The 288,358-nt window shown below is 39.3% G+C and overlaps 3 protein-coding genes across 3 annotated transcripts; 1 reads left to right on the forward strand and 2 right to left on the reverse strand.

Moving 5' to 3' along the window:
* The first annotated feature begins 33,815 nt into the window (after positions 1-33,815).
* On the forward strand, positions 33,816-35,581 carry LOC140224766 (uncharacterized). Its single transcript, XM_072301322.1, has 2 exons — positions 33,816-34,175; positions 34,461-35,581. The coding sequence occupies exon 2, from the start codon at positions 34,464-34,466 to the stop codon at positions 34,782-34,784; it is 321 nt and encodes a 106-aa protein (XP_072157423.1). The 5' UTR covers positions 33,816-34,175; positions 34,461-34,463; the 3' UTR covers positions 34,785-35,581.
* An 8,569-nt stretch (positions 35,582-44,150) lies between these two features.
* Nox (NADPH oxidase) lies at positions 44,151-236,626 on the reverse strand. The gene is made up of 21 exons (XM_072301759.1): positions 236,579-236,626; positions 231,770-232,614; positions 75,255-75,349; positions 64,747-64,858; positions 64,053-64,150; positions 63,318-63,438; positions 62,580-62,730; positions 61,541-61,751; positions 59,993-60,219; positions 58,902-59,090; positions 55,590-55,783; positions 52,519-52,707; positions 51,586-51,718; positions 50,982-51,165; positions 50,482-50,660; positions 49,695-49,839; positions 48,691-48,916; positions 47,645-47,773; positions 46,695-46,904; positions 45,667-45,870; positions 44,151-45,054 (listed from the first exon to the last, which is right to left on the reverse strand). Exons 2-21 carry the CDS (start codon positions 232,475-232,477, stop codon positions 44,857-44,859), a joined length of 3,903 nt encoding a protein of 1,300 aa, XP_072157860.1. The 5' UTR covers positions 232,478-232,614; positions 236,579-236,626; the 3' UTR covers positions 44,151-44,856.
* Positions 236,627-248,421: 11,795 nt separating this feature from the next.
* Positions 248,422-281,693, reverse strand: LOC109031353 (uncharacterized). The gene is made up of 5 exons (XM_072301761.1): positions 280,628-281,693; positions 271,010-272,484; positions 269,297-269,392; positions 256,694-257,039; positions 248,422-249,968 (listed from the first exon to the last, which is right to left on the reverse strand). The coding sequence occupies exons 2-5, from the start codon at positions 272,192-272,194 to the stop codon at positions 249,775-249,777; spliced, it is 1,821 nt and encodes a 606-aa protein (XP_072157862.1). The 5' UTR covers positions 272,195-272,484; positions 280,628-281,693; the 3' UTR covers positions 248,422-249,774.
* Positions 281,694-288,358: the final 6,665 nt, after the last annotated feature.

A 288,358-nucleotide genomic window follows, 5' to 3' on the forward strand; every position in this document is an offset into this window, starting at 1 on the left:
AGACTTCAAAATTTGATCATTTTTGGTCTGGATCATTCTACAGGACCGTACACAAAGGATACACAAAAGCGCCTTCAAACCTACGTGTAAACTTAATGGGAAAATCTAATACCACTATTCGTTCGTCGAGACAATCATTTTGCATAACCGGCTAATTGAAGGAATTTATAGCCCCTGGCGACAGGGTACAATTTACGATTTTTTTAAGAGCATAACCACGGCAACCGCCCCCCTGGCAACCAAGAGGCCCTGCACCGGGGCTGCCCCCCCTCGCAACCTAGAGGCCCCAAACCGGGGCCGCCCCTTAGGTAACCATGAAGCCCCAAACCGGGACCGACTCCCCCCCCCCCCCCCCCGGCAACCATGAAGCCCCGACGCGGGCGCTGCCCTCCTGGCAACCAAGAAGCCCCAACTTGGGGTTGCCCACGTGGCAACCAAGAAGCTTAGTCATGAGTTACGCCCACTTTTATAATATTTTATTCGCCGCTTTCTAGATCACCAGTGGGAAATATGCATATTTCTCACTCGTGTATAGCACACTTATGAAATTGGAAAAGTCGAATTAACATTAGCCGCCATCATGAACAAACGTGACAAAAAATATGTTGATATAAGCTGCACTCATGTTGAATCAACATGACTTTAATATTCGAGTAACATAACTCATATTACTTTAGCAAAATTCATGTTTTAGCATTATGTCAGACTGAAACTACATTGCACTAGTTCTTTTATATCATTCCTTTGGTTTAAAGAACATTAAAATTTTGTTAAATTAGCATATGCAGTGTTACGTTACCATGCTTTTATACTGTTCGAAGAGTGCCGTAGTGCTATTTCAGCATCATATAGGTACTTGAAAAGGGGATGACGTGTCAATAAGCTTTACGTATGTTAACCTCCTCCTCCCTCCCTCTCCATCACTCCCTTCCCCTCCTCCCTCCCCTCTCCATCACTCCCTTCCCCTCCTCCCTCTCCCTCCCCCCCACCTTCGCCTCTTCCTGTTTCGCGCCTGTGAAAATATTCAACTCTGCGTTATTTAATTAGTGTTACTTGTTGTCATCCCCAGTTTTGAAGGCCAAATACTTAAGTATTCTCAAAAGTAAAGCATGGAAGAATTTTGGTTGTATGACTCAATTACATGTAGATAGGTATATTTTTATGATTTTACCTAAGGAATTTGTACCTAAGAATGGGATTTTTCTGAAGATTTTTCCTGAAGATAAGAAACATTTCTCCATTTAACGCAAACAATATTCTTTGAGGAACAAAAATTTTTGCATAAAAATTTAAGATTTACCTACCTAAGTACAGATTTTTCCACCAAACTATTTTTCCAGTGAGGTTTTAAAACTAATCATCTCTGTAGAATGACTCGAAAACAAAATAAATTGAATCGAAAAATGCTATTATCGCTACCACGACAAATAAATAATAATATGGCAATAATACTTAACAAATGAGACAAAAACAATATTGTTGATGATAGTTTAATCTTCTTCTTTCAATTTTTTTTTCGCTCGTGTATGGCGAAGGCTTTTAAAATCATGTTTCTAATTATTTGATTATACCTTTTTTTCAATTTTTGATTTCTTTATATTTTTTTATATATGATTAATTTTTATATTCATCTTAATTTAATTTCAATTTTTATATTGTTAATTATTATCATGATACACAATAAAATAAAATGAGAATCATAAACACTGAAGAAAGTAAACATCGTCGCTGGAGGAAAAAGAAATCCTCCTCTTTTTCATTTTCTAGTTTCCCTCCCTTACAATTTTACCCTCATTTTGACATACATCTGATATTCTATAATCTGAGTCCATCCGTCGAATTGTGGTTGAGAACATTTGATTTTTAATGTACCCCTTGCATTAAAACTGAAAAAAAATTTAAACCCATATGGTCGATTTTCTAAGAAAAATAAATTAAAATTGAATTTTTCATTTCGTAACGACCCAACTCGGGAGACTTAAGATGCTAATTTTTTGCGCAGAGACACGTCCTGGCTGTCACGCATTTTTATCGTTTCCTGAAAATTTTCATTTTCCGAGATTGGTCGTTTTGGAACCGAGCGATTCAATTTTCGAAAGTTAACGTAAACGTGTAGGAAAGCACCCTATAAAAATGTTGTTTAATTACTACGTGCTTATGGAACTGATAAATATTGTGTGGTAGTTCTTATTTTTATCCGCATGAATTGTACACAATTTCTCCGAAAACTGCCACAATTCCGTGCATCTAAGAATACATATTCTCATGCAAATTTCGCAACCCTCGATACGAAAAAGGAGACATTCGGAAACGATGCCGATGCAATTGCGTGCACCCAACACTACTTATTTTATTTCTTCATGGCTGTGCTAAAACAGAATTTTTATCGAGTGCGTTTATGAGACGGGGAACCCATCACCCCTCCTCCCCCCCTCGAAGGGAGGAAGACTTGACAAGCTTGCATCGCGGGGAAAATGGGACGGGGTGACGAAAGGGTTAGGTCGAGACGAGTACGATGAACGGATGACCCGGGGGAAGGGGTGGAGGGGGGTGGAGGGAGTGGAGGGGGGTTGCTTCGAGCTTGGAGCTGTGGAAATAGGGTGAACTTTCTCATGTTCTTCGACAGTATCTGCCAAATATTTCAAGTGCAACCGGCTCCGGGACATGACCCCCGATTTCCCGCCACCCGCCGCACACGGGCCAAGAACGATAAACCCCGTCTTGAACGCCTCATATTCGCCTTTCCGTGATGTGAGAATGGGTTGAGAGTGTTATTTATATTGTCGCAGAGGCTGCGATTTGAATGGCTTACGATCTTGCACGACCTTAGAACAAAATGCGGTTCTTGACACGGTTTCGTCGAATAAGGGCGCGCTAACGGCCTGGGAAGATTATCATTTCACCCGGGTCGCGTCGTCCACAATTTTGTGACGGATCAATGTTGTTAAGTGCAGCCTTTATTATGAGTAATGCATTTCATGTATTCGGATGGTTTTACGTAAACAATTAAGATGACAATTTACGGGAAGGCATATTTGGTACGGGACTTTTATCTTTTGTGACATCCCAAGGGACAAAAGGACCCGATTTAATTTTTATTTTCAGCTAAAAGGGAGTGGTTTAGAACTAGTAGTCACTACAAGTGTCGAGACGGAAGAAGCAATTTCATGAAAATGATGACTTTGGCCCTATTTATATGTAATTGAATTTTCAAACTTCCGTAACTATGATGGATTCCTTAACTCATGGAACATAAATTTTCCTAATTCCATCAAAGATGCAGAAAAACTTAAAAATTCTATAGAAAACGAAATTTCAGGAAATATTTATACAACGCATTTGCATGGATTGAAAAATGTAATGCGCATTTAAGGCAGATTCTGGGAGGACAAATTGTAAATTATACCAGAATATCTAATTATCTTGATAATAAAATATACCTTATCGATGTAATATCCTACAATAAAAGAACACGACTCGAGGAAAAACGCTTAAATTGATACATAAATTAAAAAATCGAGACGATTCGCCCTAAGTCTTAGGCATATTCAATCCAATTGAAATTTTTGGATTGAAAATGCCCATGATTTTTTGGCGAAATGTCTACTTTAAATTCTCTTATACATATAATATCATTTCCTTATAGAATGCCTTAAATTTCAAATGAATTTAGTGCATGTGTAAGGTAGTCTCCGAAAAAAATATAATTCCCCGAATATCTTATTTTTTTTGCGCTGAACATCACCACACTGTTTTTTTGAGACGTAAAGAAGTTGTGCACCTGTTATGACATAAGTAGTCAAAAATGAATTCTTGGCACATAATTATTTCGGCGTAATTTAAAAAAAATCATCAACCGTGCCATTTTCATCTTTAGTACTTTTATTTTCTGCTTTTCCAAGTACAGCAATGTGCGAGAAAAAAGAAGGAAAAACATGGCAAGCTCAGTTTTTACGAATAACGAACTTTGAAGTCAGGAAAAACTCACGATGAATTTCCCTGTTCAAGTTAAAATAAAAAGGGGATTGAAAAAACATTTTATAATAGGAAGTCGGCACTGCGATGGGTGGACATCGGGCACCGTGCGACGGAAACTCCTCAATCAATGAAAAATATAAATTAAAATTGCCTGCAATAAACAGTGATGCAAATTGCCGTGCAGCGATGCATTCCAACCAATCAAGGTCCGCATGAGCGTTTATTTCATTTACTATAGTGGCTACAAAAAATCATCCGTGGGACAGGCTGTTAAAATGTGCATGAACGAGTCTCGTAAACAAGAATGTTAAAGAATCGACCGAGCCGAACTTCATTGATGCACTTTTGCCAAGTCTTTAGTTTTTATGACCAACGTAATGAGGTTGCTGAACGTTCAATTTAGACTTCGTTAATAAAGAATCGTTTTTATTTTAAGAATGTTCCACGGTTGAACGTATGATTTTATCCGATCTCGTTCTACAGTAGCCGGCAGCGGAACATTGGCGAGAAACTAAGCATCATAAGGAAATCAAATTTGAAAGAAACGCTTCAAGTTGCATAAAATTTGAACCGCGAGTAAAATAAATTTGAGGTTTTATTCCTCCATTAAACCTAATGATAGGATCAGCATTTTACAAATATTTTCACGTTCAAAAGAGTTTTTCTCGACTTTGAGTTTTAGACATGGGAAAATGTAGGATTCGTAGAGTTCAAAAATATTCCTAATTTTTTTTTTAAAAAATGCGACTTGAGCGTTTTTGTAAAAGTAGGCCCGATTCATGCTCTGCCATCGAAATTTCATATGGAACACGGTAAGCGTGGGAAAAATTTACCGAATTAAGCAGAAAGAAACCAAGTCACATCAGCTATCGCCAAATTTAACTGAGCAATTTTACGGAAAATGTGTGCTGATTCCTCTGAAAAATGTCAGCAATTTGCTTCGTACTTTGGAAAAAATCCCCTAAAATCTGCACAAAAATCCACACAATCATTTTCTTGTAAAAATTAAATTGTTCAATTAAATTTAGCAATAACTGATGTTGCTTGGTTCCTTTCTGCTGGTCCAAATTTCGATACTCTAGCCGCAAAAGTGAAAATGAACTTATAACCCAAGAAGCATGGAGCAACGAAAACGTTGAAATTAAATTGCAATTTGATATCAATAAAACTGAAAAAAAAATTTACCATTAAATTGTTATATTTTTACATCATTAGGTAGGTTATGCCGAATTAAATAAACGATCAACAAAATGAGTTCTATGTGTTAGAGAGAATGATAAGCATTATGCAATGCAATGAAAAATTACAACTTATTTCAATTTTAATTGCAATACGTTTAAATAAATGGGGCCCCTTCAAATAGGAGCTAGGCAACATACACAACACTCAAAGGAATTGCAAATTTTTACAATGTAATTACTACGTATTGCAATCAGTACTACTTGGGAATTAGGATCTCCTCTGAGCGCTATCTAATGATTAGAAGCTCATACAAACCTCAATAACTCGTTCGTTCTTGTTCTAGCCAATTTTTTGTGATCCAGTGCATGAGTCAGCTCTAGACGATCGGTGGTTGGTCCCGTTTTTAGCGCATGAGGAGTGATCTCTCGGGTTCCATTTTCAGAAATAGGTGGCTCACTTCGCCGGCCTGCAAACAAAGCTGAGTGCGACTTCACTGCTGGGCCAAGCAGCCTAAAACTCACTGTTAAAAGAAAGAAGAACTGTTGAAACTTTGATCACAATAAAATGATACAAGAATGATGGACATTAAACTAATTTCACGAAAAAAAAAAACACTTTCGTGTGTTTTTGAATCATTCTACTTTTATTTGCAGCTTTTTTTTTTTATGATAGTCTTTGGCAGATGAATGAAGTGACACACTAGTGATTTCATTAAACTTGGATTATTAGGATTTCTGTTTTTAATATCTATTTTAATTCCATTTATATTTTATTACAATGATAAGTTAAATAAAACTAATAATTTTCAAATTTGCAAATTCTACTTCTATTTCTATTTTATTTTTATGGGAAACCATTCATGGCTGGAAACAAACAGAATTTCAAAGACGGTTTGGGGTGTTTCAACCCTCTCCTCGGCCAGAAAACATAAATAAAATAATAAAAATGAAAATAAAAAAAAACCCTCATTGTGGTAATAAATAAGAGAGGTTATCGCAGAGGTACAGGATATTAGAATGTACACAAAAATAATTCTTCCAAAAAGATGCATGGAAAAGTGAACAATAGACTTAGCATGGACCATTGAGTATAGTGAGATTGAGGTTCCATAAGATATATTCCTTCATTAAAATTTCAGGCAAAAAACGTTAAGTTAGGCAAAAATTCAAAAATAAATCAATGAGTGAGAAGTTAGAACACCGCATATAAATTGAATTCGATTCACTCAAAATTCCGGCTTCCATAGAAACCAAAAGCAGCATAAGTCAAAGTAGGTATCCATTGAAAATACACTTGTTGTCCAACAAACGTGAATGCTGTGCTCCACAAAAATGTCAAACAACATGTACGTTGTTCTAGTTTTATCTCAAAACTGAAGAGATATGTAGAAGCATTATTCCGCAGACTGGTAGTAGGGCTTTTGCGTTGAGATGAATTTTCCAGGTAATAATCCAAAGACACGACTTCTCGCTGAGTCAATCAGAAATATATTTACAGGAAGTAATTCGAAATAACGGAGATACTGTTTGAAATAAGGAGATTTTTATGTTGACTTAACAAGAATCCTCTTTCAGGAATTATATTTGATCGAACTAAATTTTTTAATTCGAAACTACAATTTCTGACTCATCTGTAAAAACAACTAAGTGCATAGGGAAACTAATGGCCAGAAATTGTAATGCCTGATTGCAAAATGGAGTCCAATCCACGAAACACATTCCTCCCTTTCTGGCGAGTGCCAATACTTTTTTTAAAATTGATCCGCGGGCTGATTGTTTAAATTGATAGACAAAATGATAGACATAGAAGACAAGCAGGATATGGAGGGATCCCATTGGTCGAAGCGGGTGGTTGCAATGGACAAAAGATGTAGGTATTAGACTAAGTAACAGCAACCCATACTTAGTCCATCATTTACCCCATACCTTCTCAGTCTATAGGAGCCAACCGTATCAACCGTTAGGATCGGTCTATACACCGACAAAAAAGTGAAGTTTATTTGACTTTCTGGATGTAAAAAAAGTGTGCGAGAACTGGAAGAAGCGAGAAAAGCGAGAGAAAAAAGCGAAAGAAGTGCGAGAAATACTGGACTACCCACCATATCAGTTAGTTCTACAGCTTGGCATTGCTAGAATAAGTGATGTAGCGGGTAATTCAGTATTTTGTGAGTTCTCGCACACGTTTTTTATAGAGTCCCTTTATACTGAGAGTCAAGACAATTTGAATCCATTTCTGATTGGTTCCCGTATTTTAGGCCTTCACAGTGTCATAAACGGGAATAAAGATTACAGTTTCACCGATTGCAAAGATTATAATCTGGAATGGACCGGGGAATTAGGGGTTCGGCAAGGAACAAACGGAATGAGGGAAGGAACGAAGAAAGGAATTCGAGAATGGGCCGATCAAAGATTACGGAAAACGTTCAATTTCTGTAATCTTTATTCCCGTTTGTGACTCCATGAAAGGTGTTGTCTTGACTCTCAGTACAAAGGGACTCTAGTTTTTTACATCCAGAATGTTAAATCAACTTCACTTTCTTTTTCGGTGTACTCCGTACGTCTTCTTTGTCCATCGCTTTGTCTATCAATTTCAAAAACGAACCCGTTACTACTTACCAGGCTTTGGTGATTTCCTTAGGAAGAGCAAGGGAGGCGGTTTAATCTCGCGGACTTCTTCCCTACTAGTCTTGAGATCGAGACTCCTGCTGGTGGCTGAGCCATTGGTGCCGTGGAAAAAAGTGTGTTGCGGCGGGGGAGGTGGTGGAGGGTGTACCACGCTAGGCGACACCGGAAACGGCTCACTTGCCTGCCAATCCAAATTAGAATTCGAAATTATCATTATCAGAAGGTGAAAATTCAGAGATGGTTCAGGGAAAAAACCCCCACATCACGCTGCTTAAATATGGCAAACAAAACCAGAGCGCCTTCAATTCTTGCCTATGCAATTCGCACAGTCTTAGAGTATGAATATTTGCATGCGTCCGATTTATTGCGTATATTTGTATACCATACATTAAACTTCATCGGCGGCGTAAGTCCGCAATCCCATATCTCTTTTGCGATGTCTGAAAATTTCCGCCTCATATGTTACTTCTATAAGGGAGAAACAAATTGACATTATTCATTGAAGTTTTTGCAGAATTTTTTTCGCACAGAAAAGAAAAATTACGACAGTTTTAAAGAATTGCCGTTGAGTAGTTTTCCGTTTGAAAGATAAAGTATGACAAGAAGTCTGTGACGTCGGAAACCGAGTTATGTGATTGCGGACTTACACTGCGATATGCTTGAACTGGGCACAGTTCCAGACAGTTTATTTCATCTCAATTTTCTTCGTTTCTTTTTTTTTTTTTTTTGCACGGAAGAGGACACAAATGCAAGGAAGGTGAACTAGCGCTTTAAGCGCACTGAGAAGGCAAAAAAAAACTAGAGCCTTAAGTATTTGATTATGCAACGCTCAAACTCATAGAGTAGGGATGCTTCTTACCCGACTTCGAATAATCTTGTGAATACTGCAAGTATTTTGGAAATTTCACCACGCTGGGAAAATAATGGGGTAATTTTGATTCAGGTTACACAAACTAATTTTGAACTCAAACTAATCGGTACTTGTCAGCAAACGTATTGGAGTTGTACTGGTACTCCAATATATTTTAGCAGCACAAAATTAGTTAGAGTACAAAATTAATTAAAGTCGGAGCACAGATCCAATACTGCCATGCTGAGGTCCTATAGGGTCCTGAAGGGTCCTAAAAGGTTCAAGAGCTGCCAAATCGTCTTCAACATAGTTTATTTTTAGGAGAATAATTATGAATATTCTCTCTTGAAACTTTCAGATAACTTAGATCTAATTGCGAATAAAATTCTCTAAAAACTTGATGGAAAAATTTTCACCGATTTCAATAAAATTCGAATTTTAACAGAGGACATTTCGCAATGTCTGGAGGCTCATATGGCTTCCATACTTAGCACAGCAGAATAAGTTGAAGTACAACAAAAACAAGTTTGCCGTGTAGTACCAATAAGTATTTGCTCAGCACTAATGTGGATTAGCTTAGTCAAAATCATACGAGCATCACCCTTTTTGCAGTGCATCGATGTATCACAATCGCCGTATGACGTTTAAAAATTTCCGCCGCCTTTTAATTTTTTTCCAGAGAAATCATTCAACGTAGCTTTCCGAAAATTTTACTGAATATACTCTTGGTGTTGCCGATACAATTCAGTGAAATTTTCGAACAGATTCAACCAACAATTTCTGTGTAAAAAAATAAAATGGCGGCGGGAATTTTTAAACGTCACTTGGCGCTTGTGATACTTTCCTCGGAAGGTATCGGTATCTTATCGTTGACCTTCCCCTTATCATTATCGTTATCATTATCATTATCATTATCATTATCATTATTACTAACCTGCAAGAGAGCGAGCGGATCAGGTCCATCAGTCTCTGTCTCGCTGTCAGTGGGGCTGAGCAGGGAGATCATGGTCTCGACCTCCTTGGGCCCGTTGGAGAAAGGGGCGCGGCGCCTAGTAAGGGCGCCAGGGCCGCCTTTGGCCCCACTATCATCATCGCTGGCCGAGAGGTTCCCGTAGAAGGGCTTGAGCTTGCGGCGGACGGCCTTAAGGCGTCGTTTGGGCGGCGGCGCCGACTTGATATTCCGTTCGTAGCCGCGGTAGGCACCCTGCTCGGGGGTCGGGGCGCCCTCGAAACTCCGGCTCTGGCTGGGCGCCGTCCACTTGGGCGTCCGCGGGGGGTTGGCTCGGCGCGCGGATTGCGGTTGGGTGGGCGTCTTGTCGATGGCTTTCTGACAGGCGTTGCGGAAGTTCTGGCGTCGGGTCGAGGCCGGCAGCTGGCTCTGCGAGTTGGCCCATGCGTCGCCGGTCGGTGGGGTGCTGTCCGTTGACTCGAAGCTCGAGGAGCCCGTGGTAGGCGTCCCGCTTCCGCTTGGAGGGTGCGTTTCCGCTTTGTACTTTGAGGTTTGCTCCGAGAAAGGGACGATCCTAAGGAAATCACCACAGAAAGCGAAAACATTTTACGATACACTGAAAAAAATAATATGATGTTTTAGCATCTAGGATGTCAAAAATGTGTCTGGTAATCACAGGAGGCTGCTGGAGAAACAATGATTTTAAGTAAAGTGGAGTGAAAATCCCTAACAAACCAATGAGGAACAGATCCGAAAGTTCCCGTAAGATTGAAATTCTATCGAAAGAAATTTGGTAACATTGAAAAAAATAATGTGCTGTTTTAGCATTTAGGAAGTCAATAATGTGTCTGGTGATCCCAAGATGCTGCCTTTACTGCCCCTGCAGTTAACTTTACATTCTGTGAATGCAATTTCAATTGCGTGGGCAATCAAGGCAGCATCTTAGGATCGCCAGACATATTTTTGACATCCTAGGTGCTGGAACAGCATACCATTTTTTTCAGTGTAAAGAATACGCTGCTGTCTGCAACAATAACGCTGTAACTAAATCCTAGATTTTTAAACGTTTTCTTTTCTTTTTTTCAAATCAAAAACTCTACCATGAGGATTGTGATTATCTTCACTCTCCTTTTTCTCAACAGCACGACAGTCATATTGAAAAATATTGAAGGTAAAGTTTTCCCAATTTTTATTTTTTTTTATTTTTTAATGCAGAATCTCCCCAAGAGCAAAACATCAGAAATTTAAGATGGATTTACGGTGTCCTTACTTTGGAAGGTAAACCTTTCATTGCAACATTGCCGTGCTATGGAAAAAAGCCGTATGAACGTTCGAGAGTTGCCAAATTTCCTTCAGTAAAATGTTTCTTTTCGAGGAAAGTTATGAATATTTTTCCGAGAAATTTTCAAGAACTTTCGATAAAATTGCGAACAAAATTGGAAGAAAAATACTCAAAATTTTCCCCAAAAATCTTGATTTACCAATGGATATTTGGCAACGCCTGAAGGCTCATACGGCGTTTTTCCTTAGCACGGCAGTGTTCCCATTGCAGTGACCCCGAGGTCATTGTTTTTGTATTCAGCATAGTTTTCAACGTTTCTCGTACTAGATCTTGATTCTGCCTTTCAATAGTGAAACTAACATACCACTATCTCGGAAAACCCGATTTTTCAGGAGAGTAAAAAAACTGTCTCTCCGTTCGTTATTTTTGACGATTAAAAGTTGAATTCTTGGAGATAAGATATTTTTTTCCACGCCTTGAGCATTTCTGAAAACAGCCCCATCACGTACGAACTATGGAGGAAAACTCGAGTTATGAGCCTTGCGAATTAGGAACCAACACGATTACCTCGAGATTCTTGATTCAAAATGAAATCTTCTTGACGGCACACTCGAGAATGTTTCTGTCTAAATGGAGTCACTTTTTTCTCTAATGAAATCCAAAAATTATGCTAAACGTTATTAAAGACGGATACTAGGAATCCGTGAGTTTTCGAACTACCGCTCTGTTTTTGTGCTTTAGTATCTTAATTTATTTAGCGAGGAAAGCTCCGTACTCTTAAGACATGCTTGTCATTCTTAATACATTGGAGCGACTTCAATTTCGTACAGTACTGTGCAACACCTCCGTTGCGAAATAGATGCTCGAAGCGCCATGGCACGCCGCTCCGCCGCGGGCGAGGGCGACCAGCGCGACGAGCGCATTGGCGCCTACAAACCTAACAGGATACTTCACGCATTGCGCAATGCGTGAAGTATCCCAGTTAGGTTTGTAGGCGCTAGTAAGCGTATACCGCGCTGGCAGCACGCCGCTCCGCTCTGTGTTAGGCTCTAATATTTAAACTCGCGGAGTCAGCGTTTTTCAACTCATGATTTTGCATTGTTTGCATTCTTTGCATGGATTATTCTCATTTAAATTAATGGGGAAAAAATGTGTGCTAAAGGAAAATATAATGTGTGTTTTGTAAATATTAAGGTGGTTTCGTGTCAAATTTCAATGATTTTCAAAGCACTTTAATTTTTCTTTTATATTTTGCGCTTTTTCTGTGTTGCAGCGTGGTAAACAAGCAACCAAACGCTCAAAATTGGACGTATTTGACTCGAAGAGATCGATGCACAAATGGACTGTAACCAAATATTGTGTGCTTCTTGTTTTTTTCCCTCTACCATTCGTGTTTTTATAATCCCTTTCAATGCAACTACAGCTCATTGAGAGTAATATCGATGACATCGCTTAGAAAAGGTTTTATAATAATTTACTACGTTTTAAAAATATCAAATGAAGTAATATTTCCATTAAGAAAAAACTTGAAAAGAAAAATGTAGATAAGGTATATTTTATATCGACAATTTTAAGGATAAAAATAAAACCAAATATTCACTAATGACAATTTGAAAAGATGAATCAAGAGAAGAAAGTAATGTTTCATTTAAAAAATGAGTTACCATAATAACACATCCCTCTCTCTCAATTTTCCCATTCCGATATTTCCAATATAATTTTACATACGGACTAAAATATGACGCTTGAACCGAGTCACTGATGTCTATTTTACGCAAGGACATAACAAAATCATGAAATATTTCAGTATTGGTTTTGTATCTTATGAAATGCAAAATCATTGTAATTTTTTGCAAGGATCTTTTTCCAGAGTTTATTTGTTGGATTCCACCCGAGGCTATCCTTTTAATGCTACTTTTTAAAAAGTCCCCTTGATGAAAATGTAAACCACACGGTCTTCGTAAAGAAAGTAGATATTTAAGGAACGACAATGCATACGGCAATAACAAGTTATAAAAATCGGGTGTCCCTTGTTCTTAAGTGACAATAAAGACTCGCAATAAAATGGACAACACTTTTTTAATTAAGAAGTATAAGTTCTAGCTCATCCGTAAAAACACGTATGTACTGAGGTAAACTAATGGTACTCGCTTCGTTTCCAAGCTGAGTCGGATATTCTTTTTTTTTCTTCAAATTTATTATAATTATAGGGAACTACATGATATAAAAAAGTAAGAGGTGATTCGTCAAGCTCAAGTGATGTGGTCGAACTGGCATGCGATATATCGCATCGATTAGGTCAAAAGTATCGGCAGGATTAGAATTTGAATTTTTAGCAAAAAAATGACGGGTGTGAATAAGTGCGAAACCACGTATCTCCATTGCACAATCCAAATTTACGACTTTAAATTGTGAACCAAATCTACTGCTATCGAATAAGAAAAATCATGGAGAATTTTAAGTTTTATGTTGACCAGCTTCTCGAAAGAAAAATAAAATTTCTATGGAAGTCTGCAACGTCGAAAATGGAGAAACGTCGTCTCTCATTTTGCCCAAATATATGTATGCATACAATTGAAGGCATTATTACTTTCCTCTATCAACTTATATTCGTTTGTAATGATAAACAATGGGACGCGTTTGCCACGGCGCCTTGATACAATTATACAACCTCGACGGATGTCCGTATTGCGTTCAAAATATTGAAGGCGTTTTGACTCCCTGCTCATACGACCTGTAATTGATTCGATTGAAAGACGCGTTGGTCGGCGGTGAAGGGGACTTGATGCAACTATTGAAACTCGATGGATGTCCGTATTGCACCGACTGAAGTGCGAAACCACGTATCTCAATTGCGGTGTTTCAAAATTTCCGTCCTTATTTCATCTCTTCCATGAGAAACAATCCAAATTTACGACTTTAAATTTTGAACCGAATCTTCTGCTATCGAATACGAAAAATCATGGAGAATTTAAGTTTCATGTTGACCAGCTTCTCGAAAGAAAAATAAAATTTCTATGGAAGTCTGCAACGTCGCAAATAGAGAAACGTCGTCTCTCATTTTGCCCAAAAATATGTATGCATACAATTGAAGGCATTCTGACTTTTTTTTTCAACTAATATTCGTTTGTAACAATAAACAATGGGACGCGTTTGCCACGGCGCCTTGATACAACTATACAACCTCGACGGATGTCCGTATTGCATTCAAAAAATTGAAGGCGTTTTGACTCCTTGCTCATACTACCTGTCGTTGATTCGATCGAAAGACGGGTTGGTCTGCGGTGAAGGGGACTTGATGCAACTATTTAAACTTGATGGATGTCCGTATCGCACCGTATCGTGACAATAAATGGACGTGGGTGGTCAAAACCTTCCTTAAAAAACTTTTTTGGATTCAAAGCCCCCCAAAAAAGCCGGCGTTGCCATATTTTATTGCCTGAATTCACGGAAAACCTAGTATTTCAGAATTCGGAGGCTGTTCCTCGTCAAGAACATTCCGCAAATTCAGAAACCTTTATTTTTCACACGCAGTGGCCACATTAGTAGGGATTTTATGCATGTTTTATCTATTTATGTATTTATCTCGCGCTGTGGCTCAGCGTTGCCACATGTTATTCGGGAAAATCGAGAACAATTCGCGTTTAGGTCGGTTTGCGCCATTTTTTTCGGATCATGCCAGGGGTAGACCCCGAGATAGATCGAACATGACCAAACCATTATGCTTTCCGTAAAATATAGACTTTCAATGACCAAAAAATCGCGGAGTTGAGGAATTTCAGGGTGGGCCCAAAAAAGGCCCTTAACGATACCCCTCCTTTCAATCTAAGTTAATTTATTTGATTATTTGCCTAGGCATTTGACAAAATGCCTGATTTTACTATTTGCCTGAGACATATACTTTGTGACCCTGACGCTGAAGCGCTCGCCCTTCGAAAAACATCGGTCAGAGTTTATATAAGTGCTTTTTTTATAAAATTGTAATATTATCTCTAGCACTTGGCTACACCCTACATGCCAATATATTCAGTGCTACTACCTTTTAGACATTGTGTTATACAATATTCGCTGAACTTCATTCCCTATTTCAACACATGTAATTCAGCGGATTAAATCATTTTTTCGTATCTCAGTAATTAGGTAATCAATCTATGAACCAAAAGTATCCTCGCGCTCAGTTCTCTTGGTAGTTTCTACTTAAATACAAAATATTTATCAAAGTTCAGACTCCTGCAAGGAATTATTATCTAAAGATCCGAACTAAATTTTGGTCTTATTTTAATTTTTAGTTATAGCAAATAGAGTTAATACTTTGTAGTTCTCTATATTTTGAATAAAGAAAAAAAAATTTTACTGAAGGAAATTTGGCAAGTTTCGAATGCTCATACGGCGTTCTTCCTCAGCGCGACAGAATTACTAGGAGACTTTAACGATTGAGAAGGAAAGCAAAACGTGCGTTGATGCAAGACAAAGAATTAGTGCACAAGAGATTGCATACTTTCCAGGCTGTCTTTAAAAAACACGCATTACGATTGCTTCCGAGCCACGCAGTGGCGTGGCGTGAATTGCGATGTATCGATTGTTTTGCAATTTAAACGTATGGTAAAGAATCGATTATTGAGGTGTTCGTAGCGAACACCCTGTTCATCGATCATATTCCATAGGTTTAAATGGCATAACAATCGATATATCGCAAAGCACGCCACGCCACTAGAGCCACCCTAAAAAAAGAGTAATCTCCGGGTTTTCCGGGCCTGTAGACACCCTGATCTAGGGAGAGCAGGCCCAGCTGTAGAATACCTCTCACCGATAGCCAGAAAAATCAATCGGCAGAAAAAATGTTTGAAGTCAACATTCAAATCCCGTCAGTCCGAACTCTGTATTGCGAAAGAATGTCCGGTCCGTCCGTCCTATGAGCCCTCGGACGTTGCCAAAATTTGTGAGATAAAACGGAAATTTCGTGGGGAATTTGTGCCCCCCCCCCCCCAAAAAAAAAAAAAAAATTTGTTTATGAATTTTAAATGCGATTTCATCAAAACTATCTAAATATTTCAAGGAAAAATATTCATACCATACCTCACCAAGACATAATATTAATATTATCGTGATACGCACCGCTTTTGTTTGAGGAACTACGCAATTCACTTGGATGGCATTTAGCAAAAAGGAACCAGCGCGATTACAGTGTTTTCAAGCTCGTGCACCTTCTTCTGTACGTTTAAAATTACTTATAATCTATGTACAGTGTTAGAACTTACTTTCAGTAATTTCCTTCAAAACTAACAATTGTTTCGTGAGAAGCCAGAACTATTTGGACTGCATTTTGCAATTTGGAACTATAAATTTTGGCTCATATGAAAAAACACTCATATGCATTGGGAAACTAATGGCACATACATTGTTTTTAAACTGAGCTAGAATTTATAGTTCCAAATTGCAAAATGTAGTCCATTTGTTATTCTGGGAGATTTCTTTGATAATTATGAAGAAGCAATCTTTTTACAACACTGTAATTGCGATGGTTCCTTTTTCCAAAATTCGACCCACTTAGAGACTTTCTCTGGACTTTGCCACCCGCCCCCTCTCTCTCTTTGTAGTTCAGTATTTTTTTGCTTTTTCACTGTAACGGATGTGTTTCCAAAATAATTTATTTCCGTGTTCTTTTTCCTGTTTACGATCCCCCCCTCTCCCATTGTTTTGCAGCCCGGAGGTTTCTTGACCGGACCGCCAAAGAAACAAAACAATAGATTTCCATGTCCTGATTAAAGTGACGCGTAAGGTCCATCATCCATCTCAGTGAAACAAAGGACCCCGCCTGGCCGCATTCGAAAGTGATGGAATGCACCCCTTCCTGAAATCCCGCAAAGCTCGGATTTTCCGCCATTGGAGAACAAGGAAGAAGTTTCTGGAATACATCCTAATTGCGAGAGGGGTCAGCCAGGGGGGGGGGGGAGGAGGGATTGTTTGTGGTGGCTTCAGGCCAGCAGTTTACGAGATTATAAAAGGGCAAACCCAACCCTAAATTTCAGTCAGTTTGGTTTCAGCAAGCGCAGTAATTTCATGGGTGAGCAGGTCAGTGGGTCAGTCAGTCGGTCAGTCGGTAGTGTTGTGTGGTGTTGTGTTGTGTTGTAGTGGTCGCTTACACTACAGGTTCTAATCCGTGAGTACACTGCGTATAATAGCTTATTCTTAACTTCTACTGCAAGAAAATTTATAGTGTAAAATTTATATGCTCTACAATTCAAAAATTCATTTTTTAATTTTTTAATTTCATATTTTAGATTTCAATTTTTACTTTATAAATTTTAAAATTTTTGGTTTTCAATTTTATTTTTATCTTAATGCTACATATCATTTTTCCAATTTATTCATACTCAATAGGTCAATAATACATATATATTATTACTACCGCAACTATATACTTACTACTACTTATGACTTACGACTTACTTACTTATTTACTGTACTTACTGTACTTATTTACCTACCATACCACTCACTATATGCCTACTACTACAATATTTATAGTATACATACACTATTGATCTATTGAGTCTGAAAAATGGAAGAAATGATGTAAAACATTAACATAAAAATCAAATTGAAAAATAAAAATTATAAAATTTATAAAGTAAAAATTTTAATTCTAAAATGTAAAAGTTAAAATTTTTGAAATCAAAAACTTTTAATTTTAAAAATCTAAAATAAAGTTCCTAAACTGTAAAGACTGTTAACTGTTAAACTTTTTTCTTAAGCCAGATTTTTCCCCCTCCTCAAAATCTTCACGTCAGCTTTTCTTCCTCATTTGTATGTATCTTTTCTGAATTGACGAGAGATGCGGGTAGATAATTTTCAGCATTTTAATCACAAGGAAAATTGATTGACTGCGTTTTTATTACTCTCTCGAATAAGACACTAGTTTTGCTCTCTGTGCTTTACTTTCATTTATTTTTTTATCAGATGAATATGAAACGAACACAGTAAAAATTGTTGGAGGGTATGATCGAAAAATGAAAACGTGAATCGATCGACGAATTATTAAAAAACCAGTGTCGACTCGATCGACATGAATCAATCGAAAAATGAAAACGTGAATCGATCGACATGAATCAATCGACACCGATTCGATCGACAGTTAATTTAAAAACATCCGTGTCGATTCGATCGACATGAATGGATCGAAAAATAAAAACGTGAATCGATCAACACCGATTCAATCGACAACCGTGAATCGATCGACAAACCCTTGAATCGATCGACAACCCCGTGAATCGATCGACAAAAGCCGTGAGTCGATCGAATTTTGTAATGCCGATGGATTCACGTTTTTATTTTTCGATCCATTCATGTCAATCGAATCGACACGGGTGTTTTAAAATTAACTGTCGATCGAATCGGTGTCGATTGATTCAGGTCGATTCACATTTTCATTTTTCGATCGATTCATGTCGATCGAGTCGACACCGTTTTTTTAATAATTTGTCGATCGAATCGGTGTCGATCGATTCATGTCGATCGATTCACGTCGATCGATTCACGTCGATCGATTCACGTTTTCATTTTTCGATCGATTCATGTCGATCGAATCCATACCCTCCAAAATTGTTTCACCTTGTTTTATTTAGTGTTTTTTCTTGTATACTTTAAACTACTTTTCCTCTATTTGCATAGTTTCAGACCAGTAGGAAAAACAGTTTTTTAAACTGTTCAGCTTAGTTCCCGTTTTATATTCCGTAAACCTCAAACTACCTGATTTTCTTTTGTTTATCTTTTTTTTCAGATCGGCAAGAAACGAAGCGCTCACAGCGGAAGTTGTTTTACTCGCATTTGAGCATTGAATTTCACATTAATAATATTTAGTGTTGCAAATATTAACATAGATTTTCGCATGATTAAGCAGGAAACACTGAGTCGTTTCTAATTACTTATCACTTTTTTATCATTTATAATCACTTTAAAATGACTTTTATTAGTAGCTCACATCGTCGCCTACCTGACATAAGGGCGTAACTACTTTGCAATGAACCCTGTCTTCCACACAATTCAATGCTTTTCCGGGCTCATCTCAATCTGTAGTTACGCCCTTCTGTCAGCGGGCCGATTATTGAAATTGATAGACAAAGCTATAGCCAAAGAAGACAAAAGAAATATAGAGGGATCCTATTGGTGATAGCGGGCGGTTGCATTGGACAAAAGAGGTAGGTAATAGACTAAGTAACAGCAACCTACGAGGGACCCGATAATTAGTCCATTATTTTCTCCCTTCGTCTAAAGAAACCACCCGTTTCAACCAATAGGATAGCTCCATACTCCCTATGTCTTCTTTGTCTATCGCCTTATCTTTCAATTTCAACAATCGGCCCGCAGCCAAGCGACGACATAACAAATAGCGAAAGAAAAGACAAAAGTAGAAATTAGCTACATTACATTCCAAATAAATAATTAATTTTGTATTAGAATAAGAGATGGGTATCAGCTTCATCAAATTGATTTTACATGAACAAAAAGCCCGAAGGATCATCATTTTAAAAACAACAGAAAAGGGGATAGTATTCAAACAAATAAAAATATTTATCAAATTTCTTTATATAAAAACACAACTTCTATTTAAAATAAATCTTCCACTGAACTTTTTATTTTCAAGTTAGGTTAAGCTCCAACTAATCTTTCTTTTTTTTAATTCTTAGTTTGTTTCAGGTCTGCAAAAAACGAAGAAAATGCTCCGCATGATGAGCCATTGAAGACGGAAGTAGTGCCCTCCAAAATGTGTACCTATTTGTTCTATCGTGTCCATAACTAAATGCCTTCAGTTGCTGAAAGAGATAAAAAGTATTTGCAATTCCTATAAGTTATGCATAGTTCTCGTGTGATACCTACTATCGAACAATACCGCATTCAACTGAAAGTATTTGGACTGAATCATGTAGAAAGGAATTATCATTTTCGGTTTATTGTAGCATAGACATAAATGCCATGAATTTTTCTAAATGAGCCAGAAATATTAGTTTTTTTTTGCGTTATACAGTTCAGTTACTCTACAGCTGAATGCAAACTTGAAATTAACGAGAGAAACAAAACCATAAACCCACGTAGCCCGGACGCATTGTCGCTTATCTGACGTAAGGGAGTACTGCAATTTCCGTATGAGCCTCAGAAAGCATGGTTTTATATGCGAAATAGAGCTCACATGGAAATTGAGATGTGCCCTTACATCAGAAGGGGACGGTATGTAACAAGGTGGTACAATATGATTAATAATAAAATAGGTAGTAGATAAGCCAAATGGTGCAATAGTGCTGCGTCCACACAATTTTGCTGGGAAAACAAGGCCAATAAGTTCGAAAAAATAGAAATCAAAAGTTCTATTTGGCCTCGTTTCCCTCACAAAATAGTGTGGACCCAGCACTATTTTCCCACCTTTCTGCAATTAACGCTGCATGATATAGTCCAAAAGCATCACGGAACTGCATTTTAAATTTGAAAAAGTAATACCTAAACTTTGATATCTGAATTTTGGCATGGTGCCTTGACTAAAATTTTGACAAGAGATAAATGGACAAATGGATCATGGACTTATGCACGCTAAAAGGAAGTATGTTGCATGCAAATAGTTCCCTTTAACATGTATAAGTCCAGCGTAATAATCAGTGGCGTGGCGTGAATTGCGATACATCGATTGTTATGCCATTTAAACATATAGTAAAGAATCAATTATTAAGGTTTCCGCTGGGAACACCCTGTTTATCGATCATTTTCCATAGGTTTAAATGGCATAAAAATCGATATATCGCAATTCACGCCATGCCACTAATGATCATAGAATAGAACTTTTAACTACGTGGATGAGGGATTAGATAGAAATGTAGAAGCCAGTTTTGTCACCTGTTGCTAATCATACTAATAATTCATGATTTGCCTTGTTTGTTTCAGATGCGGCTGAAGATTCGGGCTTGGGAGGAGGGATCGCTGAGGGGGGAGGTTCCCAGGGAAGGGTGGTTCGTAGGGTTGGGAAGTATCGCGGAACTAGGATTCCCAGGGGAGAGGGGGGTCCGTAGGGTTGGGTGCGGCATCGCGGGGTAGGGTTTCCTAGGGGGGGTTCCCGGGGAGAGGGGGGGATGTCCGTGGGGTTTAAGTAGGATCGCGGAGTAGGGTTTCCAAGGGGGGAGGGGCCGCGGAGTAGAATCACGGGGGGAGGAGTAGGATTTTTTTTTTTTTTTTTTTTTTTTTTTCCGCGACTGGCTTGCTGAGATCCTCCGGGGCGTTACGTCCCGGGGTCCGCCGTCGCCGGCAGGGGCGCCCGCCGGGACCCCGTGGGTCCGTTGGGCGTCCCTGCCCCCGACCCCCCGCGAGGGGGGTCTTTGCCCCCCCGCAAGGGGGGGCTTTTTCCCCCCTCGCGGGGGGTCGGGGGTGGGGGCGCCCAGCGGACCCTTATGGGGTCCCGGCGGGCGCCCCTGCCGGCGACGGCGGCTCCGGGGCATTACGCCCCGGAGGATCTCAGCAAGCCACGAGTGGAAAAAAAAAAAAAAAAAAAAAAGGGAGGAGGTGGGAAAGGAACCTGGGGGCCGGAGGGGCCTGAAGCCGGGGTTGGGGGAGGCCGCCATCGTAACGGGATCGTCGTACCGGGATCGTCGTACCGGGATCGTCGTACCGGGATCGTCGTACCAGGATCATCGTACCGGGATCGTCGATTTTTTTTTTTTTTTTTTTTTTTTTTTTTTTTTTTTTCTGTTTCAGGTGCAGCTGCCGTTCCCGCAACCGAAGGTGAGATACCGTTTAATTTCTCCTCATTTGTAAATAAGGGTTATAATCGTTAAGCAGTTTTATCGGGCACTACTTCCGTCTTCCGAGCAGAGTTGCTTTTTAGCAGAATCAAAAATGGCATGGAGCAGAGGAAGCATGGAGCTGCGTCAGCATTGGTAAGTACTTTATTTTTTTCCTCCCCCCCCCCCCCCCCGTGGATTAGGGCTCATGGCGATACCACGTTAAAAAAAGCGCGCCTAAAGCTCTACCTCCAGGAGCTGTACCGTATCATTTACCTGATCGGACTATCCTAAGGTGGTGTGGAAACGAGCTTTTCAAAAATTGTTTCCCCGTTCCTTTTACGATTTGTGCTTTATACTGCCGTGCTGAGGAAAAACGCCGTATGAATATTCGAGAGGTGCCAAATGTCCCCCGATAAAACGTTTAGTAAAGAAGAAAGTTATGAATGTTTTTCCTTGACATTTTCAGGAACTTTAGGTGAAATTGCGAACAAAATTATCTGAAAATTTGGGAGAAAAATATTTAAACATTTTCCCAAAAATTCGTGATATCGCGGAGGAAATTTGGCAACGCCTGAGGGTTTATACGGCGTTCTTCCTTAGCACGGCAGTATAGCTTCTGGCTGACGTCAAAACCTGAGAATTTTTTTATTGAACCATACGAAACTGAAATTTTCAGGTGAGAGCAACACGAAGCTGAAGAAGTGTGAATTTTCTTTTTTACACGGAGAGCAGAAATTAAATACCTGGTAACTGCCATCAGGTGCCCATAATGGGGCATCAGTTTCTAATAGACCAAATGTAGAGAAAATTTCCTGATGGAAATCCAATGAAAACGGGACACTTTACGCTGAGGAGCAACATGCATATTTTAGCAATAACCTGATGACGCTCGCCAGGTTTTGAATTTCTACTCGTTATGTATGATAGGCCAAGGTGATGTCATAAGTCTGTGTGGTATTGCCGTGCAAAAGAAGAACGCCGTATGAACATCCGAAAGTTGCCAAATTTCCTTCGATTTAAGGTTTATTTTTGATGAAAGTTATGAACATTTTTCTTTGAGATTTTCTGGAGCTTTAGGATAAATTGGGAACAAAATCATTTGAAAAATTGGAAGAAAAATATTCATACTTCTACTAGGAAATTCGTGTTTTACCAAATGAAATGTGGCAACGCTTGAAGGTTCATAAGGCGTTTCTCTATAGCATGGCAGTGTAGGGTCTACGGTCTGTAACCATTGTGTTACACAGCACCGCACCGTTCCGAGTCTATCAAAAGGGGACTTTAACGCAGGAGTAGAAAAGTAGAAAAGTACGATGCCCATTGATGGTAAGCCAAGGTGACGTTTAAATGCTTCAGCAGGAAGTTTACTTTCACAGTGGAGGGAAAGTTATTTTTCTTGAAATTCTGCATTATTTCATCTATTAATTATGACTTGACAAAAAAATTAGTCTAGATGCGTTTTTCGGATCATGCCTATGGAATATATATATAAGAGAGGTACAAGTGGATCATGTGTGCCGGTATTAATTTTTCTAAGAGCATGCACCTACAGACGACCCATTCTCTTACGATTTCTTGGAATGATGAAGAAAAAAGTGATGCGCCACAGCGGGAGATAAATACATAAATAGATAGAACACGCATAAAATTCCTACTAATGTGGCCACTGCGTATGAAAAATTAAGGTTTCTGAACTCTCGGAATGTTCTTGACGAGGAGCAGCCTCCGAATTCTAAAATACTGGGTTTTCCGTGAATTCAGGCAATGAAATATGGCAACACCGGCTTTTAGGGGGGGGGGGCTTTGAATCGAAAAAAGTTTTTTGAGGAAGGTTTTGACCACCCACGTCCATTTATTGCCAAAAAAGTTAAACTCTGGCGTAAGATGAGTCGCCATGTCGCCGATGATTTTTTCGATTCAAAGCCCCCCCTAAAAGCCGGTGTTGCCATATTTCATTGCCTGAATTCACGGAAAACCCAGTAATTTAGAATTCGGAGGCTGCTCCTCGTCAAGAACATTCCGAGAGTTCAGAAACCTTTATTTTTCACACGCAGTGGCCACATTAGTAGGAATTTTATGCATGTTTTATCTATTTATGTATTTATCATTCGCTGTGGCGCATCACTTTTTTCTTCATCATTCCAAGAACTCGTAAGAGATTGGGTCGTCTGTAGGTGCATGATCTTACCGGCACATATGATCCACTTGTACCTATCTTATATATTTATTCCATAGGCATGATCCGAAAAAAGTGGCGCAAAACCACATAAACGCGAATTTTTCTCGATTTTTACGAATAACATGTGGCAACGCTACGCCACAGCGGGAGATAAATGCATAAATAGATAAAACATGCGTAAAATTCATACTAATGTGGCCACTGCGTGTGAAAAATAAAGGTTTCTGAACTCTCGGAAAGTTCTTGACGAGGAGCAGCCTCCGAATTCTAAAATACTAGGTTTTCTGTGAATTCAGGCAATGAAATATGGCAACACCGGCTTTTAGGGGGGGGGGGGCTTTGAATCGAAAAAAGTTTTTTGAGGACGGTATTGACCACCCACGTCCATTTATTGTCAAAAAAATTAAACTCTGGCGTAAGACGAGTCGCTTTTTTAAGCCATTTTAAATAACGATGAAAAACAGGAAAATTCTAAAAAGTTTTTTTTAACAATGAGCGCAAAGTTTGACATCAACGAAAATTGGCCAAAGTGATTCTCTTACATCCCTAATGAACATACTTGAAGGACTTTTTTGTCCTCCGAAGGGATCGGTATGAAACAGCGCGTTGAATGCCGAAAAACCAGCATTTTTCGCCAAAATCGGCCTTCAGACCAATGCTTAGGCCAGTGGTAGACCCTGTAATAATAGATCGGAAATGACCAAACCGTTATGAATTCCGTAAAATTGGACCTTCAATGACCAAAAAATCGCGGAGTTGAGGAATTTCAGGGTGGGCCCAAAAAAGGCTCTTAACGATACCCCTCCTTTACGACTTTAAATTTTGAACCAAATCTACTGCTATTGAATACGAAAAATCATGGAGAATTTAAGTTTTACGTTGACCAGCTTCTTCGAAAAAAAATAAAATTTCTAAGGCAGTCTGCAACGTCGCAAATGGAGAAGCGCCGTCACTCATTTTGCCCAAAAATATGCATGCATAAAATTGAAGACCTTATGACTTTCCTCTTTCAACTAATATTCGTCTGTAACGATAAACAATGGGACGCGTTTGCCACGGCGCCTTGATACAACTATACAACCTCGACGGATGTCCGTATTGTGTTCAAAAAATTGACGGGGACTTGATGCAACTATTTAAACTTGATGGATGTCCGTATCGCACCGACTGAACTGCAAAACCACGTATCTCCATTGCGATGTTTCCAAATTTCCGTTCTTAATTCATCCCTTCCATGAGAAACAATCCAATTTTACGACTTTAAACTTTGAACCAAATCTTCTGCTATCGAATACGAAAAATCATGGAGAATTTAAGTTTTATGTTGATCAGGTTCTCGAAAGAAAAATAAAATTTCTAAGGAAGTCTGCAACGTCGCAAATGGAGAATCGTCGTCTCTCATTTTGCCCAAAAATATGTGTACATACAATTGAAGGCATTATGACTTTCCTCTCTCAACTTATATTCGTTTGTAACGATTAAGAATGGGACGCGTATGCCACGGCGCCTTGATACAACTATACAACCTCGACGGATGTCCGTATTGCACTCAAAAAATTGAAGGCGTTTTGACTCCCTGCTCATACTACCTGTAGTTGATTCGATCGAAAGACGCGTTGTTCGGCGGTGAAGGGGACTTGATGCAACTATTTAAACTTGATGGATGTCCGTATCGCACCGACTGAAGTGCAAAATCACGTATCTCAATTGCGGTGTTTCAAAATTTCCGTCCTCATTTCATCTCTTCCATGAGAAACAATCCAAATTTACGGCTTTAAATTTTGAACCAAATCTTCTGCTATCGAATACGAAAAATCATGGAGAATTTAAGTTTTATGTTGACCAGCTTCTCGAAAGAAAAATAAAATTTCTAAGGACGTCTGCAACGTCGCAAATGGAGATACGTCATCTCTCATTTTGCCCAAAAATATGTCCCGGCGCATGAGCCTAAAGGTTCATTCTAGACCCAAAAATTGGCATTTAGAGAAATCACAGCAGAAAAGTGCTCGGAAAAAAATCTCGCATTCAATTCAGCCATCGATTTCTGTATCGAATGCGAGGTTTTTTCCAAACACAATTTTGCTTTCATTTCTCTGAATTTTGCCAATTTTTGGGTTTAGAATGATTCTTTAGGCTTATGCGCAGGGGCTATCGTCCTTTTTTTCTTTTTTTTGTGCTTAAAATCCTAAATCTGCCGGGTTTTTTTTTTACCTAATCAATGCGATATATCCCATGCCAGTTCGACCACGTCACTTGAGCTTGACGAATCACCTCAACTCTTTTAATTTCAGCATAGACTTAGAAATCGTAGCTCCTAATACATACATGCAATTCGCTTTACAGCACTCCCTCGCGCTCTACGACTCCTAACCTCCACTGCTCTCGTAGCTCCTAATTTCATGCAAAATGTAGTCTAAAACAAACCTCTCATCCTCATCATCGGAGTCTGTTATCACGTTGGCGCCCAACTCGGGGTCCCACCCGAGGGCAGCATCCAGCTCGCTCTCGGCCGATCTGAGCTCAGTCGAGATGACCGAGTACGGGCTCGCCGGACTGGGCACATCGACGACATTGAAGCCCACTCTCGGGCTCACATCCTCCGCATTCCCGGGACTTGCCAGGTAGATCTCCAGGTTCTGCTTCGTGAATCCCGGTCGCGCCACGCCTGTCGGATCCTCTCGGCGAACTGCTTCCGGGAGATGAGGATCGTGTTCCGGTTGTACCCCAGCGCGCTCTCGCGGGCAACGGCCGGACCAGCCGTCTGCGGCCGCGACAGGCCTTTACACCGCTCGGCGACGACCTGGACGCCCGGAGTGGAACCCTCCTGGCTTTGACTGTTTTGACCGCGCTCGCCCCAGGCCAGGCGGAGCGGCCGTGGGGGCGGACCCCACGTGCCCCTACCGCGCCCCCTCCGCGGCCCGCTGTCGTGATGCGCTCTTTTGAGCGGGATTTCTTCTCCGCGTCGCCATTTTGTTTGTTGATGGAGCTGGCGCTTATGAGAAGGGTACCGAGTTCGGGGGTTTTGGGCGGCGGGGTGGTTTTTTTGGTGGTGGTGTTGTTGTTGTTGTCTTTGTCGAATTTCCGGTCGTTGAGTTCCACCGATGATCGCTTTTGCAGGCTTCTCTGGGACGCCTGAGGGAGTGATAGTTGTCGCACGGGTCCTGATCTTTTTTTTATGGACATGCTATCGACACTGCGGCTCGAGACGGGGTTATTTCTGAAACAAACGAAAAATATTTTCAAACGGTCAAATAGATGCTGAAACTAAGGGATGTTGAAGATGTAGTGCACAGTTGAAATATTTTAGGAATTTCTAAAATCTATTCTTTAACGCACGATTTCCTTGGTCCGTGTCGTGTGTTTTCCAATTTACAGCCTTAGGGATCATTTTAATTTCGTCCCAGAGATTCGGTTTGCCGAAAGAGAATCGTGAGGTTTTGCGTTCAACATATAAAACAATTGGAATCACATGCACAATGCTCTTGAAGCAAAAAAAAATGCGACAAAAATATACCCAAAAATGGTTTGCAGTGGGTGAGTTTATGGTACGTGTGGACTTATAATCGTAGTAAATCAACATCTTGGCTGATCCTGATTTCGAGATACCGTAATTTGAAAGTGTCATAATGAATGAAAGTTTTCTACTGATTTTGATCCGCTTTTTTTATACATTGGTCCGTGGAATCTGTGTTGATCGGTTCACGTTTTTATTCTTCGTTCGATTCATTTCGATCGAATACATACCCTTTCGTTACACGCAGACCTCCTATCATACTCTTTTTTTTAACAGAACAATTCGCCTTCAGCTGCGTCTGCAGCGATAGTTGTTACGAATATGTTGTGCGTGCTGATTCTAGATCAATACATACTCGACTCTCTGAAGGCGTTTTTTGTGAACAAGTAGCGCAATCTATCGGAGGACGAACAAAGTAGGGATTGAGAATCAATATCATTTCTGTTGTTCTCCAATAGGATGCTCTACTTTCGCACATTGAACGCCTTCGAAGAGTCAAGTATGTAATGGGCTGAGATCAGCACGCACAACATACCTATAACAACAATTGCTGCGGATGCAGCTGAAGGCGAATCGAAAACAACCTCGAAACAACAAATTTGTTGGAGGACTTTTTAGGACTAAAATTTGTAACGCGGTATATTTTATTATGCATTTAAACTTAGGTAATTTTTTAGTTAATACAAGAATAAAACCAATTACACAGCGGGTAGTATGGTGAAAGTAACAAAAGGGTATGTATTCGATCGAATTGAATCGAACGAAGAATAAAAACGTTGGCTGACCAACACAGATTCCACGGACAAATACATAAAAAAGCGGATCAAAATCAGTTGAAAACTTGCATTCACTATGAAAATTTCGAATTGCGGTTTCTCAAAATAAAGATCAGCCAAGACTTTAATTTTCCACAATTTTAAGTCCGCACGTACCATAGACTCACCCCTCGCAAACCGCGTTTCGGTACATTTTTGTCGCATTTTTTTGCTTCAAGACCACTATGTACGTAAGAGATATATATCTACTAAAATGGGTACAATTTTTTAATATTATTTAAGAATTCATTTATGTCGGTTTTCGTGCACCTCTCTGATTGAACCTGATTGCCAGTGCAGCAAGTTCTTATATTATGGAGGGGAGAGGGTGTGGATTCGATTGACATGAATTGATCGAAAAACCAAAACGTGAATCGATGATCGACAACCGTGAGTCGATCGACAAATCTGTGGGTCAGTCAACAAACCCATGAATTGATCGACAAGTTCGTTAATCGATCGATAAACCTGTGAGTCGATCGATTTAAGGTTGTCGATCGGATTGGCGTCGTCCGATTCACGTTTTCATTTTTCGATCGAATCCGTGCCCTCCTTGAAGGGGGTCACAATCTTCAAACTCGTATACATGATTTGAATACGTGCAAACGATCAATGCTCCTGCTTTCATAACAATTAGACAACGATATGTATGTTCAAGCCAGCCGTAATGAAAGTAGGCGACAATAAGTCGGAAAATTAGGGTGGGAGGAAGAAAAACAAGGAGAGAGCGAAAGGAATATGAATAAAGAGGGCACGGAGACAAAGGGATGAGCGGACGCGCTGATGCTACTGTTCTAGTTTTCAATCGGCCGTCACAACACAACATGTAAGTTATGTCATAATTTACAGTGCCACGTTACCTCCACCACCCCCCGCCATGTTGTGGGGGCTCCATGTCAACCCCTCTGCCCCCACCTTCGTGACCCTTTTCCCGCCACCCCGCGTTCGCCCATCATCCCTCCACGTGCTCACAGCTTTATCACGACAAATCTACGATCCCCATTTACATTCTTGCCAAAGCATCTATTTGTATTCGCACGGCAGTGATTTAAGACTGTGAAAGTATTCAAAGAACATTTTTTATTTTTATTTATTTATTTATTTATTTTTTATTTTTTCTTTTTTTTACGAAATCAACCTGCAGAATCCTCCTATCTGAAGTTCATGTTACTTAATTCCGTGCCATTTCTTTCTTTTTCGGACAGAAATGGACGGTTTATGCCAAAAGAAACCAGCGACGAGTGGAAAAGAAGGAGTGCACTCGTTAGATGCAGACCGTGAAGATGAATGGGAATTATTAAGCGCCAGTGACGTCAGCGTCGACGACGGGGACGAGTAATTGTCGGGAGTCCTGAGAACTTCCGTGATTTTTTTTCACTGTGCGAAGAAAAATCCGTGAAAACCTCAAGGAATAATATTGATTTGGTGTCCTCCAAAAAAATAAAAAAGAAACAAAGATTCTTAGACACCGCAAACGAGATACGTGGTCTGGTAGTGTTACGGTCGATATTGAACTGCTAAGTGGTTACTGGGCCTCTAGACAAGGTACGAATTTAAGCAATCTGATACATGTTTCTTAACAAGAATTTCACGTAGAGCACGATTCGCGCAACGAAAATTACTGAAACCATCTACTTACGAAGATATTAACGTTTTTATTTCACATTGGTTACGAGGAATTTTAACTGCCCGCTCACAAGAAACTCAAAGCTCTACGTGAGTCAAATCGCGCACTACAACGGTTTCAGCAAGCTTCTCAGTCGAGCAATGTTCATTTCCCACTATGAGTTGTTCAAACTATAAGCAATTTGCAATAGCTGAGCCAAAGCGTCCAGATTGAGGTTGCCAGATTTTTATATCGCAGATACTGTCATGATAACGTTTAGCGCGCGATGTGAATCACGTAGAGCATTGAGTATTTATAAGTGGGTGGTTTGAATTCACGCATCAAGAATCATTAAATATCTTTGCAAGGAACTAATTTCGGTAATTTTCGTTGTGTACATCGTGTTTTACGTGAAATTTTGGTTTTGAAACATGTATCAGAATGCTGAAATTGGTACCTTATCTAGTGGTCCATTGCCTCAATAAAATGCATTGAAAGCGTGATGCTGCGATGAAGGTATGTTTTTAGTCGTGTACCGGGCTTCGTAAACCAATCAGTGCAAAACACGGAGGTCGGTGAATTCGGCAACGTTGACGTGGTTGTGAATTACGGGCGGGCCACGTTGTATATTACTTTGTCATTTCTATGCATGCACACGATGCACCGATGCACCGGGACCGTATGACGTATCATGCGGTGTCCTCGAGTGATGCAGTCCGTTCCGCGTCACTTTTACAATTATACAAACACAATCAAAGAGGCCGTTCAAAATTATGTATACAAACAACGAGGGGTCTGAGCTTGGCTAACGCTGCCGTGATATAAATTAAAGGGAACAGTAAGTGCAAAAATTAAGTTTGTAGAAAACGGGCTAAGGGGCTTCTGACCGGACAATGTTATTAAAAAGAACCTCCGTTCTTTGTCAAATTGCCAATCATCCGGGAGACTGTTTTGAATCGTTCAGATTTTTAACATGTTAAAGCGCCTTCAATTTCTTATGATACTGTGCACCATCTCTGTTGCGAGGTAGTTGCTTGAGGCGCCGCGCGCCGTGCTGCCAGCACGAGACGCGCACTGACGCCTACAAACCTCAAAGGATACTTCACGCATTGCGCAATGCTTGAAGTATCCCTTAAGGTTTGTAGGCGGCAATGCTCGTTTCGCGCTGGCAACACGCCGCGCCTCTCCGTTGTGTTCGGCTTTAATATTTATTGAAATTTTATTGAAAGAAGCCTTTGTCCTTTCTCAAATTATCACCAATCGTGCGATAGACTGCTAGAAATCGTTTGGATAAATAAAAATCAACTGACTTTATTTCAATTACATAAATAGGGTATTTTTCATTATCATTCTAGATTTCTTGTTAGGCAAGACAGCCGTAAGTGCTATCATCAGCAGGCTTTCGTTGTTGCGTTTCGGACACACAACAAACACATTTTCAGGTTAGATATCAGCAGAAGAGGGAGACACTTTACATGAAAGCACTGATTTCATTGGCTCTCTGGAGGAATATTGTCACTTACTGCTGTCTTGCCTGAAACCATGTCATTTTTTGCGCACTTACGGCCTTCTCCTCTGTCTCTTTTTGCTACGATTAAGATGAATTTTACTGTTTTAGCTTTTTCAGTGATTTCATCTGAAAAAGATAGGACGTATTTTGAAGGAAACTCGATTTCGGAAATTGGACACTTACTGCTTTCTTCGCTATATCACGGCAGTACGGGCTCTCAAAAAGGCGGGAGGAGTAGTCAATGCTAGGCTTATCTTATCTTAGCCACCTTCTTAAAGAAAAATAAATGAAATCTTAAAATGATCGATCTTTCAATTTTATTTGCAATATATTTAGAAAAATGTTTGTGTATGATGATCAATCCAGGTTCACGTAATTCAAAATTATGTAAGAGGTTGGCTCATAGATGCGATACAGGGGTGTTAAAAGGGAATCAAAAAGTCGGCCAAAATGGCTCACGTAATATTTGAATGGCCCCAGGGAGCGATGAGCCCCGCTACCCCGACATTTTAGGAGCACAGATTAAAACAACGCAAGTGCCGTCAGGACCACTGAAAAAAAATATGGTGGATTTTACCATACTCTGAAAAAGTGAACCGAGTATGGTTATCAACACCAGACTCTATGGTATCATTTACCATATTATAGTAGGTATCATTAGAGTTCTGGTGAATACTACGATGATTCTGGTTATTTCCCCTAAATCGTACCTTTGTGTAAAAATTCAAGTAGACTTATAGTAGTTGTTACCATACTTTTTTTTCAGTGACCGCATTTTCCGGTCAAACACTCTCGATTCAAATCCACCCAAACTTAAGTTTTGCACCTAGAGCTCGTTGGAGCCACACGGAAGACACGTCAACATGCGGCGCATAATACCAATATCATAAGAACCGACTCAAGAAATGTGTTTTACGAGCTGCTTAGGGATCGGAAGGAGGTGATTAAATACTTGTGAGCTGCACGATAGACTCCGAGGAGATAAATGCCCGATGCTAATGAACAGCATCGCCTGCGCGGTGTCTGGTGATATCGCCATCGGGCGCCGGGCGCCGGGAGCCGGGAGAGGTGTTGGCAACGGGGTCATAGCACTCGATAATAATTGGGTTCAATAACTCCCCGCTTCGATTCCTAATCAATCTCCCCCACGTTTCTGCAATTTCGCGCGCTTTTTCACAGGAAGCAGGAAGCAGTGCACTGCCGTGTTAAGGAAAAACGCCGTATGAAAATTCGAGAGTTGCCAAATTTCCTTCACTAAAATGTTAGTTTTTGACGAAATCAATGAATATTTTTTATATATTCGATTCCTAATCAATGTCCCGACGTTTCTGCAATTTCGCGCGCTTTTTCACAGGAAACTGGAAGCAGTGCACTGCCGGGCTAAGGAAAAACGCTGTATGAAAATTCGAGAGTTGCCAAATTTCCTTCACGAAAATGTTAATTTTTATGGACATTTATGAATATTTTTGTCTGAAATTTTTAGGAACTTAGGGTGAAATGGCGAACAGAATTATCTGAAAAATGGAGAATTTGCTCGCATTATTTTTATTGCTTCATCTACACGGAGAAAAAAACTTCGTGCGTGGGACCCGAATTTTAGGTCATATGGATCTCTGAAGTTTTCGGATTGAGCATCCGAACACTTAAGGTCCAGCTGCTGAGGTTTGGATCACACATCTGAAACTTCAGTTCATGCATCTGAGGTACTTCGGTTCTCATATCCGAAAAACTTCGGTTCTCACATCTGAAATAAGATGTAAGAACTGAAGTTTCAGACGTGTGATCCGAACCTCGACAGCTAGACCTAAAGTGTTCAGATGGTCAATCTGAAAACTTCAGAGATCCATATGACCTAAACTTCGGGTCCCACGCACGAAGTTTTTTTCTCCGTGTAAGAGTGCTTAAAAAGGTGATTTCGCTGTATTTTTTTTCAAGTTTGTTCTGGTATGGGAAATAGTATAAAAATAGATTTAAAAGAGAGAAAATGCACCGCCTGGTGACGTCATCTAGCGGCACTTCCTAAATAAACAAATGTTTTTAGTGGATCAGATAATTTTGTCACATCTCCTCCTATATTTCTTAGTCAATTGATGAACCAAGGGTATCCTTGTGTTCAGTGCACTCGGTGGTTTCCATTTTAACGCGAAATTCATCAAATTTTAGACATTTGCAAATTCTCAATTAGAAGAAAAATATTAATAATTTTATCTGGAAAGTCGTGTCTTATCAAAGAAAATTTGGCAACGCCTGGGGGTTCAAACGGCGTTTATCCCAGCACTGGCAAGCTTGGACTTAGGGTGGTGCTTCAGCCCCTAGTTCCGTGTATTGCTATTATTAGTATTGTATTGTACTGCGATGTAATAATGAAAGAGCGAAAAACTTTGGTAAAAGAGCGTATGAGGCTTGCAGTGCTGCTAAGATCGTGCAATTATTCATAGCGTTTTCGGCAGATAAAATCCATTCACAGTTGACTTGATTCCTTACAAAAGAGAGTGAAAACTTGTAGCAGATTTAGGAAAAAATTCATAGCAGAACTGCCTGATAAGATTATTTTAACTAGCCCTCGTCTTCCCGACCAGGGCCTGAGAGGCCCTGGGCTTGTTTGTTTTTTGTGGCATTTCTTCTCAAAGCTATCTATAATTTTGTGCTTTTGTGACATCTCTACAAAAACCTTCAAAAACAATATTTTAGTGAAATTATAAAAAAAAAAAAAAATTCTAGGCACAGTAATTTTTTTTTCACCTCTACCCCGTGACTTCCCAACCAGGGCCTCCCAGGCCCTGCTGTCAATTCAGAGGGAATTTTTGTTTTATTTCGCCATGATAGTTGGCACTAGTGTTTGTTATTGTTTTGTTTTGAGGTTATGTGATTATCGCCGATGTTCAAGATAAATTGATAAGAAACAAGACCATTTTTTTTTCAAGTAAGTAATGTTTTTTGTTATTTTATCATTCAAAATGTAGGAGTATTTATCATGTGGGATGCATTCATCAAATAGTTTGCATTTACTTTTCATCATATAAACTTGCCAGTTCTACATTGAACTCAGCTATTTATTCCCATCAGAAAACCAATCTTCAGTTTAGAAAACAGATGTTTTAATTCTTTTGAAAACCTAAACTTTTTGTAGAATTTGTTTCTGAAACGCCTCGTAAAGCTAGTCTGAATTTATTTCACGCTAATTTGGCCTTCATCTTTTTTTTCCTAGAAAATGGCTTTGAACGATACTGAGATAGATCTTCTTCTCGATAACTCAGAGGATGAAGATGATCCCCCAGGCCCACTTTGTGATTCCGATCTGGAGTCTGATTACTCTCCCGATGACTCGGAAGACAGCGATGCCTCTACTGACTCCAATTCAGACGATGAGAATGAAACAGCTAGTCAAATTACGAATGCTGCCAATGGAAGAGACGGTCCTCCTCCAAACAACGCTCCGGCTCCAGCACAAAATGTAGCCAGAGGAAGGGGACGCGGCAGATTTTATTTTTACTTAGTCAATACTTTTCCTGCCTTAGTCATGTTAAGTTAGTTACCTTGTGCTAGTTTCTTCGCATTCGTTACCAGTACTTTAGTTACTTTACGTTTGTTTTTGCGCTAAGTTTGTGTTTCTTTTTTTGAAAATTTATCTAACGTAATGTGTTCTTGGTTTTTGTAAATAGCTATTATGTTAGGTATTTCATGATTTCAAAGGTTCTAACAGGCAGTAAAATTTTAACTGTAGGCACTTATCTCCCTCTTTCAAAAATGTAGAGGTATTCCTCAGATATTGTATTTTTTTGTGACTGAATTTTCAAATGTTTCCAATCAGTTTAGAATTTTTCTTTCCTTACATATTTTCTTATTTTCTACTTTATGACTGATGAAATAAGACTGAATAAAAATATGATTCAAAAAAAATATTTTATTCTTTTACATTGTCCTATTTGTCTCTCAAACCTAAATAAAATAAAGAAAAAAGAGAAAAAAAAAGAAGCCTCAGTTGTTAGAAAGTGTCCCACGCAGAGAAAATGTTTCCAAAATATGATAAAAACTAAAAAAAACAAAAAAAAATTGAAAAAAATGCAAAACATAATGAACAAACCAAGCAGGCTATTTGATATTAGCAAATTTTTTACTTTAGTTTTGTAAAAATGAATAACTCACATGGTATTTTCTGTGAATTATGCGATTTTTTATAAAATTATTTTTGGAAGTTTTGCCATTTTTTTTTCTTTTTCTCATTGTTTTGATGGAAAAGAGAGAGGGTTGGAGTGATGGATGGAATACTGAAGAGTTGAGAGTACTGCATTCAAAATCAAAAATCAAAATTAAAATTATAACCACAACCTAATCAGTAAAAACCATGATGTTAAGAGTTGACGCGCCGTAAGCGGTTGAGTACATTCTTATAACTTTTCCCTCCCCCTCCCTCTTTCACTTCACCAAAACATTTTATGACACATAGTTATGAAAGATACTGTATATAAAGGCTAAAATAATAATAATTCATGGAAAATTAAATCAAAACAAGAAAAATGAATAATATACTTGTATGAAAATCAGGAACTTGGAATTTTCAGAGCTTGAGCGGGGGGGGGGGGGGGAGGTGAGGAGGTTATGCAAGAAATTATTTTTTAGTGAAAACAAAAAGTAGAAAAAGGGATATAACGTGTAAACTAGAGAAAAAGCGACAAAAAATAAGTGCCTCCCAGAGGCACGAGGCCGACGGCCTCAGAGGGCCTCCGAGGCCCTGGTCGGGCATTAGCGTAGAAAAAAATGGTCGGGAAGACGAGGGCTAGAGAACTATGTTGCAAAATCTTAACAGCATTGAAAGTAGCATACGCCCTTTTACCGAAGAATACTTCAATTCTAGTCATTATAAGTGCTTTTTTGAAAAATTGGAGTGTCAATGTATGGACCGATCATTGAAAAATGGTCATAAAAAAGTGAAGTTTTTTCCAGTTATTCACTCCTGCTATTAACTGGTAACCCTAAATTCACAAGTCCAACAGTGAAAGATCATGTACAGTTTTTTCCCCGAAAATCAGCTGTATTTACTTGTTTCAACCTCTGAATTGTCATAACTCGCTTGAAAATTAATCAATCAACTTGAAATGTATACAAATGTTTACCTTTTATAGTTCCTTTCAAACTCGTAGCACAATATACTTTATTTTGCATTTAAACTTAATTTATATCTTAGTTTATATTTAAAAGTTTTTTTGAGAATTCCATAAAAAAATACCATAAAATACAACTCTCTATTGGTAGCAATATGCATTAAAGAACTAACATGTTTTTCAACATGTATAATACGGTTGTTTCCGATTCGCCTTCAGTTGCCACCGCAGCAATTGTTGTTGCGAATATGTTGAGCGTGCTAATCTCAGCTCATTACATACTTGACTCTCTGAAGGCGTTTCATGTGCGAAAGTGAGCACCCTGTTGGTGAACATCAGAAGTAAGATTTAATGACAGGGTGCGCTACTTGCGCGCACATAAAGCGCCTTCAGGGAGTCTAGTATGTAATGAGTTGAAACCAGCACGCACAACGTATTCGTAACAACAATTGCTGCAGACGCAGCAGAAGGCGAATTGTTCTGTTAAAAAAAAGAGTATGGTAGGTAGTCTGCATGTAACGAGAGTGTATGTATTCGATCGAAATGAATCTAACGAATGATAAAAACGTGTGAACCGATCAACACTAACTCAATAGACAAATAAATAAGAAAACGGACCATAATCAGAAGAAAACTTGAATTTACTATGAAAATTTCAAACTGCGATGCCTCGAAATTAGGATAAGCCGAGATTTTTATTTCCCGCGATTTTAAGTCCTCACGTACCATAGACTCGCCTACCGCAACCGTTTTCGGATGCATTTTTGTCGCATTTTCGTTTTTGCTTCAATATCACAGTGTTCGGGGAACTTAAAAACAGGCCTACACTGGAAAAAAAACACATTGGATCTAGAGACCAGACTCTTAAAAACATCGACAAGAAAAAGTACTCTTGATTCAATCAGAATCTATCTTAAATCAAGAACCAAGCCTCTTCATTTAAGCGGATTTCGTTTTGATTTAAGCAAAAATCTGATTGAATCAAGAGTATTTTTTCTTGTCAATGTTTTCAAGAGTCTGGACTCTAGATCCAATGTGTTTTTTTTTTTTTTTCCAGTGTATATAGAATAGTGATTATGATCGCACGAGATGATCGCTTCTCTAATACGAATGTATTAAAGCTCTCCCGCTTGTTTGAAGTTTTTATGTGGAAAAAATGAGAAAGGCAAGTGAATTATTTCTACTTTTCACGTGCTACGCCAACGAGTAAATATTTTAGAGTCATTTTAAAAGTTGAAAGTAGTCTCGGCTGATTTCTGTGGATCAACGGCTAACAATGTAAAACAAGAACAAGAGGAAGCACAAATTCCCGTGTATGTTCGGGTATGCATGTTTCCGAAACTTTGATGACCCAAGAAAGTTGCTGAAACCTTGTTAGACAAACCGATTTATCCTCGCTCTCTTGCCAAATGTTCGTGTTTATTCAATATTTCTCCCTCTCAAGCATGCAGGATTGCAGGTGCGATGCGAAGATAAGGCACTCAGGGAGGCGAGTATTTACACTAACTTTCCCCACATGCCGGTCTCTATTGGCACAAAAATGAAGTTAAACGGTCGCAACTTATTTTTTAGGACACAAGATAAAGTTTTCCGCCGAAGCACATAAGACAAAAGTCCCACTCCTCGAAACCTCTCCTCGGTGAATTGAGATCCCGTTTTCCACCGTCGACCACAAATAAATTCATTGTAATCATTTTCTAAGCATTAAACTTTTCTTAAAAAGTATACAAAAATTCAACTCGGTTTCACTCCCTACTTGGAACGTGTTTCGACATCTTTGATGTCATTCTCAGCCACGACCAATATAAGGTTCTCGTAAGGTGCCGAAACACGTCCCAAGAAGGAGGAATAGTGCAAGTGAGCTGAAATTTCGTCTATTTTCAAATAAAAATTTAATCGTTGACATGTGCGGCACCAATTTATTATTTATTTGTATATTGGTATATTTATAATATTTATGTTTCGTGTATTAAGATTTTGTGAATATGTCTCATTACAACTTCGGGTGAAAAGAAGATAAAATTACTAAAATGATAAAAATATAAAATATTTAAAAAAAAAACACACATTTACGTAAATCAAAAGAAAACAGACTATTGCAGTTTCCGTCTACCGAGTTTTGGTGACCAAAACGTGGAACGGAACGAAAGTCTCCAAAGATTACACAAATTATCATCATCCACTCACGCAAGTATTCTTCCCGATTTTGACTTCCAAATATGTTACATACGATCATCATGTTGTACATCGATGTGTAATCGACATTATACCACCTATCTGAAAACTAGCAATTTTGCAGAGCGAAGAGAATATTTAGTCATTTTTGTAATTCTGAAATTAGATTTGCATTTATTTCATACACTACAGCGTCGTTGAAGCGCTCTACTACAGAATTGGAAAAAACTAAAATCATCAGCTTGCGTAATTTATACTGATCTAGAATACGGCAAACTTGCTAATTTTTTTTCGCCAAAATTGTCGGTTAGGCGCTGTTTTTCGTTCGCCCTCGATATTGTATGTGAGAGTATGGAGGAAGTGTCGTCACTGAAAGTTACAATATTATAACATGATAATTGATTAAGAAATCGAGCTACAAGCCAAAAAGTGATTTTTTAATCAATTATCTTGTTCTATGCAGCTTAGCCAGCCAAATTTGGCATTAAAATGTAGTTACAATTATATTTTTTCACAATCCTCATTTAATTCAGCACATTAATGAATGCATAAACACCGTCAATGAAATCCAAAGTTTTGCAGCTATGCCGGATGAAAAAGTTCTCATTGTTTATCTCGAACTGTAGGAATAACAGTAGAAGGCTCATCAAAAACTTAGACAACTTGAAACAACCGTATAAGAAGTGCAAGTAAGTTTCTCGGTTAACGGTGCAACATTCACACCTCCGTGGTATTTGATCGTTGATGTTCAATTGAAAGAGTTACTGTAGTTACGATGGATGCAGGATGTTTACCCTCGAGGCAACTGATGTAACAGTAACATTAATTGTTCATATGGAAATAATATACATTTTACTCTGGAAACTGAATAAAAAATATTGAGACAAGACAAGCGTTCCAGCATGGAAAACTTGATCTGCAGTCTTAAGAGAATGTGCACCATGAACGTGTGGCCTCTAATTGCTCAATATGTTTTGATAAAATACAAATTTTGAATTCGTCAGACGGATTTATTTGCAAATGGACCAAATACCTCGAGCAAAAAAGATGCAGTACCAAAAAAAAATCGAGATTTTTTTATAGGACAAGGGGTCTGCTTGCTGAAAAATTTTCCTATAGTTTCTCATTAAAAAAATTGTGTTTCAAATTCTGAACTTCAATATTTTGCAAAGATATTGTGTGTATTTATCTTTAAAAATGAGTGTAAAATTGAGTTGTCTAAGTTGGTAGCTTGAAATTAAGGTACGTTACCTCGTCTAGCACAGGACGAATTGAAGAAAGTGAAAGCTCTCATGAAGTTCACAGGCATGAAGTAAATTAAAAAGTGGGAAAAAAGTGACAAACAGCATTACAGAATTATTTCCTTTGAAGTTTTTGGAGAATTTAGATTGATGGTCGACTTAATGTATCTGAACATTCTAAAATAGCATGTTCATAACTGTCTTCGGTGAAATATATGTTTAAGCAGGGAGCAGTTTGACAAATTTTAAATATGCATCCTTAAATAAGCTCCTCCTTTTGCACGGTGGTATAATATTTGTCTTTTCTCAGATGCGGGAACAAGACTGGATTTTTCTGTTGCAAAATTGGACCAATCGATTCAATTTTGACAGGAAAATAATAGTGCGATTTTTGCCCAAAATTTCGCTCATTTTTGTAAGTATTTACAGGGATAAGCAGTGAAACCTTCAATTAGGTCAGCTTGAGTTCCCAATTGGTGAACTTAAGTTCGCTCTTTCGGGTGTAAGGAAAAGGTTACGTTCATTTTTATTGTCATTTCTGAAAATCCAGCGACTTCAGCCGCAGCAGGGGTGGCTTAGTGCATCAGGTTCGCCTTCAATTTCGAATGATACCGTGCAACGCTCGGGTGGTCGAATAGTTGCATTGCGCATTTGTACGCTAAGAGGTCACGTTTATTTCGTTATTTTTCCTCAAAATCCAGCGTGCGTCAAAGCCGCCTTCAATTTTGAGTGACACTGTGCTACGCATGAGTGTTCGAATAGTGTTTCAGTGTTTAGTGTCTAGGCGAAGGTATTGATTATGTTCATTGTTTTCCTTTAACATCTAACGACTATATCCGTTGCAGGAATCGACCTAAGTTGGTGCTTTTAGTTCGCCTTCAATTTCGAGTGATACTGTGCCACTCTTGGGTGGTCAAACAGTTGCATTGCGTTTATGATCGCTAAATATAGGTCGTGTTTACTTGTATTATTATGTTTTGAACGGCTCAAAGCTATACTGGTGTGCCTGACTTTAAGCATCTGAGAGACAGTCAGAAAAGTATTCATTGGTAATAGGATAGGATATCAAAGATATGTCACTGCAAGAAGACTGACCTCTTTACGGTGAGATTCTGTTGCTTCAAGAATGATATGAGGGGCCCAACAATTTCCTAACAAAAATACAATTTGCCGGGGGGACTTTTGCAGCGGTAAAATGTAACAACGTTCTTTCGTTGGGTTTAGACAATGAACCATAAAAAGCGAAAGTTCTCACGAAGTTATTAGATACTGAGTAAGTTAAGCAGTGGGAAAAAGTTGACGAAAAGCACTACTTAATGTGTCATAATGTGTCAGCAAAATATTCATAACCTCTCTCCCAAAAATATGTTTTGACAAGAAGCAATTTCCCAAAATTTCGCAACGTTGAAACAAAGTTACGTACTTTTGGCAGGTAAGCGATGAACTGTGAAACTTCGCTAACGATAAGCCCTCATTAGTTAAACGGTGAGAAAAATATGGTGAAAAGGACTGCATTTCGACTGTTTCGACGTTTCAACATTACAATTTGTAATTTCTGTTGAAAATTTTAAGTCCAACCTTTTTGATTGACTTGATCCATAGTGCGTCGAATTGTAGATAGGGTCTTTCGTCGGGTAAACGATAACTGTGAAAAGTGAAAGTTCCCACGAAGTTTCGCTGACGATACGTCCTCATTAAATTAGGAAATGAGGAAAAGATGTCGAAAAGCACTACATTCCGACTGAAAATGAGAGGGACATTTTCTCAAAATTTTGCATACAATCATGGTATAAACTAGAGAGATTTTCAATTAGAAACCCCTAGCAGTCTCCCGCTAAAAAATACAGTTTTTGAGTGGAAATTGTGCAACGTCGAATCGAAGATAGGTTATTTCGTCAGGTAAACGATGAACTGTGACAAGTGAAAGTTCTCAGGAAACTTTGCTGACAAAAAGCTCTCATTAAGCTTGACAGTGAAAAACATGTGGCAAAAAGCACTAAATGCCGATTGAAAATGAAAGGGTAATTTGTTTCAAAATAATAATCAGAGAGAATCCCAAATAGAAACGCCTAACATTCTTCTAATAAAAATACGGTTATCTAGTAAAAACTTCGTATCGTAGAATCGTAGGCATGTTTTTCCTTCGTGTAAACGATGAACTGAATCGCATTTAGCAAAAAAGAACCAGCGCAATTACATTGTTTTCAAAAAGGCTCAACTTCTCATTTTCTTTTAAAAATACTTAATATAAGTCCAATATTAAAATTCTCGGAATTATTTCCCTATATATTTAACAATTTTTGCAGGAAACTAAAACTATTTGTTATCCTAGGAGATTTCCCAGATAATTATGAAGAGACAATATTTTTACAACATTGTAATCGCACTGGTTCTTTTTTGCTAAGGCGATCCAGTTCATTGTTTACTAGAAGAAAAAAGCTCTCAACGATTTGGAGTCGCGAAATTTCCACTCGAAAACCGTATTTTTATTAAAAGCCTGCTAGGCGTTTCTGATTATAAATTTCTCTGAGTTTTACATCAATTGCAAGCAAAATTTTGGAGACAAATTTTTATTAAAAAAATACTTAATATAATTAAATTTAACACTTTTTTGCGAGAAGCCAAAACTCCTTGCTATTCTGGGAGATTTTTCAGATAACTATGAAAAAACAACATTTTTACAACATGGTAATCGCCCTGCTTCCTTTTTGCCAGATGCGATTCAACTGTGGAAAGTGAAAGTTCCCACGAAGTTTCGCTGACGATAGACCCTCATCAAGTTGGAGAGTGGGAAAAAGGTGGCGAAAAGCTACTACTCACCGGGTGAAAGTTGGATCCTAGTTAGGGTCTCCATGGAGTCATCGGGCGGGAAATTGTCGCGAAGTTGGGAGGTAAACAAACTGTTGCAGGCTAATGAATAACCTGTAATTAGGGCTAATGACCGCCACCGGAGTCGGGAGCTCCGGGCCGACTCGCGTCGCGTCGCGCGAGCTCACTGAGTGAACACTGAGTGACTTTAACTCGGACCGGGGGCAGCCTGACTCCCGAATTGTTTCCCGGCTAACTAGGCGCCTCATTTAGACCGATCAGCCCGATACCAGGATCCCTATCGATTCTGCTCAATAGCTCCCCCGAACCGCGGATGTTTCTCTTGTTTATTGTTTAGCCCGGTTGCTATGAGAGACCACGTGTTCCCCGACGGCATCTCCGAGTCGCTTGACCTGCTAATGTTAGTTTAAGCCCTTCCGTCTTGGCAATATCACCGTTTTCTCCAGCGTCCGGTAGATCAAAAATATTTTAGGTCAAATTTGCATGACATTTTTTGATTTGTCAGCTCAATATCGTGTTAATACCAAGGTGATGAAATAGATCGCATTTAGCAAAAAGGAACCACCTCGATTACAGTTTTGTAAAAAGGTTTATTTTTCACGGTTATATCTAAAACATCTCTCAGAATAGCAAAAAGTTATTGCTCCCCACCAAAAAATTGTTAATTTCAAAGGAGAATAATTGTGTACATTTTAATACTGCAAATATATTGATTATTTTTAAAGGGAAAGAAGAAGTTGCACGATTTTGAAAACACTGTAATCGCGCTGGTTCCTTTTTGCTGAATGCGATCCAAATGATGCTGGGTCCACAGCATTTTGGAAGGAAAACAAAGTAAAAAAAAGTCAACTTAATATTCCAACGCAAGCTGCCTGAGCTGAACACTCTCCCCCTTCAATCTGACACTGGTATTCATTAGAGCTCAAAAATGTTTGACTCTAATTGAAAATTTTTTGGAGCCTTTTGGCTTTGTTTTCCCCGAAAAATGGTATGGACCCAGTACCATTTTATCACCTAGTTAGATACAGTTTGGACCATTTCTTAGTGTTTTTTCTCTTTAATACTAAGTCCACACATTGTAGAAATCCTGTCCTTTCAATGAAAAAAATAGTTCTGTTCATGGGGCTCATGCAGTTTCCATTTAGAGGACGGAGTAATCTGTGCCCACGACTGAAGTTTAGTTCTCACAACAGAAAATTGCTGTAAGTATAACAAAGAGAATGCAGGAGATCTGTGAACAGAAAGCTTCTGTCATTAGCACCGACTATTTTTTTCTAGTTCCTTTATTGTCCACAATACTTGCCAATTATTGAAGAAATCTCGGGTCAACGTTTGAGCTAAGTCCTTCAATGTATCAGATCAATGGCTTGTTAATATTGAGGTTACTTGGTACAATGTGAAAAACTTCTCCCTTAGTAAAACATTTTTGCATCAAGAAAAACGTACTAAGGTGTTTTTGTAAAAATGCAGAAAAATGAAGCGAAAAGCATGATACATACATAACAAGGAACTGCTCACATGTTGGGGAATGAAACTCACTCAGATGGACCATTTTTATTAAAGATTCATTTAATTTCAACAAGTAGGTAAGCAAAATATCGTTCCTTAGATTATTTTGTGATCAACAAAATCTGTTGATGTACATCGTTATCTATATTGGCAGTAAAAATCCTGATGAAACAAAAGTAAATAAATAAATAATTAATCAAAGTAATTAAAGAGAAAAACATTTCAACTGACATAGGGGAAAATAAACCGCCTCTTACACGTCAGTAATAAAAGTGACATCTATTATCAGTGCAAATTTTTTCTAAATTTTATTATGTACATAAGATAGCAGATAACTTTCGCACTCGTGTGGCATAAGTTTATTAATGCTTAAATGCCTGAAACCTGAAATAGGTTTTTATACTACTGTATGCTCAATGCAACATTTTTGGTTCTGAAAGGCCCCGTCTAAAACCCAATGAAGCTATCAGAGAGGAGAAGTCGTACTTTCAACCCTCCTCTTGTGCGAATGGTCCATTTTCCTCTCTAAAATGCTAGCCTCAATTTTCCCAACAACTTTCGCATTGGTTTACCTAGATAGGTCGTACCAGCGAAACCAGCGCCGCACGATAGCATTGCGTGAAAACTCTAGCTCACCCAGGAATTTTGAAACGAAGATAGTTTTTGATGAAAAAGGGTTTTTTTCATGCCAGAAGACCTGTTGCAAGTACAACTCTCTTGTCAGGACCTGGTGAATTAGAGAAGAATCTTAGAAAACTTCCTTCCGGAAGCTGAATCCAAATTGATCACACTTGAATCTCAGCGTTCTGCCAAGTTGAGGAGGTCCACAATAGAACACGGTAACTTTTCCTTTCTTCTGATCCAAAAGTTGCTTGAACACTTTGTCCCAGTTTGGTCTGCCTGCATTTGTTCGGGTTTTCAATCCGGTGATTAGATCTCGTTTTTCCTGTGGAAGAGAGAATAAAATTCTGAATTAAATATCAATTTAAAAAAAAAAATTAAATTCTCATCTGGAACCAAAATCAAGACTCTGTGAATATATTTTGACTATATTCTTTAATTCACAATAAGGAGCCCTTTTTTCCTAGTACATCCATTAAAACGCACATATCCACGGCCAAATACTGAAAAATATGTTGTTTCTAAGGTGAGCTAGAAAAAATGATTCTTTGTTGCAATATTTTTTATCCACTCTGAGTATACTTACAAACACACAAGTATGACATTGGACAAAGTCTGAGAGGAATTAATATGTGCGGTGGGGGGGGGGGGGGTGAAAAGTGTTCATATTTTACGGGGCTATTTGGATAAGGGAAGACTGAATACCAACTTTTCCTCTGCAAAGGTGCAGTCATGCTACCTATTATGAAGGAGATCTTTTGCATCAAACTTAAACTCTGAAAAAGTGAATAATTATCAGAGATTTTCTAGAGAAGAACCAATTCGACCCTCTTTTATTGAGAGTGCTCCCCAACCCCTTCCCACCAGGTCGGACAGTTATAGCGCCTTAAAAATGGGCATTTAGAACTATGTACAAAGATTTGTTTTAGATGTTAACCTTTTCGTGAAGTAGATCTAAAGCCAGTTGAAGCCCGACCGCTTTCATGTCGGTTTTTTGGAGGGCAGATGTGATGTACATGTGCATCTCCAAGAAGCGCTCCATAGCTCCGCCCAATTCAGCCTGCTCAATTTCCAGCTGGGACAGTAAATTCACAAACCATTCGAAAGATCTCTGATCTCTGTTGATCCAAAAGAAGTCCACCTAAGAAAGAAATATAAAATTATTCCATTATTAGCATACTTGTCCTTTTTTTCGAGGAAGTTATTGAATATTATACTTAAAATTTATTTCAATAAAATATGAGTGAAGGTTGGAGGTCTCGAATTGAACTGCGACCTGGATTTTTGAAATTGATCGTGACATATTCTACGGGATACCAAAAGTATTTGCCACTGGAAACTTAAAGTCTAATTTTTCAGGCTATAATGTGATTGAAAAAGTTCTCCTAAAAGATCCTACGTTTGCACTTAACGGTCCTTCTTTTCGTTTCCAGTCACACATACGTTCATTTTTCAATACTGTTTTCTTGAAAGTTCATTTTTTGGAGGGCATGGGTTCAAGCGACATGAATCGATCAAAAAAAGAAAACGTGAAAAGATCGAAAACGATTTTATATGGACAAATTGCTAAAAAACCGGTGTCAATTTGATCGACATAAATCGATCGAAAAACAAAACCGTGAATTGGTCGAAGTGTCTCGATCACCGATCGACACCGATTCGATCGCCAACCTTGAATCGATTGACAATCGCGTGAAAAAATCGACAAAAGCTGTGAGTCGATCGACAAACCCGTGAATCGATCAACAAACCTGTGAGTCGATCAAATCACGTCGATCAGTTCACGATTTTGTTTCTCGATCGAATCTACACCGGATTTTTAATGATTTGTCGTTCGAAGTGGTATCAATCGATTCGCACGTCGATAGATTCACGTTTTCATTTTTCGATCGATTCATGTCGATCGAATCCATACCCTCCTATTTTTTAGTGTTAATTCAACGCTTATGATCAAAAGTGACTCACTTTTCTTAAATGCATGATCGTGGGTGGAATGTCGCTGGCCCAGGTGTATTTGCACTTTGGACAGGAGTGCCTCGCTTTCCAGTAGCGATGCATGATGGATTGTAAGATGGAGGCAAACGGGGTGACTCCAATTCCTGTAGCGATCAAAACGGCGTGCTGGGCGCGGAATATATGACTGCTGGGTGCTCCGTACGGACCGTCCAAGAATATCTGTTACATAAAAAACAACTTATCATTAGTCTGATAGACTTAGGTCTTAAGACTTTTAATAAAGGGTGATCAACACCGAAAAAAAATTGAAGTTGATTATAATTCTGGATGTAAAAAAAATGTGCGAGACTCATAAAATGCTAAATTACTCGCTATGGCAGTTAGTTTTACATCTCGGAATTGCTAAAGTAACTATCGTAGCGGGTAATTCAGCATTTTATAAGTTCTCACACACTTTTTTTACATCCATAATGTTAAATCAACTTCACTTTTTTTCGGTAAAGACCACCCTTACTAGACTTTTTTCATGATTATTTTAGTTGAACGAAGTCGTTGACAGCGAGGAAGATTATGGAATCGACTCCAAGGTATTCTGATCTATCTATCCGAGCCACCTCCCACACATTCTTTGCGGGTTAAAAAAGGGGGTGGGGGCCCGAACTTTAAAAGTCTAGATTTCTAGGAAAATATTGATATTATCCATGAAGGAAAGTGTGGTTGATTTCTTGAGAAAAAACATGCTGTTTCCGAGCCTCTCAGTTGATTCAGCAACCTAGTATCTTTTGGAGAGAGGCTCTCCGACTCTGCCTTCTACATACAGCGGTCAATATTTCGGACATGGATAGGCCGATTTTGTACTTATAAAAGGAAGAAGTTCGCATCTTGGAGCACCCGTTGAAAAGTGGGACGGAGGAGCCCTTCTACCCCAAGCTAAATGTAATAAAAAATATTCGCATTACCTCTAATGGTTTTCCGACAGGATAATTAATGTGCGCCGGACGAGTGTGTGGCGTTTCACTAGTTGGTTTATGTTGCTCAGTCTCGAACCTTCCTTCCTCTACGTTACTTTCTAAAGAGAAATTTGTCGACTGAAAAAAAAATAAATAAGTTAAATTTTAAATTTCAAAAAATTTTCATGTTTTTAATCACAGTTTTACATTTACATTACATTTTTTCTTGATGACATTCTGCTGATATGAAAGCGTTTAGTATCGCGAGTTCTCGCCTCGCCCCATCTCGCCTTCAATTTTTCAGATGCAACACGGACATCCATCAAGCTCAAATAGTTGTATCTCTGCGCCGTCATCAACATGTGTATTTTCCCTCGCTCCATCGCGCCTTCAATTCTTCAGATGCAACACGGTCATCCATCAAGCGCAAATAGTTGTATCTCTGTGCCGTCATCAACATGCGTCTTTTTCCTCGCTCTATTTCCATGTTATGTTGGTTTTCGTTGGTCTCATTTGTGATGGTGCTTGGCAAACTGATTTACGGCAAGTACGGGTTAATTTGACCCAACTTAGAACTTGGTGAATAAAAAAAGTCTTGGGCATCCGGGAAGGGTTTTGGTTTGCTTCTCTACTCTGCAAAATTTAAATATTTTTAATTTCCCCGGGGTTACTAGCCGATGGTGTGCCCTCTCATGGCGTATCCTGCGTCCTTTTCCCTAGGTACTATCTCGCAATCAGTAATTCCAATTTATGTTCTTATTTGTTCATTTCCAGATCTTGCTTTACACAATTAATTCAATGCCTGCATCTTTTTTTTCAAGTCTAATGAAAATGTTTCATTTCTGTCAATTTCTTTATAAAAATTGTTGAAAAAAAGTAAGAAAAAAAGGGTTAGCGATAGTTACATATCGTTTGTTTTCCTGGAGTTACTCAAGTTTCCCTGGGTCAAAGCTCAAACGTTAGAGCAACAATTACTGAACTCGTCAAAAAAAGCTGTTATTGAGGAGGAAATGAAGAAATATTCATGCTTACCGTTAATTGAGACAACGGCTCACCTGTCGACTGAGAATCGATAAAGCTGATAGTTTGGCTTCACAACTTTCCAGACTCGGCGTTTTGAAAGCGATTATAGTGGGCTTGTTCCGCATGTAGCGGAAACTTTGGGCCAAAGACTTATTTTGAGGGCTCAGGTACGCAAGACCCAGAGATTGAAGTCTCGCCCGTTTCATTTGACATTCGTCGAAACTTTTCTCTGACTCAGATCTTTGGTATTCTCGCAGCCTAAAAAACCAACAAGAAATCTTCGATGTCAAATCAAATTTGGAAGTGTAGTATTCTCTATAAATAAACAACAGAACAACGAAAATCGGCACTTGCACTAGTCACAAAATCGTATAAAAAATTAGGCTCATCATTCCAAAAAAATTCGTTTCCGCAGCAGTCTCTGACTTGTTCCAAGATAAATACTTGTTTTTCGCGTAGGCAATTCATAAAGCCAAGTAGTATTTTAGTTGCGAGGAAAAATAATAAATCGTCACCATCCGGCCAAAGTATCACAAGCGTCATGCGATGTTTAAAAATTTCCGCCGCCATTTTATTTTTTTTTTTACGGAGAAAATGTTCAACGAAGCTGTTAGAAAATTTCACATAATTTTTTGGGTGCTGCCAATAATATTCAGTGAAATTTAAAAAAATAAAATGGCGGCGGAAATTTTTAAACGTCGCATGGCGCTTGTGATGCTTTGGCCGGGAGGTGTCGAAATGTCACCATGCAATTTTCTTAGCTGTTCGTTGATGGAGGCATTCGTTTTAAGTAAAAATGCCATGATAATCAATTTTTCTTCTGGTGTGTAGTAGTCAAAATGGCCAAAGGTCCTGATAATTTGGTAAAAATTCATTAACTTCTTTTCTAAGAATATCAATAAGACACTAATATCTTGATAAATATTTGTAAAACAATCTGGTAATCATCAAACTTGAGGCATTGAATTGTGAAATTTTCCATTTGATAATCTGCACGAGAATTGCACCACTTGTAAGAGTAAATGCCAAAACTTACGCTAAAAGTCTATCCCTTTTCTTTGATCTGTTTTCCATGTCCGGCATTGAGAACGATTTCTCCAGCGGTGTTTTACTTGTGAGTAAAAGTTTGTGGAGGTTCACTGGCTGAGGTTTTTTCGGACCACTTCCAGCATTGAAAATATCTAAAATTACAGACAAGATGCACCAAATAATCAGATTTATACAGAATGAAAACTGATTCAAAAGGAGAAAAATTAACAGTCTTCCTTCATTTGATCTCAAAATCACTAATTGGAATATTTTTCATTTTTTTTTCAAATTCTTTTGTGTAGTAAAACTATGATGCTTCTAATTTATGAAACTATTTTTTTTACATAGCTCTGTGATTGCAATTTAAATTTAAATTTCTCATTTGAAAGTAAGGAGCAACTAAATGTACATTTCTCTAAATAGTTTGAAAGTTTAATGTTCCTTGATTTAACAAGGAGAGTAACATGCTTTTTCTCTGAAAATTCTCATCAATTGAACTTCAGGAGTCCAGCCCTCACCACCTACCTCCTTTTTTAGCAGTAGTTACCAGGTCACTTTTGTAGTAACAATTAATTACAAATTTGGTACCAATTAAAACGCAAGATTGTTAATGGGACCAAACAATTTAAAATCGCAAAGGTAACTTTTTTTGATGCTCATGTCAGTGTTAATTGACTTATCATTCGACATATTTGAGAAAAATATCTGAAAATCAGACTTAAGTTTCTAAATTTGCCTTCAAGAATTTTTTGTTTATTTATTTACCTATAGCAAAGGTGGGATTATGACCTTACCAGTGTTTGAACCGGCATCACTAGTGGATATATCACTGTCGGTTGAGGCAGTCATACGAATATTTTCCGGTAAACTAGAAAAGCTCTCGTTGGTATACCCAGACATATCTCTAAACATCACCATTTTTCCTCTCACGTTCAAACCGCTGTCTTTGCGTGAAAATTGCCGTTTTAATTGCCTGTTAACAACAAAGAAACCAAAAATCACCAAATTTTATGGATATAAAAATAACATTATTCTAAAAAAACATGACGGAAGCAAGTATTATCGAACTTTTTTAGCGCCTAATAGTACATTGGCAATAAGTACCTCGATACTGGCATAAGGCCTAAACAGTTTACTATTCTGTAATTAGTTTTCAATTATGTGTCAACTTATGCAAATTAGAGCGAAAAGACATCCAGGAAAAAATGTAGAAGTTATCCATGAATACAAAAGCAAAATAAATATATTATAATATATAATATGATAGGAATGAAGTGATTAAGAAAGGGCATACTCTTGGAGTCGTTTCAGAGCCGTATTTGGCTCTGGAACTGTGGCAACTGCAGCGGGGGTTGGTTTGGGCTCAACAGTTGGTAACTCTTGATCGATGTTGTGCAATTTTTCCTGTTCCTTCTCAAAGTAGTTGTGGAGTCTATTGGTCCATTCTCCTACACCTCGGATATGAAGCCACATGTAGTCTGAAATGACCAGAAAAATGGTACATTATGATCCACTAAATGGTTAGCAGAATATAGGCCAGATTACGTTTAAGGCAAAGTCAATCTAACAATGCAAGTTTTATGTTCCCAAAAATGATTTGAATAAACTTGATTCTTTTCCATGCAGATTTAATCATTGGAAGAGAGATGGAGAGAAAAAAAGGTACCAATACATTTGCCGAATTCTTTGCCATTCGTTTACTATTATACACGGAGCATTCTCCTTCATGTGTCTCTTGATACCTTCAGCTTTACTCTATCTTCTGGTACAAATGTATAGTGCGAAAGAAATAAAATGTCAAAACAGCAAGTTCTCAAATGAGACAGAGGATTTATTTGTTTTATCGATGAACGAAGTAGCATACAGATAAAGTTAATTAATGGACGAAGATATAGTACCCTCTTGCTCTGGTGCACTGCTGATAGTGAAAGGGTGCCATTCGTATTTGGCTATAGCAGGAACGTTTACGAACACATAATCTCCCGGATGGAAGTCAAAGTGAGGTGGACGCTTGATGACCAGATGAGTAACCTGTAACATTACATTCACTTTGTTGCTTAGTACTAAAATAATTAACGAAATAAAAAAGAGCATGCATTTTTTTATTCATGCCAGTAAAAAACAGTTGCTTCTATGAAAGAAAACACCAACAAGAGGGCTAGTGGTGCGTATTAAAAAAAAAAAAAATTGTAGACAACATTTCACAGAATAATCGATGAGGATATATGCTGAGAAGAACAATAAATTCTTTAAATTAAAAGGAACTCTTTCTATTGTGACATTGATCCCTAAGATCCGTAAGAATACATGCATGATAGGGCCCATGTCATAATGGACGTGACCTCCTTTGATTCAAACACGTTGATTTTGGAGTACGGAACAACTACAGTTTTGGCTTCTCCATAAAATCATCTGCCCGTAGTGTGTAACTAATTGCACACTTGCTGTTGTTCTGCACATATTGGTTGTAAATGAGCCAGAATCAGTGGTGTGTACAACTCTTTAAAATCACAAGTTGGAAAACGCTGCGCGAGTTTGAATGACCGCGCTAAACACTACGGTCAGCGCGGAAAGCATGTAAGCGCCTGCAAGACTACATGAATACTTCACGCACTGAGCGTACTGCGCGTTGCGCCGCGCAACGCGCCGGTGCGCGCTGTTAGTGCCTGCAAGTCTGCATGGATACTTCACGCATTGCGCGTACGCCACTGTATCCACCGCGCGCCTCAATCGTCGCGTTTCCCCATTTCCCGTCTCAAGGCTCAGATACACTTGCAAATTACAAGCGCTTGTTGAAAATGAAACACAATTCAGTTCAGTTTTGCACTCACCCTAGACGGCAATAACAAGCCAGAGCTGATGTAGGTTTTCCCTCGCTCGGATCGCATAAGCGAAAAACGGAAGACTCGCTCGCCGAGATAGAGTAGTCCTGGAATGATGTACCACTTCCAAAAGTTCGGGCCATGAATAATAAGCAGTATCCAGAACGGCACGTACAGCAAATGTGTCCAGTAGAAGATCTGAATATGTAGACCACAACATATTTTAATACCATGAATAGTAAAAATAATTTCTCATACATGCTTTGCTTCTTTCTTCGTCCAGTTTCTCTCATTGTGCCAAACTATCGAAGAGAAGGAAATTGATTGGATCTACTCAAAAAAGAGAAGAGGAAGTTGACTCAAGTGTAACAGAATTGCACCAAATTGCATCAACTTTTTAACCGATAAAAAGAGGTTTGAAGGTTCATTCCACCTTCAGATCCAGTGTCGAAAAAAAATTTTGACAACTATCTTCACATTTAAAACATTTTTCCACAACTTTGAATTTTTGAACGGAGCCAATGTACAATTAATTGAATCCAAATCCACTCAATTTTCCCCCTTAAAATGCGGTTTGATGCATGTCTGTCAAACCTCTAAACTTATGTCCCAGTTAATGTAGTGGCTAGAAAATCACTGTATTATTTTAATCGTACTGTACTCGCTCACATTTCGTCGTTTACGAAAGAACGTAACTACATTGCAATGTTTTCAAATTTTCTCTCATAAATTACATGTTAATTAAGGAAATCTTGGGAGTTCTAAACTTAAAATTTCGCCGATTTTTCCCCGGATTCCATGCAAAAATCAGAAAAATTTGAGATGAAAATTGCACAAGTATATTTTTGTAAAATAAATCAATGGACCATTAGACAAGGTATGATTTTAAGCAATCTGATACATATTTCTTAACCAGAATTTCACGTAGAACACGATTCGCACAACGAAAATTACTGAAACCAATTCCTAACGAAGATATTAACGTTTTTATTTCACATCGGTTACGAGGAATTTGAACTGCCCGCTCACAAGAAACTCAAAGTTCTACGTGAGTCAAATTGCGCACTACAACGGTTTCAATTAGCTTCTCAATCGAGCAATGTTCATTTCCCACCATGTGTTGTTCAACCTATAAGCAATTTGCTGCAGCTGAGCCAAAGCGTCAAAATTGAGGTTGCCAGATTTTTACATCGCAGAGACTGTCATGATAACGTTTAGCGCGCGATGTGAATCACGTAGAGCATAGAATTTTAATGAGCGGGTGGTTTGAATTCACGCATCAAGAATCATTAAATATCTTCGTAAGGAGTTAATTTCGGTAATTTTTGCTGTGCGCATCGAGTTTTGCGTGAAATTTTTGTTAAGAAACATGTATCAAAATGCTGGAAATCGTACCTTGTCTACTGGTCCATCGTTTGAGTCAATTTGGTAACCTTGGAATTGAGTTACATTCCTTTGTCAGGGACACGACGATTTATAATCGTTCTAAAAAAAAAGAGGCTTTATGTCGAAAAACTGGAATTCAAATACTGGTGCCGCTGCTGAGCAGATCGTACTTAGAATATATGTCATATGTGAACAAAGAATATACCCTGAAAATATCGACAAATTGAAGTAATAATTTGAAAGTTACTCGACGGTTGAATCATTGTCCAAAAATCAAAGAAGATTCTTCACTCAAACTTGAAAAAATAGGTCTGCTGAAAAATTGTCTGCGATGGACTAGGATCCTTACCTCGTGGATAGTTACATTTACAGTTGCCAAAGGTCGATGACTAAAAAGTAAGGTTTCATTGGCAAGTTAAACCGACTTTTTTTTACAAATTAAAATTAGAACTGGATCCAAACTGACTTGAAATTAACATATTTTATCAATTTTTCGATAATATTTACACCCGAAAATGAGGCCTTCGGTATTATCAAACTTAAAGTCTGAACTTTTGCAAGGAATAAATATTGAGCGACCTTGAATAAAGTTTCCTTCCTGCCGGCTCATAATACACCTTAACGAGCAACCTCTCGAAACTGTACAGAACATGGAAGCAAAGAAAACGGAAGGAAATGGAAGGAAAAAAGAAAGTATAAAGTTGAGTAAGTTTTCACCTCGATTGAAAAACTGATAGCAAGCGGAAGCAGCGCTTCTTTCACGAGCAGGTGCTTGTAAAATCATGATGATTATTAATTTTTTCAAAGTTTCTGATCCAGGGGTATAAACCACTGAGAGACCATTTAAAATTATTTTCCAGAATTTTCACTGATTGTTTTTAATCCTGTTTTTTTTTCATAAAATTCGTTCGTCGCTTAGAAAAAAATAACATGAATAAAAAGTAGTGTAATGTCAAAACGCTACCGTCAAAACTTGTGTTCTTGACCATCCGCATCGATTTCGAGTAAAAACACACTTGCGTAAAAATTCATCCAAAATAGAAGCTAGCACGGCACGCAAAAGGCAACTTAAGGAAGCATTGTGAGATTGAAAAACGCCAACTTACCATGACCCCCCCCCCCCCCAAAAAAAAAAACCCACATGAATCGTCCTGGATAGTATGATATCCACCGGGCTTACAACACTCCTATACTCGTAGAAGTTGAACTTGAATCTAAGTTCGATTTTGTATGACAAGAATGTTTGTTCAACTGAACTGAAACTTAGGTATAGAACATGATCCGAAAGTTCAAGAAGAAGATGTTTTTTCCCCTTGTGAAGACCATGTCTTCTGACATTCAACTTCAACTTTTGGACCTTAATTATATTTAAAATGAACTCGATTTTCAACTTGCATGATCCTACAACATCGCTTGGCCTCTTGTTGATCCAAAATTTAGGGAAGTTCAAGGTTGTCGATCATAAATCAAAAGTCAAGAGTGACAATTCTTAAAAGTTGGAAACACTGTCTTTCCTCCATTTAAATTTATGTAAAACAATCGATTCTTGGTAGGGCAGCTTGCTTCATCTACAATCGATATTTTTAATGCTTTTAAATGGAGCGTTACCAACTTGCAAAATCGCCGCTGATTGTCAGTCATTATCGTAGATTGATGGGAAGTACAGAAATAGAGAGACAGAAAGAGAGAAGTACCTCAAAACTGCCACCACGGCGGACAAAAGTTTGAGAACAGATGAACATAATAGAGAGGATTGTGGCGAGAAGGACCCCAGTCGGGTTGGCCCAACCATCGATTAAACCGAACAGACCTGGCTCCGAGGTGAATAGCCACTGATATAGTGAGTAGTTATCCTTGTTCAGCACTGGATCATCCAAAACTACTAATCCTGTACACACAGATATCTCGATTTCAATTTTCAGTAATTAAGATAAAGTAACAATTACAATACATGTTCATTTAGTATAATTCTAGGCCCCTTCATTTTTAGGCGGGAGCCTGAGTTAGCGATCCGGAAGTTCCATTTACTGAAATACTGTGAGGTGAGAAAAGAGAGCATTGCTTCACTAATAATATTATTAAATACATGTTTGGCAAAAACGACGGATTTAACGATATTTTTTTATCATTCAAAACCCGTGTGCATGGACAATACTTGCGAATTCTTAGGTCTAAAACAATTTTTAGGTGAAGGCAATCAAGCTCTCGGAGCATTTGGGGGAGATATCGAGCTTAAGTAAGGTAAAATAATGACGTTTGCTGAAAATTCGCAATCACGGACCGTCCCTAAGTTACGTGACGCTCTAAGGAGGTTGGCCCTGGTAAAAATGGCAAGTGTTAGGTCAGTGAATTTTCCACTGAGGTCAGTGCAATTTGCTCTGAGGTCAGTTCAGTTTTCTCTGACGTAAGTGTTAAAGCACTTACCCAAGAAGTCAGCACTGAGGTAAGAGGCACTGACGTCGGGAGAAAGACTTACCTAAGTGCAGAGATGTCTCTGAGGTAAGCGGGACTGAGGTCAGGACTTGGTTCAGAGGGTAAGTCTCTGACATCAATCTTAATCGAACCGCATTCACTCCCAAAAAGTAGAGATGGCTCCCCCTTCCCCCACCCTATTTCATTTTCGTGGGGGAATATTTCCTCGGGACACGGGGACCACAAACTTTATCTTTCAGAGAGGCATATTTTGTAGAAGGTGGGATTTTCTAAGAGGGAAGGAAAACTAGTTTAAGTAGCCACACTCTTGAATAATTTGTTTTACCCTCTTCGTTTAAGATGGCACTTAAATAATTAAAACACAACAAAAAATGAGATCGATAAAAATATTATCACCGCTAAAATATGTATTTAGATATATTTATTTAAGCATTATTATTTTTTTATAAAAAAAAAGTTTTAAATTTGGTTTTAATTTTTTTCAGTTTTAATTGTTTTTAAAATGTTTCAGTCTCAATTTTTTTTAAAATTTTCCTACTTTATTTTCAATTCTTTTCTAACTTTTTTACTCCTTTACTTTCAATTTTTGTATCTGCTAATTTATATTTTGTGTATAATTTCAACTTTCATTATTTTTTTTGCATCATTAGCTTTAATTTTGAATTTTAGTGCGATCCATTTTTTTTTTCAAAGAAACGTAACTTACAAAACTTCATTTACATGTTGATTGATTAAAAAAGAATAATAGAAAAATTAAGTATCGGATTCACATTCAAAGACAAAATCATCATTTGCTGGCAAAATTACCCCAATGGGGGCCCTGAAATGGTAAAATTACGCCCCTAACACGTACACGCGCAGGTAGTGTAGTGGTTCAATCGCTAGGACGATCACCGAAGTTAAGTTACGTCGGGCGTAGTTAGTACTTAGATTGGAGACCGCATGGGAACGAGCGATGTCCCCTGAAGATAGTGATACTTGCTTGGGATTGAAAACTCACAGCAGCCCTCCCTGATCGTCAAATAGTGACTTAACGTACCTGGCAGATCGGTAATTAACGAAATTTTTGCCTGTACAGTATTTCTGGGAGTTTCCACTCCGCTTACGTCTGAGACACTTAGGTCAGTGCCACTTACATCAGAGGCACTTGCCTTTGGAACAGACCTAACACTGAGGTAGCAGATCAGCGCCCGGCAGCACTGACATCAGTGCTTAGGTCTGTTCCAAAGGCAAGTGCTACTGATCTGAGCACTTGCCATTTTTACCAGGGAGAGCGTTACGCCATTTTGTTTTTACGTATTAAAGGATAGGGACCTACGTCACGAAAACGTCGTTGCGAAAGGTCAAAGTTGCTTAGGCAAAAATCAGAGAGAATCGTGAGAAAACTTACCATTCGTACAATTATTGTGGTTCTGCTGGTTGCAACATATGTATTTGGATTTTTTTTTCACTGAAGTTTATTTCTCGAGACCAGAGAGTCAATGCAAAATAAGCAATGTAAAGTACAAATTGCTAGCCTTGCATGATTTTTATAATACAAGATTTGCTCATCGTTGGTGAAACTGCAAAAAATGTGTTTCTTTCGTGATACTCCAAAATCTCTGATCCCATCTTATTTTAAAAATGAATGACAAACCATCGCTATTTCATGGAATTATCACACAAGATTCATCATATGGAGAGGGAAGATTTCGGGAATTCACTGTGAATTTTTCAATTCAAGCAATAAATTGTGATGGAGGTCATCAGCGTCACGAACTTCACGCGTTTTTTGTAGTTTTACCGACGTTGAGACAGAGAGAGACACTATTTTTAAGCCTAATAATGCTTCAAATTGATTTCAAGCCCGAAATCCTTTTTATTTGAGGATTAGGTGTAGAAAAAATGTATTGTAATTGGTGCCTCAGTGAATCCGGAATCGCCTTAAGAGTGATATCGGCTCATTCCATTGCTCATTGTCATCGTGTGACCAAGCTAATGGAGATCTTGCAACAAATGTTTTTGTACATTTATCTGAAGATCTAGGTTAATCCTAAGATTTGAACAATCAATCATTTTGAGCTTTCGACGTAAAAAAGAATAAACAGAGTTCAACTCAGGTGTGCTTCCTTGATTAACTCCAATATTGAAGCGCTGGGTGTGGAAAAGACACTTTTAAAAGTGCCTTAGGAAATGTATGTAATTCGTTGAAACTTTGACTAAATATTTTCGGCGATTTTACAATGATTTAGATGAATATTTTCGGGACGTTCAGTCAATTCTTTCCTCCCTCTTTAAAATAAATATTATCAACGTTAATTCTAAATTACCGCAACTGAAAAGTGCTTTTTTTACACCCAGTGCCTAAATTTAGATTGGCTCATGTATGTATCTCGATCTGCAATCTGATATAATTAAAAATCGTGAAAGGTCATTTTTTTTTCTTGAGAAGTAAGGCCGATGTGTTTAAAGATTGAAACATTTTAAGAGATATACACTGAACATACACATGCTGGTGGCTTGATGAATCAAATCGAGCCGATCTTGGTTATTAACGATAAATATATGGCATGACTATCAAAAAGTATACCCACCAAAATTTAGAAGATGCATAATCGTGTGGAGGACGCTGTAGAAGAAAATGAAAAATCCCGTTAATTTATGAAAGTATATGTGTTGGTCCAAGGGTAGAAACATACTGAAGCCGCGTGTTCGCAAAAATGTGATGCAGTGCCTCAGCATCAGAACCAATACGAACATACAATTGAAATTTAAACACTGGCCTGAAAACATAATCAAAATTAAACTGTAAAATGAAAAATCTAGGTGAAAGGGAGAAGTATCGGAAAGAGAGCGTAATTATATATTTCATTAAAGTTTGAGGATCATTTCCAAAAATCAAAGTACTAATATTTAGAAAGAGGCTGCGGTTATCAGGCATTTTGAAGCGTGATCAGCTTTAGTAAATGGAGTTTCAAAAATTTTCCCGAGGTGAGTTTTGTCAGTTTTGGTCTCTCCCCACCCAATACTGCACATATATTTCACGAATAATTTGATAGCCGCAATTCTACTTAAACAACAATTCTCCTTTTTTCGTTTGAATAGAGTATTTTTACGTGTGAAGGGTAAGTGTTCAGCCTCAACAAAATTACGCTTTGTGCATTCGAGTAAGCATGCCGCCTCTACTGTTTTATTCTCCTATCATTCCTACCTATTCCACCATTACCTTTTCTATTATTTGTCGCTTTTTAATAGCTTGTTATAATCGGCAAAAGAAAACTCAATTTAATTTGCTCATTTTATCAGTCTCATCATTTGTTGCCACTAGATTTATATAGAAATAAATTTAAGAGGAAAGTGTTAGCATGCCACGAAAAAATTAAGAGTTAACTCTATCACGGGAAGTAGCCAAGTGGTAGCTTTGACGGATCTCCAATGTTGGCATCACAGTTTTCCCTCCATTTAAATCCGTTGTAAATAATCGATTCTAGACCAGATAGTGTATCTTGATAAACGTCGATAGTTTTACATGTATTTAATAAGATCAGTTTTGTCACTTTGCTCAAGTCACCACTGGAGTCGCCTCAGCGAGGATAAGTAGAAATTTTTTCACAGCATGCTTACAACCCTATTCCCTATTTTCTGAATACTTTATACTTCTATTCGTAAATAATTTTACACTCACCGCAAGCGCGAGCAATCATGACGTAGAAATTACTATGCCTATATTCATATAACCTTGAGACAAATAGACTAAAATTTACAATGAAAAATAAACTAGCAAAAATAAGGTACACGTAATTATTCTTTATATATGGTAAAGTGAGTTGATAGGGACGAAGTGCCGATATCTTCCCTAATAGAGAAGCAGGTGGGGGTTTAGGCTTCGGCGGCACCAGCCATCGGTCAATACTGAAACAAAGTAAATTAAATAAAATTGGGGTCAATACTCTGAATTAATCCGAAAGATGTTGAAGCAATTCAAATTACGTCGGAATGGAACTGTCATTAAAAGTGTTTGTTGAAAAGTCCTGTGTAAAAAACACTCCTTAACTTTCATTAAAATTATTACATTTCGATCATGAATTTTTTTAAATTTTAAAATAAAAAGCATAATAACAAATACCGCGTTACAAATGTTCAATCCTAAAAAGTCCTCCTCCTACTTTGTTGTTCCTAGGTTGTTTTCAGTTCGCCTTCAGCTGCGTCCGCAGCAATTGCTGTTACGAATATGTTGTGCGTGCTGATCTCAGCCCATTACATACTTGACTCTTCGAAGGCGTTTAATATGCGAAAGTAGAGCGGAGCACCCTGTTGGAGAACAACAGAAGTGAGATTGAACGAATCGATTTATTCTTACTTTGTTCGTTCTCCGACAGATTGCTCTACTTGTGCACAAAAAACGCCCTCAAAGAATAGAGTATGTAATGAGGTATAAATAGCACGCACAACATATTCGTAACAACAATTGCTGCAGACGCAGAAGAAGGCGAATTGTTCTGTTAAAAAAAGAGTATGATAGGAAGCCTGCATTTGACGAAAGGGTATGTATCCGATCAAAATCAAACGGGGAAAAAAAACGTGAACCGATCAACAAAGATTCCATGGACAAATGTATAAAAAAGCTGATCAAAATCAGTAGAAAACTTACATTCACTTTGAAAATTTCAAATCGCGGTAAGTCGAAAATTAGGATCATTGAAGATTTCGATTATCCGTGATTTTAAGTCCACGAGTATCGTACCATAGACTAACCCCGTGCAAACCGTTTTTGGGTACATTTTCGTCGCATTTTTTTTTTTTTTGCTTCAAGACTACTGAGGAAGGTAGCAACTCTATTTATACTCCATTTAAATCCACTGAATTTATCAATTCTTGATGAGACAAGCTGCCTCACCTGGAATCGATTGTTAAACATACATTCAAATGGAGGAAAAGCAGGGTTCCCAACTTGCAAGAATCGGCCATCGAGCAGCGTAAATTTATCAAATCGACGCTCCTCTAACGTAAAGGCGTATCTCAATATCCACAATAGCCCTGTTTTGCTTTCAGATACATGCGTTTTAGAGCTCATACCGGATTAGTGATACGCTCTCACGCCAGTGGCGCGATGAAATGACGTATAGCTATTTAAATCAGTTTATAAAGTTCTTTTCCCCTAAAACGGTTACAGATTAGTGCCTATTTTCACGGTGTGACCAACTATTCACGCGCCTGATCAACGGAGTCTTACCTAATGGATAAATTTTCTAAAAGTCCGCCATGCTTTTCTAGTTGGTTCTTGAGTGCCTCATACGTAATAGCTCCCCTGGACTCATTGTCGGCGTCTTCGAAAAGTGCCATTGTTAAATCGTCTATTTGCTCTTCGCTGAACTGCATGCCATTCTCTTCCATACACGCTCGCATCACATTCTGCAGTTCTCTGCGTTGAATCAGTCCATCCCCTTTAAAGAAAAAAGTCAAATTTTAGGAGAAATACTCTCAATTTATTCTAGGCGATTAAATTTAATTTCTTTATTGAGCGATATTATCTAAAACGAATAGCATGGATGAAAGTATGCGCCCGTACCGCCTTGCCAAGGAAAAACACAGTCTGAACGTTTGGACGTTGAGAAAATCCGTGTGTATTTTGCTTCCAATTGTTCAAAGACATCAATTCGTAATTTGATCTATATCTGAAAATTCCGAGGTAGAATTCTCATAAATTTTCATAAGAATGAATATTTTATCCGGGAAAATTCAAAAGCATACGGATGTTCATGCCCTGTTTCTCCCCGGCGCGGCAGTATGTAATATTATCCTGTCGCACTGAGAGATATTTTATACAAATCACAAGAAAACAGTTTTCCGCGCCAGTTTTGGACTGTGTTTAGTGATACATATGAGTTAGGTTGGAATAATGACGTAAAATGAATAATCAAGAATGAAAAATAAGAAAAAAAGATTCAGTGATACATGACCGTCACGGGTGAAAATTATAAAAATGTGATATTGACAGAAATACATTTTTGAGGGCAATGTCTATAAATGTATTCGATACAAAAATGTGTGGCTAAAATAATGTGCTTTCCTCTTAAAGTTCCATGAATGATTACGTTTGCTCAAAAAAAATCTTTCCTCTTTCCCTGAAGATCTACTATATGGCTTGAGTAACTTAATTTGTGATCTATTTCTCACTGTGACCAAACTTATGTGCCATTTTTTTCTCCCGCAGTGTAAACTCTTCCTGGTGTTTTAACCTATAGATGACATTAAATAGTGCTAAAACTTACCGTCTAAATCATAAACTTTAAAAAGGAAGCGTATTTTATCATCAGGGGTCTGCCCTGCAAATTGATGCATAGCATCAAGGAATTCTTGCATAGAGATTGACCCAGAGTTGTCTTTGTCGAAAATTTGAAATACTCTATCCGTGAAAAATGGCTGAAAAAGAAAAAGAAACATAAAGCACGTAATGCTAAAGACGTTCATTATTGGTAAGTTACTTAAAGTCTGGAAAACGTCTGTAGACGGGTCCTTTTTATGGTACTAAAACATGATCATCGTCTGAATGCAACTATTCGTACTTAAATGATGTCAGTGTTGCATTTACTCAATTTGAAGGCGCCTAAGCCTCTACATTCTTCGCAGTTGAATACTCGCGGTATGTCAGTCTCATACGACTCTCACGAGCTATGGACACTTATTTTCTTCTTCATTTAAACTATGATAGACAAACGGTCTTACAAGCATTAAATAAGCCTTCCTCAATATGCATCGATTTTTTAAGATGCGTTAAAAGGGGTGAAGTACAAAATTGTTCCAATAAATGTCTTCAATGGAAATAAAAACATGTCATCTGGTGATATACATAGGAACCAAATAATCAAATCTTGGATTTTTTTGTGTGCATATGTCGCACTAGGTGGTTTTACAATTGCCGAGGAAACACCCAGATGCGTAGAAATATTTGCCTAACAAAACAACTGCACAAGAAAAATTTGGAAGAGCTTATAGTGATGTTGACTCACATTTTTGGTGATGAGGATCTTCTTGAAATCGTCCCTTCGAATTTCCCTCTCACTGCCGACAGTTTGCCGAAACAACTGCTCCAGCCAATCTAGGTTGCTTTTATCAAATCCAGATCTGGGCCTAAAAAATTACACGACCATCAGAAACACACCCAAATACAAGGAGAGCATATCATCATTCCAATTGTTACTCTTTTTCATTTTATAAATAAGGAACATAGGGATTCTTGAGAGAGGAAATGATCCATAGACAAGTGTAAGTTGAAAAAGATGTCGATTAAATGGATTACATTTTGCAATAAGGAACATCCCTACATAGGGACACCAATGGCACGTATGTTGTTTCTAAAATAGGCCAGAAATAGTGGTTCCTTATTGCAAAATGTAATCCAAACTATGCGAAAAAAATTATTAGTGGTCTCATCGGCGAATGAGCTGAAGCAGCTATACATTGCCCTTATACCCATTAAAATTAGATCACTTTCATTTACTCTTAAGTGAAAGATTCCATCCGAGTTTGTGGCAAGAAATAGTACATATTCACTAAGGAAACATTATAAAACCTCAATTATGTTAAAACTTTTAAAGTTAAAGTAAGAGGAGTTGATACCGAGTCATCTTAATTCGGTCCACAGAATTAGTACATATAGACTTCGCAGAAAATTAATTTCGTAATTTATTTTTAAGAGACCAACAAGAAATTTTATTACGATTAGACAAGAGAATGTTACATACCTTGTGCTGGTAAGGGCTGCGAGAAACTCCATAATTTGAGCTGGAGTAACGATCCCATCATTATCTTTGTCAATAAGCCGGAATAATTTGTCCACGATCTGTTCGAGATGAAAAAAAAAAATCATGTGTGGGAGAAGAGTGGATTCATTTTAAGCAGAATGTTACCTTCATCCTTCATTAGAAGTTCGAATGATATATGCAGGAAAAGTTGCGTTTCCTGTTATTGAAGGAGTTTTATAGTCATTTCCATTCACTCGAACAGCAACTTGATCATTTTCTATTTGCAAAACCGGAATTCAAGATTCCAATAGTTTTCAATGGTTTTGACCATAATCTTGACTTAAAATCGGATCCTGTTCTTATTAATTTCCCTTGCCATTAATCTTTTTTTCGTGTTTTTTTTTTTTAAGAAGAAGAAGATGAAGAAATGAACATTGGTAAAAAAAAAAAAAGCAAAAAAAGAATCAATTTGTTCGTAATCCTACTTACTTTTTGATTCAGTGTAAAATTACCCATGGGCTTGTCTCGATTTTTGCTACATTTTGATATCGCACAAAAGAATCTCCTCTGATATTAGTACCTTATATCTCTATTACTTGCAGGGCTGTGCTTTACACATAAAATGTAATTGATCTCAATACGTAAAAGAGTGATTGAAGCGTCTGTCATGCATGCTAATGTGAAATGAACTTACACCTTTGGCCTGGAATATTTGGCAAAATTTATCTAACGTTACTCTATCGTCGCCACAAAGCACATACGCAACACTCTCCAATTGCTCCGCTAAATCCATTTGCTTCTCGTCCCTGAAACAAATCATCGTTCAATTTAAAGAAATTAAACTGTAACGATTCATTTTTTGCAATTTAATATATTCTTCCACAGAGGCCCGCTTGTATTTTTTTCCCACTGAAACCTCTTTTGTTAGAACCAAAAATAAATAAGTTAACCCACTTATGTACATGGGTGGATGGAGAAAATCGATTTCTAATTGAATCAACCAATTTTTTAGAAATGTTGTCCGATATCATCTTTAAAGCAATTTTACCGTCAAATTATTGCATCTATTTTTGTTGTAGTTTTGAATTAAAAAAGGGGAACATTTCTTGAGGCGTAACGCATTGAAATATTTTGAAGGAACGTAAATTCATTCAAAGGTTGCCAAATTTATTCAAGTTATTTAAATATTTACAAGAATATGACTGCGCAATAGCTGTCCTAAATTTTGCTGCATTTTGCAAATAACTAGTAGAAAACTCGTTGGAGTTTTCAACAAAAAATGTCAAGAATCTTCCTGGTAATAATATAAGTTATCAGTGAGAATTTCGCACGTTAAAATGTAGTTACGTTCTTTTGCTGGAAAACTTTTACCTATAGCGAGCTGACTACTAAAATTGATAGACAAAGTGATAGGCAGAGGCCTGATTATCAAAATTGATAGAAAAATCCATAGACAATGGAGAAAATGATAAATTAAGGGATCCTATTGGTGGAAGCAGGTGGTTGCAATGAAGAAAGGAGTAAGTAATTAGGTAACTGCAACACATAAGGTATCCGATAGTTATTCCATCATCTCCCTCCTTAGTCTACAACAATCACCCGTTTCAACTAATAGGATTGCACATAATCACTGTCTTCTTTATCTATCGCTCTGTCTATAGATTTCAAGAGTCAGCCCGCGGGGTGATCCAAAAGTCCCACTACTCTTATAACTCCGTATGTTCTTTCCTTTTTTTAGAATGGCCCCTTCTAAATGGGGGCCCCAAAAGTCGTTTCCTTTGACCCAGGAGCACATACAAAATTTCAAGTCTCCATCTCAATTTGTCCGAAAGATACAGGGCTGATGTCTAGTGCTGGTTGTCCAGCACTTTTGGATCATTCTGTATAAGGCTGGAAGGACCTACCGATCCCGAATGCGTGAAACTATAAGTGCTTCGTGCGGAACAGCGTGGTTCGAGAATATCCGCTGACCACCATCGTTGCAAGATAGTGCGGATAATCAGCACTTTTCCCCATTTGAACCCATGAAAAATATCCACAGTTTATCGCACAATCTACCTACTTTGCTGACCACGCTGCTGTGTTACAGAAGAGAGCCGTAAGTGCATTTGTGTATGAGCCACGGTTCGCAAATGTTCTTACGTATCTCGAGGCTCATACCATGATGCATTTACTGCTCTTTTCCGTAACGGCATCACGCCGCGCCGCACTGTGTCGGACGGAACGGTGAGGCAGGTGACAGGTGTTTGTGTTTAATGACCTCCAATTCTTATTGAATCACTGTTATTGAAAATTGGGCAGTGGTGATCATTACGTCAAGGAGTGGACGAGTAGCAAGAATCCGTTCGGTCTCTTCCCATAACTCCCCCGGGCACTTCTTTCGAATATTAGGACGCATTTAAATCAAATGGAGCTACATCCATTCAGTCATAATCCCTGGAATCCATAAGAATTCATGCACCAAAGGGCTCATGTCATGATGGATATAGTTCCTTTTGATTTAAATGCGTCCGTTTCAAAAAATGCCGCGCTGAAGTGGAATGCCAGGTGAGCTTAAAGACGTTGACGAATCGTCACCCTCCGGACAAAAAATCACAATCGCCATGCGACGATTCAAAATTTCCATCTCCATTTTATTTTTTAAAGAGAAATTGTTCAACGAAGCTATCCGAAAATTGCACTAAATTTTCTTTGTGCTGCCAATACAACAATTCCTCGGGAAAAAAATAAAAATGCGGCGGAAATGTTTAAATGTCGCGTGGTGCTTATGATACTTTGGTCGGAAAGTGACGAAATATCCTTTGATAAAATACGCATTTTATGGAAATCCGTGAAAAATCTTCTTACAATTTTGCAGATAGTTTTGTTTGTAATTCGATGTATAGTATGCATAAGTTTCAAAGAGGTATGTGTATTGCTTTTCTCAAAAATCAGTGTTTTGTCGGGGAAAATTTGACAATATCCGAATATCCATGTGGTATATTTCCTCAGCCCGGCAAAGTATCAAGAACTTACTTTAAAGTTGGTTTTCCGCGTGAAATTTTAGAGAGACCTCCCTGTTCGACAACAAGTCTAAAGGCACAATGTATACGAGTGCGCACCTCGCTTTGTCCTTGGTCGGCACGTATTACTTCATCATGAAGATGGCATAATTTAAAAAGGACGTCTCCAAAAAGAGACTCATGGCTCCAGCGACATTACTGTAGCGCAAAGAAGTGGTCCAATTTAAACTTAAACAGCGGTAAATGATCTTACTCTAAGTATCTTAATATGTAATTTGAAAAATAGAATGAACTTGTGAATCAACCACTGTACTAATTGCGAGGGGCGTTGGTTCATTTGAAAGGTGTTGTTCTCAATGCTTCGGGAAAACTATAAATTATTTTCTGGGGTTCGTCCCCGATTTTTAAATCCCTAAAAACTCATAAATTGGATGAGGGGAAGTGGGGGTTTTTTGTTTTTTGTTTTTCGGAAAAGTTTTGTTGCTACGCATCTTACTTTACCGTTTGCTGTCTTTTTATCAGCTGTTTTCATTCAACAATCATCATTAAGTGAGGTTACTTCCAACACTCAACTGCCATCAACTTACATTTTTCTTTTCCCGCGTTTTTTTTTTTTTTTTTTTTTTTTTTTTTTTTTTTTACGGTTTTTCATGATTGGTTCCATCTTTTTCCTATTGTCAATTTTTCCTCATTAAGTCAATAACCTCCAAGTTTTTTTTCTCATTTCCGATCAGAACTTTTCGCGCTGTTTCTTTTCAATGTGTATAAATATGTTTATTATTAATTTCCATTTTCATTTCATCCTTTTTCTTCTGATTTATTTTTTTTAATTTAAAAATTGAACTTTTCAGTTATGATTTTGTTAAAATAATAATAATTTTTACTAATTTTAATTTTAAATTTAACAGTTGTTATGAGTGAAATTTTCAATGACCGAGGCGGTCGTCCTCCAAAACGTGGTCGCGTTTTCCAGAATTCTTCGCATGTTCGTTTAGTGAAGCAAGAACTTAACTCTGTTATTAGTATAGAAAATCAAAGTTTCATTTCTTCATTTCGGAAGTATAAAATTGATGATCAGAACTTTGATGAAAATTTTGTTACCAAATTTTCAGTCGGTTCAATGAATATAATTTGTCATCATTGTGATGCTCGCCATTTTCAGGGTGAAATGTCCAATGGTCATTTTAATAACTGCTGCCAAAATGGCTTAATTTCTTTACCGAGTATTCGGACAAATACCGATTTGAAATCATTATTTTTATATTCTCCAAATTTCATAAAGCATATCAGAAATTATAATAGTGCTGTTGCTTTTGCCTCTTTCTCTGCAAATCGAATTGATATTCCGGGTGATGGACCTTATTGCTTTAAAGTTCAAGGATCCATATATAGGTAAGTTTATTACCGGAACCAGAATGCAGACTGAACATGGAAAAAACGAAGAAGAAAAAGCGGAAAAATTAGATGAAGTTAAAACAGGAGCAGAAAAAGAAGAAGAACCAGAAGGAACAGCTACTGAAGAAGAAAAAGAAGAAGCAAAAAAAGAAAAGACAAAAGGAGGAAAGAAGAAGAGCAAAGTTGTAGGAAATATAGGAAGAAAAGCAGGACAGAAATGGCAAAAGAAGAATCAACAATTTAATCGAAAAAAAAGCAAAGTATTTAAAAAATAAAAAAAGATCTTCTTTAAAATTAGTTTGAAAACAAATGTAAAACCTAAAAAATAATTTTGTATGAAGATTAAAACAAAATTTTAGTTTAAAGTTTACTAAATAAAATTACAATTTTTGAAAACATTTGTTATATTTATTCTCTCAAAAAAATAATTAGACCCGATTCAAAGACAAAACAGAAAATTAAATGAAAATAAATAAATAAAAAAAAAAAAACATGTGAAAGTGAAAAGTGTACAGGAAAAATAAGGGGCTGCGAAGCAGCCCCATAAGCCCCTAGTTAAATATATACTCGGGAGTAAATTGTAATAATTTACGTTCAACACTCCGTGATAACAGGTTTACGATGATTGGGACCTGACTCCTAGCCACTCGGGAGCTAGTTTAAATTGAGCAGGTAAGTGAAGAGCAGCAAAATAGTTTTTTTAAATAGATTGAGGAGCATTTCATGAGAGCCTTAGACAACAGTATAAATTTGAAGTCACCATATTTCAGATAAAATAGGGCCCTGCGATTTTGCAAGCTATGCAATTTCCTCTAGAATCACGATGAATCAAAATTGCCACTTCACAATATTCGCTCGCTGACTATTACCCGCATTCTGCAGAGCAATGAAAGCCAGAAATCCGAAAATTATAACTCGAGACACAGAACTATTACAGAGTTTATTGTGACTCTAATAATATTTTTTTGGATTGGTACCTTTTTTTCTCCGCAGAACAGTGTAAATCTAACATACTATTCTACCATTCTATTACATTTCAGTTGATTAATCTTTTTTTTTTTTTTTTTTTTTTTTTGCGAAATTTGTGGCACCATACACAACTAATTTAAATTTCTCGAGGCAAAAAATCTTATTTTCCGCTTACTCGTAGGCATTTTTTCTACCGGTCTCCACCTCGTATCAATTGCGGCGAACAGTGATCAGTGTGCCTTTTTGAAATTTTGACTAATTGATTCTAAGTTATTTATGGCCTAAACCGAGGCGTAACAACACTTCTGCCAAATCGACTAGGTAATTTATCACCTATGAACACCTCTTTAGGGACACTTGGGTGCTTTATCCGCAAAATCAGACACCCATGCGTCATGTGCGCAGGCTAAGTGACGCACCGTATCACTCCGCTGGTCAGTTCATAAATTAGAATGGGACGTGGCTTGTCAGCACTCGAACACCCTTCGCCGATCCTCGAATCCAACCAGTGATTTAATGGACCACGCCAAATCCTGATTCTTTCCTTTCGAAAAGTTTTGCTGAGAACTCGTCGACGTTTGTCATTGCCCAAATGCCGCGCCAAAATGGGTTGTTCTTCAACGTATTTAGCTATTTTACCCAAGAGCATCTTAACCCTAGCATGGCCAAGGTTACCTTAGAATCTGGAAATTTAAATTCCCTGGCATTTCCCTGATTTTCTTGACACATTTTGGTGAAATTCTTTGACAATTTAACAAATGCCAGATTTTTATAAATACAGAATTAGAAACAGTTTTCGGGTATTTGTTGTACGAAAGTTCCAACCCACTCGAGAAAGCAAATGACGGTGATTTGACGCTTTTTCCCTGAGATTTCCCGGTGTTCACGATATTCCCTGACTGTGGCAACCCTAATGACAGGCTTGGTGTTTTCGCGATATTTGGAGGGAAACAAACTGAATTTTGAGAGAAAGAATGAAGTTCCTCAGTTATTTTGGAAGCATTTACACACAAAAAAATACATTTAAAATGTAAGATTGAAGTACGAAACTGTCTCTTCAAGGGATGGGTCGGATTTTTGTTTTGAAGATTGAAGCCGGTTTACAGTTGATTTTCTGCACAAAACTAGGAAAAAGGGATTTTGTTCTCGCCTCAGGGGAACCTTTCCGATCTGCAGGTAACCGAGATCACAGAAACCAATCTTCGGTTCCTGTGACCCAAAACTTCGGTTCCCTGAACCTAAAAAAATCAGTGTTCGATATGAACCGAACTTAATATATTTTCTGGAACGTTTTTTTCTCAAAGAGGGGCTACAAAAAACGGATGACAAAACTGAGAAGAAAGATTATTTAACCTGGAACAGATAAAAGGTTTCCCCCGAAATGTATTTGGGCTTCTTTCGACGAAATAGTAATGTTGTTCGATAGACTAATACTGCTCTAGATGGACATTACAATAAGGTGATTCGACGGACGGCATTTTTTGTGCCAGAGAGAACGTGTGATACATTGTATCGATGCGTTCCATAATTTCAGCAACTCGTCATTTTTTTTTAGAATTTTGAGATCGCACTTCTGTTGTCCTGAGTCCAAAGAATTCAAGTACCAAATTCTACAAAGGAATTCAACGTAATAAAGGCAGGGTTTCTTTTAGAGGAAAAATATTGCATTCGATACTGATATCGAAACTGCATTCGAATGCTGTATCTTTCTTCGATAAAACCCTGCCCGTATTACATTGAATTTCTTTGTCAAAGGTACTTGAATTCTTTCGTCTCATGACAACAGAAGTGCGATCTCAAAATCCGAAAAAAATGGCAAGTAACTGAAACTATGGAACGAATCGATGCTATATATCGCACGTCACTCAGCAAGTCACACAGCAGTCCCTCTCTTGAGTGGTATCCATCTAGAGTTCTCCGTTTTTAGTCCCCTCGTAACTATCTATCCCTTCAAGTTGTGTGTGCATACGTATTTGTAAAACATGTCTCACGAGCTTTAAACTATTGCACAGAATACATCTCCTTTGAAAACGCCGAATGAAGATCGATTTCTTACGTTTAAATGGTTCCGTTTTAAAACCAAGATATATTTTTTCACATTCCTATCCACACAGGGGCTTTAGTGAACGTGCACATACTCTTGGTTCCTTTCCGTTAAACGTACTCCAAGTGGGAATGGAACTGTCATTTTGTGAGGCAGTACGACTCGACGCCAACGCTTCGAGGAGGGGGCGGGGGTTGGGAGAGGGGGGGGGGGTTGGAAGTCGACTGGTCATTGGTCAGTCGCTCTGCTCTGCTTTGACAACGGTTGACAAATTTACGCGGCTGATAAAATATCGGCGCCGACACATTTCATAACCGCGGGAAGAGGCGCGAGCTGGAAGGGCTCCAGACTTTGATTTAGTGCGAGGACAGCCGAGCTCCATTTGAGGCCCTTGTTCGGGCGTTTAAAAGCGCGTCAGCATCGGTAACGCGTGTGGCCTCGGACGAAACCGCGTAAGTGCACGAGGTTTCTCACGGGTGTGACGCGGTTTTTGTGACGAGCCGTGGAACGGGGAGCCGGGCAGCCCATATATCTGTATGGGACCATAAAACATTCGATGATAAAATGCCTCACTGTGCACGGACGATTCAGCGACTTCAGGGATTTCAGTCGCGGGCCGGACCCCCTGGCCGACCTACGTCACGCGCTGTCACGCGCTGTCACGCGCCAAACTCGGCTTTTTGTCTCGCGAGTTTTCTACAAGACACTGCGGGCCGATTTTTGAAACTGATAGACCAAGCGATAATCAAAGGAGAAAACAGAAAAAAATGGAGCAATCATTTTGGAGAAAGCGAGAATTGAAATGGTCAAATAGACTAAAGGCAATCCACGAGATTAGTCTATCAATTTTCACTCTTGAAAGCATCCGTTTAAACCGATAGGATCACTCCATTTCCCATGTGTCTCCTTTTTCTATCGCTTTGTCTATCAAATTCAATAATCAGTCAAATGATCAACCCGCAGGTTTGCCTTTGACTTAGTCGTGGTAAGTAATAGCCGGAGAGGGCTTAATTTTGCAGCAAAGAAATGCTACTTCTGGCTCATTCATAGAAACACCCAGCTGCACAGGGACACTGGAAAAAATCGCTTGGATCTAGAGTCCAGACTCTTAAAAACATCGACAAGAAAAAATACTCTTGATTCAATCGGATTTTTGCTTAAATCAAGAGCCAAACCTCTTAATTTAAGCGGATTTCGTTTTGATTTAAGCAAAAATCTGATTGATGCAAGAGTATTTTTTCTTGTCAATGTTTTCAAGAGTCTGGACTCTAGATCCAATGTGTTTTTTTTCCAGTGGAGACTAGTTAGAAACTTTCTGGTCGTTACACTGTGCGGCCTCTTCTTTTTTTATGAGAACAGTGGAAAATCAAAACCTGGTCAGCGCCAACACCACACCCAAGTAGTTTCTAAAATTGAGCGATTGTTTCTCTCATTTGACGGTATCAAGCGGACTGAGAGTACAACGCTTGCCATGAAAATAAGACGAATATTTGGAGAAAATTAATAACATTTTATGAAAGAGTGGCATTCAGGTTTTTTCACACAGAGCAACAATACGCTCAATTTTAGCAACTCCTAATGGTACGTGCCAGGTTTTGAATTTCCACTGCATAAAAGGGTGCAATTAAATGCGAAATATGTAAGTCTCAATTGGACGCATTTATAAGAAAAAATGACTATATCCATCGTCACATGAGCCCTGTCATGCATATATTCCTGTGGATCTCATGGCTCATGCCTAAATGCATATAGTTCCTTTTGATTTAAAGCTTCTAATTGCAGCCCTTCAAAACAACCAATCGACTAATGCTTCTTCAGGCGCCGACGTGCAGCGCCAGACCTTCACGAAAAAAAAATTAGTAAACAAGTTTCAAAAAGCATGGCAACGCAGCAAAAACTAGGGGGCTACGCCCCCTGGCCGCTACGCGGCCCTATTATTACCCTCCTATCGGTGTTAGTTTTATTTTTCCCCTAAAAAATTACGATATGAGGTATACTTTACTTTTAGAATGAAATAATTTTTGGTTTTGATGAATAAAGAAACAACATTTTTTTTTGAAGTCTAAAGGACGCGTTTTGTAATGACTACTTGAAGAAATATTGCAGCAAAACAACGAACATTGATTATCAGGTAATAATTAAGAACTTCAGGAGACGGGAATCGAACCCACACAATGAATATAGTGGACGCTTCCGACGTCTTTGACGACTCGGCCACCGCTCGTATTGAGGAATCAGGGGCGAATCTTGTGTAGATAAGAGTAGAGCTGATGCGCAGGCTACCCAGCTACTGCGCAACCTCTTCGACCACTGCGCATCCTCCCGCGCATAGCGGCAGCGGTCTCGGAGCATTCTGAAAATTCACTCACTTTTATAACGTGATTGTAAAAAAACCTGGGTCCTATTTCCAAAATCTGAATAGAGCGGGCTCATCTAGGGCCAATTACCCGTCGATTTACGCAAAAATCATGGAAATCGGCCCGGTAGAACGCTCAAACGAACTATGACAAAAAGTATAAATTTACATTGTTTAAATGGGAGAATTCGCAACTTTACCACGTAATATAAAAAAACCTGGGCCACATTTTGAAAATCTGAAAAGAGTTGGCTTATCTAGAGGCAATTGCCCGTCGATAGCCGCAAAAATCATGAAAATCGGCCCGGTAGAACGCTGGAACTAAGCGTTACCAGTTTCGCAAAATTAGGAGGTCTTGGAGCTTATAGTATAGATGAGCACAGGATGATCCATTGCACAACAGCTAACAAATAAAAAAAGAGAGATACTGCTGATTCATATTTCAGGAGACTATTATTTGAAAATGCCGCGAGTTGCATAGTTTCCGCAAGTTTGCCCCTGCCTCGAGCAACTATTTTAACTCTCCAGAGATCAAATTGCATACGTAACGAAATGAAGGGATTTTGGGAGGATCTGGGGATTCATACTTCGGCGATTCAAGAAGCCGCGCCGTCGCCCGTCGCCGTGCCTCTCCCACGAAAGAACGTAACTCCACCTCAATGTATCCGAATTTCCCCTCGCAAATTGTAATTTTAATTACAGAATCTTGGACCTTCATATCTATAGAACTTTCAGCAATTTTTCACATGGTCTCATGCAAAAATTAGTAAAATTTTGGACAAAAATTGCATATGTACATTTTTTTACAAAAAATCGAATTGTCTAAGCCAACTTTACAACCTTGGAATGGAGTTACGCGTCTTCGTCCGAGAAACGACGAAGTAAACGACTGAGTAAAGAATGCTCTTCCCAAGTAAGTAAAAAGACTAAAAATTGAAAAATCGCTCAGTCGCGTCGATTTCGTACTTAGCGGAGAGTTTAATATGGTTCCAATTCTGAAATATTCGATTCTTATTGGTCCGTTTTCCCGCCAAGATTGAAACGGCGCCAATACAGCTGCGCGTTTTGACGCTTTAAGGTGGTCAGAACAGGAAGAACATACCTTCATATCACTTATACTTTGCTTTAAGCGCCGGGTCAGAGGGTATCGAGCAACTATTTCAACTTTCCGGAGATCAAATTGCATACTCAACGAAATTAAGGAGTTTCGCGGGGACGTGGGACCTCACATGCTTGGGTGGCCCAGGTTGAGAGACCGTGGCCACGAGGTCGCTCCTGTCTCCAGCAACTATTTTAACTTCAAGGAGATCAATTTGCATACCCGATGAAATGAGGGAATTTTGACAACCTGATTTTTGCTAACTCTCTGAGGGGCTTTGGGACTTGGGAGGGGCAAATTAAAATTATTTTAAAACATATTTCTGAAGACAACTTACGCAAGTCTTTCTTTGAGAAACTCGATCCAGTCTTCTTGTTGGAGCATTTCATCTCGATCCTGGTCAAACAGCTGGAATAGTCGGGACAACAGCTCCTGAAACATTAGGAAAATCTCATTTATTAATTGTTCACTGCTAAAAGCCTCCTTCAATATTGATGTATTTAATGACGTTCGTACATAAGAGCTTCCAAAACTACAGTATATGCTTCAACTATCCCTGTCTGACGCATGTGTGTATCATGAGCCCTGTCCACACCGCTCTAGACACATGCGAACGGTTCATGCAGTCCCGCATATATAGTAGGGCGGATAAGCATAACAATCGTGCATTTCTGGAAGAAAGCATGAAACTTTCAGGATATCATCTTTACCTATAGAAGGTTCAATTTCGCAAGTGAGCCCAAAATTCTGAGGCCATGGGGGCCGGGGGGGCAGGGGGCCCTGATTTCGCTATGTTTTGCCGAATTTTCGCGTTGAATCATTGTTAGAACGCCGTTAACAATGTAAAATGTAATCAAAACTTGAGTAAACATCATTAGTAGGTTCTCTCAAACAGTATCCTAAAATGTTATCACCGTCCGATCCCGGAGCACCCCTCAAAATGCCTAAAATTCAAAATGGCGCCCATAATAAGGCCTCCGGAATATCGGTATTTTCACTTGTGCATATCCTGTCATGTGAGGTATCATTTATCCATGTAATTTTGGTCGCAGATTTCATATTTGAAGTCAAAACAACCCCCCGGTCAAAATTGGTGCCCCCAATCCAAGATGGCGGCCAAATTTTAAAGGCAGGAGGGTGCATTTTTTAAACTTTTACGCGATAAGGCAAGTGATATGTCATTTCCTATGTAATTTTGGTCGTAGATTTCATTACTGAAGTCAAAACAACCCCCCGGTCAAAATTGGTGCCCCCAATCCAAGATGGCGGCCAAATTACAAAGGCAGGAGGGTGCATTTTTTCAAATTTGTACGAGGTAAGGCAAGTGATATGTCATTTCCTATGTAATTTTGGTCGAAGATTTCATTAATGAAGTAAAACAAGTCCTCCGATCAAAATTGGTGCCCCAAATCCAAGATGGTGGCCAAATTTGAAAGGCAGGAGTGTGAATTTTTATGAGAAAAAAAATCACGTGAGATGACAAGTGAAGTATCAATTTATACGCATTTTTAGTCAACAAAACGAATCTAAACGAAATGTAAAAAAAAATCTTTTACACCAAAATGAAAAGAGATAATCAAGATGTTTGCCATCATGGCTTACATGTGAAAAGTGATGAGCCACTAATAGTGAGGAGTCTTACTGATTACTGCACAGTTACTCTGAACTCAATTTCAGATGCCCTAGACTTAGAGGACGAACAATTAATAAGTACCGAAAATAATATAGAAAACTTTCAGTCGGTTTCAGATGGTGGGTCTCTACTCCATCGAGTGCGATCAAAGCATAGGTACTTACGAATCCATTGCACAAACCTATGTTCCATCAAATTGATGAGCAGACACAAATGTTTCTTTGCGTTTTCGAAGTGATGTTAAACGCGCAAAATCCGAGATGATCGGTGTTCTTGCATGCGTTAACGGGTTAGGATTCAACCCCTCACATCCATAAAATAGAAACAGCAACTTTATTCTGTACGCTTTTATCTGATCCTTACCGGCAAGAAATTAAAGAAAGGTTCTTGGAACCTATAATCAAAACCATGAACGGATATGAAGAGCTGGAAAAGAGTAAATCGATGGTGAAACTGCTTAAATACGTATTTAGGTTTGCGGTGTTGCAGATTTCTTGTCATACTTACTTCAGTTCCTTCATCAAAAAATATTGAACGTCATTTCTTGAAAACTTCGCTTGTTTTTACTCTCTATGTGAGGAATATTCTGTAAAAATTTCAAGCCATGATGTCGGTTTGGTCCCCTTTCAAAAAATGAAATAGGAGCGAATATTTTGAAATCCCGCAATCAAGATACGCACTTTTGCTGTTTCACCGTCGAAATATTACTCCTCTACGGTAGCCAAAAAAATGTGACTTTCGACGACCTTCGTCATCACATATCGAAGGAAAAAGTTCCAGCTTTCAAATTCTTCATTCAATTAGAGAAATTACCCTCGACATCATCAGCAATGAAGTAGAGTAGGTAACATTAATTTAGGAGCTACTTTTATACTCAACTGTGGATGGGATGAAGTGATCTGGATGCTTGTCTTTGGGGATGGATGAATAAAAACAAGGAGCTTCATCCTATTTTAAGTGACATGCCACCAGCTCCCGGAATCCCCGCTTAAAATTATCCGGTGTAATTGTAAGAAAGGGAGTGACACCATGCTGTACTTCCAAGAAAATAATCTTTCCGTTCTTAGACTCATGCAGAAGTTCTGAAGACTCCAACTGTAAAAACCTAAAGAACTGTAGGAGGAAGATCCTGAAGAGCCTGACTGGGAATGTGAATCAGCATGTGTTGATTAAGATTTTCTCCTACACTGACTGGAGAGGGTACGACAGGTGCGTTGCGTGAAACGTTATCTTTATTGAGATATTATATGGGCTTAAAAATGAATAAAACAACTCATTATGTATATGCTCCTGTTAACAGCATTACTAACGAGGACGGCCAAACTGATCACTCTCTTAATTATCTCGTCTCATTTTTGTGTAAAAGATTTTTTTTTTACATTTCGTTTAGATTCGTTTTGTAGACTAAAAATGCGTATAAATTGATACTTCACTTGTCATCTCACGTGATTTTTTTTCTCATAGAAATTCACACTCCTGCCTTTCAAATTTGGCCACCATCTTGGATTTGGGGCACCAATTTTGATCGGAGGACTTGTTTTACTTCATTAATGAAATCTTCGACCAAAATTACATAGGAAATGACATATCACTTGCCTTACCTCGTACAAATTTGAAAAAATGCACCCTCCTGCCTTTGTAATTTGGCCGCCATCTTGGATTGGGGGCACCAATTTTGACCGGGGGGTTGTTTTGACTTCAGTAATGAAATCTACGACCAAAATTACATAGGAAATGACATATCACTTGCCTTATCGCGTAAAAGTTTAAAAAAATGCACCCTCCTGCCTTTAAAATTTGGCCGCCATCTTGGATTGGGGGCACCAATTTTGACCGGGGGGTTGTTTTGACTTCAAATATGAAATCTGCGACCAAAATTACATGGATAAATGATACCTCACATGACAGGATATGCACAAGTGAAAATACCGATATTCCGGAGGCCTTATTATGGGCGCCATTTTGAATTTTAGGCATTTTGAGGGGTGCTCCGGGATCGGACGGTGATAACATTTTAGGATACTGTTTGAGAGAACCTACTAATGATGTTTACTCAAGTTTTGATTACATTTTACATTGTTAACGGCGTTCTAACAATGATTCAACGCGAAAATTCGGCAAAACATAGCGAAATCAGGGCCCCCTGCCCCCCCGGCCCCCATGGCCTCAGAATTTTGGGCTCACTTGCGAAATTGAACCTTCTATAGGTAAAGATGATATCCTGAAAGTTTCATGCTTTCTTCCAGAAATGCACGATTCTGGGAACTTTTCCCCCTTATCCGCCCTACTAATAGTTCTATTTGCTGCGAATTGGAAAACCGGGATTTTACATTCTGCCATTCGTAAAGTTCCCGCATCCATTCTTACGGAACTCGACTGACGAGCACACCCCATCTTTCCCACCTGCACATGCATAGTTCTATTTGATTTAGGTACGAGACGAAAATCACCGCAATCCACACAAATGGTAGTGCCATGTCTATAGAGGTACACAGGTTTTCATCGTCTCTTCGTAAATTTTTATTGTATTTCCGACCGAAATAGACTTAGTTTTGTGTCGAAACGTCTGGGTTTTTATTAATTGTGCATTTTAGCCTTGTTTCTCGTTTTTCCCCCAATTGAATCAGTGAGAACGAAAACACACCAACTCGAAAAAATGAAAATAATCAAGACACACACAAAACTGCACAGTAAGTGTAGAAGTTAGTCAAAGGCAAATATTTTTAGCGCCGAAACACAAGGAGTCAAGGACACTTTAAAGGTCCAAATTGGAACAGATACGCTAACATCAAGGACCTTCATGAAAAGTGACTGTCTTTAATAAAACTTAAGTATTTTTGAGATACCGAGTTGGTGAGTTTTCGTTCTCACTGATTCAATTGCTCTCCACTGTAATCATTGTCTCGGGCTGCTCTTAAAAATTTGCATCTAGAGGTACTCTAAGTGTTTATACGCCGTTTTTCCGTGCGACAACATCGCGGCTTATTGTGCGATCCGTAGCGCAGCGCAGTGTCGCTTCGCGGCGCGGGGCGGCTGCTCCAGTGCTCGTCCTTGTCTAGCGCGTCGGGCGTCGGGCGTCGCGGAGCAGTATTGGAGCACCGTACGAAACGTAGTTTATAGTGCGTTGCTTTAATTGTGGATACTTTGTTGATACCATAACTGTCTTCATTAAAAAGCCGTTCGCCCCGTTTACGCGTTTATGTTTTCCGATAGGAATTCCGCCGTTCCTCCTGCACTCGGCTAGATTTACATAAGATACCCAACGGAGGATGCCAATTCCCCGGGCCGGCTGCAATTTGTGCAATTAGCCGCGTCGTCGGCGACCGTAATCACCCGATTTTATTGGCCCCCATATACTCTTTACCATGTTCGGATGACTTCATCCCATCTCGCCGTAGCCTCCGCCTTTGCGAATGAAATTGTAAGCAAGGGATCCAGACTTCTCCATTACAGATCGTAGACTTCTCGCTGTAGCCTGAGGGCCGTATACATGTCAAGTTTTCTGTTTCAAATTTGAACACCAAGCCTTACTCAACCAACGATCTAAAAACTGTAGATTGGTGGAGGCCTACGGAAAAATGTAATGCACATGGAGCGGTCGTTCGATAGGCGGGCGGGGAGTGAAACTAGCCAATATTCGTCACCTACCTGACATAAGGGCTTAACTACACTCTGCAATGAACCCTATCTTCCATACAATTCAATGCTTTTCCGGGCTCATCTCAATATGTAGTTACGCCCTTATGTCAGCCAAGCGACGAATTACTATTCTCGTCTTAACCTCAATAATGTAAGATCAAATACATATGGATTTAAAACATGGGTAAGCAAGGCTAAAGCATTTAAAAATACTAAAAGGCAGGAAGTTTTGAGCTATAATCAGCTCATTTTCAGCTGCAAAAACACAAAAAATATATGAAAAATTGAAAGGCGACCTGATCCCAGCCGTTATCCAATTTTTAATTAATTTTTCGTGTTTTTGCAGCTGAAAATGAGCTCGTGATAGCTCCAAACGTCCTACCTTTTAGTGCTTTTAAATTTTTCAGCCTTGTCCACCCATGTCTTAAATCCCTCTCTGTTTGTCCGTATATTCGGGCTATGATTCATTTGCTTTAACATGGGATCTTATCGGAGTTTTCACAGTAAATGATTTAGCACTGACATTTTTATCGTAAAATAACTTGAAGAATGGTTAGGTTTCATATCTGGACACAGATTTTCAAACAGTTGGTATTGAATTTGATTTAGGTCCTTATCCAGCGACAGTTCCACAAGAAACCATGGAAACAGATTATCCTTGTCCTGACCTATTAATTGTTCCTGGTGTAGGAAATTTGCCATTAGCGTAACATACGATAAGCCTATCTACAGTTTCTGGATCGTCGCACTCAACCGTCAAAGGAAAAAAATTTAGGCTAGAAAGAATTCCAATCGAGCGAAATCCGCAATAATTTATTACCTATAGAAAAAATGTATTCACTACTTTCTTTTTCTTGCGTTTAAGTCTCCAAAGTATGTTCTGCTTTGTTAGCAGCAGAAACAGAAGGGTATTCTTAATTTTAGGCTAGAAGATCTCTCAACTGGACTATATTGTGCATTGAAGATATCTGATTCATAGAGGCGCATCTACAGAAATCAATGGCACTAAGGTTGCTCCTAAAATAAGCTAGAAATAAAAGTTCATCTACGCGCATGTGGTCCGATCGGACGATCTTCTAACCTTATTTAATTAAAAATACATTTCTCCTAATTAGGACCAACAAGTTTTGGAGATTTAAACGCAAGGTTAAGAAAGTGACGAACATTACAGTAAGCAATGACTTTCCCCGTTTCCATCATGTTTTAATTTTTTTTAAAAGAGATCTAAACTATCTGACTCCTTCAACCTGATGGTTCGATTACCTAAGATTGTGAAAAAAATTATCTTTAAAATTCAAACATCATTGTTGCTCAGTATTTTGTTTAAGAATAATCTGGTATAAACTGAAACAACTTTGTACCAAGCGGACACAAACCGTGACAATTTGGATATACTTCGACCTCTTTTCAGAGGATTGAGGTTGAATGATGTCATTATTTTATAATTGAAGTAAAGATGAACCAAGGCGTTGTAATTACAATTTTGATCTAGTTGTTACAAATTAATAAAGTTTTTAAAAAAAAAAATACTTACAGCGGCTCGGTTCATCTTAAAGTCCTCTAATCACGGTAGAATTTTCGATTTCAGGGCTTACTGTAACTTTTTTGGTGCATTTTTTGGCCTTTAGACCTTTTTTGTGTCTGACCATAAACGTTGTAGCTAAATGACCGGACATCCAAAAAAACTATTTCCCATAAAATAGCTCACTGAGGAACAACCAAATGCATTGAATTTTTACGTGGAGGTTTCAGAGAAAGTTTGTGTACTAATCCATCGGCTACACACATTCCGTTTGGCTTTATGTATCTATCCTCATGAAGGCGTTAAGTTCTCGTGAATGCTAAAGATTAAAGTTTAATGAGCGCTCTGTCAAGCCGTCCGCTAGATTCAATTGACTCGATCGATTAGCAGACCTGAATTAATGACGTGTCAAAATCAGAAGTCTCCACTTGATTACCTCTTTGTGATTGATTAAATACTTCAGGCACTACGCACTGAGCAGCCCACTGTTCGCGATACAAATGACTCATAAATATGAACTCATTGTCGAAGCGAATATAAACGTACATTGCTGAGAGGGATTTGTGATCTCACTTCCACTCCGAAACATGTCTGGCAAACTTATCAAGTAATGTAATTGGCGATTAATGTTAAAATATTTATCCGGTGTACAAAATTATATGGAGAAAAGAAAAAAAAGTATAAAATTAGTTTCTGATTGATATAGGGTAGCTGTGGAAACATGCACTGATGTAACACATTCGGTGGGCTTAGTTACAGCATGCGATGCTGAAATAAAAACCTAGTTGTTTCCAAAGTTGTAAGTCCCGAATTACTCGTGACTTGAGATGAGATTTGTCTTATCTCAAATCTTCCGGCTGATACCTGATGCGGCTCATACGGCGTTCTTCCTTAGCACGGCAGTACTACGGAGAGGTTAAAAAAGTGAAAAACGGGGAATTAAAATCGATTCATATTGACAAACTCAAATTGTTGATTGATGAAGAACAATCAAACCGTTCGTTTGCATCTCACTTAACTTCTGCAGACAAATGACAAATGTTCTCTTCTTCTCCGGTAGCGTTATTCTCAAATCGTTGGCCCTCTGACGTAAAGTATATCTCAATTTCCAGATGAGCCTTGGAGAGCAAAGAGTTATGTGGGGAACAGAGCTCACGTGAAAATTAAGATACGCCCCTACGCCAGAGGAGAGATGAAATTAGAGGTGCCTGTAAAATCAAATGGAACGATTTGATATTTTAATACACGAATTTGTTCGGCATCCACGGCGATAGGAGGAAAACACACCAAACGCCTATAACGTGCGGGTTGTTTTGAGGAAAGTATGTTCATTTGGACCGTGTTAAGCAGAAAGGAAGCAAGCCACATCAGATATTGCTAAATTTAATCAGGCAATTTAGTTTTCTTCATGAAAACGGTTGTGCGGATTTCAATTTAATTCTTTTCATAAAAACGGTTGTGCGGATTTTAGAGCAAATTTTGGTGACTTTTCAGCACAGTACAAAGCTAATTCCTTAAAAATTACAAAAGGATTTGCAAGATCAGTCTCTTGTAAAAAATTAAATTGCCCCGTTAAATTTGGCAATGGCTGATGTGGCTTGGTTCCTTTCTGTTAAACGCGGTCCATTTGAGGAAAAAATCATCGGACAATTTTGCGAGCGTCCATGGTGTTTTGACGGATTGAGGTGTCACAAAATATCGCGGGTGTCATATTTCTGGAGGCAAGGTCCAAATGCTGAGTGTCTAATGAGAGGACACCAACTTTAATGGAAGAGAACGGAGACTGTTCTGCTGGTTGAATGCTGAATTTATGATTTCAGATTCATTGTTATTTGACTTAAAGACATTTTAGACATTTTATTCCAATGCAAAGTAAGCGTCCATGAAAAAATGAGCGCAACACTGCAATCGCGTTGGTTTTTTTTTTGCTAAATGCGATCCAAATCTATTTTCATACTGTTTCCCATATCAGGAAAAAATTAAAAGAGATACTGCTACATCAGCTCTTTCAGCACTTTTAGATAAAGCAATAAAAAGTTCGCGTGCAAATTCTTCATTACAAAATGTAATCCACTTTCATGTCGAATGGTCCATTCTCACTCCGCCGAGCCGTGGTCCATTTAATTATTTCCCTCAGTTTCCTGGACCGGTGCCAAGGAATATGACAAATTCTGTCATTCACACAGCACCCGTGAAAGTAACGTTTACCGCGGTGGAATTACTCGCACTTGGATTTGGACTCCCAGAATCAAGGTTCCGGTGACGACGCATGGCAGTTAGTACCACCCATGCTGTCGTGCTAAGGAAGAATGCCGTATGAGCCTTCAGATGTTGCCAAATTGCCTTCAATAGAGCACAAATTGTCGGGGAAATTTGTAACTAGTTTTTTTCAGATTTTTCAAAGCATTCTGTTCGTAATTGAAGTGTCTGAACATTTCAAGGAACATCAGGTAAAATTCAAGGAAACATAATTATAACATTTTTAATAATACATATTTTCTGGGAGGAAATTCGGCAACGTTCGAATGCTCATACGGTGTTTTTCCTGAGCACCGCCCATAGGAGGGATCTCAGGCGCATGCGCAAGGCTACCTCATGGCTATGCATTTAATGGAGAGTCGGATTGATAATTGGCGTGCCCGTGCGATCTGCGATCCATGCGATCCAGATATTCGATAAAAGGCGTCACGCGGCACCTGGCCCCCGCCCCCTCCCCTCTCCCCGCGACAACATATCACGCTGAGGTCACGACTTGGCACTTTCGGTCACTTGTGACGTTTATCACACGCTGAGCCGCACCGCGCGCCGCCCCATTTAAAAGCCTTAATGACTTCATCCAGCTCCGGCAATGAGCTCCGGAATTATAATTTCGAGTAAATGCAGTCATACCGTACTTAGAGAGTTCCTTCATATCTGCCGTGCTAAGGAAAAACGCCGTATGAGCCTTCAGGCGTTGCCAAATTTCCTTTCGTGGAACGGGAATTTCCTGGTAAATTTATGAATATTTACCTCCCAATTTTTCAGATAATTTAGCTCACAATTTTACCTAAAGATTTTGAAACTTTAAAGGAAAAATATTCATGACTTTCCTCAAAAATGAACATTTTATCAAAGGAAATTTGGCAACTCTCGAATGTTCATACAGCGTTCTTCCTTAGCACGGCAGATATGAAGGGTGGGGGTATTGTCACCTTCCGGCCAAAGTTTCAATAGCGCCATGCGACGTTTCAAATCTTCCGCCGTCATTTTATTCTTTTACAGAGAAACTATTCGAAAAAGCTGTCCCAAAATTTTAGTGAGTATACTTTGTGCTGCCGATAAAATTCAGTGAAATTTTCAAGCAGATTCAAACGATAATTTATATGTAAAAAATAAAATGGCGGCGGGAATTTGGACGTGCTGCATGGTGCTTGTGACACTTTGGCCGTGAGTTGACGAATACGTGAAATCCGTTTATGGCCTTTAATATCAAGGTGTAAGAGGCCTTTGCCTATGGAGGGCACATTTTTCAGAGCGCAAATTTGTCGAGTATGGTCGAGAATTTGGATGTTGAGATTTGGATGAAATATCGACGGATGGAGTGCGAAACCCCGTATTATAGATACGAATTTTTACGTTGCAGCTTGTGACAATGGTGACATGAAAAAAAACAAGGGGGGGGCGGGAAAAAGGCTAAGAATACACAATAGAACACCGAGACGTTTTGTCTCAGATCCGAGCCATTTTCAGTCGGAGAAATGAGTAAAAAATAAAAAACAATCGGACCAAACCTGGGACCTGCATGATGGTACCCAAAATTCGCGATCAACAACCCTCCCACAGTGGATCGAGTCAATAGGAGAGGTCGGACAAAATTTGGAAACTTTAAAAGCTTACCTCCGTTTACACAAAACTTTGAGGTTCTAAAAGTGGTTCCATTGGTTTCCTCGTAAAACTTTCTTCTCAAAATACCTCTTAAAATTTAAAATGTGACAAATTAAACATAAAAATTTGTAGTTTTAGTCCAAACATTTCGTGTCCGATCCACTCGATCGGATTGACCTGATCCACTGAGTGTCCGTGTATCTCCGTTCGCGATGTCGCAGACTTCCTGTCATACTTTATTGATTGCATTTTCAGAAAACCAGTCAACGTGATTACTTGAAAACATTCCTGAATTATCGTCTGTGTTTGTAGAATATGTTATGTATGAACAAGCTATGCAGGTGGCTTTGTTCCTCTTCAAAAAAAAAATAAAATAAGGGCAGACATTTTAAAACACCAAAATGGAAATACGTGGTTTTGCACTTCGGGAATCGATATTCTCCCTGTAGTCTTAAAGAATAAGTTAAGAGCGGTTCATTTGCATGATTTTTGTGCCAAAAGTTAATCTTAAAAGTGAAATTAAACAGTTACTGGAATTTCGGATTTATCATCAATTTGGAAAACCATACTGTCGTGCCACGGAGGATCGCCGTATGAACATTAGAGAGTTGCCAAATTTCCCAACATGTATGTAAAACATGTATTTTAGACAACGTTCATGCATATTTTTCCTTGAAATTTTCAGATATTCTAGATTAAATTGCATACAAAATTTTCTGAGAATTGTGGAAAAAAATGTCCAAAATTTCCCCGGTAAATTCTTTTTTCAACGGAGGAAACTTGGCAAGGTCTGAAGGCTCATACGGCGTTCTTCGTTAGCACGGCAGTATAATTTCACAGAACGATTTCTACGTTTTCCATTTTCTCTTATAGCCTTTGCAAGGAATGAATGGAATCTCAGCTGGATTTTCGTTCGTGAAATCCACGATTGTGACCAAAAATTCAACCCACTGCGCTTAGAAGTGTCACGGTGACCGCTAATTAAGAGATCGGGCACATGATCGCTATCACTACCGAAACTGGGATTTTCGGGCCTCGTTACGAGAACCAGACCGTCTCCAAACCCGCTCACTGGCACTGGCACTTCTGTCCTGATAAATAGCCTCCTTCTTATCAAGTGGAAACATGCGAAACAGGCACGGCATGAGAAACATAAATTAAATAAGAGTAAGTAGTTTGAGTGGGGGCTGAAATTCCTCGCTAAGTCGCGCCACTGCGCAAAATTTTACGCAGGTCACGCTCGAGTGAATACTATTAAAGTAAAAGGAATCCGTCTACGTTGAGTCTTTTTCCGTTTTTTTTTTAAAGAAAACATAGTGATCGTTCTGAAAAAATGGGATTTTTTTTCTTGACGAAAAAAAATCTGCATCCTGGACCAAAGTATTCAACATTCGGATCTTGGCGCTGAAATGTTAGGTGTGGAGATATTGGTAACAATGCTGCCTGGCTGCGGTGCTAAAACAGAACGACAAGTGGACTGCATATTGCAGTTTGGAACTATAAATTCTGGCCCGGTTTAAAAACAACGTATGTGCCATTAGTTTCCCTATGCACATTAGTGTTTTTTCAGATGAGCCAGAATTTATAGTTCCAAATTGCAAAATGCAGTCCAAATGGACCGCATTAAGCAGGAAGGAACCAAGCCACATCAGATATTGCCAAATTAAATTCGACAAATTGATTTTTCACACGAAAACGATTAGGCGGATTTTTGTGCGAATTTCAGTGAATTTTCTGCATAGTATGAAGCAAACACATTTAAAATGTCGAAGGAATTCACTTTCTCAAGTAAAAAAGTAAATATTTTTTAAGTCCATTCTCTATGATCCCGTGTATTATCTGCAGCGTTGACAGGAGTGGCCATGCAGGAATGTTAAGTAGGTATTTTTTCTATTCATATTTCAAAAATGTAGAAATAAAAAATTATCGAACATATTCTTCGAGAGTGGGTATTTTAAATCGTATGTTACCGCGGCGAGTTCGGAGGTCCTAAAAAGCGAAAAAAATCGGGAAAAACATAGAGAAGTTGCATCATACGCGAAACAATTCTAAACGGGGTTTCCAACAACAATAACACCGCGACAGAAAACGCTTAAACTGTTGGTCGGGAACGAAGCACACCTGTAATCAAATAACAATAGCGATAAATCATTATAGAAACCAATTATCGGCAACCTGCAAGTTGCAATTATGATGTTAATGAAACGGCGGCCAACTCTCCACCGCACAGTAGATCGAGTCAATTGGAGAGGTCGAACAAGACATTTTGGACTAAAACTGCAAATTTTAATGTTTATTTCGTCACATTATACATTTTAAGGAGTGCCTCCAGAGAGAATTTCACGGGGAAAACCAATAAAATCACTTTCACAACCTCAAAGTTTTGTATAAACGGAGTTATGAGCGTTTAAAAGTTTCAAACTTCTGTCTGACCTCTACTATTGACTCGATCCACTGTGCACCATTGTGCGACCGGTAAACAATTAATAATCGCCATCCCTTGCAAGTGGGCAAAAATCAAATAAAAAAATATGAGTTAGTTCCGCGAGATGATTTGTTAACTACTGCGGTGTTCTTGCCACGTTGACATACTTTGAGGGTGTTTCAGTGGGGATTTGGTCGGCTTTAAACTTCGATTTGGTCACCGCGCAACCGCCCCAGGGAGCTTCCTCTAAATCTCAGGCCGGTAATTAAAAGTCCGACTTGGGTTATAGATAACGAAGCATATCTTATGACCTGCGCCCGCGCACCAGTGGCTGCAGCGCCACCGAGTGAGACCATTAAAAAAGGCTCCGGCTCATAAATATTTGATGCAACAGTTTACACTTGGACTAGTGACTATTCCATTCATGTTCAAAAAGTATACAAAGGAAGGATGTCGTATGAGTATTTCAATGTTGCCATTTTCCAAAGTACGGGAAAAAATTATCACAATTCCAACTATGCTCCTGGTTAATTTTGGTAGCTAGATATATAAGTAATCGCACCAAACAGAGGTACGGTTGAGTCTGCTAAAAGTGGGTGGATTAAAGCTAATGGAATAAAATATGGGAAAGACGTGTAACTGGTTGCTCAAAACTTTCAATTATAATATATTTTCTCGATGACTGCCGTAGTTCGTCACCTCTAAAATTTTCCCGCTACTGATGCACGTTTTAAATGCTCTCAAGTCTTTCGAATTTTTAAAAGCGGGCTTGTCAAGTATTTTGGCTCCATAAATACGCAACTCATCACATCGTAATTTTCGCTCATTGGGTACTTTCAGAATATGAAATCAAACATTTTCTAGAAAATTCGACTTTTCATACTAAATTTGGCAACGTTCCGGTGTTGATACGCTGGTTTTACACAGCACAGAAATATAGTGCTCCTCTCTGCAAGTAGCGCAGATTGCTAGCGTGGGTAGTTCCATCGGCGATTCTCGCTGTTAGTGCGTGAGTGCGGCATCTTTCAAAATAATCACCGCCCGTATATTTCTATTTTCATGGAAGAGGGCGAACAGGACGTATGCGGAAAGCAAAGGGAACTTATTGTGGTCCCTCTGACGCACGGTGGATCGAGTCGATTGGAGAGGTCGGACAAAAATTGGAAACTTTGAAAGCTCATAACTCCGTTTATAAAAAACTTTGAGGTTCAAAAAGTGGTTTCATTGGTTTCCTCGTGAAATTTTCGGCTTATTGAAAATTGGACGGCTGCCAATAAATCCTGCAGCAGAATGCCGCAGGATGTATGGTGACAGTCATTCCGAAGTATGATGACATTTTGCGTTGATTGAAATTCTCCGCTTTCCTATACTTTCGTTTAAGTCTCCGATGAATTTTGGCTCACCTTCATCTAACGAAGATATCATAGAGCATCAATCAGTGGTGTGGCGTGCTTTGTGATGAATTGATTAAATCTGTTATTCGAACCCATGGTAAAGGATCGATTATCAGGGCGTTTGCAACGAACACCATAATAATCAATTCCCATGCTTTTTGTGTTTATTGTAGTTGAAAAACATGTTCACTGTCAAGTAATGATCTAAATGATTAAAAATAAAGGCAAATGCAAACATATACACAGGCTTAAAAAATAAGTAAATAATGATAGCTACCAATTTAAAAAGAAACTATGTATAACCTATCCGCCTCCTTTTTCAAAGAGTATACGGAAGCCTTGACCCGTACAGCAATTCAATTTTCTTGCGAGCATTCAGAGTGTAGGCACCCAAATAAATTAGAAGCATAACGCTCTTATAACATTGTCATACCCAAGCATCGAGGCATAGCTAAGAATTTTATTGGGCAGTCTTACTCACGATTTGAGGCGAGCCTACTATTGATAACAGAATATTAAATGGACGGAGTTAAACAGAAAGGAACCAAGCCACATCGGGATCGAACCGAGAAAAAGAGGTTTAAAGTTTGGCTCCTGCATAAGACTCAATGTAAAATATAAACTTCAAGTTCAATTTCTGCAAAATTTGCTCCAACAAAAACTTTGAATTTTTGGCGATAGATAGTAGAGCAGTGGTTAAGTTCAAAACCACTCATAACTCAATTTTTTTCCAAAATGTGGGTTGGTTCCTTTCTGCTTAACTCAGTCCAAATGTTGCTCTTCTAGTTGATTGGCTGAGCCCTAGAAATGTTATTAATGCCTTGATTTACGTGCGATCGAGGCTACAACGTTTATAAACTGCTTCAAACCGCAATTCCTAGTTATAACAATGATTGGCTCTATCTGTTTCCATAAAAGACATTTGCTTTATTACGTGCAACTATTTTATCACACAAGACCGATTTGGCAACGGTGAAAACGGCTTTTATTAGTGTATTTGCGTTGAGGGCTCCAATCTGTGTCAGTAGATCTTCTTCCAGGGGCACATTTAAATTGGTCCAGCTGGAGCTTATGCCTTCCCAGCGCTCAGCAAACATGGCTAATTTTTATTGGCCTCCTTCAGACTGTGCTAGAATAATTGCCTGTGTGATATTTCTACCAATTATACGTATCGCGCAAACTTTAAACATTTTAAACGTAGCCGATTCGTGTTTTCAATTACAGGAGCTTTGACTTTGAGGCTCTTTTCACCTGAGTCAGAAAGACATTAAATCATTCTCGGAAAAAAAAAATTTTCTCTCTTTTTTCTGTACAAACTCAATTTATTTTTTGCACAAACCTATATTTTTATGTGCGAACTGTTCAAAATAAGTTCCTCGTTATCCAAACAGGAATGATTCTTAGTAAAGATGCTGGCACATTTGTGTGCCTTGCCCCGTGAACGACAAGGTACATACATACATTTTCCTTCGTTTTATTGGAATGCTTTTTTAGCGTTTTTTCTTCCTCTCAATTAAAATTGACTTTAAACCCATTATGGCGATCATCAGCAAATTTTAACGACTAGGAATTTTACCATACATCAAACCTAATTAATTGAACTAGTAACTGTAAAAATTCAATGTCCTGGTTTTCATTAAATTAGTGGAAAACAAACAACTTTAGAAAATTAAGAGTTATAATTTTCTAAAGTTGTTTGCTTTCCACCTTAACAAAAGAGAACTGTTTTATATAAGCCAGGCCTTAGATCGTCATGTTTCAGACAAAGATTCGTAACGTCGGAAAATTGACTCAAATAGACAAATTTGTAAGCAAATATGAATGAGAAATGTCTGTCCAAAATTATTTTGTTCCTCGCAATTTATTGGGGCAAAAATCAGCAAGATTTTTAATTAAGCTTCCAACGGTCTCCCCTTTCAGAATGCAATTCAAGAGAAAAAAATTAGCAGCTTCTATATGAAATTACTTTCCATTTTATGGAAAACGACCAGATAGACAATAAAATATAAATGAGAATTATTGACAAAAATGGAGCAAAAAGTACGTTTGTAAATAAAATAAAAACTTTCAACCAATAAAAAATATTTTGGATCAAAAAATTCCTAGCGCTACGGATCTAAATTTGTTCATAATATTTAGTATTATTCAGGTCCAATTTGTAAACTGTCAACGAGTTCTCCTCATTACATACGGCAGTATATATTTCTGCCGTGCTGAAGAAGAAGGCCGTGTGAACCTTCAGGCGTTGCCAAAGATCTTTTAATAAAATAGATTTTCATTGGAAAAGTCGCACATGTTTTTCTTCCAATTTTTCAGACAATTTTGATCGTAATTTGATCTAAAATATCTGAAAATTTCAAGGCAAAATATGCCTGACTTCCATCCAAAATAAATATTTCAACAGAGAAAATTTGGCAACATGCGCATGTTTATACGGTGTTTTTTCCTTAGCACGGCAGATTTGCGACCAAGCTTCACGGTGAATGTGGTGCAATGGGTTTTAGATCTCTGACAAGTATGCAAAAGTGGGAGGGTCCATACGCGGTGGAATGAGAAGCATTAAACCGCTTCATGCTTTATCATTAAAATAACCTCGAAACCGTTTTAAAGTGTGGCACCTGAGGTGTCGGGCTGGAGGAATCGATTAAGAGGTTGTAACCCGTAGTATGTGCCAGCCTTTGTGCGGTTTACTGATCCTGAGCAGTTTGTTCATGACTTGAGAAATGCGAGTCGATGAATACCAGAAGCTATAAGTGAAAAGCTTATTTTTTGGATTCCTCAGTTTTCCCTTAACTGAGCAAAAAAAAGAAGGAGATCGAACCGGAATTCGGAAACAAAACATTTTTCAATGAATGCAGTGGACTAAGATGATAAAACCGAGGGACTAAAATTAATGATACAGTGTACGCTCGCTAATTCGAAATTCAAGGGACCGCGGCTTTTTTGCGAATTAAAGGGCTTCGAATTAGCGAGCGTGTACTGAACTTCCAGTTTGAATCTAACTTTTTGTCGGCCCTGTTCAGTACATGTGACCCTATTCGCCTCATTGATCTAACGATATTAAAATGCAATGATAACTTCTTAGCTGTTGAAGTCATACAATTTATGAAAATTCAAAGGACAATTAAAACTTAAAAATTGCTCTCCGAAAAGTAAGTGTGACCTTTTGAGAATGTCCCCTTCAGAATGATCACTTGAGAGTTCCCTCTTGAGAGTGGCAATTTTTTTCGGGTATTGAGGCTGGAATATTTTTTCACAGAAAAACAAGAATTTCAATTTGTGCTCCCGTAAAAACACCATCTCAAATTAAATCTTGAGTAACTTGTACTCATTATGCCTCTTTTTGAGAATATTCAATTTGAAACCAATTTTTAAGGTTAAAAAATTAGAGAGTTGCCTAAATTATTCGGTAAAAAGAATATTTATATTGTAAACTTACAATGGAACAAATTTACATAAAGTCATTAATGGACTGCCCTAGTCTCTACAAATTTATTTTTATCATAAAACAAAAGACTATCAAATAATATAAATTTTGGTCTCACTTAGATTTTAGCATCCCGTAAGGTTTAAAGAGTAGTTAAATATTTTACTTTATAAATGAAATCGAGAAAACTTTATAAATACGCGTAAAATTTAGAAAAAATTGAGAAAATCTTTAGGATTTTAAAATATGATTTGAAATCAGACAAGTTGGTTTTTGCAATCGCTAGCGATAGCAATATTCGTCATGGGAACTTTAGCTTCTGGGATATGAAAATTTTAAGGTACAGTTCGTTTGCAGTATCTTCAGAATTGAAGGGGCTATGTAATTTTGTGTCAACATCTCTTTTTTAACATTTTTAATTTTTTTTTCTTTGCATACAAGAAAGCTGTTATTTACCAATTATTTATTTTCGTTGGATTATACATGGTTTTCGGAAGTTAACGCATTTAACTTTCAGTTTCGCTTTTTCGGCGTAAAGTATGATATTTTTACTCTACACATATGCCCGAATACGCATCATAAGTGACCTATGTGCCTCCTAAGTTGCCGTTTTTTTCATTCAAATAGATGTAACTAAAATGTTCGATGTGCACTATACTACTTTCATGTCATTGCTTTATTTATTTTTGAAAAAAGAAAATACCATCATTAATTTGGGCGAACAGAGAAAATATACATCAATATTTGGGTCAACATCTCCCTGATTATATAACGGATGAATATATTAGTATTTCTGTATCAAAAAACTTAGCTTTTGTCTTCAGAGATACACTGATTCTAGTCCAAGTCAATTTGTTTTATTGAAAAGACAAAAAAAAAAAAAAATAAAAAAAAAAAACAAAAAAAACAACTGAAATGTTAGACATACTATTTTCATGTCTTTCTATTTGTATCAATAGGTACATCTTGCTTAACTTACGAACGTTGAATGCAAATAAACTTTATTGAAAAAAAGAAAATAACGTCATTAATTTGGATGAACATGTGGCTGATTATAAGAATAAGGAGGTATATTCCAGTATTTTTGTTTAATATATTAACTCACGAGAAAATGTTCGTACATTTATCATCTAGTATTAATTATTTTTTGATGATTGGTCTAAAACATTCAATACAACCATTAAAAATTATCTCCCATCGCCGGGTATCGAACTCCCGATCACCTATTGCCCGCACCTTATCAAAAAAAGTGGGTCGCCTCAGTCAACTAGGCTACCACAGATCCACGGCTGATCGAAATAAAATAGCATTTAAAAGACTCGGACGATGGGCGGGACTTATCACAAGAGTTGTCCTTGGGCGATTCGCGTCTTCGATATGAGAGAAACGAGCTAAGCGCCTTCCTCTGTGAGACATTGTTTGCCTATGCTATCATGTCTCTCGGGGTTCATCTCAACATGCATTTGTCATCGCGGCAGTAAGCTGAGGCGATATTTGTTTATCCATGAATTAAATCAATCAATCGAGCTCTGATTTTGACTTCTTTGTCCGTAACGAGTCCTCCAGAACAATTTTCCACCTTGTACGATGGTTATTATTTCTTTACTTCTATTTTTCAAATTTGAGGTGGGATAATGGCGGCTTCTCAAGAGCACCGAGGTAGGCGATCTTTTGCACCAACGAACAGAAAACTGATGGCGAAAAATAACCAATCAGAACCTCCCAAAGAAAAGAATTTGCCCAAAATCGGAACTTCGTGGTTCTGCGCAGATTTACCAGTCAGACACGACATCTCAAAGTGGAAAAAAACTCGCTGAAAGCGAATTTTAGAAATCAACACAACTTGACGTAGAGACATGATTGGCTAAAAAATACAACGGTTTTTGATACATCGGAAAATCAACCAAAAATCGGAGACTGGGCGAAACGCTCAAGGTCGCAGAGGTATAGGGAATCCCATAGCGAAAGCAACGGAACGATTCTAATATCATGGGGAACTCCGTTCCCATGACAAAATTTGAAGTGAAAGGAAATGAGATGCAGATGCTACTTTAAGTGTTTTATCGAAACACCAAAACTTGTGAAATTTGATTATTGGTGATGACCTGATTTCAAGTCTTTTATAATATCCGAGAGAGAATGTTTGTGTGTATTAGTTTCAGACTGAAACCTATGTCAAGGGTCAAATGAGTCAACAAAGTGGTGGCCACGAAACATGGATCGTGGAGCCTCGGGCTTCCCTAATTAGTTAAGAGGCTGCGATGAAAAGAAACAGCCAGCGGGGCGATTATTGAAATTTCTTGTTCGTCGGGACGACATAGATGACATAGGTTAAAAGGCGGAGCGTGATTGGTCGGCTATGTCTTATCGCTGCTTTGTCGTGCCAGTCGTGCCTTTGTCAGGTGGAATGATCGACATACTGTCGGAAACTTAAGAGGTGCCGTTAGCTTGTCGATCATTCCACCTGACAAAGGCACGATAAAGCAGCGATAAGACATAGCCAACCAATCATGCTCCGCGATTTAACCTATGTCATCTATGTCGATCCGACAAACAAAGAATTTCAATAATCAGGCTGCAGGAGCATGCTCTGATTGATCAGATCTGTTGCCATGTCGTATGTTACCCGGCCGTTTCGATTTAGCACCACGAGGCCTCCTCTCAAAACCAAATTATTTTTTCATGCTTTGATATCAGTAATTATCTCGAAATCTCGACTCAATATAAATTGCCACCCAGGTTTAAATTCCCAATGTTGTTTATGTTTATTCGTGCAGAAGGATTAAGATAGTCCTGATTTTATTTTCTTCTTAAGAGAAACCCTAATTATAAGAGCAACAGTCCCCTCCCCCCCCCCACAAAAACAAAAAATCTTTTGGAAAATCATCTTCCTTCCTGCAAGTTGTGGGCTTGGGGAAAGGCTAACGGACGCATGATGTAAATAAATTGGACGAATCTCTGCCAAACGGAACTATGTTCATTAAGAAATGAGCCCTAGGACCCATAAGAATATATGCATACCAGGGCACATGTCATAATGCACATAGTACCGTTTGGCAGAAATACATCCAATTAATCGACGTTTAGCTGTTTTAGATACACGGATTATTTATGTCGCACGGGTTTTCATTGACACAAAAAGTAAAAATATTTTATTTAAACGGCATTGAGGGCTTTCAACCTTTAGACCAATTTTCTCCCTGCAATCTGTGTAAAAATACAGAGGCTTGTGCGTATAATGCAACTACTCGTGCGTTATGGAATAGAATCCCATATTCGAATGAATACTTGGGTCAAATTTCACGCTAAACGTTACCATGGCAGCCTCAGCAATATGAAAATATGCAACCGCGATCTTGACGCTTTGGCTCAGCTGCAACAGACTGCACACACTTTGAACAACACAGGGTGGGAAAGAAATAATTCTAGATTATGTACTCTGTTAAAGTTGTTGTATAGTGCGCGATTTGACTCGCGTAGGATTTTGTTTTTCTTGTGGCCAAGCGATTCAAATTTTCCGTAACAATAATATACAGTAAAAACTTTAATATCTTTTCTAGGAGTTGATTGCAATGGCTTCCGTTGCGTAAATCATGTTCAAAGTGAAAGTCTAGTGAGGGATCATGTATCAGAGTGCCTAAATTCGTACCTTGTTTAATGCCCCATTCAATCGAAGAAAGCGAACATAGAGAACATTCCGAACTTTTCTCGGAAAAGAATATTTTATTGGATGACTCGAAGCATCGTTGGAATGCTCATACAGCGTCGAAACACAACATGGGCTTTTGAAGGCCCATTATTCGATGCCACGATTATTCTAACGCGTGTCTGAATAATCGCGTCAAACATTGCAGCCGCCGGCCGGCGTCAAACGCTGATTAACGCCTGCAAGACTGTGGGAATACTTCACGCATTGCGCCGAACGTACTGCAGTCGGTCAGTTGGCGCGACCCGCATATTAGCGCCTACAAGACTGCAGGAATACTTCACGCATTGCGCGCAGAGCACGGTGCGCGTTAATCGTTGTAATTTTCCGATGTCAGACCCACAACCCTCGGTTGGTGATGCAACTGTTTGTGTGATACGGAGTAGAATTGCATTGTAGAATGATTGAAGGCGTTTTTGTGATCAAAACATTACTCATCGTTTAATTTAACTCCACTGGCTGGCCGAATGAAATCCGGCGCCAATCATTAGCTTCACATAAAACTGACTTCCCATTTACTTTTTAACTTTTACCCCCCCTTCAGGTAAACGAAAAGGTTATTGATCCGTTGGTCATATTTTGTGGCTCCAAGGGTGTTATGAAGTACTCTATCGACACATTTGTATAATACATATTAATGAAATAATTTTTAGACAAATTTTGGCAACGATTATGGACTAAAATTCACTAAAAATGACACTTTTTTTATAATTTCAGCGCTAAATTCTCCATAATCTATATACATATCAATATCTCACGTTAAAAATTGCTCGGTTTTGAATATGTCGCGATAAAAAGCTTGAGTTTGGGCCATCTCTCAGAATTTCTGAGAAATTTAGCACAAAGAAAGACACAGTAAATGACTTTTTAAGATTTTACATTCTGTATAAAAGGCCCTAAAAATAGTATAGCTGTAGACTATGAAACCAAGTTTCATAAATCAAAGTTTACCTTTTTTCTGGCAAAATTGACTCTGAATTAACGCTGTGTGGAGTACAGCGTGAAGGAAATGTAAATTTTACCAATCTTTTTTTTTCAGTGATAATCGAGCTGGTTCTTTTCTGTGGAATGCGGTTCAAATTAGGATGTTCGGAACACCTGCAGTGCTCTTTTGCTCCAGAAGGACTGTATCTAATGACCACGCAATGAACTAGGAACATGAACATGACCTGTGTGCCCCTACAATACGCCGATCGGTCACTTGGAGGTATGAATGCCAAAAGGACCTATGTTACACATATACGTTATGTACATAGTTCATTATAGGATAAATATGTGCACATGATCAGCGATTGGAAACGGGCGCCCCCGGCTGGGCAGACCAACGGCACCTCGTTACGGCTATCACCGCCTGCCCTCATCTGCGCCACCTTCCGCTTTGACCATCGCACGGAACTTGAATGAGCTCGCCATTATAAGTGTGCGTCTTCTTAATTCGTTACCGTTCGAGAATGGGGATCTTAGTGCATGAAGGCTGCGTTGGAAGATTTTTCGACGTGATAAGGTGTTTTTGGCACACGCTGACAACAAGCCAAACCCCTCTCAGCTGGATGCAGCTCCTGTGCCGCACTGCTATGCAAGGAAAAACGCCGTATAAACTTTCGAGAGTTGCCAAATTCTCTCCAAAAATGTTTTTATTTTGAAGGGGAGGTTCACTGGGAAAAAAAAACACATTGAATCTAGAGTCCAGACTCTTGAAAAAATTGACAAGAAAAAGGACTCTTGATTCAATCAGATTTAAGCTTAAATCAAAAGGAAATCCACTCAAATTAAGAGGCTTGGTTCTTGATTTAAGCTTAAATCTGATTGAATCAAGATTATTTTTTCTTGTCGATGTTTTTGGGAGTCTTGACTCTAGATCCAATATGTTTTTTTTCCCAGTGTTCACAGATTTCCCTAGATATTCATACATATTTTATCAAAGGAGATTTGGCAACGTCTAAAGACTCACGCGGTGTTGTTCCTCCTGTTGTTCTAGCAGCAGCTGGAATACTGCTGTGCCAAGTAAAGTGCCGTATAAACATTCTGAAGGACCATTCTGATGAAACATTTTTATTTTAGATGTTCATCTTTGAACTTTGCCGAGACGGTTATAATTTATGATCTAACAATTACATTTAACGGATTACTACAATCTAATCCTAACAAATTAATTCAAGATCTCGAGGACTCAAGAGGCTGAGAACTTCATCGGAGGGTAGAAAAACCAACTAAATCCTTCGATTGCGATGCTTATTGATTTCCAGCTAGCCCCATATAATCTACCGGTTGGAGACTTGTACGCAGAGTTAGAAAAAACAACTAAATTTTTCAACCCAACTGTAATGTTAGATTTTCGACGTTATCTAGTGATTTATATGCTCGCTTTAAGCAATTGGATTCACTGAGACAAACATGTTGTCTGTACATACCGTTGTCTTGCGTAACTTGACTTCCATGAGTGACTTGTTCTTCATATTTAAATTAAAAATCGTCTATTTTTAATCATCCGAACAACTCTATAGGTCTCAAGGATGATTATCGACAGTTTCATGAAATATATAGGGATTTGCCAATGCAATTTTACGCTTTGACATAACCAGGTCTCATTTCTCAAAACGTCATCTCTGCACTTACTACTGCCTTTGGTAAGAAGGCAAATTAGCCAGCCGGTTATTTGACTTACGGCGACCAGTGTGAAAGGCCCAACAAAGGAATGGCAAGGTGCACATCTGTGAGCACCTTAGACCGTAGCCTCTCTGACTTACGGGCGTATCTCAATAATTGGACCGCGTTAAGCGGAAAGGAACCAAGCCACATCAGCTATTGCCAAATTTAATCGGGCAATTCAATGTATTACATTAAAGAGGTTGTGCAGATTTTTGTGCAAATTTCAGTGAATATTCTACATAGTGCGAAGCGAATTCCCTAAAATTTTCAAAGGAATTCGCACAAACGTTTTATTGTAAAAACTTAAATTACAAAGTTAAATTTGGCAATAGCTGATGTGGCTTGGTTCCTTTCAGCTAAACGCAGTCCAATTTCCACATGAGCCCTGATCTACCTATAAATTTATGCTTTCTGCGGGTCGATTATTGAACTCCATAGACAAAACTTTGGACGAAGAAGACAGATGAGATATAGAGGGATCCTATTGGTGGAAGTGGGTCGTTGCAATGTACAAAGAAGGTAGGCAATAGACTAAGTAATAGCAACCCACGAAGGACCCGATAGTTAGGTAGTCCAGCATTTTCTCCCTTAGTCTGGAGAAAATACCCATTTCAACCAATAGGATAGCTCCATACTCCTTATTTCATCTTTGTCTGTCGCTTTGTCTATCAATGGACCACTAGACAAGGTACGAATTTAAGCATTCTGATACATGTTATTTAACCAGAATTTCATGTAGAACACGATTCACACAACGAAAATTACTGAAACCGACGCGTGACGAAGATTTTGACGTTTTTATTTCACATTGGTTACGAGGAATTTGAACTGCCCGCTCACAAAAAACTCAAAGCTCTACGTGAGTCAAATCGCGCACTACAACGGTTTCAGCAAGCCTCTTAATCGAGCAATGTTCATTTCCCACCATGTGTTGTTCAAGCTATTGGCAATTTGCTGTAGTTGAGCCAAAGCGTCAAGATTGAGGTTGCCAGACTTGTAAATCGTAGAGACTGCGTCATGATAACGTTTAGCGCTCGATGTAAATCACGTAGAGCATTGAGTTTTCATGAGCGGGTGGTTTGAATTCACGCATCAAGAATCATTTAATAGCTTCGTAAGGAGTTGATTTTTGTAATTTTTGTTGTGCGCATCGTGTTTTACGTAAAATTTTGGTTGAAAAACATGTGGATTGCATTTTGCAAAAAGGAACCACTAGCATTGCAATGTTGCTGGGATTGTGCAACTTCTTTTGTCTTGGCGGAAAATTATCCGATTATCCATTAATAGTTTCTATTTTACTCGCTAAAAACTGTAAATTTAAGACAAAAATTACAATCTAAATTTCATAGTTTTTCACGATTTCCGCAATTTTATTGCAAAAGATGAGGTTGCACAATCTTAGCATCATTGCAATGCTAGTGGTTCCTTTTTGCAAAATGCAATCCATGTATCAGAATGCTGAAATTTGTACCTTGTCTAGTGGTCCATTTCAATAATCGCACTGCTGGGGCTCTTATGCGAATATAGACACGCGTTTACGTCATCGGAGGAAGGAGATGAGTGATGGGCGACGGAAGACGCCGATACGTCGAGGTGTCACTCGCGGCGCAACGGTCAGCGTCAGCGACGTCGATGTGGACGCGATGGTGGAGGTGAAGAACCGCCTAGAGGAGTCGCTTGTGACTAACGAACCGAGGAACGGATCGAAAAACCATGTCAAGGCCCAAGGTGCTCACTCATGAGTTACGTCCGTGCCCCCCGCCCCCACTCCCCACTCACCTCCCTTTCCACCCCCCGTGATATCACGTTCGCTCTCGGCCTCGTGGGAAAACCGGCTCACTATCTTTTCCGCACAAAGTACATTTGTGATGATTTTTCCGATTATCGTTGCCGCACATAATTATTTTCGCACAAATAATTTTCTGTAGTATGTGACAACGTCGAGAAAAATAGAGGCATATTTAAGAAAAATGAGTGAAAAAAGATTGAAAAAATATTTCGTAGCTTACTCAGCAGTCCAACAGGGATCGTCAGGGTCCAGATTTTTGTCCGTGAATTTGCCATTTTCATCTGCGTGCTATATTTCAACTCTCTTTTTCAATCTTTGTTCACTCGTTTTTCTTAAATGGACTGCATTTTGCAATTTGGAATTATAACTTTTGACTCTTTCTGGAAAAACACTGATTTGGAATAGGAAACTAATGGCACATACGTTGTTTTTATACCGGGCTAGAATTTATAGTTCCAAATTGCAAAATGTAGTCCAAATATGCCTCATATTTTTCTCAGTTGCCACACACTACTGAAAATATTTTGTGCGAAAATGATGTGGTGTGCCTAATGAGTTTTCTTCGAATTTTTCAGATAATTTTTTTCGCGATCAGATCTAAATTATTTGAAAATTTCAAGAGTAAATATTCAAAACTCCCCTCAAAATTAAGCATTTTATCGGAGGAAATTTGGCAACTTTGAAATGTTTATACGGCATTTTTCCATTGCGCGACAGAATCCTAGCGGCGCTGTTGTAGCCGTCCAGGCAATCTAGCATAAAATTGGACCTTAGGTGGAAAAAAATCGGAAGCAAATTCCAACTAAAGGGCGTTAATGTACCCCAGTAGGAGTGTAGTTTCTGAAAATTCCCCAACTTTCCGACGTGCGGAAAGCCCTGAAAAATCAGGGAACTCCCTGAAAATTCGCCAATTTTCAAACGCACATAACTTGGCGTCAAATTATCGTATTGAGATCATTTTTTTTTTAAATTGTCAGAAATTGAGTCAGGTACATGTTAATGACAACTAAATTGGGAGAAAAAATTACCATAGTTGTCAAATTTACGAAAAATTGAAAATTTCTTTTTTCTAAAAATCTTTAAAGCTGATTTCAGGTCCCAAATCGTTAGAAATCGGAAAAAATGCCTTCAATAAAAGTTGTAGAGAATTGTTTAAGCTTTAAAACGGTATATTAACGAAATTTTTACGATGATTTGTTGCCAAACTACGCGCAAAAAACCCGGGATTTTTTTTCCGCGCGAGAGCGGCAGATCCTTCCGACTCAACGCGTAGCCACTTGTTAAAATCTAAAATTTTTCCAGGATCCTACTTTTAACATATAATTATGAAATTGGGAGTATTTACTTGTTTAATAAAAGTATGAGAACACCCCCTCTCCTTCCCTCCCTATCCCTTGTTGCCATAATTATTATAAAAATGTTATCTCTATCGCGTTAGTCAGAGAGAAATACGGTTTGACCCGGAACAAATGCATAACACACTTTTCGTAGGTAAACGTCATCAGTAGATCCTCCTGAATGACATACTAAAAATTTACCACGGATCGACCCCGGAGCACCCCCCAAAATGCCTAAAATCAAAATGGCGGCCATAATAAGGCCGTATGGGATTTCGGTATTTTAAAATGTTCCTATAGTGTCATGTGAGGTATCTTTTCCTATGTAATTTTGGTCGCAAATTTCATATATGAAGTCAAAAAAGCCCCCGGGTCAAAAGGGGTGCCCCAAATCCAAGATGGCGACTAAATTTGAAAGGCAAGGGAGGTCATTTTTAAACTTTTACGCGATTGCGCGAGTGAGGTATCATTTCCTACATAATATTGGTCGTGGATTTCATTAATGATGTCAAAACAGCTCCCCGATCAAAGGGAGTGCTCTAAATCCAAGAGGGCGGCTAAATTTAAGAGGCAGGAGGGGTGCATTTTTTAGATTTTTGCGTGAAAAGGCGGGTGTGGTGCATCAATTCCTGGGTAATTTTGGTCGTGAATTTCATTATTGATGTCAAAATAGCTCCCCGGTCAAAGGGAGTGCTCTAATTCCAAGGGGGCGGCTAAATTTGAGAGGCAGTAGGGGTGCATTTTTTAGATTTTTACGAAAAAGGCGAGTGAGGTGTATCAATTCCTACGTAATTTTGATTCCAGATTTCATGTATCAAGTCGAAAAAGCCCGCTGGTTGAAGGGGGTGCCCCAAATCCCAGAGGGCGGCTACATTTGAAAGGTGGATGGGTGTATTTTTTTTAAAAAAAATTCACCTAACAAGGCAAGAAAGGTGTCTTTTTCCGTCTACTTTTATTCGACGCGAGTCTGAAAAATGTAAAAGATTAATTTTACTCAAAAAATGATACGTGTTATGCAAGCAGGTGACCATCATGGCTGTTCACGGTATTAAAATAATTTAACAGGAGCATCTAATGAATTGTTTTTGCTCACGAGACGTGCCTTTTCTTGTCAAGATAGGATAAAATCTGAATCAGCGTGCTGATTCCGATTCTGTGTCAAGCTCGTCAGGATCTTTCACCTCGGGTCTCTCCAAGTTTTTACGGTTGAAGTTGGCGCAACTTCTGCGAAAGTCGGGGCATGACCTTACAAGTACGCTGCATAGTGTCAAACCCTTGTTTAAAATAAAAACGGAGGATTTTGAGGAACGACTGTGGAACTGGAGGCAGGTCGGTCGAAAGCGGAATGAATCTAGTTGTTTTCATACATTTCATCCCGATTGGTAAGCATGCAGATCGACTTGTCCCGTCCACAGTTGGATTGTAGCTCCTTATATTGATGGTGCTTCATGGCTGAAAATGTCGGAGATAATCTCTCTATTTGCGACGAAGATTTTGCAAGCTGCAACTTTTTCCTTTGAAAACGTGATGACGGACGTTTTTGAGAGTTTCATTTTTGTGGCACCATAGAGAAGGAATGTTGCGCCTTTTTCAGCTTTCCATTATCGTTCAAGGCTTTACTGGGGATCTAAGAACCTTTCGGTAGATTCTTGCAGGTAAAGATCTCTTCACGCGTATTGAATGTAGTTCCTTTTATAATTCCGTGCATGTGGCAGGTCGAATCGCAACCAGTATACGCATTCAAAAACAGTAGCTGCTTACATAAACGTTGATTGATTCTGTGCCGTATACAAGGGATGTTGTGAGCTATCGTCTTTCATTTAGCGTTTAAGTAATATCACTTCTAAAGAGCAAAGAAAAATTGATGTCCTCTGATCGATTTAACAAAAAATCAAATGGGTCCAGATTCTCTCATATTACATTTTTGTTGCGGTGCTCTTGCAAGCTTAAACACCCTTTTCAACGATATCAGCATCTGCATATCCTTTCGCATGCACCACCCTACACCATGGATTGGAAGTGTGTGCCGAATATGGATAAGTAGATTTTAATTAAGTCCATGCAATGTCCAGTAATAGGAAATAGACGAAGAAAAAGAGAATAAATCCCCTTGCAGAAACAGTTAAGGAACGCTAGAGACGTACTAAAATTGGAAGCGAGTATGTTTTGCTTGTTAATTCAATAGGTAGGGCGAACGCGCGTTTTCTAGCATACATTCCTATCAGTCGTACTATTATGATCTTCGTTTTATTAAAGGAACTATTCACACCTAATTTCTGTTCTAGGGCCAGAAATAAACGGAAAAAGACACCTTCCTGCCTTGTTATTTTAATCAAGGGTTTGACACCATGCATCGTACTTGTAAGGTCATGCCCCGACTTTCGCAGAAGTTGCGCCAACTTCAACCGTAAAAACTTGGAGAGACCCGAGGTGAAAGATCCTGACGAGCTTGACACAGAATCGGAATCAGCACGCTGATTCAGATTTTATCCTATCTTGACAAGAAAAGGCACGTCTCGTGAGCAAAAACAATTCATTAGATGCTCCTGTTAAATTATTTTAATACCGTGAACAGCCATGATGGTCACCTGCTTGCATAACACGTATCATTTTTTGAGTAAAATTAATCTTTTACATTTTTCAGACTCGCGTCGAATAAAAGTAGACGGAAAAAGACACCTTCCTTGCCTTGTTAGGTGAATTTTTTTTAAAAAAAATACACCCATCCACCTTTCAAATGTAGCCGCCCTCTGGGATTTGGGGCACCCCCTTCAACCAGCGGGCTTTTTCGACTTGATACATGAAATCTGGAATCAAAATTACGTAGGAATTGATACACCTCACTCGCCTTTTTCGTAAAAATTTAAAAAATGCACCCCTACTGCCTCTCAAATTTAGCCGCCCCCTTGGAATTAGAGCACTCCCTTTGACCGGGGAGCTATTTTGACATCAATAATGAAATTCACGACCAAAATTACCCAGGAATTGATGCACCACACCCGCCTTTTCACGCAAAAATCTAAAAAATGCACCCCTCCTGCCTCTTAAATTTAGCCGCCCTCTTGGATTTAGAGCACTCCCTTTGATCGGGGAGCTGTTTTGACATCATTAATGAAATCCACGACCAATATTATGTAGGAAATGATACCTCACTCGCGCAATCGCGTAAAAGTTTAAAAATGACCTCCCTTGCCTTTCAAATTTAGTCGCCATCTTGGATTTGGGGCACCCCTTTTGACCCGGGGCTTTTTTGACTTCATATATGAAATTTGCGACCAAAATTACATAGGAAAAGATACCTCACATGACACTATAGGAACATTTTAAAATACCGAAATCCCATACGGCCTTATTATGGCCGCCATTTTGATTTTAGGCATTTTGGGGGGTGCTCCGGGGTCGATCCGTGGTAAATTTTTAGTATGTCATTCAGGAGGATCTACTGATGACGTTTACCTACGAAAAGTGTGTTATGCATTTGTTCCGGGTCAAACCGTATTTCTCTCTGACTAACGCGATAGAGATAACATTTTTATAATAATTATGGCAACAAGGGATAGGGAGGGAAGGAGAGGGGGTGTTCTCATACTTTTATTAAACAAGTAAATACTCCCAATTTCATAATTATATGTTAAAAGTAGGATCCTGGAAAAATTTTAGATTTTAACAAGTGGCTACGCGTTGAGTCGGAAGGATCTGCCGCTCTCGCGCGGAAAAAAAATCCCGGGTTTTTTGCGCGTAGTTTGGCAACAAATCATCGTAAAAATTTCGTTAATATACCGTTTTAAAGCTTAAACAATTCTCTACAACTTTTATTGAAGGCATTTTTTCCGATTTCTAACGATTTGGGACCTGAAATCAGCTTTAAAGATTTTTAGAAAAAAGAAATTTTCAATTTTTCGTAAATTTGACAACTATGGTAATTTTTTCTCCCAATTTAGTTGCCATTAACATGTACCTGACTCAATTTCTGACAATTTAAAAAAAAAATAATCTCAATACGATAATTTGACGCCAAGTTATGTGCGTTTGAAAATTGGCGAATTTTCAGGGAGTTCCCTGATTTTTCAGGGCTTTCCGCACGTCGGAAAGTTGGGGAATTTTCAGAAACTACACTCCTACTGGGGTACATTAACGCCCTTTAGTTGGAATTTGCTTCCGATTTTTTTCCACCTAAAAAGCTAGATTGCCTGGACTAACCCCCGCTCACTTCGCTTACTTCGTTCCAAAATGATGTCACCTTGGGGATTTTCCGCCCGGACAGGTGTATCTAATCGACTATATAGAATAACGAAACCTCTTTCGATGCTTCCGATATCAACAAATTTTATCCAATCAGATAATTCATGCGTGCCTGTGGGCCCTGTTGTGGCTTGGATCTGAAACAGCCTGTAATCATGGTACCTAGATGGTCGATAGATACCACGAGAATGCTGCCGTGATATAGGGAAATGCCGTAAGATCGCATCGATGGTGCCAAATTCGATTGAAATTAGATTTTTTAGAAAATCAGTGTTTAAAATAGTGTGGCCGTATTCATGCTAGAGAGAACTTTATCAAACGCAAACCCTATTTACACAGTTCCTTTTAGCACAAATACGTCCATTTTTAATCCATCGTCTCTCAGAATTTCAAGGATTAATATGAATAACTTTCCTCTTAAATAAATACTTTGTCTATGTCAAAGTCTAAATATTCTTACGACATTTTACCTTAACGTGGTTAAATGGATTACTTGGCAGAGTGAAAATCCAAGGAGCACAAGACCTGCTTTATCATTAAGATTTTAAAAAAAAAAAACCAAATTATAAATTGCTAGAGATATCATTGCGTGATTAGCTACATTAAAAGAATAGAGATAATTAAATATTTTCATTAAAGTAATAGAATAAATCGGTAAATTATTTTAATCGTAAGCAAATGTCTTGACGATACGTGCAACGTTGTCAAGAAAAACATGTAGGTATGTCAATTATTCCTCAAAACTAAAGTTCAACATCTCGACTCATTACAGGTATTCTATGTACCCTCTAGACAACCAAGTGAGCCTAACCGTGTTTGTAAAACCAGTGCAGTAAAAAAGTCGTAAAGTCTCCGCCTCACAACTCATACAAATCTTATCTTCATCCATTAACGGGAAGGAACCTACCGATGAAAGAGGTGAAGGAAATACGACCGTCTATGCTTTCAGGTAAACTGTAAATAATAATAAAAAAAATGATCATGTAACTACACCCCTTTAACATTTTTATTATATCCGCATGTATACAATAAAAAGGAACCGTGGCTTTCTCGTTTAAAAAAAATACACCAAAAAAAGGATAAACAAGAGGACAAGATTGGATCTTTATGTTATGTGTGTAATTTTCCCTTCTCATCCCATGCTCTTATTTTTTTTTAATTTTTAGTGAGATACAACATGTTGTATTCCTTTCAAACATCAAAGAGTGAATTTTGATTGGGAGCAAGTCTCTCATAAATTTTTATAGGCTATAAAACATATTCGAGCTGTCGATCATTTCCTCGAAATCGATGGCCTTATCATCAAATTTGACAAAATTCGTCTCTGTTTCTACGTGAGGTCTGCGTTTATCTTGACAAGTGTTTTTTAAAGGCACCCGTTTGTTTTGTGGCAGACCGATACGAAACGCAGAGAATGTGCCCTTCACAATCGGTAATTCTCTTAGTGTAGTCGGTCCGAATGTTCTTATTCCGTAATTTATTCAGTATATCTTTGAAGCAGCCCCGCTTGTTAGCAGAACGTTATCTACAGATCTGAGTATTTTCTGGAAATTCAGATACGATCTGATGTGCCAAAAAAAATCGCTGCTCTGCAAAGTATTTTAAGGTCGGTTAAAATCTGTTAAGATGCATGAGTATATATTTCAAGTGGTTTTTGATGGTAATTTTTATCAGGGTTACCATACACTCATCGTTCAAATTCAGTCAAAATCCTTCTTCCAGCTTTGGTTACATTTCGATGGTGAAACTACCAAACCACGTATCTCGGTTTGCGACGTCGCAGACTTCCTGTCATACTTTATTTTTTAAATGAAAAACTACGTAATGTCCAGTCTTGAGAATTTCTGTGATTTTTCCTTCTCGTGCGAAGAAAATTCTGTGAAAATTTCAAGGAATGATATTGATTTGGTCTATTTCAAAAAATAAAATGTGAGCGTAGATTTTTAAACACCACAAACGAGATACGTGGTTTGGTAATTTCACCGTCGGATTTGCGAAATACTTGTAATACATTTTGGAAGTTTTTTTGTGTATGACTCTTGAGTAAGTTGTCTGTCGGAACAATACTAACCAGGAGCCCTTCTCTTTCCTTCTAAAACCTCTAAAACCTTCTTTTTCAACGACTTTCGCTCCTTGAGACCTCCTTTCTCTAAGGTTTCTCTTCCGAACAACAACAGCAAGACTGTCATTATTAGGATTCTAGTAATTCAGACTCGTTCAAAACCGCCAAAAATTCCAAAATTAACGGAAGCAAAAAGACTTGCAAACCGATAATTATCAAAAACCAAGGCTCAATTAGCGATTAGTGGTGTTTTCAACCACGATAATGATGTTAAGCCCTCTTAGTCGCATTTTAATTTGCCATCGAATAGTGCGTTTACCAAATTTTCATCGTCCAACTCTGCGTAATCCGATTATTCGGATATTTTGGTATGACGAAATCCGGTTTCAAGTAATCAGGATAATCCGTCTGCTACTGTGCGTGAAACGCCGTATCAACAACACTCAAGTGTTACCAAATTTGTGAAATTTTTATTTCTTGAAGGAGTTATGAATGGTAGTCCTAAAATTACCTATCGCCATTCTTTAGGATTACTTATTTGCTAAAAATGCCAGGAAAAAATTTTCTTACATTTATCAGAAAATTTGTGATTCTTTGAAAATATTTGACGACACATGCATGTTGATTAGGCATTTTTACTCAGCACGCTAATATCAGATCGCCGAACTTCAGACATAGCTTCGGACTTATTGGATTGATTTAGTTGAAATCAGCTCACCTACATCATATGTTGCCTGGTTTTCTCCAGGTGTTTTATTTTTTAAACAGAAAATTAAACGACGTTCAAAATTGGAACTTTGTGAGTGTATTCTTTACAGTCTGAGGAAAATTCAGCGGAGCATGAGGCTTTACCTACTCTCATGTCGTCTGTTCAACAACTAAAGAAAATTCATCCACGTACAATCGCACATAAAATAATGTCTGAAGTAAAATGTTCCATCTGCTTGATGATACCATTAATGCAATTTGTTAAGTTCTATACTGTGCAGGATTTCGTCACCTACCTGACATAAGGGCGTAACTACACTCTGCAATGAGCCCTGTCTTCCATACATTTCAACACTTTTCTGGGCTCATCTCAATGTGTAGTTACGCCCTTATGTCAGCCAAGCGACGATTTCTTGTATAGAACTAACCGAATCCCAGCCTTCATACGCCCGAATGTAACCCAAACTCTCCCACTCAACAGGATTGCATTTTGCGAAAAGGAACCAAGAGCATTTCAATGTTGCTAAGATTGTGCAACTTTTTCCGCCCGCAAATAATGACTGGTCATCGAAACAAATTGATTAATAATAACCTATAAATAATAACCGATAAAACCAAACCGCAATAAACTATAAATTCAAGACGAAAATTACCATCGTAAATTAAATTTGTTGCGTGATTTCAGTAATTTTACTGCAGCGCATGTAAGATGCACAATCCTAGCAGCATTGGAATGCTCTTGGTCCCTTCTTGCAAAATGTAATCCAACAGATAGGCAATTTTTAAAACATATTCAATGCTATACAATTGGATTGCATTTTGCAAAAAAGAACCAGAAGAATTGCGATGATGCTAAGATTGTGCATTTTCATCCTCTGCAATAAATTTACTGAAATCATGACAAAATATGAAATTTACATTGTAATTCTGTCTTAAATTTACAATTTTTAGCTAGTAAAATAGAAACTGTTAGTGGATAATCAGGTTTTTCTTCCAAGACAAAAGAAGTTGCACAATCTTAGCAACATTGCAATGCTCCTGGTTCCTTTTTGCAAAATGCAATCCAATTCAAGATCTAATGGCAACATGGACCGTCTAAAAGTTTAAGCAGACGAAATTCAATGAGTCTGCAAAAATTGTCGGGGGCCGATCGAGACGAAACGTGACCGCACATGGCGAGTGCTCTCATTTGACGGACACGCCGACTCCATTAAATGCATATGTAAAAAAGATATATGCACAGCAATTAAATCGATGGACGAATTGCCCGTGCCGCCGCGCCAATTAATCGCCCAATCGTGAACTCTTTTCGGCGCCCCCGATTCCTCATACCCCTTCTTAATATTAATCTTCGCCTATTCTGGCGTGCTAAGGAAAAACGCCGGATGAACTTTCAGGCGTTGCCAAATTTCCTTTGGTAAATAACGTTTTCGGGAAAATTGGTGAATATTTTTCCTCCATTTTTTCAGATATTGGAGATGTTGCATGTGTGAGGAATTTGTGATTTGACTGTTGATTCTTATGTAAAAGTTTGCGAGCAACACGATGGTGCCACTAGTCTTCTCTGAAATCAACTCCCAAGCTCAAAAAAAGCCCTCAAGTTGAGGCCACAATGGAGGGGATATCCCACGATATCCTGAGAGTCCACCTTTACATCATGACAAACTCTCCATGCCAAGATAATAGGGAGCAAATACATTGACAGGGCTGCAACTTTATTTGGGGACTCTAAAACTGAAAACACGGCAACCCTGCTAATGTATTCGCGCCCTATCTTCGCATGGAGAGTTTGTCTTTTTGATGTAGACGTGGACTCTCAGGATAGCGTGGAATATTCCCTCAATTTTGGCCTCAACTTGAGAGCTTTTTTTGAGCTTGGGAGTTGATTTCAGAGAAAACCAGTGGCACCATCGAGTTTCTCGCGAACGTTTACATAAGAATAATTAGTCAAATTAGTCACACATGCAACATCTCCAATGTGTTCCCGGTTTTACCTAAAGTTTCTGAACATTTCAAGGGAAAATATTCCCAGCTATCCTCAAAAATAAACGTTTTATCGAAGGAAAATTGGCAACATGCGAAGGTTCATACGGCGTTTTTCCTTAACACGGCATCATTTGACTAAAATCGTGGATGTATGGACGTACTCTACCGTGAACTGTTGAAAAGTAGACTCAGGGGAGATTTTCCCCCTCCTCATCAAAGATGACCCAGAGGATTGGAACTTTTTGACAGTGGCGAAGGTCGATAATCCAATCAGACGTGTCGTCGTATTGTCAATTTTTTTTTTTTTTTGCCAGTGCAGACTGTATAGTTCTCGCAACTGGAAAAGCTCTATGTCCTCAATCTATTTTAACCGCGATCCAGGTATTTTTGTCACCGCGAAGCGACAATCTTAGGGACGGGTCGGGCTGCGTAATAGCCAGGGGAGGACCTCCTAGTTCTTTTGGCACTGCCATTTGGCCCTCGGGGTGAAACGAGTCAAAAGTTATGGCCCCGGTTAGTTCCCGAGTATTCCTCGTCTTTCGCTCGCACAGACCGCAACCGACAAAAAGACGTAACCGTTTTTCAGATTAGCCCTGAAATCCCGTGAATTTCAGGGCTCAGATGGACGGAGAGATACGCGCTTATGCCGTCGGGAAGATGAACGGACTCTGGCAGCGGAGTCACGCTGTATCGGTACTACGTTTTCAAACAAGATCTTATCAATGAAGGTACAAGATGCTTAATTAAATCGAAGGCTCACGTATGGCTCGGACGCGCGTTTCCTTCAAACTTACAGCGATGGACCATTAAGGAACATAAATGGCAATTATACCCGGTGCACCTACAGCGCCCGAGCCTCGCCGAACTTCTGGAGTGTGGAACACTTTCATAAATTCACCGCCTCACGTCGCTCCTCGTTGCATGCCTTCAAAGCGTGCCTGCTAAAATAATCACTAGCTCACACGACTAGGGGCAAAGAGTAAATATATTATGGAAAGCCCATTCCGTTCCTTGAAGTGCAGTTATCAAAGAGACAACACCGAAAAAAAAGTTTGGCTTCATGAACCGAACGTTCGGTGATACGTACCATCCCAATTATTCGGTTTGTCAAACTAAGCTTTCGGCTCGTGTGACCAAATATTCGGTTCATATGACCGAAATTTGTTCATCAATTCACTTTATCATCGAGGTGCGGTTACATAAACCGAAAGTTCGGTTTGACTTCTAAACTTCTTAACTTTCTTCAAAAACAAAATATTGTTTGAGAATAAATTCGGAAACATTCAAATGCTGATAAGGCGTTTTTACTGAGCACGGCAGAGCTATACAGAGTCCCTAAAATACTTAAACGATAAAAATGTAGGAAAACTTTTCTCATTTACTATGTTCCGAATTTCCCAATCCCAGTTTGATTTTTCAAAATTACAGATCAACTCTACAAAACATAATTTTCTACGTATGCAGAAGTTTTCGAGAAATATGACGTCGAGTATCTTCAGGGAGTATAACAGGGATTCTGCAACGTTTCAAATAGAGACGTGTTCCTGAAACCTGAGATGTTATCATTGATGTTCACGGAAAAAAATGGATCGCTGATTTAACAACTATAAATTGTTAAAAAATATGTCCGGCATGTTTCAAATGTACAATTTACAAAAGTGGAAAGCTAATTGGACTGCGTCTAGCAGAAAGGGACCAATCCACATCAGATATTCCCAAATTTAACAATACAATTTTATTTTTTACGAGAGAACGTTTGTGCGGATCCCTTTAAAAATTCAAAGGAATTCGCTTCGCACTGTGGACACAATTAATAGAAATTTGCACGAAAATCCGCACACCTGTTATCATGCCAAACATTAAATTAACCGATTCAATTTGGCAATAGCTGATGTGGCTTTGTCCCATCTTGTTTGACGCGCTCCAACTTAACGACGGGGGTGGTTGAATTAACATATTTTATTGTGTTTCTCCATTGAAATAAGTCGGACACATCTTTCAACTACAAATTTGTTAAATCAGCAATTTTATTTTTTTCCGCGTTGTCTCTGCCTGCCACCACCTGTGATTTCTGCGAGGAGTTAATCAGGCAAGTTTTCCTCAAGATAATGCCTCTGATCACTGTGCGTCCGTGGGAGTGGGTTATTTACGACCGACGATTTTAGGGCGATCGTAAATAAATCATTAGGCACACCTTTTTTGCACCGTAAAATCGCCGAGCACCGAAGCTCACGCACCGTTGCACCGGTTGCACTTCTGCGGGTAGATCACTCGACTCATTGGCGCGGCCGCGGTTAGTCCTTTGGGCCCTCGTAAATCTGACATGACAGCGAAATATAAGCCAACGGAACAGTAAAACGGAGTGCATGTCTCAATTTATCCGAAGGGAAGCTCCGGTGCGGAGGCGTGATTAGCGAGTTCTCACACAGCGCTTGGCGGATCCAGTAAATTGGCAACATTGTCTTTTCACCATTTGAACACATGGAAATGTATCGATTTTCGGATGGGCCTGGTGCTCCGAAAAGAATCGATTGTTTAACGTGGGCTTAAATGGAGGAAATACGGTGTTGCCAAATTGCTGGATCCGCCTCTGGCGAAACTGGGCCACTGAGCATCGGAAGTGCATCGCGGTTCAAGCGAATAGGGGAGCTTTGTCAGGAGGCAGAACTACCGTGATATAAAATAACATCGTATGGACCCTCATACGCTGCCATATTTTTACTTTCTCGCTCCCCTAGGTTTTTCAATTGAAAACGAATTTACGGGGAAAATTGTGAAAATTTGTCGTCGAATTTTGCAGACCATTTTGTTCGCAATTTAATCGAAAATGCCCTAAGATTTCAAGGTACAACAGACCACTTTAAGCAGAAATGAACTAAGCCACATTAGTTATTGTCAAATTTATTAGGGTACTTTAATTTTTTACACGACAACGGTTTTGCTGATTTTTCTTGGAAATTCCAGTGAGTTTTCTGGATAGTACGAGTTAACTCCTAAGAAATAACAAAAAAAATTCGTACAAACGTTCTCCTGTAAAAAATTAAATTGCTCAGTTACATTTGGCAATAGCTGATACAACTAGGTTCTTTTCAGCTAAAAGCGGTCCAAATATACATACATTTTAACTAAAATAGTTGTTTCATACGGGGATATTGGCAACTCTCGAATGTTCATACGCCGTTCATCTTTAGGGGGACAGCATGAAATGTAAGAAGTCAACCCTTGTCCTACAGACTCGGGTCTTGAACGCATTTCATGAACGGCCCCTTGGATACAACTATTTGTGCTTGGAGACATCCGTGTTGCATATGCAAAAAATTGAAGGCACCTCTGCTGCGTTCCCTAAACAAGAAGGGGCGAAAAACGTCAACCCGTCATCGGGAAGCCTTATGCTCCGATGAAATATTATCATTTAAGTTGGAACTGTATACTGTGATGATTATGAGCGATACAAAGACATACTGTAATAAGTTGCAATTTTACTGTAATCATTAGTGTAACCTTATGTGAGCAAAAAAATGGGTTACTATTGACGAGTTTCTAAAATTACAGCGTCTTCATTTGACGTCAGCAGTGGGTTGATTGCCGAAGTTGATGGACAGAGCTATACACAAAGAAGACGTAGGGAGTATGGAACGCGCGATCCTATTGGTTGAATTTGTCTATCAATTTCAACAATCAGTCCACTGGTCTCATTCTCTCATTGCTCTATAACGTTGGCTTTTTTTTACAATTTAAGCTAGTGATCGGTCGGCTCTGGACAATTTCCCTTACTTTTATTGCGACATCTGGATCGGCGGAACCTCATTTTTCGGTATAATTTATCGATCCAAATGCTTTGTGAGCGTTCTAGAACCGTCCGGGGTTTTGACTTAAACATCAGCTACCAGTTTTTGGGCCCCCAAGAACAGTCTAGAATGGACCGGTGGCAAGGCGTGAATGATCGATCATCGATATTTCCCAATTTAAAGTTGTGGTAAAGAATCGATTATTAAAATGTTCGTTGCGAACACCCTGTTTATCGATTCTTTTCCATAGGTTTTAACGGCAGATCAATCGATAGATCGCAAAGCACGCTACGCCACTGATGGACATCTCGGGACGACATTGTTTGACAATCCACCCAGACGCACCTGTCAAAATATGATGCTCGTAACTTGGAAACGAGGCCAGGTTTGATTAGGCCCGGAATGCCTCCCAAAGCAAGAACACCGTAAATCCATTCTAAGGCTCACAATTTTTTCTCCGATAAAATGCTCCATTACTAGAAGACCTGTTTACCTTCGCGTTCTATTTTTTGTAGTGCGAATGCTCCATTGTATGGCTCTGTCATCGTTAAAATATTAAGGATGATTGATCGTCACTTATTTTGTGATGGAAAAAAAGTGAGTGAACACAATTTTAAAAGCACTAAAAAGGTGGAACTTTTTCAGTGGCCTGACACTCATATTCAGCAGCAAACACACGCAAAACAATAAAAAATTGAATGGCAGTCTCATTCCGGTTGTACACGCAACCACTAGAATTTAGTCTGATGCATGTACCCTGCACGCGAACAAAACAACTGGGACCAGGTAGCTGCTCAATTTTTCATGCTATAGTTGTTGAAAAATAAACGAGTCAAGTACCTGTACATCCTGTACCTTTTAAATTGAAAATATTTAACAATCCTTACGCCTCTTTTAGGTGATAGACTAACACTAACGGCAACCCACGAGAGACGCTATACTTAGAGTCTATAGTTTTCTCCCTTTGTCTATAGGAACCATCCATTTCAACCAAAAGAATTACTCCATACGCCCTATGTCTTCTTTTTCTATCTCTCCGTCTGTAAATTTCAACGGTCAGCCCGCTGATTTGACTTTTCGCCTGCGACATATCGATCGCTTCCTTTAGGCGAATTTTCGCGAGTGGATTTGGTCGACTTTTTCAACCAGATCGGTAGGGTTGCAAACCAAAGGAGAAAAACGGTCTGATACAGTCGAGAAATAAACTCAGCTGCTAGATGAATTTTGGCCAACGTTTGATTTTTCAACCCAACTCGGGAGGTGGGTCGAAATTTTGGATATGGCCGTCACTACTGCCAGTATGAAAACAAAATGTTGTAGTAAGAGCTCCGTCGCACGGTGGATCGAGTCAATTAGAGAGGTCAGACATGAAATTATTGACTAAAACTGCAAATTTTTATGTTTAATTCGTCACATTTAAAATTATGAGGGGTGTTTCTGATAGGGAATTTCACGAGAAAACCATAGTGGAACCCTTTGCGGAACCTTAAAATTTTGTATAAACGGAGTTATAAGCGTTTAAAGTTTCCAAATTTTGTCCGACTTTTATTGACTCGATCCACTGTGCTTCGCCCGGAGGTAATTTCGTTTTGTTGTAACGGCGGATGGCAGTAAATTAAAAACTTGGACCAAATCCACTCGCGAAAATTTGCCTTTGTTGCATTGCGCCAAAGCTAATGATCCACCTGAAAACTCTAACCATTAATCTGTATCTCTCGTGTTCAACGGACTCTTTGAGTGTGCTGAAAGGATTGAGCTGGTGATAATCGTCTGGTGTAGGTACTGGATCTGAGGTGGGACGACGGGGCCTTAGGAGGCTGGATCTGTCATCGGGCGTCCGGGCGATGTGCGCTCAGTTGGCTAACGGTTTGTTGTGACAACGGAGATGTTGTATCTCTTCGGGAGACTGCCTTGCGCCTCCCATTTGCATGTTTGCACCGCCGCCGTGAGTCGAGCTGCACCTTGCACCTGCCTCAGTCAGTCACCGACTCACCGATCAACCCGAGCCGTTCTTCCAGAAGTGCTGTCACGCCACCGCGCCGCCGTGAAGCCGGCTGATTATTCACATTGATAGACAAAGGAGGAAACGACTGTGACAAAATACCCGTAAAAAGGGGGGTTATCGATAAAGGCTTCGTTTTCATCCTCTTTGGAAAAAAAACACATTGGATCTAGAGTCCAGACTCTTGAAAACATTGACAAGAAAAAATACTCTTGACTCAATCAGATTTTTGCTTAAATCAAAAGGAAATCCGCTCAAATTAAGAGGCTTGGTTCTTAATTTAAGCTTAAATCTGATTGAATCTAGAGTATTTTTTCTTGTCGATGTTTTTAAGAGTCTGGACTCTAGATCCAATGTGTTTTTTTCCAGTGATTTTTTGCTCATTGAAGGTCTGTATTTTATGGAATGCATTGTGATTTCGTCATTTTAAGCCGTCCCTGGTCAAATACTAGTCTAAACATAGATAAAAAGGTCAATTTGGACGAAAAGTGCGAGCTTCACATGGAGATGCGGTCAATGCCGAGATATAATCCGTGTTTCCCGCCGAAATCGGCCCTCAAGCCCCGGTGCAGGCCAGTACTAGACTTAAGTAGAGACCGATAATGGTGCATTACCAAAATTATGATGCATTCCGTAAATCGTAGACCCTTAAACGGCAAAAAATTGTAGAGTTGGGGAAGTTCAGCTAGGATAGCCCGAGACAAGCCATATCGATACCCCATCTTTGTAATTTTAGTCAAAAAATGTTATGCCCAGCATCTCACAGTACATGGCGTTACGACGTTAATTACCTGTTAATATAATAATTCTTAACGTTTTCCTCCATTCGAAATTCTCGCTCTCATATGAAAGCTGTTTGTGGTTGAGCGCGTGCCTGTAAATGTCAGGAAAGCCCAAGCGCCTACAATAATTCGTGTATGCAACACGGTCATCCGCAGAGCTGGAATAGTTGCATTCAAACGCTATGATCAAGGAGACTTAAACGAAAGGATAGAAAAAACACCTGAAAATGGAAATAATTTAGGGGCCGTCGGTAAATTATGTTACGCTCTAGAGGAGAGGGGGTCGAGGAAAGCCTTACGCCATTTTTTTTTACCTGTTAAAGAATCGAGACCTGCGTCACAAAAGCGTTCGCTGGGAAAAAAAACACATTGGATCTAGAGTCCATACTCTTGAAAACATTGACAAGAAAAAATACTCTTGATTCAATCAGATTTTTTCTCAAATCAAAAGGAAATCCGCTCAAATTAAGAGGCTTGGTTCTTGATTTAAGAGAAAATCCGATTGAATCAAGAGTATTTTTTCTTGTCGATGTTTTTAAGAGCCTGGGATCTAGATCCAATGATTCTTTCTTTTTCAGTGTAATTTGCAATACTGCGATCCGATGAATCCATCCAATGAGTCTATCTCCAGTACTTTTTCTTGTAAATGTTTTTCAGAGTCTGGACTCTAGATCCAAGCTACTTTTTTTTCTAGTGTATGCAGCATTTAAAAATTCCCGCCGCCGCATTTTATTTTTTTGCAGAGTACTTTTTCAATAAAACCGTCCGAAAATTTCAGTGTATTTTCATTGTGCTGGCGATAAAATTCAGTGAAATTTCCGAACGGATTCAACCGACAATTTCTCTGTAAAAAACTAAACTGGCGGCTAAAATTTTAAATGCCGCACACTGGAAAAAAAGTCGCTTGGATCTAGAGTCCAGACACTGAAATATTTATAAGAAAATATACTCTTGATTCAAGCGGACTTTTTGCTTGAATCAAAAGGAAACATGCATAAATCAAGAGGCCCGGGTCTTCGATTCAAGGAATAATCGGATTGAATCAAGAGTATTTTTTCTTGTCAATGTTATTGAGAGTCTGGATTCTGGATCTAAGCAACTTTTTTTTCTAGTGATGACGCTTGTGATACTTTAGTCGGAGGATGACGGTATGAGCCTTCAGCCGTTGACAAATTTAATTTGATACAATGCACGTGTGCATATGAATTTTCATTGTGCTGACGATAAAATTCAGTGAAATTTCCGAATAGATTCAACCGACAATTTCTCTGTAAAAAACTAAAATGGCGGCTAAAATTTCAAAACGTGGCATGGCGCTTGCGATACTTCGGCCAGAAGGTGACGATACGGGGTTTTTCCTTAGGACGGGAGTGTTGGTGCGGTGCTTTTCCTGGACACTCCGGGTACACAGCAAGGGCGACCGCGAGTGATCAATAGCGATAGAGCCCTGGTCTGACATAAACTCACAGTGTTTCGGTGTCGGAGCACGAGTACATGGAGAACATGCAAAGTCATCACGGGCCCCCGCACCGGGTTAACACGCCGTAAACGACAGGCGCACCCGCGATAAGCCCCGGATAAGGGACACCCGTCGCTCCCGACCCTGTCCCTGTCTGATCCGGGTTCGATATTCCCCATAAATCATTTATCGCGCCCGTGCAAACCCTCCCGCCGAGACCGCGATTTTGGTCGAGATCTGCACAGTGCACAGGGTTGAGGTCACTTTGTAACTGGAGCATTGTACTGTCGTCCAAAGCAACATCGATCTGATTCAATTACAATTAATTTTTATCAACACTGGAAAAAAAACACATTGGATCTAGAGTCCAGACTCTTGAAAACATTGACAAGAAAAAATACTCTTGATTCAATCAGATTTTTGCTTAAATAAAAAGGAAATTCTCTCAAATTAAGAGGCTTGGTTCTTGATTTAATTAAATCCGATTGAATCAAGGGTATTTTTTCTTGTCGATGTTTTTAAGAGTCTAGACTCTAGATCCAATGTGTTTTTTCCAGTGTGGTGAAATGGTAGTATGGGTCCACACGATTTCGCGGGGAAAACAAAACCTAAAGGGTCCAAAAAAATTTGAATTAGAGTTAAACATTTTTGAGCTGTCATTAAAATATTTGAGCTTTAACTAAAGAAAATAAAAAAAATTAACAGTATTTGAAAAAAATTTGGAACTTTTCGGCTTTGTTTTCCCTGCGAAATGGTGTGGACCCAGCACCATTTTCACCACCTTCTTACATCAGTTCAGGCCATTTCTTAGTGTTTTATTCTTGTCAATTTTTATCTGTCTGTCAAAGTATTCTCTTATTTGAAACCCTTTGCAGGAAGAGTTAAGGCAAGTCAGCTCGTGGATGTCACAAACCGGAATAAAGATTACAGGTATTCAACTTTTTTCCGTAGTCCATGACCAACTTCTCCTCGAGTTTCTTTCATTCATTCCCACTTTTTCCACTTTTTCCTGGACGTACCCCTGATTGCCCTGATTGCTTGAATCTTTGGAATCGGTGGAAATGTAATCAAAATTCTCTTTTGGGACACTGTGGAGGCCTAAAATTGGGGTGGAGAAGTGAATGGAAAGGTGGTAAAATCGGAAATGGATTCCTTGTGTTTTTTACTCCTAGTATGAAAGGACTGAATTCATCACAAGAAAACAAGCGTACGTTTCTAGAATAGATGTATCGTAAAATTGGGAAATTGTTCTTGAAAAATGCACCCCAAAACAGCTCTGCTCCTTCCTTTCAAAAAGGAATGTAAAATATGTATGTTCTCATTATGAACATCATTGTGTAGAATAACTTAGTAGAAAGAGTGTGGGCTCTGTATGATCTTTTCTTTGTTTGACTCGGTCATAGTAGACTTTATGGCGCTACCTAGACTAGAATGATGTGAGTAATGATTCAACCCCCTTAAAAACTATAAAGGATTTTGCAAGATAAGAGTGCGACATTTTTGTCATCTGTAACAGCCTGCAGTTACCAGTCACTTTTTCGCCGGGAGCAGCCAATGAAGTTGTGGCGCTGAATGCAGGAAGGGCACTTTTCGATTGAGGTGTTTCGGGATTGACTCTTCTTAGGAGTTGCTTGTTTAGGCCGAAACGATCTGGATGTCCACATACCTAGAACAAAAGGAAGAAAAACTTTAGTACGGGTTGCCGCTAAGTTACATTTTAGAGAGGAGACTATTGAGCAAGTATTCGAATTTTTTTGGTTCGGTACATGTTCACAATTTTAAACAATATTCTTAATTAAGTATGACTTATTTAACCCCGCAATGTCGGAAACAGATACGTGAGGATATAGTTTCGAGTAATCACCTCTCGTGTACCGCGTCTGAGTGTCCCAACAAGTTTAGTATCACGAAATTGGCTACACCTAATTATTCCAGATCACAGCACTCATTGGATTTGCGCAAATAATTTGCTCTTTCGTCCCCCAACCCGTGTTGTCAGATATGGATCACAGTTCCCATTAGAATTAAATCATTCTTGTGGTTAAATATTTGACAAGCTGTTGCACGGAAAAAAATAGATTGTCTCTAACAGCTAATGCGGTATGGTTGAAAAGTAAAAAGCCGTGAGAACCAATAAAAATAGTTGGATTCACCAGCCACGTTGACCGATGTGACCAAGCACGAATCCAATTTACCTATACGCCTAAATTAAATCCGACTGTTGCATCTTTTAGTGGTGCAACCAGCAATGTATGTTATCATACCCGCACAAGTAGGCCAAGCCAGCAAGAATCTTACGGCGGATGTCGCTGTGGCTGAGATGGACGGATTAACCATCTTGACAAAGCTGAACTGGCCATCACAAAGGCGACCCAACCATCAGGTAAAGTCAGCGCGGTGAGAGTTCCCGCCTGGCTGAGCTGCGGTCCGCCATTTTTCCTTTGTCACTCAGTTACAAGTTCATCACGTTGTTGTTCGGAGTCTGTGCGCTTGGCTTTATTTATCTATATTAATCCATGTGAATTTACGCGTAATTTGCCCAAATTAGTGTTCGAATCGTTTCTACAGCTACCGTCTTGTCTTTAAATCTATCTGTTTTAACTTTCCACGTATATTTTCCGAGATTTCCTAGTTACCTGTATCGACCACTTTTTGGAGGTTATAAGAGTGCTGCGATGAATCTGGCTAACAAAATGTGTGAATTCTGAAAACTTGAAGGGCGTTTCGCAAAATTGTTCTGTTATTTAGTGAGTGTCGGTTCTGTATAAAGTCATTGCGAAAGCGGGAAGATACGGAAGTCCCTTGAAAATGATAGACCAGTGATTATTGAATACTTCGTTCGTATATCTATTTGTGTTAAAATTTTAGAGAATCAAAATACTCTGATGCAAAGTAAAATTTTCCTGGGATGTTTGTTGAGTATAAGCTTTAATCAAAATTTGACAGTTTCTGTCCCACCGTGAACTGTGGCAATTGGTACTGCGTGTAGTTTATTTTTGTAGGTATATTTTGAACTATCTATCTACTTATTATGAAATTAAACTTTTTGTGAAACTGATTTAGTCTGTAAATGATACTTTGACGGTAAAAACAAGTTTCGTTTTGGTATCATTTACTTGAAATCGGTGAAGCAATTATCTGCTATTTCTCGTCAAATTTGCTTTAACTGCCAGTAATTGTATGTGTACCTACTGGAATTTTTAATCAAAAAGTAAGTAAAATATCTACTACTTTCATATCAAATTTGTTTCTGCTAATTTGAGTTAATATTTAAAAATATATATGTTGTGTGGATGTTAGAATCCATAAAGTTCGTCGGAGCATCTGGAATTCGGAAAGCTTGAAATTACCATACTAGACAGTTGGAAACGCCACACTAGCATGGTGTCAGCCGTATCGTGTAATTTACAATACTGGTATATTGGTAACTAACTAAACTGTAGCTTCATTGGAAAAAAAGAAAGAAGACAGCATGGTTAAAAATAAACAAATACACTGGTAAATCCGATCATATTTTTTTTCGTAGCGTGTATAGTAGAAATAAAAAGCAGTATCATAAAGAAAAAAAGGCTGTGCGATTTAAAGGAATGAAACAAATGATCACAAATACAAATCTAGATTCGAATTCCCAGTTATCAAACTCAAGCAGATCGACGTTGACGGTTAAATATAGATTTTTTGTGCTCCTTCATCATCGGTCGTCATAGCTCAATTGTTAGGGTGTTAGGTTAGGATTAGGTAGGTCCAGGTTCAATCCCAAGTAATAGGTTGAAAATATTCTATCGTAGTAAAATAAGTTGAATAAAATAACAAAATTAATATTTTTCATTTTTACAAGTTAGCGTTCTCAGATATTCATTTTATAGGGCTCCTGGCCCCCTATTTTCCATTAAAAGCCCCGAAAAATTGTAGCAATGACCGCTGTTCATCTTGGCAAAACTAAGCGGGCATAGTAGCCCTCAAAATGGGTCACTTTGACATAATTGCTGAGCGCTGCGGCCGAGCGCTCGGGTTGATCTAACCATCTTCGCAGGGCTGACCCAGCCGCGCGGCATGAAGGCAGCGTCACTACCTGCTGGTTGTCGATCTAGCCAACAATTTGGTTGGCGCGGTTTTCAGCTTTCGAAGATGGTCGATTCGACCATCTTCATGGCTGCACGAGACAACCTTTTTTTTCCGTGTGCAGGAAAAATACGGACTCAAGAATATACATATAACTTGGTGGTAAACTAAACTTGACCTTACTCTAAACTCACACTAAATAAGCGTATAATAGTTTTTTTGTGTCATAATATAACATGTACATGAACTTTTGTATAAATATAACCTAAACAATTTGGATCGAGCATAGGTGAAATAAGTTTAGTTTTTCTTGGAAAATTAGATGTCTACTTGCTGTGGAATATCTTTCCAATTCTCATAGACAGAAGTTTTTGAATCATATATAATTTTCATTTCAAAGAACTACTAGAGATTTGTTTATATTTTTTCCGACCAAGATTTTTTCATATTTTTGTGTTACTCGCCTGCATGCAAAAGTAGTCAACCACCTCGGAGAGAGAAACCAGTTGCGCACTTTTTTCCCTCTCAGCAATTCTCGACGAAAAATCAATACAGAAGACAGTTACCGACTGCATATGATACTGCTTACTAAGTCTTTCTCGGCATCGCAAAGTGAAATTCAACTGAACTACGTTTTTGCGGTCAGGAACTACAATTCCTAGCTCATCCGTAAAAAAAACTCACGTGCGTTCGGAAACTAATAGTACATACGTTGTTTCTTAACTGACCTTTAAAATTGTATTTGAGGACTTATATGTAACAATGGCGGATGTGAAAAATTAACTTTTCCAAGCACATTCAAAAAACTGTTTTGGCATCAAGAAAATTTTGAGAAAATACTTGAGATGTGATCTTCGAGATCTGTACATTATGTCAGAGCCAAACATATTAAATTTTTGTGTGAACGAAACAATTTTTTAAGCGTGTTTCGAAAAGGTAATTTTTCACATCCGCCACTGTTACATGTAAGGCCTCATTTTCTAATTGCAAAATGTGGTCTAACCAAGAAACACTCCCCTTTCCTGCTAAAAAACTTGAGCTCTCGCCATTTCTTCAGTCCATTTTCCCAACGAACGACGATAAGGAATTAAAATCTAAGATTTTTTCATCAAGTCAGACAACGTGGTTGTTAATTAATTGAGACCTATGACGGCGGTGCGGCCGCGCGGTGAATCCTGGATGAATGTTCCTGTTGCCCGCTCGCCTCCCCCCCCCCCTTCTTCGTCATACCCCCTTCCCACCTCGGCCAAAACACTGCCCGTTCTTCAAGTTGCATTGATGGAAGCAAGCCCGCGGCTCCGGCCTCTCAGTGCATGTGCCAAAGTCTCAAACAATAAATCCGGCGATTTTTTTCTCCTCTTTTGCGACATGCGCATGCGCCGTTGATTAAAATCTAATTTACTTGGCTTCGGACAAGCTACATGCCTCGCTACACGGCCGTCCTCGGCGAAAACCTCGCATCCGTACCGATGATCCTCGTGGCGATACGTCGTTTTCGCCCGGCGTGGCGTCCTCATTGCAGATTGGAATCGTGTCGCCGAGTGATTTTCAATTCCGTTCGGCGGCCTACCGGTCTGCCGTACTAAGGAAGAACGCCGTATGAACATTCGAGAGTTGCCAAATTTCTTTCGATAAAATGTTTATTTTTGAGGAAAATTATGAACATTTTTCCTTGAAATTTTCAGAGGTTTTAGATCAAATTAGAAACAAAATTATCTGAGAAATTAGTAGGCAAATATTCAAAAATTTTCCTGAAAATTAATGATTTGTCAGGAGAAATTTGGCAACGCCTGAAGGTTCATACGGCGTTCTTCTTTAGCATGGCAGCGGTGGACTCCAAGGTGTTCTCTTATATTTATTGATGATCGCGAGCCTATCGGTGGATCCGGCAAATTGAATGGTCCTATTGACTATTGACTGCCCACAATTTATAGATTAGAAAGGGCCCAATTACTCAGTTGCCTCCCTGATTAGGCTTGCATTCTGCCGTGGTGGCGAAGAGAGCAGTAAGTGCCTTTCTGTATGAGCCATGATTAGCGCATGTTTGTATGTGTCTCGAGGTTCATCCCAGCATTCACTTACTACTCTCTTCGCTACCACGGCAGAGTGGGATTGCCGTTCTACGCGAATGCAATAGTCAGAGTTACCGCATATGTGGTCACATTCACCGCACTGTTTGGATTTTCACTCAGCGCATTCACAATCCTTACACGTAACAGGCTTCATAAAAAAAGAACGATCCTGTAAGCGAGGATCTATAAGATTTAAATGGCCAGCCAGGTTGGCCTAGCGGTCAGTGCGTCTGACTCTAGGTCAATAGGTCCCGGATTCAAATCCCGGGTATGGCGTCAAATTTTCACAGAACTGACGAGTGCATTCTACTCGGCATTAATCTCTGAAAATTTGAAAAGCCTAGAACATGCATGTCCCTATCGCCTTGATGTCTACGGAAAACAAATTTAATCTACAGATGGTTGTAGGTTTCTAACGAAGCAGAAGCCAATAAGCCCCCCCCCCCCCCCAAAAAAAAAAAAAAGATTTAAGTGGCCACAGTACAGATAAATGATCCCTCCCTTGGAGCTATGACCTCTCTCCCTACAATTCTCTTTCCCTTTCCTACAATTTCCGAAAAATCATTGATTTTCTTGTGTCAGAAGATTTTTGGATCGGTCCTATTTAATACATTGTGTGTCATTTCCATTTGCTATGTCAATGAAAAATTTCGAAAATATCTTAACAATGAGATGTGGAATTTCCTAAAAAAAAATAAAGTTGACATATAAGTCTTGAACTTAATAATCCAATTGGAATATTTGTCTCGGAAATTGGTCTATAGGTCTGCCAAGCTTGGTCAATGTTCACGATTCCAATTAATCCATTGTCTGTCTTCATTGAATTCTTAAAAATCGTCATGGTTTACTTTCCTTCCTTATCGTTTCAGTCACTTCATTTTGGTAACTAGCAATGAACCCGTGTTTCGCACTGGTCATAGTCGTGCACTAATGTTGAAGCGTTTTATAATTCAATGGCGATATAATTATAGTTGTATCTTTCAATGCTGTGCTCCCGAAGTATTCAAGGGAAGACAAGGTGAATACCGGTATGTAACGATTATCAGTTTCGATTATGTGTTGGAAGCTGGAAAGCTTTGCCCGAGAAAAAATGGATCATTCAAGCTCATTGAAAAATGAACGATCCGGATCATTCAATTTGAATGAGTTTTTCGTCAGCTCATTCAAATTTGAATGATCCAGATCGTTCACTTGATCATTGAATTTTAATGCGCCCGAATGAGCTTGAATGATCCGGATCATTGGATTTCAATGAGCTTGAATGATCCGGATCATTGGATTTCAACGAGCTTGAATGGTCCGGATCATTGGATTTCAACGAGCTTGAATGATCCGGATCATTGGATTCCAACGAGCTTGAATGATCCTGATCATTGGATTTTAACGAGCTTGAATGATCCGGATCATTGGATTTCAACGAGCTTGAATGATCCGGATCATTGGATTTCAACGAGCTTGAATGATCCGGATCATTGGATTCCAACGAGCTTGAATGATCCTGATCATTGGATTTTAACGAGCTTGAATGATCCGGATCATTGGATTCCAACGAGCTTGAATAATCCTGATCATTGAATTTCAACGAGCTTGAATGATCCTGATCGTTGAATCCCAACCAGCTTGAATGATCCTGATCGTTGCATTTCAACGAGCTTGAATGATCCTGATCGTTGAATCCCAACCAGCTTGAATGATCCTGATCGTTGCATTTCAACGAGCTTGAATGATCCTGATCGTTGAATCCAAACCAGCTTGAATGATCCTGATCGTTGAATTCCAATGAGTCAAGGTCTCGGTCTGATGAGAATCTGTTATAAAAAATTGTAAACAGTATAGAAGCAAAAGTACATGGGTATCCATTCTCACTGCTTTGCAGTTTTTCTTCAACAGAAAAATGAAGGGGGAAAAAAAAAACATATGATGATAGAAAAAGTTAAAAAAACACAGGCTCACCAGAAGTTTCGTCCAATTCCTCTTGAAGTAAGCTCATCCTCCGCCCTATTACAGTAATAGCGTGAATGTACCTTTAATAAAAGTAGTTTGAAGGTGAAAATTTTTGCTACAAACCATCTCCCCCACGCTGTCAAGAATGCAAACCACAAAACAGTCATGATGGGAGAGGCTCGTAGCTTTGCCGCCGAGTTGCAAAGCTGCCGCGGGGATACTTTCCATCAACAACTGAAAAATTTAACTAAAAAGAAACATATTAAATTAACAGCATAACCAGACAAATGTTGAATTGAAGAATGAACCGCGCGTTTAGAATTGCATGAGTGACATCGCTGTTACTCTGATTTAAAAGAAAGAAAGCAGCAAAAATTACATAGGGATACAAGGATATGTAATTGATTTTGTCTTTGAAATAATTAAATTACTTAGATTGTGCTTTGAATTGAAACAAGCCAATAGGTACTTACAATTTTGTGCTTGAGTGTTTGTTCAAATGAAGTGTCAACGATGGAGACCATATTATTGGAGTAAAAATGTATCTTCAGAACACAAAGCAGTGCATTTGATGGCTGGAGCACAACTCACAGGTATAAGGTAAGATCATACTGATAATTTGTTAAACGGTCTAGGGAAAAAACGAGAAAATTTAAAGCAACACAGAAGAAAAATCTGAGCGGCGACACGCTAATGATACGCAGGCAGTAAGACTAATCGTAGTCCTAGACTGATCAGATCAGACCAACGCGAGCCCCTCGGCCGCGTAGGTTTGGGGTGGAATTTCCAAATCTTCCCTTGCTCAACGGCATCTTCCTTTGTTTTCCTCACGCAGCAAACTGCAGAGTGGCCAGTGGCGGGAGGCGGGGAAGTAACGGCGTTGCCACATTGCTTAAATATTCTTCCATCCTCCTGTCTTAAGGGTTGCTACGATTACGTCACTTTCTTGTCTCTATTTTTTATATTATCATGTAAGGCTCATTTTTTTTATTGTCATAAGACTAACGAATTTACCGGAAAAGCTAGTGTGAGGGAAACCCTTCTTTTCTCGATAATTAAAATCCTCTGCTCTGTAATTTCTCTTCTATACTGCTTTGAATTCTATCTCTTGTTATTTCCCTAGACTGTTTAACAAGTTATAAGTATGAACTTACCTTATACTTGTGAGTCGTGTTCCAGCCATCAAATGCACTGCTTTGTGTTCCGAAGACACAATTTTATTCCGATAAAATTTTCTCCATTGATGACACTTCATTAGAACGAACACTCGAGCACAAAATTGTAAGTACGTTCGGCCTTGTTTCAATTCAAAGCACAATCTAAGGTAATTTAATTATTTCAAAGACAAAATCAATTACATATCCTTGTATCCCAATGTAATTTTTGCTGCTTTCTTTCTTTAAAATCAAAGTAACGGCGACATTGCTCGTGTAATTCTAAACGCGCGGTTCATTCTTCAATTCAACATTTTTCTGGTTATGCTGTTAATTTAACATGTTTCCTTTTAGTTAACTTTTTCAGTAGTCAATGAGAAGTATCCCCGCAGCACTGCCGTGCTAAGGAAGAACGCCGTATGAATATTTGAGAGTTGCCAAATTTCCCTTGATAAAACATGTATTTTTGAAAACATTCTTGTATATTTTTCCTTGAAAAGTTCAGATATTTTGGATTAAATTAAGTACAAAATTATCTGAAAATTTCAGAAAGTAACATCCGCAATTTCCCAGTAAATTTGGTTTTTATTGGAGGAAATTTGGCAACGTCTGAAGGCTCATACGACGTTCTTCCTTGGCACGGCAGAGCCAGAGCAGAGCAGCTTTACAACTCGGCGGCAAAGCTACGAGCCTCTCCCATCATGACTGTTTTGTGGTTTGAATTCTTGACAGCGTGGGGGAGATGGTTTGTAGCAAAAATTTTCACCTTCAAACTACTTTTATTAAAGGTACATTCACGCTATTACTGTAATAGGGCGGAGGATGAGCTTACTTCAAAAGGAATTGGATTAAACTTCTGGTGAGCCTGTGTTTTTTTAACTTTTTCTATCATCATATGTTTTTTTTTTTTTTTGTTTTTTTTTTCCCCTTTCATTTTTCTGTTGAAGAAAAACTGCAAAGTGAGTATGGATACCCACGTACTTTTGCTTCTATACTTTTTACAATTTCTTTATGATAGATTCTCATCAGACCGATACTTGAATATCCGAATCTGCTGATCATATCATCCATATCATTCTGGTGGCTTATTCAACTTCAATAATCTTGATCGTTGATTTAATAAGCTTGAATGAGCCAGCATGTTGGGTCGTTCAATTTCAATGCTCTCGATGATTCAGTTACGATAAGCCTGATCATTGGCCCAATGAGTTTGAATAAGCTGATAAATTGAATCATTCAAATTGAATGATCCTGATTATACAAGTTGAACGATCCAACGAGTTAGTGCATCCATGTTGAATGATCGAATGAGCCAGCGCATTCAAGCACATTGGGTGAATGACCCGATGCACATTCAAGTTGAACGATCCAATGAGCCAGCGCACTCAAGCTCATTCGGGATCATTCAAGCTCATTGAAGAATCATTCAAACTCATTCAGGATCATTGAAAATTGAATGATCCTGAATGAGCTGGAACGATCCATTTTTTCTCGGGCATGTAGATGTTGACAATCGCAATCAACCCTCTGTATGTCTATATTGCATTCGGAGAGACTGTCCTGGCTTATTTTCCTTCCCTATCGTTTGAGTCACTTCACATTTTAATGATTCAGGATTAGTGGCAATTCCTGCAAGTTAGCAACACTGGGATTTCACAATTTAAATGTATCATAAACCAATCGACATCCATCAAAGCAGACTGTTTATCTTAGAAATTATTATTTTCAACGGTTTTAACTGGAAAGAAAACGTGTCGGCAATTTCCAAGATTTTTCACTGAATAAGTTTACGTTTTATCAACTCAATTAAAAACCGGGCGCGTAGTAGATTCAGTTTGGATTTAAAACATATGTTTAGAAATGTAATAATTCAAATTCAGATTTGTTACCGGAGTTACATGTTTAATATGGCACAACTGTTTATCAGGTTCAATCCATCTTTAGACATTTGATGTTGATCCAATGTGATTTTGACACATTCCTCGTTCATTAGAAGAAATATTACATTATGTGTACATAAAATAGTCTTGGCGGAGCATATCGAAAGGCAACTAAAATATCCAGCTTTTCAACCTCCAACTTTCATTTTACGCATTTTTACTATCGCAACTTGAAAAATCATCGCATTGAATGAGACTTTAAAAGTTATTTCAAAGAGTCATAAAAAGCAGAGAGACGGGAGAAATTATGTCAATCGATGATAGTTGAAGTGATAAAACTTTTGTCGGAAAAAAGCAAAGAGAGATTCTCCGCGAATTTTTATTCGATCATAAAAGCTGAGAAAAATAACGAACACTCAACATAACATAAGTTTGCTAATCAACGGAGCCGGTGACTGGGCCAAGCCTATCGACGGTTCATAAAAGCCATAAAAAAGCGATGAATGAAATCGTCTCCATAACTTCAAAGAAACCGTAAAATATCAAAAATAATCTCTCTAAGTAATAATTAGGTAAACTCCTATGATACGAAAAAACGCAGTACAGACATTGAGATGTTGCCAACTATCTTCCGAAAAATACAATTTTCTTGGTAAATTTGAAAGCTCCTTTCTCCAAATTTTCAACAGAATTTTCTGAGTGATCTTATGTGCAGTACCCAAAAATTCCGATGGGTAAATAGAGTAACTTTTTTTCAAAATCAAATATTTTTCTGAGGTGAATTTAGCAGTACTCAAAACGATCATTTCTACCCTAGCACGGTCGTATAGCTGTCTCCTACTCTCATACTGCAGTACTTAGGAAAAACGTCATATGTAACATCAGACGTTGCCAAATTTCCTCTGATAAATTGTTCATTTTTTGTACACAAGCCGTGAACATTTTTTCTTGAAATTCTGCGATACTTGAGATCAAATTCGTGACAATGGAAAAGAGGAAAAAATAGGAGGAAGGGTAATAACAAATCTCTAACAAAATTCATGTTGTGTTAGACAAAATTCGGCAACATTCGGAGGCAGATACGTGGTTCTTCTTCAGAGCGGCAGTTTAACAGCCCTGTTTAATAGTCGTAGAATTTTCTCTGATAAAATAATCATTTTTATAGGAATGTAGTGAACAATTTTTCTTGAAATTCTGCGATATTTTAGACCAAAGTGACCATGAAAGTGAGGGAAAAAGAAAAGGAAGGATAATTATAAATTTCTAACAAAATTCATGGTGTAACAGACAAAATTCAGCAACATTCGGAAGCACATACGTGCTTCTTCCTCAGAACGGCAGTTTCTTTTTAATTACCACCGCTTCCTCATATACCGCAGAGCTACTGAAAAACGGCGTATGTACCATCAGACGTTGCCAAATTTCCTCTGATAAAATATTCCTTTTTTTAAGAGAGTAATATATGTACATTTTTTCCTCACATTCTGCGATACTTTGGATCAAATTCGTGACTATGGAAGCGAGGATTAAAATAAGTGGAAGGACATTCATACATTTTTAACAAAATTCGGCAACATTTAGAGGCAAATACGCGGTCCTTGCTCAGAACGGCAGTTTAATAGCCGCCGCTTCCTCCTGGATCCCATTGGCAACGTCATCGCTCCTCTCTCGGAGTCTCACGTTTCCCTGCCCGGCCCTGCTCGTCGTTTAAACTATGCAAAAACGAGTCGCGGTCGAGTTGATTAGCGTGTAAAAATTATTGACATGGCAAAAGACAAGTTTAGCGGGAGCGTGTCCTCTACCTCGGCGGAGATGGCCCCCGCCGCCGTCGATCTTATCGTCAAAATTATTGGATGTAAATTTAATAGCTGTGTCAAGTTTCCATAATTCTGCTCCCGTTCGGTGGCCTGGGACGTGGAGCCAGGCCCGGAGGCCGCATATGATTACACGCTGAAAACAAGGAGCCCGGGGATAAGCACAACTATATTTAATGCCTGATGTCTCTCTTAAATTATTCGCTCGTGCAGCCGACCAAACTTAATTACACCACCTATTGACTCATCCGTGCAATGGAGAATTCGCATGCAATTTTTTTATTGCTTCATCTGAAAGTGCTTAAAGAGATGATTTCACAGTATTTTTTATAATTTTTTTTTTCTGCACTGCAAAACATACATTGGATCTAGAGTCCAGACTCTTGAAAACATTGACAAGAAAAAATACTCTTGATTCAATCAGATTTTTGCTTAGATCAAGAGGAAATCCGCTCAAATTAAGAGGCTTGGTTCTTGATTTCAGCAAAAATCCTATTGAATCAAGAGTATTTTTTCTTTTCAATGTTTTTAAGAGTCTGGACTCTAGATCCAATGTGTTTTTTTCCAGTGTGGTATGGGAAATAGTATAAAAATATATTTAAAAGTGAAAAAATGCACCTCCTAGTGACGTCATTTGGCGGCATTTCCCATTTAAACACACGTATTTTAGCAGATTAGATTATTTTGTCATATCTTCTCCAATAATTGTTCAATTCATGAACCGGAGGTATCCTCGTGTTCAGTTCAACTCAGTAGTTTCCACTTAAGCACGAAATTCATCTTTCAGACACCTGCAAATTCTCTATTGGTCCTTGTCATGTTTGGAGTTGGGCCTGTTGCACAATTTTTTTTCTTGCTTTTATCGGAGGAACTAAGGGTCCTGATGTCACAGGAATTTACCCGGAGCTTTATGACAACCGGAAACCCCCAACAAATCAAATTAAAAAGGCCCCAAAATATGGATTTTCAAAACGGTCACTTTTACGCGGGAAGGAAGCCGGTACTTTCGTGACGTCACAGTTCATGCCACTCCTGATCTTTTCGTTGTTCACAATGTATTTATCCATAAGGAAATGGCAACCATCAGCCTCTTCTAACCGTCAAGGGGAACATTTTGGGGCACAACCCCACCAAGAGAGGCCAGGGAGGAGCTCTCCTAAATCATGAACATTTTCAAATGAGGAATTCCCACTTGTGTCGTGCATGCGTATCGAGATTTGTTTTGCCCATCCGTGTAACCATGTGTCACGAGTTTCACTGTGCAGATAAGTGCTTTTTGAGTTAACTAGAAATAATGGTTCTTTACTAGTAGGAAGCCTACTATTTAGCCTACTTGGAAAGACATCGCATGGACCTTAAGACACAGACATTTCCACTGAAAAGATTTTCAATTTTGAGGAGAATTTAAAATACTGTACCTTTGACTTTGTTCGATCTTTTGGACCGCGCTTGGCAGAAAAGAACCAAGCCCCATCAGCTATTGCCAAATTTAACTCGACAATTTAATTGTTTACGAGAGAACATTTCGGCGGATTCCTTTGGAAATGTAAAGGAGTTTGCTTCGCACCATACAAAAAATTCACTGACATTTGCACGAAAATCCGCACAATCGTCTCCATGAAAAAAATTAAATTCCTTCGTTAAAGGCAACAGCTGATGTGTTTTGGTTCCTTTCCGCTTAACGCGGTCCTTTTGATTAAAATATGAATATAAATGTCCGAAAAATTGAAAAAATATATGAATAAGCTTCCCGGAAAAAGTATATTCTATCGAAGGAACTTTGGCAACGTCCGGACGTTGTTACGGCGTTCTTCCTCACTACAGCAGAGTAGTCGATACACCATCGAGAGACAGAGAAAAACTCGCTGAAACCGTCGTCGAGCTGACACATAGTGAGCAAGCATCTCGTGTTTGTAGACAAATTTCGCAAGCACGAAACCCGTTCTCCTCTTTTTCGCAACTAATTAAATCAAATGCGACTAAAAATTATTACAGCTCGCCGCGAGATGTATATTTATAATCCATCTTACGTTTCTTCGCTCTTCGCGGTAAACGGCGCTGTCCGACCGGACTAGTTTCTCCTGCAGAGAGGAGCCGTGTCCGTTTTTCTTCGGGTCCGCGTCCTTTATTTTATATCTCCTCTGTTTTTGCCAAAGAATTTTGATGGATGGAATGAATAAATTAAGAGGACGGGCAGATTCGCGGACTAATTGAAGTGTTCCGATCCTCCGGCTTGATGATATAACGCTTCATCGTCTAATTGAAGGACCTGATACCTGGGCCAAGACCGCACAATTTGCCCCGAAACACGATCAAGAAGCTCCCGTGGGCCCTATAATTAAACTGACCCGTGCTTTTATTTATTCAAACACTCTTTCCCTTTCACATCGCTTGAACTTGGGTGATTTGGATCAATTAGTATGGACCTTACCCGGATGCCAACATAGCCGCATTAGAAAAGGGAGCTTTTAGCGATGATGCTGTGCGCCAAGGTCGACAGACCTGGGTCGGTCCGTCAGGAAAGTTGAGTGTGATAATATTTGGGAAACGGCAAAGAGGGATGTCCGCGTTGCCTAAAGATCCCTCCGATTTGCTTGCCCCACTCTGATGTTCCCCGATCCGATTACACTGGTAAAAAAAAAAAACCTCTTGGTTCAAGAGTGCAGTTTCTTGTCGCCGAATCGTTGCTTGAAACAAGAGTCTGGACTCTTGTTTCAAGCGGATTTTGAATTGAATCAATGCAAAATCTGCTTGAAACAAGAGTTCAAAACTCTTAAATGCGGCGACAAGAAACTGCACTCTTAAGTCAATGCACCGCGGTATTGGTCCAAGAGGTTTTTTTTACCAGTGTACATCGTTTCTATGCAGATCGGGGGAAACTATGCAACGGAGCAGCACACTGAAAAAAAAAGTTCGGTCGAATGAACCAAAGCTCGGTGTTCCATATCATCTCACCTAATTTGGTATTCAAACTATCTATTCGCTTTGACAAATCAAACTTTTGGTTCGTGTAACTGACCTTCAACCGTAAAGTGAACTGAAGAACAAAGTTCGATCAAATAATAGCCGAATGTTGGGTTACACGAACCGAAAGTTTGGTTTGAGAGACCGGATGGTTGGGATGATATGGAACGCTAAACCATCGCGTCGGTTCATATAAGCGAACTTTTTTTTTCCGTGCACGAATTGGGGAAACGTTAGGAAAATAATGAAACACTTCATGTTGCATAATTTCTTCTCGTGATTTGTTTTTATTCACTCGCAACATTTTGCTTTTGATTTAAGGTGTTTTCTTTCATGATATGATAAATTCACTTGAGATTTAAATGGATTATGTTGTTTACAAAAAAATTAAACCTAAGAGGTACTTAGACAACGTAAAATGCCGTTAGCCTGTTTTGGTTCTATCCGCCCAACTAGAAACAAGTGCATCTCTTCTTTTAGAAATATAGGAAAGTAAAGAATGACGCGATTTTGATTACGGCGCAGAGATACAACTATTCGTACTTAATGGATGTCCGTGTTGCATGTCTGCAAAATCTAAGGCGCTATGGCGCGAGGCGTTTACTCGCAATGCTCCGCTGAAGCTGAATGCTGCGAATGAGGTGTCACTCAAAATTTGGTGGAAAATTAAAAACGAGGTTTCATCACGTCTCTCCCATCTTCGGCTGTGTCGCTCACGTACAAATAAGACAAAGAGAAACAAAAACGCTGTAGAGATAGAGCAAGGGAAAAGATGTGCATTGATGAAGGCGCAGAGATACAACTATTCGTACTCGATGGATGTCCGTGTTGCATATCTACAAAATCTAAGGCGCTATGGTGCGAGGCGTTAACTCGCAATGCTCTGCTGAAGCTGAATGCTGCAGCCCATGAGGTGTCACTCAGAATTTGGTGAAAAGTTAGAAAAACGAGGCTCCATCACGTCTCTCCTATCTTCCTATCTTCCTGCATAAGGCTCAATGTGAAAAATTAGCTTTAACCTTTTTTTCACCATTTTTTTTTTTTTTTTTTTTTTTTTTTTTTGTTCTTAGACTTTCAGTTTTTGGCAGGAGAAAGTATACGGCTAGTTAAACTCAAGAACTTTCTTAACGCAATTTTTTCGCAAAAATTGGTTGGTTCCTTTCCAATAAACTCGGTCAAACTTAGCTCGTAGTTTTCCGACACCTAAGTATCTTTTTTCGTTTCATTCTTAGATTTATTTCAGAAAATGCACACTGACCAATAAGCGCCCTCGACGATAAGTAGTATTTAATACCGTCGAGCTGAGTGCGAATCTGTCTCCTGGGAACTCTATTTTAGTGCCGGGAGTGGACCCAGTACGCATGTAGCCAGCATCAGTGCCAAGTCCATATTAGAGTTAGTACATGCATTAGTCAAGAACTGTTAGTTTTAAGCTTGAAAGATGTAACATTCAGGGCATCGCGCATTAAACGTTTGCTGAGAGGGCAAATAAAAAGGACATAACTGTCCAGAGCGCTGATAGTACGACGCGTTAAAAATCAGATAATTCAACAAACAACATGCGGGGTTCCCGAGCCCTGTTTTCCCAGCCGCGTGCTCAGCAAAAACAACGTATCTTCAGCGAGTTCGTATCGGAGTTAAGTGCTTTCTGCACGGTAGGACTGGGAGCAGTTCTCACCGGACGGGACAGGTTGCAGAGTCAGTGCCATTCTGCCGAGTTACTGAAAATACCCGTAAGTGCATATTGAGATGAGCCTTGAGATACATAAGAGCATAGGCTAACTGGGGCTCATACGGATATGTACTTACGTAGCACGGCAGCATTACTGAGATGTTTGGGTTGGCGCGTCATAACGCTTCGCCGGATCACGAGATATCTCATCTCTGCTGCTCTGAAGAAAACCGCAGTGTGACCGGACGTCGCAAAATTTCCTCTTTAAAAATGCGGATTTTCCGCCGAACTTGTGGAAATTTTTCTCGGGATTTTCGTAAAATGGAGAATTTGCGGAAACAAGTTTTATTCACTGGGTAAAAAACCCATTGGATCTACAGTCCAGACTCTTAAAAACATCGACAAGAAAAAGTACTCTTGATTCAATCAGAATCTAGCCTAAATCAAGAACCAAGCCTCTTAATTTAAGCGGATTTCGTTTTGATTTAAGTAAAAATCCGACTGAATCAAGAGTATTTTTTCTTGTCAATGTTTTCAAGAATCGGGACTCTAGATCCAATGTGTTTTTTTCCAGTGTTCTTTTAATCTGAGGGAGCTTAAAGAGCCGATTTCGTAGTATTTTTTACAATTTTTTCTAATAAAATACATAGTATCGAAATAGATTTAAAAATGGACCGCGTTTAGCAGGAAGGAGCCACGCTACATCAGCCATTGTCAAATTTAAATGAGCAATTTAATTTTTCATAGGAGATTTTTGGTGCGGATTTATTTGAAAGTTTTAAAGAATTCACTTCGTACTATACAGAAAATCCGCTGAAATTTGCACAAAAATCAGCACAATCGTTCTCATGTAAAAAATTAAATTGCTCGGTTAAAGTTGGCAACAGCTGATGTGGCTTGGTTCTTTTCTGCTTAACAAGGTCCAAGTAAAAAAATGTACCTCCTAGAAACCTCCTGTACCTCCTCCTTTTGCGGTGTCTGAAAATCTCCACCTCTATGTTTTTTTCCTAAAGGAAAACAAATTGACATCATTTCTTGAAGTTTTTGCAGAATTGTCTTCGCACAGAGAAGAAAAATCACGATAGTGTTAAAGAATGGACGAGTTGAGTAGTTTTCCGTTTAAAAAATAAAGGATGACAGGAAGTCTGCGACGTCGGGAACCGAGTTATGTGATTACCGACTTACACCGTCGACATGTATCTCAGCAGATTAAATCATTTTGCCGTATCCTCCGATGATTTTTCAAATTATGAACTAAGAATATCCTCTTGTTTAGTTCAATCGGAAGTTTCAACTTAAACACGAAATTCAGCAAATAGATGCTTGGATATTCTCTATAGTTCCCTCTCGAATCGTGATGTAGTCGGACATAAGGGTTTCTGAGATTACATATGAAGATTGCATGGATTATTTGAAGAAGGACGTGGAAGCCAATTTTTCAGAAATCGAATTTCCGACGGAATGCTATTCTTTGAGGGAGAATGCATCGTTCAATCGAGCGATTTTACCACATTTTCTCTTTAAACATCGTTTTTCAACATTTGAATATTTGCTTTGGTGGGCAAAAGCGGCGTTATTTTTGAACCTCCTCTTCCAGCGCAGAGTGCATCTTCATGCTAAGTACCATGAGTTGGGGTGCAAACTATGATTTTTCAAATTTTCATCGAACACGTATTATGCTACTTGACTATTCACTCTTAGAAATGGTAATACTGAGAGGTTCTGCAGAAGGTGGACGTATCCATCAAAATTTAAACAAATTTCATTGCTTGCTCAATTTCGCTGACCCCCCGTGTGAATGTGGTCTTAGTACAGAGAGAATGAGGAATATTGGTCGATTTTTTAAAAATAAATGTGAAGAATTGTCGAAGAAATCAAGTTTTTGAATGTTTTCTCAAAACTGGACGTTCGCCGGTTACGTCCTTCAAGAAGAACGGAAGTGTAAGGACGACTGTGTGAGTTTAGGAGCGCGAGAATCCATGCGTGGCAAACGAAATTTGATTTGAACTGGACCACCTGATTTTTCCACATTTCTTCTTCTAATCTCGTTGTAAATGCCTAAAACGAACAAATCAATAAAGTTGGGATAGTGCCTTTTTATAATAAACTTATTTTGACTTTGTAATAAGCAGGATGAAGTAAGTTTTTCTGTTGCTCATGGAGACTGTGCCAGTTCGAACAGAGCAGTCCTAGATGACCGTTACCCCCAAACTGAGATGAATAGGTTGATGACGGACCAAAAATAATCTGAAGTTTAAGAATAATATGTAGGTAAGTGAATTTGAGCAAACATCAACCTAGAATACTCTGTTTACGCAATTGTATTCCGTTCCCGCTGTTTTTTTGAATTTCAAACTTATCCCGATTTTACCGCCAATCCTCGGCTTCATTTATTTGAACGTATTTCTATGCACAGATTTATGTGCAGGTGAGAAATATGGGGTGTGCTCGTCAGTTCTCTGGCCGGAAGAGTGAATGAGAACAGTAAAGCGCCAGTGACGTCAACGGAGATGGATGCCGTCGCCGTCGGTCATTAACTCATGAGCCCTGTCCACAACGCTCTCGTGCCATGCCCGCGGCTCATGAGTGCCGCATTTAGTTGGCACATAGCTCCCTTTGCTGAATTTAAAAGCCCGCTTCTCCAATTCTTCAAAAGGAATCACGCCCACTTTTACATTGTTTCTTATGCAGCTTTCTAGAGTTAACTCCATGCATATTTCTCACCTGCACATAGTTCTGTTTGGTAGAAATATAGAAAAATCAATTTCTTCCAGCGCTACGTCTTTACCAAAGAAGGGACGGCTTTGGCAACATCGAAATGTTGATACGGGGTTTTTCCTTGGAGACGGGAGTACACGGGTCCAGAGAGGAGAGAACACAGAAACGAGTATTGATCAATTAAGCTGAGTTGGCAAGCCTTGACTGCGGCCAATGCTCGGCTCCGGTTTAACATGAATACTAACTAGACATCAATAGTTCATTATGTAAACAGGTAGCAGTAGCGCTCTGCGGCTCGGTTCGCTTCTCCTCATCTCCCGGGTCCCGGGTCACGAGGCTCGGGGACCGGGGAGGCTGCGTGCTAAGCACCTGTCTCTCAACCGGGGAGCCTTTTACTCCCGTTTTAATACCTCTCGCTCGAGTAAGGTTGAGACATCACCGGAAAGCTATCCCCGCGTCCTCTCCCAGCGAGAGCGTCTTCGCGTGTCTCCCGGCTCTGGACATGCACTTTGCGACGCCTGCAAGTTGTTGCAGCTGACAAGTGTGCGTCATCGACACGATAGCCACCGACACGCCATCCCTCGCATATTCCCTCCGCTCTTCGCGCAACTTCCAGCGCATGGCTGCATATCCTTGGATAGGGAACGATACCGCCTGTCTGCACACGGAGAAAAAAACCTCGTGCGTGGGACCCGAAGTTTAGGTCATATGGATCTCTGAAGTTTTCGGATTGAGCATCTGAACACTTTAGGTCTAGCTGTCGAGGTTCGGATCACACATCTGAAACTTCAGTTTTTAGGGTTGCCACATACTACAAAAGATTATTTGTGTGAAAATGATTTTATGCGGCAAAGATAATCGCACGGAGAAGTAGAACTCGTGCGTGGGACCCGAAGTTTAGGTCATATGGATCTCTGAAGTTTTCAGATTGAGCATCTGAACACTTTAGATCTAAGTGTCGAGGTTCGGATCACAGATCTGAAACTTCAGTTCTACATCTGAAGTACTTTAGATGTGAGAACCGAAGTTTTTCGGATGTGAAAACCGAAGTACTTCAGAGGTAAGAACTGAAGTTTCAGATGTGTGATCCGAACCTCGACAGCTACATCTAAAGTCTTCAGATGCTCAATCCGAAAATTTCAGAGGTCCATATGACCTAAACTTCGGGTCCCACCCACGAGGTTTTTTTTCTCCGTGCAAACGGACGATTTTAGGCGAATTTTTGCCGGTGGATTTGGTCGACTTTTTCAACCAAATCGGCAGGGTTGCAAACCGAATGAGAGAAACCTCTCGTCGAAGTCAAGAACTACACTCAGTTTTTTTATGAATTTTGGGCAACGTTTGCATCCATTCATTTTTCAACCTTGCCTCGCTGCCGTGATAGGAAAGATAGCAGTAAGTGTCGAATTTTTGATATTCGGGTTCCTTCAAAATTCGTCTAATCTCTTTTAGATGAAATCACTGAAAGAGCTACTCAGTTACTCTCATTCTAATAACAGAGCACCTATGTAGACAGAGTGTCACCAGTTTATTACACAAGGTCAGAGTATCTGAGGGAAAAAATCGAATCGGCCATTCTTAAAAAGACTTAAGCGCCTGAGATGAAAACACAAACATGATAAAATATATTAGAAATTTTATTACTTGACATGTTTTGAATCGCAGTTTAATTAATGTGATTTATCAATTCGTCTTTTTCATATTTCCAAGCTCTGAAATTTAGTGCGGCTCAATATTACCGTTCATCTTATATTATAAGTTCTGACGCTTAAGTGTTTTTTTAGATTAACCGATTCAAATCGGTAATTATCTCTACCTACGAATTCTTCACTGATTGGGATATTGTTGAGGCGCCTTGATTCAACTATTCGTATTCTGCCGATGTGCGTGTTGCATGTTCAAAATTGAAGGCACTTTCGCTTTTCTCACCTCTTCACATTTGTTCAAAACGGATCACCCTTAAACAATCAGATTCGAAAACTTCGGTTACCTGGTAAAAATTGGCCACAGAATCTGTGTTCCAAAATACCATAGACCTGCAGCCGGCTGTAAGATTTCCAATAGCTTCTATAGCCGGCAATACATTTTCTTATAGCCTTTTATAGCCGATGGCGATTAAGCAACAGCCTGGCGATAAAGTGTATGTCTTACTAATTACGGATGCTAGGACTTGGTGAGTTTTTGGACTACCTCTCTCTTTTTGGGCCGTAGTATCTTGATTTATTTTGCGAGGAAAGCTCCGTGCTTCTGAAGGATGCCTGCCATTCCTAATATGTTGGAGCGCCTTCAATTTCGTATGATACTGTGCAATACCTCTGGTGTGAAATAGTTGCATTGGCGCCTTCAAACCTAACAGGGATACTTCACGCATTGCGCAATGCGTGAAGTATCCCTGTTGGGTTTGTAGGCGCCAATGCGTCGCCGCTCCGCTTTGTTCGGCTCTAATATTTAATCTCGTGGAGTCAGCGTTTTTCAACTCATGACTTTGAAATATTTGCACACTCTGTATGGATTATTCTCATTTTAATTGATGAAAAAGAATAATGTGCGTTTTGTAAATATTAAGGTGATTCCGCACAAACTTAAGGATTTACAAGGCACACGAATTTCTACACAATTTCTTATAGCCTTTTATAGCCGATGGCGAAAAAGCAACAGCCAGGCGATAGGAACTATAGCCCGGCTGTATAATTTTTTATCGCTTCGTGTAGCCCGGCCGTATGATTTTTTCCACTTTCTCAGCCAACTATATGATTTTCTGTCGCCTTCTTCAGTCGGCTATAAGAACTCCTATGGTATTTTGAAACGCAGCTCCTATCGCCAATTTTTACCAGGGGGGACTCCTCACAAATATCAAAACATATTTTAGAAATTCTCAGAAAAACCTGAAGATTGAAATGCTTATCCGTGATGAAATGGAGAGATCTCGCAAGTTCTGAAACATAGTAACATAAGTGCAACTGTACGTATAGTAGACGGCAGTATGATTCTCAAGGAATCAACCAACGTTTTGGAACATTTATTAATTTTAAAAAATAAATTTTCGTTTAGTTGTGTCCCCTCTTGGGGTCGAATCACTAGAGCCCGTGGTTTCTCCCATGAGCATTACTCCACTTTAATTTTTTGCTGATCCATTAGCGGATCCAGCAAATTGGCAACATTGTTTTTCCCCCATTAAAACCTAAGAAAATATATCGATTCTTAAAGGGACCAGGTGCTTCGACAAGAATCGATTATTTATTATAGGTTTAAATGGAAGAAATCCCATGTTTCCAAATTGCTAAATCCGCCTCCGTAGCACATCACGCACGCACACTTAAACGGTGGTTACGTGATAACGGCTGGGCTCAGGTCACCACTCAATTTCTCATTTAAATGTGTGTGTCTCTTGCAGCTGAAAATGAGCTAGTGACAGCTCGGAACGTCTTGCCTTTTAGTGCTTTTCATATTTTAACCTTGTTTACCCATTTTTCGATTCCCTCCTTATTTATATTTACACCTGAGGAAAGCAGATAGCAATCCGTCGCAACGGGTTGAAAATTACATTCTGAGCCAAACTGTACAAACTGTTCCCCGAACCAGCCAAGTTCTCAACAGAAGCTATCAACGCTACTGTCATAAATATCTAGATAATAATCATAAAAAAAAATCTGATAAAAACTTTGCGCAGTGTGATAGACCCAGCATGCGGGATACGACGAAGCTCTCGCAGGAGGAAGATTGATGGAGCTGCACGGATCGTTTTCGATAGTGGTTCGATGTATCGTTTGGTTCAAAACCGTAGAACATAACCGCAAACAAAACTTTCAGAGTTTCAGTCTGAAAAGCTGAAAAGGAGAAAATTCCGAACCATTTCACCTTGCGATGCCTTTTAATACTCATAAGAATAAAAAATCTTTTAGAAAACCCTCATTTCCTCAGATTACTCGATTGTTTTTTATGAGGCTATGTTTACACGTTGAACCAATCGATATCGATACAATCGCACCTATTCGATGTATCGAAAACGATCTATTACAACGACAGCGAAGAAAATCGGGCTGGTCGGATATCGAGCACGGCGGAAGATTCGAGGTCGCGAACAGTCATGATGAAGCGCGTAATAGACGTCGAGACGCCTCGGACGGTGAGCGGGTTAAGTGATAGATGGGCTCTCGAATATATCAAGTGGGCCCATCTCACAAGCCTTGATGCAACGGTGAGTTGTGAGACCCGGGGTCCGGACCCCCCGTGGGCTTTTCGAGGGACGTGACGTAGCCCCCAAGATAAATACTCAGCACGTGGCAACGCGGACCAAGACGCAACAGAATACCCCCCCCCCCCCCCCGGCGCACCGCATTTTACCTTTCCTGTTCATAAATCAAGTGGACTGAACTTTTTTCTCGACATTTTTCTCTAGGTGGCCAAAAGCAGTAAAGCTCCTGCACAGTCTAGAATTATGCGTCCGGTCATTACTGGATCTGAAGATGCTGGAATTTTGCGATTTTTCTTCAAATCCAGTAAAAACTGATCGGCTAACCCTTGATCGTCTCGCTGCCTACCTGTCGTATTGTGAGTGAAACGACTGAACGTGTTCATGCTTAAAAAAGATTAAATAAAAACTAATAAAATAAAATAAATTGTGAAGATGAATAAAATTACTCGGAAAACACATCCTTTCCTATTAATAAATCAAGTAGACTGAACTTTTTTTCTCGACATTTTTCTCTAGGTGGCCAAAAGCAGTAAAGCTCCTGCACAATCCGGAAATTTGCGTCCAGTCCTTACTGGATCTGAAGATGCTGGAATTTTGCGATTTTTCTTCAAATCCAGTCAAAACTGATCTGCTAATCCTTTATCATCATGCTGCCTACCTGTCGTGCTGTGAGTAAAACTGGACTTTTTCATGCTTTAAAAAAAAAAAATAAATAAAAGAAAATAAATTGTGAAGATGAATAAAATTACTCGGAAAAAATAGATTAGACATCACAACCAGCAACTGGTTCAAAATGCACCCGCCACCGTTCTTTATCTACGATAACTACTGTGGCAAAAGCCTTAACTACCGGGGTAGTTTTCAGTTTGTTATAGTGACTACCATGGTCGTTGTTGTACCGGACCATTTTTGGCCTCTACCACGGTGAGTATCGTAGCTAGGGAACGGTGGCTGATGCATTTTTAACCAATTGCTGCTTGAGACGCCTATCGTATTTTTCGTCCAAAATTAACTATATGATGCGCGTAAACCCTATGCACAAGTCTGTTCTCCCTGATTTTATTCATCTTCATATAATTCTTTTTAGTATACATACGTGCAACTATGAGTTAAATTTATTTATTGAGTTTGTGGGAAAGTCTGTCTTGATGCATGTCGCCCCCATACGAACCCTAATCTTTTTTGGATGAGGGCCAAGGTATGGTTTCAAAAACCCAGCCGGTGCAGCGCACCTGGGAAGTGCGCGAATTGAGAGCGCCGATGCCCTAGTGAAAGAAACCAGAATTAGGCGGGCGGGAAGGAGCAAAGGGTTGAGGCGATTGACTCAGATCAGCTGAAAGTGAGAGGGACATTGTGGAACAGTAGATATCGATATTCTCCCACCTGCAACTATGGTAAATAATCGAATATTAAGGTATACCCTGATAATCGATCCTTTTCAATCGTTTTGAACGGGAGATCTATCGATTCATCGCAAATGAAGCAAAGTGGAGCAATGGTTTTGGATATTATCCCGTGTAAAACATCGTTAATAATCGAATATTAAGGTACACCCTTGTGATCGATCCTTTTCCATGGGTTTCAATGGGGCATCAATCGCTTCATCGCAAATGAAGCAAAGCGGAGCAATGGCTTTCGATATTATCCCATATGAAACTATCGTAAACAATCGAATATTAAGGTACACCCTGATAATCGATCCTTCCGAGGTATGAAATGGAAGATCAATCGATTCATCGCACATGAAGCAAAGTGGAGCAATGGCTTTCGATATTATCCCATATGAAACTATCGTAAATAATCGAAGATTAGGGTACACCCTGGTAATCGATCCTTTCGATATTATCCCATATGAAACTATCGTAAATAATCGAAGATCAGGGTACACCCTGATAATCGATCCTTTCGATATTATCCCATATAAAACTATCGTAAATAATCGAAGATTAGGGTACACCCTGATAATCGATCCTTTCGATATTATCCCATATGGAACTATCGTAAATAATCGAAGATTAAGGTACACCCTGATAATCGATGTTTCCAAGGTATGAAATGGAAGGTGAATCGATTCATCGACTGCGGAGAGTGGCCCGGGGGACGGGAGACGGGCTAGGTCTGATAGACCCATTCGGATGCTAAATATTGAGATCAGTGACTGGATAATAGGGAGCTAGCGGCGAAAGGAAACACCAACGACGCCGCGCCGTGCGTCGTGACGCCGAGAGGTCAGAGGGAAAGGGGGCACTGGGGGGCACCGGGGGCGACCGGGGGGGGCGGGGGCAGGCCAAATTGGTCACCGGTCTCTTTCATCAACCTGCATCAGGTGTTGGGCGACGCCGCCGCCGCCGCGACAACCCATGAGTGTCCTAGCGGCTCATAACATGACACTTTCGAATACTTGCACTCAATGCGGCTCTGTTGTCAAATTTCGTGGTTTGCTCTATCAGGCCGAAATTTGAAGGCGCTTTTCGGCACTTCCTTGACTCAGATGGAATGAAAAACGACGAATGGTCCACGGTAAGCAGAAAGGAACCAAGCCACATTAGCTATTGACAAAAACTGGGCAATTTAACTTTTTACGAGAAAACGTATTAGTGGATTCCTTTGACATTTTTAAGGAATTTGTTTCGTACTATGCACTAAAATTTGCAAAAAAATCCGCACAACCCTTTTCGTGTAAAAAATTAAAATAACCGGTGATATTAAGAAGTAGCCGGTGTGGCTTCGTTCCTCTCTGCTAAACGCGGTCCAAATGTTTTGAAGAAAGCAAAGGATCTACTTGTTCTTAAGTTTTCGTAGTGTTTAGATTTTGCATTTCAAGATTTCAGTTTTGATGAGCTCCAGAAACTTTAACTTTCTAGCTCCCACTGTCCTACATGTAGAGGAAGTATAGTCTTGCAGTGGCGACAATAAAAGTAAAATTCTTTATTCTGGAGTCAAGATTGAGACAAACTCAAAAGTTGGAAGTTTCTAGGAGAGTCCCTGAATTTTGGGCAAAATCGAGTCGGACTTGTCAAAAATTGAAAGTGATTCATAACGTATACGATCACCGTGATCAAAAAGCATAAGGTTCCTTTTAAAAACAAGTTTGATTACAACCTCTACGAAGATAGTGCATACTAAAGTTTTTACCTTCTTTATTTGTTAATGACTTAAAAAGAGGCACCTCCACAAAGACGTGCATCCCTGATCGATAAAATAAAAGAGAGTACATAACCAGGGCTGTCTTGCCTCAGAAAAAAACCGTATAAACTTTCAAACGTTGTCGAATTTCCTGTGATAAAATAAAAATTTTCAAATTAACTTGTGATCATTTCTTTTTATTTTTGGAGGATTAATTCCGCGCTTTAATCTAAAAAGTATCCAAAAATCTCCAAAAAAAAATTTAGTAAAATTTCCTAAAACAAGAATATTTTATCGGAGAAAATTAGGCAGCGTCGGTGAGTTCATACGACGTTTTTCGTGGGCACGGCAGAAAGATGCCCTTCTACCTAGGGTGACGTCATCAAATCTGTTTTTAAAATGAACATACTTCCACTAATTCTAACAACGTCTGAACAGATCTCAGTATTTCCCGCAATCAAAAAAGTTCCACCGCTAACCACGATTAGATGATCCGCACAGCGGACGCGGACATATTATGAGTCTACTTTTCACTGTTGGAAGTATTGGTAGTATTTGAGACATTTTTACGCAAGGAAGCATACCTTCTGTGTAAAGTTACTACATATATTTGGAAAATTACGAATAAACGGACAAAGTTAAACATCGGCGGTCGGGTGTGTTTTGAAGCAACACCTGATTAAACCCCGTCATCTTAGTATCCAAATCCGCAGTCATTCAACTCCGGATTCATTAATAATGCAAATAATCGGCAGAAGTGTGCCAAACTGTCGCCTTGTTGGAAAAGGGGCGCATCTAAATTTTCAGTTTATCTCCGGGCAATATGGAGATTCATGCAGTAACAGGATTATGAGAGAATTCACTTACGCCCTTTTACCGGCAAGACGAGGAGATTAAAGCTTCAGTTCCGGCAGAATATACCGTAATGTACCAAATTCGGCGGAGATTAACGCGGCATCTGTCATTCCTTCCAGATTTTCGAAATCTTCGGTAAACGTTCAGCTCAAACCTGTCAAAGAGTCCGGATGAAGTAAAAATCGTATTAATCATGGCAGTGATGACGAGTGAATGCTCGATTTTCGATAATTCCCCATTTGCAGCTATGCTAGAGAATCGATTATTATGGTGTTCGCTGCGAACATCCTGTTTATCGATCCATCTCCATTGATTTAAACGGATAGTATTCGATACATCAAACAGGTGAGATTGTATCGAAATTGATTGGTTCAACATGTAAACAAAGCCTCAAAAGTCAATTTAAAAATCTAAGAGTTCGGGGTTTTTGTGATAGATTTTTTATTCTCATGAGTGTAAAATGGCAATGAAAAGTGAACTTGTTAGGAATTTCCTCGTTTTCACTTTTCTTACTTAAATACTAAAATTTTTGTTTGAAGTTATGCTCTGTTGTTTTGAACCAGACTTTACATCAAACTATACTATCGAATACGATCCGAGGCAGATCAATCTCTATTTTGCAAAACATGCTACGCCACCGATTTATGACGATCCATAAGAATAATGGTTTGAGTGTGGAAAAAATCAATATTAATAGTATAGCACTACTGCTCGAGGGGACTGTGTTAAGATTTGACACGGAACAACCTTAAAATTTACAAAACACACATCATATTTTCCTTTAATACATATTTGTTTTCATTACTTTAAATGAGAATAATCCAAGCAGAGTGTGCAAACATTTCAGAATCATGAGTTGAAAATTGCTGACTTCACGAGTTTAAATATTACAGCCAAACACAGAGCAGAGTGGCGTGCCGCCGGTGCAAAACGCGCACAGGCGCCTACAAACCTAAAGGGATACTCCACGCATTGCGCAATGCTTGAAGTGTCCCCTTAGGTTTGTAGGCGCCAATGCGCGTTGCGTGCCGGCCACCCGCCTGCCGCGCCGCAGCATGCCATGGCGCGGCGCCTCCTCAAGCAACTATTTGACAACAGAGGCGTTGCATAGTATCATACGAAATTGAAGGCGCTCCAGCATATTAAGAATGACAGGCATCCTTTAAGAGTATAGGGCTTTCTTCGCAAAATAAATCAATATGCTACGGCACAAAAAGAGAGTGGTAGTCAAAAAACTCACTAAGTCCTAGCATCCGTATTGAATACCGTTCAGCATAACTTTGGAATATCATTAGAGAAAAAAATGACTCGATTTAGGCAGAATCGTTCTCGCTTTAGCTTGAGATAGACAAGCTCGTTTTAGTTAGACGATGGTGTCAAAAAAGCCTTGGAGTGATAGAAAAACACGAATTTTCGCTAAAATACGCTTGCAGACCTATGTTCAGGCAACCGTTTAACACGTATCCAGTGGCCTATGGGCTCAATTATGATATTTCCGTTAAATACATTGAGTCAACTCAGAAAACCCGCATAAATTTCCAGATTCTAGGAGGGGGCCAAAAAAGGCCCTTATCGATCCTCCTCCTTTCGGCATAATAACCGTCTTAGAGGAGGGAAAATCAAACAGCGGTCATGACTTCAAAATTCAAAAACCTTATTTGCTGGAGGACTCATAAAACATTTACTCTGGCAAATGTGGGTCTGGAAGTTGAATTAAAATGCAGCTCCGCGCTTTCTAATGACAAAATATAGAAGATTTCCGTGGAATCGTATTGCTTTAGACACTGGTAAGTATTTTATTTCAAACACTACAATTCTCATTTTTGACACAAGTTGACTTATAATGCCTCCACGGAGAATGTGTCCCTTGGTGAGTCCTTTTTGCTTATGGACAATCATATTTTAATGGCTAAAGTGCAAAACCGCGTATCTTCATTGCAGTGGTTCAAAATGTCCGCTCCTATTTCATTTTTTTCGAAGAGAAGCAATCCAACTTTATAGCTCACAATTCACACAGAGTATTATGTTGCCACAGAAAAGAAAAGAAAAGTAAAGAAACGGAGAGAGAAGAAAACCGAAAAGAGAAAAGAAAAGAAACAGAAAATAGCACAGCAAAGAGTTATCGAGGAAGTTGTCAAGAAATAAAGTTCACCAGTTTTCCAAAGAAAAAGTAAAGCATAACATGCAACGTCGCAAATGGAGAAACGTTGTTTCGCAGTTTGGCCGTTGATTTATTTCTATAATAACTTCATGAAGAAGATCGTCTCTTGAAATTGACCACTTTGTCCCTTACGAGGTTAATGTTTTTAGATCATCGGTCAAATTGATTAACCTGAATAAAATTCCAATTGAAGTCCATCTTCTTCTCCATTTAATTGAAACGGTGTCTTTTTCGGCGCCACGGATAAAAAACCTGCAATCCGAATTTCACCGACTCAACATTGCGATTGCATCCTACATTTTTGAGGAAAAACAAACGATTTTGACCGGTGGGAATTCGTTACCTTTTCCGCGTTGTCAAACAACTAATTTCCTTGTTTATTCATCAGAACTGCTCTGAAACGAAGGGGATTTGGTCGGCGTGCTTTACTGCAAACAATTGGTGCGTGTAATACAAGATCAGTGATGAGTTGAATGCGCATTCTTCGAAGGAAGAAGGGCCGAGAGGGAGGGGGTGAGGGAAGCTTGCATGTAAACCTCTCAACTAAAAAAAAAAAAAAGTTCCAAGAATTCCTGATATGTGTCAATTTTATCTGATGATCAGATAATGTACCTTGATTCGTGCCCACAAGCATTGTGATTGGAAGAATGGAAACCAGGATTCTGGTTTGAGTACGGACGATCGGTATTTCATCAAAGAACGAATCAAACATTGATCACATCATTATTTTTACAGGTTTTCTGAGTGCATACCGCAACCTGAAACGACGTCCGCGGAAATCTGATGTAGCATGGAGTTGCAAATGTAGTGGTTTTTTATACTTTCGCGTTTAAGTGCTCAGTGATTAAAATATGAATATGGCTGTTCATGCGATGATAGCCCTCCGTGACTCAAGTTAAAGTTGAGTGTAACATGGATTCGCACATGTGGTTGTTTTTTCTACTTCTGCGTTCAAGTCTCCGATACTGGAATTATAAATACCGGTGGCGAGGCGTGCTTTGCGATGAATCGATTATTCTGTCATTCAAACCAATGGAAAGTATCGACCATCAGGGCGTTCGCAACGAACATCATAGTAATCGATTATTTATCATAGCTTTAAATCGGAAAGTATCGATAGTCGATTACTACGCTTCGCCACTGATAAACACGACCGTTCAAGGGATGATAGCTCTTCACCTCAATTTGAAAGAACAAATTGCGAAGAATGGGCATACTGATACGAAAGATTACCCTGATACTATGCAGATACCTAAGGATTTATGATAATTTGGGGAAAGATGATTCAAAACTGTCCTCACATTAATGTTAAATGAATGCAGCGGTGACTGAGTAAAAAAAAAATCAGTAAACAGAGGCATCTAAACCAGCCAGCTCATAGTTCTTTCTGAACGTTTTGACATTATTTCACAAGTACTAGAGCAGATGTTGAGTGGAAAAAATATGTATCAGCACCCTAGAGACGGGTCAGTTTTAGTTTCGACAATCCCGCCAGTAAAATATTGATTTATCATTAGACAGAGGAGTGCTTTGCAAAAATTCAACGCTTGGGTCAAAACAAATTGGAAGTATCATAGTTATAAATGTATAGTTCAAAACCCTTATTTATGAAGAAAAGCTTTTTCAAATTTTAAACGGACAAGTTAAGACCACCAAGTCGTTATATTCGACAGCAACCTATTTTCACAAAAAATCACTTGTCCGTTCGCAACGGTCGCTTGTAGACACGAGAAGAGGTTCCCCATCAAATTCGAAAGTTCCGATTTTTAAACCCTACTTTTGAAACATTTGCCTTCGTGTACAAAGGTCCACTTTCCTGCGAGGGATCTTAAATTTAAGTGGTTTGAAAGAGAGCAGTGGAGGTTAGGGGTCGTAGAGCGCGAGGGAGTGCTGTAAAGCGACCTATATGTATGTATCTTAAATTGACTCAAACGTTCAAATATTTGGACGCTTTCAAATCATAACAGACTATCTTCAAATGACTTGAGCTACGCCATGCATGCATTTTTATGGGTCTCAGAGCCCAGGTCTCGAAAACCGTCCATTTAAATGTCTGTCTCGAGAGCAAACGAAACGAACGGTAGACTTTTAAAGACTAAAGACGAGTGGCAACATTGCATGCGGTTCTGAGAGGAGTGTGATGTCGTCGCTTATTTGATAAAAGCTCGTATCTCCATTTCTACGTGAGCCCCTGCGAGCAAGAAATCATACGGACGGCAAGGTTCATATCAACTTTGAGTTACGTCCTTTTCTCTGCGGAGCGACGATGTGAGGTCTGAGGATCGTCAAAATCTCGTTTAAATTATGGTCTTAGAATATTCGATTGACATTCGATTTCGGCCCGTCTGAGCCGAAACACGAAATCGCCAAACATGTCATGCGTCTTTTCATTCCACCGTCACAAACGTCTGTCACATTCTTTACGAAACTTACGTGGGCAAGTGTTTAAGCATGAGCTTTTTGATCCAGACACAAGACAAAACTTGATGAATTCCTGCTTATCTCTTCCCTTTTTTTAAGAATAATCATTTCTTAATAGAATATATAGAATTACACTGGGGAAAAAACACATTGGGTCTAGAGTCCAGACTCTAGAAAACATTGACAAGAAAAAATACTCTTGATTCAATCAGATTTAAGCTTAAATCAAAAGGAAATCCGCTCAAATTAAGAGGCTTGGTTCTTGATTTAAGTAAAAATCCGATTGAATCAAGAGTATTTTTTCTTGTCGATGTTTTTAAGAGTCTGGACTCTAGATCCAATGTGTTTTTTTTCCGATGTATTGTTTGTCCTTCTGCGTGCTGTTCAAATTGGCTCCCAGACGAGGTCTAAAATAGAAAAGAACATCGTGTTTTCTATTCAAAATTCTACTTTGAGCCGATTCAACAAAAAAAATTCGAAAATCAACTCTTGAGCGAGATATTAACAAGTATTTTTAACACGCATCAGATGCTTAGTGTCTCATTGCAATGAAATCCATTCCTTTAAACGGCAGATACCAATTGATGGAATAGATGAAAAGTTGTCCGAACAAAATTGTGTGACAAATGGTCAGAAATAATGCCAAACAAGAATATTTATGCTCTTTTGCTACATAACATGACTGCAAGCTTCATAAAAGTAAATATGTATTATATTTTGAAGTGATTAAGGATAAATTCTCCATGAATCATTGTAGCATTAAAAACGTCTTTTCTTTCTGACAATTTTGCTTAAATTTGTGATTAAAGTCGGAAAACAAGGATCTCGATTTGCGACTCTGTTTATTTTTTATCACTTGTTTTAACGGGAAAATACCGAACATTCGTTTTTGGGTATAAGTCTACTAGTTTTTCATCATCATAGACAAAATATGTTAAAAAAAATTTCAATAAATATAGTTCATTCATATATCGTAAAAAACGAAGTAAAAAAAAGCGGGGATCTTTAGGCATCGCAATACTGCCGTAGCAAGGAAGAATGCCTTATGAACCTTCAGATATTGCCAAATTTCCTTTGATAAAACACGAATTTCCTGGTAAACGTATGAATATTTTTTCCTCCAATTATTCAGATAATTTGCTTCGCAATTTCACCTAAAGTTCCTAAAAATTTCAAGGAAGAATATTCACAACTCTCTTCAAAAACAGAAATTTTATCGAAGGAAATGTAGCAACTCTAGAATGTTCATACGCCGTTCTTCCCTAATACAGCAGAATAGAGGAACATGATCGTTTAATTTCGGCGTCGCTCCATAGAATAGCAGACTATCGGTTGAGAGTGGCAACACCGCCAGTGAGCAGCTAACGACTATAATAACAGTCACCAGTCAACAGTCAAAAGTCAACAGTCACTAATCACAGACCGCCCAAATTTCTTCGATGACACGAATCCGGGACAAGATTTTTTTGCTGAACCAATACTGTTTTTTACTGTTTACACAGTCCGATTTTCTACGAAATATTTGACGTCTCTCGTAATTTGACTGTCGGACGAGCGGTCGGTTCTTTTTGACTTCGGAGCCAACTGCAACAGTATCAACAAGTCAATTAGTGGCAGGTTTCGATTTCAGTTTTGATATCGCTAACGAGGATCGTTCACGGAGTCACAGATCACATCTGCCGTGTTAGAAAAAAGTCGTTTGGGCATTCAAATGCCGTCATATTTCCTCCGATAAAACGTTGATTCTGGGAAAAAATCTTGAATATCTCCCCTCAAACTTTTCACAAGTTCGAGATTCATTTCCGACAAAAACACCGAAAAAAATAAAATGCTGTTTTAGCATCTAGGATGTCAAAAATGTGTCTTGTGATCCCAAGATGCTGCCTTTACTGCCCCCGCAGTTGAATTTGCATTCACAGGATGTAAAATTAACTGCGGGAGTAGTAAAAGCAGCATCTTGGGATCACCAGACACATTTTTGACATCCTAGATGCTAAAACAGCATATTATTTTTTTCGGTGAATACTCAAAAAATTCAAGATTTAATAATTTTATCGGAGGAAATTTGGCAGCGCCAGAATGTTCATAAAGCGTTTTTCCTCAGCATATGAGACATCGTACCGTTGTCGTGTCAAACTGCCGACATACCTCGAACCGAGACAGATGCCAGACACGATCTGGAAATCAATGAATCAATGAGTTTTATACAAATTAACCTGAATTAAGAAAAGGTTTCATTCGAGGATGTTTGCAATAACTTTCCGTGGCTGCTCTCAAACAATTTTATTAGTGACGGAACTAAATGTTCACTATAAAAGTCATGATAAATTAAGTGATATAAGAGATTTCGCAGAATTTTTTGCAAAATTTACTAGCCTACTCCTTTCCAAGTGCGTCAACTTCCCATTGACACAAACTGATTTGTCAACCAAAGAGAAGGATTGGATCACACCAGGTTTTGGAGCTAATAGTCAGAGTGGCGACGTTAAAATGATCATAACAAAATCGAGTTTGTGGAAGAATGAAAACAACGCAGAATCGAGTCTTTGCCGTTTTTCTTAGCAAAATAGACTGATAAGAACATCGATGAAATAATATTTACAGTATCTCCCCTCCCTTGAACCGCTGATAATTGTGAATATCGCCACTTTAGTCTCAATCCGGGAAAACTCAGGTTAAGATACATAGCTTACACTAAAACCTTATCAAGTTGAGCGCTACAGGGCACGGAATGTAAAATCGCCTTCAATATTTCAAACGCAACAAGCACCACCAATGTGCTCGAATAGTCGCATCAGAGCTGTCAGTAGCCGATACTGGTAATTTTAAACACATTTGTATCGTAAAAATATTTACATACTTTTTTCGTTCGAACTCCAAGCATTTTGCACGTGAGATGCCTTACCTGCAACAGAAAACATACACTATATTAGTAAGCACATATACAATATATCAGTAAAATGTATCAGTAAGAGTGATCTCAACTTGTTTGAGAGTGATACAGCGTAACAAAGCAATCTTTTAGTCCATTTCAATAATACACGAGGGGTATAAAATCAAAATTCCCATTCGCTGTACTTGCTGCTACACAAGCTATATGAAATTTGGACTACAGGCGTACGGCTATCGTCTTTACTCAGCAAAAAATGCCGTATTTTAAATCAATAGAACATCGATTTATTCATTACACAGATAAATTAATAGATGAAAAGACAAATTATACAGAGGCTTAAACATTTTTCGGGTTGCCTCCCCTTTTGACTTTAATTTTTTGTCTTTCAGCTAATACTTTGGACTTAAGACATTTTACGAGACATTTTAACTTTTACATTAATTTTTAAAATGTAATGAGTGAAATGTTTCTTGTGCAAGGAAAAACATAAGTCTTTTTTCATTTTTAATAGCAGGTACATAAAAGACGTAAAACATATACTTACACAATCGAGAAAAGTGAAAGCCATATTAATCATGTAGAAAAATGCGTAAATTACCCACTGATTTTGGTCCAAAAGAACTTCCGTACATTGTCTCTTCTGCAGCGTATTTTAATTTCCGCGTGAGCCCCCAAAATCATGGATTTAAATGAAAACTATGACTCACGTGGGAATTGAAATAGGTCTTTACGTCACAGGAGCGACAATATCAAGTGCGTAAAGTATAAGTTTTTCCTGCAAACTGGACTTTTTAATTATTTTTTTTCCAAAGTACGGAAACCGGCAACCGCTCCGAAGTGTAAAGTGTGCACCAGTTATTATCGACCCAAACGACCATGTTTTCAGGTGGAATCGAAAGCATATTAACCTCGGGCTCTCGATATAAGCTCCCTGGCACGCGCATGCGCGCTTGCACGAGAGCACCAGAACCCGTGCGCTCCCCCCCCCTCCCTCTCCCTAGCCCCTAGGGTTTTGGTCCGGTTACGAGCGCTGCACAAAAATTCCGTTCCGCGCTTTGCCAAAAGTTTCGACCAAAAAAAAAAAAAAAAAAAAACCGTTTATCAAGGGCAAAAAACGGACGAGTTGAGGTGGACGAGATGTTGAGATAGTAAACGGCCTATGTATGACAGCTTTGAAATAATGCGCTCTCACTTGACCCAGGGTCAAGACGGCCCAGGAGGGGGGAGGAGGAGTGGCTTAATTAGTCGTCACGATCGTCTCCCTACCCCCCCCCCCCCGCCCCCCGGTGTCTGATTCCGATTTTATTCGCAATTTTAAAGTTCTGCCAATTTGTTGCGGTTTATGACAGGCTTGTTTTTGGCACTGTCGATTAGAGAAACCCTGCATTAATTAGAGGGTATTCTGATTTCTTTTTCTCTTTTTCATGTTCTTACGTAAACCAATTAAGTTAGTTACGGTGAAGGGAATATTTGCATTAAAGGCTCTGTGATTTCCGTGGAAAGGGAAAAAAACGACTTTGAAGGCAAAACTTTATGATAAACGAGAGCTGGGTATCACAGCAGTGCTGTGGTTAGAGACGTAGATTTTGACATGGCGTCATTGCCGCGGTGCTCAAATCTGTAAAGACAGAGATACTCATCAAAAAAGGGAAAAACTCAGTTAGAGTTAGTTTTGCTCAAGAAATGAGTTTTCCTATTCAAAACGATTATTTGTGGCCGCACCTGTGAAAAGGGACCTTATCTTACGAAAAAAAACTTCTTTGACTTTTTGTAAATGCATCGAATAGGAAAAACGGGAATTTTTGCGCAAATCCTGCTAGACTCCATGTAAAATAGTAGGCCCAGGTAGCTCTAACGCCAAAAATCCTATAACGCCGAAAACTTAACGCTGGGCGTATCCACTACTCCTTCCAAACTCTTCCTTCCTTTCCGCTTCTATTTCATCATCTCTACCTGCGCATTATGCGCCTACTCAATCCGCTATCACTTTCCTTACTCCGCTCCAACTTTCAAATATTGAAACTTGAGAGAAATTTTGTGACCCAAATAGATTTGAAACTCTTGACAACGACACTTTTACAGAAAGGCAATGAGGACTACTGCCAGATTTTTCGAAAAATATATCCTGAAAGGAGCTACATTTGATGTAAATAATATCTTCGAATTTTTCTCAAAAATGTTACTCCACTCCTTCATTCTTGACAATTGTGTAATAAGTTGCTTTTTCTCTCCTCTTTTTACAGATGTTGTAGAAAACAATGAAGGCAGGGATAAAAGACGTAGACACTACATACTATTTTTTCAAAATGTAATACTTGTTTTTCTCGAGGTACTTCCATATTCTATGTAGCCATTACTCAAACAAGAATATCTTCTTACATATTCTAGGACTACATTTTCCTAGCATTTGATAGGAATCAGCTAAATTAACCCGTATTTTGAGGACTGCTTGAGAAGTCATATCGGATAAAGAGACCCATATGCATATGGCCCTTGACTTTTGAACTGCATGAGTTGTTCGCTGATTTACCGATAAACTAGACTGGCAGTTTGATGGGCAATCAGCAACATTTTACGTAACAACTTAGATTAAAAAGTAACGGTGCAGTAAAACTCCAAAGACCTTCATAATAATTAGGCCAGGAATAACGACGTATGAACTCATGCAAAAATGCAAGGGTGTGCGTGTCGCTAGCAATACTACATAGTCGCATTTGATTTGAACTTGCGAAATCGTGAAGTTTACGCCAATCTTAAACTCTGCAGTTTGCACATGCCCAAAAAGTAATCCTTCAACATCAAAATTTCATATGAAATGTTCAGAGTTATTTTTTCCTTTTGTCTTTTCGTAAAATTTTATTTTTAAATGGTCGCTAAAATTTATATGAATGCTAAAATTATTAATTTCTGGCTCTGTTTTCTCCGTACGTTACTCGAAAATGGCGTTCTGTCACTTCGAGTCGTTCCGGTTTTTTGCTTAATTTTTCCTGGATTAGAATGTATAACTTAGGTTAATTGCTTATTTTAGACTAATTGAATTGTTCTCAAATTTTTAAGTTGATGCGACATTACTAAAAATTCAGAGAGCTGAGTTACCAACTCAAGACTTTTACTCCTGTAAATAATCACGAACCTACTAAGGCTACTATCATGTAAAACTGAAGTTTGTTTCGTCTAATATTCGATCGCCAATAGGAGTGTTTATTCCTCGACTCCTTGTGGCATAAACCGTTGAATTTTGACTGGCATTTTTTTTTTTTTTTTTTTTTTTTTTTTTTTTTTTTTTTTTTTTTTTTTTTTTAAATTCTTTACGTTTGCTTCCAAGTAAAATATATGTAAAATTTATTTCTGAAATTTTTTTTGGGAAACTGACATCAAAATCGTGTTAAGTTCAAAAATCAGTAATGCTAAAAAATAAACTTCAAAATGTCCAACATAAAAATCTAAAATCTTTGTAAACTTTTTTCAAAATACCAAAAGAAAATGATAAAAACCTGACAAAAATTGAGATACGCATGGCATTTCAATGTGAAACGAGCAAAAAAGGTTTTCGAACTTGGATATTTTAATAGTTTTCCAAGTGCTTTTTCATTTTTCTCGGACCGCCGGCGCTATTAGGGATGTTGTGCAAATACACACCTTCAACATTCGTTCGCGAAAAAAACATCGGTCGTAATTGAAAGTTAGTGACGTGGGTGTAAAAACAAGGTTCGCGCTACCGGTTTCTCGTATTACACCTCAGTCATTACTCTCACGCAGTTAATATCCGATAAAAACGCTACTTGCCACTCGCTGTATTAATTGACGATCATTTTCTTCTTCTTCTGTTTTTTCCACCTCCGAAAGGTGTGAATCAATTTATGCATCGGGTGCGAAGTGCTGATGACAAGATTGCGCTTGATAACGAAATAAGGTTGTTTGCAAATGATGGAAGCGTGCAAATGACTTGATGGCCAAGTCACCGTGCGTTTTTACTGCCGTTTTTGCTGAAACCACGTAGCCTCCTAGGATTTTTCATTGAGTTTGAGTGGGTCTTCCTCTGCTCAGCAGTCTAACTCTGACTGCTTCAGGTGCTATTTAGACCCAGAATTCTAAAATTCACCTTCGGGTGATTCATTGAGGAATTTTTTTCGTATGTTTTTTCTCGAGTTGGAATGAAATTTAGCCATCAAAGGCATCATTTTTGGACGGGTATCAACGCTCTCGAAAGTTTCGTCATATTGAACCAGTTTAGTGAGAGAAAAACGAAATTTTTAATTAAGGATATATTCAAATTGTATCGTCCATCAGTACGTATTTTTCTGATTTTGGCAACTCGTCGATCAAATGTTAAGAGACTTTTGTTACATTTATCTTGAAAGTGTTTGGGTTATAACTATTTATGTGCAGCGTATAATTTAACATTTTGCCTCAAAACTTTGTTTTAAAATATAAAAAAGTTGGAAGATAAATGGAAAACAGTATGTGGGTACAAAATCATCAAATTTAGAGATGCTAATGATAGCTGAAAATATCCACGTGTTGCTATGTCCACTAAACAAATTTTCATGAGGGTTATTTTATTTAATTCTCACCATTTCACCGAAGAATACTTTATTCTTTCTACCGTTGCCACTAAAGTTGGCTTTATTTAACCAGCTGGTGAACTATTTTTGGATTAATTTTTGAATCGAAACTGGACGAATTCACTCGAAAATAGCCTATCTGCATTTCACGTTAATCCGCCTAACTGCATTTCAGGTTGCCTGATTTTCCCTCTGACGTTTTATTTTTTTTAACAGAAAACAAGATTACTTAAATCCTTAAAACTTATTGCGAATTTGCTCCGAATTATGAAGAACACAATAACAAAATTTCACGTTTCAGTGTTGCTCAATTTTTGCTCAAAAAATAAGACATCAGAAAAAATTAGGCCACGTTTAGTGGAGTTATAGACTGATTTTAGTTATAAATCCATCAAATTTATGAGAAAAAAATACAACTTGCCTTTATTCCTGGTAATTTTTAAAATATCCACATTCAAACAAGGATCTCACTTCAATTTTCAGATAAAAATTGTGAACACTAAATTATTCAATCCAATAATTTTATACTATGCCTTTTGGCCGTAAAATGGATTGCCGATTCCTTTTTAGTGTATTTTCCGAAGGAAATACACTATTTTTTAAATAATTTTTAGATTTTTAAATATTTTCATATTTATATGATGAATTGTGCTCGATACTGGATGGCCTGAAAAACAGGGCTTTGCCCTAGTCATTCGTAGATGAATAAGAGGAATGAGAAGAAGAAGAAGAAGTATAGTCAAAGAAGGAGAAGACGAAGATTTAGGAGAAGTAAAAGAAGAAGAACTTTGGCCAACTTCAGTTGGCATTCACAGATTCCCCGATAATTCTTCTACTGTGCGGTGAATCGGTCTTAGCGTTAGCATTAAAGCACGACCCCTACGATTATATAGCCATTAAGTATTTATTGCCGACCGTTAAAACGCGGGCAAGGTGTTATGCAGTTGGATACCAGCCACACCGAACGGGCCAGAACTTCTATCATAACATATAAAAACGTTGCAAGTGCATTCCAAGTATTAAAAGCGTCGATCGCTTTCCTCTGATAAGTCTCAGGGGCCAAAAAGACAGGTTGTTAGAAGCTGAGTTGCATTCGGTAGACAGATAGCAGTTAGATTGAGATTGGTGTCGGAAATATTTGATTTACCCTGAACCAGTCGGTTTTTCATAGAGCCTCCTCGTTCTGGTGTACTCAGCTCATACTTGGATTGCATCTTGCAATAAGGAACTACTTTCTCTAGCTCTTCCTTAAAAACACCTTTCTGCCCAAGAAAACCCGATGACATACATGTTGTTTCTAAAATGAGCCAGAAATAGTGGTTCCTTATGGCAAAATGTAACCCACTTATAGTGTCCCACTATGTCTGAAGGGAATAAGCCAAAAGGTAGGTTCTGATTTTGACAGTCGAGGTCGCCAGCAATATGTTAAAATTCTTCTATCAAAATCAGTAAATACGCAAAGCTTTAACCTATTTAGGCATCAAAACGTCCAAAATCAGCCCATTCCTGCAAAAAATACAACTCTTTGAAGGAAAGGGACAGAGATCACCGCCCTAAAATACCAGCAGGCTGATTGTTGACATTGATAGGCAAAGCGTTAGACCAAGAATACTTTAAGAGTATAAAGCGATGCTATATTGTTTGTAATGGGTGGTTCTCATAGACTAAGGGAGAAATTGATGAGCAAACGAAAGGGTCTTCCGTGAATTGCCGTTAGTTCGTCGATGACCTACCTTCCTTTGTCCATCGCAACTATCGGATTCCATCAATAGGATCTCTCCATTTTGTCCATTAATTTTTTGGCTTTGTCCATTAATTTCAAAAATCAGCTCGGTGGTCACTTAATTGGACGTATTTCTGCTAAACGGAACTGAGCGCCAATTTGAGTCCCTTTTCAGGTTAGGTATTAGAATCCAAGATCGCACGTTCTGTCAAACAGAACTAAGCGCCTGCAAATCCAACCCGCATTCCCGTTCTTCCCCCTATGCCGTTTACAATGAGTTCCGATTAACAGAAATACGTCCAATTGTCGTAGCGGCTTGGTAAAAATATATCTTTCTGGTAATCGGCCCCAAAAAATCCGAATTTCTTAGAAAAGTGCTTGCCTTAAGCACCCTGAAACCCCGAGCCAGACTGCTCCTGGATGGGTCTCTATAGCCTCTTGGGCCGCTGAGGTTCCGCTGGTGAGGTACAGGTGGGCCCATAAACTTTGTGAGTTTACATGTTTATTGTTAAGGGTAGCCCTCAAACCCCATCAATTTTCATAAGGAGACGTGTCCTGTGAATGTTTCACTCTCAACCTGCACTGAAAACAAACACATTGTATCTAGAGTCCAGACTCTGAAAAACATGGACAAGAAAAAGTACTCTTGATTCAACAGATTTAAGCTTAAATCAAGAACCAAGCCTCTTAATCTGAGCGGACTTCCTTTTGATTTAAACTTAAATCTGATTGAATCAAGAGCCCTTCTTCTTGTCAATGTTTTCAAGAGTCTGGACTCTAGATCCAATGTGTTTTTTTCCAGTGTGTCTGGCGGTCTATTACTGTACATAACTTTAAAAAAATAGCTAAGCAAAGAAAAAATTCCCAATGGAGAAGGATTAGTATCACTTAATGACGTCCAATTGTGCGGACGATACTGATTGAGATCTCAAGAATGAGCGCTGCACCGAGTGGGACGCCCACGGGAGCAGATGTAGGAGACACCGAACAACAGAAGGAGGCATGCGCATAGGCAGTTATAGTCGGCAACCGGTAATGGACAATAATGAGAGCAATAAAAACCATATTACGGCCCGAGTAAAAGCGCACATAAATTTCCGAATTCAAAGTCCGAGCCCAGATTTGTGCCATAAATATAATTTTAAGTACATAATTATAGCCGCTCGCCATCAAATTAAATCCTTCCGATTCCCGGCTTCGTTTTACAGCTCAAATTCGATCTCTTTCATCCATCCGAATCATAGGAAGAACGCCGTAAGAGCGCTTGGAGATTGCCAAATTTCTCCCGATGTAATATTTATTATCGCGATCAAATCAAATACTGAGCTATTAGCCGATTTTCATCATAATGATATGCGAACTCAGACCATGCTGTAATGAAAAAACAATGCGAAAGAGGATGTTTACGTCTATTTGGTTTTTATTAAAAAATGGCTTGAGATCACATATCATTGAGAAAATCGGCTGATAGTTCAGGATTTGATTTCATTTCATTAGGAGTAGGCGAGAACTGAATAATTTCTTCATTATCGAGTGAAGGTATGATTATCCTTTCTTGACATGTTCAAATGTTAGATTAAAATTGGTTTTAAATTTGATTGTGTGTGCTTCACATGTAATTTGCAACAAAAATCTATATTAGAATAAATATGAGTTAATTAATTACGTTCAAATGAAATAGTGTCAATATTATATATTTTAAACATTAGTTTTAAGTTAGGGTTATTAAACCCTCTCAGTTGGAAGTCAACAATACTTTTAAAAATAATACACTATACACTTAATTTTGAAGCTGGGATCGAATTCATGACAAATATGTAATGGATCAACTGACAAGGTATATGGATCAAAGCACTGCGTTATATTGAACCAAGCTTAAAATTGAGGGCCTTGGAAGACAAGGTGCAGAGGAATAGTTTTTGGACAAATTGAGACACTGACGATTTCACCTTACACTTGTGTAAAAATATAAAATCACTGCTAAAATCAAATTGTTTAGCATTCAAAAGTAAGTTTGGAACTTTAAACACATGTTACTTGAAATACTAGAAATTGCACTCATGTGGCTTGCCCTCTAAACTCCTCAATTGTAATCTTTTTATTACAAAATAACAAAGAATCCTTGTAAAATTCAAGAGAAAAATCCTCAAGTTTTCCTTAAAATCCCCACCAAACCAGAATATATTTGGCAACGTACAAACGTCCATACGTCGTTTTCTCATGAGACGGGAGTCCAGCTCCCATGAATCAAACGACGATTAGCTAATCCACCATCCAGCGGCCGCGCATCCAGCACTAATGCACCAGCACCGACAGCGGCGCCACCTGATTTCTGATGATTGTTTCGTTGGGTCGTAAACAATCGTCAACTAGATCCACAGAGGCCTATAAAACGCCGCCTGAAACATCACTCGCCTCCTAAAAAGGTGATAAATGGCAGGTCGCGTCAGCCGCAAGATGAATTAAGCGTTCGCCGTCTCGCAGGGAGCTGAAATTTCGGACGTGTAAAATCCTAATTTCTATGCGGTCTTTTAAATCATAATTCCGGCGGTACTCTGGTGTAAACGCATTTGTGTTAAAAGGAACTATGTTGTATGTGAACCCTATGCACATAGTTTCTTTTAACATAATTATGTCCATTTAAATCTCACATCTTGTTCGAAGATGACGTGCAGTAGGACAAGTCTTTGGGGGAAATCGGACATGCGATTTTTCGCTAGAACTGCCAATTTCTATGTTTATTTTATCCGATTTTTTGTTATAAGAGGGGCCACTTAGAGGAAGTTTTACAATTAAAAAGCAATGAAATTATTTTCGAACTTCCGCATTTTATATTATTCATAATGCAAACCTTTAAAGTTTCTAAATCATGTCCGAATTCTCAACGATTCGCTTCACTGTGCGACGCTTGGACGCATAAAATTCCCGCGTAGCTACCGCTGAAACTGGAAGGTCCCGAGATGATTCGGATCTCCACCCCGCATTGTTTGTTTTATTAATATTTTTATCTTTTAAGGAAGTCACCATGCTGCGCAAAGGTAGCTAATTTTTTATTTATTGTAAATTATTTTAATCCGGTTGACATTCATTCCTCAATATTTTTGTCGGCCTCCTGTGGTGTCTACCTCCTATGGTGAAGTGGTCGTAACGCTCGCTCTATAATCGAGAGGCTCCCGTTCCTGGGCCAAATTACTCGTGATTAGTGGTCTGAATCGACAGTTGCATGGGACTGGTTGTTGATTAGGGTTGAAGGGTTGGAAGTTTGATTGAGGGGACGGAATCATCCTTCGGGGTTACTTGCAGTAATAAAAAATGCCACTTTTTAGGCTATTCAATAGACTTACATTTTCTATTTTTACTGTTTAAAAATTCGAGTATTTTTAAACAGTAAAAAATTCAGAGGGTTTGTAGAACATTTTGAAAAAGGGTTAACTGTACAAAAATCAGCCGTGCCATATTTACTCCAAAAGTTTAATTTCTCAAATGTTTTCACCTTTTACTAAAACAACGCCAAATAATGGTCAGAACTGCTACTATCTGCTTTCAAATTACCATATATGCATTGTTCCTATCATCAAAAAATTTAAACATACAATTTTGCTTAAAAACAACCAACTACTATGCATCCATATGAAGCCACGTGCAGTCTTCTGTCAGAAAGTTAGATTCAACTTCACATATACTTTGCTCTGACCCAGCATGGAAGCACAAATCATTCTTTTCCCTACTCAGCTCATGTTATATATTTATCTCTGATGAGTAAGTAGGAAGCACACGTAGCAGATATACGTAGCATGTATGTTTGTACCTATAAAACTTTAATTTCAGCATTTTCTCCAGGGCATGTTTTTATTACCTAGTTCCAAAATGTAGACCAGAAACACTACCGGGTTAAACATAATTTTTATCTGTGAGGTGTTTAGTGTTTATCAAATTACACTGAGGACTCTCTCATGAGTCAACTGATCCATAAAGCTCAAAACCGGAACATAATGTGCCGTCGGCGTCAACAATGACAAGAATTTGGAGAATTTTTACGAAGGTGCTTTAAAAGTATTTGCCCTCATTCATCAAAACCCACCTTCGAATGGGATTCCTCGGATCTGAAAATGGTGAAATCATCAACGGAATATCTGACGAAGCTCATTATCATTATCTTCCGATCGATTTTGACCAAGAGATAGCGCATGAGACGGTTCTGCGTTCAAAAAATGCAGCAAGTTCCCGCCCGACAAGTTATGTCCATACGAATTCTGACGGGAGGACTAATGGAAACATGGTTTTTGACAAATATTAGGCGGCTAGCGCCATTTTCGGAGGCGCGTTTTGAGTCGCTTGTCTATACTTTTGAGGAATGTTTCAGCCGAGCAACTTTTTTTCCATTCCAATGTTGCAAACGCGTTGAGTATCACCATGTATCATAGTCGCACTTCATAATATCAGAAAATATCCTACAAAACAAGTAATTAAAGTATCATATTTCGCATGCACTGGGGAAAAAATACATTAGATCAAGAGTCCAGACTCTTAAAAACATCGACAAGAAAAAGTACTCTTGATTCAATCAGAATCTAGCTTAAACTAAGAACCACGCCTCTTAATTTAAGCGAATTTTGTTTTCATTCAAGCAAAAATCCGATTGAACCAAGAGTATTTTTTCTTGTCAATGTTTTCAAGAGTCTGGACTCTAGATCCAATGTGTTTTTTTTTCCGGCGTGACCTCTTTTTCAGGTAAATTGACTGGAAATTCGATTCTAGGAGTTTGATATGCATTGATAGCATTAATTGGAGAAATTCAGCTGAAAATATCAAACAAATCATACAATTTTCCACTTGCCACTCATTCTTTTTTTCGGCGAAAATTAAAATCTGATTTGTTTAATATATTTTCCCAAAATGGAACATAATGAATTACTATGGTAAGATGAATATCATTAAATTTTCACGTCATGTATGATCTGGGGCTAAGTTTAAAGCTGTTTGAGGGAGAAATGATGTTTTACCTCCGAATCTAATGAATATGAGTCAATATTTTTTAAGTACCAGACAACAAAAATAATTATTCAGCAAGGGTTTGAGTTAAGATAAACGAAGAGGAAAATTGACCCAACCTGCACGATTTAAAATTGTTTTCTATTCAGGAATATTGTTTTTGATTGAAAGAAGGCAAGTTTTTTTTTAGATTTTTTGTCGTTTTCCTTTTATTTCCCCTAAAATGAAGTCCCTCCAGCTGGTACATATGCAATGTAAGGTAAGCCTTTTTGATTATCCCAGAATTTGAATTTATGAGTTCACAATGGAAGTATCTTGAGTTATATTTTTCAATGCGTCGACGTGGCAACGAAGAGCGATGAAAAGGTGGGCGAAGTAGCTGAAAGACGAGAGTTCGGCTGCAAAGACACAGCGCAGGCGCTGGAAAGTTGAGTGGGGATGTTGGTGATATGAACTTATTTAAATGAAAAGGAACTATATCCATTCTAACATGAGCCCTGAGATCCATAAGAATTCACGCATGACGGGGATCGCGCCACAATGGATATGTTCCTTTTGATTTAAATGCGACCATATTTTGCTCGTGTTGTACCACTTTTGACACCCGGACAAAGCCCTTTCTACCTCTTTAACTAACTTTTTGACAACTTTTTCTAGTAAATACACAAAGAAATCATATCTTATGGACCAAGTAGTTGCATCAAATTTGGACAGGAAAAGGATGTTCGAAGTTTTATTCTTCCCACCGGCGCCGTATTAATGAATATGTTTGGAGACTTAAACGCCAGGATAAGAAACGTGGTCCCATCTATGTAGCGCGAGGATCCTCTCTTTGCGACCTTAACCTCGAGAGCTTTTTTTTTGAGCTTGGTAGTTTTTTCAGGGAAAATCAGTGGCATCATCATGTTTCTCCCACATTTTTGTATTGAATCATAGAAAAAATCAGTGGATTTATCCGTTGGAAATGCCAAAAATTCTCCTGATAAAAATGAAATTAGAGAGGAGAGAGAGAAATTGCCAACATTGAAATGCAGTTACGTCCTTTCGTGAGGGCATAGACAAATCGCTCGATGACTACAAACAGGAACACTACCGTGCTAAAGAAGAACGTTGTATGAGGTTTCGGATGTTGCCAAATTTCCTTTCATAAAATATTTTTTTGAAGGGAATTGTGGATATTTTTTCTCAGAAATTTTAGGTCAAATTACGAACAAAATTCTCTGAAAAATTGGAAGAAAAATGCACGTACATTTTCTCCAAAAATTACCGATTTTTCATTCGGAATTTGGCAACGTCTGAAAGCTCATACGGCGTTCTTCCTGAGCGTGGCAGAACACATTCACGCCATTTTTCAATGGAAATAATCGGAGGCGAATCGCCCCAAGCCGCGGTGACACGGCACAAGCCTCAAGCACGAGTCACCTAAACAAAAACAACGTAACTCCGACTCAGTCCCCACGCAGATACGACGTTCCTGCTAAAGACGGCCGAGTCTGGTCCATCATCGCTGAGAGCCGTCTTTGATTGACCGACAGGGCACAACCCCGCCGCATATTACAGAGAAGAGCCGTATCTCCGTTCGGACATGAGACCCGGATAGCACCTGTAAATTGGGCTCCGAGGCTCACTCCAGAATGGAGTTACTGCCCTCTTTCGTAGCATAGCAAAACCGGATTTGCGGTCGGATCTCTCCGATGGATGAGCTCGGCTCCAATTTGCGACTTAAACAAATCGCCCGATTTCGGTGCTCGGCCTCCTCTGCCGCTTTAAGTAGGAACGTTGTATAGAACTTTAGACGTTGCCAAATTTCCGTCGATGTGATCCGCGTTTGCAGATGAAATTGGGAATATTTTCTTGCCAATGGAGATGTTGCATGTGTGAGGAATTTGCGATTTGACTATTGATTCTTATGTAAAAGTTCGCGAGAAACACGATGGTGCCACTGGTTTTCTCTGAAATCAATTCCCAAGCTGAAAAAAAGCTCTCAAGTTGAGGCCAAAATGGAGGTAATATCCCACTTTAGCCTGAGAGTCCACCTCTACATCAAGACAAACTCTCCATGCAAAGATAGGGAGCAAATACATCAGCAGGGTTGCCGCGTTTTCAGTTTTGGAGTCCCCAAATAAAGTGGCAGCCCTGTCAATGTATTTGCTTCCTATCTTTGCATGGAGAATTCGTATTCATGTAGAGGTGGACTCTAAGGATAGCGTGGGATATCCCCTCCATTTTGGCCTCAACTTGAAAGCTTATTTTGAGCTTGGGAGTTCATTTCAGAGAAAACCAGTGGCACCATCGTGTTTGTCGCGAACTTTTACATCAGAGTCAACAGTCAAATCGCAAATTCCTCACACTTGCAACATCTCCATTGGGAATATTTTCCGCCAATTTGTCATACAATTGGAAACGCAACTTGATCTAGGGATTGTGAAAATATCAAAGAAGAAAAATTCATAAAACTTAGAGAGAAATATGTTTGTGAAGAAATTTGGCAACGTCCGGTTGTTCATATGACGTTTTTTCCTTTTCGCGGCGGTTTTAACGTCTTACCGCTCTGAGACCGTTACCCGTCGCACCTCACACTGATGGTTTTTGACGGCTTTGCACCGCCCACTTCGTTAGGGCTTTCTCGGAGTCCTTTTCAATGACGAAATATTTTGAGGCGAATTTTTTGCGATCGAACTTATATGGACGTATCTCTATCAAACAGAACTATGTGCATTATGACGTGGGCCCTGTTATGCATGTATTCTTATGGGTCTCAGGGCTCACGTCTTAATGCACATAGTTCCGTTTGGCAGAAATGCATCCATATGATAGACAATACTGACCGGTGTAACCCCAAAACGGAATTCCTTTTGAACGGAATTTTGATGTATTCCGTCGGCAGTGGTTCGTATCACATTCCCGATTTTTGTATGAACAAGCTGACGTGCATTTTAAACGAAGTTTTTGACTGAAAAGTAGAACTGACTGTCTGTGGATCACTTCAGCCATTTTGTTCGAGAGTTTGCCTCAGGCTGAATTTTGGTCGAGAGGGTGTATGATATTCGATCGGGAAAATTTGCCTTCAGAAATCTTAGAGCCGATGTGTTTTCCTATGGAAGAATGATGTATGAAAATTTTGACTTTGTAAAGTTTTAGGTGATGAAACATTTATTTTCGAGTACAAGTATTAATGGTAAAGTCATGAGAGTTTCGGATGATTTCGATTTAGTTACGTGTAAAATTCTGTGACTATGATAAATTAAATTAAAATATTCTCAATTTTTCTTGAAAATTTAGATTTCATCAGAACAACGTTTAATAATTGTTCATATGATGCTCTTCATGATCAATTGGACTGCATTTTGCAATTTGGAACTATAAATTCTAGCCCGGTTTAAAAACAACGTATGTGTCATTAGTCTCTTTATGCACATACGTGTTTTTTCAGATGAGCCAGAATTTATAGCTCCAAATTGCAAAATGCAGTCCAATTCATACATTCACATTTTCATATTCATATACATATTCAGCATATTCGTGGATATATTCGAACAATTTAAATTTTTCCGAGTATTACAACGTTTCCAAACATTCACCTAGTTAGACCTAATTGAATAAAATGAAACCATCGAGGACATCTTTACCTTTGGGCAATTGACTATGGCTGTGTCTTACAATGAAAGCATTTCCATTTTGACTTGTGGTAATTTTTTGGTGTTCAAGAAGAACTCAGCACCGAAAGAAATTTATTGTAGCTAACGGCATAGCCATCCCGGCTAAATCCTAAAAAACTACCCGTTAAAAGTGAAAAATGACATGGCTGCTGCCTAACCAGATATACAAAAGAAATCTCGATCGGGCTCGCATTCACAATTTGCGGTCAATTTACCTCTCTTGCCAGTTAATTCGTAACGTAAAACTCAAAAACCCTATAAAATTTGAGAAGAACTTTTGTTTTTATGGGAGGATCTCAAAATACGAGAGTTCTTAAAATGAGATTGTGCTAATTTTGATCTAAATTTTTTTTTCAAGTTTTGACGAGAGAATTTTTTTTTCTAATGAAAGAAACTGCAATATGTTTCAATTGTTATTTTGTTTTGTGTACACTTTTTAGGAAAAAGAATGTATTTTGATGCCTAGTTTCTACCATACCTTCTATTTCATTCCGACAAAGTTTCGCTCAAAGTTGAATAGGTGCAATACTCCATTCTGCAGCAGCAAAGTACATCACCGGGGAGAGAAAACGTGATTGTAGATCGAACATAATAGAATGTACATCGTTTAGAGAGTTATTCTGTGCTTCGCTGTTTTATGAGACGGTGTCGTTCCATATTTCATCGTATCGGGAGAGACCGAATGATAAATTCTCTATCTTTCTGTGCTGCGTTGAAGTCCCTTTGATTTTGCCGCACGGAGCGGCTCTTGTTGGCGATTGTAAATAGGTGTCCTCTCTCCAGGAAGATTCAATACTTTGTTCGCTTCATAGACTCGGGGCGAAAAAAAGTCGAATAAAATCGGCGAAGCAACCGCAATGTGAGCTCAGAATGATTGAACCGACTCACTATAGAGTATCCAATTACCTACATTCATTGCGGATTGCATATTTTAGTTTGAAAACCGCGCATTCAACTTTGTAATATATTTGTCTGGTGGAATGGTTGGTTCCTATGGATTTAAGAGAGAAGTTGATGGACTAACTTTAGGGTCTCTTGTGAGTTGCCATTAGTTAGCCTATTACTTACTCCATTTGTCTAGAGTCCTTTTGTACTGAGAGTTAAGACAATGTGAATCCATTTCTGATTGGTTCCTGTATTTTAGGCTTCCACAGTATCACAAACGGGAATAAAGATTACATTTTCACCAATTGCAAAGATTATGCTCTGGAATGAAACGGAGAATGATGAGTTCGGCAAGAAACAACCGAAATTAGAGGAGGAACGGAGAAAGGAATTTGAGAATGGGCCGATCAAAGATCACGAAAAACTTTCGATTTGTGTAATCTTTTTTCCCGTTTGTGACTCCATGAGGGGGTGTTGTCTTGACTCTCAGTATAAAGGGACTCTACTTTTGTCCATTGCAAGAGCAACCACCCGCTTCCAGTCCACCAATAGGATCCCTCCGTTCACTTTTGTCTTTTTTGTCCATAGCTTTGTCTATCAATTTCAACAATCAGCCCTCGGATGCGAAAAGAGCTGCACTAGTAAAAAAAACCTCTTGGACCAATGCCGCGGTGCATTGACTTAAGAGTGCAGTTTCTTGTCGCCGGATTCAAGAGTCTTGAACTCTTGTTTCAAGCGGATTTTACATTGATTCAAATCAAAATCCGCTTGAAACAAGAGTCCAGACTCTTAAATCCGGCGACAAGAAACTGCACTCTTGAACCAAGAGGTTTTTTTTTACCAGTGTGCAACGCGACTCGTAAAACACCCCTTAACGAATAAAAATATGATGTCAAGACCACGGTATGACATAATTTCGAGCTATGCGCACGGAGAGATTTCCGCATTCTCGACACCATCGGGTGGCACGTCGCGGGCTACCGGAGCTTCGAGACGTCTTAACTGTCTTTGTCGGTGTGTGCCCACCGCCGCCGGTCAAGACGCGGTTTTTTCATCAGCGGATCCAGAATAGGAGAGCGGTGACGGACAAAGAAGCTCGGAATCCTCCGAGAAGGAGAACAATACTGAGCCGGGCTCGGGCAAAAAAGTGACATAAACTGCAGCTCGGAGGAGCAAAAATACTGACGGTGATAAAATAAAATGACAAACGGCCCCGATGCGATTTGCACAATAGCGCAAAGAAGCGAGGCCAGGTCGTAAAAAATAGGGGAAAAAAACAGGAGGAAAGTGCGACCGTCGCTTCTCAGCAAATAGAGCCGGATCCTTTACTTGGAAGTCAAAATCTATCATTGGCGAGGCGGTGTTGCCTTTTTTACTCGAAATTTGATCGGGATTGTAAGTCTGTCCGCTTTCAGTTTGTAAAATACCAATAAAAAATAATACATAAAAAAGAGGCATTTTGTATTTATTTTACCCACGTTTTCGCATTTTATTTTGTTTGTTTCTCGCTGAATCATCCGGGCTACTTTTGTGTATCGCTCTTGAGGTAAAAATAACAGACACAAAATTTATGATCTATTTGAGATCGCTTAGGCCGTAGGCTGATAGTTGAAATTGATAGGCAAAACGATAGGCAAAAAAGACGTAAGGATTATGGAGCGACCCTATTGGTTAAAATGGGTGGTTCCCATAGACTAAGAGAGGAAATGATGGACTAACTATGGGGTCTCACGTAGGTTGCCGTTGGTTAGTCTATTATTTATACCTTTGTCCATTGCAACCACCCGCTTCCACCAATAGGATTCCTCCTTATCCGCTTTGTCTTCTTTGCCTATAGTTTTGTCTAACAATTTCAACAATCTACCCGCCGGTAGATGCATTGGAATACGAAACTGAGAGTCATGCAGTGAGATCGTTTGGGTCTTTTTGGGCCTCGTCAGTAGATCAAACTCAATAAGCATATACTATCATTTCTGGCTCATTTTAAAATCGGCATACGTGTCATTAGTTTTTTGTCTATATCGTATGTCTATCAATTTCAAGAATGAGCCCGTAGGCTTTATGATTTGCTCCAGTTTTTATTGTGATTAGTGTTCCATTTGGCGACAGAGGATGAAACGAAGTGACTGCATGTGCCGAAGCATTGACACCAGGTTCCAGTTCCCTGCTACCCCGTGCCTTCACTCGATGCAGCGAGGACTGATGTGGATGAAGAATGGCTCCAATTAATTGTCGACGACAAATTAAATATTGACAGCTCTAATGACCACCTCTACTTCGGAGCTCCGTCGCTTGCCCGCACTTGCCCCGTACTATTTCACAACGCTCTAGGCCTCGCTTCAGCCGCATCCCGGCTTGACTTTGACGAAGTCGAGACACATCTAGATCGCAGGAATTCCGCGCGAGGTATGTTTCCGTGTCGCCATGAAACTTTTCTTGAGGCTGTAAAAATTACACTCCAAAAATAAAAAATTTCTTCACCGAAAAAATTATATTGCTGATTTAAAAATTGTGTAGTGAAAAAAGTGTCCGACTCGTTTAAATTTAGATTTTATCCAAAAAAAATGTTAATTTAACCACCTTCGTGGTTTTGGTGAATTTGATCATAAAAAGTATATAGTTGAACGGATTTTAAACAGATTCAACCTACATCAAACTCCGTTTTTCAAGGTTTTTTTTTAAAAAAAAAAAAAAAAAAAAACTAGGCAAATTGTGACTCGCAATTTTGTAAGTACACTTCAAGTACCCTGCCGAAGGAAACTGACAGTCCGCTTCAAGGCGTCAAGTTTTTTGTCCTCTGCTATAAAATAAAACAAGGAAGCAAAATAGTAACACAAAATATAGCTAGAAAATTTTTGGTTCAATCTGTTTCGTCAGAAATTAATTTCCTACGCCGCGCCATTGCTGTCACTATGAAGGGTTTCTCATCCCTCAATATACGTCTAAGGCGGGTCAAGTCCCTGCGTCTACCAGGTCCATTCCAACAGCCCAAACATTACACTAATTGGTTCACTGCATGCCTGATCCATAAAAAAGTAAGCTCTGAATTGGACTATTTAAATCAAAAGAAACTATCTCCATTAAGCTATGGACCCTGAGGTCCCTGAGAGAACATGCACGGCAGGGCGGATGTTACAATTTAGTTACTTACTTTCGATTGAAGTACGTGCAATACACGTAAAGTAGACTCAACGTCAATTCGAGAGGTAAGCTCAATGGACGCTGCAGCTTTGCTGTTTGTGTTGCCAATAATGACCCGAGTAGGAGGTTTAATCTACTCGAGTGCACGACTTCGGTGCCCTCGACTTTGTCCACTGCTTAACCTCAAATGCTCAATGCTCACTTCGGTGCTCATATCCGGATAAGCCGGCTTATTTACGTACATTAGGTACGACTCCCATTATGAGCGGCTTAGTGGGGCCGGGATGCAACGTTGTCAAGTCAGTAAATTTTTTATCCCCCGTGCTAGGGAAAAACGCCGTATAAGCCTTCAAGCGCTGCCAAATTCCCTTCGATAATGCCTGAATTTCCTGGTAAACTTAAAAATATTTTCCGCCCAATTTTTCAGATAATTTTGTTTGCAATTCCTTCTAAAACTCTTGAAAATCTCAAAGAAAAATATTCTTAGCTTTCCTCAAAAATAAACATTTTCAGTGAAGGAAATTTGGCAACTCTTGAATGTTCATACGGTGTTCTTCCTTGAACGGCAGCCTAGTAGAGCAGTATTTTGGCCTTTTCTCAAAATAAGATGGGAAAATTGGACTCATTTGGATTACATTTTGCAATTAGGAACTACTATTTCCAGCCTACCTACAAAAGCACCTGTCTCCATTCAGCAACCAATAGGATATAAAGTGTTCTTGAAATGAGCGAGGAACAGTAGCTCTTAATTGCAAAATGTAGTTCATTCTCGCTAAGAGGAATTATTCACAAATCAATTGAAAAAGGAGCTCTAATGCTGTTGGGCGAATTCTGGATAAAACCGTAAGATTTGTCTCCACTTTATTAGATTTCCGAGAACGTTCTTGACAAAAACCGCTCTGTGAATTAGTCCTTCCTGTCTGGGAGGATGAGTGAAAGAGGAATTCTTCAACGGACTCACGATGCATCCATACGAGATGGTCGTAAAAATGCTATTTTAATCGGTCATTTTTGCTACCCTTTCGTTTAAGTCTCTCGGTGATTTGCTCCTGACACTAACATTTCATATGATATTAAACACGGGAAGTCACTCATGGGTTCTTCACTGGTCGACGAGCGCATTGCTTGCTAAACTCTGAGTAATATCGATTTGCAACGTTGTAAATCTCTCGTCATATTCTATATTTAAATAAACAATATATAAGTCGTTTCTTAGAGCTCACGAGACTTTCTTTTAAGGAGGGAACAAACGCTTGAAAACAGATTAAATTATTCAATAGTAACTTCATAGGGAGTTCTTTCTTACTCATCTGCGTATGCAAACCTGGTCGGCGGTGACTGTGAAAAACTGCTCGCAGACGCAGGGAACTTGAACAAGCAGTTCCAACGCCCAAGCGTTGGAGGGCGCTTCTTTGACAAAGCATTTTACTACCAACTTATGTACCCGAACTCTGACGAAGATGGAATTTGAAGTGAGATTCTTTAACCGCAAAAACCCTTCAAAACTGCAGAGCGACCGCGAAAATCTGAAACTTCCCACAAGCACTTAGGGATGAATTTCAGTTGGTGGAGAATGGAAACATAAAGGATGCTCTGTAAATCAGACGACGGGAAAGAGCGGCGGAACCTCTAAAGCTGGTGCGTCAACGCGATCTAGCGGACAGCGGCGTCGCGACGCCGCGAGGTAGGGCGCGCAGGTCGCGGGGGAGCGGGGCCGCGTGAAGAGGAGTTCAGCAGTGGGTAGGGGAAGCGCGGGTCGCGGGGAAGAGAGGGACCGGCCGGCCGGCGGCGCACAGTGTGTCAAAACCCCAATCTAGCTGCTCAAAACCTCTTCACGTCTCTAAATTTGGTCGGATAACCACCAAATTTCGCACAGGCATTAGTGTAAGCTTGAAGAAGGTTCACCTAAAATTTCAAAACTTAGTCATCAAAATTTTCAAAATGGCAGCCATCTAAAAATCCTGTTCAACTCATGTAAAAATCGTAAAATTTCAACTAAATTTTAGGCGCCTTATGTAACCTGATGAACCCCAAAAATTAGTCAAATTGTGTTTTCCGATCCCCCTCCCCCCTCCGATTCATTTTCCTACGTTTCATAAACCATGTCCGAAACCTTCCCTCATTAGAAATAAATAAGAAAGTCTGTTTCAAATCATACAAGAAACTTGTTAAAAATACGATGCAACTTTGTATTTATGAGGACCCCCCTCCCCCCTCCATGACAGTATAGACAATGGGAAAATCGTAATGAAAGAAAATAAAATTTTAAAAAATTAGTCTGCTCTGGATTTGAACCCCGATCATGCAGGTAAAAACGAAAGAAGCAGTCAACAGAGCCACCACACGATCTTATCTGTCCCGGGGAAAAGCCTCATGATAAGGCTCACTCAAATCAGGGGACCGAGCGCGCGTGGTGAGATGCTGCCTCCGTCTCAATTCACCTGTGACAGCCTGTAGGGGGAGATCGCAAAACGCCGCCCGCACGCTTTTACACTAGGAATCGCCGAAGAAAATGTGCTCTCACTCTCAAGGTCGCGGAAGGTCGCAGTAAAACTAAAGATATTTCAAATCTAGATAGTTTTCTGAACACTCTCATATAAGTTTCATGGTGTTCCGTGTAGTTCCGCGCTTTTGCGGCTCTATTAAAGCCAGGAAAAGTAAACGGTCTTGGGCACTGTTTTCAATGAGCAATTATAATACTTAAATAATGATTTTGGAGAAATCAACGGTCATATTTCCTTTCTCTGGCCTTTGGCATCTCGTTTCATCCAGAAATGACCCTTTTTCGCCACGAAGTACTCTAAAAAAAAGCAATACAGTGGCACCACTCCTGATGGCGAGATTGAGGCTGGACGTTTACCGGCTGCAATCCCTATCATTTTAGCGACCAAAAAATTTATTTTTGTGATAATCATGATAGATACGTAACCAGTGGGTGCCTATGGACCCACTCTGACCATAAATAACACCATTTTTTGACTTGATATAAGGGGGGTTTTGAGCAGCTAGATTGGGGTTTTGACACACTGTGCGGCGCGGCGGTGACATCGGCCATGGATGAAAATATAGTCAGCGCTAATGTCTCCGCTAACTGGAGTTGGGGGTCCTTATTCATTCTCTTGGTCCATGACATAACCTTAAACCTCCCGCTCAATGCCGCAAACAGCTGACGTGTCGATGCTGCGCCAAGAAAATGAACCAATCACAAAGTAGCACAGTAATACGTCACTAAAATGAAGAAATCACGTGACTGTTCGTAATATTTTCAAATCGATCTGAAAGTACTGCCTCGGATATAAGTATTTAAAGCATAAGGAGGCCCTAAAATACTTTAACCAGGTAATACGTCCGTGCGAGATTGTTATGCTTAAAATCAAAACATTTCACGAAAACTTTTACGAATACCAGATGCAGAAATCCAATTTTCCCGGGTGTACCAGAATGGCGTCATTACCCATAAGGCAAAAGGGCATGTAGTATAGTACATGTTACATCGGGGGAGTCGAACGGTTGGAAAGGGCGCATCTGGTACCCAGAAGCGCCCAAAAAGCGTGTTAAAATTCAGACTTCAGTAATGTACCCAATGTGATTCTCGAGCAAGTTTAGCCTCTCAACGTGTATTCAGTTGGCTGTATCTTTTTCATGCAACAGACCCATTGAGTTTGTTTTCTTGTCTTGCGATGTCGGAAAAACAATCTAGCGATAGGATCCAATAATTCCACCGTGCGTCGCACAGTGAATCGAGTAAATTAGAGATGTTGGACATGTCATTTTTTACTAAAACTGCAAATTTTGATACTTAATTATTTTTGATATTTTGATATTTTAAATTTTTATGGGTACCACAAGAAGAAAATTTCACGAGAAAACCAATGGAACCACTTTTAAAAACTCAAAGTTTTGTGCCAGAAGGAACTTTCCCGTTAACTCGATCCACTGTGCGTCGCAGAGGCAGTAACGCAGCGCCGCACAGTGGATCGAGTCAATCAAAGATGTTGGACATGAAATTTTTGACTAAAACTGCAAATTTTGATGTTTATTTCGTCACATTTTAAATTTTATGGGGTGTTTCAAGAAGAAAATATTACAAGGAAACCATTGGGATTAGTTTTAAAATCTCAAAGTTGTGTATAAATAGAGTTTTAAGCCTTTAAAGTTTCCATGTTTTGTCGGAACTCTCCCATTAACGGGATCCACTGTGCGTCGCAGAGGTAGTAACGCAGCGCCACCGACTGACAAGAGCGTCGAAGCGGGTGAGGACGCGAGGCAGGCGTTAGGCGTTAGGCACTCGCGTCAGCACGCACCGCGAGAGCCATCAACGCGTAAGCTCTCAGCGAGGTCCGGGGCCGGCGAGAAGTTTTCCCATTTAGAGCCACCTCCACCAACACCTCTTTCATTCACTTTATCCGTCTTGGTCTCTTTCACTTTGTCCACAGCTCATCACCACCTCACTCCACATCACCTCCTTCATTCATTAAAACCTTCCGACTCCGGCCCGGACCGTGTTGGGCTCTTTTGTGCTGCCGCACCAACTCTCCGGCCACGCCGGGACCTGTACCTCTGTGCTAAGGAAAAACGTCGTATGAGCCTTCAGGCGTTGCCAAATTTCCTATGATAAAACACGACTTTCTCGGTAAACTTATGGTGATTTTTCTTTCGATTTTACAGATCATTTTATTCGCAATTTCTCCCAATGTTCCTGAAAATTTCGGGAGAAAATGTTCATAAATTTCCTCAAAAATAAACATTTCCAGTGAAGGAAATTTGGCAATGTTCATACAGCGTTTTTCCTTAGCACGGCAGTGTTCTTCTGTACTAAGGAAACATGTCGTATGAGCCTTCAGACGATGTCATACTCCTCTAAGAAAAAGTATTTACTGGGGAAATTTTGAGTATTTTTAGGACAATTTGTTCGCAATTTACTCTAAAATATTCGGAAGTTTGAAAGAAAATTAAGCATAGCTCTCCCCCAAGAATCAATATTTTGTCGGAGTAAATTTGGCTACACTCCAATGCTCATGCAGCGTTTTTCCTTGTCGCGACAGTGTTCTTTTCTCAAGAGGTGCGAGGCTTGAAATGTGGACGGCCCTTAAACTGACTGGATATAATGGCACCTTGCTGGTTGCTTACCGTGCTACCGATGTTGCAGAACTTTCAGTGCTACTTAGACCAATAGCATGTTCATTTTTAATTATTATTTTGCTTTTTTTATAGGGGATAAATAAACCAAGGCGTTCATGTGAACTTTTCAAAACTTTTTTTTTTGCTACAATAGTTTCAAAAACATGGAAATACGACTTGGTTGCATGGCAACATTTAACTTAAATTCGCAATAGTTTTTAGGGTCACTCTATGGGTTTTCTGAATTTTTCAGCCCCCCTCTCCTTTATTTCAAATCAATGAATATGTTTTGTTTTAAATTGCTACGAGCTTGCTCTCATAATACTCGCCACAGTATTTAACCATATTTTATTGTTTCACAAACACAGGTTCATGATCCCGTGTGTGTGAAATCCCCGTGAAACCCACGTAAAATCCCCGTGAAACCCACGTGAAATCCCCGTGAAACCCACGTGAAATCCCCGTGAAACCCACGTGAAATCCCCGTGAAATCCACGTGAGACCCACGTGAAATCCACGTGAAACCCAAGTGAAACCCACGTGAAACCCACGTGAAATCCCCGTGAAACCCACGTGAAACCCACGTGAAACCCCCGTGAAACCCACGTGAAATCCCCGTGAAAACCCCGTGAAACCCACGTGAAATCCCCGTGAAACCCACGTGAATCCCACGTGAAATCCCCGTGAAACCCACTTGAAACCCACGTGAAATCCCCGTGAAACCCACGTGAAATCCCCGTGAAACCCACGTGAAATCCCCGTGAAATCCACGTGAGACCCACGTGAAACCCACGTGAAGCCCACGTGAAACCCACGTGAAACCCACGTGAAACCCACGTGAAATCCCCGTGAAACCCACGTGAAACCCACGTGAAATCCCCGTGAAACCTACGTGAATCCCACGTGAAATCCCTGTGAAACCCACGTGAAATCCCCGTGAAACCCACGTGAAATCCCCGTGAAACCCACGTGAAATCCCCGTGAAATCCACGTGAGACCCACGTGAAACCCACGTGAAGCCCACGTGAAACCCACGTGAAACCCACGTGAAACCCACGTGAAATCCCCGTGAAACCCACGTGAAACCCACGTGAAATCCCGTGAAACCTACGTGAATCCCACGTGAATCCTGTGAAACCCACGTGAAATCCCCGTGAAACCCACGTGAAATCCCCGTGAAACCCACGTGAAATCCCCGTGAAATCCACGTGAGACCCACGTGAAACCCACGTGAAGCCCACGTGAAACCCACGTGAAACCCACGTGAAACCCACGTGAAATCCCCGTGAAACCCACGTGAAACCCACGTGAAATCCCCGTGAAACCTACGTGAATCCCACGTGAAATCCCTGTGAAACCCACGTGAAATCCCCGTTTGTGGCCTTGACCCCGAAAGAAACAAATGAGCGGTTCTTGTGCAAAATTGGCTCATTGTGTTGACAGTAAAATGCCCCGAATTTGTTTTATTTCGCAAAGCTCGGGGTTTTCCCGTTGAACAAACAAATGATGGGGTTCCTGAAGCACACCCAACAGGAAGGGAGGGATAAGCGAAGGGAGGTTTGGTAGTGGTGGTCGGCACAAAATGGAAGTATCGTCCAAACTCCATAGTATGGCGGACATAACTCTTTTGTATAACCACATCCATGGTAAAAATCCATTGCAGCTGCTTGTCGCACAGCCAGATACTACGCATTCAATCCTTGTTAGACAAATTGCCGGGAACCCTCATAGATTCATTTGGTTGAAAAGAAGAAAAAACGCGAGGAAAAATACTGAGGTCGATCAATGTAGGCCCGAGAGAGTTATTAGGTCAAACTTTTGATCATTTTTTGGCTACAGATCTCGCAGCCATAGGCTTAGCCCCCACGATCAATTTGACGAAGATCGATTAAGAGTCATTAGATACAGGAGAATATCAATCATAATAATACGCAGACTAGCTATGCCGCGCTAAAGAAAAATGCCGTAAGAGCCTTCAGAGAATGCCAAATTTTCCTCGATAAAATGAGAATTTTGAAGTAAACTTGCGAATATTTGTATTAAAATTGTTCAGAGAATTTCGTTTACATTTCAATCTGAAGTATCTGAAAATTTAAGTGGAAAATATTCGTAAAAATACATATTTTGTGAGAGGAAATTTGGCAGCATTCTAATATTCATACGGCGTTTTCCCTCAGCACGGCAGAGGTGCGTCTACACTAACTTGACACCTGCACCCAAAGCGCGAACACGTAAGGCTTAATTTATTCAAAAACGCTGAAAATGCATTCACTCGACCGCAGGTTCAAACCGAAAGTGCCACCCGAAAACCTCGATTGACCACAAAAAATAAAAATGAAATCCACCTGGAATTGGATTAGTTTTGATATCTGCCTTACAAGCGTCGGCGATTCGCCTAGAACAAGCCGCTCGTGGCGAAACCTCTCAGAAATGATGAATGATTCCAATTATTTGAGAGAGCTAATGATTAGGAGCTTAAACTTCGGCTGGGCAGCGCGCTATCACGTGCCCAGCTTTTGAGATATTACCGGGCATTCTACCGTTGAGCATTTGAAGCCTCGTGCGTGAAAACGACGGGTACTCAATGTATGTGGCGTGGGTTTTTTGTTGTTTTTACGTATAAGGTTTGAGTCAAGAATCGACAATCAGCATGCCCACATGGGGCAGGGTTAACTCCATGGTTTGGTTTGTCGGCGGGAGCTCGGTGCCTTCAAACGCAAATAGCACCAGTTTCCTTTTTGTGCGTGCCGCTCCAAGCCATTTTCCAGTGTTGCTACTACAAAAAATTGAAAAAGGAGCGACCGAATTGGATGCATTCTGATGTGAGATACGTCTCACTTTTTGCTCATTCCAAACTACAATGTTGATGGACGTCTGTGCATAGATTTCTCGTGAGTTCGGACATCTTAGACTTTTACAAAGATTCTTGTACCTTACAAATGAAGTGGGTTTTAAGCATTCAGCCACTCTTTATGGGAATGAATGTAAGCTTTTCAATCATTTTTTTGCATTAACCTCGACACAAGTTGAAGGAATTTTTACTCCAGAAATCTACAGTATGCGCTTTTTAAGTTTTTTCTGAGAACTGAGCAGGTCGCGTCTTCATTTGATTTGTTTCGAATCATTTACAAAACACACTCTAAACAGCCCTACAAAGTTGCTACGTTTTTGTTTGCAAATAATGAATGGAATAAAGCTTTTGCAATAGAAACAAAGCACGTATCGATTTGGATTAAATATATGTTTTTTCCCTCATTTGTGAGGTATTGGTACATCTGAAGTCTTGGTATAAATTTGCCTTTGTCAAACCCTTGAGCAATGCACACTTATACTGATTTGGCAGAAACTGAAATTCACATACCAAACAGGGCCGAAATAGGGTGACTAATCTTGGATTAAGAGGATTTTAGAATTAAATGACAAAAAAGACTCATCAACGTTGCAATGTCTAACAAGTTGTAATTTAACGGAATTCTTCTTCAGTGGTGCTGAGTTTGCAAAGTGTTAATTTCGATTTCCTTGATTGATTTTTTCTACAGTGTGTGACCTAATATTTAAGCTCCTCCGCCTTAAAGGAAATTATAAATTAATAGAGAGCCATAAACCAAACAAAAACGCATTCTTAGATTACTAATTGATACATGTCGAATATAATTTATAGTCTTTAAATTTTGACCGGCTGAATTTTTACAGTTAAAAAAGTTCATTTTTCTACTCCTCAGACTCAGTTTAAGATTCGTCCAAACATGCTTTAAAAATCGAATCGTCGAAGCTAAATTTCGAGGTGTACATAAAGCATCACAACTTTTAAAATAATTCTAAAGTACTGACTTCTTAGAGTTTTTGGTCGTAAGAAAACAAGAATAACGTTTATTAATGGTTTCATCAATCTTTTACCTGAATCTAGCTCCTGATTATTATTTGCGACAAAACTGGACTCACCTAAAACAAATTAAATACAAATTAAAATAATTATGCTATGACCACCATGAAGTATCATGAAATATCACACTATAATCAAGCAGATAAATAATCGGAAATACTGGGGAACAGGCTTGCATGCAAATTTTAAAAACGGAGATTAAATTAAAAAGAATATGCCAAAACTGCTTAAAATTTGATGTGGGTTTCTATCAAAGATTTCTGCACGGGAGGACCCCCAGTCTTCGAGAGTATCTTCCACTCCGCATCGTCAAATCCGCCCCTCTTTTACACGCAGATAACGGTCTGCGGATTCCGGAAGCGAAGCGCCTTCAATTTTACGGTGCGCAACACGCACAACCACTGAGCACGAATAGTCGCATGCTGGCTTTCACACTAATAAAACCCTAGTGCCTTCATTTTTTTTTTTTATGGAATATGTTAAGTCAATTATCGAACACATACAGTTGCATGCAGGTGTTATTACATAGATCCCATTTGATCTCTTACTTCATAGATTAATTACGCTATGTGCTTATCAATATGATGGAATCACATTTGAGGATTCTTGTTGCTAAAATTTTCGGTCATACGGACCCAGCTTTAGTTATACAAAAGGTTGCGTTAAGTATACCTTAGCTCGCTTTCTTGTCAAAGACTTAGATTGTCAGAACCAAAGCTCGGTTTGCGCAACCGAAAACCTCAATTACCAGAACCGGAAGCTTTGGGGCTTTGGTTCCTTGTGGACCTTCAATCTCAACCGATGTCTGTCTTTTCGTGTCTATAATTTTTCATCCAGAGAACATACTGTGGGGTATACAACACGTGTCTAGAGGAGGTAAAAAATGTGTATACTTAAACTTTCATTTGGACCAAGTTTAGCAGTTAGAACCAAGTCGCATGAAGTTTGAAATCGAGAAAAAGAGGTTTATAGTTTCAATCTTCCATTTGACTCATGCAAAGGGCGAAGTTTAAAAACGGCTTTCATGGTCAAATGTTCTCAAATTTGCATTTTTGACGGGAGAAAATCCACCGCATTTTGATGGCTTATGAGTTCTCGCTAGCGCTTTACAACCCCTAATGGAGCCGAGTTTATCAGAGAGGAAGCAACCCACATTTCCGAAAAAATTTAGTCAAAAATGTTTTTGAAATTTACTAGCCGTATACTTTCTCCTGCCAGAAACTTAAAGTTTAAAAGTAATTTTTGTTCGTTGAAAAGAGGAACTAAAGGATATTTTTTAATTCTACGATATTTTTTACATTGAGCCTTATGCTGTAATAAAACTTCAAACCTCTGCTCCTCAGTTCCAACTTAGAGTGGGTTGGTTCCTTTCTAATGTACTTCGTCTAACTGTCACTAGTCTCAATTGAATCATAACCTTTCGAAAATCTCACACTCAAGCATCACAGATAGATCGTATTAGATACATCAAATGGGTGAGATTGTATCGATATCGATTGGTTCAAAACGTAAACATGGCCTCAAAAGTCAATTGAGTAATCTGACGGACCGGGATTTTTATGATAGATTTTTGATTTGTATGAGTACTATGATTGCAGTGAAATTGCTACAAAATGTCTCATTTTCAGCTTTCTGGCAAATATCTTAAAATTTCGGTTTGAGGTTATGTTCAATTGTTTTGAACCAAACGATACATCGAATCACTATCGAATACGATCCATTGAATACTACTCTCTCTTTGGGCACTATCCAAGCATTCTGAAAAGGTCCAAGATCGGGCTCCGGAAAAAAATTTACCGCTATAGTTTTTCCCCTTCAAATTTTATTTGGTGTGTTCTCGTTAAACTCGGTTCATCTTGTGAAGCGTCCTCTCTAAGGGATTCAAAATCTAGGATGGGGTACCAGCGTAGGGCGACAGAAACCTTCAAGGATTCCAAGATGAGTTTGACAACGTCGGGCTGAAATCAATGGCGAGCCGCAAGAGCGTTCCCGGTCTAGATATTTTAATGCGGATCCAATTAATTCCCCGTATAAGGATCGACCAGACGGCCAGACCACTTCCAAGCATTTTCCTCCGATGAAGTTACTCCCGAGTGAAGTTTAACGCGAGCCTCCGAGCTTTTGTCTATCGATAGATGCCAAGGCGGATAAAGAATGGTGGTCGCATTTCGTACCCTCTGGACGTCACACGGTATCGGGTGGTATCGGGTACATCGGGTACATGAGCTGGCCGAGGCCGGGGGGGCCGACTCAACCTCGGATTGCACGGCATAACCCGTACCCTCCTGACGTCACAACGCTTCAAGATGGCAGCCAAAATCGAAATGCGACCACCATTCTTTATCCGCCTTGGATAGATGCGCACAGTCGGCAATCGACGGGGCCACGCGATGGACCACTCAGCGCCGCACAGTGGATTGAGTCAATAGAGAATTTGCAGGTGTCTGAAATTTGATGAACTTCGTGTTTGAGTGGAAACTATTGACTGAACTGGTCACGAGGATACCCGAATTGAACAATTATTGGATAATATGGACGTATTTCTATCAAACGGAACTATGTGCATTAAGCCATGAGCTCTGAGACCCATAAGAATACATGCATAACAGGGCTCACGTCATAGCGCACATAGTTCCGTTTGATAGAAATACGTCCATATATGACAAAATTATCTAATCTGCTAAAATACGTGTGTTTAAATGGGAAATGCCGCCAGATGACGTCACCAGGCGGTGCATTTTCTCACTTTTAAATCTATGTTTATACTTTTCCCCATATCAGAAAAAAATTATAAAAAATACCGTGAAATCGGCTCTTTAGGCACTTTCAGATGAAGCAATAAAAAAATTGCATGCAAATTCTCCATTAGAAAGGTCGGACATGAAATTTTTTACTGAAACCGCAAAATTTGATGTTTATTACGTCCCATTTTATTCGCCAAGTGCTGCTTCTAGCGAGAAATTTTACGAGAAAACCAATGAAACCACTTTCAGAACCTCGAAATTTTTCATAAACGGAGTTATAAGCTTTAGAAGTTTCCGAATTTTGTTCGACCTCTTCTATCGACTCGATCCACTGTGCGCCGCATCGCGCCATCACCTCTGCCGTGACGGTGAAAGAGAGCAGTACGTTCATGCTGGGATGAGCCTCAAGACACGTAAAAGCATTTGCTAACCCTGGCTCATACAGAAATGCACTTACTGCTCTCCATGCTATCACATCTGCCCTTCCGATATGAGCCAGCTCAAGGCGTTCCCGGGAATATCTCAACGTCAGTGGCGTGGCGTGGTTTGCGATATATCGATTGATCTCCCTTTTAAACCTATGAAAAAGGATCGATAAACAGGGTGTTGCCAACTCACACCTTAATAATTGATTTTTTACCGCAGCTTCAAATGAGGAAATATCGGTGATCATTCATGCCTCGCCTGATGTAATCAAAAGCACGAAGTTCCCTTGTAAATTAAATCGAGTGACGATGACGAAAAGCGAGCAGTTGTAAAAAAACTTACCAAGTCCTAGTATTCGTATTCGGTAACGTTCAGCCTGATTTTTGAACTTCACTAGAAAAACAAGTGACTAGATTCAAACAATAATACGGTCAAAAGTACCGCAGAGAAAATTTCCTTTTGAATCAATAAAGAAAATAATGCTGGTTTAAAGAAGTGAAGATGCTTATGCATATAAAGAGAAAAATCAGTTACATCAAGCAGAAACTCGCTTCCATTCAGCGATTTTATTATTCATTCAAAATAAAATCTCCTTGACGGCATACACAAGAATGTTTCTGCGTAAATCGAGTTACTTTTTTCTTGTAATGAAATTCAAAAATTATGCTAAACTTTATTAAATACGGATGATAGGACTTGGTGCTTTTTTGCAGTACCACTCTCTGTTTGTACCGTAGTATCTGGATTTAATTTGCGAGGAGAGCTTCCTACTATTAAAGGATGCGTGCCATCCTTGGAACGCCTTCAATTTCATATGATACTGTGCAACACTTCTGTGGCGAAATAGTTGCATTAGCACCTGCAAACCTAACAGGGATACTTCACGCATTGCGCAATGCTTGAAGTATCCCCGTTAGGTTTGTAGGCGCCAATGAGCGTTTTGTGCTAGCGGCACGCCGCTCCGCCCTGCATTAGGCTCTAATATTTAGACTCGCATGGTCAGCGTTTTTAACTCATGATTTTGAAATATATGTTTGCACACTTTGCATTATTCTCATTTAAATTGATGAAAACAAAATATGTATTGAAAGAAAATATAATGAATGTTTTGTAAGTATTAAGGTGGTTACATGTCAAATTTCATAATTTCCAAGGCAATTTAATTTTTTCTTTTATATATTGTGATTTTACTGTGCCCCAGCGTGGTGCACGCGCAACCAAACGCTCAAAATTGGACGTATTTAACTCTAAAAGATCGCTGTGCAAATGGATTAAAACTGAAGATTGTGTGCTTCTTGGTTTTTCTCTCTTTTATTCATTTTTGTATAATTGCGTATTTGCGTCAGATATGTCAGTTCAACACTTTCTTACCTAACTGCATTGATTGGACTGTTAGTCTGCCGTACTAGCGAAAAGAGCAGTAAGAGGAAAAATAAAGTTTTGAGAAAGCGGGCTCAGAAGTATCTGACCGAAAAGTTTTATTAGAAGAGGCCTCAGTTCTTTCTCAAATTATGACTAATCGTCCGAAAGACTCCTAGAAATCGTTTGGATTATTAAAAATTGACTAATTTTATTTAAATTACATAAATATGGTATTTTTCATTTTCATGCTAGGTAATTGTTAGGCAAGACAGCCGTAAGTGCTATCTACTGCATGCTTTCGAGGTTGCATTTTGAACACACACAACATCATTATTAGGTTAGAAATTGGCAGAAGAGGGCAGCACTCTACTTGAAAGCACTGTTTTCATTGGCTCTTTGGAGTAATATTATTGTCACTTACTACTGTCTTGCCTGAAACCATGTCATTTTGTCCGCACTAACGGCTTTCTCATATGTCTCGTTTTCATGAAAATAATATGAATTTTGCTGTTTTAGCGATTTCAGTGATCTCATCTAAAAGAGATTAGACGAATTTTAAAGGAAACTCGATTTCGAAAATTTGGCCCTATGCTCTCTCCGCTATCACGGCAGTAGTTTGAGGTCTTCAAAATATATTATCTCTTAGCATTTCTGCCTTTTGAAAGAAACACGCCGTATGAGCATGCAGACGCTGCCAAATTTTCTTCCCCAAGTCAAGAATTGTTGGGAATATTTTTTTCACAATTTTTCAGAGAATTTTGTTCGTAATAAGATCCAAAATGTCTGGAAATTTCAAAGAAAGACATATTCTTAATTTTCCTCAAAAATCAATATTTTGACGAGGAAATTTGACAAAATTTGAATGCTCATATGATGTTTTACTCTAGCACATCCCCTCTCATTCTTGTGGAAAGATAATTATTTTTTTCTTTTACACTTCAAATATAGCACAAGGGATAATCTTGCGCTTTACCGTTCCCTAAGTCCCATCCCTCATCCGTCCTTAATCAAGCCAGCTCCAGGAAACCATAGTTTGAGACCATCAAACTTGGGTCACCCGGCCAGGAATCGGACCCGGGACTTCACGATTATAGCGCAAACGCTACACCACTACACCACAGGCGGCTGAACCGCTCAAATAAATGTTGCAACCTTGAAATTAAGACACATTCCTTCGCTACGAAACGATTCGCGCCTCTGTGCGCTGAGGCCCCTTTCCCCGCAGCCGCTCACAAATATTAAAATATGAGCCAAAAAATCAAGCGTATTATGAAAACATTCGAGAGGGGCGGCGTCCAAGGTGAAGAGGAGAGGTGGGGGGCACCGATTTCGAGGATTCGACCTCAACAAGTCACGTTTATCGCGGCTGCGCCTCGGTGCAGCGCGGCAGGTGAATAGGCTCAAGTCGAACTAAAAGAACACATCCACGTTCTCAAACGAGCCCTGAGCTCCGTAAGATCCCACGCTAGATGAGACCCTCGATAAAATGAAGATGCGTCTTTTTTAGTTGAGCCCGTCCATGTTTCGATCCGAGTCCGAAGGGAGGTCTCACTCCGAGGTAAAACCGCGTACAGTGTTAGGGTTTTCCGCGGTAGTTGCGTGGTTTTTCGACAGGGGCATTTCGCTATGCTCTAACTGTGGCTGTGTCCCTGTTAAGGTCGATCCAGGACCGGGACTGGCGCTGAGACATGCGCAGGCCGCACAGTGGATCGCGTCACTTAGAGAGGTCGGACATGAAAATTTTGACTAAAACTGCAAATTTTGATGTTTATTTCGTCACATTTCAAATTTTAAGGGGTGTTTCTAGAGGGAAATTTTGCGAGGAAACCAATGAAACCACTTTTAGAACCTTAAAGGATTGTATAAATGGAGTTACAAGCGTTTAAAGTTTCCAAATTTTGTCCGACCTCTTCTTTTGACTCGATCCTTTGTGCGACGGCCGCGGCACTGGGGTAAAAGTCAAATAGCTATTAATCAGCGTAGCTCCTCCATCCTTGTATCGACGGCCTCCCGTTGGTGCCCGATCGTGCTCCCGAATGTTCGGGTCCGTCAACCGTAATACGATCGAGACATTGTGGAGCCTACGTGAGAATCGAGAGAGACCCGTCGCAGGTGGTTAGTCGAAGCAGGCATGCGATAAAATGTCGGGACATACAATCAAATTTTGACCACTTTCGAAGTTTAGTACACTGAAAAAAAAACTCCAGCCGTGGAAGCCGTACTTACGGGCTGTATGGACATACCGCCTATGTTCCGGGCTCAGAGGCCGAAAGTTCCGGGCATAAGACCCGGAGCAATCGAAGCTACGGCTGCAGTACCCGGAACTTTCGGTCTCTGAGCCTGGAATGGACGGTACATCTATATAGCCCGTGACTCTTCTTTTCAGTGTAAGTTTTTGACAAAGAGTTCTCAAGTTTTCAACGTTTTCAGCGTAAATATTTATACAAGTAACAAAATTTTCTAGTATTTTTCGAACGCAATTTTGAAATCAGACACGATTGATTCTACCAGAGAAACAAATAAATAACAAACCCCTCTATCATTGGCGCTTACTTGATTTGAAAAATATTCGGTTCAATTGTGCTGTTTTAGCTGTTTCAGTGATTTTATCTGGAAGAGATTAGACGAATTTCCCAAGAGACTTTTTATCAAAAATTTGAGAGTTACGGCTATCTTCGCTATCACGGCAGCTGTGTCTGTACTTTTCCAGTAAATGAAGGCACTCCAACTCACAGTACACACTACGGACAAATTTTTGCCGTTCCATAAAGCTAGTCTTTGTCGAAAGATAGGAGGGAGCGGCAACGGGCTCTGATGTTGAGCCGTGGTCGTGCTTGATAAGCCGCTACCTGGGAGTTGGTGAGGAGCGCGAGGTGCGCGAGGAGCTTGGGGCCTTCGCCGCGTCCGCGGTGTCGAAGGAATGCAGAGATGCATCGCTCCTTGTGCATCTTGTGCATCGACGCCCAAGAATCTGGAGCAAAGGCCGAACAAGAAGGGCAGTCAAGTCTGGCCTAGCGCCCCCACCTCAAACAGCCCGACAGAATGAACCGGGTTCCTCCAGAGACTGCATTTTAGAGAGAACCCGCAATAAAAATCGGGTGAGGTAAAGGTTAAAGTCGGAGATCAACATTATTTGGACGTATTTATGCTGAAAGGAACTATGTGTAAGTGCAAAGATAGGATGTGCCCGTAGAGGCTGCATAAGAAACGATGTAAAAGTGGATATAGTTCCTTTTGAGAAAATTGAAAACCGGGATTTGACATTAAATTAAAAAAACTTAGCGCTAACTCGTGAGCCATGGGCATGTGACGAAAGCGTTGTGGACATGGCTCATGAGTTAAAGACGAGTGAGAACGACGATGGAGACGGCTTCGTTGCCATTGGCGTCACTGGCGCTTTAAAACCCCCATTCATTCTTATGACCCTCAACTAACGAGCACACCCCATCTTTCCACTTGTACATAGTTCCATTTAGCATGAATACGTCCATTTGTTCTGCAGTTGGACGTATTTCTGTTAAACGGAACTAAGCGCCAATTTGAGTTTCTTCTGAGGATTTAGAACCCTGGATAGCGCGTTCTGTCAAACGGAACTAAGCGCCATGGAAAAGCATTGCGAATATAGGATGGAACGAGCATCGCATTCCATAACACCTGCAATCCAAGCCCTCCTCTCCCTTCCTCCCCCGATGGCGCTTAGTTCCGCTTGATAGAAATACGTCCAGTTTGCAACGAGGAACCACAATTTCTGGTCCATTTTTGAAAATACGCATCTGCATAGAAATAGTATTAGCACATATAGACGCATCTCTGCCAAACGGAACAAAAGACGAGTGGGAAAGATGGGGTGTGCTCTAGAAAGTTGCAAAAGAAACAACGTAAAAGTGGGCCCGGTTCCCTTCGGAGAAATGGAGAAGCGAGATTTCACAATCTACCAAACGGAAGTATGTATTCCAACTGAATGCGGCAATCGTGAGCCATGAGCCATAAAAAAATAAGAAAAAATCATCAAACGAGTATGAATGATTTTCTTTTCAAGAAGGAAGTCTTCTACATTTTTACCATCGAAAATTGAGATTCCTGTTTGTTAATGTATCACGAGGAAAATCTTTTGATCGCTGCATTCTTTGCAGGCCCTGTCTGAATATTCCCTACAAACTATGCGAGTTGAATTAATTATTCCCACCCAGATTAGGGCGGAATCCAAGAACCTGTATTAAATTCACACACGCATGTAACCCTAGGGGCCTACTCTGAGGTAATAATTTAAGAGGTTTTGCTTGCAAATTAAGTTGTAATTCATTTACAATTCAGTCGCAATTACAGCTGGAAAATTAAGTTGCATCTTCATACACTCTTGAGGAAACTTTACTGCATTATAGACATTTCACATGCTTACGTCCAGAAGATGTATTGACACGATTGAGCGTCTTAGGCCACACGTGTTGGGTTTTTTACTCAGAAATTTTAGGTCGGATGAAGTTGGTGACTCCTGAGTGATTGAGGATTCGACCAAAAGGAATCCAAATTTCACGATTCCGAAGCTTCCTTCCGCCTATTCTCAAGAGGTAATAGGGGAATCGTGGCTTTAAAAGTCGGGGTTCTCGTCAATATTTTTAAATGAATTCACCATAACAGAGAGTAGAAAACATTTCACCACAAAACAATACTAAAAAATCCTACTGACCATTTTCATTTCAATTAACAGGTCATCCCTTCTCACGCTGCTGCGCAACCTCAATAGCAAGTAAAAAGGTAAGATCCCTTAAACTCCGGCACTTTGACCCTATGCTTCACTGACTGATTTTAAGTCTGAATATGGTCATTCATCTTTCAGTTTCACTTAGCCTACTAATCACGATGACGTACTGTCCAATTTCTTTTCGACTCATGGGCCATCCCTTTGAGTCATGTGCAACCTCACAAATGAGTAAAAAGGCCGACGTCCCATCGGCTCTGGTGATTGACTCTGACCTAGTGACTGGTGCTAAGTTACCCTGGGACGGTTTTTATGTTTTAGTTTTACTTGGTAAGTGCCAGCACCGTATCATTACTCTGTTAACCCCTCGAGAAGTTGAGCTGGTCACTTTCCTACTCCTCCGTTTAAGTCTCCGTCTTCAAGATTACGCACCAATGAGGATAACACAAGAATACGATTGCCGAGTGATACCCAGTGGCACCCGCGTGTTTTTTACAAAGTTTTCTTCCTGAATCGCAAATTGCTGTGACATGCTAGAGCTCCGCTTTGCCGTCCTTAGGAAAAATGCCGTAGCTCCAATCAACAACTTCGCATTATTCTTCCGCACACACTGTACTATTACGAGAAATCCTGATCACTGAGATGCCTCGTTTTGTAAATTTGAATTCTCAGTGGTATGCCACAGTTATTTTAGAACTAAGAAGGATAAATAATCGTTGGTTTTTCGGTAATACAGTACTTTCTCTCTGTAACGAGAACTCAAGGGACCGGCCGATTTCCGATCGATATAGAGAGATTCTCGTTATAACGATAGTCGATATTTAAAATCGGAAGTTCAAGGGACAGACCGATCTTCTCGTAACAGGGAGATTCTCCCTATAACGATAGTCGTTACAGAGAGAAAGTACTGTAAATCATTTTTTTTTTTTTTTTTTTTTTTTTTTTTTTTTTTTTGTTAAAAAGCTGTAAAAATCTAGAATAGAGTTACAGCGTTTTTGCTGAGGACGGCATCATTGCACACAAAAGCTGGTTTGGATGGTGTGACAAGAGCCTTTGAAAGAATCGCGGACTGCGCAAGTGAGGAGCTAAGGAAGAAGGCCGTATGAAAATTTGCGAGTTGCCGAGTCTCCTTGGATAAAACGATTATTTTTGATGAAATTTATTAATATTTGTCCTTGAAATTTTCATAGTTTTAGATCAAATTATAAATAAAGTTACTTGAGAAATTGGCAGAAAAATATTAAAAAATGTTCCTGCAAATTAGTGACTTGCCAGAGGAAATTTGGCAACACCTGAAGGCTCATACAGCGTTTTTTCGTAGCACGGTAGTATGCTGTCATGCTAAGTAAAAACGCCGTATGAACCTTCAGGCGTTGCCAAATTTCCTTCCATAAAAAGCGTATTTCCTGGTGAATTTGGGAATATTTTCCTCCCAATTTTTCAGGTAATTTAGTTCGCAATTTTACCCAAAGATCCTGAAAATCTAAAGTACAAATCTTTATGACTTTCCTAAAAAATAAACATTTCATCGATGGAAATTTGGCAACTCTCGAATGTTCATACGACGTTTTTCCGTCAGCGCGGTATGTGACAGTCCCGCGGCTGGACCTCGCCACACAGACGTAACGACTAAACGATGGTGCATTGGTGTAATTCTCGGTGGCAGGAGCTGCAACTGTCGGAGGCGAACGGAGTGCGATGATTGAAGAAACTAGTCCGGCGCGAAACTTAGTTTAAATGCAAATGAACGTGTACTAAGTTATTGCGGGGCAGCCCTGCTAATGGCTCGGCCCTAGAACCCCGGCCGCGGCCGTCGCGAGCCCGGGACGCCACTCCACTCTGACAAACAATGTCTCTACACCCATTATTGCGCCTGCGTTTCCTTTCCAACCAGTGTTGCCAAGCTTGGCAGTCAGCACAGCCTGCACTGGAAAAAAAATACATTTGATCTAGAGTCCAGACTCTTGAAAACATTGACAAAAAGAAAATACTCTTGATTCAATCGGATTTTTGCTTGAATCAAAACGAAATTCGCTTAAATTAAGAGGCTTGGTTCTTGATTTAAGTTAGATTCTGGTTGAATCAAGATTACTTTTTCTTGTCGATGTTATTAAAAGTCTGGACTCTAGATCCAATGTGTTTTTTTACCAGTGCGGCTATACTGCCGTGCTGAGGAAAAACGCCATATGAACCCTCAGGCGTTGCCAAATTTCCTTTGATAAAACACAAATTTCTTAGTAAACTTAAGAGTATTTTCCTTCCAAATTTGCAGATAGTTTTGTTCGCAATTTAACCTAAAGTCCTTGCAACTTTCAATGAAAAATGTTCATATCGATCCTCAAAAATGAACATTTTATCGAAGGAAATTTCGCAACTCTCAAATGTTCATACGGCGTTTTTCCTTAACACGGCATTATAGAATCTGTACTTACGGGCTAGATAGACATACCGTTCGCGTTCCAAGCTCAGAGGCTAGAACTTTCGGGCTTAGCACCCGGAACAGTCAAAGCTATGGCACCAGCACCTGAAACCCTCGGCCTCTAAGCCCGGAACGGACGGTTTGCCTATACAGGGTGGCCCAAACCTACCGAACCAGGCCTTTTTTCCGGTTAATTTGGGTCGTACGAAGTCCAGGATCGCGGGGATGAAAAGTGAATTGACCCCAAGGAATCCGAATTTCATGGTCCTAGAGCCCCCTGGGATCCCCTGGGGAATAGGAGGGGGGTCCGTACTTCAAAAGTCAGGGTTTATGTCAAAATTTTGAAATTGTTTCATCGGAATCAGAACTTACGGAAGTTTTTCACTTAAATCGACACCAAGAAATCCAAAATCGGCCCATCCGAGTCCAAAATACCGACCCCTGAAGGTGGGGGACAGAGCCCCCTTTCAAAAATATTCAAGTTCGTTAAATTGACGTGGAGACTCGGAAGAAATGTGTATTCATGGGTGATCGACCCCAAGTAATCCAAATTTGAGGGACCCGTTGTCCTCAGAGACTTTTCTGATGGGGCACAGGGGGACTCTGAACTTTTAAATTTAACCGGTGTGGAGGTTACCTCGTGATTTTTAGGCAATTTTACTCCAGAGAGTTTTTCACTTGACTGTGTCTCTTGTGCGAGACGGTCCAATTTCCAATCCAATGCTTCGTTTCTGTAATCATTTCGGTAATTGAAATTCGGCTGTAATGGTTTCGATGTTAATATTTAAGTGCTTTACTTATAAATCAGCCCTTAAATATACGTTGATACAATATGGATAATGGATGTAATAATATACATATTAGTAAGTAAAGAGGTGCACTGAAAAAAAAAAAAAGTTCGGTAAATATGGAACCACGATTTTGTTCGGTACACACGACCGAATTATTCGGTCTGCTCAGCCGAACTGTTCGGCCCACTGAACCGAACTGTAAGAATTTATTAAGGTTCGGTCGCACAAACCGGACAATTCGGTTGCATAGACCGAATAATTCGGTTGTGTGTACCGAGCAAAATCGTGGTTCCATATTTACCGAACTTTTTTTTTCAGTGTGGAAGAAAAGATTTGATAATATTTAAGTTTAGGAGTTAAGCTCTGCTTCTTTTTCCTCTCATTTTTCCCTTCATTTTTCCATCATATTTCAATTTTCATTATTTCTCATGAAATTCCGAAATTTAAATTTTTACGAAATTTCGCAACGCCGAAAATCCGAAGCGCGCACATCAAAAAGAGCGGGCACCTTCACCTCCCACTCGGAGCCCTGGGGGCATTCGTCGCTTCCACTCGCATTACAGATCTTAAGTCTAGCTCCCCTGTAAATTGAATGCAGCCTCTCATACATCTGCAAAGCACGGCGCTGAATCTTCCCTGCCGTAGCTAAAAAGGCCTCAACGTCACACATCATCTTGGTGCTATTATGCCGTGTTAAGGAAAAACGGCGTATGAACATTCGAGAGTTGCCAAATTTCACCGAATAAAATACGTATTTATGAGAAAAGTTGAGCATATTTTTCCTTGATATTTTCAGATATAACGCGAGGGAGAGGGAAAAGCTCTTTTTTCTTCATACTGTTATGTGCACAGGCAGGTGAAAAGAGTAAACTTATCGGAAGAATGGTCCAAGAGCATGCATATTAGATGGTAAAAGATAGATGAGGACAAATTTCCTCGACGAACATAGAGGAAACAAGGAATAGTCTCAAAAACCACTTGAACTTTATTAAATTCCAACGTCAATCGTATATTCTCAAAATGTACACGAAGAAAAAAACTTCGTGCGTGGGACCCGAAGTTTAGGTCATATGGACCTCTGAAGTTTTCAGATTGAGCATCTAAACACTTTAGATCTAGCTGTCGAGGTTCGGATCATACATCTGAAACTTCAGCTCTTACATCTGATGTACTTCGGTTTTCACATCCGAAAAACTTCGGTTCTCACATCTAAAGTACTTCAGATGTAGAACTGAAGTTTCAGATCTGTGATCCGAACCTCGACACTTAGATCTAAAGTGTTCAGATGCTCAATCTGAAAACTTCAGAGATCCATATGACCTAAACTTCGGGTCCCACGCACGAGGTTTTTTCCTCCGTGTAGATAGAGGCAGTATTCCTTAAATAGTTTCCGCTTTTTAAAGTTTTAAAAACCGATGTATTTGCAGAGGTACGACTATAGCCACTAACCTTGAATTTTCAGAGGGACTATCTTACAGCAGCGCCAGAAATCAGTCGTAATAAATTAATGCCAAATTTATCTCGAATACAGATACGCTACTTTTCAAAATACCATATGTGTGACGAAATGAGAGCAGGTAAGTCCTGTCTCCTTATATCATCAATTTGTTTTTATTTTTAAGGAGGGACACATTTTGCGGAACTACTTTTTTACGTGCCTTATTTCCTTAGATTTTCAGATATGGTTGTTGATTATCATGTTTATTGCTCCTTCGCAGAGGTTGATCATTGACACAATTTTAAAGTTACAGATTTAAAAGGACAGGATATTAACAATCTTACATTACAAAGTTTAATGGAAGTCGGAATTTTAATTTTTTAATCACTCCTGGAATGTGAATGACTAATGGACTTGTTATACGGAGAGGATAGTTTTTAATCCTTATTTTATTATTGCCGCAATTATAAATTGCTCAAAGAAACATCTATGACAACCTGTCCGAGGAGGTCGTAATAGCTTTACCTTGTTAATGTATTAAATATAAGATTAAATATGACTAATAACAACACTCCCTTGTGTGAGGAATTCTTCGGAGAGACCTAATTCGATCAATTATTCACAGAAAAATACTACGCATAATTTAAGACGGCTAATAATTTTTACGAATAATTTATGTTGAAATTCATTGGTCCTCTTTCCTGCAGCCATAAATTGCCAGATTTGTGCCACCGAAGAGGCAAGAATGCGAATTTGGAAAAAAAAAAATGCGTCGTCACCTTATAAGGGCACGCCAATTTCCATGTTTTGATTTTGTGAACTGCTTTATTATTAATAGTGATCCGAAAGTAGTTCATGACCTAGGATATTGGATTTGAATAGACCAAAATTTTAAATTTTCCCCTATACGACTAAAATCAAAGCGAGGCCCACATCTTTAGAGAACGACTCAGCAATCAATTGATCAAGATAATTTCTAGATTTCAAAATATTTCTTTAGAATTTCCGAGCATCTCATCTCGCTATGGAACGTCAGGTTTTGTACCCAACATATCACTAAGAAATTTTTTGAAATAACTTCAAGGTTGCGTCGCAATCAAGTAAGAATCGCAAATCGTTTTCCCTTTTGACACTTGCGGAATTTACTCAGGAGGGCCTTTTAAAGCTATTCTAAAAAGTTTCTCTACATCAAATTTTTCGCAAGAATGCTTGACGCATCATAGCGTAATTTGATGCTTTGATATTTTTAAAAATGTCCTAAAATGCAGAAATTAATCAATTATTGATTGATTGGCTAGCAAATTTTTTTCCAAAATGATGAAAACCCACCTTAAACGTATTATTGACAAACCGAGATCACGTCTCAACTAGTGCGCATATAGGTAATTCTCAAAACTCTGATCGTAGGTGTCGCAGGCAGACAGTAAAAACAAGCACTTTTTCAATGCTTAGGCAAATAGTCAAATATTCCTACTTATATTGAAATTTTGATTTTTTCCCTAATTTTAGAAAAAAATACTTCGTAGCTTTCGTTAGAAAGAATTCTCTGTAAAGATATGCAGCATTCGATGGTATTTTAAGGGATTTTTAGTTCCTGAAGGCACATGTATCTTGAAATTTTCAGCACGTCATTAAACAAGGAATTTTTAAAATTTCAACATTTAAATGTACGAAAGGCATTTGAAAAGGAAGGAACAAGGAGAGATCGCGGATTTGAAGAGTTATTCTTCCCAAAATATTGAAAACTCGCAAACTCCTCGCCAAAAATTTGCAGAGTTCCGTAAAAAGTCAAAATTTGACTGCCGGTCATGGCATTTGATAAAATGCCTGATTTGACTAATTGTCGTCGACATGGATCCGTTTCCTTCTCCTCATGAATTCACCCACCAGGACCAAATTTCGTAAAATGGAACTACGGTTGCTTCCTCATCCATAAAATTACCTATATCCTCAGGAAAACTAATGACACATATGTTGTTTTTCAAATGAGCAGGAATATAAGTTCCTAATTGCAAAACGTAGTCCATTTGATCCCGAGGGGAGAAGGGATGAAGTGGCGAGAGGTCTGATGTATCAACACGAGAATCAAATGAACGCACTTAAATCCACAGGAATTATATCCATTCTGTCATGAGCCTTGAAATCCATAAGAATACATGCAAGGCAGGGCTCATGCCACAATGGGCACACTTCCTTTTGATTTAAATGCGTTCAAATGAAACGTGAGCGTGTGGATAAACACGGTTGGCACTGCTACGATGCTGCCCGTCAATCTTGAGCTTTGAGCTTTGTCGCTCGGTGGGAGGTGAGCCCCAGGACTCCCTCCCAGCGCCCCTCCCTTCCTCTCCTTGTCATTCGTTGGTTCCCTCCTCTGGCCCTACAACAGCAGTGGTGAGGCGTGAAAAATCGATTATCGATATTTTCACATTTGTAACTATGGTGAAGAATCGATCACTGAGGTTTTCGTTGCGAACATCCTGTTTATCGATCCTTTTCTGTAGTTTTACACATCAATCTGAACGTAGATTAATCGATTATATCGCAAAGCATGCCACGCCACTGCCCTATAACCATACACGGGTACAGATTTATTCACCCGACAGAGCTTCTTCCTCCATTTGGATTGAGTAAAACGGAAAGGAACCATGTTTCATAGCCAACAAAGTGTGTTTATTAAGTGCGTGAAACAACTCCATAAACATTACTATGCAGTTGGTTCGGACCTCTACATGAACCACTAGACAAGGTAATCCATTTTTTTACCAATTTTTTTTTTATCAAATAAGCAAAGATTTTGAATATTCCTCTAGACAAGGTATGAATTAAAGCACTCCCTGCTAAAAATTTTTCATGGAATTCCATGGTATTCCGTGCTGTTTCTCATGGAATCCCATGGTGAAGACACGGAACTCCATGGAGACTCCATGAAGACTCCATGGAGGAGGCACGGAACTCCATGGTGACTCCTTGGGTTTCCGTGGAGGCTGCATGGGATTCCATGGTGGCAGCAGGAGATTCCGTGGTGGCTACATGGAATTTCAAGGGAGCGTAACGGAATAGCAGAGAACATGCATTGGAACACCGCGAAACACTAGAGACCACCATAAGAATAAACATGGTAATCTGTAAGCTTTTGATCATTGAGCAACCATTGAGCAATGTCCCTATTCAATTAACGACTTTATAAATGGGACAGGTTGATATCATTGTCGTTTTTTTTTTTTTTTTTTTTTTTTTTTTTTTTTTTTATATACATATATTTATTCTTGTTTCTTGTTTAGAAAAATTCGACGCATTTGTAGAAGCCATGTGCAAGCCAAAAAAACAAATAAAAATATTATTATTATATATTTATTGACAATCAGCAACTATTTGCTGTTTTGTTATGCATCATAGAATTAAGTTGAATTACTCACCGAAGTTCACAAGTGAGGGCCACTAAAATGTTTCATGTCATCAGTTATCATACAATAAGTCTTCATTAGTGCACTGAAATTTCTACAACCATGGCATTCCCAAGACAATGCCCACTATTTAACGATAATTTAATAATTGTACCAGTAGGTAGCAATTACTTTCTGTACGGAGAATGTTTTCATTTAAAATATGATTAACTCAGAGATTTGCTATGGTTGACAGAGATGTAATAATAATTTGCTGCTTATACTCTGTTTAAGACAACTGAAATAACCGCAATAGTTTGTCAAAAAACAGAAAACACGCAGCTTCTTCGAACCTGTAGGTACAGCTTTAAAGTCTGTCAATTAGAGACCAAACGTCTGTGTTTTGCAAGATTAGTTTAGACACTAACTATTCAATAGGATCGCCTTTACTGAAGCTCAACTGTCATACTTCCAAATCTCCTGTGTGAAACCACCCTTGGGGTGTAGTTCGGTACTCGGGCTCCTTTTTAGACCCATCAACTGTACTCTCTACGCAGTTCGGTACTCGGGCTCCTTAATTTAAACTTATTTAGAAGAACATACGCCATGATTTGACGCGGCGCCTACGTAAACCCAATATCCACAAGCCTCAGTAGCCCAACCTAAGGTAACTTACCTGACGTAACGTAACGTAACCTAACCTACGGGCCCACAAGTTAGGTCGCGAAGCGACCTAACTTGTAGTCCCGTAGGTTAGGTTACGTTACGTTACGTCAGGTAAGTTACCTTAGGTTGGGCTACGTAAGGCAATGCTCGGGTAAGTTAGGTTAGGTTAGGTAAGGTTAGGTTAGATTAGGTTAGATTAATTTATATTTCATTTTTAAATTGAAAAATTACGCTGAGAATAAAGCGTATGTGAAAATAGCCCCACTTTACGTGAACTCCGGAAACCATCTCGGCAAAGTTAATTTCATTCAAAATGTGTTTGTGATTGATTACGGGCATCGTATGTTCTTCTAAATAAGTTTAAATTAAGGAGCCCGAGTACCGAACTGCGTAGGGAGTACCGTTGATGGGTCTAAAAAGGAGCCCGAGTACCGAACCTCTTCCCAACCTTGAATTGTAGAAAGAACCGAATAGCGGTAATAGCAAAACCAATGAGAATTGAGTTGTATCTATCAGAATTTTTTCATTCTATTTCTACGCAGGGCCAAAATAAAAATTTGAAGATCGATTACCAAGAGTCCATCGCGATACACTGCTGGCTTACTTTCAGGTTAATCAAAATTCACCAACTTCGAGGTAACATTACTTTCGTAACGAAGAAGACTCGAATTCGAGCTGATACTAATTAAATCAAATAAAAAAATTAAAATTTGCATTACTGGCAGTGATAACTGATAACCAACAACTCATCTTGTGTTTACAAAGTGATTCAGTTCCGACTCTAAAACAAAACCTGCGTTGCAATCCTGCCGGCCTGCTCTGTTAAATGTTGAAATTGTATAAAAATAAAAGCAAGAATAGAACGCAAATGCGTGTGAAGTATGAAACATTATCGGCGTTACGCATTTCAGTAATAAATAAGCGAATGAGTTTTTATAGATCATGCAGATTTAAATAAAAAATCCTCAATTCAATTCGGCAAGTCAGGAGATGTGCCGCCCCGCCCTGCCTCGCCCTGCCCTGTCGGTATTTTGAGGTTAGGTTATCAACGAGGCGTGAATCGTCAGGCTCAATGAAGCTCTCGCAAACCATACAGTAATTCTCAGAAATTTATATATTTCTTGACTTCTTGCTTTCGCTACATCACGCCAAATCCGAGTTGAATGCAAGGGCCTTGAACTGAATCTAGGTAAGTCATGAATAACAATGATTAGCAATTCCTATTACTGAATGTAGGCATAGGCACCAATAGTGATCCATCAGCCACTGATCTGTAACCTCTCCATAGAATCATAGCATTACATTTATTTCTGTATCTTGATAAACTATTCTAACATTCTTTGTTGAATAGTAGATTCGTATGTGCTCATCATTTTCTCTATCTTCTCCTTGGTCACTCCTCCGAGTCTGCACCCCAAACATGAACCGTGATCGAATATTGGTTACAGTCTCCCTTATCGTGTTTGCAGCACACGGTTAACATTCTAACTGCATTCCATTCCTAGCTGCTCACCAGCTCATGTCATCGTCCTCCTCAGGGATAATATCAGATATCTGTCAGATCATATGAGATTGCCATTTCCTATCGTTTGCCGAAACCCATATAGACTGTGAATAAAATTCACAGGTGAGAACTACTTAGGACTGAAAAAGAAACCTTAAATACAGGCCCTTCTAGATTTTTTTGCTGTGTGATGGAAACTAAAGCCCACCTCAGACAGTCTAGCTTTCCTCCACTTATACCGAGTGAAAAGTTGGATCGTTTGATACGGACATGAGAACATAGAGCTCGCTCATCGTATGTTGAAACAAATGTTTCTCTCCGATTAGCTCTGAATTCGCACCACTCAACAGGTAAATTCATGTAGTCAGGTGGCACCACTGGTGAATGGTGACTTAAACAATACTTTTGACGTTTGTCTCAACGTATGATGTGTGAGCTCTAACATTTGTTTGAGAAGTTGAACGGAACCCTTGGTGTGACTTAACTTTCAAATTTTTGTTCAACCTCTCAAATGATCGTTGCGTTCTCGTGTTGTATTACACGATCCAACTTTTCATTTGACATGAGTGAAGGAAAAGTGACGTCTGAATTGAGCCTTAGCTATTACTTGGTATTTTTATTCAGAAATGTAAGTAGTGTGAGAGATATATCTGAAGTTACAGATGAGGCCTTAAACTTTTAATTCTAGAGGGCTAAAACATCACATCCTTATCAACGATGTTTCAGTGAATTATCAGATGTCCAATAATTTACTTCCTATTTTTATGGCTACCAATGCAATAATTGCTTTTACACACAATTTTACCAATGCTTTTTCACAAGTATTTTGTCCTATTACTAAAAATTATTTGGCTATCCTCAGAACTTATTTTAACTTCTGAAGAAATGTTGGTTGGCTTCACCTTGAGATTGTTTTAATTTAGTGCTGATCATTGGTTGTACTCATGGTTTTGATGCGCTGTACATTATTCATTTTTCAGAGCTTTCATAAAAACACACCGAGACATTTACCTGCCTTGTTCAGCTGCAGCAATCGCCATTTGTTTCCTATCATCTGGCAGTTCCTTTGATCTTATCGAACAGCCATTCGCAGGGAATTAGTGGCAACCTTTAAACCATCTAGATGCAATTAAGCTTCCCAGACAGAAACCAAAATCTACAGTTCATATTTCACTCTCTTGGCCTCTAATTTGGATAGTGTTGTGATAATTTTTGGTGCTGTTTTCCGTGCTTATTGTGAAATAATTTGAATATGTTTTCACATTGTCAACTGAATGAAATCTTATTTGAAACGTTGAGCGTGCAGTGTGTGACGCGAAGGTACAGTGCGGTAGTTTCTCAATTGTTAAAAGAATTATTACATCTCTGTCAAGTATAGTTGGTACTATGCGTCTTCAAGTTGGTGAGTGTATCATTTTCATTTATTTTGATTACAAGGAAAACTTGTAAATTATCTGATTAAATGCTAAAAAAACCAGCAACATTGAGTAGAACAGTTCTATGATGACTTAAAGAAACAACACCATGGTAACTTGATGGTGGAAACCTGCATGACACACAGTGAGTGCTGTGGCAGGTTTCCACGGTGAGAATTTGCCGTGGAGAAATTTTCCATGGAGAAATTTTCCATGGTGACATTTTCCGTGGTGCTTTCCGTGGAGAAATTTTCCATGGAAAAATTTTCCGTGCCCAATTTTACGTGGAGAAATTTTCCATGGAAAACCAGCATGGAATTCCATGAAAAATTTTTAGCAGGGCTACGCTGCAGCGTGTATTCTCTTCAAACTTCCGCAAGGCAAACAAATCACAAAACGACTAGTCTGAAAATCAATTCCTGAAGCAGGTATTAGTGTTTTCTACCAACATTAGTCATTTGCAAAATCGAAACTCAATTTGATCTGTGTCTAAAATTTTGTTAATATCTCGTTCAGGAGAAAATTTCCCGTCTTGTAAATTGTCTTCTACGCAAGAGCTGGAAAAAAAAACGTGCGATCTTTTCCTCTGTTTCAGACTTTGTCTGTGGCGCATCGCTGCAAGAGAGACACGGATTTTTCAACTAAATTTATGGATAAATAGAACATTTTTTAGGTGCACTTTAGTACGATGGTCAAAATGATATGAAGTGAGGCCTATTGTGGAGTCATTTAGTTTACGAAACGCGGAACGATTGATCCACCGTATCGACACTCGACGCACACTGGACCGAATCAACAAGAGAAGTCAGAAAAAATCAGAAAACTTTGAAAGCTTCTATTTTCGAGAATATGAAACAGAGAAGTTTCAGAGTGGTTTCACTGGTTTTTTTTTGTGAAATTGCCTTTCATAAACACCCGTTGAAATTGAATTCGTCACGAAATAAATATAAAAATTATAAATTTCACTCATAAATTTCATGTCCAACCTCTTCTAGTAGCTCGTTTCACTGTGCGACGGCCGTAATTTGATTTATTCGCTTACGACCGCCACCGCATGCCGCTGGTCTTCCTTAAGGAGCACCAGCTTCAACTCTTTCCACTCCAATCCGACCCGGTTCTACTACCGCGCTTAGGAAGAACCGCGTGACTCAAGTAGTAATTTTAGGTATGTTCAAGGTTGTCGTTTAGCTCAGCAACACCTTCATGCTAAGGAAAAACGCCGTATGAACCATCAGGCATTGCCAAATTTCTCTTCATAAAACACAAATTTCCTGGTACACTTATGAATATTTTCCTTATAATTTTTCAGATAATTTTGATCGCAATTTCACCTAATGTTCTTGAAAATGTCAAGGAAAAATATTGATAACTTTCATAAAAAATAAACATTTTATTGGAGGAGATTTGGCAACTCTCGAATGTTCATACGGCGTTTTTCCTTAGCACAGCAGAATACTGGTCCACCTCCAGTTCCGAACAATAGCAACGAATGGCAGTAATGCCTCCGGCCATTGCACATTTGCGCTGGCTGCCCTGCTGCGCCGTTCAGGGACGGCGTCCCTCGCTGACCTCTAATTAACGGGGGGTCTTCTAGGGTGCGTCAAAAAAATGAAAGTCTGAAATGTTCCGCTCCCCAGGCGGCAATCGATGACGTTTAGTAAAAAAACATGTTTGCCAAAATTTGGGCCAATTTCAATCATTTTAAATGGTGCCAAAGGTCAATTTTGTGATGAAATTATGATATTTTGGTTTAGACCTCGATTTCGTACAAAAAACTCGATTTTACGCTGAAATCGTGCGTTTACGAGAAAAATGTCAAAGAACTCGACTTGTAGAGGATGAAATTTTACACTAGAAGGACGTCTTTGTAACCGATAAAAATCAAATTGAACTAGAAAAACTCAACTCGGTATTTATTTTTTTGGTCCTCAGAATTTCCGAGGTCTTACTAAGTAGAGGTTTAAAAGACTCATTTTTCACGAAAATAAGTCGAAAGAGGGTATAAATGAACTGTAGGCAAGTGTTGAGGATGCAAATGTCATCAGAACTTCCTCAGTTTCAAAAAAAGTTCCAACTATTTTGCACAATCCTCCAAAAAGTGTACGACTCGAGAAGCAGGATCGTGCTATAATAGTAGGGGGAAAGTGCGGTTTGACCGGGAAAAATTGCGTAACAAACTTTCCCTATGTAATCGTCATCAGTAGGTCCCCCTGAACAACTTCCTAAAAGTTAAAAATGGCCCGACCCCGGAATATCCCTCAAAAAAGTTAAAATTGAAAATGGCGGCCGTAATAAGAGGGTCTGGGAAATCGGTATTTTAAAATGCTCATTCTGTCTCATCATGTGAGGTAGCATTTCCTATGTAATTTTGGTCGTAGATTTCATAAATAAATTCCGCAAGGCCCTCCGGCCAAAGGGGGCGCTCCAAATCAAAGATGGCGGCCAAATGTGAAAGGCAGGAGGTTGCATTTTTTTAAATATTCACCGAAGGAACAAGGAAAGTGAAGTGTCTTTATTTTCATGTATTTATGGCCAAGAAACTTAAATTTGATGTTATAAATGTATTTAATAAAGGAAATTAAAGGAAACATACGACTACCGAGAGAAACGTAAGCTCAGAAGGGGCCTTGCGGAATTCATTTATGAAATCTACGACCAAAATTACATAGGAAATGCTACCTCACATGATGAGACAGAATGAGCATTTTAAAATACCGATTTCCCGGACCCTCTTATTACGGCCGCCATTTTCAATTTTAACTTTTTTGAGGGATATTCCGGGGTCGGGCCATTTTTAACTTTTAGGAAGTTGTTCAGGGGGACCTACTGATGACGATTACATAGGGAAAGTTTGTTACGCAATTTTTCCCGGTCAAACCGCACTTTCCCCCTACTATTATAGCACGATCCTGCTTCTCGAGTCGTACACTTTTTGGAGGATTGTGCAAAATAGTTGGAACTTTTTTTGAAACTGAGGAAGTTCTGATGACATTTGCATCCTCAACACTTGCCTACAGTTCATTTATACCCTCTTTCGACTTATTTTCGTGAAAAATGAGTCTTTTAAACCTCTACTTAGTAAGACCTCGGAAATTCTGAGGACCAAAAAAATAAATACCGAGTTGAGTTTTTCTAGTTCAATTTGATTTTTATCGGTTACAAAGACGTCCTCCTAGTGTAAAATTTCATCCTCTACAAGTCGAGTTCTTTGACATTTTTCTCGTAAACGCACGATTTCAGCGTAAAATCGAGTTTTTTGTACGAAATCGAGGTCTAAACCAAAATATCATAATTTCATCACAAAATTGACCTTTGGCACCATTTAAAATGATTGAAATTGGCCCAAATTTTGGCAAACATGTTTTTTTACCAAACGTCATCGATTGCCGCCTGGGGAGCGGAACATTTCAGACTTTCATTTTTTTTGACGCACCCTAGGGGTCTTCTGATCACAACCTGTGGCCCAACCCCCGGCGGACCCTTCACGCCGCCCTTTGAGAGCCGCATAGTCATGGATAGAAGTAAGGGCAGCCAAGGGGTTCGCTTTACTCTTAGAAAGAGCCCCCCTTTAGGCAGTCGATTCTCAGTCTCTGAGTCAAAGGTAAGTTTTGTAGCCATCAAACTGATTTCACTTTGCTAGAAAACAAAACAATGAAGAATGCGATTGAAAATGAAATGTTATAAAATCAACGGATTTTTTTTTTCTTTCCTTTTTTTAAAATCTTCTTCACAGGAAATCTAAATTCTTAAAACGAAGCAGAATATGTTTTCTAAATTCAAATGACGTTTTTCAGCCTTTACTTTTGTTGCAGCTGCTCGAAAAAATTCGGTAATTTTTTCGATAATTTTTCGGTAATTTTTTCGATTTCTTTTTTTCCGCGACTCAATCAAAAATTCTTTGACTTTGAAGATTTTTTTTTTTCGAATGAAGTTTCTCTAATTTGAAGGAGGGTTTTGTAGTCATCAAACTAATTTCATTTGGCTTAAAAAAACAAAAAAAATGCGATTGTAAATGAAACATTAAGAGATCGACGGTTTTTTTTTCCTTTTTTAAATTTTCTGTACAAGAAATCCAAATTCTTAAAACAACGGAGAATATTTTTTTTAAAAATTCAAATGACTTTTTTCAGCCTTTGCTTTTAGAGCTCGGAAAGTGAGTGGCAAGTCCACGTGCTCCAGGTTAGTTACCCCCGCCCCCCGAGAATCAGGGTCGGTGGGAGAGATGATCGTGTGAACAGGTGTTTCATCATTCCGATGCGTCTTGTTTCTCGCCACCGCACCACGTCTCCTCAGGTGCCCACGTTAATATCGTGTAGGCATCCTGTATCGTAACCGTTCCACAGGCACACCAATACCATTAATAAACCCTCCCATTTAATGAAACTCCATTTACACTTCCAGTATAGCTTCAGGTTTGACCCATCTTTTTTATCCAACGAGAATGAATATTTTGACTGATTATCGGGTTAGCGGGCCGCTAACCCGCTCAACTATGAGACGCGATGCTGAAAAAGACAACCCAACTACCTACTTTACCCATGCCGGTTTGGTTTATCCCACACTAAGAAAAAGTACGGGATGAGCATGGTAATTACCAGCATACTCTATTGTAGCAAATACCGTAACTCTAATCGCATGCTCCAAAGGTATGGTTAGTGCTACCAGATGTCTGGTTATTTTCACCCTGGAGTATCACTGCGTCAAAAATCAAAAAGGCTCGTGCTAGAAATTACCACACCTCTGATAAAATTTGCCATGCTTTTTCTTCAGTGCAAAACTTTGTCTGTTGGACCAGTCCTGAGACGAGATGTAACAATGATTCTGAGAATTGCTGACAAGATCCTAAGAAAAAACACCGTGACTCCTTGAAATTTTTTTTCGCGAAAAATTTGGCCTGCTGTGCGGTTTATAACTCTTCCTTCAAAAAAAATAGAAAAAGACAGTGAAAATAAAATGTTCATGGTAAGCTGTTGTATGCCTTTTTGCAATTTATTAACAGTGCGTTAATAATATGTCGAACATACGAACAAACATCGCGCGACACATGTTCGGCTCCACGTTATTTTTTTAACGCAAAAACTTTTGAGTTATGTGCCAATTACTTCGATTCAAGAACCGAGCGAAATAAACTTGAGAGTTTATTCGTTAGAAAATTGAATATTTGCAAACTGTCTCGGAAACCGCAATAAACGTCAAGATAAATAAATAAGTGAGAAAGCTCACACTATAAGGTTAACGGGCAAAATGGATGGGGTGATAGGCGGCATTAATGCGGAACAAAACAGAGGCAAAATGATAATGATGGGAGATATATGATGGGTGTGGGTGCGGCGAAATAAATTTGAGCGTGTGTGCGGGCGGGAAGCAGACTAGAGCGAGATAGGGCGCGAGGAGAGAGCAGGAGAGAAATGGCAAGAACAAGAGAGAGAAGGAGAGAAACGACAAAGAACACCTTTGCAAATCTTTTGGCCGGTGCCGAAAATTATGAGTGGGTCCAGGACATTTTTTGTGGGATGTTGTGAAAGCCTGGAGGCCGGTTGACAGATAAACACACAAAAACACGGAGGAATGGATTTTTATTGCATTGGAAACAGGAGTGGACAAGAGTATTAGCAGGTTTGTCGGTGAGCGTTGGTTATTTTCTTTATTGCTTTCTTCGTCCACTTACGTGTACGCATATATTTCTTTTAAATCTTAATCCAATCGGATTTAGCCGATCCTCCCCGCGGCCCCCCCTCCCGAGGAGAGTTTTGCGAATGTAAATGCCACTACTTAGCACAGCACTGCCTTTTAAATGAAAATATACCATGGACATATGTTGTCAAATGTCCTCTGTTATAATATACTGAAAAAAGTCACGGACTATGTAGTCATATACCGTTCGTTCCGGGCTCAGAGGCTGAAACTTCCAGGTGCTGGAGTCGTAGCTATGGTTGCCCGGGGTGCTACGTCCGGAACTTTCAGTTTCTGAGCCCGGAACGAGGATGGTATGTCTATATAGCCCGTCAGTATGGCTTCCACGGCCGGAGTTTTTTTTCAGTGTGCAATTTCATGGTGGAAAATGCGGAACGTTACCTCCTTTAAGATTTGACAAAAATTGTATACCTAAACTAACCGGACTTTAGCCTGATAGAGTTGGGTCTTCTGGACCCAAAGGTTACTATATTTAGCAGGAGATAAAACGATAGGCTTATATGTAAATGGGGCATTTTGGGGGGAAATTATGTACAATATCTTCAAACACTTAGATTCTGTCAAATCAGGAAGTCTCAGATCTCTCATGGATAAAAGTGGCTCCCCTTCACTACGGGCGTTTATTTTAACTACATCTTTGAAAATACTATTTTTTTGGTGAGAACTTTATGTTTCTAAATTATTTAGAACTGTAGAATACTTAGAAAAAAAGTAATCAAAAGACCTGGCTTGCGTCGACCAACTGGCCGGATAGATCTATCTACGTTCCTATAATCATTTTTGGGGATATCAAAAAGTAATCAAATGCGGGGAAGAGAAAAATCATTTGAGCATTAATTGGAATCGATCGGTCAAGAGACTGAGTATGTTCGATTACCAACTCTGCAATACAAAGGTGTGTGTAGTTTGAAATTTCGCCTAATTTTGTCGGATGAAATATTTGCTCTTAAAAAAACGATTTTAAATATTTTTTTTAAATTTAGTAGAAGCTCTTGATTGAATTGCACATTAAATTCTTTAATAAGCTCAGCGAAAAATGATACGCATTTTTTCAGGCAATCTGCATTTTAACATGAGGAATTTGGCGATGTGATGTTCATAAGACATCTTTTTTAGTGCGACAGAGCTTTCGTTGACTTGCGCACCGGATAGAAGAATCATCCAATTCCAATCTTTTGCCAGTATCGATCGACTTACGGCCGAAATCACCAGCAGCCGGGTTGTTGAAACTTTAACTGGCTATGTCGGCAAAATAAGACAAGACATAGCCCTATTTGTGCCGTGTAATATATCGATTTTTTATTCTAGCCGTGCCGACATCAATTTCAACGATCAGGCTGCAGGATCCGAGCAGGAATCGTCGCATCTTTCTCCAGATATTATGAAAAAAGTCAATGATTAGGCTCCGGTGAATCCTGAGTAACCTTGTATAATTCGACGTATTTATGAGGAAGAAGTTTATCAAAAATGGAAGACTTGAAGAAAAGCCTGACGAGAAAAAAATCTCGTCTATTATATTTCAAGAGTTTTTCTTCCGCTTTTCGGTTCGGAGGAGTAAGCTGTCGGTCGAAAAAATCTACTACTACAGCTGATCGATTGTTGAATCGTTTATCAAATGATTCTGATCGATAAATCCCTATCTTAGCAATGCTGTTTATCGATCATAGCCGTCCGGTATCGATTCAACAATCGAACCGCAGTTTGTCGTCACCCGGACGGGGAAGCGTAACGGAGAAGTTTCCTGCAGTATCAAGTATTCTTTCTGGGTGCTACGACGCCGCGCGCGCCTTCAAAGAGAGTAATAATCGTGTCGAGCAACTATTTTAACTCTCAGGAGATCAAACCGCATACCTACTCAAATGAAGGAAACTTTAGTGAATCGAGTTCCACTCGGTCTTAAGGTTTCGTTCAGGGCGCCGCCACGCCGCGCGCGCCTTCAATGAAAGTAGTTATCGTACCGAGCAACTATTTCAACTCTCAGGAGATCAAATTGCATACCTACTCAAATGAAGGAAACTTTAGTGGATCGAGTCTCACGCGGTCTTATGGTTTCGTTTTAGGCGCCTTGCGCGCCTTCATTGTATGCAATGGTATAAACGGTCATTTTAAGCTTGTATACTTGACTCAAATAATTTAGTTTTCTACAAGAACGTACCAGTGCAATTTATATAAGACTTATTACAAAGACTGATTTTTGCATGAGATCAGATGAAAAATCAATGGGATTTTCAGGTGGATATGTCCAAGATTCCCTGGTAAAAATGCAATGTGCGGGGGAACTTGGCAACATTGAAATGTAGTTATACGTTCTCTCGTGATGGGAAGGCCGATTCAACAAAACTGAGCTTCAGCTCGACGAAGCGAAGGGTCCATTCAACGAACCGAAGTAAACTCAAAAGCTTTCGAAAAGCTTCGATCAATATGGAACATGTCCCGCATGTATCAAAATTCTTCGGGAACTGCGGGCTGGTTTTGAAATTGATAGACAAAGCGATAGACATAAAAGACATGATTGAAAAGGTAGTTGTTATAGACCAAAGGGGAAAATGATGGACTAACAACAGTGTCTCCCGTGGGTTGCCGTCAGTTAGTTCTCATTTGTCCATTAACCAATGGGATGGCTATATTTTCAGTTTGTCTTCTTTGTCTATCGCTTTGCCTATCAATTTCAATAATCAGCCTTCTGACTCCTCAGAATTCATTTACGTCGACTGATGTAGCAGATTATCTTGATTGAAAGGTCACTCCTTAGAATCTAAAACCGCGCCCACTGAAGTATTCGGCTTGTATGACCGAAGTTTTTCTGAAATTCTAACACTTAGTTAGTTTAGACCGAATTTCAGGAATGGAGTTTGGAAGTTGGTCCAGGGAAAATTGTACTTACAAGGGGCACCATAAATAGAAGACGAAGGTGGAACAAAACAAGTCGGCCTGATGCAGTAGATTTATGTAACTTTATCTTTAAAAAAATCAATCGAAGTGATCTAAAGTAAAATTCAAATTTAAAATGCGATGGTAAAAGAGCCATCCCCTCCATGAATAAAGCTTCATAAATAATGCTCTTGAATAACGATGGGTAAACTATCGGACCACGTATCCTGTTCGCAGTGTTTAAAAATCTCCGTTCCGAATTTAATTATTTTTTTGAAGGAGAACAAATCAATATCATTCATTGAGGTTTCCACAGAGTTTTCTTCGTACAGAGAGAGAAGATCAGAGAGGATTTCAAGAAATGACGTTGAGTAGCTTAATATTAAAAAATAAAGTATGACAATAAGCCTGCAACGTAGCAAACCGAGAAACGTGGTTTGGAAGTTTCAGCGTCGATAAGATGCCAAAAAAAAACCAGCTTCGATCATTTTCTACTAATTTAGAGGAACTTTAATCTTCAATCAAATTACGATAAAAAATCACGTCCAAGTTGCAAAAAAATAGATAAATTGAATGATAAGAATAATTAAAACTTAGACGCTATACTTTAAAAAAAAGAAACTCGATTGGATAAGCGATAAGTATCCGAGTGCGGTTTCAATATCGATGCGCCACATCGCGACGACGGTGGGAGAATAAATCCATATGGAGCTCCGATCGCGATCGAAAATTTATAATTTACTGAGTGTCAGCGCGAGGTAGCTCGGTGGCACTGAGCTCGCTTGTGGCGTGCTTAGGAAAAACAGCAAATGTGCCGTTGATTTCCATATGAGATTAGCGGTTTTACTTTGTACGGCAGTCTGGTGGCAGTAGCGAGCGGTAGCCAGGGCGGTCGCGGGCCCGGATGATTGGTGAGCTCCGCTCTTTCATCAACCAACGAACAAAAGCAACAGCAACACAATCCACCAGATAAACATCTGGTGACCAACCTGTTCTCCCGCGCTCGGGAAGAACGTCATATCACCGTCCCGGTGTTGCCAGAGTCCCGTGATAAAATATTCGATTTTGGATTTAGGATTTTTGGGCCAATCGGCGAATTCTGTGATGTGGGCTCTTTTCCTCTATGGTTGGTGAACTTACCATAGAGAAAGATATTGGTTACCTTTTTAGGTAAACTTTCAAAGGCCTCTGTCTCTTGCGTTTTATGGTACAAATTGTCAGGGCAAGGAGATAATAGGGCCTCTTTTGGACTTATTTGCAGAAGTTTAAAAATGGAGAGGAAACACTATAATATTAAAAACTTAATGTTGTGAGAGAGAGGATAAAACCTCGTGATAGGGGTCCCTAGGAGCGCACTTTAGGCACCTACAATCCTACATGACGAATCCGGCTCTAATTCTGGGTGAATTGCGAATGTTCTCCACTAGGAGTTCCATCACACACATGTGTGTGTATTACGTAACGCACTTCTTCCGATTCTTTTACCCCCCCCTCCCCATTTACCACTGTAACGTACTCGTAACGTAGCCCCCTTGGAATTTTGCATCGCTAACCCAACCTACCTCCTAAATTTCAAAAGATTTCCTTCGGAAAGGGCAGGATTTTCAATTTTTTGCACGTCTTTTCAAAGTTTGTTTCCCTCGGCTCTGATTTGTTACATGACGCTGGGTTTAACCCCCCTCCCCCCTGTAACGCGCCGTAACGCTGGCTCAAACCCCCCTCCCCCAAGCGCGTTACTTAATACTTAAACGACCCCCTTAGTGGAAGAAGAACATTCACTAATCGTCCAGAAAGTTGTCCCTTAGCGATGAGATTTGACAACGTGCGAAACTTTATACGGTGTTTTTTTCTATAGTACAGGAGTGTTTACCGAATCGCATGAATGGAACGCTGCGGCTGCAACGTGGACCGCAAGATAAGCTTGTGGTGGCTAACTGAAAAAAGCGCCCGGGGCGGAGAGCAGGGGAAAAAATGAGTTTGGAGACACTTTAATTGGACGTGCGACGTACGCTCCTTAATCATGTCGAGCGAGTGACGGAGTCCAAGGCGCTAGAACCCAGCGTCAGTGCCCCAAATTAAGTGCTTTTTGGTTCGCTCCACCGAAAAAACTCGGGCCCTAATTAAGACGGAATCGAGAAAATATTTCATGCTGCCCCTGACAGTGGATTAGCATGCAGTTTGGATCCGGTAGCAGTTTTGCTTGCGCGTGCACTTCTCGTAGACACACTCGGAAAAAGCTTCGATCATAAGACTCGGAACACAGTGCTATAATAATAGTCGCAATATTCGGTTTGTGTAACACACTGGAAAAAAACACATTTGATCTAGAGTCCAGACTCTTGAAAACATTGACAAGAAAAAATACTCCTGATTCAATCGGATTTTTGCTTGAATCAAAACGAAATCCGCTTAAATTAAGAGGCTTGGTTCTTGATTTAAGCTAGATTCTGATTGAATCAAGAGTACTTTTTCTTGTCGATGTTTTTAAGAGTCTGGACTCTAGATCCAATGTGTTTTTTTCCCAGTGCAAATTATATGCCATGAACCAACCTTTCGATTTTTTAAAGTGCTTTTGGTTCAAGTATACTGCCGTCCTCAGTAAAAAGGCCGCAACTCCATTTTAGATTTTCCTAGCTGTTTACTGACAAAATGTTTTACTGCCGAGAAACCTACGATCCCTCTTAATTCTGAAGTAAGTGTGACAGACCATTGAGAATTCATAAGTACAAAATGAAGCATCATAGTAATCAGGTTTTCTCGTATAGGAACAGTATGTATGAAAAAACATTGCAAAGTCCTGATTGGATTTACAGAGTATTGTCCTGCGCACGATAGAGTACCTGACAAAACGTTCAAACGAAACGGATCATAAGCACAAAAAGAATGGGGTACTAAACTCCTCAAACCACAAAACACATTCCAAATTACATTCCTCATAAAATCTAGTAGCCAGTGTTAAATTTTAAAATAAAATTAAAAGTCTACAAATTCGACTATTCAATTTCTTTAGGAGCACTCTTCAGTCCGGAACTCATCGCTATTCTTTCTTTCTCCGTGAAATTCGATTAAGTCTGGGAATTTGGTCGAATGAGACAACGGTCGGTTACTTATCGTATTGCTGTTCAAATTATGAAACTTTGTCCCTCACTGCACCACCAGCTATGTCTAAGGATCACAATCTGTGTTTCCGCGGGATTTATCTAATCGTACACAAGATTACCATTAAACTAACTATTCGTTCATCAATCTTAACAGAAAAGTATAACACTGGTCTTTGCCTTTTTTGCGACCGACGTTGAATAAGATGACAACTACTGGTGCGGAGCAGGAGTAAATTATTCAGTAGAGGCTACGTTGTATCGACCGCTCTAGCCTGACGACCGATAGATATGGGTCTTGAATGAAACAAGAAATTCGTTTTTGTGAACCTACTGTGCTTTAATTGATATAATAAAATTTTAAAGTAAAATTATGCATATCGCTAATGAGACCCTATGTCAAGATCTAAAATATCATCTTTGATTAAGGGTGTTCTACCTAAAATGTCATACAAAAGAAAAAACTCAAAAAAAGTTGAGAAGTATCCACCCGTGAGCTTTGTATAGCTATATTTTAGTCCCATTTGATCATCGCATAAATGATTATTACTTATCAAATATGAATAATGCGATGCTGCAATGAAAGTAAACTAACAATCAAACCTGACAAGTTACCACCGGAGGTAAACCAATGACGATCGAACGGAAAAAAATTATCCTAAATTGCCGCTTTCGGAGGGTACGCACTACTGAAAAGCGATATATCACGCCGATAGTGTAGCGATGAAAGGTCCGTAATGTATCATTACATATTGTTTTTGGTTCAAAAAGCTGAGAGCTGGAATTGAGACGCACGAAAAATTACATGTTTCCGTTTTTTTCCCAGAACTTAATAGTCAGGTAATCAGAGGCCATAGACGGTAGAAAAATACATATAATTATGCTCGGCGTTCACGTGGATTGAGACTTCTTATTTAAATTCGTGTGGCTGACGCGCATGCAAGGAACAATAGGATGAAAAAAATCTTAAATTAAGTGATCTAAAGGAAATGCTGCTCATTTTCAACAGGAGTGCAACATTTACTATTTATTTCTTTTTAAATTTTCTTTCTAATTTCTGCATTTTTCATCTGACGCCTGGTTAAAATCGAATATAGTCGGTCAAATGAACTTTAGGAGACAGGTGATAGAGTTAACATTCCGTTTAAAAGATTTGAATTCAAGTGTTATGTGATGATTCTGAGACAATCAAACACTCAAAGTTTCCACAGTCTCAAAGAATACTTGCCAGTATGTCAATATTATTAGATTTCTTAACGCAGTAGTTTTAAAAGCTAAACCACAGATTCCAGGCATTTAATCATAATTTCGTGCTAGGAAAGAATGTCGTGTGCGCATTCGAGAGGTACCAAATTTATCCTACCCTATATTTATATTCAAATAATATTTCTCTTCGCAATTTGTCGTGTTACATTATATTTTGAATAAGATTCCGTTAAAAAAAAAAAAAAAAAAAAATCACAAATTAATTTGCATACATTTTCAAGATATTTCCGTCATAATAAGCCGGACGGCGTGCGTCTGTTCGTTGTCCATCAATCTTCAAGGCGTTTTTCTGCAGCACGACAATTTATGGACGTTTTTATGCTAAAAAGAACTATGTGCATGGGGTTTGTGTGTAACATAGTTCCTTTTGGCATAAATGCATCCATATAGCTAAGTTTCATAAACCACGTGACTGCACTTCACTGTCAAACAGACTATTTCCATTTTCAAATTCTCGATTTAGACATCTCAAGCTCCTTAAATTATATATGAATATTCATTCATTCAGAGACTTAAACGCTGAGGTAAGAAAGTAGTCGAGAATTCACCGTAAGCGAATAAGTCGTTCCTTTGGAGGAAGGGAGCATTTCGATTTTCGTATGAGCCTCAGAAATCATAGACTCATATGTAAAACTGGGCTTACGTGGAAATCGAGACACGCCCTTACGTAAGAGGGGCGACCAATAGTGGAACGGTATGAAGAAACTGTCAATACGTTGAAAAGGAAAAAACGCAAATTATATAGAGGCGCTCATAAATCATGATAATGATGCTGGAAGCTAAAATGCTAAATATGTGTCACACAATATGTGTCACATATTTAGCATTTCATTCGTGTTTGTTTATTTTTCTTTCTTTACCTCGTCTTCCTCTCTCCGTCTCGATTCCTTCTTGTTTTCCTGTTCCGTAAGAAATCTAAATGGCTAATCCCCCATTTTATCAGAGTCCAGTCGCGTCTGAAGACTCCGACAGCGCTTTTCGTAGTGCAACAGTATTTATCGTTTCCCAGACGAAAGGACTTAACTTTCTACCGAGACCGGGACATATTTACTCAGACTTTTTAAATTTTTACAAGAAAATGACCGTGCAATTTACGTCCAAAATATTATGGACTTATACCTGTGAAGGGAAGAAAAATCACTGAAAGTTTTGGTTAGAATTGCTTAAAAATATCCAAGTAAAAATACAGTCTTTAAGTGGAAGTTTCGCAATTTTGGAATTCAATTATATAAAAAGTCGCTTTACAACGCACTCTGGCGTTCTACGACACCCAAACGCCACATATGCCTGTCTTCCCAGAGGTTATCGGGCAACTGACACCGCAACATCTCTTCGTCAACGCCCTGCCGCTAACCCTTTACGGGACGTCCCCGTCGCCTTTTCCCAGGTGGTACCAAATCCAAAACTTGTTTGGGCATAACCTCTCCTCCGACATTCTTTGCACATGTCCACACCAGCATAACTGCCTGGACATGACTGGAATTCAATTGAGTTCCCTTAGGAAACGACGTATTGTACAGTAAGGGATGAAGTTAAAAATTGAGAAAAAAACTGCAAACATACTGAACATGCACCTTTTTCGGTTTAGGTGACCAGAACTTTTGATCTTGGGTACCGAAATTTGATTTACGGACGGAAAGCGTATTCTCATAACCTAATACCTTTGTTGCTCAATACAGAAGCTATCATTCGTGACATCACCTCAGGGATTTTCTATTAAATCGAACGGGACTCAAACCACAATGACTCTTTTCAATAGCACTAATGAGTAAAAAATCAATATTCATTGCTATTCTGTGACGTGGCACTAGCGGTATGGTGCCGTGCTGAAGAAAACACCAGTATGAACATCCGAAGGTTGCCAAATTATCGTGGTAAAATATTTATTTTTGATTAAATTTATAAGCATCCTTCCTTGAAATTGTCAGTTACTATTGATTCAACTGCGAATGAAACACACACTGAAAAAAAAATTGCTATTATCAACACAGAATTAGTTGAAAAAGGTGACAAATCCTCAAAATAGTTAAATCAACCCGGTTTTCTTCATTTAGGTGGCGTGTTGATTTAACTATTTTGATGATTTGTCACCTTTTTTAACTAATTTTGTGTTGATAATAGCAATTTTTTTTTCAGTGCAGGGAAAAAGAGGCAAGGGTTGTTGGATGATATGAGCATTTCCAACGAATTGTGGCAGTGCCCCAACGACTCAGGTTACTAACCCGAATGTTGCGGTACTACTATGCTTAATAATTAGAAATCCCCAAATCATGCAAGAAATTAGAGTCGCACCACAATTTTAGAGAATAACCTCCAACACTTTAATTTCCGTGAAGACTCTGAAAAATTGGAACACTAAAAAAAAAAAGTTATGGGGTGTACAGACATACCATCCGTTCCGGGCTCAAAGTCCGACAGTTCTAGTTGCTCGAACCGTAGCATCGATTACTCCGGGTGCTACGCCGCACGGAGAGAAAAAACTTAGTGCGTGGGACCCGAAGTTGAGGTCATATAGATCTCTGAAGTTTTCGGATCACGTATCTAAAAACTTGAGGTCCAGCTGCCGAAGTTCGGGTCAGACATCTAAAGTACTCCGGTACATACCGAAGTGCCTCGATGTCTGACACGAACTTCGGCTGCTCGACCTCAAGTTTTCGGATGCGTAATCTGAAAACTTCAGAGATCCATATGACCTCACTTTCGGATCCCATGCACGAAGTTTTTTTCTCCGTGTGGGAACTTTCGGCCGCTGAGCCCGGAACACGGACGGTATGTCTATACAGCCCGTAAGTACGGCTCCCACGGCCGGAGTTTGTTTTTCAGTGAAGAAAATTATTCAGAAGTTTCCCTAAAATTTGTATTTTATCGATGGAGAAATTTGGCAAAACCCGAGGGCTCATACGGCAGAATAGACCGTATTCGATAACGGTTCGATGTATCGTTTGATTCAAAACAATAGAACATAACCTCAAACCAAACTTAAAGGATTTTCATTGGAAAAGCTGAAAATGAGAAATTTCCTGACAATTTCACGTTGCATTGACATTTGGTACTCAAAAGAATAAAAAATCTGTTACAAAAGATCCGTTCTCTCAGATTTCTGAATTTACTTTTGAGGCTATCTTTATGTTTTGAACCAATCGATATCGATACAATCTCAACCGTTTGATGTATCGAATACGATCTATTGAACCGAAGTTGAGTCCCTGTGGCCGAACCTTTATTTCTTAGAGTCAGCGCAAAAGCACGGCAGAATCCGTGCACCTCATGTTTCTCAACATTGATACATTGACAAGGAGCAGTTGCGAGCGCGAGCCTGAAATTCAGGCAGCGCGGCGGCGGGGCGCGCGGCAGGCCGTCCTTTGCCTTAAGGCACGTCGTCGAGTCAAGTCCTTGCTGCTCCCGCGAAAGGTTCGCTATTCGCCGATCCGCCCGTACCGCCCGTTCTCGCTGCCCTTGCCTTGTCTCGCGCTTTATTTTTTATTTTCTCATTTTTTCGCCGCGCCGCGCCGCCGCCGCGGAGGGGGGAGGATTCGCATGTAAAGCGACGCGAAAAGCAATTCATAATAGAATACCGCTTATTATGTCCAATATGTAATTATAGAGATCAGCCGTGGACCAACTAACCTAGTTTTTTGAGCGGTTCTTCAACGCCACAGCCGTGGTGAGGAGCTGAGACAACCGCGCCAGAGGCCATCTCCCTCTCCCTCCCCCTCCCCTCTCTCCCCCCACTCTTTCGTTCTCCCTCTCTCATTCCTCTTAGCACAATTACACGGGCACAACCGTTTGTCTTATTGATACGCTGATAAGGTTACCCTGACCGTGTAACGTATAACACACAACATTACCCACAACTACTAGTTTCCGCTGTGGGCATCGGAACTCATCCGGACTCATGACTAGGGCTAAGGAACAAAACCACCTAACTGACAGTTTTGACGAAAATGAGCTAACGGCTTCGCTGAACTCTAAGGTATAAAATACGCAAGCTGGTGTTATTAGTTTTTTTTTTTTTTTCAATTCTGCATGGGAGCCCTGTGATGATGCTGTAATGTTTAAAAATAAATTGTATGTCTAACCTCAAAATTACAAAAAAGAGGCGAGATGTTTCCCTCGTCCCGCAAAATCGTCAGTTGTCGAAATGGTCTCAAGATGGATGTAAGTACTTCTGATAGATCATAGACCGCCCTCGATACATTAATGACTGGACATTCGGAAAGTTTCAGAAACAACATAAAAGAAATGTTTTAAAATCGCAGGAAAGGGTGAAACTTTCTTCGTGCTGAATATTTCAAAAGCTATACCTTCACAATGTTGCTTCGAATCCATGAAATTCATATATGCGTTTTCGTTTAGTTAATTCTTTTCTTAAAAGCGTAAATACGAAAGAAAAACATATTGTTTTGGTATCTCTAGTAATAGATGACAAATCTATTTACTGTGTTAAATTCTTTTATTTTTCAAGTAATCTTATTTGATTGATTGCATTTTGATTGTTAACTTAAATTGGCTGCCTGTACAGAATTGCCCCTTGGAAGATTCGCGGGGCTCTTCTCTCATCTCCCTTGATCACCTGCGTGACTGCCACTAGCTACACAGCGATGCTATATTTAAAATAAGTGTTGATTTCCTCAAATGTTTCCCTTGTAAACCGATATTTATCGCTCCTGTTCGTTTTTACAGTTGCCATTTTTGCATCTTTCCTGTAATATTTTTACTTACTTTTTCATGAATCTCGTTTTTTGGAGAGGGAAAAAAAAAAAAAAAACTCGATGGTCACGTAGGACATACTGGGGAGCAAATTTTGCTCAATTTTTGGCGGCACTATAACGATTCAGTCTTTTTCAAAGATCGACGTCCTATAACTTTGAATGGAAAAAATCTAAAGGCTCACGTTTCATTGAGGTGCTCCAGATCATCTACAGCCATTTCCATCTTTTTAATCTTCTGTTTTTTTCTCTCACTGGAAAAAAAACACATTGGATCTAGAGTCCAGACTCTTAAAAACATCGACAAGAAAAAGTAATCTTGATTCAATCAGATTTAAGCTTAAATCAAGAACCAAGCCTCTTAATTTGAGCGGATTTCCTTTCGATGTAAGCTTAAATCCGATTGAATCAAGAGTCCTTTTTCTTGTCAATGTTATCAAGAGTCTGGACTCTAGATCCAATGTGTTTTTTCCCAGTGCTCCATTCTTTGCATTTGTCAAAAACGCAGTGCAAAATTTGATGACGGAGAGAAACTGGTAACACTTTTGCGTTGCCAGTTTCTCTTTTCGGTCATTTTTTAGAGATCATTCTCACATAAATCTCGACCCAGCTGCCCGTGCGCGAGCCTCCACGCATCCGAGCCATTATCGAATTCTTTCGCCGAAAGAAACCCTCGATCCAAAAAGCGATGAGACCAAGTGCGATGAAAACGTTTCATCAACATTTAATCAGGGAGAAAAAAAACTTGTTTTTCGGTCTAATTTGCCTCGCGCCAAGTCACCGGCCAGACCGGCTGCGGCCACGAGTCTCGAGTTCCAAATCCTCGCTTCCCAGACACCAGACAAAAGAACGTAACTACACTTCAACGTTGCAAAATTTCCACGCGCAATACGGAATTTTCCTCGAAAAGTGTTGGGGGTTTTGATTTAAATTTCTCTGATAGTTTTCTCTAACTATACGAAAAAATCAGGAACATTTTGAGTCAAAATTGTAAGGCCATATCCATCTGAGAAATTGATTATTTTGAGTTAATTTTGCAACATCTAAATGGAGTTACGTTCTTTTGTCTAAAAAACGACGGTATATGTCGAGGAAGGCGGTTTTGGAGGCTCAAACGGCGACGACACTGTATAATTCGTCGCCCCTCTGACGTAAGGGCATATTTCAGTTTTCATGTGAGCCGTGTTTTACATATAAATCTATGCTTTTTGGGGCTCATGCAGAAATTGAGATACACCCTTACGTCAGAAGAGCGACGAATTGGCAGACGTGTCGCCATGCTCCCATGCTCGCAGTCAAAACAACGCATGGACCGTTAGACTTTGCCAAATGGGCCTGTTGCAAACTTTTGCTAGAGCAGAATGAAGAGTTGTTTCCTATAGATAATGCCTCAAAAATCACGATGAGCGCATCGGCAAAGTCTGAAATGCACTCATAAATTCACAATCTGCGTAAGAAATTTGCGTTATTTTGAGCTTCCCGCTTCAAAAACGATACTACTGCACAGGTGAACATTTTGTTAGAGGAGTCGCTCCATCGTCGGCAATAATCATCATGGCCGACGCTTGCGCAGTTCCTCACGTAATTCGAGGAGAGTTCAAGGTCAATTAAGGCGGGCGAGGAAAATATGAACGTAAACACGCCGATTGTTATGGTTTAATCCTGTTCAGGTGTTATCTCGTCCCATCACACGTGTTTTGGCGGACTGGCGTCGGCCATGATGAGTATTGTCGCCAATGGAACGACTCCTCTAACAAAATGTTCACCTGTACCGTAGTGTCGTTTCCGAAGCGGGAAGCTCAAAAAACCGCAAATATCTTACGCAGATTGTGAAGTTATGAGTGCATTTCAGACTTTGCCGATGCGCTCATCGTGATTTTTGGGGCATTATCTGCAGGAAACAACTCTTAGTTTTGCTCTAGCAAAAGTTTACAACAGGCCCATTGTGTTTAGTTCCATAAGAATTTTCCAGGAAACTTTAGGAAATTTTTTACTTGAATTTTCACGCAAATTTTATTCACAATTTCATGTGGTGTATCTAATAATTGCCGGAGAAAATATTTACTAGTTTCCTGAAAAATAAATATTTTACTCTGAGAAACTTAGCGACGTTTGAATGTTCATGTGACATTCTTCCGTATAGCACGGTGCACGGTAGCGCGGAAAAATTTGGCAGACCGTAAATTGGCACAAAAACTGAACTTCAGAAACGAAGCCCGATTGGGTCATTCCTGCCTTCAACTGTGTTGCCAACGTAGTCCTTGAAGCACTACTACAAATAAGACAAACGTTGCCGAAACAACATGGAAATAGGGTAAGGGAAAAAATGCGCGATGGTGACGGCGCAGAGATACAACTATTCGTGCTTGATGGATGTCCATGCTGCATCTGCAAAATTGAAGGCGCTATGGCGTGAGGCGCGACCTCGCAAAGTTCCGCTTTATGCTGTTATGCTGTCAATAAGATCTCGCTCAGATTGGGGGAAACTAAATGAACGATGCCCGAATGCGTCCCTTCTGTCTTCGGCTGTGTTGACACTCGATTTTTTTTTTTCAATTTTATGCCTGATTCTTTTTTTTACGATGTATTTGTGGACCCATATCGAAAGCTCGTGTTACGACCCTGCTCGTAATATGACCCGGCTTGGGCATCTAAGGATTAAAGGGCAATGAATCAATTTTAGAGGACTTCAAAAATGCCTTAACATGCAAATCTTCTCCCTCTGTGCAAAATCAGGGACTTTTCAGGGAGTTGTACATAGGGTCTTCAAAAAGTAATGCACGTTTTCGTTTTTTAAGCAAGCGGAAACAGCTATCAATTTGCGGTTTGTGTGTGCTCAAAGATAGAGTAAATACCTATATAACAAGACCAAGAACAGTTCTGTAGGTAAAAAATTGACTGATTTCTTGGTCTTGTTTTATGGATATTTACTCCGTCTTTGAGCACACACAAACCGCAAATTGATACCTAGCTGTTCCCGCTCGCTCAAAAAACGGAAACTTGCATTACTTTTTGAACACTCTATGTAAATGGTTTAATCGAGAATCTTCACAGAGGATTCCTTTGAAAATGTTTTGAAACATTTCAGGGACTCTCAAGGATTAATGAAAATATGTTAAAGGACTCGAAAAACGCATGATGTTAAAATGACGTAAGAGGCACGGAGGAAAGTAGGAAATAAAGTCCTAAAAACTTGACCGCAAATTCTTACAGAATGTTATTTGATGACTCGAGCTAAACCGTTTTTGCGCTTTGCTCGTGCTTTACTCAAAGAGGTGCGGCAACCAGATTGAAAAATTCATACAATGTAACCAGCAAGGCTGGAAAGTAGCGTAATTAAAATTGACGTATTTATGCTGAGAGAAACTGCATACGAATGAATTAAATCAAAAGAACGCCAATCCAATGCGTATCGTTCCTTTTGACGTAGTTCAGAGGCACATATTTCCTTTTAGCATAAATACATCCAAATTTCATGCGACAATATCATTAATCAGCGTTTAATGGGAGCCCGATCCCATTTAAATCTGTTGCTAGGATCGGCATTAGCACTGGCTGTGAGCGATGGGTCGTCAATTATCCGGGGTAAAATTTCGATGCAAATTCAGGGGAGATTAGCGCCAAAGTGGAGCGGCGCGCAGTGGAAAGAACCGTCGCGAGATGTCGGACATGCTAGGGGAATCCATCCGAAATAATAAAAATTCTTCAATTTTTGCATCGATAATTCCTACACGAGGAACTAAAATGAACTGATTTTCGCATGAATTTTACCGCAAATAAAAAAAAACAGCCGGCGAGCCTTTTTATTTTAGGTATATTGACTAAAATTGAAATTTCTCATAGGAACTCATCACTCTATTTACCCTTTCAAGTGTGATTCAGAGCACTGAGCTTCAAAGTTCATCAACTTCCCAGACTCCCTCCTGATTTTCCTGACCTGATAAAATTCCGCGACAATACCCGACGTTTTTCGTTTTCAAGATCTACAAACATCCTAAGGCTCCACTGGTTTATTCGGGAAACCTCCCTTCGGTGGCACTCCTAAAAATGTATAGTTTCGGTCGGCCTCCTGCGATGTAGTGGTTGTAGCGCTAGCTCTATGATTGGGAGGTCCTGGGTTCGATTCCCGATCAGGCGACTCGAGTTTGATGGTCTCAAACAATGATTGCCTGGGGCTGGTTGTATGGGACTGGACGTCTTGTGGCGGCACATTTTCTCGCTTTTAATTCTATTTTCCTCCAATTTCCCATTTCAGAAAAAATTATGAAAAATACTGCAAACTCAGATCATTAGGCACTCTCAGACGAAGCAATACAATTTTTATGTGCAAATTCTCCATTTTCAATTTGAGCAAGAATTTCATATCCGAGGTCCCCGGATGGATTGTTCCAATGTGCGGTGCGGCCAAGCAGGCGGGCCGGCGCGGTGCGGTTTGATGCGGACGCATCATTAATCGCCATCGATGGGAGTTTGATGGAGATTTGATGGAAATTCCGGGGCGCAAATGCGATCCAGTTTTAATTTATCGATTTGTTTATTTTAAATGCACTTATAAAGCACGGACCCGGGCTGGAAGGTGTGACTATCCTAGCGGCGCGCTCTCAGTCTCAGCGCGGCCGGCCTGGGTGCATTAGCCGACTCCTATACGCGCACGCTGCTAGTCTCATCTATTGTACAGTATGTAGGCGGAGATAATGTAAATATTATGTTAAATACGCTCGCGCGTTGAGAAATTTCATACCGCTTCGCATCCACTTCTTTCGCGACCGGCCCGGCCACCAATCCTGTGCGCTGCCGCGCTGAGGAACAACGCCGTATGGGCCTTCAGGCGTTGCCAAATTTCCTGTGAAAAAACACTAATTTGCAGGAAAAGTTTTAAATATTTGTTTTCAAATTTCTCAGACAATTTTTTTCAGAATGTCGCCTAAATATTCTAAAAATTTCAGGAACAAATATTCAAAACTTCAGACAAGAATAGACTTTTCTCCGGGAGAAATTTGGCAACTCTCGAGTGTTTATACGGCGTTTTTCCGTAGCACGGCAGTGCAGTGTCTCTCTAAGCCGCGCATATGCAACTATCAACGTATTCTTACGATCCGCGACAGAGTATTTCATCTCATTTCCAGTAGAGTACCTTTACAAAGAGTGCATGGACAGTCCATGGGTTCAATGGAACTCCTTGGGAACCAAAAAAATGGACCAGTGGGCAAGGTACTAATTTAGAGTTTTGGAGGGATCCTATTGGTGGAAGCGGATGGTTGTAATGGGCAAAGAAGGTAGATTTCAACCAATATAATCGCTATGTACCTCCTATGTCTTCGTTGTCTGCGAGTTTAGATAATTAGTCCACTGGAGTGCCCATACTCTCTCCCAAAAAGTACTCTATAAAGGTACTTTTAAGTTTCTCTACGTCAGCTTTTGTGTGCAAAAATTTGTCAAACTACAACGTGCTGTGAGGTTCGGGAATTTCTTTAAACGTGTTATAAAATGGACCACTGGACAAGATATGTGTACTGTATATGCTCATAAATTGTTAATATTCGTTCAAAAGATGTCTAAAAATTGTCTGTGTGATTAAAAATCAACGAACTGTATTCTCAACCGTGTAAAAAGGGCCTTATCATTTCATGTTCAGCAAGACTGAGTAGATGCAATGTTCTGCAAGCATTTAAGGTCACGTGTTGGACTTAAAACACATACTCAGGTGAGAAGTTGGGTCTAGTTTTGCTGAAAACAGCGGAATAGTTTGAATTAGAACTATTTATTGAATCATAGAATTTTCAAAATCATTCATTCAAAATAGGTGTTTGCCTTTAGTGCTTTAATTACTCAAAAATCAAAATGGCCCGGAGAACGAATTTTCATGCTTGGTAATTATGAGACACAGACTAAGAAGCCTGTCACGAGAAAATTTTCCTGGTAGGCGAGACGAATGTAATAGCACCGGAATTTTTTTCTCTGATATTATTCAGAATTTAATAAAATTATAAACACGTTTAGGAAATCATATGATTGCAACTTTTTTTAAACGTGTGAAATGATCGTCATATTTTCAAAAACTTTTCAGTGCTCCAATGAAGTTATTAAACATGATTAATCATTTTTTGTTGTATTTATCGTCTCTGTAACCATCAATTGATTAATTAAATAAAATTACAAAGGTAAATATGCGGTAACTTTTGAATGAGGCCTCCTGAGTGAACTTATTGTTGATATTACAATTAGCTCGATTTTTAATTTGTACAACTACTAGGAAAAACATGAGTTGAAATCCCTGGTAAAAATTGGCTATAAGAGCTGCGTTTCAAAATACCATAGGAATTCTTATAGCCCGCTAAAGAAAGCTTCAGAAAATCATATAGCTGGCTGTAGAATGCGGAGAAAATCATACGGCGGGCTATACGAAGCGATAAAAAATTATGCAGCCGGCCAAAGTTCCTATCGCCGGGCTTTACACTTTATCGCCTGGCTGTTGCTTTTTCGCCATCGATTATAAAAGGCTATAAGAAATTTTGTAGAAATTCGTGTACTTTGGAAATCATTAAGTTTGATACGGAACCACGTTAATATTTACAAAACACACATTATATTTTCCCTTAATACATATTGTTTTTCATCAATTAAAATGAGAATAATCCATACATGATGTGCAAACATTTCAAAATGATGAGTTGAATAACGCTGACTCCACCAGATTAAATATTCGAGCTTAACACAAAACAGAGCGGCGACTCACTGGCGCCTACAAACCTAACAGGGATACTTCACGCATTGCGCGTGAAGTATCCCTGTTAGGTTTGTAGGCGCCAATTCGTACTGCCCGTGTGCCACGGCGCTTGAAGCAACTATTTCACACCAGAGGTATTGCACAGTATCATACGAAACTGAAGGCGCTCTAATATATTAGTAATGACAGGCATCCATCAAAAGCACGGAGCATTCCTCGCAAAATAAATCAAGATACTACGTCCCAAAAAGAGAGCAGTATTCCAAAAACTCACTCAGTCCTAGCATCCGTAATTAGTAACGTTTAGCATATACTTTATCGCCTGGCTGTTGCTTAATCGCCATCGGCTATAAAAGGCTATAAGAAATTGTGTAGCCGGCTATAGAAGCTTTTGGAAATCTTACAGCCGACTGTAGGTCTATGGTATTTTGGAACACGGATTCTACTGCCAATTTTTACCAGGGATTGGAAATGTCTTACGACATCACACGGTGGCAAAAATTTAGTCAATGTTTAGTAGATTTCTCTCAAATTTTTTTCACCGAAAAAATGGATTGCTGATTTAACAATTGAAAAATACGTTATTGTTAAAAAAAATACGTTCGACATGTTTCAAATGTACATTTTACAATCGTAGAAAGCTACTCTAATAAGGGTTTCAAATTAGCACTCTTTTCTTGTAAAATTAGTTAGACCTACATTGAAACATGTTCGACACTTTTTGAACTACAAAATTGTTAAATCAGCAATATAATTTATTTTTTTTCCGTGTACATCATTAAAAGACATAGACAATTTACTACGAACTCAGTTCATCAAACACTAAAATTCGCGGTAGAAAAATTTTCTGGCGCAAACTGAAGCGTTGGATACAAAAAGGAATTTATTGGTTTTCGTAACTTAGGAGTTCCGTTAACGTTTGATCCACTATAATTAAAGGAAATGCTTGGAATTCGTTAAAACTTTTACTGAATTTTCTTTGCAATTTTAGTATTCTGAAAACTAAAAAATTCACCAGATAGTTTTCGCTCTTAAGTATAAACTAGCAATGGAGATTCCAAAACACCGCAACCAAGAAATGCCCTTTCTGCAGCCAATACCTTAGTTACTCATTCTGCCTCGCGAAGGAAGAACGCTGTAAGAGCCTTCAAACTTTGCCATATTTTCTTCAATGAAAACCCAATTTACTAGGAAAATTGTGGATATTGTCCTTCAATTTTTCCAGAAAAATTCGTTCGCAATTTATCCAAAACGTCTCAAAATTTCAAAGACAAAAATGAGTAATTTCTTTCCAAAATAAACGGTTTATCCGAGGCAATTTGACAAATTTTGAATGTTCATTCGGCGTTTTTCCTTAGTACGGCTGTATTGATCCAGCTCGACGCTTTTACTTAAATTTTTACAATACTGAAGTTTTTCTCTTTTTTCTCGATCATAAGCACGGCGGTCGACCCGCGCGATGAGTGCGAAATATGAGTTCTGATGGAACATTAAACTAAGTGCTTCACACATCAAAAAAGAGATTGTAATTGATTTGGTAGCACCGCCCACGTTGGCTCCTCCCTCTTGGCAAAAGCTCCGCCTAAAAACGAGCGGGCAACTTTAAGGACCTTCAACGGCCCTGTCCACAGTTTGAGAGCCTAATCCTTGGAACGTAATCGGAGGCAATCCACTGTTTGAGTCATCATTAATCAATGCCTGTTGCTTGTGACCTAGCCCACGGTGCATTTACTTGCCGCGGCAATAGCGTTCGTGCACATGCAATGCTCTAGTCACCGTTTTCCCTTTGGAATGCGCCCGGACTCGCAGAGATTTGCCCCGCGGCTTTCATTCAATGGTTCTCATGCCAAAAGCGGTGTGATAGTTCAGAAAAACACAAAAAAGCGAGTCTGACGCGGCCTTCTGACTTTTGTTGCTTTAATGGTGCACATATTTGGTGACCATGTCCTATTACATTAAAAAAAAAAAAAAAAAAAAAAAAAAAAAAAAAAAAAAATGAAAATGAAAAAAGTTTTTTGTCGTTACCTAGAAAAAAAAGGTTAATACGGTTAATTCGTTGCTATGTTTTGACTTGCAAAATTAATGTATACTAGAAGACAATGAGGCATTACTATCTGAAAACTCTCCAGGTATTATTTCTAACTACTCAAAGAAAATTAGCAAAACTTCGGACAGAAAGTGTCGAGTCATACTTTAGTGAAATATCGCAAATTTTATGTCAGTTTTTCAATTTTGAAATGAAATTACGTATATTTTTCTGAAAAACGACGACTTGTGTCAAAATAATGTTACAAAAAATCATGCAAGCAGTGCTGCCAATTCCTCGGTTTTGAATCTCTTGGTCCCACAAAACCGCCAATCAATTGAACTTCATTTCATAGCGAGGAACCATTAGTGCCGCCTCATCCATAAATACAATTATCTGCTTACGAAAACTAATGATATACACTGTTTCTGTGATAAACCAGACATCTCTGTTCTTTGTTGCGTAGTAGAATCCATTTACGTAGCGCAGAAATTCGGAGTTGAAAATCTCGCCACCCCGTCATAAGTTCCTGACGCATCCTTTTCACAGGTCTACTCTCCACCCTCTGACATGTGTGACATATTTTGCAAGGCAGTTTTATCTAGGAAAATTCCGCAAATTTTCTTTTTTTGTTTTTGAAAATGTATCCAAACCAACCAAAAAATTTCAAAAAAATGGCGCCTCACGCCGAATTTGCTCGGCGGCGCAATCCACGCCGTCCCCTTCCCGTCACGCACTCGCAAACCTCCGCATAAAATACGTTATGTGATTCATGGACAGCCTCTGAGGCAGTGGCGTGGCGTGCTCTGCGATTGATCGATTTATCTGCCATTCAAACCTATGGAAAAAGATCGATGTACAGGGTGTTCACAGCGAATACCTTAATAATCGATTCTTGGCCATAGCTTCAGATCGATAATCGACCATTCACGCCTCGCCACAGCCTTGAGGTCCCTCTTTTCATAGCAGAAAAGCACTGGCAATGGTGGCAGCTTTTACTTTTGGGACTTCAACATTCGACTGTTAACCTACCCACTTGACTATACAACGTGTTGGCAATTTCGTTTTGCAAACTTACCGAAGTTTGGGAAACTTGTTTAGTTCATGACGTCACCCGAAGCTCATCATCCACCGAAAAAAGAATGATGAATGTTGCGCCTTTTTAACTGTCCATAAGGAAGTGTTGAATCCCCGAAAGCAAAAGCTTCCACCTGTCGCCAAGAGGCCAGTGGAGGGTCTCCTGTCTCTGTCTTAGTGTCTCACAGATGGTCATTTTCTTGTATGATGCAACATGGCTTACCTTATTGAGGAAGGAGCGACGAAAACTATCCTTGGTGAACTTGGTGCTGACACCTTCGATTTCCAAAAACTGGGCACACTGTCGCAGGAGCATGGATCGCAGTCTTTCCCGCATGCTTTCCTCTTCCATGGACGACATTTTCAACCTGGCCGGTGGCGGAGGCACAGTCGCGATCGTTCCCGGGGTCGAACTCGATCTCCTCTTCGCCAGAGAACCCGTTTCCGGTTTTTTCGCCCCCGATTCCGCCCCCTCACCGGAAACGCTCGCTGCGGGCATCGCCGTTTCCGCTTTCATCGATGCCGTTTCCGGTTTCATCGACGACGTTTCCGCTTTCATCGACGGCGTTTCCGGTTTCGACGATGACGTTTCCGGTTTCATCGACGGCGTTTCCGGTTTCGACGATGACGTTTCCGGTTTCATCGACGGCGTTTCCGGTGTTTTCGGACGAACTGGATTTTTCGATTCTTCGGCATTTCCGGCACTAGTCACAGCGCGAGTCGTTTCCGGTTCGATAGCGTCGTCACTGAGAGTGTACTTGCTCTCTTTGCTGGCCCACTGGGAGGTGATGTCGCGGAGGAGCCCGAGGGATTTGCGACGCACTTCGGTTTCCGTTTCCGGTTTGGCGGCGCTCACTTCCGGTGGCTGCGTCGACAGCCGCCGCTCACTCCTCCGACGCGTCGCCTCGTCCACCTGGTCTGTCCCCTCCATCTCAGTTCACCGGGGGGAGGTTTCGCATGAAAAGAAATCCGAGTTGTGCCCGCTTGAAAATCCGAGTTTGTATTCGGGAACTTCAACTAACACTCACGCACATTGATGTGTGACACACTTTGATCAAAAATGAGGAGCTGGAGGGAGTGGGATTCGATTCAGAAAAAGGATTATTACAGTGAAAGAGTTGTTAACGAATGACACGCTCGTATTCTGCCGCGCTAAGGTAGAACGTCGTACGAATATTCAAGAGTTGCCAAATTGCCTCGAATAAAAATATTTGTTGAGAAAATTTATGCGTGTTTTTCCTTGAAATTTTCAGACATTTTATGCGAAATTGCGAAGAAAATCGTCTGAAAAAACTGAAGAAAAAATTCAATATTCTCCCAGTAAATTAAGGTTTTATTGAGGGAAATTTGGCAACGTCTGAAGGCTCATACGGCGTTTCTCCTTAGCACGGTAGTATTGATGTGTGACGTAAGGTGTCACTAATCGCCTAGATGAGTGACAGGGCAAAAGAGGATTTAGTGATTAAAGATTTTCGAGAAAATAAATATCACTGTGAAAAATATTGTCAGCTATTAGCTTATGGCAAGCTTATTGATTTCATATCGACACAAAATCATTGTGAACATGAAGCTTAGCGTTGAAGAAGATTGATTAGTTAGTGAGTAATTCTGAGAAAGGAGAAATTACAGGGGAAAAAATCATCACGCGCTGACATTCAGTCATACAATCATCCATCAGTGTCATCTTATGAAAATAAAATTCTATTTATAAGGAAGAAGAGGGCAAAAATTTAAAAAAAATTGATAAATTGAAAAAAATTACTTATTATTTTTAAAACTAGTTTGATTCATCTCCGAGGTATTAACTCAGGTATTATTAAAGTGAACTCTATCATTTTTTTGGTCTCATTCATATTTTCTTTTTATTATGAAACATTTTGATGAATCATAGAGATGCCATTGTTAAGAGATTGGCATTTTAAACGAAACATGAATGTACTATCAAAGGAACAATGTCATGAGGGATAAATTACCGAAAGTTCCAATGAAAGACGCAGGTATACTTAATTGCTTGAAATTCAAAGTCATGAAGTCAACAAAAAAAGAAGGTAATTTGTTTCCAATCGTTTATATTGATGAAAAATTTCAAGAGCACATCTGAGTCTCATTTGAACATTGGAAATCAGAAATATTCAATTGGAAGTTGGCTTTATGGGACAGACGCAGAGCCAGACACAGGAAAATTCCGTTCTCTCGTAATGCTGCGGCATGAATGAGAGACATATGGAGCAGTAAATACTGGGACATTTTCCTCTAATTTTTTTGCTCCAAACATTTACGTCGTACGTCATTAAAAGAAGCGCCAGATTCTTTGAAATCCATCAACGAGGTGCCAAAAGAGACCCGATTCGTTTTGTAACTTTAACCGGCATGAAAATAGTCAAACTTCTCCTCTCATCCTAAGCCTTGAAGTATGTCACGTCTCGAATTGGTAAACGCGTAATATTCTCGAAGAAATTCACTTTTTTTCAGAACTTTGAGCGTCAGACATTCTTGCCTCATCGTGGAGCGAATGTCAATTGGGTTTTACGCTCAAGAATGGAATTCGGCTCACGGTCACAATTTGAGCGCTCTCGCCCGATTTATGGTGGGAATAGATTTATTAAGAAAGTTATGACAAATATCGAGAACACTAACCCGGATAATCAGGTGAGGCGCTAGATATTTTGATTGGTCCATAAATGAAAACGCATCTCACGAACTCATTCTCACGAGTTGGGTGAAAATTTAGGACAATATTGTATCGGAGATTATTTTACCCTCTCCAATTTTTTGTTTGAAGTATTTGTTCTTTTATAGGTCAAAAAGAATAAACTTTGAATAATTGTGCATCAATTAAGTTACACAATGAAGTCAACGGAAATTTGTATAAATGATCAAAGGAATTTCCATGGATAATCAGTGGAGAATTTAGAATTAAAGAGCATAGCATTAAATAATTTAGAAGCGTAGGTAGATGTCAAAATAGAGATAATTTTTAAAATTTTACGCGGAAAATATTCAAACTATATTTTCTCATGCATCCATTTCTCATTTTCAGCATCTAAGAAGCTTTTTTGCTCATTTTTCTTCAAAGCGACACGTCCAAGTGTGGTATTTCAACTTTTCAGGAAAATTATAACATGAGTTGTTCCTCTAAAAGTTACACTGCTAGTCGAGAAATAGGGAAAATGTGTGAATTCTGACAAAAGATGAAAAAAACAGGCGTTTTTGCCATTGTTCCATGTGTTTCACAAGTCACGTTTTAAAACACATTAACGTTCAGCTACTTTTTTGGCGTTCCACGACACATCTCTTGTATATGACCTTTACATTTTAACCGGGTGACTTAAACAAAAAATTCTTCAAAATGACAGCTTATCATAAGTTCAGAAGTATACGCAAATGTGATGGAAATATTGTGAAAAAGCTTTTTCTGGCTGTATTTAGGAAAAAATCGAAGCGGAATCTGAGGGGTAAGAGGTCGTAAATGCTTCAAATCAGATACATTTTATTTTAGCTTTTGGTGCAAAAACCAATAACTTGATTTTTCAGGGTACTGATTGAAGGGATTAGACACCAGTGCATTATCAATAATGAGACAAATATTTTCTGTGTCCACCTTTATGTCGTCTAAAAGGTTACGCATACTTGAAAATAATGATCAATAATGATAACTTTCTAAGGTATTCTTTGCTGTAAGCTGATAAATGATTGCATGATAAAATTGTAAATAAAATTTGACATGTAGCATGACTAAATGTGATACGAAACAAGCGGCGGAAGATCATAATACACAATGAAAAAGATGTAAACTAGTTTGTGCGATTGACACTCGAAGCGATGGGACGGCAGATATTAAATACTCACGAAAAGTATAACGAACAGTTTTAAGGATGAATCTAAATCTTGTGGGGAATTAAACGAGTGATGAGTTGTTGATTTGATGAATGATGATAGGTAGATTATTTACCAGGCGCACTGATGAATGTCCTTAATTCTGAGTAGCATTGATCAAATTCGCCGAGCGCCCTAAGTCGATTAAATCATAATTTGAAAAAACCCAAGCCGTGTGGGACACGCGAAGCAGACCACTTAAGCACTACAAAATGCCTTAAATCACTGGATGATATTTGGTGAGAGAAAAATTATAACATGAATAATTGATGAATGTATGAGTGAACGGATTAAAAACGTTTTGAGTAATTAGGTGATAATTGAATGAGACGTTGATTGGCTTAGCAAGCTGGGTGGTTAGGATTAAATGAGGAATGCACATGAAATGCGAAGAGACATCTAATTATACGTTTAAGTCGTATACAGACTGGGGAAGAAGAAAAGGTAGGTAAATGGGAGAAAAATGTGTGGAATTTAGAAAAAAGGAGGCAAAGACGAGGAGAAAAGGAAAGACAAAGGGGAGGGAAAAAATAGGAGAGGAAGAAATTAAGAATAAAAGGGAAAGATGATGGGTTGAAAGGGAGGAATTAAAAGCAAAAGTTTTAAGAAAATTGAAAAAAGAAAGGAAAAGGTGAGCAAAAGGGAGTAAAAGAAAAGCAAAACGGCGATAAAGGAAGATCAAAAGAGGAGGAAAGGGGAAGCAAGATCTTAATAAAGGAAAAGGAGGAGGGAAATAGGGGAAATGAGGGGGGAAAGGTAGAAAAAGGGAAAGAAAAAGAAAGGAAAAAGGAGGCAAAACGCCACACGATATGAGCAAAAAAGAGGAAAGAAGCGAAGAAAAGGGGAGGAAAAGAGGAGGAAAAGAGAGGGAGGGAGGAGAAAAACAGTATGAAAAGAGAAGGGAAAGAGGTGGGAAAGAGGAAGGAAGGGGGAGGAAATAAAAAGGAAAAGGGGTGAAAATGAAAGGAATATAGGAGGAAAATGGGAGGAAAGGGGGATGAAAGGGGGATGGAAGGGGGATGAAAGGGGGAGGAAAGGGGGAGGAAAAGGGGAGAAAAATGAGAAAAAAATGAAAGACGAAATGAGGATAATAGGAGGGAGGAGGGAGAAGAGAGGGTTGGAAAAGGATGAAAATAGGGGAGTAAAACCCACGAACGTTATCCGAAAGAGTAGGATGAGCGGATGCCCAAGACGCACATGAGACAAGACCACGTTCTGACTGATGTAGGAGGTCGAGGGCTCCAGCGGCAGCGGCTGAGCCCAGAAGGATCTCCTCGACGAGGAGTCGCTCTCGAGTTACGTCACGAGCCAGCGTTCGCTCTTATTCGCGGTCCATTCAGCCTCAGACATCCACTCGCTCCCTCGCGCATCTCGCGCCCGGGCGGGGAGTCCCGTGCCCCGGCTCCACGGCGCCCCCAAGGACCCCGCACGGGCACGCACTTGACGCCATAGCGGCCCCGGCCCCCCATCCCCCCCCCGCCCCCACCCCAGAGACAGTGGACCGCGACCTCCGCACGAAAAATTCACTTTCATCGCTCCAGTTTCCCCGCTCGGGCTCCCGGCCGGGCCGCCCGGAGCTGGCCTTCCTCCCCGCGCCCCGCGTATTGTGACGTCACCCTCCGGATTATCCTAGAGTCCCTTTATACTGAGAGTCAAGACAACACCCCTCATGGAGTCACAAACAAGAATAAAGATTACAGAAATTGAACGTTCTTTGTAATCTTTGATCGGCCCATTCTTGAATTCCTTTCTCCGGTCCTTCTCTCATTCCGTGTGTTCCTTGCCGAACCCGTAATTCCCTGATCCATTCCAGATTATAATCTTTGCAATCGGTGAAAATGTAATCTTTATTCCCGTTTGTGACACTGTGAAGGCCTAAAATACGGGAACCAATCAGAAATGGATTCACATTGTCTTGACTCTCAGTATAAAGGGACTCTAGTTCAGGGGAGAATTCATTTTCCGGGAGTTTCACAAAGTTCAAACAATGGTCGAAACTCGACGAGGATGTAGAAATTAGTGCTTTGAAAAAGGGTAGATGTCAAGGGAAGGGACTCTAGATTATCCTTATGTCCAATTGGATCCGAACGGTAAATTTTCTGCGTGCCCCAGGGATTTCCGCTGTAAATACTTTTTCGCGTTTCAAGTTTCCCGAGAATAAAGATGGTGTCACTAGTTTTCTCGAAAACGAATTCCCCAACTCAAAAAAAAGCTCTCAAAGTTGAGGCCAGTGGCGGATCCAGGAGGGGGGTGTTCCACATGCCTCCTCAACCCCTCGGGCGAAAAAAAGGGTGAAAAGGGGGGAAGGGAGAAAAAGAAGGAGAAAAACAAGTGCTCCTAAAAATTTACTGAAATGTTTCAAGACAGAACTATCAAACTAAAATTTACTATAAGCCGACGGTTAATCAGTATTATAGAGATAAATAGTCCATACACTAAAATAAAAATTACTCTTAAGGAGGCATTATTCGTCAGTTTTCAACTTTCAAATAATGCACAAATTGTATGCTAAACCTGCTTGAAATTCAATTTAGGTGGGGCTATTTTTCTAAAACTATCCGGGGGAAGTCCCCCGGACCTCCCTTGCTCTGGTGGGTGTCCCCCAGAGCACTCGATATTAGCGCATGGCCCTTTCCTCCGACCCACTCTGAATCCGCCACTGGTTAAGGCTGTAATGGGAGGATCGCCTTTACGCCACGCTGAAAGTTCACGTCTATATCCAGTCAAACTCTCAATGCACAGATAGGGAGAAAATACATCAGCGAGCTCGCCGCACTGTTTGGAGACTCCAAGCATGCTGGAACCACGGAACCTGATAATGTGTTTGCACCTTATCTGGAAATGGAGAATTAAACTAGATATAGAGGTACACTCACACCATAATCCATGAATCCTCTCCATTAAGGTTTCAACTTTGAGAGCTTTTTTGGGCTTGAGATTTTGGTTCAGAAAAAACCAGTGATACCATTGTGTGTCCCTCAAAATTGTACCTAAGAAGTACTGAAATTGTATATCCCTGACGCATGCATGAGCTTCATCACAGTAGCATAACATCTTCTGATGCCATCGATGTCTACGTATTTCTAAGGGGGAAAAGTGGCCTGAATACTGTATGTAACAAGGTGGAGAAATGGTGCTGGGTCCACACCATTTCGCGAGGAAATCAAAGCCAAGGAAGTTCCAAAAATTTCATTAAATTTTTTCCATTTTTTTGGAACTTCTTGGCTTTGATTTCCCCGCGAAATGGTGTGGACCCAGCACCATGTATCCACTTTGTCACGCATTTCTAAGCTTAGCAGCAAAATGTGACTCAAAAGGTAACAATTGCTGAATATCTCTCATTTTGACGGAGAGTTAAATAACAATTATTGAGGGGCTTGGAGGATAATGTGCATAAAAGATTTTTTTGCTTTTTCAAGAAGTACGTGTTTGAATTTTCGAAATTATAAGGATTCTTACGGCGGAAAGGAAGTTCGAACTGACTTTTTGATGCAAACAAATTTGAATTTGGGAGAGAGATTTCACAGAATGTGCATTAAGACTAGTTTTACTTGAAACCATCAATGCCTCAATTTTTTTAATAACTGCACCTATCCGCCTTGTCTTCCAAGCCCCTCAATTACGAAATTATTCAACCCTTTAGATTTGGTTGCATGTTTTTCTGAATGCTACGACTAAAACCGCGAAAAAAATGTACCACTTACTATTCCACCTGTTAATTTCAGCTTGGACCAATTATAATAGTCAACAGAGGAACCGACGGAGATTTTGTATTCAAAGTCTAAACCAAGGAGCCTGCTTGATGGGAACAGATGAGCAAAGTGTTGTCAGCCAAACAGGAATCTGTAGAAAACCCGTTGGATCAGCCGTTTGAGCACGTCTCTTATCAATCATCCAAAGCAGTCAGCAAGGGCTTCTCGAAAGATTCAGATTTCTCGAATGGCAGAGTAGCTAGCTCCATGCTACCGGTGATTTGTCTTCGTAGTGTTTTATTTGGACGTATGTACGCTAAAAGGAACTAAGTTTCACGCAAACCCCATGCACATTGTTCCTTTTAACATAAATGCGTCAATTTCTAACTTGGAGGCAAAATTTAAAAAAAAAAATTATTAGGGCAACGGGGACAAGATTCTTTTTTAACTAAACTGAGAGATTGTAGTCGGAGAGAAGTGACTTTCACCTGCATGTTACACTCGTATATTCCAGAATTATTTACCAAAACACTTTAATAGAAAGCTAGAAAGAGCGTCAGTTGAAACTGAGGGAAATACATGTTCGAAAAAATATGACGTAAAGCTCATTAATCGTGTTCAAAAAGTCAAAACTAATCTTTTGAGTGATATGTTAGCATTCTTAAATCTAAGCACATCCGAACATGCTACTCTTGAAGAATCTGGAATCAACGAGAGTTGAAAAAAATTTAGACGTGCAAAATACCTGCAACTTCGACGCATGTGAATTCTTAGTTTAGCACTTTTGCAGGACAATTTAGCACGTTGAAAAAATACTTGTATTGGACGTATTTCTATCAAACAGAACTATGTGCATTAAGACATGAGCCCTGATACCCGTAAGAATGCATGCATAACGGGGCTCACGTCATAATGCACATAGGTCTGTTTGACAGAAATACGTCCTATTGCAAACCGCTCTGAAATAAATCCAGAGCTCAAGCTGGCTTGAGGAAATTTCGGTTAGCAGCAAATAGGGCGCTTAAATCGATAGGGAAGTAAGGGGAATGCTAATTTTAATAGAAGAAAAATATGCCAAGGTTTATGAGACATTTTTGCTTTTGCACATTGGTCTATTAACTTGGACGCGATTAAATTACTTTCTCCCCTTGACCTCAGGCAATCTTCACTACAAATTCTTGCAAGGAAGATCCGAACGCCTTCAATATTTGGTATATGCATCACGCGCATTCAATGAACACGAATAGTTGCTTTCAAGCGCTATTCAAGGCGTCATGCGGTCCCGTCCTATGATCTACATTAATAGCTGGTGTATCTTCGTTCTAATTTCATGTTTTCACGTGTTGGTTAAATTATCCTCATTTTACATTTTATTCTTTGCTGTGTTGCAAAGGGTCAAGTGTGGAAACTTTTGAGGTCAGTATCCGTTGAAGCATATGTAAACAATGGGATTTACTCTAGCATCCATATCATAATTTAGGATAAAAAGACTCAACAAATTCTGGGATACATGTTTTCAATGTCTCTAGAATATTTAAATTGTTTTTTGCTATTCTGAACTTGTCTCTCTTTTCACTAACATTATTTTAAAACTCAAACTGAGAAAATAAAATTCATTAGAACTATGTGAAGTATGCTAAATGCTATCAAAGTTATGAGGTCTTTGAGATGTGTTTTACTGTTATCGTGGAGTGAACTATTTTAAATAATATTTCGCTCGGAATTTGTGAGGCTTTTAGTCGTGCCAAGTAATAAATAAAAGTTTGTCTTTATTTTGACGAAATGTGCATTTTTATCAGAATTTGTAAGTATTATTTTTTTCTCAAAAATGTTCACTACCAATTTTCATATGCACACTTGGCGCTTATTGGAAAAAATATTTCACACGTTTTCTGGATGTAAATATTTTATGAAGAGAAGATTGGCGACATTTGTATCTCTCATTTTTTTATCTTTTATTATTTTTACTGGGAGGCTCCGCCCCCTGGCCGCTATGCGGCCAAACCTCCTTGGCGCCCGCAAAGGTCGCTTCTTACACTCCCTCCTCGCCTTGTCAATCGAGCGTCTTAAAAATAATTTTATTAGAATAGGGAGATTTTTTAATTTTTTCTTAGCACGGCAGTATCCTTCAGAATTCACTGCAAAGCTCATTCGAAGCTCAATACAGTATTCCTAAAACTGTCTAGAGAGAAATTCCTACCCACTTTCATAAATAAATATCTTATCGCGGAAAATTTCACAGCATTCATCCTCACCTCGGCAATAATGTTGCTTGCATGAGTTTTAGCACGCATCATGTGCTGTCGTCATCAAATTTGAAAAAAAATTCAATCAAAGTTAACAACACTTTAGACGAGAGAATTTTTTTCAAGGTGATTATCAGAGACGTAGACAATTTTTTCTCAGATTCTGTCGTTACTCCCCTCTTTCGACCATCCTCCATAAAACCTGACGAAAGAGATCAGAACCTGAAGTCAAGCTCGATGCGACTAAACCTGACCTAAACCTAAACCCACGGGGAGAAAAATCTATGAAGCAATCAGTGGTTCATATGGAACACCACGAGTATAGTGAAGGCAACATATAATAACAGGGCATATACCTTACCATATATACCCTTGGTATGTATACCATTCTATGGTGCAAGCTACCACAGTATGGTTCACAGACCGATAATCATTAGTTCAGATACAACCATTAATGGGGTTCCATGTGAACCACTAATCGGTTATAAGCTGTAGCTTTTTCTCGGTGTAAACCTTATAATATTCACCCACTCCTTCATACTGGGCAAAAATGTCGCGTGGCTTTTGGAGTGTTGTCAAATTCCTCCTGATAAAATATCCATGTTTGAGTTGAGTTATATTCATGTTTTTCTTTGAAATGTTCGAATACTTCAGATTGCATTTTGCATACAATTTCCAAAAAAAAAAATTGTAAAAAACGTTGACATGTTCCCCAGGAAATTTGTATTTTATAACCAAAAAATTGCATTTTTCGAAGGCTTATACGGCGCTATTCCATAGCTGACATCACTGCTTGGACCACCTTTCTATCGAGACACGACACTTATGCTAGGACCGCCTACCGACCCGACAAGCCATTACTGATCTGATAGTAAGGTCACTCTGAATTATAATCTGATTGGTCGTGGCTATGCGTCGCTGAATTTGCACCTTAGAGCACGCGTTCCAAAATTGTACATATATCGTATTCTATACGTAAACAGGTGAGTTTGCATCAATATCGATTGGTACAACATCCGAACAACAATAACACATGAAAAAGAACGATCTTGAAAAATTGACTTCCATCCTTTTTTAAAGCACTAATTTCTACATCTTCGTCGAGTTTCGACCATTATTTGAACTTTGTCAAACTCCCGGAAAATGAATTCTCCCCTAAACTCCACCTCTTCTGTTAGTCCCATTACTTAGATGCGGCTTTCAACATACATTTAAATAATTTTACAATCTTAATTTTATTCGAAGATAAATATGTGCTGTGTTAATGATACGTGTTTCAATTATTTAACCAAGCGCTTGCTTGAATGAATGCTTTGCGAGGTCGAGGAACGTTTGTATCGTTAAAATAATGGAATCAATTGTGAGTTTTTATCTAAATTAAGGCAACATTTGTAAATTTCATGAAGAAGCTTAGAACTTTCAAAAAAACTATCATGCTGCAAACAGATGTACTTCTATCTCTCGTTGAAAAATTTTAATCACTATGTGTACGTGCGCATTCATAAACCATACTTCTACAAAAACTGCCTTTTGTCGATCTGTGGTTGGTTGGTAGGTACGTTTATTTGGTGCTTTTAACAATTTAGCCATTAACAACTTAGAGGAGAGATCAGTATAGTATAGTATAGAACTTAAAAATTTAAAAGGTAGGGGTCACAAAAATGTAGTAAAAAATTAAAAGTTGGGACAAGGAAAGAATACATTAAATTTGGAGATTAATTCGTTTGAAAAAGAGAGGAATTTCACGAAAATACTTTGAAAAGATGGTATGGAGATCAGAAAGTGGAGGGAAAATTTTGGATCTTAATTGTTGATATGTGGGAAGTTCATTAATACATGATTGGCTTCCTCCATTAACCTCCTTTTTAGGCGTGTTTCCTCCAACAAAAATGTGTCTTCATTATATGAGGAGCTTGGAGGACAAGGCGCATAAATACAATTTTGGATAAAATTGAGATATTAATGATTTCCAGTAAAACTAGACTTAATGCATTTTCTGTGAAAAATTCGCTCCCGAATTCCAACTTTCAAGCAGGAAAAAGTCTGTTTGAACTTTCTCTCCGCCATAAGGTTCCATATAATTTTAAAACTTCAAAAAAGTATTTCTCGAAATAGAAAAAACTGCACGTAGGCGCTTTGTCATCCAAGCCCCTCATATAGCGTTGACATTTTGTACACGTAAGTGCAATCCACTCGAAAGCTTTCTAAAAATTCCATTGCGACTTTCAGTTAATGGGTTGAAAGAGGGGACATTTTTTTGTGGTAGGAGAGGAAAGTACGAACAGCAATTCACTGGTACTTTTTTTGGTCGAGTTCTAAGATTCACTCCCTCCAATTTGTTGCATGTTGTGTCACAGTGTGAGTAAAATCTAATACGCACGCGAATGGAAAGCACTCAACTTCATGAAACTTTTAGACTTGCGGGCTGCAGCTGTGCTTTTTCCTCTACCTGTGCACATGAAAATGATAGATCCTCCAGAATTAAATGTGAACCATATTCCACTGCTAAGCATTTGAAGTTTGCATCATGAAGTTTATTGTGTATTTCTCTCTGGGCTTACTTTTGTTCATGACAGACGTATATGGACATCCTATGTTTAGAATGTTGTCTTGTTGTCGAAGTTCAAGAAGATCAAATTCACAGGTTAGTCCTTAAAAATGGCAAAACACAGACTTTAATTTTCATTAATTTGACATGGAATGAAGAGAGGCTCATCGAATTTTCTGACACCCCTTTCTACCTTTTTATTTGTTTATTTATTTACTGTTGTATATGATCGCCTGGAGTCCTATATACAAGTGATAAGTTAATTGTGAAATGAATAACTCGTTTTTCTTGTAAAATACAGTTTAATGTAGTTCATTTTTTCTTTATCAAAAGTATAGTTTTCATTTATTTCCTCACCAGCACAAGGTGTAAATTTGCATTATAATCCGGAATTTTCGGACGCAGAACACGACGGATTAGAATACTGAGTAGCTTCTTTTCAGTACTGTATGTATCCGATGCATGAGCATACCCAATTTTGTGAACATTCACGCGCCCGTTGGAAAATCAAAAAGATACACGTTTTCTTTTTACTTCATTTGTGGCAATCCATGGAAAAAGGAACTTATGAGCTAGAAAATGTAAAAATTAAGTTATTAAACCGATATTCTTAAAAGCTTGTTTTGCATGAAAAAAAATGGTGTCTTCAAATTAGCGGAATAGTGTAACTTTACACCCTCTAAGATCACAAAAATGAACCTATTCCCTCTTATTCCGACTTATTCTTTTGGGTACCACAAGAAAGACCGTGCCTTTATTTCAATTATCATTCAATATCCATGCAAAGATCAACCCCCAAACCAACGTTCACAAGCACACGCTGGAGCATCACAACTCAAATACTGAAAGCCTTATCTCAGAAAATATTAACTTCCCTCTCTACCCGTATGGAAGTTGTAGGGACCCCTAAAAGAGCAACAACCGCAAGTTCCTTCCGGAATTATTACGATAAATTTCGGTCATATTTCCGGCTATTTTTGGCTACTTTCGACCATTTCGGCTGATGAAGTCTTCACAGCACTCGTTAATTATGTCATCGGGCAACCATTGATGACGTTTCATTGACAACGGTTGCCATGGCATCAGGGTATTCATTGTTGACATCATCGGAGAACCTGTCCTCATACCTCAAATATCATAATCCTACTCTTTTAAATGAGAATTTCCGTTTAACATACCATCGTTCCTATGACGTATGTAAGGGCGTATTTCTATTTCCACGTGGGCCCCGGAAAGCAAAAAATTATACGAAGAACAGGGCTCAGGTGGAACTTAAGATACGCCTCGGGGACAGGGTAACGACGAAAAATATGCCTTAGCAATTGGACGTATTTATGCTAAATGGAACTATCTGCAAGTGGAAAGATGGGGTGTGCTCCTTAGTGCTCGGGCCATAAGAATGAATGGGAAATATAAAGCGCCAGTGACGTCAGCGGCAACGACGAGAGAAACGACGATCGGGAAGGCGGTCTTTAACTCATGAGCCCTGTCCACAAGGCTCTTGTCACATGCCCACAGCTCACGGGTTAGTACTCAGTTCCTTTTGATTTAATTGAAAATCCCGCTTTTCCATTTCCTCAAAAGGAACTATATCCACTTTAACATTGTTTCTTATGCAGCTTCCACGAGCACACCCCAACTTTTCACAAGCACGTAGTTCCTTTTAGCATAAATAGTCCAATTATTAATCAACTGATTCGTCTAATTTTAAATTGCTATTCAGAGGAGAACGCCTGCTATATCGGATATCGAAAAGGATTTGAAAGGAGCTTGCACGGGTCCTGGTGCAGATTCAAATTCTCGTTGTCAGAGAGTCTACAAGCAATATAAAGTGGTAGCCAAGGATTTAACTGCAGCCCCAAAGGATCCAGACTGCAATGACCTGAAAAAAGTCCGTTGTTACCCGCCCCCTCCGGAAACGGCTAACACGGTCAGATCCAGAACCTACGTTTGTGGTGGATACCCCAAGATTAAGGGCAGACGTCGGAACAAGTCTGAAGGACAGAAAGTAAAACCGGTCAGTGATTGCTTATCAACAATTGGCGCAAACGCTGCATAGATGCATACTTTTGTCCAGTGGCGTGGCGTGAATTGCGATGTATCGATTGTTATGCCATTTAAACCTATGGGGAAAGATCGATAAACAGGGTGTTCGCAGCGAACACCTTAATAATCGATTCTTTACCATAGGTTTAAATGGCATAACAATCGATACATCGCAATGCACGCCACGCCACTGCTTTTGTCATTCGTTATTATTTTTGCCGGTGTAAATTTTAGAAGTGTATTGAGAGGCGAATTTGTGCGATAAGAACGATAATCATTCCACCATGTAAGTAAATGCGAGTTGAGCTGCGTCCGTTGTAGCTTTTAAAATTTACTCTCCTACGGTTTGCTATTGGAATTAATAGACAAGGCGATAGACATAGAGGGCATGGGGAGTATGCAGCGATCCGATTGGTTGAAATGGGTGCGGTTTCTAAGTGAAACAACGATGGACTAACTATTGGGTCTCTCGCTGGTTGCCGTTAGTTACCCCATTACCTACCTCTTGTCCATTGCAACCACCCGCTTCCACCAATAGGATCCCTCCATACCCCGTTTTTCCTCTTTGTCTGAAGCCTTCTGTAGCTTTGTCTGTAGATTTCAATATTTGACCCGCAACTCATGGTATTGAAGAAAAAATATTGAAACGTGAGAAAATTCATTCCTATGTAACATCATGGAGCGAGAATGTCTATTTAGGAGAGGAATAGAAATAGAAATGAAGAGACCAGCCACCGCGCTTGCTAGCAATACTGTCATGCTAAGGAAGAACGCCGCATGAACCTCCGTGCGATGTTAATTTCTTTTGGTGAAATTCAAAGTTTCAGGAAAACTAGTGAATATTTGCCGTCAAATTTTTCAGAGAATGTTCTTCGCAATGTGATCTGAAGTTTCAGAAAATTTCAAGTAGAAATATTCATTTTTTTCTCAAAGACTTGATATTATAAGACAGGAAATTTGGCAACTCTCGTATCTTCATACAGTGTTTTTCCTTAGCACGGCAGAGTTGATCCTTATGCTCAGAGCCAACGACCGATCTTGCTAAAACGCAAGGGGGGCATTTATGGGATAGGAGTCATAGAATAAAAATATCATAACTTCTTCAATAATAAAGTTCTGAAGTTTGAAGTTTTCAAGTCAGAAATTTCAGAGATCTGTTTGCTTAACTCATTCACTATTTTTCATTGTAGTAAATAGTAAAATTCAACCAATGCTCTAGAAACCTATAAACTAAATCTTAAAAATCGTTGATCTCGTACATTTTCGACCTACATGCCTTTTTCATTGCTTGTAATTCATGATCTGGAAAAAGAAAGAAATTATATCTTTGTAGTATGACGTATTTGTAGTTAATAAATAGTCTAAATGTGAATGCCTGTAGTTTAATTAGGATCAATAATGAAGCCGGGTACTTACAGGTGCTAACATTCAATGAGATAACTCTTTCCTAATCCTATAATTTTTAAAATCAGAGACAAGTGGTTTTATTTTCCCAAGACGGAAAGTAAAAAAAAGAACTCTTTTTCGGGAAGAAAGTTTGAGGAATTAGAAAACAATATTTACCATTTCTTTCTACCAGGTTTTTGGGAATGACTGCGTGTCATGAGTTATGCTATTAATTGCAGAATTCATCAAACATTATCACAGAAAACCCGCATATTAAATAGAATAATGATTACTTATTTGGCACGAATTTCCTTGAAGGATAGACAAAATAAATGTAATCGTATACGAAATGACCGTGGATGAATGATCACTCCAGTCAAGTCTGAAATTCTAAAACGCCTTCAACCCTGGTCTTATGCAATAAGTTATACACTCGGGAGTTCATGGCCAACCTCAATATTTAAGGAGTTTTTAGTTTCCATTAAAACATATGAAATGACCGCGGATAAAAGATCGCTCCAGTCAAGCCTGAAACTATGAAATGCCTTAAACTTTTTTGTTATACAATAAGCCATACATCCGGAAGTTCATTACAAACCTCAAGATTTAAGGAGTTTTTAGTTTTGATTTAAACATGTTTTCTCCTGCTTTTTCTTGTCCTCGTGTTTTTTTCCGGGTTTTCAAAGGTTTTCAAAGAGACGGGGACTAAGATCAAATTACTTTTCATTTTTGAGTCTCAAATCTACAGTTTGCATTTACCATCAAAAACCTTACAAAAAAAGCTAACTGTGTATTTCTTATAGAAAATATTTTAACAGCTACCATGTCGTGTCGTACAGAGCGTTTTTAAATCGTGCTTTATACTTGTTTCTGATCAGATTCAACCAAAGTTCTATCTAAATGTAAAGGTTTAAAGCTACTTGCTAGAGACATGTTTAGCTTTATTGCAAGATCCACGGTGGTAAGGACAAATTGAAGATTTGGAACCATTTGTTTGAAGGCGTTCGATCTTTCGAAGATATCGACAAGGTAGATACTAAACAAAACAACAAAATGTATATATTTATAAAAAGTAAAATTAATTTTAGAAAACTTGTAGTTTACAGTCAGCTGCAAATAAATATACAATGCGTCATTAACAAATATAAAACACTGAAAATTCCAAACAAAAATGATAAAACTTTGATAAGAAGTTAAGTGCCAGTACAAAAATATATCGACAGAGAGTAAAATCATTTAAGAAAAGAACTTAATTTTTTCGGCCCGTCGGCGACTTTAGTATATTTGACAATAACAATAAACTTAAAATCATTCGACAAATGTGAACCATTGACGTTAAGCAGAGAAATTTGTCCACTATCTGACTAGTTTTATGATGTTCAAGATTGATTGTGAGATCACAGACATCATGATCTCTGTTTATTATTAGTGATGATGAATTTATTTAATTTCCATGAAATGTTGAGAATGTCTCAATAAAATGGTAAAAATATGATACTAACACATTTATTAGGGTTCGTGAAGTAATGAAGAGATCAGCAGTGAGCTGTATGGAGCCGATTCAATCTCCTTTTCTACAGACCCCTTTAAAAAAGTTCACTTCCAGATTAGATACTGAAAAAAAGAGGTAGGGGTCATGTTTCAACTTGGGCATTTCCGATTAACTTTGGCAGTGCCCCCAATTAATTGTGCGGTTATTGTAATAAATTACCCCTATTTAATTAATAAACCCAAATGTTGCGGCACTACCCCAATTTTTGTTGTGCACCTACCACAATGAATTGAAATTGCCCCTATCATCAAACAAATTTGGGTATATCACAATCTTAAGGGATTATCCATTACACTTCTTTTCCGCAAAGAAGACAAATGAATCAGTGAGAACGAAAACACACCAACTCTGTAACTCGAAAACGCTTAGTTTTCATCAATGACAGTTAATTTTCATAAACACTGAAAAAAACACATTGGATCTATAGTCCAGATTCTTAAAAACATCGACAAGAAAAAATACTCTTGATTCAATCAGATTTTTGCTTAAATCAAAAGGAAATCCGCTCAAATTAAGAGTCTTGGTTCTTGATTTAAGCAAAAATCCGATTGAATCAAGAGTATTTTTCTTGTCGATGTTTTTAAGAGTCTGGACTCTAGATCCAATGTGTTTTTTTTTCCAGTGAAGGTCATTGAAGTTAGCACATCTATTCCAACTTGGACCTCTAATAGGTCCCTAAGTACCTGTCTTTCGGCACTAAAAATATTTTTCTTAGACTAACTTCTTCACCTACTGTGCAGTTTTGCGTGCGTCTTGATTATTTTCATTTTTTTGAGTTGGTGTGTTTTCGTTCTCACTGATTCAGGCACCAGATCAGGCACCAGCTAAAATAGTAACTCAAGAAGGTATTGAAGGCTTTGATGCTAGTAAATGACAATTGCGTCATGATCGTTTCGGTCCTGTCCCTGTCCGTTGTGGGCCTTTTTTCTTGGGTAGGCGGCCTTTGCAGCTCCGCTCATGAACCACGACTCGGTCGGGATTGAAGGTCCTCCCGCATTTTTTGCACGGGATGAGCTGCTCCCGATGACTCTCCCAAAACCAGTCGTCCGACACTGCATCTTGTTGGATTTTATCTTCTGCAATCAATAATTTCGTATGTTAGCAAATACCAGCAGCTACGCAACCAGACTTTGCCGCAGGCTATTCATTAAAGATAATGATAATTATTAATTTAAACAAAATATCTTTAACTATGAAAATAAAAAAGGAGGTGAATAATCAAAAGATCAGAAAAATTATTCTTCTTGTTCCATCTGTAATTTTAGGAAACAAGTTATCATGATTTATAGAATTGAATAAAGATGTAATTTACTTGTCTATCACAGAACTCTATAAATCTCTTTATATCTCTTTATTCAATTCTATAAATCATGATAACTTGTTTCCTAAAATTACAGATGGAACAAGAAGAATAATATTTCTGATCTTTTGATTATTCACCTCCTTTTTTATTTTCATAGTTAAAGATATTTTGTTTAAATTAATAATTATCATTATTTTTAATGAATAGCCTGTCGCTTGTATGGCAAAGTCTATATGTAACTTTTTACACTTTCTCTTCGTAGATATATACATGGTTTGCCTTTAGCAAAAGGAACCAGCGCGATCACAGTGTTTTCAAAATCGTGCAAATTCTCATATTCTTTTAAAATTACTTGATATATGTACAGTATTAAAATTTACATAAATTGTTTTCTTTAAAATTAACAATTTTTTTGTGAGAAGCCAAAACTATTTGGTATTCTTGGAGATGCTTTTTGATAATTATTAGGTAGCAAAATATTCGCAACCCTGTGATCGCACTGGTTCCTTTTTTGCTAAATGCGATCCATATAACGACTTTGATGGAGTTTTTCAGCCATTGTGCGTAAAAAGTTCAGCTTAAAGCTGATATCTCATTACTGAGGGATAGAGTACACACACAAGCACAATTTTTCCTCAAAAAGATACGCTGTTTGCAGCAACACTAGTTACGTCAATTCAGGAAGGCAACTGCAGACGCGCTTCGGCCTTTGGGCCCATCCTCAGTGCAGTGCAGCATCCTGACTTTTCTGCTACGAAGCTCTAGAGGGCATGCTCTCTCATGCCCTGGCCTAACAAGGCCGAAACGCGTCTGCAGCTGCCCTCCTGAATGGACATAACTAATGATGCAATTAGTATGTTGAAAATTTTTTCGAGAATCCCCTATAAAAATACCATAAAATACAACTCTCTAAACTTAACAATATTAATGAAAGAGTTAAAATGTTATTCAACGCGTATCGTACGGTTGTTTTCAATTCGCCTTCAGTTGCGGCCGCAGCAATTGTTGTTGCGAATATGTTGTGCGTGCTGATCTCAGCACATTACGTACTTGAGTCTCTGAAGGCGTTTCATGTACGAAAGTAGAGCACCCTGTTGGAGAACAACAGAAGTGAGATTGAATGAATCGATGAATCCCTATTTTGTTCGTTTTCCAACAGATCGCGCTACTTACGCACACAAAACGCCTTCAGAGAGTCGAGTATGTAATGAACTGAAATCAGCACGCACAACATATTCGTAACAACAATTGCTGCAGACGCATCAGAAGGCGAATTGTTTAGTTCAAAAAAAGAAGAGTATGACAGGTAGTCTGCATGTAAAGAGAGGGTGTGTATCCCATCGACAAGAATTGAACGAAAAATAAAAATGTGAACCGATCAACACCGATTAATTGGACAAATAAATACAAAATCTTATCAAAATGAGTAGAAAACCTGCATTTACTAAGAAATGAGATTGTGATAGATCTCAAAAGTAGGATCAGTTCAGATTTGGATTTTTCTTGATTTTGAGTCCACACGTATCATAGACTCACCCCCTGCAAACCGTTTTTTGGTACATTTTTGTCGCATTTTTTTTCTAGACCACTCTGTAATAAGACAATTTGCCTTTCGTCTCCCTGATAGTATCTTATTCGTAGTGGACGAATGCCGCAACTTTAATCACAGTTGGACTACAGTTTGCAATTAGGTACTAAAATTTCTAGCTCTTTCATAAAACACTTATAAGCATAGAGAAACTAAAGGTACATAGGTTGTTTCTGGACTGAGCCGGACAATGTAGTTCCAAATTGCAAAATGTAGTCTAGTTTACACGCACCTCAGCATTCCGTTGTCTGACATTTTCTTAAAGTCGTTCTCAAAAACAAGTTCACGAGAAATGGCTGAAGGGGTGAATTTTCTTCCCAAAGAATAATTATAGCCCATATCTACAATTATCAGCTCTTTGCAGCGGTAAGGGGGAGGGGGTAAGTTACTACGCGGGTGAATGACCGACCGTGCAGGGGTGTTTATATTGACCAACGGCTTGATTCGTGCGGGTGAGGTACAAGGGGATGACGGGGCGGGGGTGGATGGGGGCATTCAATGAGGGTGCAGGCGGATGTACTGGTGAAAAGTGGGAGGCCGCTAGCAGTGGCGTGGCGTGAATGATCGATTGTTGATATTTCTCCATTTGAAGCCATAGTAAAAACTCGACTATTAAGGTGTTTGTTGCGAACACCCCGTTTATCGATCCTTTTCCATAGGTTTAAATGGTAAATCATTCGATATATCGCAAAGCACGCCACGCCACTGGCCGCTAGGGGTGAATGACATGACACTCAGCAGTGACCACTGGTTCCGGGTTCCGGGTTCCGGGTTCCGTGGTCTTATCAAGAGTACGTTTCTCCGTTTCGGGCTGTAATTATATTCACTGTTGTCGGACCTCCTGAGAGAATGCTAAGGGTTGAAACAGCAAGATAATGACAAATCTGCCGGAGAGGTTAAAAGCGTGTTGTCATTTTAAATTCAACGGCATGGACCACTGTGATTCCATTGGCCAAAATACACCATGCAAATCAACCCTCTTGGCAGATTAGATGTATAATGTATATGCAACTCAAAATTTGCTTCCTCATCGGAGTACCATACCAAACTTCTTAAATTGATTAAGATAATCCAATATTGACTTTTAGTGAGAAATTAGCAATACTCTAGAATCAGGAAAGTCGAACATACCATTTTCGAATTTATCGGAAACAACGTGAGCCAAGAGGATTATTAAAAAGGAAAATATAAGTTCTACAAAGAAATAAGGTTTGAGGTCACTCAAAATTCCTTCTATGGTATTATGGTATTAATTTATGGTACTCCAAACTGTTCAAGGCAGATTCAGTCAATTTAAGAAACTAGTTTATCGCAACACGCATTGTAGTTAGTTCAGCGTGAAATTAGGCTTAGGAGGACCATTCGGTTTTTTAAGAAAGATGACGGATGAATTTATGAATAAGGGAGTTAATTTTTCATTTTAAGACACCACGCCGTTGCACCGTTAATGCAAGCGTGCTTCCTCCTAATCAACTATTTTAACTCTAAGGGGAAGAAATTGCAAATCCAATGAAATGAAGGAATTGTGAATCTGGAAGCCAACAACCTAGTTATCTTATTTAAAACATACGTTTTGGGGATTTTTCATGCATTCAACGTGGACTTATTATTAGAATAAATATATTGAATATTCGGGCTCCAATCTTGTTTCTTCCTCTTTGATTTTGAATTCAATGAGATTTTAATGGTTTTTCTCAGCATCACCCTCACATTGTCTGAATTCTTCAAGCAAAAATAAATAAGCAATACGCAACAAATTGCTTAAGATAATCAATATATTTCTATTATGAGATATTGTCCGATCGAAAGTTTTCACATCATTATACTGAGGCCTTACTTTCAATCGACATAGATTATATCAATCACAAAAAATGTTCGATTACCATCATTAAAATATTCTAGCACGGGGGTGAAAACTCACAAAGAAGGCTACAATTTCATCAGCACATGAAAAACAGCCGTCAAAATTCTCCAAACGATAATTTTCAACAATAGCTTTGTCGGCCCTCGGAAACGAATGTCGTTTAAATGTTAATGAGTTGTTTTTGGGGGCTTCGACGCGTTTGTAAACATGCCCGATATAACAACGCCTGGGAGGGCGTCTCGCAACAGTGGGGTATTGCGTGTTGCGTGGTCAGCGATAGAAGGCGCAAGGAATTACGAGCTAATCGTGTGTGGGTGCCGTTGCGTCCACGACCGCTTTTTATTACGCTCACTGGGTCACTGCTCCTCTGACGTATAGGCGTAAACTTACGCTCACACGAGCCCTAGAAAGTGGGGTATTATATGGAAGACGAGACCCACTTTAAAATAACGATATGACTTTACATCAGGGAGCGACGATTAGTCTCACATTCTTCCGACAGACTTCTCTCTGTGAAGAAATATTTTCAACAACGGCTAAAAAGCAATAGAAAAAGAAAAAACATTTTCGATAGTTCTTGAATCATAAATGGACGAATTTCTGCTAAACAAAACTATGTGCATTATGACGTGACCCCTGTTATTTATGTATTCTTATGGCTCTCAGGGCTCATGTCTTCATGCACATAGTTCCATTTGGCGTAAATACGTCCAAATATTATGGTAAAACTACCATACCGCGCATTAAGGCTTGAATCCAACGTTGCAGACTTATTTTTATACTTTATTTTATGAACGGAGAACTACTGTATGTCTACTTTCGAGAACATTTGAGACTTTGCTTCTCTGGTGAAGGCAATAAACTCTGGAAAAACTTCGTGGAATGATGCTGATTTGCTCTCTTTTAAAAATATAAAGTGCGAACGGAGATTTTCAAACACCGCGAACGAGATACGTGCTTTGGTACACTCAAAAAAAGATATGAATCTGAAAGCCCTTAAAAAATGGCTCGGAGATCCATAATTTCTAACCAAAGTGACTTACCGTCTAAAGTATGGCTTTCTGAGCCATACTTTATTGGTCGTCAACCTATACGCATGGCTCTACGAACTTTATTTTATGGCTCCATGATCCATAACTCGGCCGGTAAGTCACTCTTCCCATACTTGTTTTTTGAGTGTAGTTTCGACGTCGATATTCCTTTTAACATTATTCAACTAAAAGCAAATACTTAATGTATTCTTTGAATTTTGGATTTGTATTCATTTTTCTCGTAAAGAAAGTAAATCATATAACAATAATAAATGTGATACCTTATTTGAACGCGTTTAAATAAAAAGGAACCATATCCATTGTGACCTGAGCCACCCCTGGTAAAAATTGGTGATAAGAGCTGCGTTTCAAAATACCATAGGCATTCTTGTAGCCGGCTAAAGAGGGCTACAGAAAATCATATAGCTGGCTGTAGAATGCGGAGAAAATCATCCGGCCGGGCTATACGAAGTGATAAAAAATTATGCAGCCGGGCTATAGTTCTTATCGCCGGGCTTTACACTCTATCGCCTGGCTGTTGCTTTTTCGCCATCGATTATAAAAGGCTATAAGAAATTGTGTAGAAATTCGTATGCTTTGGAAATCATTAAGTTTGATACGGAACCACCTTAATATTTACAAAACAGACATTATATTTTCCTTTAATACAGATTTTTGTACATCAATTAAAATGAGAATAATCCATACAGGATGTGCAAACATTTCAAAATCATGAGTTGAATAACGCTGACTCCGCCAGATTAAATATTAGAGCAGAGCGGCGACGCACTGGCGCCACCAAACCTAACAGGGATACTTCACGCATTGCGCAACGCGTGAAGTATCCCTGTTAGGTTTGTAGGCGCCAATGCGCGTTTCGCGCTGGCTACCCGCCTGCCGCGCCGCAGCGTGTCACGGCGCTTGAAGCAACTATTTCACACCAGAGGTATTGCACAGTATCATACGAAACTGAAGGCGCTCTAATATATTAGTAATAACAGGCATCCATCATAAGTACGGAGCTTTCCTCGCAAAATAAATCAAGATACTACGGCCCAAAACGAGAGCAGTATTCGAAAAACTCACTTAGTCCTAGCATCCGTAATTAGTAATGTTTAGCATATACTTTATCGCCTGGCTGTTGCTTAATCGCCATCGGCTATAATCGGCTATAAGAAATTGTGTAGCCGGCTATAGAAGCTATTGGAAATCTTACAGCCGGCTGTAGGTCTATGGTATTTTGGAACACAGATTCTACTACCAATTTTTACCAGCGATATCATGCATGTGTTTTTTTTTTTTGATCTCGAGGCTCCTGTTAGAATGCATATATTTCATTTTGCTTTAAATACGTCCATTTAAACAATACAGGCAGATAATTTTTATAATAGTTTAGCGTGCAGCAAATAATATACAGTTACATTTCATTATAGGCACCTCGTAAAATTTAAAATTCCCCCAAAATATTTGAAGTGAATTTTCATGATTTCAAAACTTATGGAACTTCGCAACCCTTCATTATACATAATTCATACGTAAGTTAGATTATACAGGGTGATTTAAAAGACCCGCACCGCCAGCACCAGGAGTAATTTTTGAAGAAATGGACCGAGTTCATCAGAAAAGGACCAACCTACATTAAGTTGAAACTGAGGAAAAGAGGTTCGAAGTTTTATTCCTGCCTAAGGCTCGATGTAAAAAATAAATTTTAACCCCTCTTTTCACGACAAAATTTTTGTTTTCAGATTTTCAGGTTTTGGCAGAAGAAAATTTATGACAAGTGAAACTCTAGTAAATTCATTTGTTTTTCAAAAATATGGGTCGCGGTTCCCTTCTGATTAACTCGGTCTAAATTGAAATAGAGACTTGAAATTTTTTTGTGCTCTCAGGTCAAAGAAAACGACTTTCTGAACCCCCTGAAAGTTAAAAAAGGATATACTGAAAAGGGGCAGGAGCCCTAAGGGTTGTAGGGGTGGTGCGGGACTTTTGGACCACCCTATATGTATAAGTATTACCTTTGTCCGGGCTTGCCGTCGTGGTGGTAGCAGAGGTGGGTTTTTTGAGGGGAGGCTGCCGTTGGCTCTCTCGCTGAATCTTGCCCCTGCACTGGGGCTCATGGATAGCGATGGACTTGGAGCCGAACTCCCGGTTGCAGATCTGGCAGGGGACAGTTGGGGGGCGGCGCCCCAAAGGGGTCGACGGCGTTGGGGTGTCTCCCTCCCCCCCTGCCACGCTCAGCAGAGAAACAGTCTCTTCCACACCACTCACCGACCCTGAATCTGGTGACTTCTTCGCCGTCCCAGGTTTCGACGATCCACCTTTACCGCGCCCTTTTTTCTCTAAGTTGTTGCCTCGAGAATCCTGTGACACAAAAATTCGAGTTTGAATTGGGCTACATTTTGCAAAGAGATAGAAGAATAAAACACGATGAGTGGACCGCGTTAAACAGAAAGGAACCAAGCCACATCAGCTATTGCCAAATTTAATCGGGCAATTTAATTTTTTACATGAGAACGGTTGTACGGATTTGTGTGCAAACAGTGAATTTTCTCCATAATACAAAGCAAATTCCTTAAAATTTTCAAAGGAATCTGCATTGACGTTCTCTCGTAGAAAATGTAACTTCCCTGTTAAATTTGGCAATAGCTGATGTGGCTTGGTTCCTTTCCGTTTAACCCAGTCCAAGTGTATTTTCACACTATCCTGCGAGTAAATCAAAGCCCAAAAATTAAAAAAAATTCAATGAGAGTCCGAAATTTTAGCTCAAATGACTGTCAGAGCAATACTGATGGGAGAGAGTGTTCAGCTTAGCGAGCTGATTGTTGAATTTGATGGAAAAAACAATAGCCAAAGAAGACATATGGAGTATGGAACGATCCCATTGGTCGAAATGGTTGGTTCCTATAGACTAAGGGAGAAAATGATGGACTATAGGGTCTCACGTGGGTTGCCGTTAGTTAGTCTATTATCTATAAGTTCTTTGTCCATAGCAACCACCATGAATAAGTCTGGAAAATGCTCCATGTGATGGAGACTAAATTTTTTCAGTACAACGGAAGAACAGAATCGGAGTTAAAAATATTGTCTTTCATTTCTCGAAGATAAATGCTTCCTAGTGCTCTCATGGACAGTGTATCAAAATTTCAAACCACCGTGTGCATTACAAAGTAAAAATTTAGGGTGGCAATGATGTCTGCAAAATTAAACTGCTCTTCATTCTTTGCGGTTTATCATTGAAACGAGTTATTGGATGTTTTTCGCACCAAATGATGCAGGATTAGCCTCTCTGAGGTGTGCTGCAGCCAAAATCATTCCTCGCACCTTACACACTTTCTGTCTGGATCCACTACTTTTAATAACATTCAACATGCACACTTGGCGAAAATATATTTCATAGACCTCGAACTTCCGATTAAACCAATGGAATAGGAGGACCACTTGAAAAAAAGGACATACGTCTATCTGTTGTTACTAAGGTTGGGCGAATTTCCGTTATTATACTCCAATAATAAAACATAACTTTGCACAAAATAATTAGGAAAATTATCGTGCAAAACTGAAACTTTAAAAATTACTCGTAGATCGTCTTAACTCCTTCGCCATTTGACAACACTTTTCTCAGGAAATGTTATCACCTGCTAAATAAAAAAAAGTCAAAATGTGCCGTGAACAACCTCTATTAAGATTAGAGAAGAAGGGGGTGAATTGATCAAGGTGAAAACGTTGGAACGTGAAAAATGTGGGTAATCAAAATTTACGTTAGCAAAATAACGTATTCATAGACCATGAAACTCACCCACCTGAAATACATTGAACTCTTGAGAGAGAGGTAAATAAACAGTTCCCACCTGAATTTAAGACGATTGAAGGTGTTCATTCTGAGAACTTTGAACTTTTTATTGATTAAAGATAAACTTTAATGAGCGTAAGTTCAAAGTGGATGAGGTCAGTATGGGGCAGCGCCTTCTGTTATAACGAGCGCGTACCTCGTCATATTTTATGGGTTCGTGACACGCTAAAACGAATACTATTATGTGGTTAGCTTCTTTCAGCAGCCTTGACCGATCCTCAACATAGCTTACCGCGGAGCTGCTCTCCGGTTACAGCCAGAAAAGCGTATGGGCTTTTTTTCCGACACAATCTAAAAATATACCTCGCTTTATCGATGTAACTTTCGGAGAGAATAAAAATTCACCCCCCCCCCCCAGTAGTTTTTCCTAAAATTTTCTTTTTACATCAGTTTGTTTCTTTTATCAAAATGAGATCCATTCGTAAATGAAGTGATGATGAATTAATACCACAGGAACTGGTAATTTTCAATCATACTTAAGTGAATCAGTGAGAACAAAAACACACCAACTCGAAAAAATGAAAATAATAAAGACACACACACACACACACCCTAAACTGCACAGTAGGTGAAGAAGTTAGTCTAAGAAAAATATTTTTAGTGCCGAAAAACAAGTACTTAAGGACCTATTAGAGGTCCAAGTTGGAACAGATGGGCTAACTTCAATGACCTTTATAAAAATTAACTGTCTTTGATGAAAATTAAGCGTTTTCGAGTTACAGAGTTGGTGTGTTTTCGTTCTCACTGATTCAAGTATATTTACTATCTCTTTTATGAATTGCAACTCTCATTGTAAAATCAACTGATAAATCTTTCACTTCGGAAATTCCTGCGTTTTAAAGATACAACTCAGTGCAAAATCGATTTTGGGTCTATTTTGAAAACCACATCTCAGCAAGGACCCCAAAGAAGCCATTCCATTATTATGTATTTATTTATTATGTATTTCCAAAAGTAGTTATTGCATTCATTCCGGTTATTTCTGCACACTTCTCATTTCTACCTCTTAATCATGTAATCAATCACTCAATCAATCATTGTGACAACATTCATCCAGGCTTGTGTTCGGTGACCTGGAACAAGAAGCCGTATTCTTTTAACAGAACCGAATTGCGGGACCATTAAATCCATGATTAGGTACAGCGGTTTTGACGGCTAAAACTTCACAATAAGTGGGTGCTCAAATGGAATACATTTTGCAATAGGGGGATATTACTTCAGTAACAGCATATGTACCAATGTACCATTAATCTCCCTTTGCAGATTGATATTTAACTATACGAATAGATCAATCGGAGAAAGTACACTATTTTCGCAACTGTTGTCCTATTGAGCACAGATTAAATTTCCAAATTCAAAGAGAAGATAAAATCAAATGCCCCTTCTCCTCTTCCCTTCTTTTCTGCTCCTCTCCCGCTCATACTTCCTTACATGTGAATTTTCATTTTTCAACCGGGCTATTCCACCCGAGAACCTATTCATTGTAAATCTGTTCACTCCTGACAGCAGAATTATGACAACATGTAATTCGACGGAATTCCCGAAAAACCGTATCCAGAACTTTGAATTTAAACCCCTATTTTTTCTTTTTCCATGTGTACGTTTGGCTCGTAAATTAATTAGGTCCATCTTGCCCAAGATCTTCAATCAAAAATTTCTTTTTTTGTATTTTACTCTCCTGAAGGGCCGGGAAACATGTTGTTCACGTTGTACTTTTAAGAATCGATGCTTTCTCGAGAAAATGCGACGTCAAACCTCGATAGGCGGGTCAAATTCCTCTTTGATCAAAAGTGACCGTTCAAACTAGATCAAAATTCAGTGTCATTATTCATCATTTCTTGCCGCGCGGAATATTTCTGCCAAGTTTTCATTTGACTATAATGCGAAGATGACTATTGAGACTTGGATGGGGACTGGATCCAAACTTTAATGGTGTATCAGGGCCCGCGGCCAAGAAACCAAAGGGTGTAAGGGTAGGCCCAAAGGTACAATCGAGAAAAAACTGAAATTGCTGATTTGACAATTGACCGCATTTAACAGAAAAGAACCAAGCCACATCAGCTTTCGCCAAAAACTGGGAAATTTAATTCTCTACACTGTTAAAAAAAACGGAGTGAGACTCAGCACAAGCGCGAGTAAGAACGGGCCCTCACTTCGCCGGACCGAGGAGTCACTCCGACGGAGAATCGGCTGGACGGATTTTGGGTGCCGTACGCATAGAAATCACTCCGACGCCGGACGGATTCGCGGGAGCCGCAAATTTAGGGGTTCGCAGCTAGGGGATGGTGGAAAGGGGTTAATTGTGGAAATAATTTTTGAAACCATGAAAAATAAAAATAGTGAAACCATTGGTGCGTGGTTTAATCGATTTTGAAGGTTAGAATTTTCTACCTACCTTGGGAATTGAACCCGGGACCTACCTAATACTAACCGACGACCCTACCGATTGAGCTATAGCGAATGATGCATGGAAGTGACGCAAAAACGGTATTTAACGTCGATTTGAACGGGCCGCTAAGATATTTTCAATCTACCTGGATTTGTCCGTGTATTTAGTTTACTTTACTATATTTTTAACTCTATTTTATCGTTTTACCTACTTTGTTTTATTTCCTTGTTGTTTCTATTTTTTCTTCACTCTATTTTATTTTTTCAAGCACTTCATTTTTTTTTCTTTAATTATTTACTTCTCATTCCTTTACTTTGTTTTATATTTACTGTGATTTCTTTTAATACTTCATCATAATTTTTGGACTTCACTTTACTCTTAAAATTCATTCTATTCTTTGACATATTTAGTTGTTTCCCTTATTTTATTTTTTTCTTCATCTCCTTGCTCCCTCTAATTATTTACTTCAATTTAGTCTTTGACTTCATTTTATCATATATTTGATTTACTTTATTTTATTTATTTTCTGTTGTCTCTGTTATACCATCATTTCGACTATTCTATTATTTTTTCTATTTTTTTCTCTTTAAATTTTTCATTTTCATTCTGAGAGTGGTAGGCCTTAAGGGGAGAAGAGACAGTATATAGCGCTAGTGCGAGGGAGAGAAGGTGCGCGTGACTCCGGGCCGTACTGCAGCTCCGGTGCGGAGTGCTTTGACTACACATGCAGCTCGTCTCAGCACCTACGCGCTGAACCGCACTCCCGTGTTCATTCTCACTCCGGATTTTCCGTCGGACGGAATCAACGATTTTTAACAGTGATGAGATAACATTTGTGCGGATTCCTTTGAAAATTTTAAGGGATTTGCTTCGTGCAATGGGGAAAATTCTCTAAAATTTGCACGAAAATCCTTTGGAAAATCCGCACGACCGTTTTCATGTAAAAAATTAAGGTACCAAATTAAATTTGGCAATAGCTGATGGTTTGGTTCCCTCCTGTTTAACGCGGTCAAATTTTGTAGTTAACAAAAATGTCCGACATGTTTCAATGTAGATTTTACAATGAAAAAACGCTAATTTCACCACATCCGTGGTTAAATTATAGCTTTCCACTGGAGCAAAATGTGCACTTTTTTAAACTACTCAAATAGGAACCAAACCACATCAGCTATCACATCACACATCTATCCACATCAAGTTATTTTGGCAATTTAATTATTTACATGAAAACGGTTGTGCGGATTTTCGTGCCAATTTCAATGAATTTTCTCCACAGTGTGATGCAAATCCATGAGAATTTTCAACATAATTTTAAATAATTTAATTGTAAAATCAGCAATCCATTTTTTTCGTGAGGTTTTAACCACCTGTTTTCATCTCTCTCTGTTTTATACCTGTAGCCAAGCGAGCGAATGTAGCGACTGCTAGAGGCCAGTATTGACGTTGGCCCTGACTGCCGTGGTAAGGAAGAACGCAGTATGAACATTTCAGAGTTGCCAAATTTCCTTCGGTAATATGTTTATTTTTTAAGAAAGTTATGGATGTTTTTCCTTGGGATTTTCAGGAACTTTAGATGAAATTCCGAACAAAATTTTCCGAAAAATCAGAACGAAAATATTTATAAGTTCACCAGGAAATTCGTGCTTTATCAAAGAAAACTTGGCAAGGCCTTAAGGTTCATACGGCGTTTTTCCTTAACACGGCAGCTCACTCCTTGTGGCATGAATCGAGCTGCGGCTCAGAGCGAGGAAAAGTGGAACTAATCGGAAAATCAGTGCCGAACGCCAACGGTTCCAGGAGCCCACGGCCAGAAACCAAACAGTCTCACTTTCCTCCGGGTTTCTATTGCTGTTTTTCGGAGGCACTCTTGAAAACAACAGCCAGCTCGTCCATGACCCTCCGTTTACTTTCGGGTACCGCATTAGCTTTGTCACGAATGCTCTTCCTCGTGCTAATACTGCCGAGCCAGGGAAAATACAGTATATGTACGCAGGCGTTGCCAAATCTCCCCGATGAAATGTTCATTTTTGAAGAGCTACATCGACGGCGTATGTCCCCAATCACATATCGACGGTGAAACTACCAAACCACGTATCTCGGTTTGCGACGTCGCAGACTCCCTGTCAAACTTTATTTTTTAAATGAAAAACTACTTAACATCCAGTCTTGAAAATTTCTGTGATTTTCCCTCTTTGTGCGGAGAAAATTCCGTGAAAATTTCAAGGAATGATATTGATTTGGTCTACTTCAAAAAAATAAAATGTGAGCGTAGATTTTTAAACACAGCAAACGAGATACGTGGTTTGGTAGTTTCACCGTCGATATCTCGTTTGCGGTGTCTGAAATTATCTGCCTCTATGTTATTTTTTCAAAGGAGTACAAATTGACATCATTCCATGATTATGCAGAATTTTCTTCGCACAGAGAAGAATAATCACGGCAGTTTTTAAAGAATTGTCGTTGATTAGTTTCCCGTTCAAAAATAAACTATGACAGGAAGTTTGCGGCGTCGCAAATCGAGCTATGTGAGTGCCGACTTACACCATCGATATGCAGCTTTTTCTTTGTAATTGTCAGATATTTTAGATTGAAACGCTAACAAAATTGTGTGAGAATGCACATGTTGCAAACGTTTGCCAGAGCAAAAATAAAAGTTGTTATCGGTAAATGTCTCGAAAATCACGATGAGCGCATTAGCAAAGTTTGCAATGCAATCCTAACTTCACAATCTGCGTAAGAAATTTGCGTTTTCTTGAGCCTCTCGCTTCGAAAACGATACTACGGCACGGCTGAACATTTCGTTAGAGGAGTCGTTCCATTCAACCCTTCCGCAATAGCAATACTCAACATAGCCGACGCTTCCGCGCTCAAATCGCAATCGGGAGCACAAGGTCAACCAGAGCGGATCTTTATCAACGCGAAGAAATTGTGAATGTAAACACGCTGTGTTGTTAACAAATGGTTAGAATCTCTTCCAGACAAATTTTTTTTGGCGGACTGGTGTCAGCCATGTTGAATATTGTGTAGTATCCTAGTAGACAGGGATTGTATACACAGGGTGGCCCAAACCTACCGTACCAGGCCTTTTTTTCGGTTAATTTGGATCGCACGAAGTCCAGGATCGCGGGAATGAATAGGGAATCGACCCCAAGGAATCCGAATTTCATGGTCCCAGAGCCCCCCTGGCGGCCCTTGGGGGGTGAAAGGGAGGTCCATACTTCAAAAGTCAGGGTAAATGTCAAAATTTTGAAATTATTTCATCGGAATCAGAACGTACGGAAATTTTTAACCTGAATCGACACCAAGAAATCCAAAATCGGACCATCCGGGTCCAACTACCGACCCCTAAAGGTGGGGGACACAGCCCCCTTTCAAAAAAAATCAAGTTTGTTAAATTGACGTGGAGAGTCGGCAAAAATGTGCATTCGTAGGTAATCGATCCCAAGAAATCCAAATCTGAGGGTCCCATTGTTCTCAGACACTTTTCTGATGGGGCACAGGGGTAACCTCCACACCGGTTAAATTTAAAAGTTCAGAGACCCCCTGTGCCCCATTAGAAAAGTGTCTGAGGATAATGGGACCCTCGAATTTGGATTTCTTGGGGTCGATTACCTATGAATACACATTTTTGCCGACTCTCCACGTCAATTTAACAAACTTGATTTTTTTTTAAAGGGGGCTCTGTCCCCCACCTTTAGGGGTCGGTAGTTGGACCCGGATGGTCCGATTTTGGATTTCTTGGTGTCGCTTTGGTTAAAAATTTCCGTACGTTCTGATTCCGATGAAATAATTTCAAAATTTTGACATTTACACTGACTTTTGAAGTACGGACCCCCCTTTTACCCCCCAAGGGCCGCCAGGGGGGCTCTGGGACCATGAAATTCGGATTCTTTGGGGTCGATTCCCTATTCATTTCCGCGATCCTGGACTTTATACGATCCAAATTAACCGAAAAAAAGGCCTGGTACGGTAGGTCTCGGCCACCCTGTAGAACGACACCTCCAACAAAATGTTCACCTGTGAAGCGGGAAGCTCAGAAAAAGGCTTCAGGACATTTTGTCAACGATTTTTTGTCCGCGCACCTTTTTTGTCCAGTAGTTTACGCCCACGCGTAAAATAAGAAACAGTGACTTGGTCCATGCGTTATATTTTAGTCGGTATGTAAAATTATATTGACAATATGGAAATGAAAAATTGAGAGTGAAAGAGGTGTTGTTATGGTTGCTCATTTTCTAAATGAAATGTTATTACTTTCTCCTTTTGAATCATCTTTTTAAATTGTCATTAGTGAATATTTGGTTTTATTTCTATCCTTAAAATACTCGATGTACAATATACCTTATATATGTATAGGTACTTTTTTACTTTTTTAATTTTTTTCTTTACGAAATTATTACTTCATTTTGAAAACATTTATATTTTTAAAACGTGGCAAATATTTGTAAAACCTTTTCCAGGCGACATTAATCTCAATGAGCCACGGTTGTGCCGACAGAAACTGCAAAAATGAATAAAAAAGGGCTAAAAACCAAGAAGCACGCATCTTTAGTTTTAACCCATTTGTACATCGATCTTTTAGAGTCAAATACGTCAAATTTTGAGCGTTTGGTTGAGCACAACCGGACGCAAACCTCGCAAACCTTGAACGCAACACCTCGCTGCAGCACAGTAAAAGCACAAAATGTAAAAGAAAAAATTAAAGTGCTTTAGAAATCATTAAATTTGACACGGAACTACCAATATTTAAAAAGCACACATTATATTACTATTCTCCTTTGATATATTGATACATATTTTTTTCCCATCCATTTAAGAGAATAATCAATGCAGAGTGTGCAAACATTTCAAAATCATGAGCTAAAAAACGCTGACTATGCGAGTATAAATAGATATTAAAGCATAACAGAGCGGAGCGGCGTGCTACCAGCGCGAGAGGCTCACTGGCGCCTGCAAACCTAAGTGGATACTTCACGCATTGCGCAATAATTGAAGTATTCACTTAGGTTTGTAGGCGCTAATGCGTGTTTGTGCCGCTCGCTCGCCGTGCGGCGGCGCCTGAAGCAACTATCTCACAACAGAGGTGTTGCACAGTATTATACGAAATTGAACGTATTAAGAATAACAGGCATCCTTCAAAAGTGCAGATCTTTCCTTGCAAAATAAATCAAGATACGTATCGTACACGGGAAAAATCTACGAGCATTTAGCTGAGGCAAATATAGAGGTTTATCCGGTTCAGGTATAACAAGGTGGGAGTTTCTTGAAAGATAATTAAGTCCTGTTACACCAAAGAGGTGTAGATAGTTTTAGTGAATTTTGTCTCATGGAATTGACGCTCCCCCCATTTTTACCAAAACTCAACTTTATATTATTCTCCGGTGGACCAAACAGACAAAACAAAAAAACAAGCAAACCCTCATTCTTCCAAGACATTATACATTTTCATCTAAAAACGTCGTGAGCAATTGTCGTTTGTATTTACATGTGGGTCAATTAACTTTGGGTCTCAACTGGCACGTGGACCAAAACTCCCGTACCGAAAAAACGCGTGGACGTAAATTACTGGAAAAAACAGGTGCGCGGACAAAAAATCGTTGACGAAATGTCCTTTAACACAAAGAAACGCAAATTTCCCACGCAGGTTGTGAAGTTAGGAGTGCATTTCAAACTAAGCCATAGTTCGTGATTTTTGAGACATTTAATGATACAAACAATTCTTATATTTGCTCTGGCAAAAGTTTGCTACAGGCCCATTGTCAAGAAAAATATTCACAATCGTCCAAGGAAATTCGTTTTTTGTCAGTGGAAATGTGGGTCCATCTGAAGGTTCATATGACATTCTTCCTCAGTGCGGCAGAATGTTGCCTTGCCAAGAAATAACACCGTATGTGCACTCGTGCGTTTCCAAACGTTGCTTGCATGTATAGATCTAGTTTTCTGAGGAACAAATGCACACTATCCTTCTATCTAATGGACATATTTATTCTAAAAGGAACTATGTTACACGCAAACCCTGGGAACATAGTTCATTTTAGAATAAATACGTCCTATTCACAGTTTAACTTACAGTACCTAAATATATCGAAGGAAAATATTCTTATCTCCTCTCTAAAATACATACGAGTACATATTTTGTTCGAATGTTCAGACGACATGTTTTCTTGGCATCTCAGAACAGGTACAGCCTTGAAAGTTATTTCATATCTAAGTTAACAGAGGTTTTCTTTAATGTGACCTTAAAAAGCAGACGCATTTCGAAAGGTTAGCTTGCAAACATTTGAATCTTACTTATTGTTTAAATTTGAGACATTTCAAGCTCTATTTTTGGCTTTACTTTAAGCTTAATGCGCTCTATAAAGGAGTAAGAAGAAAAACACGGAAAAAATGTCTAAGGGCTTTTTTTATTATTTTTTTTTTCAAACTTCTCTCTTTGGTCCTTGACATAGCAATCGATGTTGACTCTAAGTCTACGCCCTTTTGAATGCTTGATGGACCCCTAAAAAAATGTATTCCCCTAAAACTATCCTCCACCGTTACGCTCATTGTGGTGCTATTTGTGTTTGGTGTCAGTTCAGTTTCTTCCCAATTTTTGAAATTTATTTTTAAAAAGATACTTTTCTTTAAATGTTATGAAAGTCGAAAAAATTCTGGAAATAGGTGGCGGAAAGACGAGTTGCAAACGACAGCGTTACAAGATTCCACCATTATTGGGGAATATGCTAAGAAATTCCAGCCAAAAAGCACAATAAATTGCATTGCAACGCCACGAAGTTTCATCTAACACGTAATTTTTTATTCCTCCATCATAGCATGTTTTACGCCGGAAATGGGGGTGATTTTCGTCATATCACAAGGAGAACTCAAGAAAAAACTTTGTAAAAATTTTACAACACTGGAATAAATAACTCTAAATGTAAATAGTTAAACCATTGAATGAAACTTTGCAACGTTGCAATGCAATTAAGCCCCAGCAGCTTCGAACCCTTCCTCTGCAATCGTTTCCGCACGATTGCTCATTTCCCTGGCCGAATGCCATTGGTGACTTTTTCCCCTCTGCCGTAATGAAAAGTAGGTTCTTCCGTCCTTGACACCGCCGCGCCTTGGTTATGAATGGACGCAACCTGTCGTACACCGTATGCAATGTTTGATTACTCGCTAGGACAGACCCAACGGAGATTGATTAAATGAGGGTGCCTTTGTCGGGCGCCCTGCCCCCTGCAACCGCGTGTCATATCATGACAACGCTTTGAATATTCATACACCCACCTCGAACTGACCTTGACAAAGCGTAGCATACACTCGATGCAACTGCAGCCCTCCTACACGTCCTTATCAATGGCGTGGCGTGCTTTGCGATATATCGGTTAATCTGCCATTTAAGCCCATAGAAAAGGATCGAGAAACAGGGTGTTCGCAATGAACACCTTAGTAATCGATTCTACACCATAGCTTCAAATAGGAATATTTATAATCGATCTGTAATCGATCATTCACGCTTCGTCACTGACCCATATGTCGTCACCTTCCTGCCAAAGTATCACAAGCGCCATGCGACGTTTCAAAATTTCCGCCGCCATTTTAATTTTTACAGAAACATTTTTCAACAAAGCTGTTCGAAAATCTCATTGAATTTTCTTTGTGCTGTCGATAAAATTCGGTGAAATTTCCAAACAGATTCAATCAATAATTTCTCTGTAAAAAAATGAAATGACGGCGGAAATTTTGGCTTGGCGCTTCGCATGGCGCTTGTAATATTTTTACCGGAAGATGACGATATGAATACCACTCTGGCCTTAGGAACGTCGGTTTAAATATATTGTGCGCTGCTTAATCGTAGTATAAAAGATGGCCCATGATTGAACAGCTAAGCTGCAAAAATGCCTTTAAAGTCAAAATGATACTGTTTTCTCTGTGAAGTTTTTCCAATGGTCCCCTCTAGTCAGAACTGTGCCGCCTTCCTCCCCATGGTTCAGAAAATAATGGTTTTTATGCATTATAACGACTAACATTGTGACTGAAATTCATGTTTGGGTAGTTCCCATGATTTATGGCGCTACTTGTATCCAAGCCCGTGAACAAGTCAAATTAATGAGTTAGAAGTGTCTATGGCGTTTAAGAGGGTCTTAAATCTCTCAGGGTGCAAACTTGATTTTTTAACTCAAATCATCCGAAAATTAGGTCTAGAGTCTAGACTTAAAAAACGCTGGTTCCCATTTTTCGAAATTATTTTACGCCCTGGCGCCCTAAAAATAGCCTACCCTCATTGACCAAAAAATCAACTTTTTGGCCCTTAAAGAACTAGAGACCCCTATAGTCTCCTTCAATAATTTTAAGGCCACGAATAGATTCAAAATTATGGATAAACTATAAAGCATATACCTTTGTAGTTTGAGATGAGACACTGCCTTGGTCTGATTGGCCAATGGAAGAGTCGTCTTCAGTCTTATTGTCTTTATTTTGTTCGCCCAACCATAACTGTAACATAAATTGATTTGTAGTCTCGTAGACCTCAAGTTACCACTTTTTAAAAGCTTATGATTTTGAAAGCACACAATGATTTTTAGATGGAAATTATTTGTGAGGAGCAGTTGCGCTCTTGAGGTAATGATTGTATATGGATCGCATTTAGCAGAAGTGAACCAACGCAATTATAATGTCTTAAAAATGTCACAACCTCTCATTTGCTTTGTAAGCGCAGTGATAATACTGACACGATCATTTTCCTTTCAAATTGACTTGAAATAGAGGTGGACACTCAGAGTACCGGAGGACATCCTCTCCACTACAATCTCAACTTTGAAAGCTTTTTTTTTAGAAAACCAGTGGCACCATTTTGCCGTGATAGCAGAGATAGTAGTAAGTGCAAAATGAAGTTTTGAGAAAACGGGCTCAGAAGCGCCTGACCGAAAAATCTTATTGAAAGAACCCTCCATTATTTGTTAAATTGCCCTTAATCATCAGAAAGACTCCTAGAAATCGTTTGGATGATTGAAAATCGACCAATCCTATTTCAATCACATAAAAAGGGTATTTTTCATTCTCATGTCAGGGTAATGTCAGGCTAATGTTAGGCAAGACACCCGTAAAAGATATCTTCTGCATGCTTTCGCGATGGCGTTTGGAGCACACAACGAGAACATTTTCAGGTAAGAAATTGGCAGAAGAGGGCGGCATTTTACTTGAAAGCACTGTTTTCATTGGCTCATTGTCGTCACTTACTGCTATCTTGCCTGAGACTATGTCATATATTTTTGCGAAATTGTGATTTTCTCACATGTCTCGTTTGTAAACAATTAAGATGAATTCTGCTGTTTTATAGGTATTTCAGTGATTTCATCTGAAAGAAATTAGACGAATTTTGAAGGCAACTCGATTTTTAAAAAAATCCTGACACATGCAAGAGCTCCATTAGAGTACCTATATAGCAAGAGTATAGACAGATGTGAAACTCCGAAAGCCATCAGGCCTTCACCGATGCTTTCGCGATTAAAGTTAGGGCTCAGAGATGCAGCCAAACTATGCATTTAAATTATCCAGAGCGATTTACTAATACTATTGTTAGGAATCGTCACTTATAAAGCAAGCATTTGACTTGGTCTTTGCAAAAATTTACTCATGTTTGCGGTTGAACGCTCATTTATGTATATTCTTGGCCATCTTGGTTAGAATTGGAATTTGCAGACTCTGCAGACAGGCAGTGAAATTTTGTCTATTAGAAGTTGGTCAAAGGAATGGCTGCACTTTTGAGCCCTAAGCCCTCCATGAAGCGATCGGTCCATACTCTCGCTACATATCGACGGTGAAACTACCAAACCACGTATCTCGGTTTGCGACGTCGCAGACTTCCTGTCATACTTTATTTTTTAAATGAATAACTACTGAACGTCCAGTCTTGAAAATTTCTGTGATTTTTCCTCTTTGTGCGAGAAAATTCCGTGAGAATTTCAAGGAATGATATTGATTTGGTCTACTTCAAAAAAATAAAATGTGAGCGTAGATTTTTAAACACCGCAAACGAGATACGTGGTTTGGTAGTTTCACCGTCGATATGTACTCTAAGCTCCATTAGAGAAGATTCAGCGGGAAACTCACCCTCATACATCTTGGCTCATGGACCGGGTAGGAAGCTGTGCCGAACTCCCTGGAGCAGAAGCGGCAGGTGATGAGCCTGGGTCTCCGGCCGGAAGATGGCGGCACCGGGATCCACTCCGTCAAGGAGTACCCGTTCTCCAGATCCCGGGTCACCGGTCGCAGGTCTTCCGCGGTCAGACTCGACGGCCCGCTCGCCGTTCCCTCCTTCATCGTCCTCCTCACCGGAATCTGCGATGACGATGACGATGACGATCCTAGTACCTTCTTCTCACCATCGCCTAGCGCCTCGCCCAGAGATCTCTCCTTCTTACTACCCTTAACCGCCTCCTCCGACCTTTTCAGACTCTTGCTGCGGCCTTTGAACTTGGAGACGAAGGGTCTTCGCTGGGCCCCGACTTCGGACTTCTTCTCCTTGCCCCCGGATTTCTTCCCTGCCTTCTTGAGTTTACCCCCGTGGGGCTTCTCGGCCTCCGGTTTGGCTAACCTCGATTCGTCCTGACTCGTGACGTCACAGCGCGAGGAACTCCTACTCGTGCTTGATTTATCCTTTGCACGACGGAAACTCGTCCTGATCCTATAGTTTTTATTGATAACTTTATAGAGTTTCGAGAGCTTAGACGGTGTCTCGTCGGGTGCCTTTTTCGAGGTTATCCTTGGTTTACTCTCCAGAAGAACAGTTTTGCCCCTAGTGGGTTGACTCGGTGAGATATGGGTCGAGTCTCTTTTCGATTTCGGTTCGGCCTTTTTTTGAGAGTCCAAAGACACGGGGTTGAACGAGGACGGGGTTTTTGCCACCCCTTTGAGTCTGGATTCCGCGGATGTGACGATCAAAGAGTTCGGCCCGCTGATGGTGTTCAGTCCTGCCGTTAGACTGTTCAGCGCCTGGGTTTGTTCCTCGAGGGATGCCTTCTTCGGTATCGGCTTGACGACTAAATTGTTGACGTATTTGAGGTTTTCTCGAGATAGGATCGTCATGTCGATCTTCTTCGACAAGTTGGGGTCCAAGACGGACGGTTTGTCGAGGGTTGCGGTCTCCGGGCGCTCGGGGAGGGATGATTCCTTGCTCATCGCTGATTCTTTGCGCTTGATCGGCGAGGGACTCAGTTTGATTCTTTGCCAGTTGTTCGACGTGTCAATACAGCGAAGGGCGCGGTTTTTCGGGTTCGAGCGTGTCTTGACGACCATCTTTTATCCGAGTTTAAAACCGGGGAGGGAATTCATCTGAACTCATTTTTGACTGGAAAGGAATCAAGATAGCGGATCACGATGGTTTCTACGTGTGTCTAAAATGAGGAGTTCAATGGTTATTGTAGGATCATCGTTATTTTTGAGGATTGGTAGTTCCTGAGAAGACTCTGCTTTTACGAGTGTTTTAGGGCCTTCACCCCGGTGAAGCTTTGTGACACTTCATTTTTTGAAACTTTTCACCACGAAGATTTCCAAATGCCTCGGGGAGCTGTCAAAAGTTTGATCACCTGAAACATAAAAAATTGTACCATTTGTATAGGACGAATGTATTCCTCAAAAACCACCCACTAAAAATTATGAAAAATGATGTATGAACGATTCATAACTCTTCTTCAAAATAGATATTTTGTCAGCATAAAATTGGCAGTTTAAAGTAATCTTACGGCGCAATATGGATCGAGTCAATAGAAGAGGTTGGACAAAATTTGGAAACTTTCAACGCTTATAACTCGGTTTATACAAAATTTTGAGGTTCTAAAAATGGTTCCATCGGTTTTTTCGTGAAATTTTCTTCTGGAAGCACCCTTTGAAATTTAAAATGTAACGAAATAAACATTAAAATTTGCCATTTTAGTCAAAAATTTCCTGTCCGATCTCTCTAATTGACTCGATCCACTGTGCGGCATTTTTCCGCCGTAAAAAGGTATTCAACATCCTCGTCCACAATATGAGGAGTATTTGTATGGTCAGCGGCAGGGCCATAGCTGATGCCAGCAAATTGCAATAAATTCTTGTTCAATAAATGAAATAAAAAATTCAGAAGTGAAAAAACAAGATAGAAATTACTGATTGTCATGCCCGAATTCAAACAGACGTTCTTTTCTATAGTACCGCATCCCTCAGTGAAACCAGTGACCTAGTTAGGTTCAGTTCGAATAGGCAACTAAACTAACTTCCCGGCAAAGCGGAGAGCATCACCAGGATTTGTAAGACGCTCGTAGCCGAGGTGGTGCTTTTATAGTCGTTTCCCAATGAAATCTTTACTGTGTTGATGCGGTATAATTTGACGAGTTTCAACGCATGCTTCTGCCGAAATGCTCGGAATTGTCGACTGCTTTTATTGATACACATTCATAATTCTACTTTTGTCTGATCACATTGTATTTCAGTTGCAATGGAGAAAAAAGAATCGCTGCTTTTACGGGGCTCATACTGGCTTCCAGATTTCACCTACTTTTTTAGTCGTATTTAAAATTCTACTTGTTTTATAAGCATTATTTGGACGTATTTCTTCCAAACGGAATTATGTGCATTATAACGTGAGCCCTGTTATGCATGTATTTTTATGGGTCTCAGGGCTTGTGTCTTGACGCACATAGTTCCGTTTGGCAGAAATACGTCCATTTTAGTCTCCTTATAGCAATGCGGCATTGGTTCCCAGGATCGGATAATATGTGTCACCGAGAAAGGTAACAATTAAAATCTTACAAGGAAATAAGTCAATAAGATCCGAAATCCACCACGAGCATTGCATGACCGACGATTTTGTTTTCTCCCTGAATTTTTTGACTGTGCTTCTTTAGTAAAGGAAACTATGCGTAAAGGTTTAAAGGAAGAGAGAGGGGGCGTAAAACTAGGCCTCGTTTCTGTAGAACCGTCGAGTTGGCCCTCATATTATATTCAATTAATTTTAGACCTACGAGGGAGCTGCGGTCTGGCCGAAACCTCTCAATTATTCACAGGATCGGCGAAGTGTGTAACACTGCCCCGCTAAGGAAAAAACGCCGTATGACTATTCCCACGCTGCCAAATTTCCTCAATTTGATTATTTATTCAAGGAAGAAGTCGTGAACATTTCTCATCCGTATTTTTAAGAGTTCTTGATTGAATTACGAAGAAAATACTTAAGAAATCCGAGGGAAAAAATTCAAAAAATTTCCAGGAAACTCGTATTTTATAAGAGGGAATTTGGCAACGTCGCAGTGGTTTTATAGTGTTTTCCCTTAGCACGGCAGGACAGCAACACTCAGGGCGTAATCGATGGCTGGAAATGGAACGCAGTTCGATGGTGTTGCTAACGCACAGTCCGCGGCGCCGCGCGGTGCGTAGGCTAGGAGTTACGACAAGAATTGAGTGACGGAATTAGCATTTCACGGTGTCGTAATTGCATACGATGAGCGGCGGCGATATGGCGGACTCCCGCCGCGATAAAACGGGTCGATTGAGATGTATCGATTCGCGCCTTGCCGGCCCACCCCCCTTGCCCCCCCCCCCCCCCCCCACGATAGGTCTGATGATGATGATAACGAACCGCATGACAGGTACTGTTTACGCCGTCGAAGACCGCAGGACGCAATAAGTACCTTAAATTTATCCACGAGAGGGGTGTATGAAAGGGGCTGGATTCTTTGCCCAAAATGGATGTATTTCTATCAAACGGAACTATGTGCATTAAGATAAGAGCCCTGAGACCCATACGAATATGTGCATATCAGGGCTCACGTCTTAATGCACATAGTTCCGTTTGGCAGAAATACGTTCAAATTGATGAAGAGGAGAGGGAGATCTATCGACGAGGGCCAGTTTTGGGCTGCATCTACATGTCCTCAACTCTGCGATTTTTTGCTCATTGAAGGTCTACACTGAAAAAACAAAAGTTCGGTAAATCCGAACTAGTTAGAATCATATGGGACCTCGTTTTGTTCGGCACACACAACCTAATTATTCGGTCTGTTCAACCGAACTGTTCGGTCCACTGAACCGAACTATAAGAATTTGTTATGGTGCAGTCGCACAAACCGAACAGTTTGGTTGAACAACCGAATACTTCGGTTGTGTGTACACTCAAAAAAAGCTCCGGCCGTGGAGGCCAGAAGCAACGGACCTGGAGCACGGATTGCATGGGCTATATGGCACTACCGTTCGCCTACGCCCCTGACGACTGGAGTGCTACGAGCGGGGACGACGCGGAGTCCTACGGATATGAAAACCGTAAGTCGCGGCCTCGAGCGGCATAGGCAGCTTGCGCTCTCGGCGCTACTTACGGGCTGGACGGCCGGAGCTCTACGCGCCGCCGCTGTCCGCGACGTGGTGGATTTTTTCGGAACTACAGCTGAAAATTCACCTTTAAAGTACATAGAAAAGTAAAACTTTCCAGCAAAATTTTAAACCTTGAATGAATTATTTTGTGTCAATTTCTGAACAAGATTTCTTTTTCTTCCTTTCTTTTTAAAATAGGTACATATTTCTTTGTTGATAGTTCATAACAATTTAGTTTCAGGAAAGTGATGAATAATTCACTGACTGAGAAAGAAAAAGAGCATATGAACGTTAGCTTGTTGATCATGTTTCAGATATCAAGAGGGATTTGAACTCCTTGGCTGATAGTTCAGCAAGTCAATTTGAGAAAAGAGATGAAAATTAGAGAAGAGATGATGCGTATTGAGAAAGAAAATCAGCATATGAATGTTAGCTTATTCATCGTGTAGAGATATCAAGAGAAATTTTCAAAAACCTAACTTTAATGTTGCAAGCCTTCCTAGAAATAAATAAAGCACTGGGGAAGCACTAGAAGGAACAAATGTAGATAGATCAAAAATTCTTGCTGCCTATTTTAAATGTAGAACAGACTGCCCAAGGTATGATAAATTGCTATAAAACTCATTGCAGCGAAAAATGTAAATTGAAAAATCATTTTTATCACTTGGCAGCCCGTTCTCAATAAATGTAATTACTTTCACTCAATGAGAATTCAGCATTTGTCAAAAACAAAACCTGGTTCATCCCTCAATAAAAAATACGAATGCAAAGTAGGATATCACCTAAATGATTAACAAAGTAAAACCACAGGCGTAGGTCTAGGTACTTACAGATTTTTACTCCTTACGACTAGAAGAGCTTCAGAATCTTGAAAATGAGGTTGAGAATATTTCAAAGTGTTAATTCAGTAGTAAAAGTTGACAAAAACTTCAAGATATAACTCTCCGCAATAACTACCGGATACAATTTCCACAAAATATTAGCGAAGAAATATACCACCGAAAATTGCCACACTTGTTAAAATTATAGATCTTCCCTTCAGCAAACTGAAGCGCGATTCACACAAAATTTTACCACTATTACAGTAACACTGAGCTCCCTAGAATTAGGATATGGAATCAGAGAGATTATTCACAGCAACAACGTTCGAGCTTGCTCTCACTATCAGATAATCTGCGCAGGATGGGATCTGTACAGTTTCCGCTATCAAACAGCTGTTTTTGTAACAGAGAGGGAAGATGTCAGAGACTGCAATACTACTCACAGTTGAAAACATCTATGAGTTAGAGATTAGATCGAAATTGAATAAAAACTGTATCCTCTTACACAGGCAGAACAAAGCAAAAGAGATGATAGAATGTTACAGTCAGCAATAAATGGACATTCTCGTGCCTACATTATCAGTATTTTAGTGTGGCGCTAATTTACTCTGTGGGAAGATATGTGGCAGGTAATTGATTGCTTTTCTTTAATTTAAGTTCTTTCCCTTAGTATGGGGAAAATAAGTGAATTGCAAACGAACTTACAGGGGGAGAGGATATGAGCTCAGTGCGTAGGTACAACCAAAACTGACAATTTTCACTTAACTCTCGTCGCATTTCCGAAAGTATTTGACAAGCGTTATCACACAGAACTTTAGAATCAATCGTGCACCACACAGAATCAAGAAAATATATCGGAAACCTCCAAAATTAAACGAAAAACGAACACACGAATGAGCAATGACCATCAATGACCAAGCAATTTAGTGACTGGATTCTAACCTCAATAAACAACGCTGAGTGGTGGCTCGATCGCTCCCGAATATTGTCAAGGCTGGCGGCAACTTTAAATTCACGCACTGAATAACATTGACGTAAAATATTATAATTTTCTGCGAATTTACACGGAGCCGTCTCAATTTTAATCTGATGCTGACGCCATTTTCCGAAAACTGAATCTCACCTCACTGCCAACGGCCGTGGAAGCGGTTGGTTCCGATCCTGAAACCCGTAACTTACGCTCGGCTCCTATCCGGTCTTACGGCCACGAAGGCCGCGCGGACTCCACGGGCCATCGGCCATCGGGTCCGGTACTAGCTGGCTAACAGCGCGTTAACACCGGGATCACCAGTGTCCAGAGCAACCGGGTCCCACGGCCGTAGTTTTTTTTTTGAGTGTACCGAACAAAACTTGGTCCCATATAATCCTAACTAGTTCGGGTTTACCGAACTTTTTTTTCAGTGTATGTTTTACGGAGAGCATCATAATTTGATCGGTTTTGGTCTCATTTCGGGTCTGATACTATCCTAAACATCGCGGTCAAAGGGCCGATTTTGGCGAAAAATGTGGATCTTTCGGCATCGGACCGCCGGCCTGCAAAATCCGTATTTTCCGTCAAAATCGGCCGTCCGACCCGTGTTTAGGCTAGTATTAGACCCAAACAGAGACCGAATTATGACGCTTTCCGTAAAATACAAATAGACCTTCAATTAGCAAAAAATCGTAGCTTTGAGAAAAATCAACCAGGAAGGGCCGTTATTGAAACCCCACCTCGAGTTGAATCCTTCAGTCCAATTTTCATCAGATGAAAATGAGGGTCGATTCTTGCAGTAACTTTTTCTTCATGCAGTAATCTTGGCAAAGTTACAGTGCATATGAACTGGAAGAGGGGCTGATTTTAACTAAAATGATGAAATAAAAAAAGAGGAAGAAAAAGGAGCGTGAATATACTCAGGTCCAGTTTTAATCCGATGAGATAGTGACTCCACTGTCAATATACTGACGATGACATCGATACAAACATTTTCTGAATACCGATCATCCATCTAGCTCATTTCTTTTTCATATTTGTTATCAGTAGGGATTCAGTGTGCTAACTAACTAGGGTTCACTGAGACAAACTTCCAATTTTCCTACTCGCGGCACGAATGACCCAGAGAGATTTCATAGACATTTAAAAAGCGAACGAGGTACCTCTGGCCGCTACGTGGTCGCCAACCAATCAAAAAAATCGTAGAATAACCATGTTCAAGTTTTTTAGGAGATGAGTGAATTCAAAATCCGACGGGTGCATCCGAAAGATGGCGTATATTTATCTCTGATTGCAACGTTATGCACCACTTTTATCTTTTATTCTTAATAAATGTTTTTATGTTTATATGGAAAAGCTACACTCAGTTTTTCTGAAAAGTTTCCGTGAATTTACCTAAATGATCTCAAATAAAAGAATCGACCATTATTTTTAATGTAATAAAAAAAAAAATTAAATATCATCCGAGTTTCTGAATCGTTACAATGAGAATACGTCCTTTCCCTTTCATGATAAAAACTGGAGAGGAAAGTCAAGAATGATGACACGCAGTCATGCAGCATTCCTCCAGTCTTGTCTTGCGTTTTAATATGCTAATATGCGTTTCACGCCAACGGACCTACTGCACTACATTTGACGCAATGCGAGAAGTATTCATGCAGTCTTGTAGGCGCTAATATGCGCCTTACACCGACCGCACTGTTTGGCGCTATGCGCGAAGTATTCCTGTAGTCTTGCAGGCGCTAATATACGTTTAACGCCGGCCGCACCATGTTTGGCGGGATTATTCGAACTCGTGTTAGAGTAATCGTGGCATCGAATAATAGGGCTTAAAAGGCCCATGTTATGTTTCGACACCGTTTGAACATTTCAACGTTGCCTCGAGTCTCCCGATCAAATATTTTTTCCGAGAACCATTATTCAATCTTTTGACTTCATGTATCATTAGAGGGTGAAACATCGATGACTTTTCAAGAAACTAACCTAAACTAGCGTTAACATAAAGATGCTTTTATTTTGTAACTGTTTTCTGTTTTGCCAAACTTCTACCTAAAAAAAGCTTCGTTTTAAATCCGCGCATTCCTGTAGCGGATTTTAAGGTTTCTATTCGCTCAATCCTTATATATTTTCTTAGAGCTCGTTTGTGAAAAAAAGAGGAAATCCCGACAACCATCAATAACATACTCGTTTCAGCTAGAATAATCTAGGGGATGAAATATTGTCCAAGTTGAAAAAATAAATGAACTTCATCAAGCCATCATATTCAAACCTATGACTATGCATGCGAGGTACTATCGTATCGCATCTCGTCTTAAAGGTCCATTTTAATGTTACGAAATTACTCATACACATAAAGTATAACAGATGACAGCGCTCATCTCTACATATTTTTACGTCCTGACGTAAGAAGAGTGACGTCATAGCGATCCGAGCACTGATGCTGCTAATGTTTCCATGCGTGAAATATGAAGGTACAAGATGTACAGAACATTTTAAGGCAACTAAACCTCGATAAAAAGTTCTCTTTGATATATCTCAATATACACGCGAATGAAAAAGAAATAATTTATCCGTAAAGTTTTAATACAATATTTAAAGTCTCGACTGAACTCATTGTCAGTCATCATCGCCTAATAAATACATTGTAACGCCATGGTTCTCATTGTCTGAGAATACTGTCCCCTCATTGTCGTATAATTAGTTGATGCAATTTTTCTCTGAACAACAAACTATAAAAAACTCATGAATTAGGTAATGTTCATTCGTTAAGTTTATTCTTAAATATATGCACCAATAAACCGCCTCACTGCCGCATATAGCTACTGCGAGAAGAGGTTACTCCTCGTCCTCTTGCGGCCCGATTATTGAGTCTACGTCAATACGAAAATATAATCGAAGTACGATACATAATGGTTAAAATAGGACTTTTCCTTGTCTTGTAATACTTAATCTCGTCGACATAGATTCAACTATCGGGTCGCTGACAAAGGACAGCATTTAAAAACATGATAAACCATCCCACATCTATTGATAAAATTCCATAAGATTTAAGTCTTAAAAACACCGTATGACTGACTCATTCACCCATTTGCTGAGGCAAAGAGCGCTTTTTGTATCAAATGATGCTCTTTTATAATGAATAATGCTTCTTATCCGCGCTTTGATTTAGAACATGAAGATCACTCAGGTAATCTCATGTATGTACGTTATCCAGAGGCGGATCCAGCAATTTGGCAACACTGGATTTTCTCCACTTGAAGCTATGCTAAAAAATCGATTCTTGTCGGAACACTTGGCCCCTTTAAGAATCGACACATACCATAGATTTAAACGGGGAAAATACAATTTTGCCAATTTGTTGGATCCGCCAATGACGTTATCTTGCATCCAATTTTGTTTTTCTTTGAAGATGAAGCCTTTCATACAGTTTATAACTGATTTTCCTCCTTCAAGATCTTCAATTCATGAAAAATTCACTGAAAAGGATTTTTTTAGGGCCAAAGGCATCATAATCAAACAGCCTCACATTGAAAAAGGTCTCTGTTGTTAAAAATGCATTGAAATACCATTCGTATCCAAAAAAACTGTATGCATCGTTACCTAATGATTTTCTCCAAGCCGCATGGGTATCCGAAATAGAGTGGAGCCAATATTGTCTGCACGCTTTATTCGTCGATTCCCATTTCATTGAAGAACACACGCAATTTAAATAACTGATCTCTAATTTTCATGCTCGAATGTGATCAGAAAATGTGTATCAAGACACAAAGAAGGGACAAAGAAAAAAAAAGCAAACCCTACTGGCCGCTTAAATTTCTTTCAGTTTCACAATTGACACTTCCGAGGATATCACTTAAATGATTCTTTTCTTCGTAGCTATACATACACTACTGAGAGAACTTTAAAGACAGCGAAGAAGGAGAGAAATGTTAAAAAAATTGGGTACTGGATAGGGCCGTGAAGGGTAATAACACCAAACTTAAGCGATATAGTTTGCTCATTCAGTCAATATATTTGAGGAAGAACAATTCCTCTCATGAAATATCTTTCAAACACTATTGTAGGTTTCACATGAATTTAAGTATTCTTTTAAGCTCTTGATTTTACTGTAAGAAAACTGAGCATAGCGAGGATGAAAAGGATCTACGAGACAATCTATTTAGAAAACAGCACACGATGCAGGGAAACTGAGCGAAAACGGATGAAGTCCGAGAGATAATTTTCGAGTGGAAACCAATTAGTTGTCTTAGCTACAAATGAGCAAATTGATTTTTTAAAATGGTCATCCCAACGCGAGATCCTTCGACGCGTCGTTTGGAAGGTTGTTGACGTGAAAATCCGAGCGATGTAGGGTGGACGACCGAGTTTCCCGAGCGGGGCGAATAGACTGAATGGGAAAATGAATCACGAGTTGGTTGGCCGCGGCGGTGGTGCTGGAGCGTTGCGCGTTGTCGCAATACGCTCGCCAGGAAAACTGTTGCGTTTTCCGATTTTCCGAATTTTTCTAGCGCCCGCGTTGCTCTGCAGACTCAGAGACAACTGGATATATTTCTGCCAAACGGAACTATGTGCATTTAGACATGAGTCCTGAGACCCATTGGAACACATGCTTAACACGGCTCACGTCATAATGCACATAGTTCCGTTGGCAGAAATCCGTCCAATTCATAATAGAGACTGATACCTATCTTCCCCATTGGATTGCATTTAGCAAAATGGAACCAAATATGGCCATCAAGGAACTTTCGCGTGCCGCCCTGAAACTTTCAGGGTATCCACGTTTCTCCACCAAAAGCCCACTCTGCCGTCATAAGGAAGAACGCCGTATGAACCTTCAGACATTGCGAATATTATTTTCCAAAATTTGCAGACGATTTTGTATACTCACTTTAATCTAAAATAACTGAAAATTTCAAGGAAAAGTATGCATGAATGTTGTCAAAAAAACATGTTTTATTCAGGGAAATTTGGCAACTCTCGAATGTTCACACGGCGTTCTTCCTTAACACGGCAGCACTAGACAAGGTCTGAAGTAAAAGAAAATGTTTCATATTTTCACTTCAAGATCTTACATAGAAAACAATGCGCACAACGGGAGGCTTTGAAATCAACTTAAAAAGAGATTAAAAGGACCGAGTTTATCAGAAAGGAGCCAACCCACTTTTTCGAAAAATTGAGTTAAGAAAGTTTTTGAGTTCTACTATCCGTATATTTTCTCCTGCCAAAAACTGAAAGTCGGAAAAAGAAATTAGTTTTGTGGAGAGAGGGTTTAAAGTTCATTTTTTACATTGAGCCTTACGCAGGAATCAAACTTCAAATCTCTTTTTCTCACAATCAGTTTCAAATTAATGTAGGTTGGTTCCTATCTGATGAACTCGATCGAAATGGAAGTTAGATTATACACATGACGTCTTTAGTATTTTTGCCATTTTACCAATGTTACTAGAAAATAAGTAGCGGTGTGCTTTAATTCATGCCTTGCGTAAAGACCCATTGTCGTGAATCATGCATTCCCTTCATGTGCTCCTTATTTACCATTAAACCTCTGCAAATGAAAACTAATCAAGTTGATACCGATTCAATGTTGCGCCCTATCAACTTATAGGGTTGGAGTTCGCTGCTTATTTATTTAACTTCTCCCGAATCTGAGCAACCTCTCATTTGCGGCAGGAAGCAGTGCATTCCGAGTTCACGCCTCGCGCCATCGCGCCTTCAATTTTGCAGATACAACACGGACATGCATCAAGCACGAATAGTTGTATCTCTGCGCCGTCATCAACGCGCAACCTTCCCTTGCTCTATTTCATTTTGTGTCGGTTCCGTTTGTCTTATTTGTAGTGTTGCTTCAAGTGCGAGGTAAACGACGCAGCCGAAGATAGAAGATACTTAATCGGGCCTCTTTTTTTACAATATTTATCGAATCCGAGCAGCCCCTCATTGGCGGCATAAAAAGCAATATTGAAAGTTCACGCCTAGCGCCATGGCGCCTTCAATTATGCAGATACAACACGGACATCCATCAAGCACGAATAGTTGTATCTCTGCGCCGTCATCAACGCGCGTTGAAGTGCCTTTTATTTTTGAAATTTGAGAGAGGTTAAGATTCAGTTTGGTCAAAATATGCTATGATGCATGTGTCAATATCATTGATCATTTTGACAAAAAAAAAAAAAAAAAAAAAAAAAAAAAAAAAAAAGGAAAAAAGTGAAAGGTCTTTCAAGCGCTGTTAATGTCACACGTGTAAAAATTGGTATTTTGGTGTGAGTTGTTTCGTGTTAGGGAATATTTTTTTGACAACCGCTCATATTCATACCCATATAAACCAGTGGCGAGGCATGAATGATCGATTATCGATATTTCCCCATTTGAAGCTATGGTTAAGAATCGATTATTTAGGTGTTCGCTGTGAACACCCTGTCCATCCATCCTTTCCCATGGGTTTAAATGGCAAATCAATCGATAAATCGCAAAGCACGCCACACCACTGATATAAACCCCAAGCCGGTTCAAATTGATCCGTCTATTCCTTCTGGAATGACCACATGTGACGGAAGAGAGAGGCAGAGAAAGCGCCAGTGTGTAACTTAAAAGATTAAGAAGAAGAAGAAGAAGAGGAAATATTCCTTAAACCCCCCCTCCAAAAAAAACAAACAAAAAAAAACACAGAAATAATGAAAGTACGCAATTATTGTCCACAATTCGTCTAATTTGTGCATGAGATTAGAAAAAATCGGTGAAATTTCCAGTTATAATGGCCCGAGATTCTCCTGGTAGGAGTGCAATTTGCGAGGGAAAATTCGGCGACATTGAAATACAGGTACTACGTTCTTTCGTGAGGGGAAGGACGGATTTGGGAATGTGATTAATGAGTAGTAATGAACTTATCTAATCGGATATTTTCCTCCGTCGGAAATTTTAAGTCGAAGAAATAAGTGTTGAAAATGAAACTCAGCGTTGAGCTTTATCGGCAGCTTTGAAAGTACAATGTTGGAATACAACGTCAAACCTCTTTCCCTCACTTTCAATCTTGGTGTTAGTTTGCTCATTTTTCTTAAACTTGGTCCAAATCACCGATTACCTCATTTCAAATCCGCGAATATCCGAATAAACAGTCATCCGAAATTCAATCAACCAGAGTCTGATGCTAGCAGATTTCTTTTTTTGGACTAAAAAATCACAGTCGGCTGCGCCAACACTTTCTCCGAGCACTCGTCATAATCAGCTGATCCCGTCTTCCTGACTTCTGCACCCGAGTAACTTCCGATCGTAATTTGTCAATTTTCAGTCATCATATTTTCCGTCACGACTCGATTCTTCTTCCTTCACTTCGCCAACCTTCGAATCTTCCTCTTCCAGTTGTTCTTGTTTAATGAGATGCGAAATATTTCGATATCGTGGCGCTTTTTTGCGGTAGCAACGGGGCGTGAATGATCGACAATCGATATTTCCCCATTTGAAGCTATTGTAAAGAATCGATTATTAAGGTGTTCGTCGCAAACGCCGTGTTTATCGATCCTTTTCTATAGGTTTAAATGGCAGATCAATCGATATGTCGAGGGCGAGTAGTCAAATCAGGCATTTTTTCAAATACGTCGGCAAATAGTCGAATATTCTTACCTAGATTGAAGTTTTTATTTTTTACCCTAATTTTAGACAAAATATTTCGTTTCTCCGGTAAGAAAGTATTTTTTGTAAAAATATGCAGCATACAATAGTATTTTAAACGATTTTAAGATCCTGAATGCACACTTATCATGAAATTTTCAGCGCGTCCCAAAACATAGAATTTTTAAAATTTTAACATTTAAATGTGGGCATGTTAAAAGGAAGGAACAAGGAGTCTTTGAGGATTTGAAGAGTTATTTTTCCCAAGATATTGGAAACTCATGATCTCCTCGCCATAAATTTACAGAATTCCATAAACTGTCAAAATTTGGCTATCGGCCTAGGCATTTGATAAAATACCTGATTTGACTAATTGCCTTCGACAGATACATCGCAAAGTACTGCGGTAATCTAGGATTGCGCGAAAGGTCTAGTCAAATATAAGAGGATTTCGCGAAAAAGACACAAGGATTGCGCGAATATAAACTTCATCATCTGATACGAGAATGGACGAATGTGAAAAGAAGTTAATTTAAGGTAGAAATTTGGCAAAACAGGAAACAGTTGGAAAATAAACGCATTTTTATGTCAACGTTGGTTAGTTTGTTGACAAGTTATCAGTGTCTTACCCTCTGATGAAAAATGAAGTGAAAAGATAGAATAATGGTTGTGGGTATACAGAATATTCCTAATTTTTCTCGAGAAAAAATATTTAATGAGGAGAAATGAAGCAATGTTGGAATGCTCCTACGGCGTTGAAATACAACATAGGCCTTTTAAGCTCTATTATTCGATGCTGCTATTATTCTACCGCGAGTTCGAATAATCGCGCCCTACACAGTGCGGCCGGCGTAAGCAGTATGTTAGCGCCTGCGAGACTTTAGGAATACTTCACGCATTGCGCCAAACAGTGCGGTCGGCGCAAGGCCCGTATTAACGCCTACAACACTGCATGAATACTTCTCGCATTGCGCCAAACCGAGAGGTTCTCCTACCGAGTTTCGGAGGAACGTTCGAATGTTGCTTTTCCATTAGTAACATTCATTTCCTGAAACATTTATGAAAAGTTTTCCTTTTGAAATCGTAAATGCACTGGTTGAAAATTCAATTTAAAGAGCGACGCAAAGAATGGCATAATTTGGGCCAGAAGGGATTTTTCTGAAACTGGGCCCAAACGATACCTTATGATACCCTAAAACTCTGGTTAAAATTTTAGCTTGAGTATACGCACGATTTTTGAGAAATGAGGGGGCAAAGTTGCCAAATCGCCATCATTCTGGACAGCATTTCTACAGCAAAAAGACGGGAAAAATGGACGAAAAAGTTACACCTTTGATGGGTTTCGGCTGTAAATGTTCTTATTGGGCCCCCAAGCATTTAACTGTGTTCAGTTTCAAAAATTTTGATCGCACAGTGGTCCAAAGTGGGGAGAAATCGTCGACAAATCATGATTCTTTGTCAAATCTTTAAAAATGGAAATAAAATTGTCGGTCTGCTGCAGTTTTCATGGCTAACAATGTTCGTATCGGTCATCAATGCATGGAATTGTGTTCAGCTCTACAAATTTACATCGCACAGTGGTCAAAAATGGGGGAATTAGTGGACAAATTAAGATTTTCTGTGAAACTTTTTAAAAATGAAGTGAAATTGTTGGTCCCCAGTAGAGTTCAGATCCCGGAAAAATTCTTTAAATTATTTTTTGGACTATTTAAATCATTTTTAATTTTTTCTCTCCATTTTTCCTTCTTTTTTTCAAATTTCTGAAAGTTTGCATATTTTATTGAGATAATGCTACAAAGTCTATTCTATAACAACGTTCTATAGACAATACGGTCTGACATGCAGTAATAATTAAGAAAATTAAATACATGAATTTTTCCGGGATCTAGACTCTACTGGGTACCAACAGTTTCACTTCATTTTTAAAAAGTTTCACAGAAAATCTTAATTTGTCCACTAATTCCCTCATTTTTGACCACTGTGCGATGAAAATTTGTAGAGCTGAACACAATTTCATGCATTGAGGACCGATACGAACATTGTTAGCCATGAAAACTGCAGCAGACCGACAATTTTATTTCCATTTTTAAAGATTTGACAAAGAATCATGATTTGTCGACGATTTCTCCCCACTTTGGACCACTGTGCGATCAAAATTTTTGAAACTGAACACAGTTAAATGCTTGGGGGCCCAATAAGAACATTTACAGCCGAAACCCATCAAAGGTGTAACTTTTTCGTCCATTTTTCCCGTCTTTTTGCTGTAGAAATGCTGTCCAGAATGATGGCGATTTGGCAACTTTGCCCCCTCATTTCTCAAAAATCGTGCGTATACTCAAGCTAAAATTTTAACCAGAGTTTTAGGGTATCATAAGGTATCGTTTGGGCCCAGTTTCAGAAAAATCCCTTCTGGCCCAAATTGTGCCAAAAAACGGTCGTTTTTGGCGTCGCTCTTTTCTAAGCATATAATAAAATGAGAACTGCTTTCAGAGCATACTCCTGTCTCGTCTTTAATGAAAGGCACAGAGCTAGCAACTAAACTTAAGTGTATCAAAGATTACTAGCTGCTTCAGCTCGCTACGCTCGCCTGAGCCGCTCGCGCACCTTCAGGCCAAGAAACTTCTTTTAGAACAAACCCGAAGTAAATCAGTCAAGTAGTTTCTGAGATCGATGGAGGACAAAAAAAGCCTTGGAGTTTTAATTATATAGATACGCAAACAGAAGCTATATTTTAGACCAATATTGAAGGGTAACATTTTGGCGCAAAAAATTGAATTGTTTGAATTGCTCGCATTTTCGGAATAGAATTGTATTCCTTCGTCCTCTAAACGACGGGCACGCAAGGGGCTAAAATTAAAAAAAAATTCGGATAGGATTCTGCCAATGGCAACAGTGGAAGATCCAAAGTATAAAAATGAAAACAAAAAGAGGGGAAACAACGCTGTTACCATTTTTTAAAAGTAAACAAACATCCTATTTCCCTCCGTTCCCTGTTTCCGTGCTTGTAGCAGCGACATGACTGTCTCTCGAAATGCTCATACGGTTTTTTTCTTTAGCATGGTAGAATATGATGCCTCCCATTTCCCTTGATCATCTTGATCTACAACTTTATGTATCAATTTCAAAAATTAGCCCGCTAGAGCAATTGTGGGATCATGCGTTCTTATCATTGAAATTGATAAACAAATATATAGACCAAAGATGATAAAGGGAAATGGAGCTATCATATCGCTGGAGGCGGTGGTTTGAATGAACAGAACAGGCAAGTAATAGACTAACTAACTGCCAGTCCATTTTTTATAGCGATTTTTTAACTTTCTCGGATCGAAATTTCAAAAATTTTCATAGGTGTCAAAATATCATCGCTCATAAAAATTCAAAATTCTATGCTCCAAAAGGTAATCCAGAGAAAATTGCAACCTATGACAGACCCCAAGTTAGTCACGTATATTCCTCTTAGTCAATGACTGGACCGCGTTAAGCAGAAAGGAACCAAGCCACATAAGCTATTGCCAGATTTAATAGGGCAATTCAATTTTTTTACAAGAAGAACGTTTGTGCGGACTTATGAAAAAATTTTAAAGAATTTGCCTCATAATATACAGAAAAATCACTAAAATTTGCGCAAAAATTGGCACAACCATTTTTCCGTAAAAAATTAAATTTCCCAGTTAAATTTGGCAAAAGCTGATGTGGTTTGGTCTCTCTCTGCTAAACGAGGTCCAT

The sequence above is a fragment of the Bemisia tabaci genome, chromosome 6, assembly GCF_918797505.1.
Source record: "Bemisia tabaci chromosome 6, PGI_BMITA_v3".
In the NCBI taxonomy this organism is placed as follows: domain Eukaryota; kingdom Metazoa; phylum Arthropoda; class Insecta; order Hemiptera; family Aleyrodidae; genus Bemisia; species Bemisia tabaci.

Bases quoted from the DNA above. Each gene is read 5' to 3' on its own strand.
- LOC140224766 (XM_072301322.1), top strand. From the start codon at position 34,464: ATGGCTTTGAACGATACTGAGATAGATCTTCTTCTCGATAACTCAGAG.
- Nox (XM_072301759.1), bottom strand. From the start codon at position 232,477: ATGGAGGGGACAGACCAGGTGGACGAGGCGACGCGTCGGAGGAGTGAG. The intron at 61,752-62,579 runs GTAAGTTTTAGC...TTTTCTTTAAAG, and splicing joins TAAAGTTTATGATTTAGACG to GGGATGGACTGATTCAACGC. The intron at 50,661-50,981 runs GTATGCCCTTTC...TGTTGTTAACAG, and splicing joins GCTCTGAAACGACTCCAAGA to GCAATTAAAACGGCAATTTT.
- LOC109031353 (XM_072301761.1), bottom strand. From the start codon at position 272,194: ATGGTCGTCAAGACACGCTCGAACCCGAAAAACCGCGCCCTTCGCTGT. The intron at 257,040-269,296 runs GTATATGCTTTA...TTTGTGTCACAG, and splicing joins TCTCATCTCAAACTACAAAG to GATTCTCGAGGCAACAACTT. The intron at 249,969-256,693 runs GTAATACTTATA...TATTGATTGCAG, and splicing joins GACGGCAAGCCCGGACAAAG to AAGATAAAATCCAACAAGAT.